The sequence below is a fragment of the Jaculus jaculus genome, chromosome 1 (genome assembly GCF_020740685.1).
Source record: "Jaculus jaculus isolate mJacJac1 chromosome 1, mJacJac1.mat.Y.cur, whole genome shotgun sequence".
NCBI lineage: Eukaryota > Metazoa > Chordata > Mammalia > Rodentia > Dipodidae > Jaculus > Jaculus jaculus.
Genome location: NC_059102.1, coordinates 309,858,824 through 310,147,181, shown reverse-complemented (window position 1 = coordinate 310,147,181; position 288,358 = coordinate 309,858,824).

Here is a 288,358-nt window from a genome sequence, read left to right as displayed (position 1 = left end):
TTTTGTTGTCAACAACACTTATAGAGTAAGATGGTGTGAAGAAAAGTGCGTGGACAAGGCTGGAGCCTGCTTTGGCCATGCCGATGGTCTGGGCGAACATCAGCAGGTGCTCACATGTGGAACTGGGGCCCACTATCTTAGGGTAAGAGGCAAACAAGAATAAATGTAAAATACCCCTAACATAGGGGAGTGTTCATTCATGTATTATTTTACTAGGGCCCTAATAACAAGTTGCCACAGACTGGATGGCTTAAGCCACAGAAATGCATTGTCTTCCCTTTCCGGACAGTAGATGTCTGAGGTCAAGGAGCCAGCAGCTGTCCCATGCCTTTCTTCTAGCTTCCGTTGGCTTGTTGTCAAACCTTAGTATTCCTTGACTTCTGTTGGGTCACCCCAATCTCTGACTTCATCACCATGCACCATTCTTCGTGTGCCAACCAATGTGACCTCCATATTACCTTTGTGCATTTCTAACGAACCAATTTTTAAGGAAGGTCACACACTTCAGAATGAAGTGCCAGGGTTACAATTAAACATACATTTGGAGATAGATGCAATTTAAACTGCAAAGATTTTGCTGTTGTTCTGGTTTTGTAATTTTAAAATATATTTATTTATTTATTTATTTATTTGAGAGCGACAGACACAGAGAGAAAGACAGGTAGAGGGAGAGAGAGAGAATGGGCGCGCCAGGGCTTCCAGCCTCTGCAAACGAACTCCAGACGCGTGCGCCCCCTTGTGCATCTGGCTAACGTGGGATCTGGGGAACCAAGCCTCGAACCGGGGTCCTTAGGCTTCACAGGCAAGCGCTTAACTGCTAAGCCATCTCTCCAGCCCTGGTTTTGTAATTTTAATGACAGATATTTTTCCTTGTTACTTGATTTTCTTGGCTAAGATATTGCTGAGTGAAAAGTATTTTTATAGAAACATCAGCCACAAGGAAAATATCCCAAATATAGAAATTAAGGCAAAAAGGAAGTTTATGAGACAGTAGAGTGGGTACCAACTTCGACCACCTTCAGTAATAGTTGTCCTCCCATTCCCATCTCCTTTCAGGGAAGGGGGTGTACTCAGAAGGGTTTGGTCACATCACCTTTGTCACATAGAGGAGCACAAGGAGGCAGGGTGCTCTGATCTAATCATGATTCACTCTCTGTAGATTTCTCACATCCTGTGGAATCATGCTTCTGCCAGATGAAGTCAGCTCTCTGCCCCCAGGGTCCACCAAACCAGCTACGAAAGTCCTAGATGGGTCACTTCTTTCCAAGAATGGCTTCTAATATGCTCCAGAAAAGGCTAACTGATGCTCTGGTCCTGGAGATGCAGTTACTATTGGAGGACTGTGGATTTGGAGGTCATAGGCCCGAGGAAATATCTTTGGGACATAATTGTTTGTGCTTTGGTTCTCATGTCGTGATTTTGGGATACTGGGTTACTATAGCAGATTGGCTGTAGAAATGATCACAATTCTTCTCATCTTCCCATATCCATGTATTGATAAAGCCTTCTCATGTTTTCTCTTGGGGTAGCCATAGCATTTGCTTTGACAAAATAAAGTAACTGAATAAAGATAGGTGGATTAGGACTTGCTATCTTGCTGCTCTTGCAGACTCTGCCACCATTACCTGGTGATACAGCTCTGTTAGCCTGCTGGAAGAAGATGTGTGAAGCAGAGACAAGCTCTCCCAGTCAACCAAACTTTCATTAGTCAGCTCACAGCCAACCTGAAGCTGCCCATGGATGTCTAAATGAGCCCAGTGGATAGAACAAAATTGACCAGATGAACCTGGTGCAAAATGCAGCCTCAATATTGTGAATAAAAATATTCCTTGGGGGCTGGAGAGATTGCTCAGTGGTTAAGGCACTTGTCTGAAAAGCCAAAGGACCCAGGTTTGATTCCTCAGTACCCACGAAACGCCAGATGAGCAAAGTGGTGCATGCATCTGTGGTTCATTTGCAGAGGCCGGAGGCCCTGGTGCACCCATTCTCTCTATATATATCTGCCCCCTTCTCTAAAAGATAGTAAAATCTTTTCAAAATATGCTTTATGGGCTGTAGAGATGGCTTAGTGGTTAAGGGGCTCACCTGCAAAGCCTAAGGACACATGTTCGACTCTCCAACTGCCACTTAAACCAGACACACAAGGTGACGCAAGTGTGCAAGGTCGCACATGTGCACAAGATGGCACATGCATGTGGAGCTTGATTGCAGTGACTGGAGGCTCTGTGCACCAATTCTCTCTCTCTTTCATTAAAAAGTACAAAAAAGTATGATTTTTACCCATGTGGTTTGTTTTGTTTTATGTTCAGGAGCCACTTGCTTTGGGACAGCTTGTTACATAGCACAGTTGCTAAAACAGGTATTTCCCAATGGTTTTTCTAGAGCCTACTGTTCCCAATGACATCATGTGTACTGAGGCTTTTAGGGTCAGCTTTCTAGATGCATGTGGGGGGTCTTGGCTAGGAGCTAGAATCTATCACCAATCCTGACCTCTGCCCTTTAGGGGCACAGGCTTTGGAGTTAACTGACTCCAGTTCTAAAATCACAAGTAACACCTGTAATATATAACACAACAATCTCAGTGGCTTATCACAGTCAAGGTGTTCTTCTTTTCCATGGTGTCACCATGTATTTGTGTAGTTTTGGTGTCTCATCTATCTGTGATCAGTTGCAGAGTTGGCTGGGGGCTAGCTAACCTAAGCCAGCTAAGCTAGAATGGCTCACTTCTATTCCATGTGGTATCTCCTCATCATGAAGACTAGCTTTCCAAGCTTGCTCATACTTACATATATCCATGGGCAGATTCAGGAATTGTGAAGGTTAATTTTATGTGTCAACTTGACTGGACCACAGTATGCTTAGATATCTGATTAAGCATCGTTTCTGGGTGTTTCTGTGAGGGTGTTTCCTATAGAGACTATCAGTTGGGCAGCTGAATAAGAATATCCCCTACCTCGTCAGTGTGGGAAGGCCTCACCCAATCCATAGGGGCTTGAACAGAAGAGAAAGATAGGGAAAGGGAAACTCTGCCTGAAAGCTTAGTTAGGCTTTAACACCAATCTTCTTCCCTTTATTTTCTGTCTCTCAGGCCTTCACACTTACATCATCAGCTTTCTTGGGTCTCCAGACTGCAGATAACAGGTCAATAGATGTCTTATTCCCCATAAATATATTAGACAATATGTCACAATGAGTCTGTTTATATGTGCATATTCATGTATGTATACATAGGTAATATTGTATTATTTAGGCATTTAAGTTTATGTACACATTCTATTCAGTTTCTCCATAGAGCTCTAGTATGGTGGTCAAAACTCCTTCCATCTAGTGTCTTCTCTAAGTGTTGCACTAAATCCTCTGTATTCATCCAGCAGTCAAGGAAAGTAGGGAGAATCTGGAAGGATTTGTTTGAGAGCAAAATCTAGCACACACACACACACATACACACACACACACACACACACACACACACACACACACACACACACACACAGAAAGAGAGAGAGAGAGAGGAAGAGAGAGAGAGAGAGATGCTGACTGCTATTGACTACCAACAGTTTTCTCCAGGCAACCACATATGAACCTGATACTTGGTAACTTACTTAATTTCTCTGAGCATAGTTTCTTCAAAATAGAAAAATGGAAAAATGAAAAAGATGAAAGTACTCCATATTATTATTGAGAAAATTGAGTAGGATCCTTTATGTAAAGAGACAGAATAACTTGTAAAAATGTTGGTTCTTACATCCCTTTATGGTAAAAGTCTTACAGAAACTGGGGATAGAAGAAACATATCTCAACATAAAAGCTATTTATGACAAGCCTACAGCCAACATAATACTAAATGGGGAAAAACTTGAACCTTTTCCACTAAATTCAGGAACAAGACAAGAGTGTCCACTGCCCCACTTTTATTTAATATAGTACTGGAAGTCCTAGCTATAGCAATAAGGCAAGAGACATTTATAAAAGGGATACAAACTGGAAAGGAAGAGATCAAATTATCATTATTTGCAGATGATGTGATTCTCTACATAAAGGTCCCTAAAGACTCTGCCAGAAAAATGTTACAGCTGATAAACACTTTTAGCAATGTAGCAGGATACAAAATAAAAACACAGAAATCAGTAGCTTTCCTATATAGTAACAACAAACATGTGGAGGATGAAATCAAGGAATCTCTCCCATTCACAAGTGCCTCAAAATAAAAGTACCTTGGAATAAACCTAACTAAGGAAGCAAAGGATCTTTACAATGAGAATATTAAAACACTCAAGCAAGAAAGTGTAGGACACTAGGAAATGGAAAGACATCTCATGTTCTTTGATTGGAAGAATCAATATTGTGAAAATGCCAATCTTACCAAAAGCAATCTACACATTTAATGCAACCCCCATTAAAATTCCAATGGCATCCTTCATTGAAACAGAAAAAAAAAACCCTAAAATTCATTTGGAAGCACAAAAAGCCTTTAATAGCCAAAACAATTTTGAGCAACAAAAATAAGGCTGGTGATATGACCATACTCAATTTTAAGCTATATTATAAAACCATAGTAACAAAATCAGCATGGTACTGGCACAAAGACAGATACATAGATCAATGGAACAGAATAAAGGACCCAGATGTTAATCCAGGCAGCTACAGCCATCTGATTTTTGACAAAAAAAAAATTGCCAAAAAATGACAGCCTCTTCACCAAGTGGTGCTGGGAAAATTCGATATCTATATGTAGAAGGATGAAAATAGATCCTTGTCTTTCTCCTTGTATAAGAATCAAGTCCAAATGAATCAGGGACTTTAATATCAGACCTGAAACTCTGAAACTGCTAGAAGAAAAAATATGGGAAATCCTTCAACATATTGGCATAGGCAATGACTTTATGAATATAATCCCAATTGCACAGGAAATAAAACCACTAATAAATCAGTGGGATCTCATGAAATTATAAAGCTTTTGTACAGCAAAGGACATTGAATAGAGCAAAGAGACAACCTATAGAATGGGAGAAAATCCTTGCCAGCTATATACCTGACAGAGGATTAACATCCAGAATATACAAAGAACTCAAAACAAACAATAAGAAATCAAACAACCAAATTAAAAAAAAAAGGGCAATGGAACTAAATAGAGAGTTACTCAAAAGAAGAAATACAGATGGCATATAAACATCTAAAAATGTGTTCTAGATCATTAGCTATCAGGGGAATGCAAATTAAAACTAATTTGAGATCCCATCTCACTCCTGTCAGAATAGCTATCATCAAGAAAACAAATGACAATAAATGTTGGCAAGGATGCGGAAAAAGGGGACCCCTTCTACATTGTTGGTGGGAATGTAATCTGGTACAGCCATTGTGGAAATCAGTGTGGACGTTCTTGAGACAGCTAAAAATAGATTTACCGTATGATCCAGCTATAGCACTCCTAGGCATATATCCTAATGACTCTTCTCACTACCTCAGAGATACTTGCACAACCATATTTATTGCTGCTTTATACACAATAGCTAGGAAATGGAACCAGCCTAGATGTCCCTGAACAGGTGAATGGATAATAAAGATGTGGTACATTTACACAATGGAATTCTATTCAGAAGTAAATAAAAATGAACTTATGAAATCTGCAGGGAAATGGATGGATCTAGAAAGGATTATACTAAGTGAGGTAACCCAGGGCAGGCCCAGATAGCCAAATGTTGTATGTTCTCTATCATATGTGGATCCTAGCTACAAATGTTCAGACTTGTGTGTGAGCTGGAACCAAAAATAGATAGCAGAGACCCGAAACTAGAGAAAAGGCTATAATGGAGGCAGGACAGAGAAGGACTTTAGGGGATGATATTGTATATATGTAAGTAGGAGAACAGATTACAGGGAATGGAATGGCCTAAATGAGGCCAGTGGAAGAGATTGAGTAAGAGAAGGGTGGGAGAGGGACAATCAAAATTCAATATATCCTGAATAACACATATGAAAGGCTACTTTTTTGGATAATGATGCATCTAGAAGCCTTAGATTGCTACTAGAAAATTTTCAGTGCCAGGGATGGGATACCTTCCAGTGTGTTGTTGGCCAGGGAAGGTCCCTGTTGCCTCCAAAACATTAGAGGCTATTTCCATGACCCTTGGTTTCCCATGAGTAATAGATGATAAGAGCCTAATGCTAAAGACTTCACCTGCCTGGGTGGCAAGGTCACTGAGAAATCAAGCTGGTGCTGAGCAGAAAACTTCTCCCTGTAACCCATCCAACTGAAAGCTGGAAAAAGCTGCACTGCATGCAGCCTTATGGGAGACAGAAGTCATCAGTGGTGAAATCAGTGGACCCTGGAAGCTTCAGGTTTGGCCAGATAGGCCAAATGACTAAACAGCAGCAATAGTGATATGGCTGCTCTGGGGGAAACCAACTTCTCTCTAATTGGACTGGAGGCCCGCTCTATGGGAAAGTATACATGCCTGGTACTTAAAACCTAATCAAAAGCCTATGGCACAGGAGGTCATGAGCATTAGGGGTATAAAGCATGATCTTGTCTGGATGAATGCATATATTATGCTCACTGTACTGCCCAGTAAACACTACACTTGGTGTTCATATTCATATAATAATGCTACTCTCAGTTTTGGTCAGAGAAACTTCTCTTTTCAGATGGTGACGACCACTGGGATGACCCAAAAGGCACCATAGTGCTGAGAAGTTACAGAAGAGTTTCCAGCACTGAAACTTCTCTATCATACCCTCCAAGGCTTAGAGTCCATTGTGGAAGAGGTGGCAGAAAGAATGTAAGAACCAACGGAAGGGTACCACTCCTTACAATGCAACTATCCAGACAGAAATTAGCCTTGATATCCATGACCTCGTAGTGCCTAGCAATACCTACAAAAGACCCTCATAATAGGAGAAAAAGATGAGGACATCAAAGTAAAAGAGAGACTAATGAAGAAAGGGAGGGGATATGATGGAGAGTGGAGTTGAGAAGGGGAAATTATCATGGTTTATTGCCTGAAAGCATAAAAGTTGTCAATAAAATTTTTTAAAATGTTGGTTCTTTGTTTTGTTTTGTTTTGTTTTGCTTTGTTTTCCCGAGGTAAGGTATCACACCAGCTCAGGCTGACCTGGAATTCACTATGTAGTTTCAGGGTGGCCTCGAACTCCCTGTAAACCTCCTACCTCTGCCTCCTGAGTGCTGGGGTTAAAGGCATGTGCCACAATGCCTGGCAGTACTTATTTTTATCATAATATCGAAAGAACACTGTCTGAGTAAGTTAAATGCTCACCCTTTGGTCTTGGAGGCAGACAGAATAGTCCCATGTTGGTTATGGAAACTATGCACAAAGGGACTTATTCCACTATGTCTCTTCATTGTGGTGTGTGTCCACTCACTCTTGAGAAACTGAGGTCACTTAATGCCATATTAATATGTTATTGTTTCTTAGAATCACAATGTATCTGGCATAGCAAGGGTAGGGCAGAGGGAATGTACACTTCTGGGTATAGATAATGATTGGGTTCATTTCTGGGGAGAATTTTAAAAGATAATAAATCCAACAGCAAACAGGCATACTTCTAAGTTATCTTCATTACCACAACAGCTACAAAATACTCCTTCCTAAAAAAGACTTTGTTGGGCTGGAGAGATTGCTTAGTGGTTAAGGTGCTTGCCTGCGAAGCTTAAGGACCCGGGTTGGCTTCCTTAGTACCTATGTAGGACAGATGCACAAGGTGGCGCATGCATCTAGAGGTCGTCTGTGGTGGCTGGAAGTCTGGTGTGCCCATTCTCTCTCATCTATCTCATTATTTCTCTCTCTAAAAATAACAGCTGCTGCATGAGTATAAAGATTTAACTATATGCATTCAACCTGTAGTTAGCCCCTAACAGAAGTTTCAGTTCTCCATGTGGTTTGAAAAGTACATGAATGAGGCATTTAGATTTCAGATTCCTTTGAAAATGATCTTCGAACTCTGATTAATTGTTTTAAACTTTTAAGCAGCAACAAAAACAAGTGGTCACGTGGAATGGCAGCACTGAAGTCATACAAGTCTGGCTTCATTGTTGAAGTATTGTTTATTTTAACTTTACGGTGAAAATACAGGAATATCTGGTCCCGCAAGTGTCGTGAGACTCAAGGTTATCACAAAAGAGCTTGAAGAATGCTGAACTGTTATGAACTTGCTGGGAATTCACCGAGATCATTTTCATATACAGTGTCTATTTAAGGGATAAGTTGTAAAGCTTTATTGTTTTAGTGGCAATGTTACATGGTAGGTAGGTGAAAAATTGGCTGCTTAGAGGGTTGAATTCCCTAGCTTAGTCACTAGCCTAAAGCAGAGGACCAGGTTTTGGCTTGTCTTTGAAGAGCTTCATTTCTACTGCTGGTTTTTTCTTTTTTTAAACTTCCTAGAAGAATTATGATATTCTTAGAAAACAGCTTGGCAGGGCAAGCCTTTGGGACTCCAATTTTCAGATCCAGACATTTATCCTTTATGGACTCTGGAGTTAGTTGAATGGTGGGGCAAAGCATTGGCTAATTCACATGGGCCAAGTGTAGAATCAGGTCATAGGATCCCGAATCTCTTCCTACCTTCCTCTGGTACAAGTTTTTTTTTTTTCTTTTTTTCCCTAGCCCTTTATTTATCATGCACTTTGCACCAGGTAGCCCTATTGCATTGTTCTCTGATCCAGATGAGCAAGTGCAGGCCTGGGTGGAGCCTCCCATCCACAATTGCTTTTCCATCTGTCTCACATCCTCACACTTACGTTAATGGCACCATTGGCCCCTGTCTCAGCTACCTTATATTTTCGACACTTAATCCAGTTCTTTTCCATGTTGAAGAAGTATTTATTGATTCATTGAGTCCCTGAATTAGACAGTATACCCCTATCTGATATTAAGGAAAAATAGTTTCTCTTGCTTCACTGACATGCTCTGTCCTGGAAAATATGGCTTAGTCTCAGATTTAAGTAAAATTTTTCTGGTTGGAAGTGGAGTACCTCCATAACATTTGTTTCTTTCAGACTCTTTAAGGTGGCCTTGGGGCAGTAGCAGCAGGAAGTCATTGTTCCTGTTGTCCAGGGATCAGTGGCATGGTGAAAGTCGTGTTTGGGAGATTTGTTCTGTGGCAGCAGCATGGAGCGGGGCTATGAACAGCACATTGAAAGCGGAGTCCAAGCCAGGGTAGACAGAAAATAGAGAACTCTTTCCAGAGACTTTACTGAGGTGAAGCTGGGAGAGTTTTTTGTTCTTGCGTCAAAACCAACTTTAACGAACTGGAAAACTATGTCTACAGAAAACATAGTCTGCATTTGACATAATTTAACATGGCTCTTGAATCAACTCCTTCTCTGGCACACTGCTATTTCAAGGTCAAGAACTAAGCTTCTTTCTAGTGCTCAGGACTTGTTAGGGGCGTTCACTGGCACAGTGTTGGCTGGCATTGCTTGTACTATTCTTACAGCGCAGTCGAATGTATCCTTTTAGTTTTAAAATATACCCCAGGAAACCCATGTGCATAAAGTTCTCTGGCATAATTTCCTTGTATGGAGACTTTTGAGCAGGTGTCAGACTGGCCTAGTCCTTCTTAGTGACATACATGGACACATCCTCAAGAGTCACTGCTTTCTGAGGGTTGGGTGGGAAGGGCAGAGGAACTATCACCAAATCTTGTATTATCTGGGGAAAAGATCTGTCTCAGGAGCAAGGGCTCCAAAATGGCCTCCAAACTTCTCAACAAAGAGAGGTTGTGGGCACTATGCAACCATAAAAGCTGGGAGTTTTAATTTAATGCCACAGAAAAGAATTTCAGGATAAGTCAGTATCAAACAAAATTGGAATTAATTAGGAGACAGTTTAAATGTAGATTTAGACTCAGTGTGAGGAAAGAGAGAGACTTGTGAGAAGGACAGTAAGGGCTGGAGAGACGGCTCAGCAGCCCACAAAGCCTAAGAATCCAGGTTCCATGACTCAGTATTCATGTAGAACCAGATGCACAAGGTGGTGCATATGTCTGGAGTCTGTCTTCAGTGGCCCTGGAATGCCCATTCTCTCTCTGTCTCTGCCTTTTTCTGTCTCTCACACTCTCTCAAGTATAAAATAAATAAATAAATAAAGTAAAAAAGAAAAGGGACAGTAGTACATTGGAGTGGGCATGAGCTTTTCAATAAAGAGCTGCACTTTTAAGCACCTTAATAACATATAAGTGTGTGTGTGTATGTGTGTACATGTGAGTGAGTGATTTGGGCCTGTGATTTGTTCAAAGGATTTAAAAGGTTAAATAAATTTGTCTCGGTATGTTTATTTTTAACCTAAAGAATTTTTCTTTAGTAAATGAGATCATAAGGTGGTTTATGAGGTCATTGTACAGGGTTATAGTTTTGTAAGATAAAAATATAGATCAAAAAGGTTAAAGGGACCTCTATAAGTCACAAGAGATCAAGGCATGTTTTGTGTGTACATGTGGTTCAGAACGTGTTTATGAGATTCTCTTGATTCTTACCTAGCAGGGGTGAGGGACCCTTTCTCTATCCCATATCTCTGTGACTTCAGTATGTGAAAATACAACTAATTCAAATATCATACTTTGAGCCAGGTATAGTGGTGCACGCCTTTAATCCCAGCACTTGGTAGGCAGAGGTAGGAGGATCACCATGCGTTTTAGGCCACTGTGAGACTACATGGTGAATTCCAGGTCAGTCTGGGCAACAGCAAGGCCCTAGCTCTTGTGCTGGTCTCCCTGGAGTTCTCCCAGGCAGTGTTGTCAGGTAGCACTGTGGCTGGGCTGGTGGAAAAGTTGGGCCTTTTTCTCTTCATGTAATCTTAAGATCTTTCCAAGTGGACTCTCCATTAGGACAGTGATTAGATAGAGGCTAAGTATTTCCAAACATGAAGAATTGGAGGCTTCCAATTATATAAATCTTAATCCCCAGAGCCAGCATGGTGTCAGTTCTACTATATTTTGTAATTTAATCATATCAGATTACATCTATCTATCTATCTATCTATCTATCTATCTATCTATCTATCTATCTATCTATCTATCAGAAATGGTAGAGGGGTCTACATAAAAGCGCGACTATGGGAGATACAGCTCACTGGGCATCATCTTTGGAAACTAAGTACTGTCTGCTCTTCATGATTCATGTTCTTCCCATATGAAAAATTCATACACTCCTGCAGTTCTCATTCTAGTATGGAATCAGCAGAATATCTAGAATGTCCACTACATCAGAACCCAATATCCATGGACTCCTTAGGTGAAGCTCCTCACGTGTACTTCCTTTGTGGCAACAATCAAGGAGAAAGGATGACTAATTTGTCTTCTAATCATAGCATATGACAGGAAGACTACACTTGATTACCAGTTTAACAGAGGGGAAAGGAAGGGCAGTCATGGATTTGTAGCAATTCTGAAGTCCAGGCTGGCATATGCCCTCATTCCTCTGGCTCAAGGTAAGGGTTATTCCATGATCAAGCCTCATTTTTGTTATCTGGAGTGGTTCTCTTCCTTAGCTCTTGGTTTCACCCTCTGGCCTGAGGGTCACGTCTGAGTAATTCTTCCTTTGTCTTAAGAACAGTGCATGCTTGTAGGTACACTACTCTAAGCCTGATTCTTGTCCTACTGAAAAGGTGAGGGCAAACCTCAATTAACCATATCTTCTTAGGGTCATATTCTTCTGTTTTTGCCTTAGGCATTGAGTCACAGGCTGGCACTGTGATCTGCTATAATCAGTGGAATATTGTAGAAGTGTTAGTTCTTGGTCAAAATCCAAAGAAGCCCAAATAGCTTCTGATTTTGTACTTTTGTGATTCCTAAGTGACCATATGGGAAGTCTGGCTACCCTACTGGGATGACCCCATGGAGAGTTTACATGGACAGAAAAGCCTGAAAATATATAGGAGAGAGAGAGAGAGAGAGAGAGAGAGAGAGAGACCAATTCATCCCCCCATGGAGAGTTTACATGGACAGAAAAGCCTGAAAGTATATAGGAGAGAGAGAGAGAGAGAGAGAGAGAGAGAGAGAGAGAGACCAATTCATCCCAGCCTCCCAGTTGAGTTTCCAGATCACTCCTTGCCAAGTTTTAATCGACTGGTCATCACATTTGTGGTAGTTTGAATACATGACCCCCATTATATTCAGTGTTTTATTGCAGTTTGTAATTTAGATCTGCAGCCATCTGGCTGGTAGAGGTGTCACTGGGACCCTAAGGTGTGGTGGTGGATTTGAAATTCCAATCTAAAGATATGCAAAGCGTCTGGAGTTCCTGAAGTGTGCTGTGGGATTTGGCTTGTGGCTTTTCTCTTTCCCTCTCTGTTTGGACCTGTGAAAGCAGGCCAGCTTCTTCTGCCATTATGGAATTTCCCCTGAGTCTGTAAGCTTCAATAAATCCCTTCCTCTATAACTGTGCCTGGTCTGGAAGTTCATCTCAACTACCTGAAGCTGTCTGCTACAACATGAGAGAACCCTAATAGGAATACCAAATAACTTCCCACAGAGGACAGACCACCTATGGAATTGTGTGAGACAAGAAAATAACTGTTGTTTAGGCCATTAAGCTGGGATGGATTGGTATACACTAATAGATGACCAAAGCTTATACATTTGTTCATTGGAAGTCATTCAACCGTCCATCTGTGTCTAACACTATGTTAGGCCTAGTGGATGCAAAATTAAATGTAGCATGGGTTCTGAACTCCATCTTGTTGATATAAACTAGTGAGACATTTTGGTAAGTAGAATTACTTTAATTTTATACTTAAAGGCAAATAGTTTCTGCTTAAAATACATTTTCTTTTTAAAATTTCTATTATTTAAGAGAGAGAGAGAGAAAGAGAGAGAGAATGTGTGTGCCAGGGCCTTAGCCATTGCAAATGAACTCCAGACACATGCACCACCTTGTACATCTGGCTTACATGGGTCCTGGGGAGTCGAACCTGGGTCCTTTGGCTTTTCAGGCAGATGCCTTAACTACCAAGAAATCTCTCCAGGCCGGGCGTGGTGGTGCACGCCTTTAATCCCAGCACTCGGGAGGCAGAGGTAGGAGGATCGCTGACAGTTCGAGGCCACAGTGAGACTACAGTCAATTCCAGGTCAGCCTGAGCTAGAGTGAGACCCTACCTCAGAAAAAAAAAAAAAAAAAGAAGAAGAAGGAGAAATCTCTCCAGCCCTAAAATATATTTTCAGTGAGTCTTTTTGTAAAAAGAATAACCACTCTGAGATTTGTTTTATTTTTCATTTCCCTCAGGCTAGAGTTTAAAATAGTGGAGCATACCTGAGCTTCTGCAAATATCATTCAACTCAACAAATATTTCCTGAGCATTTACTATGTGCTTCTTTTATGTAATTTTAAAAATCGCATATTCAAGTAAGATTGTGTTGAAATTCAAATGATGTTTTTCATCTAACATCTATTAGTGTGCAGGAGGGGCTATTGTCCTAAGTTACTTGGGGATCCTGTTTTTGTCTATTAGCATGTATTCTTGTACTATTATGTCTCCCCTGGCTGTTTTCTTATTGCTTTGGTAAGAATTATATTCAGTTGTTCAGGTTCTAAATGACCTAATTAGCAATACTGTTTCCCCCCATTCTTTCTTTTTAATCCCCTGTCTCCACTTGGACTCCCTCCTCATCACCCTCTCCTCCTCTCTAAGTTTTACTCAACATTCTGCTAATGAGTTCATGTTCCATTGTTGGGCCTCCATGGATTGCTGCCCAGGCATTCGGAGGCCTCTTTGCCTTAATTATTGGCAGGGGTCTCTTCTTGTCTTTCCCTGCTAGTCTCTGCTTGCTCTGAGTTTCCAGTCACTTACCTCTCATGTGTTTTTGTTTTTATAGAAACCAAGGCCACAAAGCTGAAACTCACCCTGGAGATCTTACAGTTTCATGGATGAGCAAACTGTGGACCAGAGAGCCCTGTGAAATGCTCAAAAAATCACAGTCAGGACCAGAGCCCCTTCTGCAAGCCATGGAGTCTTGCCTTCACTAATGTCACTAATGCATGATGGAACTGCAGCACACTAATGCAAACTGACCAATGGAAGATTTATTAATCAGCTCTTATGTCTATTTACTAATGGCCTTTAATTAAGTCCCTCCTTTGCTCTTGATCTTGGGCTAAAACTGGAGGAAAATATGAGGAAAAAAAGAGAAATTCAGAATCTGCAAGGTATATAACAGGATAGCATAACTTTTTTAGGTTTTAGGATTTTTGGTATATTTGTGCTTCTTACTAAATTATATAATATGCATTTCTCTGCATAGTAGTGTGTCATAAATATCTTGTGTATGACTGGGCATGGTGGTGCATGCCTTTAATCCCAACACTTGGGAGGCAGAGATAGGAGGATCGCTGAGAGTTCAAGGCCACCCTGAGACTACATAGTTAATTCCAGGTCAGCCTGTACCAGAGTGAGACGCTACCTCAAAATAAAGAAAAAAAAAATCTTGTGTATGTGTGTGTGGTGTGTATACATGTGTTTATGCCTGTGTGTAGATGTGTACATGTGTGGTGTGCATGTATTTGTGGTATGTATGTATATGTGCATATATACATGTGTGTTGTATGTGTGCATGTCTGTATGTATGCATATGTGTGTGATATGTATGCAAGTATGTGCAATGTGTATGTGTGTATACATACGTGTGTATGGTGTGTATGTGTATGTGTGCATGTGTGTGGAGGAAAGAGGATGACTGTGAATATCATCTTCAGGAGCACCAACCATCTTCTTAGAAAAGTGGTCTCTCATTGACTTAGAGCTCACCAATTAGGCTAGAATAGCTAGCTAGTGAGCTTTAGGAGCCTCCTGTCTCCAGCTACCAGTAGGATAACAGGTGTGTACCACCACAGCTGGCATTCTACATAGGTCCTGGGGATTGAACTTGAGTCCTCCTGCTTGTGAAGTAAACACTTTACAGGCTGAGATACTTCCACAGCCTCATAAACATCATTATAATATATTCAACTATAAGTTTTATGATTGTTGCCATATACCAAGATTGCTTTTTGGAGAAAATGAATACTGTAATATGTTGTACAAATGTTATCTTCACAGTTGTCTCCCTCTTTGCAATTAGAGTTACCTGGACATTTATTTCATAGTAGAAATTCTTAAACTCATATATCTGGGAGTCATGCTGTTAATATAAATAAGTAAAGCAAGGCAATGTTAAAAAGATGGAGTTCCAGGGTCTATGGCTGCTTGGAGGCTGCAAATTCCACTTAAAGGGGAAGTTGCTAATTGTTGTAGTTACCTTGCCATTGCTGGGACAGAGCACCCAACCTGGGAGGAGAGGATTTATTTTGGCTTACAGTCTGTAGGGGAAGCTTCATGATGTCAGGGACAAGCATGGCATGAGCCGAGGCTGGATGTCACCTCTGCCACAGCAGGTGAAAAGCAGCAGCAGGAGAGGAAGCTGAGCTCTAGTAAGGGGAAATGGGCTATAACACCCCAAGGCACACCCTTGACAACACACCTCTTATAGAAGCTGGGGATTAAGCATTCAAAGCACATGATTTTATGGGGGACATCTGATATTCAAATCACCACACTAATCCATGTCAGGTTACTGTTGTCGTGTGGAAATTCCAATGCCAACATTTCTAGAACTTCTGAACTTAAAAAATGCTATATATCTTTATTTTAGGTGAAGTATCCTGATGTTTAGAATCTTGTTTGTTATTTAAAAGACTTAAGAGACTGAAGAGGTGGTTCAGTAGTAAAGGTGTTTGCTTGAAAACCCTTATGGCCCAGGTTCAATTTACCAGTACCCATGTAAAGCCAGATAAACAAAGTGGTATATGTGTCTGGAGTTTGAGTACAGTGGCAGGAGCCTTGGTGCACCCATACACGTGTGTACGCATGCACACACACACACACACACGCACACACACACACACTCTCTCTCTCTGCCTCTTTTTGTCTCTGTATCAAATAAAAAATAAAAGACATAAAACCACTGCATGGACCAAACTAAACATGCTTATAAGATTCACTCATGGGCAGTTTATTTCACTACCTGGAATGTTCCCATCTTTGGAAATGGTAGCTTACAAACTATTTAGCCATGGGATTCTCTCATTTCCCAATAATTCTACAAGCAAAAGGCCTCAGGGGCAGTGATTCAAATGATCACTCAATTATTTGCTTGGACAGTCTCTTAAAGTTCCTCACTGAATGAGCATATTTGTGTCAGGAGCCATGTGAGGGTTTACCTCTGCCTACTTTCTATTAGTTAAAAAATGTATCAGTTGCTCTGTATGATGTTGGATGCATGTAATCTCAGCTCTTATGTGGATGAGGTAGGAGGATCAAGAATATGAAGCCAGACTTGGTTGCATAGGGAGAGTTTGCCTTGAAAAAAAAGCCCTCAAAGAACAAAATGTTTTAATTACACTAGAAATTAAAATATAAGATTGATAGTGCCATATTATTCCTAGATGGGTTAATAGTAATCATATTTATTTAAAATCTACATTAAAAAATCTGACAGCATAAACTGTTCAGTTCAAGGTTTTTAGCAGATTCCTAAATTACAAGTCTAGTAGTTTACTGTTCTCATTGCTTGTCTTACTTCATTTGCTAAATTGTCAAGTATTTATAGTATACTCTAGGTGTTAGTGATGGCTTTCAACACTCAACATGTGATGGTGAACAACAGACACACTCCCCTCTTTCATGGAGCTTCCTTTCTGTTGAGGCAAGAGGTAACAATCAAGTAAAGAAATGAATAAACTACCTGGTTTCAAATATCGATCAATAACTGCCATGGAGAAAGTAAAATGGGAAAATGGGATAATGATTGAGGGAAGGCATTTCTGCAGAGTCACTGGGGTGGAACACTGATGGTTTGAAGTGGACAGCAATTCAAAGACACGAGACAGAGGGCTCCAGAAAGTGAAAATATCTGGGTAAAAGCCTCCAGGCGGGAATGGACTCTATGTGTGTACTGGTTGGAGAGTAACCCTCATGAGTAGATTCCACCGCCTGCCTTATTTCCCCAGCATTTGGCACTGTTCACAACTCCAGTCTCAGGCCACATTTGACAATGCGTTACTGACTCTCTCCAAGGTGCTGAACACCTTCCTGATCCTTCTTTGAGAGCTTTGCTACTTGCAGAGCATCAGCAGTTACCTTTTTGTATTCACCTGAGTTCCCTAGGTTATGGCTTCAAGGAGATGGTATATGCATAGAAGGAATAAAGCTTTATTCATTTATACATGTATTTTCGCTGAAATTCAGAGATACTTAGAGTAGTTCAGAACGATAACGACCTGAGCTAAAGTTGTGGCCAAGGTAGAATCGGTACCTTGTAACATATTAGATTGGTGTGGAAAGTGGATGCGTACTAAGGGAATTAAGGGAATGTATTCAAGATGGGTGAGTCCAGGGTGTTAGGCTCGAATAACTGGGTAGATGGTGGGACCATTTATTGATTTTATTGATTCAGGAATCCAGAGGGGAAGCAGGTACACAGGAGGAAGCAAAACGGAGTGGAAAGAGGGTTCAGGAAAAGTTCCTGAATCAACACCTATGTATCAGACACTGTTAGATGCTAGGGATATCAAGATGAATGAAGATGGTTGTGGTCACTTTCTATTTCAAACTAGTGGTTCCCTATATTAACTGATGGACATTACCCTGTTTATAAGCCAGGTCTCACTCTGCCCATGCTGACCTGGAACTCACTCTGTACCCCAGGCTGGCCACAAACTCATTGCAATACTCCTATGTCAGCCTCCCAAGTTCTGGTATTAAAAGCATGAGCCTTTAATGCCTGGCTTGAACATCACCTTTTTAAAGTGTCATGTTAAAATATTAGAAGTATGTAGGATCTACTTATGTTTTTATTTAACCCCGAGATTAATTTCAAATTCCTTTCTCAACACAGAACCCAGGACTTGTGAAAGACAAAGTTCAACAAGTTTAAGACCCATATTAGTTTGATTCTATAGCTAGGAAACCATTTAACATGAAAAATACAATGTGTATTCAGATGAGTCTCATCAAAAATGTTAATCTTGAAGTCAGGCATGGTGGCACAAAACTTTAATCTCAGCATTTGGGAGGCAAATATAAGATTGATGTAAGTTTAAGGCCACCCTGAAACTGCATAGTAAATTCAGGTCAGCCTGGGCTAGAGTGAGACCCTGCCTCAAAAAACAAAATAAAAACAACAAAAATGTGTTGATCCTATGAGCAGTAAAAGCTTTTAAAAAGCAGAAAAATTTGGGCATGGTGGCACATGCCTTTAATCCCAGCACTTGGGAGACAGAGGTAAGGAGGATCCTCATGAGTTCATGGCTACCCTGAGACTACATAGTACATTCTAGGTCAGCATGAAGTAGAGTGAGACCCCACTTCAAAGCAAACAAACAAAAAAACAAGCATAAAAATCCAGATTGTTTATTTCAAAGCTATGTTCCATGGAAGGAGGGGACAAGGGAACAAAAAATATGGAAGTAATGTTATTATTAGTTAAGATTGAATTGCTTCAATTGCTTTTTGTACAAATATTAAGGAAAAGTGACTTCATAATCATATCAATTAGCACTAGCTTCTTTGGAAAGTTTGACTGTCGTTTTTCTAGTGCTGATTTACTTGAAGATCAGAAAGAATAGCTTAGTTTCAGGTGGTTGTTTTGAAACTAGCACGGATGACTCTATCTTGATTTTTCAGTTTGGTGTATTGAAGCAAACAATGGCACTCAGTAATTTTTATTTAAAATATTTTAAGAGACTCACTGTAAGTCACTTTGAAGAGGAAAGAGGTTAGTACTGGCCAAGAGATTCTTTTTGCTTTCAAGAATTTGTTCCAGTTGAAAATAGTTTCCTTGGTTATTACTTATGAAACCTGTCACTTGGAGCTCTGATAAAGCAGCTTGAGGGCCTGTATTCTGGCATTTTGATGGAATGAGTTTATTTTCTCCTCCCTGGACACCAGGTGCTACTTGCTAAAAACAGCAGAGGACTGAATCTCTTCCTAAAGGTTCTTGGTAGCACTGAACAAAATTTGGTCCTGAACTGGCCTTGTACTTCAGTTTCTCTGTTCTCATAGAAAGCTATTTTATTTGTTTCCACAGGTTATTCTAAAAGTGAAATATACAAAATAGGACAATTAGTATGACAATGCCTGAGAAAATGAGTTGTGATATTTTAAGACATTATTGATTACTAAACAAAATCAGTATTGTTCTGCATTCCCATGAGATGGTATAATCTAGGTTCTGATTTGGTTCTTGCTAGCTGTGTATTTTTGGACAAGTTATTAATCTCTTTGATCCTCAGTTTCATTACTTATGAGATAAATGAAGTAACATTGCCTACTTCTTTTAATGTCTTTGAGGGACAAATAACTTTTTATGAATAAAGTGCTCTGCTAGTTTCCAGCATAGGGAACAGGTATGTTCATTTCTAGTTATTTGCTTTCTTTATTCTTGCCATGCCCAAGATAACTGGGCAGCTGCTGTCCAGCTTTGTTTGGGTAGACATAACCATGTATATTCTGTTAGGACCTACCAAAACACAAGAATAAATCTCAACAGTTGCAAACCTATCATGGGGGCTGGAGAGATGGTTTAGTGGTTAAATGCTTGCCTGCAAAGCCTAAGGAGCCATGTTTGATTCCCCAGTATCCACATAAGCCAGATGCACAAAGTGGGGCATGTGTCTGGACTTAGTTTGTAGTGTCTGGAGGCCCTGGCATGCCCATTTTCTCTTTCCCTCTCTCAAATAAATAAATAACATTTATTTTTAAAAGAAAAGCTATCATGAACCTGTACCTTAACTCTTGGTACTTTCATCAGTTGGTACAGTAAGTTTGGGTAGACTTTGTTTATGGTGGCATTGACAAGACCATTAAACAAACAAAGAAACTGAGGTCTTGATCCATTTCCTTGAGCTTATGGAAACTCTGTTGTCTCTTTAACCTTTAATACCTACTGACTAACCGACCAATTACTCAGCCAAATATTTTGACACAAATTTTCCTTCTCTTTTTGGTCATAGTCAAGCTTCTTGAAATTTGTGTGCATTAGGGCTGAAGAGATAGCTCAGCAGTTAAGATGCTTGTTTGCCTGCAAAAAACTAATGACCAGAGTTTGATTTCCCAGTACCCACATAAAGCCAGATGCACAAAGTGGTACATGCATCTGGGGTTCATTTTTCAGAGGCTGAAGGCACTCATGAATCCATTTTTCTCTTTTTTTCCTCTCTCTCTACTTGAAAATAAATAAAAATATTTTTAAAAAGTTGTGCACATTAATTTAAGCACTTTTCACACATATTTACTTCTTAATAAGACATAGAAATGGGCCCTTTAGCTCTATCACTTGATATAACTTCTGTAGCTAAAGTTACCTGTTCATTGAAAACACACACACACACACACACACACACACACACACACACACACAATGGACACCTTTCAGACTTAAGCTTCCTTAACTTTTGGCCACAGAACAAAGAAAGCAAATAACCTTCATGAATCATAAATAACTTTCAAGTTTGAGTTCAGACATTACAATTCTTGGTGCAGAAATCAAAATTGCCATCTAAAGGGACTTTGTTCTGTTGAAAATATCCATGTTCAAATATAAAATGTGAATTATTCAAGTAATCAAGGAAACTAGGTCTACTAAATATCTTACTGTGACATCAGGAATCCAAAGTGAAATCTGATGATGGGAAAATGATTAGCGTACAAAGCAATCTATTGCTTTGTTCTTATTTGAAATGATGGTGGTGAAGTATACACCTGCTGCCATTTGTACCTGATGGGTTCTAATACATTTAAGACTGTCTAATATTTCCACCCTGCCCAATCAAAATGCATTTGTCCTGTGTTATATACCACTGAAACTTCCTTTGTTAAGGAATCTTTACAAAGACCCAAGCAAAATGCTAAAGGTAGTCATTAGCATTTCAACAGATATTTTATAGTATCACCTCAGGCACACAGACAGGCGGATGCAGGCAACATTTCTGGTTAGGAATATCTTTTCTGGACCTAGAATTCTCTTCTGGAGTCACACTACCATGTCATGAGATTTTTGGAGAAGCTGCTCTCCTGAGCTATGCTGGATTATTGTAGAGAATGTGTCATTTGCAGAGGATGCCAGGAAGACTATATGGGACAGTTATATAATATATTCTAAATAGCAGCAGAAATAGATCAGGGTGGACCCTGGTCTGGAAGTCAGTAGGACTGGTCTCGGGTTCTGTGACATGGACAGTTCTCTTTTTGCTACTTCTACCATTAAAGTGGGGTGTTGGATTGGATTCCTTCCTCCCTTTCTCCTTCCTTTCCTTCCTTTCTTCCTCTCTCCCTCCCTTCCCACCTGCCTCCCTTTCTTCCTTCCTCCCTCCCTCCCTTTCTTCCTTCCTCCCTCTCTCCCTCCCTCCCTTTATTCCTTCCTTCCTCCTTCCCTCTCTTTCTTTCATCCTTTTTTCCTTTCCTTCTTTGCTGCCCTGGGGATCAAATCAAGGGCCCCTACATGCCAGGGTCATTCTCTACAGTTGAGCTACATTTCTCGTCCTAGACTACATGTGGTATGAATGTGAAATGTCTTCCATAGCCTGGTGTTTCTATAATTAGCTTCATACTCAATACTCAGCTGGTGGAAATTTGGGAGGAGGTGCATCTCTTGGAACAGACCTTGGGTTGTTATAGCTCAAGCCCCCCTTTCCAGATCCAGCTCTCTCTTGCTGCTACCTCCCAGGTGATGTGACAAGATGTGGTACTCAGCCCCTGCTCTGCCATGCCATGATGAAGTTTCCCTTGAGACTATAAGCTGAAATAAACCCTTTCTTTCCCTATGCTGCTTTTGGTCAGGGTGTTTTGTCCCAGCAACTGGAAGGTAAATGTGACACTAGATGAGTTCTAAGGCTATATATAGTTCAATGATTCCAACATCATCTTTTTATAATCTCTCTCTCCTGACTGCAGCTCTTTTATTTCTTTGACTTATTTTTACCTTAGCCAATTTTACCACTACTTTCCAAAGCGATTGCTTCTTATCTCCCTGCCTCTTCACTTACTTTCTGGCTGGCTCCCTCAGAGATAACCTCTTGAGAAATATGTATCTCCAGAGCAAATCATCTTCTGCTTTGGAGATAGGACATCTCCCTGCTAGGTCAAAGCAGAGCAATTACACAGCAAGTTCAGGATGTGTGTAGAATATTCACTCTTACAAAGCAAAGCTCTTTACTGTGAACTCTTGGCCCCTTTCAGAGGTTGTTCACTGATGCTTATGTGAAACGTCAGTTGGGTAGTCAGGTTTGAAATCAGATAATTCTACTAGGCTACAACCTCCTATGCAGAGTGGAGTAGCAGTCATGTCATGACAGTGCTAATGACTTTCTCTAAAGGTGTTCTGACTCCAGGAGTAATGTAATGTGATGTTTTCTTTTCTTGTCAGCCCAAGCTGACAGGGGGCTGGGGTCTCTAATTAGGAAAAGCTGATCTGTTTAGACATATCAACAAAAATTGGACTCTGTTTCTTAGAGCTCAGTTAGCACTAGTACCATGAGTTGTTTGAAAAAAGGAAACACACAAAATTTAGAAATGGAAATACTGTGAAAACTTAGAATATCTGTTATAAAGAGAATATACCAAAGCTTCCCCTGTAGGGTTCACAGACAAATTACAGGACATAAGCTAAATTTGTTGGTCATGAAGACAGTGAGTAATTTTTGAGTGTGTCCCAGATATTTTTCTGCTTATCTGAAATACAAACTTAATCCAGTATCCTGTATTTTCATTGCTAAATGTGACTATCCTACCACCCAGCTTAGAACTAGATAGAAATCGATCAGCAACACTGGATGGTAAAAAAACAATTTGAAGGATACTTTCAGAATTATAAGACCCTGATTTGCAAGAGGGAATCCCATATATACCCAACTCATCAGAGCAGTTTAAAAAGAGACACCAAAACATTTAATTATTTTTGTTATAAATTTCTCGTTCAGGATATGTTCAGAAAAGCATAGAAGGGTCTCCCTAAGATGGCAGATATAAACTGGGTATGGTGGAGCATGCCTATAATCTCAGCACTTGGGAATCTGAGGCAAGATGATCAGTATGAGTCTGAAGCCAGTCTGGGTTATACAGCAAGACCCTGTTTCAAAAAAACAAAACCAACCAACCAAACAATAAACGACACTCCCCACCCCCCACAAAATTGCATGTGCTGAGAAGAATCAAAGTAGAAGGTAAAATTCTTTGACTATCAGTAATAGAAAGTTTGGTTCAAATTGTCCTAAACAAAAACTAAAGGCAGGGGATCCAGTTTGTTGTTAAATAGTTCAAAGGTCAACAAAAATCCAGACTTCTAATGTCTTTCTACGCTGTCAACCTTGCCATTACATTCTTGCTAAGGCCACTTTCCCTCCTGGTCCACGTCTGCCAGAAGCAGCCTGAACAATTATGTTTCTCACACTAACCAGGAGAGAGACTGGCTGACTGTTTTCTTCCTAGGCAGACTCTTTTTACATCTCATTGGCACAATTGGCTTAGAGCTGCCCACTCCTGTAAAAGTTTCTAGCAAAGAGATGGAAAAGCTTTGATTCTTCTATGCAGTGTACCAGACATCAGTTTAGGCACTGAGGATAAAGCAGAAAATAGACAAAACTCCCCATCTTGACAGGTGTAGTGGGGAGTGCCTTTAGCCCCAGTGATTGGGAAGTGGAAGATCAGAAGTTCATGGCCAATCTCAGACACACAGAGTTTGAGGCCAGTCTGGGCTACATAAAACTTTGTCTCAACAAAACAAAATGAAAAAACAAGACAACTAAAAAACAGAAGCACACACACCATCCCACCTTTATGGAGCTTATATTAAGATAATCAGTCAGTAATCCAGATAAATATGTAATATCCATAGGGAGATATGTGCTAGTGACATCATAAAGCAGGATAAGGAACAGGCAGTGTTGGAGAAGAGATGGAATTTTAGTGAAGGATTCCAGGAAATTCCTCAGTGAGAATGTAACTCTTGCTTCATTCTGTTCATCAGCGATAGAAAGGATCTGGGAGCCAACCACACTCCATGATTTCTACAGAACAGATGAACCAGATGGAAATAGAAAGATACTGACTCCTTTTCCTTGCAGGTACTTTTGATAAACTTTTAAAAATTTATTTATGAGAGAGAGACAGAGAGAGAGAGAGAGAGAGAGAGAGAGAGAGAGAGAGAGAGAGAAAGAGAGAGAGAGGGAGGGAGAGAGAATTGGTATACCAGGGCCTCTAGTCACTGCAGTTGAATGCCAGATGCATGCACCACCTTGTACATATGCTCGACCTTGTCTGAATGCATGACCTTGTATGCATGTATCACCTTGTGAATCTGGCTTACATGGGTTCTGGGGAGTTGAACCTGGGTCCTTAGGCTTTGCAGACAAATATCTTCACCACTAAGCCATCTCTCCAGCCCTCTTGCAAGGACTTTTTAGGAGACTTCCTAGAGTACCTGATAGAATGGAAAGCTTAAAAATTGGGTTACAAAAAAAGGAAACAAAAACACGCATAAGAAGGAAATTCTAGAATGCTATTTGGCTCTGCCAGGAATTGTGTTTCCATAATCATTCAGATTATGATGTAAATGCTGCTATTTACATAGAATTAATTGGAAGAGAAAACATGAAAATTTAGTCACAATTGTTAAGACCAAATGTAAATGTTACACTGTAAGATTGGAGGTAAATGAGTTAAAGGCTGGGCTAGCAGTGCCCACTAGGATGCTAAGAGAGACTGTCTGTAAGAAATGACAGTGAATGTGTACAACCTAAAATTTCAAAGGTAAACCAACTACTGAGCTATATTTTCAGCCCAGGAGTTTGCTTTAAATAGTGGAAAATAAGGACTGAAAATAGAGGGACTAAACAGAGATTACAAATATGTTGGGAGTTTGGGGTGGGCATATGGGAGGTAATAAAATTGAATTAAATCTCATGTAAACTCATATATAGAAAAGAAGTATAGAAGAACCACAGTAGTTCTATGTAATGCTAAAATATTTTGGGGTTGATTTTTAGATGATAAGATTTAAGGTCCTAGTGAAAAGGCAACTATTATTTTCATAATTAGCCCTTTGGCAAAATCTGACTTTTTGAACTGTATGCTTTCATCACTTTAGCTTGATGAGATGTTTGGCTTCCAATCTAGAATTTTTTTTTCTTAAGTCTTAAAATTAATAAAGGCTTATGGAAAATTTTGAAATGATGAAAATTTTCCTTTATTTAGAAGTAGCTTGTCTAAGCATTTTGCCTAGTTATAGAGCTCTTGTCAGTATGTGTGAGGAGGGATGGGTTCAATCTCTAGCACCACAATAAATGAATAACCAAATAACTAAGTAATAAATTCAACACTTAAAATATTGCTGTATTTTCATCCAGCCTTTAACATTGATTGTATTTAAACAGTCATGATTATGTGGGATAAGGATGTGCTACGATCTATTCAAATTCATGCATCTAAACTGATTAGGTACCACAGATAATTTTTAACATATTAAATCTCCCTTGAGACTGGTAACAGGACTGAAACAAACCTGGCATTGAAGCCTCTCTCTCTCTCTCTCTCTCTCTCTCTCTCTCTCTCTCTCTCTCTCTCTGTGTGTGTGTGTGTGTGTGTGTGTGCGTGGTGCACTCGGGTAATGTATTCATTTGCATATGTGCTTGCCATTTTGTTGGTCTACCTAGTCAGCTGGCCCTGGGGACCTCGTCTCCCCTCTCTCTGAAGTACTGAGATGACAGGGAGAATGCCACTTCTGACATTTATGTGGGTATTGGGGATCTGAATGCCTGTTCTCACATTTGTGGCAAATGCTTTCTACAGAACCATCTTCTCAGCCCCATGAGACAGTTCTCATCAAGAAAACAAAGTCCTAGAAACTGAAGTGAAGTTTATACTGGAGTTTTCCAGGCACTGAGAGCTATTAATTATGAGACATTTGGACAAAATTAAATTGCAGATCTGTTTCATACCTGGAGGTAGTAACATAGATACTTTACATTACTAGCCATGGTATTCATGCTCTGACTTCCTCACCAGCCTTGTCTCCCACTTCTCTGCCACTGGTGCCCAAGGGCACTCTAGTCTTGTGAATGCCAGTGGCTGCCCTGAGTTCCCTTAAGCCTTTGTGTTTCAGTGGTACTGATGCCTTTGCTTGGGATTGTCTACCAGCTGGCAAGCCTGGGAAAAAAGTACTTTCAATCCAACCCCATGGGTCCCAGTTTAGAAGCTCTGTCTCCCGTGATGCATCATTAATTCTTCTGTGGACTTTCTTCTGCTTCTTTCCTGGTGCTGCCACTGACCTTGACCCTGCTCTACTAGCACACTCATGAGGGAGTCTCAGCTTGGATTCCACATCTTCCTTTTACTGACCATATGAAATTGGTCAAGTCACTTTCTCACTTTGATCATGAGTTTATTCATCTATAAAATACCCAGTGGATATGATAAGGATTAAAAGAGATGACATAGGTGAAGTGCCTGGCAAGGTACCTGGATTATGGCTGTTGCTCAAAAACATTGGCCCTCGTTTGTTATTGCTGCTGTGACTGCCATAATGGTTGGCTTGTATGTCCAGACACTGAGGTTAGGGACTATGACTTTCCATCTTTCTATCGTTTGACTCATGTAGAATTTTCCATCTTGTCCATGAAAATGTCTGTAGGCCAAATGAATGAATGAACAAGTGATTTAAAGTGAATTCAGCTGACTTTGTTCTTATAACAATCATCTTTACAGATTACAATTCCAAGAGGGGATCTCGGTCATGCAAAAAGGCAACCAGCACTGAGCCAATGAACCAACAGTTTTTCTAATTAAAACAAAGAACTAGTTTCTGAATACATTTACTGTATTCCAAGCTCAGAGAAAGAGCTAAAACTATGTTAAAAACATGCAAGATCTCCTAGCAATACAAGATCTTGCCCATTTCCTATAACATCTCTCAAAGTCCTAGACATGTTGGTATTCCTAGTCTACAAAGATTCAACACTAAACTGGAAAATGCATCTCAAGGGAAGGTGAATTCTGAACCACAATACAAATGTGAGGTGTCATTCAAGTGTTGTTGTTGTTTTTAATCATTTTAAGGAATACATCTGATTAGATTTTCTGTGCTGTTGCATGATTTTTCCATATCCATAGGATTCTTTTTTTTTTTTTTCTTTTTTTTTTTTTCTAGATTCTCTGTGGCTTTATTTTTTTTTTATTTTATTTTATTTTTTTTTTAAATTTAATTTATTAGTTTTCTTTTCAGTAAATACAGGCAGTTTGGTACCATTGTTTAGGCTCATCTGTGATCTACCCCCTCCCATTAGACCCTCCTTATTATTGAAAATGGGTCGTGCATTGTGGAGTTAGCTTCTAGGCCTGGGAGATTTCTTGCTAAGCTAAGGTATATTTAATTCCTTTACAGTTCTGTAGGACTGACTGATTTCTGGGACCAAAGGTACCAAAGGTTCTGTGCTGTCTGGGAATCTCCACCTGTCTATGAGAACTTCAGTCCAGAGCCCGGATGCTCCATTGCCTTTACAGCAAAAATCAGACTCTGTTGATCATTACATGAGGCTGACTTCATACCAAATGCTCCCGTAGTTACTAAGGAGAATAGTGTTTGTCCTGCTTATCTCCAAAGGCTGCTGAAGACCGCAGTGAGCACGTTTATAAAGTACAGCGGTCTACAGATACAATGGTTTTGTTATTAAAAATGTCTCCTTTTCTACTGGAATGTCTAGATAAAGAAATGTAATGTGTGATAAACAGCTAAAGCTAAATGGAGAGAAACATTGAAAAACCTAATTACCAAATATCCCACAAATACCATACAGAGAGTGAGGGCTTGACTAATTGATGAGAGGAGCCCTGTATGTAAGTCTTACAGTTATTCTAGCATCAATCTTTTTTTACCGATCAAGATTGGTTTTTTTTTTTGCCAAGGAATAACTATGAAACCACTGAGGCCTAACTGATGTGTGACTAATGTGGGCTCTGTTAATTGTGTGGCTGAGTTTTACCCATGAGGCTGCATGCTTGAATTTTCTTCCTTAATTTCCCCTCCGTTTAACTGGCGGTCATAAAACAAGTTTCGAATATATCTACTGAATCTGAGAGCAAGTTTTGCAGCTTGAAAAGTACCTGAATCATCTTGTGTAGTGAAATCGACTTGAGGAAACTTTGGGGCGGGAAGATGGGTTGCTCAGTTTCTCCCTCCACCTCTGTGGGCTCTCCTGCAGCTGCTCGCAGAACCGGGTCACAGCTGTTATCACTAACCATATGCACAGCATCTATAGCCGCAAAAGGCCTAATCACTTTCTGGCAGGTTTAAACTCACTCTCACTTCAGATAGCTAGAAAACAGAGAAGGGACAAGCGTGTGGGTCTTTCCAGCATCTGTTTACCCTAACAAGTTGCACCTGCTTTTCTTCCGGGATTGCACTCCACTCCCACTCTTTCTCTGCGTATATTCTCTGTTGCTCCTGTAAAATTCCAGCCATTGTCTACAGGATGGGCATGTGACCCAAGTTCAGCCAATGGGAGGCCACCTGTGATTTTGGCAGGAGCTATTAGGAAAAGGATTCCTCCCCCCCCCCCCCCTTGGGGTTTTAGCAAGGCAAAATTTTAAGCCTGGGGCTTACTGTCTCTTGGTTGCCGCTCAGGCAGAGCTGAGCTAAGAATGAAAGCAGGCCCAAGGAAAAGAGAAGTGAGAGATGGTGAGAGGTGAATTCCAACTGGCATGGTTAGCATATGAGAATTCAGTGATACTTGATGACAAGCCCAGGCTGTGCTTTTGAGTTGCATGAGACAGTCTGAATAGCATGCTGCCACTTAGAGCTGAGTCCTGACCAAAATGGATATGCTAACACAACATCTTCCTGCTTTAGCATGCCATATATGTAAAGAGCCTTGGGAAAAACAGAATGTGAAAGAAAGAAGAGTGTGTAGGGCATAAAGTTCAATATATAATTATACACACATCATAGATAGATAGGTAGATAGATAGATAGATAGATAGATAGATAGATAGATAGATACTCAGTTTTTTTGCTTGGGTCAGTTCAACAGACAGGTGTGATTGAGTGAGACATCTTGGTCATGGAGAATACACTGTGTGCCCACTGAATCGTCTGCCATTCTTCCATTGTTAGGTGCCTACTTGTGCGAGGTGGTGAGGATGTGGTAAGTGAGCAAGACAAATGTATTTGTTTCCTTCATGGATATAATAGGTTTTTGTGTTTCAAGAGCTGGGGACCCATAGAGGCAGAGGAAATAACATCTTTAGGATTATATGTGTGTGTGTGTGTGTGTGTGTGTGTGTGTGTGTGTGTGTGTGTGTACATGCATGTGTGTGTATAGGTGTGGATGCATGAGAACAACCTTGAATGTTATACTCAGGAGCCTTATTCACCTCTGTTGACATAGGTTATCTAACTAGCTTGGTGCTCACCAATTAAGTTACACTGGCTGGCTACTGAGCCCCAGGGTCTACCTGTCTGTCTCCTCAGTGCTGGAATTATGGGCCTAAGGCCCCATCTGAGATTTTTACATGGGTTTTTGGGTTTGAACTTAGGTCCTTATGTTCCTAGGCAAGTACTTTACTACTGAGCTATCTCTCTACCCACTCCCCCCAAATAAGAATTTTCTATAAGTAGATTTCGACAGTGCCCTTTATTGACGTGTAGTGCCACATAGGGACAAACCTTATGATTTCCTTTCTTCTTGTCTTTTTTTCCTTTCTTACTCTTCCTTTTCCTCCCTCCCTCCTTTTCTTTCTTCCTTTCATCAGGATCTCATGTGGCCTGACTTGTACTCAAACTACCTATGTACCTGAGGATGACCTTGAACTTCTAATCTTCCTGCCTGTGTCCCTGAGTGCTGAGGTTGCAGCATGGTTCACTATGTTTGCTTCATGTGGCGCAGGGGATGGAAACAGGGCTTCGTTCATGGTAGGCCAGCATTCTACTCACCAAGTCACATCTCTAGCACAAGTGTTCAGTTTTCAAATATTGATTTTTATTTATGTGTGTGTGTATGTGTGTGTGTGTGTATGAGAGAGAGAGAGAGAGAGAGAGAGAGAGAGGGAATGCCAGGGCCTCTATCCACTTCAAATGAACTCCAGATGCATGTGGCACTTTGTGCATTTGGCTTTATGTGGGTCCTGGGGAATTGAACCTGGGTCCTTTGGTTTTGCAAGCAAGTGCCTTAACTACAAATTCATCTCTCCAGCCCTTCATTTTTATTCTGAGGCAGGGTCACATGTAGCCCCCACTGGCTTAGAACTTACTATGAGGGTGACCTTGACCTCTGGATCCTTCTGCCTCCACCTCTGTGGCCCTGGGATTACAGGCATACTCCATCTTGCCCAGCTAGAGTCTATGATGCCTAAGGTGTCCTAATACTATCATTAATTATGGAGCATTGTGTTCTGATGTTCACTTTAGTTTCTTATGGTCCTTGGCTTTTTTTTTTTTTTTTTTTTCAGTTTTCAAACTTCAAAACAAGTTTCCTTAAAAAGGAAATCAAGGCAGCTCAGTAATATGGTTGTGAGGGCTGTAAAACACAAACCATTCATCCTTCCACTCTAAAATAATTGGCTTTCCTTGGGGGCTGCTAAGATTGTTGTGGATTTAAGGCATCTTTACTCCACTGAGCTGTAAACACTTTTGTGGCTGAATGCACTTTATTTCCCCTAGTCTGTGCTGATTGCCGCAGAAGCCAGAGTCATATTCCCCGATTCATGGAGGGAAACATCAAGACAGAGGAGGCAAGAGGACTGGTAGGTGTTGTCACTGTGAGAGGCAGAGACAGGTCCTGACATTATGTGAACTTTGTGAGAAGCTATTGTCCCCGCCTATCCAATGTGTCTGCCTGTGCTTTCCCTCCTTGGTGACTTACTGATGTGGCCCACACTGAGACTGATTCCCTGTGACTAAGAGATTTTGCCATTTCTTTTTCATTATTGTTCTATCACCACTTTCCCCAATCCACATCATATTGTTTTGCTCACACACAGCAATAAGCATGTCACTCTGCTGTCCATAAACCTTCACCAGTGACTTTTTGCCAGCAAAGAAAGCCCTATATTCTTTTGCCACACAAGGTGAGTCCTTGTTTGACCTGGCTGCCAATCTTCTTTTCCACACCTTACTGCCCACAACTCTGTCTGCCATCATTTCAAGCCACGTTACCATACCCAGACATGTTTAACTTTCCTATACCTTTGCTCCAATATTTCTAGCCTAGAGGGTCTTTACCCATGACTCATGCCTTCCAGCCCCAACACTTTTACATGCTGAATTCCTTCCCATCTTCTAGGCTTCAAGGAAAAGCCTCCTCTTTTGTGACACTCTCTCAGATTTTCCCAAATGGAAGCAATTTTCTCACTCAGTATATTGTTACATACTGGTCCATTTTTCCTGTTGGCATGTAAATTTATCAAATAGAAGACCATGAATGGCACTACCTGGGTCAGATAATCAAGATTGTAAGTTCCAAGAGTGCTTCTGTCCTGTTGTGTAAAGTGGTTTGACGGTTGTTTCTCCCCATGAAGTCCCAAGCTTCATGAGGGAGGAACATCTTTGCTTTCTCCACCATAACGCTGCCAGTGACCAGCACAGCACCCAGGGCAGCTCTGTATCATTAAAGCCATGACCTGGATGCTTTTAAATTGGAGGACGAGAAGCTTGTGCTGTCAGATGGGTGCTTTAGATCGCTTGGGTGGAGAAATGTCATTCTTCAAAGGTCAGTATCATGGAGCGAAGCAGGGAAGGCGCTGAAGGACAGGAAACTCCGAAGCAGAGAGGCAGGCAGGGAGACTACTTTGGGGGTCTAGACGTGGGACTTCAGCAAAGGGACTGTGTTGCTGTTGCAGAGTAGGAACAGATTTGAAGGAGGCTTCCTAGGGAGGTCGAGAGAACTTCATAACCTGGAGGTAAATCTGGTTCTGCAGGACCCTTTTCGGCCATGGTCAGGGACCAGAAACCTCATCCTTTAGGTTCCTCTGGTTATCCCTTGCGGCCTCCAACATCTCCCCTTCTCTCAAGGTCTGTAAATTCACAGGCTGACAATCACCCCGCCCAGGAGGCTGCGTCCCCCAGGGAATGTGGTCTGTAGCATTCCAGTTTGAGGTGCAGCTGCTGCTCACGTGCTAACAGGTTTGGAAGGAGCCACCATTCTCCTGGTCCCCATCGCAGGAGCTAATTATGCAGTAGCTCTCTTTGTTTTCTCCATTGGTATTAGCATTAAGCCAATTAAGATGTCAGGCTTCTCAAGTAGGATTGCTTTCTTATTGATCTGCTTTGCACTAAAGCCTTAGTTCGTAGATATGAGGAGAGGATTGTTTCTGTCTATATACACAAAGCCTGCGGAGGTGACCTGGCTCACCAGCAAAGGAGAAACAGGCTCTAGCTGCCATCAGCTTAGACACACAGTCACAGCAGGCATTCCTCAGCACCAGTCACCAGCTCTGGGCCACAGCACGGTCTCAGGCAGTGGCTCTGGAAGCCATCACTGTATCTAAACACTGTATCTCCATACCTGCCTGGTGCGGACAAGTCGGGCTTGTGCAAGTCATGAGGCACAGTGCCCAGGAGTAGTTCACACTCCCTGTGGTTGTTCTATTTGGGTCGTTGAGACTGACCAAATAATGATTAACAACACTGACAAAAAATATTCTGGACACACAATTACATCAACCACTTGACCACTGACCTCTATTAGAATTCCAAATCTAAATCAAGCAACGATGAACAGTCTACAGACTGAGGAGTATTTGTCAGTAGCCACTTTGCGAGGTGACTTCCTATTTATCCACAGTAGCTTATACTAGTTTATTTTGCCGCCAATAGCATGAAGTGTTTCCCCTTTCTTCACGTTCCTGCCAATATTTGCCTCTTTGATTTCTTTTGGTAGTAGACTTTCTCACCAGAGTAAGGGGACTTCTCACCGTGGTTTAGATTGGCATTTCCCTAATGCAGAACCCCTTTTAAACTGTTCTTTTTTTATTAAGTAGTAACTTTGTATGGACACACCCTGTCTTGGTACTGTCATTTCCCTCCTCCCTGTCCCCATTCCGCTGAGGGTCGTCCTCAGTGGGGTTGCTGGTGTGCACCACGGGGTTGTGAGCTGTGAGAGCAGCAGTCTACCTGCCGACCCTTTATGCGCCTTCATTTGAAAACTGTCTACTTATATCTATTGTTGATTTTTTGATTGGGTTGGTCTTTTGCTACTATTTAAATGTTTATATATTCTGGTTAGTAGCTTCTTTACTTAACAATACTATGACATTCCTACTCTATTATTTTTTTCAGTATTTTAAGGGAGTATATGCTGAGCATTTCAAATGCTTTTTTTTTTTAAAACAGTTATAGGTGCAGTCATGTGATTATTATTTTTTGATAAAATATATTATACTAATAGATTCCATTATTAAACATTAATGTTCTCATTGAAAAATTCCTACTAAATTAAATAGAACACCTTTCATTTTTGACAAATTAATCCTATTTGCTTTTATGTATATTTATTTATTTGCAAATAGAGAGGAAGGGGGAAAGGAAAGATGGGACAAAGGGAGGGAGAGAGAGAGAGGGAGAGAATGGGCATACTAGGACCTCTTGACATGGCAAATGAACTCCACTTTGTGCATCTTGCTTTACATGGATACTGGGGCATTAAACCTAGGCCTTCAGGCTTTGCAAGCAAGTATGTTTAACTGTTGAGCCATCTTTCCAGCCCCTCTATTTGCTTTTTCCAAAATAAAATTACCTATATTTATGTGAAATTGTTTAGAGATTTGTGTAGCATGCTTTAAAGGCAGTTTTGTATTAACTTTGTAGTACTTTTGTAAAATGAATTGGGTAAGGTCTCTGTTTTTTCAAGGCCCAGCATAGCTTATGTAACATTAATAATTATCTAATGTTTAAGGTTTAAGTAAAATCAGCCATAAACCTTTCTAATCTTGGTGAGCTAAAAACTGGTAGTTCATAGTTTTTCCTAATCCTATTTATGGTAGGTTCCATATTCAAAATTTCCATTTACTCTTAGATGGGTTGGTTATTATTATTGTTTTTGTCTAGGGTAACATTTGTTACCTTAGTTTTCTATAGAGAAGAATGTAGTATTCTCTTATAAGTTTTCTTCCCTACCTCCCTCCCTTCATCCCTCCCTCCCTCTCTCCTTCCTTCCTTCTTTCCTTTTTCCCTCCCTTCCTACCTCCCCCTTTCTCCCTCCCTCTCTCCTTCCTTCCTTCTTTCCTTTTTCCCTCCCTTCCTACCTCCCCCTTTCTCCCTCCCTCTCTCCTTCCTTCCTTCCCTCCCTTTCTTCCTCCCCTCCCTTCCTCCTTCCCTTCCTTCCTTCCTTCCTTCCTTCCTTCCTTCCTTCCTTCCTTCCTTCCTTCCTTCTTTCTTTCTTTCTTTCTTTCTTTCTTTCTTTCTTTCTTTCCTTTTTCCTTCCTTCCTTCCCTCCCTCCCTCCCTCCCTCCCTCCCTCCCTCCCTCCCTCCCTCCCTCCCTCCCTCCCTCCTTCCTTCCTTCCTTCCTTCCTTCCTTCCTTCCTTCCCACCCTCCTTCCTTTTTTTCTATTTGTAGGCAAGGTCTCAGCTATCCCAGGTAGGCTTTGAACTCACTAAGTAGACAAGGGTGACTTTAAACTTCTGCTGCCTCCACCTCCTAAGTTCTGGTATTACAGGTGTGGCCAACCCTCTTGATTTGTGCAGAGCTGGGGATCAAACCCAGGGCTTCATACATACTATGAAAACCCTTTACCCACTAAGCTATACCTCCAGCCCCCTTTGTAAATTATGTTCTTGCTTCTGTTGTGACACACACACACACACACACACACACACACACGTAATTTCCTACTTTTTCCTAATTTTTGATTTCTCTCTTTTTCCCTCTTATCTGGCTTACCAAAAATTTATCAGTTTTATTTTTCTTTTTTAAAATATCTCTTAGATCTACCTGTACATTATCCTAATTTTCTATTTTTTGCTTTTTGCCTTATTAATTTCAATTTCTATTCTTCTTTGTTCCACTAGTTTAATATAGCTGCTATTCTCTTTAAGATATTTTAAAGTAAGTACTAATAGCTATTTTATTTTCTTCTTAAAAATTTTATTGTAGGGTTGAAGAGATGGTTTAGCCGTTAAGGTGTTTCCTTGCAAAGCCAAAGGGTCCCAGTTTGGTTCTTGAGGACCCACGTAAGCCAGATGCAGAAGGGCGCACATGCATCTGGAGTTCATTTGCAGTGGCAGGAGGCCCTGGTGTGCCCATTCTCTCCATCTCTCTCTCTCTCTCTCTGCTTCTTTCTCTCTTTCAAATACATAAATAATAAAATATATTTAAAATTTATTGCAAAATTGGATTTATACCTTTCTGAGTATAGCCATTTCTATATCTATAGGTTTTTGTGTAAAATATATGACGTGTTATAGCATTTAATTCTTTCTTCATAGTTTCCTTTTAAAATTTCTATTATATCTAATAACAAACCATGAAGTATTTAATTCCCAAATTTTAATATTTTCTCTTGATAACTTTTTATTAGTTATTTCCTCCTTTGTTGTATCTGACTGAGAAATATAGACTTTAAAATTATCTTAAATCTATGTTAAAATTTCAAAAATAAGATAATCTTAATGATCAAGTACATGATTAATGTGGAACCACATATTCCAGAGATATAAGGAAAAATTAGTAGCCTCTATTTGGTAAACTTCAGTTCTAAATATATCTACAATATTTTCTTGTGCATTTTATTACTAATTTTATCAAAGTCATTGTTTTTGTCTACTAGATCTTTGAAGGACATATGATAAGGAAATTCGCAATATTTAAAATTTTATTAAGTTGTTCTTGAAATTTGAATAGCTTTCCCTTTAATATTTAGCTGAAATAACAGCATTAAACACACAAGTTTATGACTCATACTGTTTTCCTAATTTACGCCTCAAACCTTGTCTCAGGAATGGTATTCCAATTTAATGTGTTGAGACAATATTTTTCTATTTAATTCTTTTAAAGGTTTTTATTATTTATTTGCAAGGAGGTGGGGAGGTATGGAGAATGGGCATGCCAGGGCCTCCTGCCACTGTAAACGAACTCCAGATACATGTGCTACTTGGCGCATCTGCCTTACGTGAGTGCTGGTGCATCAAATTCGGGTTCACAGGCTTTGCATGCAAGTGCCTTTAACTACTGAGCTGTCTCTCCAGCCTTCTGTTTAATTCTTTTAAATAAAAAATTTACCTTTTGAGTTGGCTGTGGTAGGAGAATTGCCTTGGAGGCCACCCTGAGACTACATAGCAAATTCCAGGTCAGCCTAGGCTAGAGTGAAACTCTACCACAAAACGTGTTCCCATCCCTATTAATTTTAACAGAGAGCTCTTTGATACTTATTCCTCAGATCAATTAATGAATAATTAATATCTTCTCTTTGTTTTGAAGCTGAATATAGTAAGCAGAATATGGCTACTTGATGGTCTCCCAATAGGTAACCTCTAATTTTTAATGGAAATTCAGTCACATTTATTGGAATGACTAATATACAAGATTTTATTCTTGTTTGCAACTTCTAAACATTTACATGGGGTAGAAGAAAAATCACCAAATGTATTAATTTCAAATATAATAGGGAGACGCTCTCCCTTCCTCCAGCAGGTGGAGTTTAAATGCTACCTCACGGCGTACTTCAGAGCTGGCTAGATTTAGCCAGCAGCATCTAAGGGTTAGAGAGGACAGGGCACTAGACTGACATAACTCTGTAGTAGAGGAGCCTGACAAACAGTAAGTGGTAAATGTTAACATCACCAGTGATGCCCTGTGGCTATAATGATTTTCTGTGACCCTAAGAGCATTTCATTATTATGCCATCCTTTCCAAACATTTATAATTCCATCTGAGATTTTGATAAAGTATCAGAAAAAACAAACAAACAAGTGGTGGAGGAAGAGATCTGAAGAGGAGGGGAAGAGAGAAAGTAAGACATGAGAGTAGAAAGGGACCAGAAAGACGGGGAGGAAATGGGGCTAGTGGAGGGCAGTGAGGAGGGCGCTGAATAAGAACCAAGGATAACGACATACGTTTATGAAAATGCCATCACAAAGCCTGTCACCATGTGGGCTAATTTAAAATAAAGCTAGTAAAATACCCACCCTAAAGATCTTTGAAACTGTAAATAAGCTATATACCTACATGCAAATGTACAAGTTATTCATTACATTGGATACACACACCGATGAAGATCACTATGGGGCCGGAAAGATGGCTTAGCAGTTAAGATGCATGCTTGCAAAACCAAAGGACCCAGGTGTAATGCCCAAATACCCACGCAAAGTCAGATGCACAAGGTGGCACATGCTTCTGAAGTTCATTTGCAGTGGCTAGAGGCCCTGGCATACCCATTTGCTCTCTATATCTGCCTCTCTCTCAATTTATCTCAAATAAGTAAATAAAATATTTACAAAATAATTTGCTCTTTATCAAGATCACTGTACATTAATATAACATGTTACAAAAGAAAATGCCAGGGATATGAATAGTCAGTCCGTGTGGTTATTTTATTTGTGGATTTGGTCCAGTTGCTCTTATTCCCCTCTGCACACTCTTCGAATTCCTTTACAAGTTCGACTTTGTTTTCTTTTCTATTAACACTTCATCTACTTTCTCTTTAGGAATAACTAGGCACATAGTTTTTGTAGACTTGGAAACAATATGCTAACCATCTATTCTCCCAAGATGCCATTTTTCCCTTTAAGACATTTTATCCTCTGCTTGGTTCTATAATAATACAATGAGAACACTTGAAATACTTTATTCTTTCTTCTTCTACCTTAACTATTGTTTGCTACTTGTAGGTTTTAAAGTACTTCTAGTCCAGACAATTATTTCCTACCAGTACTCACCTTCTATTTTAAGCCCTTCTCAATAATGTAGTTCATATTCTTAGGCAGTTCATTAAGAGCTACTTAGATTCAATTACTCACATATTATTGCATAGCTCATTGCTTAGCTACTTCTCCCACTTTTTCTTACATTTTAAAGAATCTGTTTGAGTTAGAACCTCTTACATTTTTCTTTAAATGTGATTATACTGAGTATGTAGATCAGTGGCAGAGCATTATCCCAGCATGCACAGGGCTCTGGGTTTAATCCACAGTAGAGCACATGCATACAAAGAGGCTAGAGTGGTCCAGGTTTTCCTTCCTTTCCTTTTTTCCTCCTTCCCTCCATTTGTCTCTTCTCTCTCCTTCTCCCCTCTCCCTTCTCTCTCTTTCTCTCATTTCTTTTTTTTTTAAATTAATTTATTTATCAGAGAGAGAGAGAGAAAAAGAGAGAGAGAGAGAGAGAGAGAATGGGAGCGCCAGGGCCTTCAGCCACTGCAAATGATCTCCAGATGCGTGCACCACCTTGTGCTTCTGGCTTACGTGGGTCCTAGGGAATTCAATAGAGGTCCTTTGCCTTTGCAGGCAAGTGCCTTAACTGCTTAGCTATCTCTCCAGCCCCCTCTCTTGTTTCTTATTCTGGGGATTGAACTTTGGGCCTTGTTCATGCCAAGAAAGCACTAAGATATATCTCTAGCCCTGAAGATAATGATTTTAAATTTAATTTTAGCTTGGTTTTGTTTGTTTTGAGACAGCATCTCCATATGTAGCCTAGGCTGGCCTCAAGCTTGCAATACTTTTGCCTTAGCCTTTCCACTAATGAGATTACAGACATGAACTACCACATTCAGTTTGTATTTAATTTATAAGTCATATTTAAAAATATAATTTACATAAAGCATTTAGTTGTGTGTTTTAGTATATTCAGCCACACAATTATCACTACAAAATGACTTTGGAACATTTCCGCTATACCTCAAGGAAATATGCCCATTAGCAGCCACTCCCCTTTCCTACCCCTCCATCCTCACCAGTCCCAGGTCATATATTCTCATTATCTTTATTTTTCTTAGGCATATACCTAGCGATGGCTATCTTCAACATTTTGAGAAACTGCCAAATTATTTACAAGTAGCCATAACATTTTGTAACCTCTTCAGTGATGCATGAGGGATCCAACTTGTTCCCAGCTCCTTTACATTGTTATAGAATGCCATTTTGATTATAGCAATTCTAGAGAGTGTGAAGCAAAAGTTGATTGTGGTTTTGAGTTGCATTTCTTTAATAATTTACAACATGTTAATATTGTTGGAATTGTATTTGTGTGTTTATTGGCCATTTTAATATCTGTTTTTGCAGAAATGTCTATTTAAACCCTTTGCACATTTTTAAATAGACCTTTATCTAAATTTTAAATTGAAGAAGTTTTTAAAAGTATTTTGATTCCAAGTCTCTTATCAAATATATTTGTAAATAATTTCATTCTATGTGTTATCTTTTTCTTTTCTTTTTTATCTTTTTATAAATCTTTTATGTTTAAAAGGCAAGAAGTACATTTAAAATAGTATTTAACAGATTCATTTGTACAATGTGGTTATATAAAAAAATAGACTAAATTTTCTATTTAGCAAATTCTACATAAAATTTAACAAATTTACTATTCAAAATGAGAACTGAATATTAAGCTTTGCTCCATTGAATACACTGTACCCAAACTTAAAATGTGGCTCAATGATTGGTACTGATAACGACACTTGATTACATTGGTTATATCCTGTGATCATTGCATTACAGCCTAAAATATGCTTTGGTCAGTAAATTGAAAGACAAAAATCAAATGACAAGACCAAGAAAGGTGTTTCCCTAAGTAAACTTTAAGTACATTGACAAGGCAAGGAAAGCATAATTAAAAATATAGAGAAATCTCTATTTTTCAATCATTTGACATTTTAAGTAATAATTTCTTTGTTTAAAATAATATATTATAACACACCTATTATCACAGCTCTCAATGAAACCAGTTACCTTCTAGAATGTCCAGTAACATATATGTCCAATAATAGTTGCCCCTTTTGTACTTCCATGAAGATGGTTCTTCATTCTGTAACTTTTAAAATTTTGGATCCAGGAAGAATCATTAACCAAACGCAATGACAACACAGGTAACAGGTTCCACATAATAAGCACTCAGTGCTGCAATACACAATGCACTGAGGTTTTTTTTTTTTTTTTTTTTCTTCAAAACACAAAACCATCAAGTGTTCAACAATTGTGGTTTGATGCTCCGATATACTCTTTCACTGTGAGGGGTTCCACCAGCCAAAGGACGACTGTAGGAAGATGGTTTCCTCCCAGATTAGAGACCATATTGAAAAGGCTCATGCATGTTCCTCCAATTCCTCCAACAAGTGGATCACTGACCTTAGCTTTGAAAGCCATTATAGAAACGTACAGGCTGTACGATGTAACCTTCAGGAAGAAGAGGCAGAAGCGGCATAGTGAAGATGAGCATGGTGGCACAGGCCTTTAATCTGAGTGCTTGGGAGGCTGAGGTAGGAGGATTGCCATGAGATGGAGGCCAACCTAGAGTTACCTCTTCTTATTCTCTTGATGGTGTTCTTTGAAGTGTGATAATTTTTAATTTTGATGAAGTTCAGTTTAGTTTTTAATTTGTTGCTTGTGATTTTGGTTCCATGATTAAGAAACCATTGCTTCACTCAAGATCATAAATATATTCACTCCTATGCTTCCTTCTAGGAGCTTTAAAGCTTTAACTCCACCATTAGGTTTGAGTTAATTTTTAAATGTAATTAAATAATCTATTCACAATAGAGAGGGACAGGCAGAGAGAAAGAGAGAGGGGGAGAAAGACAGACAGACAGAGAGAGACAGAGAGAAAATACGCATGTCAGAGCCTCTTGCCTCTGCAATTGAACTCCAGGTATGTGCACCACTTTGTACATCTGGCTTTATGTGGGAACTGGAGAATTGAACCGGGATCGTTATACTTTGCAGGCAAGTGCCTTAACTGCTGGGTCATCTCTCCAGTCCCTAAATTAATTTTTTTTAAATATATTTTTTGTTCATTTTTTATTCATTTATTTGAGAGCAACAGGCACAGAGAGAAAGACAGATAGAGGGAGAGGGAGAGAATAGGCGCGCCAGGGCTTCCAGCCACTGCAAATGAACTCCAGACACATGCGCCCCCTTGTGCATCTGGCTAACGTGGGACCTGGGGAACCGAGCCTCGAACTGGGGTCCTTAGGCTTCACAGGCAAGCGCTTAACCGCTAAGCCATCTCTCCAGCCCCCTAATTAACTTTTTGAATGGCACTACAAGTAGGTCCAACTTTGCTATTTGCATGTAAATAAACTCCCTAGATTCTTTTCCTAAAATGGGGATAGAGGGGAGATTTCTGGCATGTTTCCATGCATTTATCTTTAATTCTGAGGTGAGTGATTTTGACTGTAAGATCTCAGGAACAGACTTAGTAATCTGCAGATGTAATTTACTGTTTATCATCTTCTAGGGTTGTTGTGAAGAAGTTTGAAGTTAGTCTGATTATTTTTCACAGAGTTTATACTCTTTAGTTGGATGCTTACCCACTTTGAACTATTTGTAGTCTGGCCCTTTTCTCTTTCTCTCTCTTTTTTTAATTTCTGAAGTTTAATTCTTTTTAAAATTTTATTTCTCAATTTTTTATTAACATTTTCCATGATTATAAAAAATAAACCATGGTAATACCCTCCCTCCCCCCATTTTCCCCTTTGAAATTCCATTCTCCATCTCATCCCCTCCCCATCTCAATCAGTCTCTCTTTTATTTTGATGTCATGATCTTTTCCTCCTCTTATGATGGTCTTGGGTAGGTAGTGTCAGGCACTATGAGGTCATGGATATCCAGGCCATTTTGTGTCTGGAGGAGCATGTTGTAAGGAGTCCTACCCTTCCTTTGGCTCTTATACTATGGTTATCAAACTGCCAAGTAAGCACTTCTCTTAATGTTCATACCCTTATATTAATGCTACTCTCACTTTGGGTAGAGAATCTTCTCTTTTCAGATGGCAGTGACCATAGCACCTAGTGGGGGAAGGTATCATGGTGCTGGAAAGAAGTGACTAGAGTACTGAGTAACATCTCCATCACACCTTCCAAGGCCCAGGGTCTAATGCAGAAGAGGTGGCAGAAAGAATGGCCCTTTTCTCTTTAGTCCTGTTACAACATGAAGAAGCTGTAGTGCCCGAGGGAATTAGCCTGAGGCCCCAAGACTAGAACACAAGAGAATGCTATGCCTTTCATCTTCTAGAACACCTATAATGGACATATTTGACATATGTATGTATGTATTATCCACATCTCTTATATTTCCTTCAGGATTTATTTTTTTATTTTTGTTTAAAACTTACTTTTTGTCACTATTCAGGCCTGTAACTTGGACTTGAAAAAATGCCTCTACCCTCTGCTTTGATTTTTCTTCTTTTCATTTTCGTTCCTTCTCCTCTTCCCTTCTTCCTTTCCTCTTTTCCTCCCTCCCACTCCTTCCACTTTGTTCCTCTCTCCTGTGCTGAGAACCAGACCTGAGGCCTCATGTGTGCCAAGCACTTACTCTACCACTGAGCTCCATCTTTAGTGTAAGTATTTCTGTTTTCTTGCTTTAAGACACCAGAAGACTATTTTACTGTGGTAATTATTTTGTGTGTTGTATTTGAATCTCCTTAAATACTCACAATTTTATATTCATTGGCATTCTCTCTCTCTCTTCCTCTCTGTGTCTCTCTGTCTCCCTCCCTCTCCCCCTCCTCTCTCTCCCTCCTTCTCTTTCTTTCCCTCCCTCCTTCCCTCCCTCCCTCCCCTCCTCCCTCTCTCTCTTTCTCTTGGAATGTTGCTCAGGTTACGGTTGAACTCAAGAGCTCAAAGGATCCTCCTGCCTCAGCCTGCCCGGTACCTGACAGCACAGGTTCAGATCTCTGGCAAAACATTGCCACTCGTCTTCAGCACCTGTAGCTCACTGTGCAGTTGTACCCTTTCATCTGACGATACTTTCCTCTCTGGAAACCATATGAAAGATTTTTGTTTTTCAGCTTTCCAGAGACTTAATGTGCCATCAGCTTCCACAGTGGTGGATGGGAAAGTTGTCTTTCTCCCTGTGGTTTAGGAAAATGTGAGGATTGCTAAGACCCTGGAAGAAACCTCCTTGCTCACCCTTGGGTCTCAGGCACGTTTCCCCAGGCACTGCAGCTTTTGTGGTAATCCCTAACTCTATGACTCTAGAGCTCTCTATCTCTGGTTGCTCTGAGCTCCTGCTCAGCCCATTGTGAAGACAGTTTGCAAAGATGCCACATGCCTAGATCTTCATTTCAGCATGTCATGCTTTGAGCACAGAGGCTTTTAGGATTATGAGAAGCAGAGAAAAACCAAACTTGTGACTGCAAGGGGGTTAAGTGACCTCAGATTTCCATATTTGTAAGTCTCTCTGATGCAGGTTATGCTACCTAAATTTTAATTGGACGTGCCTTAATTGGATATATTTCTCTGCCACCCCAGAGTCCTCATAAGCTTGAGCTTGAGCCATATTTGTTTTTGCACACCCAGCACCTGGCACATGACATGGAGCATAATGGAGCTCCATTAGGAATGAATGAGAGCAAAACTGCAATGAATGGCTTGGTCAGGTCTCTGGAAACACACCAGACTCCTGTATTGCAAATAAAGCCTTTGACCCAGGAGATTTAGCTAAGGGGGCTTTTTTTGGAATGATATGAAGAGAGCCCAAGAACAGAGATAGATCTGGAGATAGGAAGGAGTTGGCACCCCTGTAAGGCCAAGAACATTCAGTCAGGGTGGGTTAAGCAATAGGAACATTTTCATCAGGGTCAGGCTCTTATTACTAGGAACATATCTAGTTTTCATTTTTAGTCTTTACATTGATGCTTCAAGATTCAAAGTCCTGGAAGCGAATTCATCAATTGTACTACTGTATGAAAATAATGGCAGAAGGTCTGGAGAGATTTCTCAATGGTTATGGTGCTTATCTGCAAAGCTTAATGACCTGGGTTTGATGCACAAAGTGCCAGATGGACAAAGTGGTACATGTGTCTGGATTTCGTTTGCAGTGGCTAGAGGCCCTGGCACATCCATTCTCCCTCTCTCTTTCTTCCTCTGTCTCTCTGATTGAAAATAAATAAATATGTTTTCTAAGGGAGGGTCTCAGTCTAGTCCAGGCTGACCTGAATTTCAGTATGTAGTCTCACGGTGGCCTCGAACTCACAGCCATACACCTCATACATCTACTTCAGCCTCCCAAGTGCTAGGATTAAAAGCTTGCACCAACAAACCTGACTGCTTTTAAAATTCTTATTTATGAGAGAGAAAGATGTGGACATACACACACACACACACACACACACACACACACACATACAGAGAGAGAGAGAGAGAGAGAGAGAGAGAGAGAGGGAGAGGGAGAAGGAGAGAGAAAACGGGCATGCTAGGATCTCTAGCCACTGCAAACAAACTCCAGATGTGTGCAACACTTTGTGCATCTGGCTTTACATGGGTACTGGGGAATTGAACCTAGGTCCTTAGGCTTTGCAGGAAATTGCCTTAATTGCTGAGGCATTTCTCCAGCCAAAATAAAAATAATTGAAACAAGAAGACAGTGGCAGGAAAGTTCTAACCCATCTACTTTCAAAGCAGAGGCCGGCACTTGTGTTTTTCATGCTATCATGGGTACTCACAGGAGGGAAAATAGTATTTCTCATGGGACAGAAGGGCGTCAGGAACTGCGTAACAGCATAGAGTGACCACATAACAAGGTTCGTTTCCAACAAAGAAGTCTTTTCAGGTCTCTGACTTTCAACTTGGTAAGGTGATCCTCTTTGCACCCCCATTCCTACTGTCTAGTATGGGGGATCCTGATACTACTGCTGAGAGTGAGTGGAAGAGGGGAGGAGAGGGGCTGGCAAGCTGCTTCCATGCATATTCTGTTCTCAGGGTATGTGCCTGGCTCTCCCATCCTTAGTGATGAAAGATCCCACCTCCCTAATATTATCATGGTGGCAATTAGAATTTTACAATCTACATTTGGAAGGGACCACAAAAATTCAGACCACAGAATTTCCCCGCCTTTACAAATGTTGAGCATTTCTCATTGGAAATTGAAATAGATGACCCCTTTCTTCACAGGACTTATACTCTACTGGGAGAAAACAGGTATTAAGTAAACAACCACATACTGAACATTTGTTGGTCAGTTGGTGTGGAACAGTACCTAATAAGCCAGAGGATGTCATAACAGGCACACAATTTAGATGTGGGGAAATGTGAAAAGTGTTCTTTGAGAATGACATGTAAGATACAGACCTGAATGATGGACAGGTTGCCCTTATGCTCAGATTCTTGTCTCCTGGCTAACAATCCCATGGAATCTCGTGGGCGGCATCCAGGTGGGGAAACGTGAGCGTTTTGTTGTTGTTAATGTCACAATGATTCAGAATTGCTTCTGGAATTTTGTGCTTAGAGGCAGTGATGCTAAGCACTTGCAACATGTAAGGTGGTTCTGCAGAACAAAAGCTGTCCAGTCTAGTATGCTATCAGTATCTTTATCAGAGAAACCTGTAGGCTGAAGCCAGTCTTGTGGCTGCCAACCTCCTTGAAAGGAGAACTCCTTGCGTGATGGTGGCTTAAAAAGCCCTGGAATTGCCTGGTGTGGTGGCACACTCCTTTAAGCCCTGGGAAGGAAGAGGTAGGAGAATTGTCACTCAAGGCCACCCTGATACTACCAGATCAGCCTGGGCTACAGCAAGACCCTACCTTGAAAAAAGCAAACAACAATAAAAATGTCCTGGAGTAGAAGCAGCCTGGTATCCTTTGAGTTCTCTGTCTATCCTCGAACCAATCCAGTGGGTGGGGACGGAACGGTGACTTGAGTGGGGAAGGAGTGAGTCTGTGGAGGGGTGACTGTTGTGAGAGTGGGAAAGGCAGTGGTGGAAGAGGAAGCTGGAATGGCAGGCAGGGCCAGATCATCAAGGGGCTTGTGAAGGATTCCAAACCCTTAACAGCTCCAAGGAACCCTGGCAGGTTTTTAAGCAATGGAGGGCATGACAAAATACATTCCAAATTTTAGAGGCTTTTTACATTTAAGGTTTTTTTGCTTTGTTTTGTTTCTGATCAGACCTTCTTCCATTGAAAGACACACTGCAACTCTATCTCTGTCACTTCCCCCTTCTTTGACTTTTAAAGTGTATTGATTGTTTTATTTTTATTTATTTAATTATCCAGAGGTAAAGGACAAAAGCAGAATTTCGCTGTGGGAAAATACTTCTTGCCTCTGACAAGAATGGTTTTATGAACTGCATCACATTTAAGAATTTGCTTTCTGGTCTGGAGACAAGGGTTGGGACTGAGCGAGTGTTCTTATCCCAGGAAGTTATTCGTTTAATCTAATTAACTGCCTAGTGGAAAATTTCTCTCCATTTCAGTAGGGCTTATGCCATTATGGTCAAGTCCAGGGCACTGCCAACATATCTTTGCAAATTTCATTAGCAGTGGCTGTTTCTGCCTTCTTCTATGTCATTAATGAATTTGTTAAACAAGGCCAATTCCAGTACCAGCCTGGGATATCCTCCAGAGGACCTTTTGCTTCCAACCAGACGTGGTTCATGGTTCCCGTTTACTCCTGATTATGCAGTCTCTTCAACATGCCAGCATTCCATTCAGATGAGAACATTCAAAACCTGGCCAATTTAATTTGGGACACGATGTTTATGAAAGTTGTTGTCAAGTGTATCACCAACACCCACATGATGCCACTACCGCCTTATTCCTTGCTCATGTTCCCATTTTGTCTTTTTCACTTGCCTCCTGCTGCTGTTTTCCTAACAGGGATTTAAACACATTTATCCTGCAGTATGATACACATAGCACAAAAGTTCCCATTTTAACCATGTTAAAGTGGACAGTTTGGTGGGATTTACTACATTCATGTTGCTGTGCAGCTAATACATGGAACATTTTTCATCTTGCAACAGCCAACAAAAGAGCCCATTGCCTTGACTTCTCAGGGCTTTGGAGAAGTCCCAAAGGGAAAAGAGAAAATCTCCTTTCTTTGTATAGCTAGTTTACAGATGTGTGTTTGATGTTGGATCAGAATTCATATTTTGATGACATTGGATTTAACCATACCTGTACATGTCCAATAAACTGTTTGGTCATTGATCTCCTGACCTCTTCAGCCGTATTTTAAAATATTTATTTATTTAGTTAGTTATTTGACAGTGAGAGAGAAAGAGGTGGGTGAAGGAGAAAATGGGCACATCAGGGTCTCTAGCCACTGCAAATGAACTCCAGGTGCATGTGCCACTGTGTGTATCTGGCTTACGTAGGTATTGGGAAATCAAACTGGGTCTAGGCTTTATAAGCAAGCACCTAAACTGCTAAGCCATTTCTCCAGCCCTCCCCCCCCCCCCCGCCCCGCCGGCCTTATTTTGATCAAGACAATGCTTAGGTTTTTCCAAGTTAGGTCTGTGTTCAAATTTTCAGTTCCAGTAAATTCACAAGGACATTTGTATTGCATGATCATGAGTTCTGATTTCTGGTGCTCCATAATCTGCCAAAGCATTGATTCATTCTTTCTACACATTCTGAGGCCAAATGTGTCATAGATATGTGATAAATATGACAGGAATTGTTTGCTGCTCACCATGAAGTTCAGTGGACTTTCAAAAAATTGGCTACTCTTTATGATAAAACTAGTTTCAGAATCTGTGTGGTAAGATTACCTTGTCATGAGGCCAGATGTTTTCCATCAGTCCTTGCTAAAGTCCATGGAGGGAACCAAGATGGAGACTTAAGATTCTGAGATCCTTTCAAAAGAGAACTGACCTCTGAGGAAGGTGCTCATTGCAGTGAATCCTTGCTTGATAAAGGCTTGTATTTGTACAGTCCTGGCTGACTCGTCTCTTCCCTTGGTCCAGTGCCCTGGCTACTGCTACCTAATGCCATTCAGGCCTTGTGTTATATATAACTCGAATTTGAAATATTTCCCACAAACTCATGTTTTGAGCCTGTTCCCAAGGCAATGGCATTGTTCTAGAAGGCTGTGGAACCTTTAGGAGTGGGACTAGCTAGTAAATTTAGGCTATTAAGGGAGCAACTTTGAATGTTATATATACCCAGCCCCTGGTTTCTGTCCCCTCCCTCACTCTCTGCTTTCTGATCCACCATGATGTGAAAAGCCTCCCACCTCCATGAACTGAGGAGTTCTTCTGTACTTTCCCCACCAGGGTGGACTGAAATCCTATGACACTGAGCCCTATAAGCAAGTCTTCCCTTGAGTTGTTTCTGACAGATATTATTATCACAGCAGCTCAAATATAATTAACTCATCTTGAGCCCTCTTTTTTCTCTTGTTCTTGGTTCTCTTTAGTCTTCTGGACACCTCCTCCTTTTCAGTCAGAGCCTCCATATAGTAAAAAGCCACTGCAACCTACCTCTATGAAATCTTGCTTTTTGTATCCCTTACTTATGGGGGGGGGTTACTTTTTGGAGGTTTTGTGGAACACAATGTTTTTGTTTTCTCCCAAAGCATTTTTCCTGTGGTAGAAACTCTGTCATTATGTAGCCTTTCCCTACCGTCATCATCTTCTGAGATAAAAAGGGAGAAAGGATTAGGGAGAAGTTGTTCCTGCAGTCCCAGCACAGAACATTCTGAAAAGGAATACAAGGCTCTGGGCCACTGAGCCAGGCCTTCTGGGATCTCCAGTGTCTGTTTCTCTGAGGAATGCTTTCTTAGTCACACATACACCACCACCATCGGAGTTCCAAAGGGTTCAGAAGCCGAGAACTGCTTGTGTGCCTGGAACACCATGCGGTATAGGAGAGCAAACATGAGGGCTGGAGAGATGGCTTAGCTTGCCTCTGAAGCCTAAGGACCCTGGGTCGAGGCTCAGTTCCCCAGTATCCACGTATCCATGCATCTGGATTGTGTGCAGTGGCTGGAGGGTCTGATGTGCGCATTCTTTCTCTCTCTCTCTCCCTCTGTCTGTTGCTATCAAATAAATAAATACATAAGATATAAAGAAAAGAAGATCAAACATGAAACCAGGTAGAATGGATGGTTCCAGTAGACACCACTACTCCGTAGCTCAATTCCAAAGCCTTTGTGGTATGAAGAGGTGCTTCAAAAGCTAACTATGCCTCAGAGTCAACTGGGATGCTGGATAAAAATGTGGAATCTTAGGTGATTCAGAGGTACTCAAACTGAGTGAAGAACCAGACATTTCTGTTTTTGAGGAATTCCTCAGGTGGCCTGGAGGCAACTGCTAGTTAATAGGCATCAATACCTGAAGAGAGCAACTCTGCGTTAGCAGAGCTGAGCTCATCCATTGCATGCTGTTTTGGAAAAGCTCTGGCTCTGGACCAAACACTGGTGCAATCAATATTTGTAAAGCATACACTTGAGCAGATCAATGGGCACTGGGGGAAACTGGAGATCTTGAAGAGGTTGAACTTTTCAACTAATTTAGCTTACCTAGGGCATGGGTCCCCTCCTCAGAGACAGGAAAGAGCCAAGGGTGAACGATGATGGGGAGTTGGCAGCAGTTTTGTTAGGTATTTTGGCAACTGTGGAAATTGATGGTCTCTATGGTGCTATGGAAAGTTTCTAGAAGGAGAGGCATAAAAAGGGATTTCTGTTACATGTTTTGTGCTGTAATTGTGACTTTTGTTATATCTTCTAAGACTGTGGGAACATACATGCCATGGTGTGTGTGTGGGTGTGTGAATGTCAGAGGAAACTGGGAGTTGGTCCTTACCCTTCATCTTGTTTGAAGCAGAGTCTCTGGTTCTTCTCCCCTGTGTTCATCAAGCTACAAGCTTTCAGGAGGATTCTCCTGCTTTTGTCTGCCTTCTATATAAGACCTACTGAAGTTGTCAGTGTTGGTGGGCTTGGCTTACTGTTTTTTGACATGATGGTGTGCTAGGACTGGCCTACAGACAGCTCAGTCTTATTTTGATTACAAATATAAAAATCATGCCTTTGCAAGATTGTTGTAAGAAATTAGAAAACCCAGTTTTTAAATATCTGTGAAATAGTATATGCTTAAAAACAGTCATTGTATTGTGCTGGAGATATGGCTCAGAAGTTAAGGTGCTTGTCTGCAAAGCCATACAACCAGGGTTCAATTCCCTAGTACCCACATAAAAGCCAGATGCACAAAGTGGTGCATGCATCTGGAGTTTGTTTGCAGTTGCTAGAGGCCCTGGAGAATCCATTCTTTATGTCCATGTCTCTTCTCTCTATTTTTCTGCTTGCAAATAAATAAAAATATTTTTGAAAACAGTCATTATATTAATAGCAGTTATCACTAAGTGTGTACTATGTGACATTTCCTGGTTTTGAGGATACCAAAGTATATGTGAGTCTCTCAGTTTACATGCTGCAAAGTCTTACATATAACTCAGACATTTCCAGGTTTTGACTATATCAGCTTGAATAGAAGTCTTTGATGATTAGAGCCATCTTTTAAAGAATCTACTCAGATTCAAGAGTGTACAGTTTTCCTAAACTTGTGGAGGCATGCTTTATGGTCTAATATATTATATATTTTGGTGATGGTCCCAAGGGTTGCTGAGAAGAATGTGTATTCTGTAGAATTGGGATGGAACATTCTATAGATGTCTGGTAGGTCTAGTTCATCTATGCTGTTGTTGAGCTCTCTTATTTCTCTGTTGATTTTCTGTTTGGATGATCTATCTATTGATGATACTGGAGTATTGAAGTCTCCAACTATGATGGTGTTGGTTTTTATTTCTGTTTTGTTGTCAAGTGGGTTTTGTTTTTTAAACTGTGGTGCACCTGTGTTTGGTGCATATAGATTTTTGATTGTGATGTCCTCATGTTGGATCATTCCCTTGATGAGTAAGAAGTGGCCTTTTTTGTCCTTTTTGATTACTTTTTGTTTAAAGTCTATTTTATCAGATATTAATATAGCAACACCTGCTTGTTTATTTCCATTTGCTTGGAATGACATTTTCAATCCTTTCACCCCAAGGTGGTGTCTGTCTTTAGTGGTGAGGTGGGTTTCTTGAAGATAGCAGATAGAAGGGCCCATTTTCCTGATCCATTATGTTAACTTATGTCTTTTGATGGGTGAGTTAAGACTGCTAATATTTAAGGTCATTACTGTGAGGTTTAGTTTAATCCCTGCCATGTTGAGATAGAGGTTTGGAAAATGATAGAACAGACACTTTAAACTTTTCTTCTTTTTTCAGCACATTATTGATTAAGTCTCTTTCCTTTTTTGACCAACTGGTTTTACTTGGCCAAATGATTGCCTATCATCTGTAGTTAAGAAAGGTGAATGAGCCGGGTGTGATGGCGCATGCCTTCAATCCCAGCACTTGGGAGGCAGAGGTAGGAGGATCACTGAGAGTTCGAGGCCACCCTGAGACTACATACTTAATTCCAGGTCAGCCTGGATGAGAGTGCAGCCCTACCTTGAACAACCGAAGAAAACAAACAAAAAAAGGTGAGTGATGTGTATATCTCTATCTCTATCTCTATCTCTATCTCTATCTCTATCTCTATCTCTATCTCTATCTCTCTCTATCTATCCATCCATCCATCTACAAAGTTAAAATGCAGCTGGGTACAAAGTGACACAGAGACTAAGGATGGAGCAACAGAGACCTGTAACTATCCCAAGTCACGAGAAGTGTGGAGAGAAGGGATTCCAAGGCTAAGGTGCTTGCATACGTTCTTACATATAGATTAAAAATCTTTCCTCAACACATAGATTTTGGCCATAGGCTGATAGGCCTAAAGTGCTGTTTCAACTCTAACCTGTACACACTTTACATGCAACATGCTATACACACTGATGTTCAAAATAATAAAAGCAAAAAATACAGCTGGCCAGCTTGCACATTGTGTCTTTGGTTAGCATGGAGTCAAATCCTCCCAGACTTTGCCAGTGGAGTATTCTCTTCTCATTGGCTTGATCTGTGTTGGGTGATTTCTGGAAAGAGAAATACAATGCTGTCATGGCTAAGTCTTATTATTATTCATCTCCTACATGTGAAAGGACAGCACCTCTTTCTGTGAAATGCTCATGTGTGCTTGTGTGTGTGTGTGTTTGTGTGTTTATGTGTCTGAGTGCAGGAGCACACACACCATGGTATGTGTGTAGAGCTCAGACGACAACTTTGGGCATCAATCCACCTTGATTGAATCAATGTCTGTGGTCGCTTTCCACTGTTCCCTAGGGTAGTTGACCACAAGCTTCCACGGAAGATTAACCTGTCTCTGCCACATACGCTATAGGATTATAGATGCACTACAGAGTCTGGCTTTATGAGGTATCTGAGCCCAGGTCCTCACACTGGTACAGCAAGCACTTTATTCACTGAGCCACGCACCCAGCCTCAGATATTATTTCTTTTTAAAAATATTTTATTTATTTGTTCATTCATTCATTTAATGTGTGAGAGAGAAGCAGATAGAGAGAGAGAAAATAGACACACCAGGGCCTCTAGATATTGCAAGTGAACTCCAGTTGCATGCGCTACCTTATGTATCTGGCTTACATGCATACTATGGAATCAAACCTGGGTCCTTAGGCTCCTCAGGCAAGTGCCTTAACCACTAAGCCAGCTTGCCAGCCCAAATATTGTTTCTTAAACAATTTGAAATTTTGTAAAGAAGACGGTTAGGTATAGCTATGGGAGGGGAAACATGGTCCTTGCCATGTAAGAGTCAAAGACTTTGGGGGCTATATATTAATCAGTAAGCATTGTTACATACACTGAAAGTAAGACCTATTTACTTTCGAGACAAGTTCTTAAGCAAGTGGGCTTTAGAATCATGCATCTTAGGCTTGGGTCTCAGCCCCAGCATATATGATCATCTATTCTTCAGTCTTATAATTTATAAAATAGAAACGACAATTCCACTGTGTTAATTACTTTTCTCATTGTTGCAAAAAGTATCTGACTATACAACTTAAGGAAGGAAAGGTTTATTTTAGTTTATAGTTCCAAGGCGAGGCAGTCTATCACGGCAGGGGGAGGAGTCGCAGCGCGAGCAGGAGGTGGCAGGTCACATTGCATCCATAGGTGGGAAGCAGCAGAGAGTGATGAATGTTAGTGTTCAGCTTGTTTTCTCCCTTCCATTCAATCTGGAACTCCAGCCCATGCTAGGTACTGCTCGTAAACAGGGCAGATCTTCCCATCTCAACTAATTTAATCTAGAAACTCCTCCACAGATAGACCTGGAGATTTGCCTCCTAGGTGATTCTAGATTCAATCAAATCAAAAAGATTAGCTATCACAACCATTTACTTTATAGCTTTTTTTTTTTACAAGTACTTAAAATATTGTATAATTGTTAAATGCTTTAATCAGTGTTAAGCACATAGTAAAGCTTCAATAAATGCCAGTTGTGATTTAGGAACTATGGGTGCTATAAACTTAAGTTGTATTTGTCTTCATTTAAGTCAGATTTGTACACTTCCTACACCTGTAAACACAGGTTTATAAATGTGAAACACGGAGTCTTATAGCTTAGCTGGGTCCCCGTCCTTGGGATGCTTCTTGGTTGTAGCCCACAAATCAGGGGCAGACTTTTGCCGGTGCTTCTTTGTAATTTTCAGACTGCTCCAGAGTGAATCCTGTTTAATCAGCTTACTCAGGCCCAGAATCCATTTATTTGATCTCAAATTGGATGCTTGCCTCTCAGGTCCAGACCAAAACAACAATGCAATTTACCTTATCTGTTTACATTTCTGGCTCACAGAGAGTAGACTGGGTGAGCACCTCCTCTTGCAGGACCCCAGGCTGCACAACCCATTGTGCTTTCTCTCCCACACCCAGGAAACAGAGCTGAGCTGGAAAACTTGTAAATTTTCAAAAGACTCACAAAATGGGCTGGAGAGATGGCTTAGCGGTTAAGTGCTTGCCTGTGAAGCCTAAGGACCCCGGTTGGAGGCGGTTCCCCAGCACCCACATTAGCTAGATGCACAAGGGGGCGCATGCATCTGGAATTCATCTGCAGTGGCTGGAGGCCCTGGCGCGCCCTCTCTCTCTCTCTCTCTCTCTCTCTGCCTCTTTCTCTGTCTGCCGCTCTCAAATAAGTAAATAAAAATAAACCAAAAAAAGAAAAAGAAAAAAGAAAAAAAAAGACTCACAAAATCATCACCTCCGTTCACGTATGCTATTGGTAGGAGGGCATATTTGCTGCAACCCCGACTTACCCATGCATCTTAACGGAACATCAGGCTGGTAGCATGAGGAAGGACATCGCAGGGTAGATCTGCTCGAGGTCCTTTGGCTCATCAATCCCTTCACAAAAGTTGGCATAATCAGTTGTTCAGATTTTACTGCAAGGGTCTCCCAGTGAGTTCAATAAACAAGAAGAAACCCCTTGTGAGAGATTCAGCGTTTGGAAACAATAGTCCAACAACAGATGCCTCCTGTTTGGTGTGTTTCAGAGGACAACATGGTTTCCCGGTATGGGAAATGAGGCTCTTTCTTCACAAACAAATTCTCCTGAAGCTATTTCCACTGACCTTGAGGAAGGCCACTACCCTGATAAACTTGGATTTTGAGTGATCGATCATCTTGGAAGCAAGGAAAACCCAGAAGCACTTTTCCCCATCTAATATATTCTTCCTTAATTTCCTCTCTTTTTTCTATTTTTCATTTTCCAACTTTCTGTTGGACTAATCTCCCACCCTTTCACTTTATCTCTGCTAATTTGAATATAGGGATTATATTCCTATCCTTTTGTGATTATTCAAAAACACTTAAAATGTCTACTGAGCTGTAATTTTTTCTTAGTAATTTGACATTTTTATCTTTTTCCTGAGCAAGAATTCATCTTATAAAGATAATTCATCTTCCCATTACCAAGCTTGCTAGCTTTTTTGCCTGTGAATTGCCCTCATGTGCTTTCGAATTTTGTTGGAGGCTCATATTAAGTGGGAATCTCTCTCTATTTTTTTGCATGTGTATGTTGGTACACATGTGTACCTTGTGAAGGCCACAGCATGGGGTGTCTTCCTCAATTGCTGACCAACTTATTGAGACAGGGTCTCTTACAGAACCTAGAACACCAGCTTGGCTGTATTTGAGAGCCAATGAGCTCCAGGGATTCTCTGTCTCTGCCTCTGCAGTGCTGGGGTTACACGCATAGCCAAGACTTCCATCACTACATGCATGCTGGAGATCCAAACTCAGGTCTTCACTCTCCCATGGCAAGAACTTCACCCACTAAGCCATCTCCCTGGCCTGAGTTTCTCTTTTTCTCCTATCTAGTCTGTACTTGACTCTCTTTCCTGTACTGACCCTGTTTTTTTAAAAATATATTTTTATTTATTGTATTTTTATTTAAAAAATTTTTTTATAATTAACAATTTCCATGATTGTAAACAATATCCCATGGTAATTCCCTCCCTCCCCCCTACTTTCCCCTTTGAAGCTCCATTCTCCATCATATCCTCTTCCCCTCTCAATCTCTCTTTTATTTTGATGTCATCATCTTTTTCTCCTATTATGATGGTCTTGTGTAGGTAGTGTCAGGCGCTGTGAGGTCATGGATATCCAGGCCATTTTGTGTCTGGAGGAGCATGTTGTAAGAAGTCCTACCCTTCCTTTGGCTTTTACATTCTTTCTTCCACCTCTTCCACAATGGACCCTGAGCCTTGGAAGGTGTGACAGAGATGTTGCAGTGCTGAGCACTCCTCTGTCACTTCTCAGCACTGTGATGCCTTCTGAGTCATCCCGACCCTGCTTTTTGCAATTGCCTCTTCCTGGCCTCCTTAACTCATCATTGCCTCCTATTCTGGCCTCTCCAGAACCTAGATCCAACTTTATGTTGGTTGCTTGGACTTCCTTTCCCCAGTGGTATTGATATCATCATAGGTACAGCCACACCAGTAAGTGGCCAGGACCTTGAACTGACGTGACACTGTTCACTGCATCTAGTTCTCTTAGTATTTTATGTTTGCTGAGACCCAGACGGCAGTTTGGTAGTGCTTTCCTCAGCTTCTTTTCAAGGGCAGAGGAGCAGGATTTGAGATGTGAATGAGGTTTTGGCTACTCTGTTCCACAAAGAGACTTTTCCTCTCAGGGGCTGATGTTGGTGCCATCTCTGTGTCCTCTGAATCTGGCCTGATGTCTTTGCTCCCCTTGCCTCATCATGGGTCTTCTATGACTGGTAAGTGGAGGTACACATTGCAGAGACTCCAGGCTTCCACCTCTTTCTCTCCCGCTTTGTCTTTTATGGTTGCACATTTGTGGCTATGATAGTGCTAAAATGTGATATTACTGTGTCGAACTGACTGGACATCCTTGATCTTAGCAGAAGTGTGCAGTCCGCCTGCCTCACTGCCAGCCTGGGGGCAGCATGCAGGCAAGCTTACCACTTCTGCTTCACTCTCTGGAGTTCAGAGACCTCACACTCAAATTCCTTCAGTCTTCAGGTATGCAGCAGTGGGGGGATTGTGGCTGACTGGGGTAAACCACCCCACCTGAAGCTGCCTTCAGCAGCATCCAACAGCAACATTGTAGTTTTTGAACTTTCAGCTATGAATGATTTTATCATAGATAAAGCACTGTGAAGTTGATGGCTAATCTTCACTATGAACTGGGTTGTATTGAGAAGCACCTGGAGATTTAGTAAGCACAGTTTAAGTGAGTCTGTGAGGGTGTCTCCACAGAGGATTAAGGGGTGAAGTCCTACTTTAAATGTGGGCAGCACCATCCAATAATGGGATGAGGGTGCAGATGCTGTAAAATGGAAAGAAGGAGGCAGGCCACTAGCATAGATCTTCTCTCCATCCATCCATCTCTACCTCTAGCTGTCTCTTTTTTGGCAGCCCATGATGTCAACTATGCCCTATACAACAGGGTGGACTGAAACACCTGAAACTGTGAGCCAAATTAACTTTTTCCTCCTTGTAATGAAAAACTAGCACAGTGAGCAATTAAAAATATTCTTTTTTTATTTTTGTTTTATTTATTTATTTTATTTAATTTTCATTTTTTGGTTTTTCGAGGTAGGGTCTCATTCTGGCCCAGGCTGACCTGGAATTCACTCTGTAGTCTCAGGGTGGCCTTGAACTCACAGTGATCCTCCTACCTCTTCCTCTCAAGTGATGGGATTAAAGGCGTGCACCACCACACCCTGCTTAAAAATATTCTTAAAGCTAGATGTAGTGGTTCACACCAATCCCAGCCCTTGCGAGGGTGAGACAGGAGTTATCACTACAGACTTGAGACCAGCCTGGGTTACATTGTAAGTTCCAGGTTAGACTGACAAGTGTGAAATTCTGTCTGAGAAAGTTTTAAAAAAATAAAAATCTAACAAAAATGAACTTTTGGTTGAAATCTGAGCTTTAAATGTTGCCCACTGTTTCTGTAGGAGCCAAAGAGAACACTTGACAGTCAGCGGAGCCCTTGTGCTGCCTGGCTGGGGCTTGTCGCCTGGCATGTTTCCAGTGACTTCTACTCCATTCATACTCTGGTTTCCAGAGGCTTAATCTCTCCTTAAAGAACGAGCACTTTGGGTTCTCTACCCGTGCTACCCTGTGCCTAGAGTCCTATTTCTGGAGGAGAGACGTGCAGCATGTAAGTGCCATGACCTCTGAGCAGGAAGCTCAGGAACCTTGGCTTTGAAAACTCACTTTCTAGAGGTTTGACCCTGGGTATTTTCTTCACCTTGAGTCTTGCTTTTCTTGTCTCTAATGTATGTAAAACAATGCTTCCATCATGTTGTACCATTGTGGGGCTAAATGATACAGTACACACAACAGCACAGAGGACCTGGCATGGAGGGAGACTCAGAGGGGTGGCTGTTGTTAATAGCTCAGATCCACAGTCCTGAAAAAAAATGCACTTACTTATGGTGACATCTGACCCAAACGAATACGAATCTCATTATAATCTTTATGCATCCCATTAGCTATGAATATTCATTAGTTTCACTGAACAAACATTGTGTTTAATTATGCTTAGTAACCCAAAATGTCTGTTACCTTTCTAAGACCCAAAAAGTTCTGAACTTCAAAGCTCACTGAACTCCACGGGTTTTGGACAAAGAACCACAAATCCGTAATAGTCACAGTATGTCAACAAGAGAATGATACAATCAGAACTGAATACATAAACACATAGCTTCTGGAAGGTGATAGTGGGCAGGCAATTGAGAAGGGAGTGTGAAGTTTGGAGGGTTTGTCCCAGGGCTTGTGGTATGATTGTTCAAAGTGGATGTGGTTGAATCATGTCCAATGACAGGCAGTGCCTGAATTAGCCAGAGATAGTTTTAGCTTTGGGTTTTCTGCATAGGAAATTCATAACTAATTAACTTATTTATGCTCTTCTTCCCAATCTATTAATTTTAAGGACTTGAAAAAAGTAGTGCCTCTTTTGACCCCACAGCAGTGCAAGCCCCTTATAAGAGGATACTTTTTAATTGAAATAGCTGCTTAGGCTCTCAGAAGGAACCCTCTCAATGTGCACGTATGCACCTGTATCTCAGCTGCGTCACTCAGCCACAGGCTTTCAAAGCCTCTTAGCCGCAGAGCACCGAGATCAAGGGCTGACATGATTCAATCGTCTAGGGACCATGATTCCTTTTGAAAATCTGATTTTAATTTTAGGGGCCTACTCATTTCTTGGAGTTAATTATTAGTCCTAATTAGAAACTAGAAGAATTGAACAATAGAGATTGAGCAGAAATTATTTTCTCAAAAGAAAAAAAAAAGGACATTGGGGCTGAGGAGATAGCTCAGTCACTGAAGTCCTTGCCTCGAAAGCATGAGGACCTGAGTTAGATCCCAGGTAAAAAAAAAAAAAAAAAAAAAGTGCCAAGTATAGTGGGAGTGTGCCTGTAATCCCAGAGCTGGAAGGCAGAGACAAGAGGATCTCTGGAGCTCAGTGGCCAGCCAGTCTAGATTAATTGGTGAGCTCCAGGCCAAAGAAAGACCCTGTTTCATATAAGAGTATAGCCTGATTGGAATATAACCAACTTAAAGTATGTTCAAATAATAAAGTTCTCAATTAAAAATTATAAGTAACTAATAGATTTTGATGTAAAAACCAATCTGATTTTTTATTAGTTGCACATTCATGATTAAACTATAGCAACATTAAAAGTAAAAAAAGGTGGATAGCATTCCTGAGGGTGACACTTGAAATTGTCCACACACATGAGCACACACACTTGTATTAAGAAAGATATAATTTTACTCAACAACAACAAAAATCAAATAGAGAGTGATTATCTGAAAGGAATAACTGAACATTTTAGGAGTTTCTCTTTCTATAAAATGCATTCAGGGTTTGTGGTTTCTCCCTACCTCGAGAGTTATTTGGGGAGCATCACTTTTGCCTGTGGGACTGCGCTCCACCTGCATCTCTAGTCACTTGAAGGACAATGTTTGGAATTTGGTATTTATGGTCCTTGTTTACCACCAGCCACAGGATGACTTCAGCCCTGGAAAGGGAAAGGAGAGGATGGAAGGAGAACCAGGCACTACTGTGGAGTAACTCTGTAGACCCCAGTCCATAAAGACAGAGCCCAGGAAACTTGCCTGTGGGCAGCTGTTGTGTAGAAACAAATGCTGGCTGTTAGTGAACTCCTCAGTTTTGAGGTTTTAGGCCAAAGAACTCTAGGTTTTCTTATAGCTGCAAATTTGCTCCTTCCTCTGAGTAGATGCAAACCCCATTAGTAATCATGCCCCTCTTTTCCTTCCCATTTGGTTTTCTCGTCTGTGTGACAGCCTATATGGTTAAGTTGGCAGAGGACTGTTCAAAGGGTGGCAGCACTATGAAGCTTTAGAAATGATTTAATCAGTGTCCTTGTGGTCTGCAGGAAGAAGTTTCCTCAAGACCCACAGTTGGCCAGTAGAATGAAGGCCTGGGGCTTCTGTTCCACTCTCTCTCACATTTAGCACAGATACTGGAAAGATGGATGATGCAATATATGTGAAAATGCTCTGTAGATTATAAAGCATGAACATTTATTATATGTGGGTGAATGCATCATACATAAAAGGCTAACTGCTCTGTTTAGATTTTACTTTTTATTTATTTGCACATGTATAAGGGGCAGCATGTCAGGGTCTCTTGCTGTAGCAAACAAGTTCCAGATTTATGCACATGGGTTTATGTGGACGCTTGAGAATTGAACCCAGGCTGGCAGGCTTTGCAAGCATGATTCTTTAACCACTGAGCAACCTCCCAGCCCCTCTACTAGATCCTTAATAAAGAGCAGATAAGGCCTCTGCTTCTATTTTTTTTTTTATTTTGAGAGAGAGAGAAAAAGAGAAAGAATGGGCATGCCAGGGCCTTCAGCTGTTGAAAACAAACTCCAGATGCATGTGCCCCCTTGTGCATATGGAGAACATTATATGCTTATGTCACTGTGTGTCTGGCTTACCTAGGACCTGGAGATTAGAGCATGCATTCTTATGCTTCACAGGCAAGTGCTTTAGCCACTAAGCCATCTCTCCAGGCCATGGTTCTAAAAATTTAATCCTATACCTTGCTCCCAACTTTGCTATGCACAAATGACTTAACTTCTCTGAAAGCCTAAGTTTTGTCACTTTTAGAGTAGGAATAACAATGATGTCTCCCTTATGTGGTTGTTGTGTGGCCCAGGCGTGGCATACAGGTGTTTCTCACAGTAAACTGAGAAACCAAAAAGAAACAACATGTAACTAATTAAACAATGGCACTGCCATTGTAGGACAAACCATTGTGAACAAAGGAGGAGCCCAGGCTCGACTCAAGATAAGGAACTAACTGATTAAAGTGCTGACCTTTGCTTCTGTAACTCATGCTCACTTGCTCAACAGGGCATTCCAGAAATACTTAGCTGTGGGGGCCTCTGGCCCCTTGCAAAAGATAGGCTCTACAAGCAGTCTGCTGACCAGAGATGAGCAACTAGAAATGTTCCCGCACGCGCCTTCTTGGAACCAATCATTTTAAAAGATGCTATGTGATGTAACCCCTTTTCCCCCTTCCCACTCTTTTCCTTTACAAACTCCTACTTTTAGAAGGTCGGGGCTCTCTCCCACTCCCACTGCGTCAGTCTGTGTGGATTGAGTCCCTGCTTAAGCTTGACATTAAAAGAAACCTGTTGCTTTTACATTCGAGTGTCTTGGCTTCTGTGGCAGTCCTCAAGGTGACTCCTGGGTGACCGGGGGTCTTGGCTCCTGGTCAGGGGTCTTGGCACAACATACAACCACAAGATAAATCAGGAAATGTAAACTCACTTGTGCAAACTATTCTTAGAACATTATATTCATTTAACAGAAAGCTCATGTCCACCTTGGCACCAGGCTTTGTACATAATAGTCAATTGATACTTGTTCAGTCAACTCATCGATGAAGCAAGCCTTTGGTCTTCTAGGACATTGCCATGTTTGGTTGATGAATGAAGCCAGAGCAGGATGGCTGTCTGGGTCCTGACTGTTCTGAGTAAGTGTGGTGCTGGGAGGCTACGGTGAGTCTCCATCAGGAGGCCCATCAGAGGCTGGCCTGCTGGGTAGTAAATGGAACTTCAGAGTCAGTGGGGAGCTAGGAGCTGCTGTGGTCTACATGAGAAGGGGAGGTCAGGATGCAGTTGGAAAGCAATCACTAGGAAACCATTTACAGGAAAGAGGTTTCTGAAGAACAGGGCCTAAATCTCCTAGTGTTGCATGATGTTTCCTGGGGAGACATGAATAAATGTCTTTTCATCCCAGGTAGGGCTCTGACAAGACCAAAAACATGATTTCACCCAAGTCTGGCTTAGTTACCTAATAAGTTTATTGGAGTTAACTATAGGAGCATAGGTGAGGGCTTGCTTACAGGGGCACGAGGGACTCAAAGGCCATAGCACCATCAAAAACACCATCCCAGCAGAGATAGCGACTGATGGAAACTGCGGCCTGGCGCTCCTTGAACAACTTGCAGGAAATGCAGCCTTCCAAAGTGTCTCTTCTCTCCAACAGTTTGTTCACTGCTTTTATAACCCCCGGGGAGGGGCTTGCAAGTCTTGAATCTTAATGTGCCTCTCTCCTTCCTCCAGGAGGAAATGCTTCACCACAGAGGAACAGGAAATGCCTACATAACACTTAGGTTTCAGGATTGCTGTGACTGCTTTTCTCATCATAAATTATTAAGCATTTGCTGCATAATTTTACGTTTTTCTCAATATTCTCCAAATTGTGCAATCTGTAAACCCACCTACACCTGGATCCAATCATTCCTCCATGTTTGTCATGTAGGAGCAGGCTCATCAGGGCCAATGGGCCCCTTGGAGAAAGAACACATGAGTCTAGATCTGGCCTTTGGTAGCAAGTTTAGACTGCATAATAGTTTTGTGGGCTGTGCTTGCTACCTTGTAATGTTAGACCAAGCCCATGAGAGGTGCAGGCATGGTTGTTGTTAAAGAAAAATTATCCTAAGTATAGACTTTGAAGGAATTATTTTTGTAAGATAAAGTTGTTCTGGGAAGAAATTGGTGTTCCTAATAAAATGCTTAACCTATTTTCTGGAAGCTGTAATAGGATTAAGACGTTTTCTGGGGAATTAATCACCTACCCATCCAGCAGACTGCCAGTCAAAGGTCTAGACCTTTCACCAAATATTAGTCTGATATCTAGCTATGATTATCAAACCATTTTATTTTCCTGTGTAATTTGATTATGCAAATTCTAAAGAGGGAGTCTTTGGGTTGGTTACTGTAAAGTCTGTTTCTTGTAGCAAGGTTATAGTAAATCTTTGGTCCCATAAGCAAATTCTATGACAGTGTTTCCTTTTCCCTGTTTATCATCCTTTGACAGCCACCATTCACCATGTATGGTCTTCTGGACTTTCCTTCTATATCTTGCTAATTTAAATGTTTGCACATAGCTGTCTTCTTTCCTCAACTAACAAGTAAGCTTCTAAAATAAGCAAAGCAGACATACAAGAGCAAACCCAAGGGTTCAGTGGGTTCACTTCTCCCACCTTTCTCTGTCTTTGTTTTTTCTTTCTTTTACTCTTGGCCCCTGGTCACCCAGGACCTAGCACAGGGCTGGGACATATGCAGGACTCAGTCAACATTGGACAATGGACTAATTACTTTCTTAGATAACTGGGAGATGATGTGGGAGATTTTTGCTCTCTGCTATATTGTGTCCTACATTGCTCTGGCCTCGTCAAAGCTTCTTGGCAGTACAGCCTGCCAGAGCCTGTACCACCTACCTGCACTGCATAGCCATAAACCAGAGCCATGACTGCAGAGACATCGACACGAAGCCAGTAGTGCTGTCGTGTGCCAAGATCATGAACTAGGGGCATGACGTCAGAGTTAAGAGCTTAGAGTTATGAACTCAGAACTTTGAACCCAGAGTTGTCAACCCAGAGCCATCTACTCAAGGTTGTAAACCAGGTGTATAATTCATAGCTTGAATGTTCAGCCACAAGTTCATGCCTAGTGTCTGGAACCTAGAAGAGAAGAACAATGTAAGTTTTTAGCTTTGTGGCTTTGGGTATGGTTTGTAGCTTTGGAGGATGCTTCTCTGTTATTAGAAACTGACACTTAGAGAATTTATGTTTTATTTATTAATATTTGAAATTTCACACATAAGCAAGAAGAACATACCTACCAAACACAGATGGTCTTAGCAGTAGTCCGCTCAATGATTATTTATAGTTGAATTAGATTTTAAAGACTGGTGAAAAGGGTTTACTAAGTGTGCACCCCAGCTTTTCTGTTCAGTTTATTTGTGATCTTAGTGGGTCATTGAACCTCTCTGAACTTGAGTCTGCTCATTTGTAAAATGTAATATTGTCAGTTCAATATTGAAATGGACACTTTTGATGGAAATGAGCAGTTTGTGAAACTGTGAAAGGAAAATAATAAAACAAGTTCTCAACTGTCCAGAATTTTATACTTAAATATTTTTGAGCATATAATGAAATGTTTTGAGTTTGCTTGTCAAAATTTTGGAACCCTTTGGCTTGAAACAGAGACAAAAGGACTAGTCTAAAGATACTGCAATTTTACTTTAACTCAGAGTGTGAAGGTGGGAGTTGGATTTTGGGCATTTTTTTCCCAGAAGAAACAGCTCTTGTGCATTCTCTGTTTGAAAGATATGAGATAAGTAGGTATTATTTTTTTTTAAGAAAACCAAAATTCTGAGAAATTTTTGAATTAATCCAAATGCAAAATTTTAGCTTAATGTTTTTTTTTAAATTATTTATTTATTTAATTGAGAGCGACAGACACAGAGAGAAAGACAGATAGAGGGAGAGAGAGAGAATGGGCGCTTCCAGCCTCTGCAAACGAACTCCAGACACGTGCGCCCCCTTGTGCATCTGGCTAACGTGGGACCTGGGGAAGCGAGCCTCGAACCGGGGTCCTTAGGCTTCATAGGCAAGCGCTTAACCGCTAAGCCATCTCTCCAGCCCAACTTAATGTTTTAATAGTCACATTTTCTGATGGTATAGGTCAGTCACTCCAAGCCTTTATATAATCAAGAGACATAGTAAAATAAAAGAATACATTAGACTGCTACTACCTTAATATGTGTACTTCTTTGTAGCAAGTTTATTTTTAAACAAGAATAGGAATATAACAATGATTGTGATGGCTTGTATTGACTGTCAACTTGACAGGATCTTGAATCTCCTGTGAGGTATTATGTAGATTGCATTAACCTCTGTGCATATCTATGAGGGATTATATTTATTAGGTTAATTAAAGTGAGAAGGTACAAGTTAATTGTGGGCAGTACCACTCCATGGACTGGGGTCCTACACTATTGCATCTGAAGGTGAGAGCTGGCTGGGCAGCAGCCTTCGTCAGTCTCTGCTTCCTTACTGTGGAATGAAGTGACCAGCAGTCTCAATTTCCTGCCACCGTAACTTTCCTCATCACGCTGGACTGTAACCTGAAACTGTAAACCGTAAAAAAGCAAAACCCTCTACCCTTCAGCTGACTTTTGTCAGGTGTGTACCAGCAACAAGAAGGTAACTGATACAATGATAAAAGTGTAGTACAATAAATACGTAAAGTAATAACACAGTGGTTTGTTAACATCACCAAGTCTTGTGTATGTACGTAATTTGTACTGCTGCATCTTGATGTGACAGGTAGCGTTGCAAGTATGTTTACATACCATACACCACTAACACACGGGAAATGTGATTACAGCGGCATTATAATAGCTACGCTGTCACTAGACTACAGAATTGCTTTAGCTCCATTACAGTCTTACGGGACCACTGTCATATAGACAATCCATCATCAACCCCAAATGTTGTGTAGCATGTGACTCTCTGTTTTCCACTTTTCATTTTCCCCAGTGAAGATGTGTTAAGACTTGTGGCAGCTAGTAAAATGAAACTAAGAATACTTACCCACAGAACTGTTGAAGATCCTTATTAAAAGCATGTTTTATGGGCTGGAGAGATGGCTTAGCAGTTAAGGCATTTGCCTGCAAAGCCAAAGGACCCAGGTTCCATTTCCCAGGACCCACATAAGCCAGATGCACAGGGTGGCATAGGCATCGAGTTCGTCTGCAGCAGCTGAAGGCCCTGGCATGCCAATTCTCTCTCTCTCTCTCTCTCTGCCCCATTTTTTTTTCTCTCTGTCTAAAATAAAAGTAAATAAAAAATGTTTAAGATGCATGTTTTGTGAATTGCAAAGTATGACATGAGTTCTGGTGGCAGTTATTAATAACAGATATAGCAGAGGTGTAATTCATCCTTCTAACCAGAGGATTCCTGTGACACACAGGGTAGCAATTCCTGAGACTCGGGGCTGTGGCAGTGTAGTGTGTGAGGAGCTAGAGAGCAAGGCCTTAAAGACCAGGCTGGATCAGGAATTTGCCCACTCATCAATGCACGATGAGAGAGTCATTCTATACCCCAGTGTAGGGTGGACCACACAGTGCTCCTCTGTCATTTTTAAAAAATATATACTTGTTTATTTACGTATGAGAGACAACGAGGCAGAGAGATAATGGGCACACCAGGGCCTCCAGCCACTGAAAACAAATTCCAGACATATATGCCACCTTGTATATATGGCTTATGTGGGTCCTGGGGAATCAAACCTGGGTCCTTTGGTTTTCTTAACTGCTGAGCCATCCCTCCAGCCCAAGCCATCCCTCTGGCCTTCCTCTGTCATTTTACTCTGATATTTTCTCTGCCTTGGTCTAGTCAGTGTGCAGTTCAGTGACTGACGTTTGAGCATTAAGGCTCCTTCCCTGTTTTTGTCTTCCAGTCCTAAGTCTTCAGATTTTAAGGCCTTCAACATGGAACAGTTCATGAAAGTCCTATTTTCCACAGTTAGAACCTGGACAATGGGACGATAACAGCGCTTGTCTTCCAGCTCTTGAAATCCCCATGCTGGTCTACCAATGGATAGTAGCTGGTCAAGACTACCTTCCTTCCTCATATGTCATCCATATAGTTTATGAACAGATTCCTTTAAATAAAGACATATTTCCTGCTTCTGCCCCAAAAGGAATTCTTTCTCTGTCTCATTAGGCCTAGAACAAACTTGTGAAGGAGGTGATAGACAGAACAGATGTGGGAGCCCCCCCCCCCCCCCGTGCCACAGGAACACTCAGTAAAAATTTAGCTCATGGGAATACTCAGTAAGAAATTTCAATGACTTGTTTTAGATACATAGCTGAACTTGAAAGAGAAGAAAACCCCCAGGTGCCAGAAAACAGCAGGAAAAGAAATCTGGATTGGTAGATGGGGGCTGATTTTAGGATAGGTGAGTGGACCCGAGTATAGGCTTTCAGAACAGGGACAGTTCTGTGTCTCATCTGGGAGCAGGAACAGACTTCAGGCCTCTGTGAGGCAGGGAGTTAAACGGGAGCCCCCCCCCAATACATTGAGCCAGAGGGTTGCTTTCTCCTTGGAGGGAAAATTAGAAGTAATCTAAGTCTGGGGAGCTTGCCATCTGTTTGAGACCTTGCATAGAAATAATGTCACCTCAGAGAAATCCAAATTCTAAATATGAATCATACTTGGATATTTAGTCAAAATACCACCTTACCTTTATCTGCAGGATGCCACTTTGACAAATGGAAGTGGAAACTGTTCCAACCAGAAGGACCTCAGGGCAGCAGAGGCGGCTGAGAAACCCCTCTAGGGACAAATCCACGGCAATCTCTGTTGCAGATAAGCTTAATATAAAATTCACAAGTTACACAGGGAAGCAAATTCCACAAGAGAAATGTATTCAAGGCAGGAAATAACAAAATTAATACTCTAAGAATCAGATAAATCCAAATAATCTAAAAAGGACTATGAAATAAATATGTGTAAAAGCATAAGATGGTTTGCTATGTGCCAAGGACTATTCTGAGCACATGACAGACACATGTTACCAGTCTCCCTAGTCTATTCAGTGACTATTATAATTGATATTTTATGTGAAAACTAAAGTGTATGTTGGCCAAATAAGGTCACAGGTAGAGAATGGGACAGGTTTGGTGACCACCCGGCTACCTCAGTTGGAGAACAGGATAGGTTTGAACAGTTGAAGCCCTGAAGAACATGCCTCCTGAACACTGTTAAAGGGACCAAAGCTACCTCCATCACCTGTTCCATCCTTTCCTTCCTCTTGGGGTGGAATCATAGCCGGGTAGATAGGTGGCTATCTAACCACTCTGCCTTTCCCAGCTCTGGGGCAGTTAGGTGTGGCCACATGACTCAGTTCTCTTTAATGAGTGGGATGACACTTCTAACCAGGCTCCTAGACATGCTAGGGTTTCTTCTCAAAGATCTTTTCTTTGCATACTAGCTGCAACCCCATTGTGGTAGCACCCCAGTTTCAGCCACACCATCACTAGAACACCTTTCAATGATGACATAGAGCTGAAGTACCCAGTAATCTGTACTGCTTACCTCAGATTGTTACCTGAAGAGAAATGCCTTTCTTTTAGGCTTCACAGTTACTGTTTGGTCTGTATTACAGCTCCAGGCCCTCTCAAAAGTCAATTGTGTTGGGCTGGAGGGATGGCTTAGTGGTTAAGGCATTGTTTGCTTGCAAAGCCGAAGGACCCAACTTAGCCAGGTGCACAAGGGGCGCACGCACCTGGAGTTTGTTCACAGTGGCTGGAGGCCCTGGCATGCCCATTCTCTCCCTTTCCCTCTTTCTCTGTCAAATAAATAAGTAAATAAAAATATTTTTTAAAAGTCAATTGTGTTGGCCAGTTATCAATCACAGAACAATTTTTTGGTAAGCAGTCATAATGTGTGCCACACCTTGGGCATTACATGCGTGCTACTAGTCAAAGAATAGGAACCTTAAGACAAAACTGGGTCAGAATAACAGAGAATAGATGAGCTTTAAAAAGAATCCAAATGAATTTATAGAAATGAAAACTGGTGACAAATTGTTATACTGAAAGATTTTTGGGACAGTTTGCCTCTGAGGCACTGGTAGCATAAACAGGTTGTTATGACAGGGACAAGGGAGAGAGTTTGGTGGATCTTGGAGAGTCCTGGGGAAGATAATTGAGGAGAAACTTGGGTCCTGTGTGTTGAAAAGAGCAAAGACCAGGCTGTCCTGTGGATGATCATTCCCAGAAAGCAGTGCTCTGGGGTTGGAATTGATTTGGCCTTATTCCTAGTGAAGCGAGGGTCCTTCTGCTCTGGGTGAGTATGAGAGTCACAAAGCCTATTGATTGAGATGAGCATTTGTCCTTACTCTGAGGATCTCAGTGGCAGAGCCTCTGAGGTATCTTGAGCTAATCATCTCCAAACAAAGGCCTTTCTCATCTGCTTACAATAGGTCAGGCTGCCACTACAGGCAGAGCTGACAAGAGAAAGAAAACAGGTACAAGTGGCACTGATTGCATGCGTTTTAGTCCACCTGGAAATGTCCTTCACTGCTGCTGTGGGTCTCTGTCATATTTTATGGGCTACTTCAGGACGGCCTTTGGAAATCATGAAGATGTACAATTCTTGGCTCCTTTGATTTATTCATGTGCCTTCTTCATGCTTATGATTTGAAGGACTCTGTAGAATCATTGTCTTAGGCTATCTGGGAAGACCAAAAGCCAGAGGAATATTGTCTTCTGGCCAAAGATAAGCTGAGCCAGCATGCTGCTTACGTAGGACTGAGGGATCTGCTAAAACTCTGGATACTTGGTGCTGAAAGTGAGATCTCAAGAAAATTGGGGTGGTTGGTAACCCTTCTGAGGGATCATGTACTTGCTCCAAAGAATGGCCCAGGGTAGTAGAGGCACTTGCTTTGGGATTGTGAGCAGTAGAGAAAAGGAGTATTGCCAGGACTGGATGGATTTTATCTATATGCCATACCTTTTTCTTTTCCTGAATGGAGTTCTGAGGGTAGGAAAGCTGACCTTCAGGAGAATGTCCTATGCCAACTTTGACAACAGTATGGCTATAACCATATAGCCATAACCTATGCCATGCAGTGCCCTTGCTACTCATTCCTCTAGACAAGTTTCTGTAGATTACCTTCTTAAATGACCATTACTCCAGAAATAGCAAGACCTAAGCTAATTGCCTAGTTATTTCTACCAGTGCTTGAGACAGTGAGAGACTAGCAGAGTCACAGATGCAAGGCCAATGCTTGGAGGGGGCAAGCTTAGAACTTGCCCTGTTTCATCAAGTTTGTCCAAGTGTTTAACAAGGAATTCACTTGTTTTCCTTTGGTATCTGAATCCAGTGTATTACTTGAGAGCGCTGCATGCACTACATTTCTGCACAAGAGCTTATACTTTTACTCACATATCTATGGACAGGAAAAGTACACCCATTAATGGTAGGAAGAAGATGTACACAGTCTGTGGTGTGCTGTAGTTAGCTTGTACTGGCTCACAAAAGCCAGTAGTTAAGTTTTCAGAAAAACTTGAGAGCTTGTTATTAAAAATTAAATAGCAAACATTTAAATGCTATATTACAAAAACTTACAATTAAATTATATTTTCAAAAGGTAGTAAACATTTGAAAGTTCATCATTTCATAATTATTTTACTACTATGATCTCAAAAAATTTTGTACATTTATTATGTCTGTATATTAGTCAGCTATTGTTCATCCCTGTAATTCAATGGCTGACCAGAGCTACTTATGAAGGAAAGAGATTTAGTTCACAATTCTGGATGTTGTAAGGTGCAGTGCATGCTCACTGAGGGTCACCTCTTGCTGTATCACCTCATGGCAATGATGAAGTGCTGTGAGAACAAGTGATTCATCCTGAAAAAGGAGCAAGAGGAGCTGGGTGAGACCAAGTTGGTTCCTGTACAATTCATATTTTGCAAAAATTCAAGGTGTAACAGAACCAAGTATATGTCCCCCAGTGACCCAAGGACCTCCCACAAAGCCTCACTGTCATCTTTTATGGGCCACTTTAGTATATCCTATGGAAATCATGAGGATGTACAATGACCTGTTGCTTCTGATTCTTGGCTCCTTTGATTTATTCACTTGCCTTACTTTAAAAAATATTTACTTTTATTTATTTGAAAGAGATGAAGAGGAGGATAGATATGTAGGTAGGTAGGTAGGTAGGTAGGTAGGTAGGTAGGTAGGTAGGTAGATAGGTAGGTAGGTAGATAGATAGATAGATAGATAGATAGATAGATAGATAGATAGATAGATAGATAGATACGGAGAGAGAGAGAGAGAGAATGGGCATGCCAAGGCCTCTAGCCACTGCAAAGGAACTTCAGATGTATGCACCACCATGTGCTTCTGGATTACATGGGTTCTAGGTAATTGAACCTGGGTCCTTTGGCTTTTCAGGCAAGTACCTTAACCAGTAAGCCATCTCTCCAGATCTCATGTGCTTTCTTTGTGATCATGGTTTGAAGAAATTCACAACATCTTCCAATACTCTTCTCTTTGTAATCAAACCTTCAATCACATGGACATCTGCATGTATGTGTGTGTGGTGAGGGAGAGACATAGCTAATTATATCACAGCCATGGCAATCTCTGTAGTCAATGCACTTGGAAATGGTATGTTACTGTGCATCTCTTTCTCACTCTGTTAGTACCAAATAAGTAGCTGAAATCCATCCCGATGGGAGTGTTTACACCATAGATTTCAGCAATACCAACAATGATCCTCTTGCCTTCTGAAAGCCTGTTGTTAAATATGTATAGCATTCCACCATAGAGTTATTCATTTAAGTCCAGCTATATTCTAGGGATAGTGTAAAGAGCTTTATCAATTCATTTTTCATCATTTCAACCAATCCTGGTTAATTCTCAACAGTCCAAATATCATTAGCTAACATCTATTGAGTTCTTTTTGTGTGCCTAACAATCTAAGTATTTTATATATGGTATCTGCTTCACACTTGATTTAACCCTTGCAGGGAGATTATTATTATACCCAATGTACAAATAAAAAAATGACTGTGTTATTTTTCATGTTGTGTGACAAAATACCTGACAAAAGCAATTTGAGGAAGAAAGGAATTATCTTGCTAATGGTTTGAGGGTATAGTCCCTCATGGCAGTGAAGGTGGTGGGAAGAGCAACTCCAGCTGTGGTGGCAGGGGCATGACTTTCAACGTCACATTGAGTCTGTAGCCTGGAAGCAGAGAGAGATGAATGCTGATAGTGTTTGCTCTCTGAATTTTCTCCCCTTTTATTTAGTCCAGGGCTCCAGTCCATGGATGGCACTGCTCATATCAGGGTAGGTCTTTCATCTGGTTATACTTTTCAGGTTGAGACACATGACGAGAAGTGTGTATTCAAAATCCAGTGAAGCTGGCAATGACTATTAACCATCACAAGACCACACCTTGTCAACTTGACACACAAACACACCACTTTTAAGTCACATTTCACCCCTGACTGTAAGACTCATGACCATTTCATAACAAAATACAGACATTTCAACTTCAAATTTTTCTAGTCTTAGTGGTTTCAATATGGCTCACAAGGGTAAGTTCAGGGCCTCTAACAAGATTCAGGCAACCTATTACCTGTGAGTCTCTGTAGAAAAAAAAAAAAAGTTACTTTCAATATTCAATGATTCCTGTGTAAACATCTTGACTACGAAAGAGAGGAATGTAGACATAGCAAAGAAGAGATCAGGGCAAAGCAAGACCAAAGCCCAGCAGAGGAAGCACCAAATCTTGCAGCTTCATATCTGTCATCTGGGGCTTCTGACAGAATTATCTGGGCTCTGGTGGCTTTGTATAGTCCCATCTCTACAGCTTGCTGCATACTGAACATGGGACCTCTGTGCTAGGACAGATCCATTTTTGTACTTACAGCTTTCCTCAGTGGATACGCCATAGTCCCCGCCTTTCTAAAATCCTGGGGTCACCCATTACAGCTTCACAATTTTATGCAAAGGGCCCTCAGGTACTTCTTTCAGGGACTTGACCATGCCAGATCTTACCTGAATCAGTGGCTTTCGGAAGCCTTGGTAAAAGCACCCATGACCCCCACCCACTCTTGCATTTTGTATACCTGCAAAGACTAGCACCATGATGATGATGTTACTGAGTTATGCTGTCAGGTTGAGTTGTAGTCATTTCCCCTTTACCACAGCTGCAATGGTGTCTGTGTGCCTTGGTGGCTGAGCCTTAAAAAACATTTGGAGCCCAGAAAACCTGTGGAGGCATTCTCGAGTCAGAGTCTCTCCTTTTAAGTGAATTTGAATCATTGACACGTGGAGCATCAATGGTTAGGGTCTTGTCCTGGGGAACCTGTCTTATTATCCTAATACAGACTGTGAGGTATCTCTTTAATGGTGATAATCTCCTAAATAAATCACTGCTTTCTCTCTATTTTCATTATCTGAAACTCTAAACACATTCATCCTTCTTTACTCACCATATTGTACATTTAAAAAATTTCCTGCTTGTTCTCACTATAATATGGAAAAGAGCAGCAGACAATAGCCATGTTGTCATTGGAATTTCCTCTACCAAACAATTTAGTTCACTACTTTTGAATTTAGACTCACTTGAGATTTTAGGATGCTGACAGAAAGCATCCAGATTTCTTTTAAATTTATTTATGGAGAGAGAGAGAGAGAGAATGGCAGAGAGAGAGTGGGCATGCCAGGGTCTTCAGCTGCAACAAAACAACTCCAGACACATATGCCACCTTGTGCATCGGGCTTTATGTGGGTACTGGAGAATTGAACCTGAGTTCTTAGACTTCACAAGCAAAATGCCTTAACTGCTGAGCAATCTCTCTAGCCCCAGATCTTTTTTTTTTCTTTTTCTTTTTCTTTTTTGCCAGAATGTAACACAAATGGCCTGCAATCACATTTCCAATAGAAACCTCATTCCCTCTGAAAGCTCCTGAGCTAGGACTTTGCCATCCTCATTTTTTTTTGCATGTTGGTATTCCACATTATCACTAGAATGGCCTGTTAAACTCTGCTTACTGCAGCATTCTAAAGTTTCTTTAGTCCACAGCTCCAGACTCTTCCGCATTCCTCCTGCAATCAAGGGCTATGACCTACATGACATGACCCTATGACAGCAAAGTCTCCACTTCTTAGTTCCAAGTTTCTGAGGCTGTTACTGTTATTGCTGAGGCAAAATATCTGACAAAAACAACTAAAAAGGAGCATACTTTGGCTCATAGTTCGAGGGCCCAGTCCATCATGTCAAGGAAAACATGGCAGTGAAAGAGGCTCTGGCCATAGGTTATGGGAACACGAGGCAGCTGGTCTCATTGTATCCACAGCTGGAAGCAGAAGGAAAGATGACGCTTGTGCTCCGTTCGTTTTCTACTGCTTTCCTTTCATTCCATCCCAGATCCTACCTAGTCCATGGGTAATGCCATTCACATTCAGAGTGGGTTTTTCTACCTTAGTTAAAACTTCTCCAGAAACAACCTCAAAGACATATGCAGCCCAGAGATGTGTTTCCTACATGATTTTAAATCTCGACAGATTAACAGTGAATGTTAGCCATGACACTAAGAAACTGAGAAGTTAAATAATTTACCCAAGCTCAAATAATAAGGTGTTTGTATATTCATCTGCCAGCAATCTGAATGAGCTTGCAAGTAAACACTTCTCTTGATCTGTCAGCCAACACTGTTACTCAGCTTTGAAAACCTTTGAAAAGAGAATCTGGTTGAATCCACCTGTATTTATGGTCCAGCCTGGCTCTGGAACCTCTGCTCTCAAGTTCTAAGCTCAGTTGCCCTACACACCATACACATAGCAGTGAACAGACAAAGTTCCTACCCTCATGGGCTTACACAATAATGTAAGGGGTGTGGGAGAGGGAGACAGGTATTCACCAATAAATGCATAAATAACTATGCAGCTGTCAGACAGTGATAAGTGCCACGGAGTAAAATAAAGCAAGGTAAATGTAGTGGAATATGTCTACATGGAAGGGTAATATTATCCTCACTCTGTGGATGAGTAACCCAAGGCTCAGAGAAGGCTAAAATACATCGAGTGATGCACAGCTTATAGGTGATAGAACAGGGATTTCTATCAACAGTAGATTAGCTCTGTGTTACTTCACACACCTATCTGTCTCACTCCACTTCTAGAAACTCCTGAGTTACTGAGCCTTTATTTAAACTTGAATTTCCTCTGCCGACTCAACACAGCTGGACACTGCTCTGTGTCCATCGTCTTTTGTCTCTCTATCCCTCACAACGACATGAGAGGATAAACAAGTGTCCAGCTCACAGTGACACTGAAAGCTGACAGGGCTGAGGTCCACTGAGAAGCCTGCGGGAGTGAATGTAATATCTTAAAGGTGGAACCAGCCACGGGGCCCTTCTCCACACTGGTTACCTAGGGGGCTTTGTCTGTGAAAGCAGACTTATTGTGGCTAATATAGGTCACAGGTGGCAAGGGCCAGGAACTAACAAAGAGTTTAACTGGATTCCATTAGCGTTCAAAACAAGCTCTGTGAATAGGCATTGCAGGGGCTTATGGGAACTGCTCTTTTAAGCACCCCACACTGCCCCACTGGAAATACTGTATTTAATGTCAGCTTGGCTTGACCTTTAGTTTTGGTGGCATTTACTAATTCTATGAACGCAGCCATTTCCTCTGCAGCTTAATAGGACATCAAAACACTAGTTAATCCCAGCCTTTCCCAACATAGAGGGTAGAGCCTCTGAAGTATTTTCCATACAACCTGGTAACAGATAGAGGAGGACCTCCAGTATTTTAGTTTCTTTGAAATTCAACACCAGGGAAATAAAAAGAAAGCATTTTAATAATAGGTTAAAACATCCATTTGGCATTGTGGGGGAGACCAGCTGCTCACGCAGCTAGAGATGAAAGAGGAGAGAAGGTGAAATTAGCAAGAAAAGGCAGGAATGTACATCAGATGCTGCAAGAGGCCATCAGGAGAGGACAAGGTTCAATGTTCTCAGTGTTTCCAGGTCCAGGGCTTGCTCTCCCTTATCGAATGTTGCTGAGAAGTGAAGGAAGGTGAGGTATGATAATTGACCATTGGATTTAACAATTTGAGGGGCTCCAGTTTCTATGCTAGTGGAAAAAAAAATCCTAATTATAGAATCTCAACAGAAAATGGGAAGACAGGTTTGGAGACAGCAGTAAGTTAGAACACTCAGAGTGCTTAAGAGGAACAAGGGAGGGAAAATGTGCCTGAAAGAACATATGTGGCCAAGAGGTTTAAGAAACTATGTGTGTAACATGTTCATGTGGTGATAAGGAAGCAGAGAGGAAAACGCAGGCAAGCAAGAGGAAGAAGGGTGATATCCTTGCGTGGGAGATGGACATGGTTGGTCATGGGTGGCAGGGCGGACCACTCATTCATGTAACGGGAGGTGAGGCAGAACATACGGGCGTGATCACAGATAGGTGGGTCGATGCAGACGGAGAGGAGTATGGGTATGCTTTTCTGATGGCTTCTGTGTTTTTCAGGGATATAGGAAGGAAAGTCATTGAGGTGGGACAAGGGAGAGAAAAGATGGAACTGACTTTGTGTGGTTATTTGTGTTAACTTTTTGTCATTAAGAATAGTGTAAGGGATGAAAGAGGCATTTTTTTATAGTTTCATAATTAAGAATCAAGTTTCTTAGCTGTTTCTCCCAAGTTCTGTTTCGCAAAGATTATAATTAGGTCAGTGTGTATTTATGCTTTCTCCTTAATGGATTCAAACTCAAAGTGTGCTGGTAAAACGCATGCTTTCCAGACCAGCCCCACAGTCACTTGTCTCTCTTCCTTTGCTCGTATTGAACTCCCTGTTTCTAAACCTGAATGCCCCAAATACCTCTCATTGTTTTTTTAATTTAAACGACGTTTTTAAAAATTATATATGGACATATTTTGTATGTAAACAACACATGTTGGTACCATCTTTTCCCTCCTCCCTGCCCCTTTTCTGAAGAGGCCTTCCTTGTTGTGGATGCAGATCAACCCCATGGGGATTGTGGACCATGCATTTTGACTCATCATTTTAGAGGTTTCAGATCATGATTTGTCTGTTTGCCTGACTTTGTTGCTTTTAAACTGTGACAAGTTAAAAACAGTATGTTGAGGGCTGGAGAGATGGCTTAGTGGTTAAGCGCTTGCCTGTGAAGCCTAAGGACCCGGGTTCGGGGCTCCATTCCCCAGGTCCCACGTTAGCCAGATGCACAAGGGGGCGCATGCATCTGGAATTCGTCTGCAGTGGCTGGAGGCCCTGGCGCGCCTATTCTCTCTATCTCTCTCTGCCTCTTTCTCTGTCTGTTGCTCTCAAATAAGTAAATAAAAATAAACCAAAAAATAAAAATAAAAAAAAAACATTATGTTGAATGGAATGGGAGAAGAACATGTTTGAAAAACTGTGGCAACTAGGAGAGAGAGAGAACAAATTATTATATCCTTCAAAGGCAGACACCCTAGCACTCTCCTTTATCCAACTGGGCTCCACCTCCTAGTAGCCCATTCAGCTATAAATTCATCAGTGCATCAGTCCATCTAGAGTCTTTATTGTCCAATCACCTCTAAAGGCCCCATCTGTGAACACTGATACTTTGAGGGCCAAGCCTTTAATATATGAGTGCTTGGAGGACATTTCATAACCAAACCACAGCATTATGAGTAAATAGGAACCCAAAGAACCCCAGGAAATTAGGCGAGTGCCAGTGTTACAGGAAACTAAGTCACACAGAGATGATGGCAACAGAGAATCAGAAAATACTCATGTTGCTATGGACTTGGGGAATAACTTCCAAAGCCCAAGTACCAAGCTCTGATAACTCAGAGATTATATAGACTGTATGGCAGGCAAACTGACATCACCTTTGAATTCTTTATGCTATTGCTGGGTTACAAATTTCTAAGGTTACATGATTTTGGGGTACAAACAGAAAATTCCCTAGCAATTAGTCAGTGATAAAAAGTACTTATGTAGAACAAAAACTGTTTGTTCAGGGGTGTTTGTGTATATGGGTATACAAACCAGATAACATACAAGCACGGTGCAGCTGCATAGGCAGGGAGGAGAGTCAGGGCCATGCTCTCTCACCAGGAAAGGCTTGTACACAGGTTTGTAGAAACTGTGTTTTAGAGCATCATCTGGATCTGATTTCTTTGTTAACTTTCTTCTGAAATTACATGGCTGCATTTGGCAAAAAATGGTGCAGAACTTTTATTTTAGATGACATAGTCCCAGTTAAGTTTCCATTATAATGAGCTAATAGAGATTCCATACTTGAGGGATTACTGGCACTTTTGGTCAGTGCCATTGCACTTAACTGCTTTGCCATCTTCTTTCTCTCCAATTCACAATGATCATGTCTTAGAGTTCCTTCTGCTATTTCTGCTCACTAACTGCTGAGTCCAAAGCTCTGAAAGATTGCTCATTGCTTTTGGAGACCATAGTACGGTAAAATGAACTTTGAAGGTAGATAGCCTTGGCTTTATAACCTTATGGCTCAATAAACTTAAGTAAGTTGCTTAAATCCTCCGGCCTTGTGTTGTCTACTGAACAGTGAAATTAAACACAGTTTACAAGGTTATAGAGAATGAAATGAGGTGATATATACCAGTGTAATTGACATACACAAGTTTTAAACACACCTGCGATCCTCTTCTCCCTGGTGACCTAGCTGAAGGAGAAGCCCAGTGAATCCTCGTTGCTAAGCGTATGCTGGATGCTAGCTCGCATCTAATGCCCTTCCTTTGCTTTCTGAATAGCATGCAGACTTGCCTTTGGATTAAAATCACCTCTCCCTCACTGCATAGGGGTTATAGAGTTTGGGCATGATTACATACCTCTTGGTCCTTAGCAACTCTACGGAAATCCGGATTGCTGAAAGTTTTATTATCCCTGTGTATGTGCATGTGTGTTATACTTTCATATTCCTCAGATTCTTGTCATGAATTCAAGCATTATTACAATCAGTTTTCAAGGGCTGGAGAGACGGCTTACTAGTTAAGTCACTTGCCTGTGAAGCCTAAGAACCCAGGTTCAATTCCCCAGTACCTGTAAGCCAGATGCAGAAGATGGCACATGCATCTGGAGTTCTTTTGCAGTGGCTAGAGGCCCTGGTGCACCCATTCTCTATCTGCCTCTCTCTTTCTTTCACCATCAAATAAATAAACTAATAAATACAATATTTAAAAAAAAATTTTCAAGTAATTGATTAATGCACCTAGAGAACCAACAGTCAGGTTATTTCCAGGGAAAAGGCGATAGTGCTGTGAATGAGCCAGGCATGGGCAGCTGGCAGCCATGGCCAGGTGAGTATTATGTGATGTGGTCTAATGGGACAGCTGGGAATCTCAGCAGCTAAAATCGCCTGGTCATTGGTAAAGTGTACTTGTCTGGCATCAGGCAGTGAGCAGAAAGCATTTCTCATTATTTCTCATCACTGACATACCTTCCTTTAGGAGGCCTAATTCTTTTAATGATAGAAAAGTGGTATCTCCCATCAGGCTTGTTCTGGCTGGCTGTTCTCTTAGATAGCTTTACAGAGGTCTGGATCTGCTATGAAGGCTTTTTGCACGTTCCAAATTCTGTGGAATTAAAAGAATCCTCCCTTACCTGGCTGTTGAAAACACTATGATCCAGAAGTAGACCTGCCTTAAACTCACAGTGGAAGGGGAGAGGAGGAAGCGAGGAATGGAGCTGACTGCTGTTTCACGGTATGCTACTTGCCACCACAGGTTGGGTTTCTGCAACCGTTCTGTGCACAGACTGAAAGCAGGAGTTTGGATCTCAGGCTGGGCACTTAATAGCATCATGACCTTGGACAAGTCAGTTAACCTCTTCAAATGTGCTTTTAATTTATGAAATAAAGCAGTAACTGCTGGGCCAATAGCATAGACCTATAAACCTACCTACTAAGGAGACTAAGGTAGAAAGGATTACAAGTTCAAGGCCTGCTCAGAATAGTGAGTTCAAAGCCAGTTTGGGCAATTTAGGGAGACTTTGTCTCAGCAAGAAGTATAAAAGGGGCTGAGATATATGTCAGTGGAAGAGTGCTTATCTAGTATATGTGAAGCCCTGGGTTCAATCCCCAGCAACACACATATATATACAACAGCAAAGAAAAAAAAAAATCTACTTTCTAGAATTTTGGAAAAGAGTATGAAAACTATTGGGTGTAATGTATCTAGTACATCAGGCATTTCATAATGATTCCGTAAGTGGTGGTGATGTTTATTATTAAATTTCTGAGGAGAATGCTCACATAAAGAAATTCCTTCATGCATTTTTACAATATTGTTCTAAATAGTTTATTTTTATTGTAGTTTAGGCTCACCACAAAGATTAGTGGAAGGCACAAAGCTTGAAGACCTCCTGTCCTCACAAGTTTGTAGAAAAATTTGGAAGAATTTAGAAATATAGGCTTAAAAAGTCCTAGAATCTTTTCTTAAATATCTATATACATATATTAGTTAATTAATTAAATTAATTTTTGGCAACTTCTATACTTATAGACAACAAACCATGGTGTTTCCCTCCCTTCCCCCACTTTCCCCTCATAACTCTGCTCTCTGTCATATCTCCTCCCACTCTCCAGTCCTCGGATCTCATAAGCAGAGCTTGGTGAGAGATTTTGGTTGGACCTTAGATCAGAATGCCAACAGCAATGTAGACTGTGAGATTCATGATGTTTCAGATGGAAATGAGAACTCTCTTGGGAGCCGAGCTATATGCCATTAATGTTACCTTCTGGCAAAGAAAATGTATGTAACATAGTAGCAAAGAATTTGCCTACATTTTGCTTGTACCCAAAAAATTGTGAAAAGGTAAGTTGATAGGTGATAGACTAATTTTGTGGAGAAAATTTCAAGACAGCATTCCACTCAGTCTTGAGCTGGGTTAATACTAGTTGTTTTTAGCCATTTAATATTTAGGCCAGAAAAGGAGCAGATTTTAAAAAATAAATAATTAATTAATTAATTTAATTGAGAGAGAGAGAGAAGGAAAGAATGGGCACACCAATGCCTGTAGCCACCGCAAACCAACTCCAGATGCATGCATCACCTTGTGCATCTGGCTTTACATGGGTACCGAGTATTGAACCTGGATCCTTTGGCTTTGCAGGCAAACACCATAACTGCTAAGCAGTTAATAAGAAAAAAGAAAAAAATAAAGGAAGAAAGAAAAATAAATTGCCTAGGTTAATAAAGCATGCTTCTGAGTATATATGTGATTCTCCCAAAATAATTAGATCATGAGCCTGTGATATAATGGATAGATTTATTCCTGATGGAGTCACAATAGAAGGAGTGCTAAAAGGTAGGATTGGGGCATAATTGAAGGAATGAGGTAACTTGGTTGGGGGGCTATGTTTTCCTTTGGCCACTTCCTGTGCTATCCTCTCTTTGGGTTTTGGCTGCTGTGATGTAAGCTGCTGAGCTTCACCATATCCTCCTATCATCAAGGACTGAAACTTAGGAAATTGTGAACCCAAATAAATCCTTCCTTCCTTAAAAATAAACAAAAACATAGTTAGTGTCTTGCAGACACCACACTAGTGAGTCTTGATTGTTTTGACACACCATGACAATCTGTCTTTTATTTTTTATCTTCAGTTTTCATTGTCTCTTACCTTTTTAACTTCTTTATTGACAATTTTCATGCATGTTCATAATGTATTTTGTTCATAATACTCCCTCCTGTTACCTTCTTTGGTTCCCTCTTCCCATGCCTCTCCCACTGAACCCCTTTCCAACTAGTCCCTGTTCTACTTTGGTATCTTCCTTTAGTACTTCTCCACCATCCATGACAGAATTTTCTAAGAAAATATTTTCCCTTCATTTTTGAAAAATAATTTCACATAACAAAAAAATTTGAATTAGTGGTATTTCTCTCTTAACATTCTAAATTCTTCATTATTATTTGTCTAGTTTCAGAGAAGCTATCTGTAATTCTTTTTTTTTTTTTTACTTGGTAGCTCATTTATTCTTTTTCTTAAAAATTTTTTATTAGCATTTTCCATGATTGTAAAAAAGTATCCCATGGAAATTCCCTCCCCCCCCCACACTTTCCCCTTTGAAATTCCATTCTCCATCATATTACATCCCCATCACAATCACTGTGTAATTCTTACCTATAGGGTTTTTTGCCCTATAGCTTTTTCAATATTTTTCTCTCCTTATGTGGTGTCAGATAACTATAATGAGCTGGAATTGGTATTTCCATTTTTCCAGTTCTGTTGAGCTCTATTTAAATCCCAATAAGTTTGGCCCCAGTAGAGTAACTTTTTAAAAAAATATTTTTATTTATTTTTTTGGTAAAGAAAGAGGGAGAGAGAGAGAGAGAATATGGGTGTGCCAGGGTGTCCAGCAACTGCAAATGAACTCCAGACACAAGCATCCCCTTGTGCATTTGGGTAACATGGGTCCTGGGGAATCGAACCTAGCTCCTTTGGCTTTGCAGGCAAATGCCTTAACCGCTAAGCCATCCCTTCAGTCCTCAAGTAACTTCTTTTAAGCAGGCTCCTTCAAGACAGGATGTTGTGGAATGCTTCAAAATGGCTAGTTTTCCTTCTTCATGACATTAGCATAAATTTTTTTCTCTGATCTCTAGCATGTCAGTCAGATAGAGCCGTTAGAGTAAAACTCACAAAAGACAGGGTCTTTCTATGAGTGAACTGCACTCATCCCTGATGTTTTCAATCTCTCAGACTTTCTACAGTGGTCCTTGAGGCATCTGTGAGTCACAGTTCCAGCGTCCCTACCCCTTCACTGGTTTCTGGGACATTTCTTTTTGTGAATGTCTACTTTACTAAATCATTCTTTTCTGCATGTCTCTGTGTTTTACATTTTGAATGACTTTACTTCTCTGCTGAAGCTAAGAGTTGTCAATTTTTTAAAGCTTGTTCAGCTTTTTCTCTTGTTGCTAGGACAGAGTGATGACTTCTAAACCCCTTATGTCCAGACCAGAATCCAGAAGTTTCCATTATTTTTCATATAGTCTTCACCACAACCCTTTGAGGTGAATGTCATTAGTAACATTTCAAAAACAAGGAACCAGGCTGAGAAAGACAAGGGTTTTGCCCCAAGTCCTATGGTGTGGGAGAGGCAGAACTGGGATCAGACTCTGATCTGACATCCCCAAGGTGGCCGTCCTCCTTCCACTGCACCAGCGGTCCTTGAACGTACGCAGTGCTGCCGGCTTCTGGTTCACCTGACCATATTTGGGTTGGCGCTTTTCTTGAAGCTCTTTCAATGAAAGCAGAAGGGTGCTTTGACCTGGTTTTATAGGTTAGTGGGTTGCCAAGGGAAACCCAGTTCTTCTTCACACTCTGCGCATTGCTACCCATGACTTTTGCTACTTCTTCAGGAAAGATAAAGGAATGAAAACTAAAAGAGTATGCTGGTTTTATTACATGCTATCAGCCCTAGTAAAATGATTTACCCATAATTTAAAAGGGAGAACCAAAATGTAGCTGTAGGAATATACATAATTCTCACTAGTTTGGGAAGAATGAAAAAAAAATGAACTTAATTCATAAGTCAAGGTTATATTTGAGTCCTCATTTTCCCTTATCTACAGATGTAAATGAACTTCATTTTCCTCAGTTCCTAAATAAACTCCTCCTTGCGTTTACATAGTAATTCAATGAAAAATAGCATCTACCAACAGTTATTGAGTACACTCATGCTAAAAGGAAGTTAAAGGAAAGACAGAGAAAAACAGTGGTGCCTGTCTGCTGGGTATTTGTGGAGAATTGAGGACTGTGTGCTCCTGGAGGTAGTTTGTAACTGTCAGACTTTGCATCAGAGTCTCTTCTGACCTGCAAAAGTTCAATGAGACATCTCATATTCTGTGCTTTGGCTTCCGAATTCCAAGGCGCAGCCTCAGTTTCCTAATGTCTTTGGCTACTATTCAGTGAGCACAGCTTTCTGTTGGCCTAGAAAACCCTAATTCCATTTAGTTGTAAACTCTAGTCCCGTTCACTATCTTTATGCAGCTCTGACCATTTCCTGTAGGCTCACCAAATGCTCAGGGAATCCCGTCCTCCTCTAATTCCATCAATGATTTCATCTGAACCTGATTACTTTAATAAAGCCAGTGCCAAAACAATGTTTCAATGTCCCAGTGTTAACATATTTAAAATAGATAGTGCCTGACTGCACTACATATAAAATTCCTCACCCTAGCCCCAGCAATGGGCTCACTATGCCTGACAGTCTAGTTTACACTTGTCATTCTCAATCCTACATGAGTTATAGCTCAGGAGCAGAACCCCAGCATCTGCATCAGCAATGATTTGTTCCAAGTATGTGGGGGAGGAGACAGGGTGGCATGGAGACAAACTTGATAGAAAGAGTGTCAGTGAAAACTTTTTTCTTGTTTTGATTCATTCCTTCCATCCCCTTCTTTCATCTGAGAATTTCTGAGGATCTAGGATGTGCCAAGCACTATACGGGGCAGTGAGTATAGAAGAGTAAGTGAGACAACCCCCGCATACTTGAGAAACCTTCCACCTAGGGAGGAGGACAGAGTGGTTAAGCCAGTCACTGGAATATGCACTAACTTCAATGGAAACATAAAGGACTTTGAGGGCGACCACAGTTTCCTACTTCCACTGTAACCAATCGTCACCAGCTAGTGGTTAAAGCAATATACATGTAGTATTACATTTCTGTAGGTCACAAGTCTGAAAAAAAGTCTCACTTGTGTAAAGTCATGGCAGCAGCTGGGATAGATCCTTCCTAAGCTCTAGAGAGGAACTTATTTGCTTTCCCAGACTGTAGAGACCACCTGCCCTCTTTGGCTCAAGATGCCTTTCTGGTGTCCCACATCATCACCTCTGTTTTTATGGTCAAATTCTTATCGTTTTATGGGATATCTTATGCCTGCAGTTAGGGCTCATCTAATGTAGGATAGTCTCCCATCCATCTCAAGATCCTAAATTTTTCTCTTGCCATTTAAGGTGACATTTACAGGCTTTAGGAAGTCTTTGAGAAGCATTCTTCAGCCTTCCACAGAGTTACATAATGAGGGTTAAAGGCACTTAGGTTGTGGTATTGAGGGATATATAGGAATTATTTTGGTAATTTCTATGCTACAAGGATATTATTTAGAAATCTAATCTGTTCAAGGACTAGGGAGATTTAGTAATGCTATAGTGGTGATAGGCAGAGGTTGAGGGTGCTAGTCCAAGCCTGGTCAATTCCCTGGCCTCTGTTCCCCTTTCTGGGTGACAGGTGTGTATGGCCACACCCAGCTGTTTACTTGGGTTCTGGATATTCTAATTCAGGAGGTTTCATACCCCCTCTTCCTTGCCAGGCTCTCCTGCTTTTACAGGAAGTGAATTTCATCCCTGAGCCATCTCTCCAGCTCTGGATCTGACACATGACACAAAATAAACACACAGCAATCAGTAGCCTTCCTATATACTAGCAACAAACACACAGAGGATGAAATCAGTGAATCACTCCCACTCACAACTGCATCAAAAATAAAAATACCCTGGAATAAACCTAACCAAGGAAGCAAAGGATCTCTACAACAAAAAATTTAAAACACTCAAGTGAGAAATTGCAAAAGACACTAGGAAATGGAAATACATCCCTTGTTCTTGAATTGGAAGAGATGATAGGGTCTTATTGAAGGCAGAGACTCTGGAATTTATCAGCCACAAAAAGGCTACTCTTGTTAGGGGATACCAACCCATATTGTGTGTTCCTAATCTCTGGCTCAATTTCTGCCTCCAATTTTCCCACTGTCCAATGAATTTCTTATACTGCACTTGGAGTGAGTTTCTAAAACAAGGCAGCCAGGCCCCTGCCTTCCTAGTTATATGGCTCCTAGTTACTTTCAGGATTCACATAACCCTCGAATCTCTGGGCCCTTTTTTCCTCTTCGGTTTTAATGTTACATTTCATTTGATCGTTGTTCCAAACTAATTAATATCACAACTTAAGGCCAATTACTGGCCCAGAAACAACCCTTTTCCCAGAAGCCTTTGAAAGTTTGTAGGATCCCAGGGTGCCATACTGTCCTTTTCTCCTTATGGGAGTACCTTTTTTATTTTATTTTATTTTTTATTTTTTTAATTTTTATTAACATTTTCCATGATTACAAAATATATCCCATGGTAATTCCCTCCCTCCCCAACCCCACACTTTCCCATTTGAAATTCCATTGGGAGTACCTTTTACATTCCTTAACATTCATGCTTGTCAGTTTGATCTTGGCCACATCATTCAATATAATTTATTAGTTTTAAGTCTCAAGCTGTCATAGGCTGGACTCTGAGATAGCCCTTAAACTTTACCTCCCCATTTTCTCCTGACCTCCAAACAAAGCTTGATGCCTTTAAACTCTTCTCTTATTGAGTGTGAATATAATCTGAGTATGATCGGATATCACTTTCATAACTAGGTATGAATCAGTTCCCTGGTTAGGCCTGGCTTTATTGGGGGAACCTTTAAAATAATTCAAAGAGATACTCACCTGCTGGCCTTAATAAAGGGCTTCAAGGGGTGAAAGGTCCTGGGAAAAGCAGAGGAGTCATCAAAGATCTGAAGATGACTTCTAGAAGCTGAGATCAGTCCCTGGAAACCATCTGTCAAGGGAAAGGGTGCATCTGTCCTTGTCTCATGCAACCGAATCTTCCAACAACTGTACAAGCTTAGAAGAGGACTTTGAACTCCAGAAAGAAATGCTGACCAACCCATATTTTGATTTCAGGCTCTGAGTGGAAAACTTCGCATTGTAATATCTGGATCTCTGCAAAGGCCGTAAGATATCAGCGAGTGTTATTTTGATCTGCTAAATTTTGCATATTGTGCTTATTAATAACAGAAACCTACTATAAGTGGACATTACAATCTCTTCTCACAAACCCACCCCAGGGACCTTATGGAATTTCATTCTCATCTCAGAGTCCTGCATTCTAAGAAGACCTGGGAGTGACATCTATCCCCAGAGTAATTTTTGTCTTTTTTTCTCCTGAATACCTACTGGTTTTAGGTTTACATAATGAAGAGGGATTATTCTAGAAGATATTTTTTAAAAAGTCTGTGTCAAAAGACATTGCTGTTCAGGTGTTTCCTGTAAGGGTCTAGTGAAGGTTCAGCCATTTGGTCTGCCTTTTAGGATGTAGAATTTTATGGTACCATTGCTGTTTGGGTCCAGATTAGTGTTTCCCACCCCTTCAATGCCCTCCCCTCCCTCCCCATTCATCCTAGTGTCTAGTGCATGAGGTGATTGCTGGGTATGTAAGGTATCTTGGGTAGATTCAGGTTAGGTGTTGTAAATGAGTGAGACTATGTGTTGATTTTTTGTTTTTTTTCTGTGATTGGGTAAGTTCACTGAGAATGATCTGTTCCAGGTTCAACCATTTTTCCTCAAATTTCTTTGTGTCATTTTTTCTTACTGCTGTATAGAATTCCACTGTGTAGATATACCACATCTTAGTTATCCATTCTTCTAATGATGGACATCTGGGTTGATTCCAGCTTTTAGCTATTACGAATTGAGCTGCTACAAACATGGTTGAACAAATCTCTCTGGCCTGTGGTTTGAAGGTTTTAGGGTAGATGCCCAGTAGGGTATAACTGGGTCTGTTGGTATCTCTATGGTCAGCTTTTTTAGGAGTCTCCATATTGCTTTCCAAAGTGGTTGTAGCATCCTGCATTCCCACCAACAGTGAATGAGTGTTCCTGCTTCTCTACATCCTCGCCAGCATTTAATTTCATTTGATTTTTTGATATTGGCTATCATTATTGGGGTAAGGTGGAATCTCATAGTTGTTTTAATTTGCATTTCTCTGATGATTAGGGATGATGAACGTTTTCTTAAGTGTGTGTTTGCCATTTGTATATCTTCCTCTGTGAATTGCCTGCTCAACTCTGTGCCCCATTTTGTGAGTGGGGTGTTTGTCTTCTTATTGTTTAGAATTTTGAGTTCTTTGTAGATTCTAGAGATTAAGCCTTTATCAGTTGGATAACCTGCAGATATTTTCTCCCATTCTGTGGGTATTCTGTTGGCTTTGCTTATTATATGCTTGTCTGTAAAGAAACTCTTCAGCTTCATGTGATCCCATTGGTTGAGTGACTAAGAACGTGAGCCACTGGGGTTTTGTTCAGGAGGTCTTTTTCCATTCCTATATCATGGAAAATATTTCCTAACTTTTCTTCCAGTAGTATTTGAGTTTCTGGTCTTATGTTGAGGTCTTTGATCCATTCCTTCACCAGACCCTTATAGGAAAAACAAGACACTGGAGAAGGTAGGATCAAGTCTAACCTAAATCTTCTACATCTTCCCTCCCTCCCTCTCCTCTCTAACTCTTGTATATTAGTTATGTTTTTCCTCAATTTCTTAGTGGGCACTGACCTGTAACCCCCACTACCAGCATGGGGCTATCATCCACAATGAGCTTTTGATCAGAGAAACCTACAAGGTTTCCTAAAACAATGACAGACTTCTGTCAGAGTACTTGATGACCCACCAAAGGTCAGTGGTAAGACCCTATTGCTGAAGACTCCATACACAGCTGACATGTAAAATGGAATGGCATGGCTGGAAGCCAGGAGAGAGTCAGTCCCCAGACAGTCAGCGTGTCTAGTGCCAGAAGGTGCTACATGGGTGACTGGGGGAAATGACCAATTTCTGTCCAAGCAACTCATGGTCTAACCTAATTAGCAACAAATAACCTGATGTGATGCCCACACAAGTGCAATAGTGGCACACAACCATGGTGGGTAACCAACAGCTCTTGATTTGGCTAACTGATTCCCTCAGTGGTACGAGACCCATAGCTGGAGCTGGGAAACAAGTCAGAACCATATCCAAACATAAACCCACTCTACAATATCAAGCTACCATCAATCATGGGGTACAAGAGGGCCTACACATATTAAACTCTGTATCAAAAAAGTAAGTGTTATCTCAATTTTACAGATGTAACTTACTCTCCGTTGGAGAATCTGCTTCTCTTTTTCAGATAGATGCAGATCCTAAGGAGAGAGCTGCCCCAACATACCTCAAAAGGGGCCCGACTGAAACTAAAGAAAATTGGCGAAACAAGCAAAGGTGATGGTTTCCTGATGAACCAGATACCAGCACAAAGGGGAAGGAGACCAACACAGAGAAAAATCAACTCCTACCAAATCAGAGAGCCAGAGCCTCAGAGGCCCCCAACACCTCAGCACTGAAGCACACCAAAAATGAACCCAACATGGCTCAGGGAAATTTTGCGGAAGAGGGGGTGGAAAGAATGTCAGAGTCACATGTTGGGACATGATATTCAGAGACATTTATCATACCAATAACTGTGGACTAATTCCACAATGCACGACCCACTACATCAACAAGGAGGGTCCATTGGGAGGGGGTAGATCATGGATGAGCCTAAACAATGGTACCAAACTGCTTGTATTTGCTGAAAAGAAAACTAATAAATTAAATTAAAAAAAAAAAAGAGACATTGCTGGGGGTTGGAGAGATCGCTTAGTGATTAAGCACTTGCCTGTGAAGCCTAAGGACCCTGGTTCAAGGCTTGATTCCCCAGGACCCATGTTAGCCATATGCACAAGGGGGCACACACATCTGGAGTTCATTTGCAGTGGCTGGAGACCCTGGCGTGCCCTTTCTCTCTCTCTCTCTATCTGCCTCTTTCTCTCTCTGTCTGTCGCACTGAAAAAAAAAAAAAAAAAGACATTGCTGGCTCCACCTACACAGAGAAGCAATGCTGTGTTGCTAGGTTAGGAAGAGACCGAGTTCTGCTTTTCTAAACATTGGCTTGCGCATGGCTGAGTGAGGTAGCAGGTAGAAAAGAAACTTTTAGGAAGATGGTTGCAAGTGGTTTGCAAAATGTGTGGCCGGACAGTAGCATCAGTATCTTGGAACTTGGTTAGAACTGTGAATTCTTGGGTCCCATCCCAGAATCCTGAATCATAAATTGTATTTTAAGCAGCCCTTCAGGTAAGTCTGTTGTGCAATAAACTTAGAAACCACTGACCTAGACAAATGATCACCGATTACACGAATGATGAAATTTTCTGAGAGAAGCCACCTTTAAACAACGACACAATAACAAAGGTTGCAGGGAACGCACAAAGCTCACCCACACTCAGCTGCCACAGTGTGATCAGCTAGGCTTAGGCTGTCACAGACCCTACTGACTTGGAGGTCAGGTAATCTGTGATGTTATGTGCTAGGGTCACTTTGGGATGAAGCTTGTCAGTAGTTGATAGTCAACAAATACTTGTGGAATGCATCAGTAAACTGAGACCACAGAGATAACCACCTGGAGTCTTCTTCCAAGGTCCACTCATTAAAGAGAGAAGAGCATTCTCCAATCTGGAGAGTTTTTGTAGGATCACAGAAGTGTGGTGAATGAATGATTGCTTTGGCATGATAAAGGAAACCATACAGCATTTATAAAGACTGTTCAAAAGCCCACAGAGTTCACCTCTATCTCTTCTTTATAAATCTCCTGGCTTGGTATAGCCCTTCTTCTAGCTTCAGTTGAAACTTTAGACCTCAAAGAGACCCTAGGACAGAAATTCCTGAACTCCTTTATGCCATGGTGACATGAAAGGGAAAACAATCAGTGTTAATGAGCACAGCCAGCAGATGAGCAGTCTAATGACTCTTCCTAGGCAGTAAAGGCCACCCCAAGGCTAACTGTTACTAGCCCACATTCTAACTGCAGCATGTGGTACTTTCTCAGAATGGTCAACCAGACCTTAATTCCTTCTGTATCAACAGTTATATGATCCCTGTTGCCTCAGAAGCTCAGATGATTAAAAGGGCTTATGCTTGCCACTTCCAAGAATCCCTCTTGCAATTTAAATGATTCATGCACCCAGGTTTGAAAGAAGAAAAGAACCCTCTTGTTATTTGCTCTGTTAAAGCCTTCAAGTGTTCGGCTTATTACTATGTTATCTGGTAAAAATGAGTTTATCTCTAATTCTCTAATCTTTTCCATGGGGAATACTCATGGGCTAATAAAATTCCTATTTAACCAGCAAAGAAACAACTGCTATTCTCATCTCTTCCCCCTCCCCCTTTTGAGGAGGGTGGGTGAGAGAGATGCTTGCTGTTACATACTAATGTTCTTATTGCTCTGTAGCACACTTCAGGAGATGAACTGGGCAGAAGAAATGAAAAATGATAAGAATATTCTTTACTTGTCCCTATGTAAAGATAGTAATCCACAATTGTGGTGGGGACTGTTAGGTCTCCCCCAGCACTTTTACCTTCTTTATTATGTTCTTTTTACAGATTCCTCAACGTTTACTTTTACTTATTTGTATCTCTCATTGCCTCATAATCACATTCACTTCTCCTCAGTTCCCGATCGCTGCAAACCATCAATCTCTTCCCCATTTCTACAGTTTGGGCATTTCAAGAATGTTATATAGGGCTGGAGAGATGGCTTAGTGGTTAAGCGCTTGCCTGTGAAGCCTAAGACCCTGGTTCAAGGCTCGGTTCCCCAGGTCCCACGTTAGCCAGATACACAAGGAGGTGCATGCGTCTGGAGGCTGGAGGCCCTGGCACGCCCATTCTCTCTCTCTCCCTCTATCTGTCTTTCTCTCTGTGTCTGTCGCTCTCAAATAAATAAATAAAAAATTTAAAAAAAGAATGTTATATAAAAGGAACTATACAATATGTAATCTTTTAGATTTGATTTCAAAACTTCACGTATTTCCCTTGAGATTTATCCAAGTTGTTGCATGCATCAATAATTTGATTAGAGGTCTGTGGTATCTGTTTGCCCCAGTTTGCTTAACTCTTCACTTGTTGCAGAATATCTTATGGTTTTCAAGTTTGGACTAGGAACATTTAGGTATAGGCTTTTGAGGTACATGAAGATTCATTATTTTTTTTCTGGGACAAATGCATGATATTGTTCTTTCTGGGTTGTATGATAGCTACATATTTAATTTTATCCTAGAATATCCTACCAAATTGTTTTCCAGAGTAATTTTGTCATTTTATATTATTTTAAGAATGTGTGTGAGTGCATGTGTACCATGGTGCCCATGTGGAGGTCAGAGGACAACGTGGAGGTATCTGTCTCCAGTTTCTGTGGGACAGGACCCCTTGCCACTGAACATGAGTTTGGTCATGAGCTTTGGATTCTCCTTACATTGCATCCTTTGTCATATGCACACTGGGATCATAGGTGCATGTGCCACTTTGCACCTGTTGTTACATGGGTACTGGGGAACTGAACCAAGGCTGGCAGACTTTGCAAGCAAGCATTGAGACATCTCCCTAGCTTCCCTTTAATAGTCTTATTAGCAATGTACAGTGATCCAATTTCTTCATATCCTCACCAGAACTTGATTTTGTCATATTTTTCACTCATTCTGGTAAGTATTATTGATCATTCTTTGGGGTTATAATTGATATTTTCATAATGGCTAATGAAGTACAGTATCATTTCACATGCATATCTGCTATCTGTATATCCTCTTCAACAAAACATCTGGCCACATTTTTTTGCCCAGTTTTAAATAATATTGCTTGTTTTAGAGGAAAGGGGAAATGCCTTTTTAACAATATAGTTATTTATTCATTTGTAAGCAGAGAGAGAGAGCATGAGCACCAGGATCTTGCCACTGCAAACCAACTCCAGAGGTATGTACAACTTTGTGCATCTAGCTTTACATGGGTACTGGAGAACCAAACACAGTCTGCTAAGTTCTGCAAGTAAATGCCTTTCACCACTGAGCAATTTCTACAGCCCAGAAATGATGTTTGGAATTTTGTAACTTCTTTATGTGTTCTAGATATTGGACTGTGTCATCCGTGTGATTTTCAGTACCTCATTTTTTTAATCACTGAATTTTTTGGTTGTAAGTTAAGCATGTGATTATCTAACTAAGGATTACTTTTCCTAAAGCTACGCATGACCATGTTTCAAATTTCAGGGCAATGACAAGAGTATGGAAATGATAAAGTCATGAAGCATTAATAAGGCCACTTATCATCCCAAATGTCTTTCCTCTTCCACTTGGAATACAGATTGTGGCAATGCAACTCAATGTCAATCATGCAGAGGGGAACAAAGCTTTAGTGTAGGGATCAACTGTTAAGAGACAAAAGCCAAATGCATAATACTTATGTGGGCCTTAAAATTTCTGTGAAAATTGTTTATCTCTGCTGTTTTAGCATATCAACCATGGGTAATATATAAACAAATAAGTCTAGATGTGTTTGTATAAACTATTTACAGAAACAGTCCACTCATGGAGTATAGCATACTAACTGCTAACATAAAGCCACACTATCTCAGGGATTAGATCCCAGAATAGTCACAAGGAGTGGAGCCATCCCTGTTACACCATACTGAAAGCTCTGTCCGACAAGGACTTATATAGTTAACTTTTGAATCATCTTTGTTTGGTGAGCATTGTATATGCAGAATACATTATATAGGTAGAAGCTGAGCTGTTACAACACAGAACCTTTTCAAATAAAGTGCTTTTAAAAGACAGAAGTTGGTCTGGAGTTATGGCTCAGTGGTTAAGACACTTGCCTGTGAAGCCTAAGGACACAGGTTCAATTCCCTAATGCCCACGTAAGCCATGCACAAGATACCACATGCATCTAGAATTCATTTGCAGTGTCTGGAGGCCCTGGTGCATTTATTCGCTCTCTATGCCCCACCGCCCCAAAAAAGTAAATACTTTTTTTTTTTAAAAAAAAGAAAAAGCAGAAGTTTGTTTCTTCCTCATGAACTAGTCTGCCACTATAAAATTACAAGTCCCACCAGGCATGGTGACGCATGCCTTTAATCCCAGCCCTCTGGAGGCAGAGGTAGGAGGATCACCATGTGTTTGTGGCGACCCTGAGACTACATAGTGAATTCCAGGTCAGCCTGGGCTAGAGTGAGACCCTACCTCGAAAAACCAAAAAATTTTAAAAAATTGACAAGTCCCTTTCTTTTTACTTGAGACAGTACTCATCCGTGCACGTTCTCCCTGGTGGAACAATGTGGACAAAGCCATTCTCTTCACCGTCCAGTGGTTTTGTCTTTCACAGCTTTGGTGTTGGTTTGAGCAGGATCGGCTCCCACCGTTCTAGTCCTCATGGATTCCATTTAGACAGCCTGGCTTCTCAGAGCCATTTTCAGTCCCTTCCTGAACCGCGCATCTTGACCCTAGAGGTGTCCCCACTCTTGGTTCTGGGCTCCGGGTTTTTGTTGGAGTCATGTCAAGCATTTGATGTTTATTCTTTCTGAAGACTCATTTGATGTCTGGTCCTGGCTTCCTTTAGTTTCATGGTCTCACAAACTGAGTTCCTCATCAAATAGATTAATGTAAATGTAACAGATGCAATGTAAACTGATTTTTCTCTGTTGGATGAGCGATGACAAGCAGGCTGCTTTACTAGCCTTTTCGGTTTTGTATGTGTCCAGCTTTAGGTCAAATCAATTAAGAATTTGTACCTACTGTGAAGAGAACAGGTCATTGTATAAACTGGTGAATATTGCATTTTATGTTGATGTTTGACTCATGGCTAAAATTTTAAATTCTAGGATGTGTGTATACCAGTGTGTATGTACATGTGTGCATGCTTGTAGTTTAAACAGGTCTTCAACTGTTCATTGTGTGAATATGTAATATTTTTTCTACTTCTAACTGGAATTACCAAATTAAAATTTAAGATATCTTGATGAATTGCCATTCTGAATGAATTAGAGGAAAATAACTGCCTATATAAATAAAATATTCCTAAATATCTGAATACAAAGAATTAAGGAATTTAATTATAAAATAGTTTCAATGTACAAGTATTGCTGTAATGACTAATGCAGAAATGTATTGAGAATTCAAGCCCACATAATTTTGGTAAGTCTTTGTCAAATAAGAGTATTTTAATACCTTAATATTAATATAATGTATGACTATAATAATTAATATTACATAATTAATATAACATATTAATATCAATAAATATTTCTTTATGTTACATGACATATAATAAAAACATACATTTTTATTTTTCTTCAGTATGGGCTATAAATTTACAGTTTCAAAGACCAAATAAGCTAGCATTATTTCAACTTAATGTTTAAGATCAATAAAAATATGCCTATATATAACCAAATTGAATCACTAGCTGCAAAAATTTATTTCACTAGTGTTTTACAGTATGAGAGCTTGAAAATAATTTATATGTTTTTTGAGATAGGGTTTTGCTGTAGCCCAGACTGACTTAGAATTAACTATGTAGTTTCAGAGTGGCCTTGAACTCATGGCAATCCTCTTCCCTCTGCCTCTGGAGTGCTGGGATGAAAGGTGTGTGCCACCATGCCCAGCTCATTTCTAAGACTTTTAGATAACAAAACTATAGACTGGGAATGGGAGGAATATTAAGCCTGAGGACCTGAGGGTCTAATCTGCTCTGAGTTCCATTCTCTAACAGCCACATAAATAGTTAGGTGTGGCCACGCACACCTGTAACTCCAGTCCTGTGTTGAAGGGAGATTGGAGAATTTCTGGGGCTCACTGGTAAGCCATTCTGATGGAAAATTGCAGCTCTGGGTTCAGTGTGATACTCCGTCTCAAGAAAATACACAGATGAGTGATAGAAGAGGACACTTGATGTTCTTTTCTGGTCTCCACACATGCACGGAACATGTATATCTGCATAAACCCACGGATACACTATGTATTTTTACACCAGGTACACACTGCACAACACATACTATGCATTGAAAAACAAAAGCTCTAGACTGTTTAGTAGATCAGACTGCTACTAATAGATGTGTGTTTTATATATACATCATTTCTATGCAAGGGATAGTACTGAAATATATGTTATTAATTACAATTTTAAGTTTATATGTATTCAGCCCTATTTTTGCACACTGCAGAAAATAGTAGATATTTTGAATGTGTCAATAAATGTGTCGATCTTTTTCGCCACTTAGAAACACTGTGTAATGACTGGTTGGTGGTTATAAGAAAGCTGTAAGCATGGCTGATTGGCTGCAAAATGCTGATGTGTGACAGACAGTTCTCAATTATCTGCCTTCTCATTTTCTCTAAGGAATAGAAGTTACTGTGGTTAAAAGTTAAAATCAATATATGTGAATGAGCTTCCACGAGGAGCAATATTGGCAAAAGAACAACTTTTTATGCAAAGTAGGCAGAATGTGTTTTTCTTTAATGAAAACAGAGAGCAGTTTTATCCAAAGCTGAAGTGACTGGTTCTTGCAAAATGAGAATGGAAAAGGCATAGGACAGAGACTAAACGGCAGAGAAGACCCACTTACTGTGATCAACGCTAGCCAAGATTTGATGGACTCACTTATAAGACTTCAGAGAGAGCTTCAATGTTAAACATTAATATTTTGGTGGTTTGATTCAGGTGTGCCCCTAAACTTAGGTGTTCTGAATGCTAGGTTCCCAGCAGATGGAGATTTGGGAACTTTTGCCTCCTGGAGGCAGTGTATTATTGGTGGTGGGCTTGTGGGTATTATAATCAGTGTCCTCTTGCCAGTGTTTGGCACACTCTCCTGTTCCTGTTGTCTACCTTATGTGGGTCAGAAGGTGATGTCCACCCTCTGCTCATGCCATCATTTTCCCCTGCCATCATGGAACTTCCCCTCAAGTGTGTAAACCAAAATAAACCTCTCCCCCCACACACACACACAAAATGGGCTGGAGGGATGGCTTTGCAATTAAGGCATTTGCCTGTGAAGCCAGAGAACTCAGGTTCAATTCCCCAGGACCCATATTAGCCAGATGCACAAGGGGGTGCACGTATCTGGAGTTCATTTGCAGTGGCTGGAAGCCCTGGTGTGCTCATTCTCTCCCTCTCTCTCCCCTTTTCTCTCTCAAATAAATTAAAATAATTATATAACATTATATATAATATATAAAAATAAATGATTAAGGTTAAGGTGACACTCTTAACACTCCCATGTTACCTGCTTAAAAGGCAAAGATTCTATCTTATCAGGATAACCAATAATTTATTTATTTACATCTTTGATGATTTCAGAAAATAAGCTTTTTTCACTTAGGCAAGAGGTACAGTTTTTTAAATCATGTTCAATGCTATGTTTATTTTTAAATATTTTTGGAATGAGAAATAAAATAAAATAAAATACTGTCCCTGGGGCATTTATGATATTTGGAGTTTTTTTTGCAGTGGCTAGAGGTCTGGGCATGCCCATACTCTCTCTGTCTGTCTCTGCTTACAAATAAATAAATAAAATTGAAAAATAATGAAATTTTATTTAATATATAGTTAGGACCTGCTCTTGGCTCATTAAACCTCTGTACTTGGTATTTCTGATATGTTCTTGGTATTTTGTAACTTTATGCTTGGCATCTCCATGGTATATTATGCCTTAGGATTATATTAAATTTGAAGATTTGGGCTGGAGAGATGGCTTAGCGATTAAGCGCTTGCCTGTGAAGCCTACGGACCCTGGTTCAAGGCTCGATTCCCCAGGACCCACATTAGCCAGATGCACAAGGGGGCACATGCATCTGGAGTTCATTTGCAGTGGCTGGAAGACCTGGTGCACCCATTCTCTCTATCTCTATCTGCCTCTTCCTCTGTCTGTCACTCTCAAATAAATAAATAAAAACAAAAAAAAACTTGAAGATTTTTTTCTAGGCAATGATTGTGTTCAACCAATTTTTATAAGCTAAGTAAAATTCATAATTTTCTTTTAAAATATGTTCACCATAACATTCACAGATATTTTAACTACATATTTTGAGGGGGGGGTAATTTTTCTCTTGATACAAACAAATTCCTGTCTATACATTTTCTTATGTAAATTTTCATCAGATTTTCCATTTTTGAAAATTTTGGGTGAATGATACATATAAAAAAAACTTTATGCTTGACATCTCCATGGTATATTATGCCTTAGGATTATATTAAATTTGAAGATTTGGGCTGGAGAGATGGCTTAGCGGTTAAGAGCTTGCCTGTGAAGCCTAAGGACCTCGGTTCGAGGCTCGGTTCCCCAGGTCCCATGTTAGCCAGATGCACAAGGTGGCGCACGCGTCTGGAGCTCATTTGCAGAGGCTGGAGGCCCTGGCGCGCCCATTCTCTCTCTCTCCCTCTATCTGTCTTTCTCTCTTTGTCTGTCGCTCTCAAATAACTAAATAAAAAATTTTAAAAAAAGTCTGTGTGGTTTGATAGAGACTTGGTGAATTTCTTCTAATCCCTCTGGTTAATGCTTGATTGGACCTTGTTGCCTTGACCAACTTGTTAATTTTTCAATTTGTACCAAAATTTCAACTTTTTGATTTCTGGTTACCATTTTCAATTATTTTCTCCATTTTAAAAATATTGTTTTTGGGCTGGAGAGATGGCTTAGCGGTTAAGCGCTTGCCTGTGAAGCCTAAGGACCCTGGTTCGAGGCTCGGTTCCCCAGGTCCCACGTTAGCCAGATGCACAAGGGGGCACACGCGTCTGGAGTTCATTTGCAGAGGCTGGAAGCCCTGGCGCGCCCATTCTCTCTCTCTCCCTCTATCTGTCTTTCTCTCTGTGTCTGTCGCTCTCAAATAAATTAATAAAAAATTTAAAAAAATATATTGCTTTTATTTATTTGCAAGCAAAGACACAGCAAGAAAGACAGCAAGGGACAGAGAGAATGGGCGCACCAGGGCCTCTTAGCCCCTGCAAATGAATTCCATATGCATGTGACACTTTGTGCATCTGGCTATACATGAGTACTGGGAAATCAAACCGAACTCATCAGGTCTTACAGGAGAGTGTCTTAACCACTGAGACATTTCTTCAGTCCCCCAATTTTTCTTCCTCCCAAGTGACCAGTGTTTCCAAGAACTCTATCATAACTCTAGGCTACTTTGCAGCTGGCTCCCTGGGATCTAAAGAAACCTTGAAGGTTAAAACCAAACAAAATGATTTAAACCTCTCAGAGTTATGTCTGGATGTGAAGGAAGTCCTGAGAAAGGCTGCAATCATGGATGAGGTAAAGCAGACAGGGGTTAGCATTCCTAATAATGTCAACATCTGAGCGGAAAAGCTTCAGAAGAAACTTAGAGAATGCTCTCTAGTCCATGGACGTTTCCCCAACTCCTGCCTCTTGGAATCCATTGTACTGATTATCTGACTTAGGAATCGATTTCTGTCTCTTTACTCTATGTAACCTTTCACATTCCTCCTCTCTCACTCACTTTTAGTCATTTCCTTGGAGATGTCTGATCTCCAGAACCTTATATCAATTAATCTTTGTTACTGACACTCAAAAGATGTTTCAGTCAGATTTACAGAAGCAACAATAGGAGGAATGCTTGGGAGAGGATCTCTTACAGCCGGTCTTACCCTCTGAGGAGGTTTGTGAACACTTCTGAATGCTATTTGTCTTGAATAAAAGGATGGCTGACAGTTTTGAACTTTTTCTGAGTCATGTACTCCCTGGAAGTTGCAACTATTAAATCCTCTGCATTGCTTTATGCCTCAGGATCACCTGAACACGGAGAACCACTCTGTCCTTATATTTCCCAAGACGCAGCCTCCTCCATCATCCTTCATGACTCACATAAGACTCAAGGATAGCTCCCTTATTTAATGGTTTGTATAAAACTCCATCTCTCCTTTCTTCCCTTTGCCATGTTTTTCATTAGTGAACATTCTCCTTTTGGTAATAGTCTGAATAAATGTATATCCTTAATTTTCAGGTATATATTATCTTCCATGCTCTTAATTTGTTTTCTCCTCTGATCTTTAGTTTCCTGATCATCTAAGGACTATTATCTCTTTCCACTTCTGAGTAGTGTGAGGATTAACTCAGATAATGAGAAGGAATCAAAAGGCTAATAGTAAGTGCTCAATTAGTGTTAACTTTTCCTTTTAGATGAAAACTATCCAGCAATAGCAACTGGCAAGAGTGAGATCTGGCTAAAAGAGGGGTATATCATTGTAGCCTTTCTCTCACAAAATGAGAGTGTTAGTTCCTATGTGGTAAAAACCATATCACTAGGTCAGGTGTGGTAGCACACATCTTTAATCCCAGTACTCAGGAAGCCAAGGTAGGAGGATCACTGTGAGCTTGAAGCCAGCCTTAGACTATATAGTGAATTGCAGGTTATCCTGGGCTAGAGTGAGACTCTACCTCAAAACAAACAAACAAACAAAAAAACATGTCACTAATACATGTTAGAAGTGCCCTCTCCCTCTTTCCCTCCCTCCCTCTTTCTCTTCCACTTTCTCCCTTCTTCTCTTATTTCCTTTCTTCTTAGAAGCAGATACTCTGTTCATTTGGGTTTGCAAGTTAGGGAATATTATTATGTATTAACAATGAAATTGTTTGAATAATGATTTACCCTTACAATACAAAAGCCAGCCACATGTCACAAATGGTAGATCACCACTGACATTTGCCTGGCTGGTTGGGTGACTGGTCACATTCTAGATTTACTATATACTTCCAGGGAGGCCCTGGTGTCTGTGTGGCCGGTTAAAGGGCCAGGCTTCAGGCCAGAGATCACAGACTTGGCCACAGGTTGAGTGAAATTCTAATGGTGTTATATGAGGTTGTCTGTAATTTCCCTAGCTCTCTGTGGAGCCCACCAGGTCAGTGCACAGGGACTGTGAGCTGCTGAACACACTTCAAGATCACTGGAAAGGAGAATTCTGATACTATTAATATGATGTGGAGGTTTTTATAAGTACAAGAACAAGTCACTACTTGAGAATTCTACTGGAAACTCAAATTGCTGCCATTAGCATTCAGGGAATACCAGTTTTAGATATACAAATGAAAAGTAATCAGAAAAACACTTGCTCCTGCAAAATGATCACCCACAGTGCATTTGCTGTAATCAGTCTGAGTATAAAATGAGCAAATTCATAAAACCTGGAGATTGTAATCTTTGAAAACGTAAGGCTGTATTCAGAGACCTTGTCAAAATTTTCTAGGCAATTTACTGCCTTCTACAAGTCACTATTTTGTGTTTCTTAGTGAGTTACAGGTGTTTATATTTCCAGGTTATTTTTTTCCTCCTTACTATTACCTTTAAATCTAATTTTCACTCTTATTTGGGCCAAGTTACTCAATGAGCACAGCAGGCACAGTGTCTAGGTCCTATAACACCTTTAAGAGCCACAAAACTGCTTTCATTTTTCTCTAGTCAGAAAACCAATTTCAAAGACAGTGCTTAAATATATAATATTTGCAACTCATTTTTATAGCAATGCATAGTATTATAAATAGCTTGTTTTGGGAGGTAGGAGTTCATGATAGCAAATGTGCTTTAGGACCAGAGAACAGGCCTGCGCACCTGTATTTGTTTGAGAGATTGGCCATGCTCCCTTTTGGGGGCCTACGTCTCGAGACTCCCAGTAGGTTCCTGAAGCTTCAGAGAGTATCAGACCTTGTACTGTGTACACACATACATACCCACATGTACAGATATACATATATTGCATATATTATATTTCCCCTATGTATATGTATCTATGATAAAGTTTAATTTGTAAATTAGGTATACTAGGATTCATCAATAATAAACAACGGCTACAACAAAAATATGATATATACTATAACAAATATGATAATAAAGTACTATAAATACTATAATGTAAATAAAATTGTATTTAAATGTTATGTAATCAACTCCTACCAAATCAGAGAGCCAGAGCCTCAGAGGCCCCCAACACCTCAGCACTGAAGCAGACCAAAAATGAACCCAACATGGCTCAGGGAAATCTTGCTGAAGAGAGGGCGGAAAGAATGTCAGAGTTACATGTTGGGTCATGATTTTCAGAGACATTTATCATACTAATAACTGGGGGCTAACTCCACAATGCACGACCCATTTTCAATAATAAGGAGGGTCTAATGGGAGGGGTAGATCACAGATGAGCCTAAATAATGGTACCAAACTGCCTGTATTTACTGAAAAGAAAACTAATAAATTAAATTAAAAAAAAAAAGTTATGTAATTGAACTATCATCTCTCTCCCACTTCTTCAAAATATCTGATTGCACTTTTACCTTTCCTCTTCAAGAAAGCACTCTGTACATTGTCTTTGGTGTATCTGAATTTCCAGCATTGCTACTCTTGTATTTTGGAACTATTCTTAAGTAAAATAAGGGCTACTTGAAAGCACACACCACAATATTTAAATAGTTGATTTGATGTGTCTGAGATGGTTACAGGCTGGTAGCATATACAGCGTGGATTCCCTGGACAAAGGGGTAATTCATTTCCCAGATAGGCTGAAGTAGGAAGCCAGAAGATTTCACCTCCCTATTCAGAATGCCATGGAATCTAAAACTTACAAGTTGTTTATTTCTGGAATTTTCCAGTTAATGTTTACCAAGTTAACTGGGAATAACTGAAACAAGAAGTAAAACTCTAGATGAGGGAAAATGTGTGTGCTGTTAAACCTTTAAAGATAGAAACAAAGGGGTTCTAGATACTTGGGTTGTCCTGCAGTAAAACCAGCAAGTCACAAGGCCATTTCCTAAGGACACCACCAGATTTTGAGCAGCAACTTGAACCTGTAGAAATCAGAGTGACTTCTTCTCTGGCCCCACGTGAGGACTCTTGGCATTAGCAGCCTCACTCCAAGGCTTTTAGAAATTGCAGCTTTCTAGTGACAGTGACCAGTAGACATGTGGATTCCAATGTGATAACGGGAGCCACAATCATAGTGGTTAGTACACTGTGTTGTAGATATCATGATGAGAATGCAGTTTTTCAAAGCAGGATTAAGACGCATAGTCTGAAATAGGATATAGGATTTCATCCTCCATTTCTATGAACTTAAATACAAAAAAAAAAACTTATATAGTATAAGTATTGAAAGTCACTTTAGTCACATTGTTAGTTAATAGCCTTTATTATAATAATAAAATGTGGGCTGGAGAGATGGCTTAGCAGTTAAGTGCTCGCCTGTGAAGCCTATGGACCCCAGTTTGAGGCTCGGTTCCCCAGGTCCCACGTTAGCCAGATGCACAAGGGGGCACACGCGTCTGGAGTTCGTTTGCAGTGGCTGGAAGCCCTGGCGTGTCCATTCTCTCTCTCTCCCCCTCTGTCTTTCTCTCTGTGTCTGTCGCTCTCAAATAAATAAAAAATGAACAAAAAAAAATAAAAAAAAATAAAATGTTGTAAAAATAAATACCCAAACTGGCAAGTAGAATCTTTCTAGAAATCTGATGTTTGAATCCCCATTGCGTAGATGGTCCAGTAGGCCCAGCCCTCAGGCATACATAGGCACCAGTGTTCTTCCATTTTGAGTGCAGGACTAAATTCTCTATAGAGTCTTGGTTCTTCTTGTCTTGTGGGGGGCATACATTTGACCGGTCCTGATAAGTATCTACTATTTGCGGGGCTTCTATTATGTGTCGCTTTCGAAAAAAATAAAATCCTATCTGAATATCACAAAACTCCTTCAAAATAGATAATAACATTTTTACTTCATAGAATAGAAATGCTGGATAATTTGTCAATGACAGAACTAGAAGAGCTGCAGAAAATTTTAACTTTGTTTAGATGGACCAGAAAGGCCTTGGTCTCAGATGTTGAATAGCTGATGAAAATTACTGGACCATTCTGAATTGAGAATCACAAAAATCTTCCCACACAGGGGAGGCCTAGTTCTATATAGGCAGCTCCCATACTGGCCTCTCAATGAAAGCTCTTCCCCAAGTCCTCTCCTTCACAAGTGCCTCACAAGCCTGAAGTAATTATCCTGCAGCCAAGTCCACCCCAACCTCCACAGGTTGGCTCACATAACTTGCTTGCTTGGAATGCCCTTCTTAGGCTGCATTTTAGTTCCTACGATCAGCTCAGACTCCCCCATTCTGAGACAGTCTCCTATGAGACTTCCTTGGCCCATTCTCCACATCTCTGCTATATACCTAGAAGGGGAAACTTTGTGCTATGTGTTATGCAGAAAGAAAGATTAGATTCTGTTCTTTCCACTTTTAGTTCTCAGACTTAATAGATATAAACAGATAGTAAAGAGAGTTCTAAACTCTTCCTCACCATCTTTTCCCCACTTTTTTAGGGGCTTATTGCACAAAGATTTATTCCTATTTTTAAATTTAAAATTAATTTTTTATTAGTTATGTACACAGTAATGTTGCTATCATCGTTAGCCTCCGCCCTGTCCTCCCCACTCTGAAGGGACCCTCCTCATTAGGAAATATGGATCGTGCATTGTGGGTTAGCTATCAGTTATTGGTAAGCGGCAATGTCTCTGTGCATAATGACTCAATGTGTGACTCTAACATTCTTTCTTCCCCTCTTCTACAAATTTCCCTGAGCCATGTTGGGTTCATTTTGGGTCTAATTCAGTGATGAGGTCTTGGTAGCCTCTGTGTCTCTGGATATCTGGTTTGGTAGGAGTTGAGTGTTCTCTGTGTCTATCTCCTTCACCCTTGTGCTGTACCAGGTTCACCAAGAAAGCAGCGCTCTTGCTCATTTTCCCACGTACTCTTGGTTTCAGCTGGGGCCCTATTGAGGTGCAATGGGCTGATTCTCTCGTTAGGATCTGTGTCCATCTAAAAAGGGAAGCAAATTCTCCAATGGAGAGTGAAGTCAGCACCAGACAAATGGGATAACCATTATTATTTTAGAAAGAATTTAATAGGTGTAGGCCCTCTTATAGCCCAACTTGATTTTAGAGAGCAGGCTCATTTTTTGGATATGGTTCTGACTTGTTTCCCAGCTCCTGCTATGGGTTCCATTCCACTGAGTGGATCAATTAGCCAAATCAAGAGCAGGTGGTTACCCCCATGGCTGTGTGCCACTATTGCACTTATGTGAGCATCATATCAGGTTGTTTGCTGATGAGTAGCTTAGACCATGAGTTGCTTGGACAGATGTTGGTCATTTTCCCCCAGTCACTCATGTAACACCTTCTGGCACTAGCTAACTGTCTGGGGACTGACTTTCTTTCAGATTCCAGCCAGGACACTCCATATTCCGTACCAATGGCATATGGTGTCTTCAGCAGTAGGGTCTTACCAATAACCTTCAGTGGGTAATCAACTGCTCTGATAGAAATCTGTCTTCTTTTGGGAAACTTTGTAGGTCTCTCTGATCAATAGCTCAATGTGGATGTTAACCACATGGTGGTATTGGGAGTTACAGGCCAGCACCAAGGAAAAGAAGGAAGAAAAAGATAGCCCACTTTTTTTTTCTGGTCTCAAATAATCTCTTCACCCCTGAGGGAGGGTCTATGGATATCTCTATAAATTGACACATTCAACACACTGAAATGATGCAAGGGTTCTGAGGGATCATACATTTCTTCTTTTCTCTCTGGGCTTCAAGAGAGTTCATACCTCAATAAAGAGGGGCCAAGGGGAGAGGTAGGTCACAGATGACCCTAATAATGGTACCAAACTGACTGTATTTATTGAATACAAAACTAATTAATAAAAAAATAAAAAAAGAGAGAGTTCAAGGGTTTCTTGAAAACTATGGAGCAGCTCATGGAGGAAGGCCATGCATTGAGTATAAGCCCACTGGTGCCCATAATTTCTGGAGCTTGGAAGTAGGGGAATCTGTCAGCCACTGAATACTCACCTGTGAAGCCTGCTTAGTCTCCAGGCATGAGTTTAAACTCACATCTTCTGTTTCTTCCCATGCATGTTATTTGCATCTTATCAGTAGACTAGAAATTCCTCATAGGCAGGATATGAGCTGTCCACTAATTTCATGCCTTGGGACCTGTCTCTTTCACATGCCCTAGTACTCATTGTGTTTTTAGTATGTGTTTAATGGATAAACTTACTCTGTTGTATTTTTTGGCAACATAAACATATGTGTATACTTTTTCTTAAACCTAAACAAAGTAGTTGATCTAAGACAACCTACTCCAAATTGATCTAATTGTCCTACCCAGAGATTAGAAGGGAGGGGCAGCTGAGCAGTGTCCCCCTGGAGTGTTCCCTTGAGCCCTCATCACCCTCTTGTACCTTCCAGTCTCTCTGCTCTGTGGCAATTTTGCTGTCTGTATTGAAGCTGATTATGGCTCTGAAAGAAACAAAAACAAAAACAAGGTTAACACTCATGAGGGTTCAATTCTGTATATTAAAAATTGTTTTGGGTGCTAATAAAGACATAATAAAAAGCAGAGTGCCTTGTAAGAAATGTTCCCAGATATTTTCAAGCAGGCTGTTTGTTTTCATCACTTTCAGCCTCCTTCATCTGGTCATTAATGAGATCATTAAGATTGACTGGTCTCCTCCTGTTTGAGGCAGTGTGGAGACTCTGCTACCTTGGCACTAATTTTTGTTCCATGGAGCCCCACATAAGCTGAGGACACATAGCAAATTAGATTTCAAGAGACAGTGGATCTTGGAATCGAAAAGAAAAAAATAAACAACCAAGTGAGTTATGTTTATTGCCCTAGAGAAAGGACATTGCTTTTGTCCTTGTGTGTGGGCTTGTTCCCTTTAGCCTACTTCAGGCTGACTTAATCAGGAGGAGGAGTGAGCAAAGGGACCAAGTATTGTGTCTGCTATTCGGGGCTGAAAATATGGCTTAGTGTTTAAGACACTTGCCTGCAAAGCCTAAGAATCCAGGTTTGATTCCCTAGTGCTGTTGTAAAGCAAGATGCACAAGGTGGCATATGCATCTGGTGTTTGACAAAATGCAACATCGCTTCATGGTAAAACTCTTAAAGCAACTGGGAAGGGAAGAAACATCTCACCATAAAAATGTATTTATGATCAACCTATAGCCAACATAATACTCAATGGGCAAAAGCTTGAAGCCTTTCTCACTCAATTCAGGAACAAGTCAAGGGTGTCTACTGCCCCCACTTTAATTTAATATAGTACTAGAAGTCTTAACTATGGCAATAAGACAAGAGGCATAGATAAAAGGGATACAGATTGGAAAGGAAGAGGTCAAATTATCATTATTTGCAGATGTTATGATTCTATACATACAGGGTCCTAGGGAACCTACCAGCAAACTGTTAGAGCTAATAAACACTTTAAGTAACATAGCAGAAAACAAAATAAGCACGCAGAAATCAGTAGCCTTCCTATATACTAACTACAAACATGAAGAGGATGAAATCAGGGACTCACTTCCATTCACAGTGGCCTCATAAAGAAATACCTTGGAATAAACCTAACCAAGGAGGAGAAGGATCTCCACAGTGGAAATTTTAAAACACTAGAGAGAGAAATGGCAGAAGACACTAGGAAATGGAAAGACATCTCGTGTACTTGGATTGAAAGAATCAATTTTGTGAAAATGTCAATCTTACCAAAAAGCAATATATACATCTGATGCAATCCCCATCAAAATTCTAATGGTATTCTTCACATAAATAGGAAAAACAATCCTAAAATTCATTTGGAAGGACAAAAACCTCAAATAGCCAAAATAATTTTGAATAACAAAACTAAGGCTTGTGGTATCACCATACCTGATTGTAAGCTATATTCCACAGCCATAGTCACAAAAAAAGCATGATACTGGTACAAAAACAGGCACATAGATCAATGAAACAGAATAGAGGACCTGGATGTAAGTTCAGGAAGCTACAGCCATCTGATCATTGATGAAAATGCCAAAAAATATTCAATGGAGAAAAGACAGCCTCTTTAACAAATGGTGCGGAAAAAACTGGATATCTGTACATAGATGGATTAAAATAAATCCTTATCTCTTGCCATGCACATGAATCAAATCCAAATGAATCAAAGACCTTAATATCAGACCTGAAACTCTGAAACTGCTAAAGGAAAATAGTAGGGAAAAACCTTCAATATATTGGCATAGGAAATGCCTTTATGAACATAACCCCAGTTGTTCAGGAAATAAAACCACCAACCAACTACTGAAGCCTCATGAAATTAAAAAAAAAATTATATAGGAAAGGATACTGTGAGTAGAACTAAGAGTCAATCTACAGAATGGGAGAAAACTTTGGTAGCTTCACATTTGACAGAAGATTAATATACAGGATATACAAAGAATTCAAAAAACTAAATAATAAGCAGTCAAACAACCCAATTAAAAAATGGGCCATGTAACTAAATAGAGATTTCTATAAAGAAGAAATCCAGATGGTACATAAATGTCTGAAAAAAAGGTTCTATATCCTTTGCCATCAGGGAAACACAAATTAAAACTACTCTGAGATTCCATCTCACTCCTATCAGAATGGCTGTCATCATGAAAACAAATGACCACAAATGTTGGTGAGGATGCAGAAAAAGAGGAACCCTTCTACACTGTTGGTGGGAATGTAATCTGGTACAGCCATTGTGGAAGTCAGTGTGGAGGTTCCTGAGACAGCTAAAAGTAGATTTACTCTATGATCCAGCTATACCACTCCTAGGCATCATCACCTTCGATATACTTGCACATCCATATTTACTGCTGCTCTATTCACAATAGATAGTGTAGATGTCTCTCAAATGATGAATGGATAATGAATTTGTGGTACATTTATACAATGGAGTTCTATTCAGTGGCAAAAAGTGAAATTATGAAATTTACAGGGAAACAGATAGATCTGGAAAGGGTTATACTGAGGCAACACAGACCCAGAAAGCCAAACATTGCATGTTCTCTCTCATGTGTGGAACCTGGTTACAAATGTTTAGTCGTGTATGTGAGTTGGGGTAAAAATTGATAGCAGAGGCCACAAGCTAGAAGGGGGCTATAAGGGAGGGATGAGAGGGGAAGATTTAAGGGGATGGTATCATATATATGTAAATAGATGAACAGATTACTGGGGGTGAAATGGCCTGAGTGAGTTCAGGGGAAGAGATTGGTTAAAGGAAGAGGGTTAATCAAAATCTAAGCGGGTATGAATAAGTCATATGGAAACCTATTTTTCTTGACAATAGCACACCCAGAAGCCATAGATTGTTACATGAAAAATTTCAGTGCCAGGGATGGGATACCTTCCAGTGACTTGTTGGCCAGGGAGTTCCCTGATATCCCTAAAACGTTACAGGCCATTACCAAGGCTCTTGGTTTCATACCAGGAATAGATGGTAAGACCCTATCACTGAAGACTCCACATGCTTGGGCTGCAAAGTCATTGAGAAATTCTGCTAGAGCTGAACTGAAAACCTCCTTCATGTAGACCAGCTGACAGAAAGCTGGAAAAACCTATTCTGCAGGCAGCCTTATGGGAGAGAGAAATCATCAGTGGAGATAACCAACAGTGGACACTGCAAGCCTTATGTTTGGCCAGCCAGGCCAAATGAGCCAATGGATGCAATAGTGGTATGTCTGTTATGGGGGAAACCAACCACTCACTAATTGGACTAGAGGTCCCCTCCACGGAAGGGAATACATGCCTGGTATTGAAAACCTATGATGGGGATGGTCATGAGCCCTAGGTGTGTAATGCCTGCTGGTGTCTGGCTAAATGCATATACTATGCTCACCAAACTGCCCAGTAAGCCCTTCTTTTAATGAGTATACCCATATATTAATGCTACTCTCACTTTTGGATTAGAGAAGCTTCTCTTTTCAGATGGTGATGGCTTCTAAGATGACTCAAAAGGTACCATAGTACTGAGAAGAAGTGACAAAGGAATGTTCAGCACTGAATCATCTCTAACATACCCACCAAGGCTCAATATCCATTGCGGAAGAGATGGTGGAAAGAATGTAAGAGCCAAAGGAAGGACAGGACTTCTCACAATGCACTCTTCCAGTCACAAAATGACCTGGATATCCATGACCTCACAATGCCTAGTACTACCTACATAGGAGGCTCATAATAGCAGGAAAAGATAATGATATCAAAATAAAAGAGAGACTATTTGAGAGGGGGAGGGGATATCATGGAAAATGGATTTGTGAAGGCAAAAGTGGGGGAGGAGAGAGAATTGTTGTTGTGTATTGTCTATAATTATGAAAGTTGTCAATAAAAAAGTTAAAATAATTCATTTGGTTCTGTATCCAGAATCTCCCAAGTTTTAGCAGTTCTATCACTGTTCAGAAACCTAAATTTAGAAACTCTATTAAAACTCAAGGTATTCTCCTCTCTCTGAACCCCTCTATAATAAAAAAGAGTTATATTCTGTCAAGAAACAATGGGATACAGAAATTTGTCAACCCCAAAGGGCTAGAATAGCAAGGAAGGGTCCATTCAAAGCAAGACCAAAACTCAGCAGGGGAAACAGTAAATCCTGAAGCTCAGTGTCTCCTATCTGGGGCATGTGGCAATGCAGTGGGAGTCACAAAGGACTTGGGCAGCCCCGTTCCTATGGCCTTGATTTTGTAGCCTACATGGTCTCTGTCTTGGCCTGGTTCCAGACATGCATTACACGTCTTCCTCAGCAGAGAGTCCACATTCTTGGTACTGGCAATACTCTCCCACAGGCATTACAGCTTGGGCTTCACACTCCCAGCCTCATGCATGGCCTTCACAGGGTCTCCTTATAAATAGTGCAGCTCTAGGGGACACATCACATGGCCACCCAGGCCTGCCTTAAAAGCCTGAATTGGACCTCCATGATCCTATCACTGCTGCATCCCCTACACACGCAAAGCCAGCATCCTGTGCACGGCACCAGTGTCTGGTACCACTTCAAACTGTAGCCCTGACCTCTTGGACAATGGCTGTAGTGATCCTGGGTACCTGGGTCACTGAATCCAAGAGGACACTTTCTGGGTAGTGTTGTGAAAGCAGGAATCCTCAGTAACTCTCTGTTCTTAAGAGAAAGGCCTTTGAAATAAATTTTATACACTGGAGGCTGTGGTAGGTAGAGTCTGGTCATGCCTGAGATGGCCTCAATGCATCTTTCTTATTGTCCCAATGTATAGTGCTTGATGTTTTCTTTCAAAATGCATGAATATTTTACAGTCTCTCAAGAAAACAGGATTGGTGATTGGTCTGCCACGGGCCCTCAGAATTTCCATGATTTCTATATTAAGCATCTACGTTGCAGTTTCTTATTTCCATAAATTCTTTATGTCAGTGGTGACATCGCTCTAGACTCAGAACTTGTGGGGCTTATGTTAAATAGTCACAGTCTTAAACTGTACAGGACTGATGTCTAAGTCCTTGGGAATTAGAGAAATGTATCTGTAATTGTGACAGTGAGGAAGCATTGTGGGGGAAGAGAGGGCAAATAACTCTAAGCCAACTTGTAACTCAAATATCCACGAAGTCCTCATATAATTTCTCTCTTTTAAGTATACAGTTGTTTAATTTTGAGTAACTAATATATGAACTTAGTATGAGATAAAAATGTTCAGAACAGCTGATGGTAGGAGTATCAAACATCCTTGCACTCATCATCTAATGTTTTTCTTCCTAAGCATCTTCCATTATCAGACGCCAGTTGTATATCCTGCCAATCATTTTCTATGCTTATGTAAAACATAAACATACACATGTATGTGTGTATTTCATATTCTTTAAAATTATGAATGTTGGCATTTTTACTCCAGTCTGTTTCACTTGACAATATAGAATAGCTTGGACATTAGTTGATGTCAATTCATTGATATATATATTTGTTTTTTTGAGGTAGGGTTTCACACTAGCCTAGGCTGACCTATAGAATTCACTATGTAGTCTCAGGGTGGCCTCGAACTCACAGTGATCCTCCTACCTCTCTCGAGTTCTAGGATTAAAGGCATGTGCCACCATGCACAGCTCTGACATTTTTTTAAAAATTTCTATTTATTTATTTGAGAGCGACAGACACAGAGAGAAAGACAGATAGAGGGAGAGAGAGGGAGAATGGGCGTGCCAGGGCTTCCAGCCTCTGCAAACTTGTGCATCTGGCTAACGTGGGACCTGGGGAACCGAGCCTCGAACCGGGGTCCTTAGGCTTCACAGGCAAGCGCTTAACCGCTAAGCCATCTCTCCAGCCCGACATTATTTTTTAATAGCTATACTGTATTAAATTAAAAAAATATTTTGGAGCTGGTGATACTGCTCATCAGTTAAGGCATTTGCTTGCAAAGCTGATGGCCTGAGTTTTATTTCCTAGTACCCACATGAAGCCAGGTGCACAAAGTGGCACATATATCTGGAGTTCATTTATAATGGTGAAAGGCCTTGGTATGCTCCCCCTCTCTTTCTCTCTGCTTACAAACAAATAAATAAAATGTTAAAAATAAACAATGCAAATCATTTTAAGAAGGCTCTCTACTAAAATTTAGTTTCAACAGATTGCTTCCACGAGCAGTGTTGCAGCGAGCAGCAGGGCTCACGCTCCTTACAGGCGTGCGGCCCGTCGACGTAGGGTGGAGTCCTGAAAGTGCCCTTGCTGGCTGCAAGGGTGTATGTGTTTGCGATTTTGATAGAAAATGCCCTATTGATTTCCACAGAGCTTTTAAGAGGGGGAATGCCTCTTTCTGTACATCATTGCAAATATGATATCTGCTAACATTCCACTTGTGTTACATAACTGGATAAAAAGAAGATATGTCACACATTTTTTTATTTTGATTTTAATATTTTAATAATTTTTTTAAATTTTCACTTGAGGGAAAATATCTTTTTAGTTTTAAGAGACACCTGCAGTTCAGTGCCTGCAGATGTTCTTTCTGCTTTATACAAATGGGGTTATTGACCTGATATAGGACTTCTTTAAATATTAGTATACTTTTACATACGGTTTGAACTGGACATGTGTGTGTGTGTGTGAATGTTATGGGTGTATAAGGTGGTTGTCCTCTAATTCTACTTTCTTTTTAAAAATGTATTTGCTTATGAGAGAAAGAGGGAGAGAGAGAGAATGAATGAATAAGTACGGGCACCAGGGCTCCTTGCCAGTGCAAATGAACTCCAGACATGTGCCACCTTGTGCAATCTGGCTTTATGCGGGTGCTAGGGAATTGAACCTGGTCTGTCAGGTTTTGCAAGTGCCTTCAACCTCTAAACTGTCTCTCCAGTCCCTCCACCTTCTTTTTTGACGCAAGGTCCCTTTTATAGTTTTTGCCACTGTGTGTGCACAACACTAGCTGGTCAGTGAACTTACGGATTCTCTATGCTCTGCCTCCCAGTGACCTGGGCACTTTGGGATCACAGACACATTTGTCACTTTGTATCCAGCCTTATGTGAATGCTGGGAAATTGAACTCAGGTCAGCAGGCTTGCAGTCTAGCACTTTTAACCACTGAGCCATATCCCCAACCCTGAGTTTGGCAATTTTTAAAAATTAACCTTTTTTAACTGCTTCTGGCCTTTTCAGAGGTATTTCCTCTCAAACATTAACAAATTTTATTTAAAATTTGGCTTAGAAAAGTCTTCTTGGTTTTCTTTTTACTTGAACATTTTTCTATAACAACATACCTTTTAAATTTGAGTTTACTGTTTGAATATTTCACTTTCAAGTATAAAATATTTTCTCTTTGATTATTATTCTGTTCCAAATGACTATATATGCCCTATAATCTTTCCTTTCTCACTCCTTTGAACATTACTTTATAATTAGTTATTTACCTTTCTTTCTTTCTTTCTTTCTTTCTTTCTTTCTTTCTTTCTTTCTTTCTTTTTTTTTTTGAGGTAGAGTCTCAGCCTAGCTCAGGCTGACCGGAATTCACTATGTAGTCTCAGGGTGGCCTTGAACTCACAAGGATCCTCCTACCTTTGCCTTCTGAGTACTGGAATTGTAGGCATATGCCACCATGTCCAGCTCTAGTTATTTATTTACTCTTGACTAATTTGCTTATTTTTAAATTTTTTATTCATTTACCTGCACATATGTGGTACATGGAAGGGGCATGCCAGAGTCTCTTGTGATTGCAAATGAACAGCAAATATTTGCATCACTTTGCCACTGGTTTTATGAGTGGCTCGAGAATTGAACATGAGCTGAAAGGCTTTGTAAGCAAGTGCATTTAAAAACTGAGCCATCCTCACAGTCCCCTGTTTTTCTTTTACATTATTAATGTAAATCTGTTATTGTTAAATGTTATAAAAATTTCTTCCTATTTATTGGTGTGTTTATACATTTTCTTCTGAGCACTGCATATTGGTTGTGATTTTTTTCATGATTGTTATTTTGTTGATAAATCAAGATTTCAATTTTCTTTGAAGTAATATTTGCATAAGAAAGAGATTGTCTTGTTTCACCAATTTTTTTCTAGTTTATATTGTGATTTTCTTTGGACTTTTTAATAAATATTAACTATATTTAAGGATATTAAGTATAGTTTTTGTTTTCAAGGAGTAAAGTTATACATATTTTAGAATTATATACCATATATTAATCTAAAATTACATATATGAATATTATATGTATAATAAATATATACTATATGTATATTATATATAAATTAAAGATGCATCAATTATATATAAGCCAAGCATTGTGGTACACGCCTTTAATTCCAGCATCAGGAGGCTGAGTTCAAGACCATCCTGAAACTACATAGTGAATTTTAGGTCAGTTTAGGCTACAGCGAGACCCTACCTAGAAAAAAAAAATTATACATGCATCATTTAAAGAATTGTCTCATGTGATTATTAAGGTGTGTAGGTTTGGTACATCCCACATCTATAGAACAAGCTGAAGTCCAAAGGAAATCTGCTGGCAGAATCCTTTCTGGCTTAGAGGAGACCATTTTTTTCTAGGAATGACTTAATGGCTTGGATGAGTCCTACTCACATAATAAAGGATCATCAACTTCTTTCATTACCCAGTGGTTTAAATTTTAATCTCATCCAAAAAACTTTACACAAACAATAATTTTGACCTCTTAACTGGTCCCTATCATCTACTCAAGTTGTCACATAAAATTTAACTAAATATACAAATATGTATAATGCTGCCAAAAATGTGTATGTATGGATATATATGTAGCATTTTATATATTTTCTAGCAGTCTTTTTACTTTGTAATTCTATATAACGTTCCAGTCTTTTATTTCAACAGATTGCCTCTTTTTTTTCCTAAAAAAATATTTTATTAATTTATGTGTTTGAAAGAGAGAGGCAGATAAAGAAAGAATGGTGCTCCGAGGCCTCTAGGCACTGCAAACCAACTCCAGATGCATTTGCCACCTTGTGTATCTTGTTTTACATCAGTGCTGAGGTGCTGAGCCTGGGTCCTTTGGCTTTGCTGATAAGTACCTTAACTGCTAAGCCATTTCTCCAACCCCAACAGATTGCCTCTTGATTGTCTTCCATAAGCAAATGTGAGTGAACAATGTCTTATTCCCATTTCTCATTGTCTTCTATCTCATTCAATATTCATTTAACATGAAAAACCTTCTGTTTTTCCAACATATTTATATATCTGAGGCTTGGTTATCAGCTTTAAGTAGCATATTTTCAGCTGACTACCAAAGATAATATAATTATAATAGATCATCTAACACCATTCTTGCTCATCTGTTCTCCTATAGTCTGCCAATTATTTCACACACACACATTGTAAAGTTTCATGACACTTCATTTTGTCCTATGATGTTCGCATCTGCTGTACCCTCTTTGTGAAGTTGTGCTTTGAGCACTCATTGTTTCCTTTGACGAACGAACACTCTCCATGTTGTTCATATTTGAAGCAAATATGTCTTCCTACTTTCTTCAAAGGAAGACTGATTGTTACTATTCTCTGAGTTCTAACATGTTGATACATAACTTTATTGCTGCCATGTATTTGAATTAGCTTTGTTAAGGTATAAAGTTATTTCCACATCTTTCCTCAAAGACTTTGGAAGCAGCTACTACCTAAATTTTTTCCTTAGTTTTATTTTTCATCAATGCTCATGTATCCATTAGATAGCTTATTCTTCCTGCTTTTATTCTCTCTCAGTATTTAGGTGGCTAAATTTTATTTAGTAGCAAAAAGAGTCTTTGCTTTGAAGTGCAGAAATTTTAATCAGATTATTTATATTAGTCATTGGAAGCTGGCTTTTCATATCTCAAGACAAAAATTTTTAATTATTATAAAATTTTATTTAGCTATATTTTACAAAGTTTTTTTTCCTATTTATTTATTTGGAGCAAATTCTTTTGGGTCATAGGTATTTATATCTCTCACATTTTCTTCTAATATTCCTTCATTATCTATTTACTTTTAAAAGATATGCTTTTATTTTTAACAGGCACATAATAATTGTACATAGTTATGGAGTAAGTGTATTTCAGTGCCCAAATTCAGTACTAATGATGTAATCAAGGTAATTGGTATATGTGTCACATGAAATATATCATTTCTATTTTGAAACATTTAATTAATCAATGTCAGCTGTAATTATATAAAACATTAGAAGTTACTCATAACCAGTTAAACCCTACTTCCTCTTTACAACCCTTGATTCCTCAACCCTTGCCAGGTTCTAGTCACTTCTTTATATTCTCTAATTCTTTGATAACAAATTTTTTTAAAAATATTTTTGTTTATTTTTATTTATTTGAGAGTGACAGACAAAGAGAGAAAGACAGAGAGAGAGAGAGAGAGAGAGAGAGAGAGAGAGGGAGAGAATGGGCATGCCAGGGTCTCCAGCCACTGCAAATGAACCTCAGATGTGTGCGCCCCCTTGTGCATCTGGCTAATGTGGGTCCTGGGGAATGGAGCCTTGAACTAGGGTCCTTAGGCTTTACAGGCAAGCACTTAATGGCTAAGCCATCTCTCCAGCCCCTGATAACAAATTTTTAACTTCCACAAGTATGTGAGAACATGTAGTATATGTCTCCTTTTGTCTGATTTATCTCACTTATCATACTGGTGTTCAACTCCATTCATGTTGCTACGAATGATGGACTCTTTTTAGTAGAGTTGAATAATATTTTATTATGTATGTATACTATCCATTTATCTCTTGATGGATATCTATTTGATTCCATGTCTTGGCTATTGTGGACAGTGCTACAATAATGATATGGGTGTATATATATTCTGGACACACTATTCTCATTCTTTTAGATATATATCCAGTAGTGGGATAGTTGTATCATATGGTAGTTGTATTTTTAGTTTTTGAAAAACTTCCATACTGTTTTCTATAATGTCTGCAGTAATTTACATTTCTGCTCACAGTGTAGGACAGTTTCTCTTTCTATCCATTATCTTTAATCTTAATTTTTCTCTTTTTGATAATAGTTATTATAAATGGAGTGAGATGAAACCCACCTCATTATGGTTTTTATTTGCATTTCCTGGAGGATTTGTGATGTATTTTTTTTCTTTTTCATATACTGCTTCAGTATTTTTATATCCTCTTTAGAGAAATGTCTCTTTAGACCCTTTGCTGATATTTAAATAAGATTCTCCACCTCCTTGTCATTTTGCTGTCGAGTGTTTTAAGCTCCTTATGTATCCTAGAAATTGATCCCTTCTTGGATGAATAATTTGTAAATTTTTCTGCTTTATATAGGTTGTCTTTCTAGTCTGGTGGGTTTTTTCTGTACCAAAGCTTTTTAGTTTGCTACAATACCATTTGTCAAACTTTGCTTTTGCTGCCTGAGCTTAGGAGAGCCTGATATTCTGAAATATTCACCCTATATTTTCTTTGAATTTCATGGGTCATTGTCTTACATTTAAACCTTTTGTGCATTTTAAGTTTTTTTAAGTTTTGTTGTTCTTACTCATGATTGATTACTCAAGGCCTTTTGTAGTCTAATACAAATTTGTGAAGAATGTTATTGGTATTTTGATGGGTATTGAATTGAATCAATAGATTGCTTTGTAGTCATTTTTAGCACTATTAACTCTCCTAATCTATGACCATGGGGTTCCTATTCATTTTTATTTGTGTGTGATAACCTATTTATTTCATCAGCATATTTTCCATTGGTTTATTAATTTCATTTTGGCAGTTTTGTTAATGATATATAAAAAGGTTATAAATTTTTATGATGTTCATTTTTAAATGTTTACTCTTTTCAAAGTGACTATTGTATGTTGCTTTTGGCCTGTTTTGTTGTGGAAAGTTCTTATTTCTTTATCAATTTTGGTAGATATCTTTGCAGGATATAGTAATCTTGGTTGACAGTTGTTATCTTTTAGAACTTGGAATACATCATTCCAAGCCCTTCTGGTTTTTAAAGTTTGTGTTGAGTAATCTGTAGTTATTCTGATGGGCTTGCCTTTGTAGTTGAGTTGCTTTTCCTCTAACTGCTTTCAATATATTTTCTTTGGTTTGTGTGTTTAGTAGTTTAATTATAACATGGTTAGGAGAGGTTCATTCCAGGTTTTGTCTGTTTGGTGTTCTAAAAGTTTCTTGTATCTGTTTTCTTTTTGAATCCCTTCATTTCTTCTCTGATTTCTTCAAGCATAGATACCATCATTTTCTTGAAATCTTTGCCAGGCATTTCATCTAAAGTAGTCTCATTGGTGATCATTTCTGATGGATTTGTAGTTTTTGGTGGGATTGTATTGTCTTGATTCTTTAATTTTTTTGTTTTATATTGTGCTGACTTTTGCATACTGAATTGATTTGATGCTTGGGTTTTTTACTTATCTGCAGTGTTCCCAGACATGGCAATCCACCTCTATATACCCTTAGGATATGAGTTCAAGGTGCCAGGTGTAGCTCTTTTCCCCCAGTCAAGCCAAAATAACCTAGGTATTGAGTTTGCTTGCTAAGCAAGTATTCTAGTAGACTGGGTGGAATAGTTTACTGGCAAATTCTAAACTTCAACAAGTAACATACACAATCAGTAAAAGCAGTACAAAGTATGCAGTTGTGGGGATTAAAACAAACAGATAGTTTTATGAAGCCTTAATCTTGTCAGCTGAGGAGAGATTTCTGTTCTGAGTTGAGTTCCAGGTCAACCTGCTACTGGATCAGACCCTGCCCCCAATAATGACAGAAGCAAAAGACAAAGGTCCTATAAATATGAAAGCATCAAAGGCAACAATATTCAACCCCCAAATACAGGTTATTTGAAAATGGTAAAGCCAACCCCAAATATATAACCCATAACCTGCCCGGAGAAGGGAAGAGAGATTAGCTCTTCCAGTGCAGGCCTATGTACCTCTTTTTTTTTTTTTTTTTTTTGGTCAGTCAGCCTCATTACCTTTTGGGGTGGCTTCCCATCTCACCAATGCTGAGTGCCCACCTTGATCCCTCGGTGGTGTTGTGCTGTGGAGCTGGAGGTCTGGTCAGCTGTGCTGGCTGCTTTGCCGCTGGGGACTGAATGCTGGAGGTTCGCGGTTCTGATGGTGGGGGATGGGAGAGCTCAGACTTCTGGATTTGCTCCCACTTTCAGTAGCTCTTTAGTTGATCTCAGCTGTCTTTCCTTCATATTTCTTAACTTTGCTACAGAAGGCAGATGAAGTTGAAAAATCTGTTGTTTGGTCTCTGCTGCTGCCGCCTGGTGCACCTGGTGGTGTCATGCTGGGCAGGTGGGCTGAGCATGGATCATGGGCTGCCAGCGCCTCAGTGGGACTCTGGCTGTTTTCCTCCTTTCTGGTGGACCTTGGTCTCTTTGGCTTCTTCCCTGTGTCTAAGAATAACCTATACTCCTTCACTTTCCAGAAGAAGAGTGTATTTTGCTGGGGTTTTGCTTAAATCCCTTCCTAGGCTGGTGTGGCGTGGCTCCTATGCCGCGATCTTATCCGGAAGTCCTTGTATGTTGTTTTTGTATCCTACTCTTCTACTGAATTCATTTATCAACTCTAACATCCTTTTAGTGAATATATATGTGTATGCGTGTATATATGTACATGTCCACATGGATATATGAAATCTTGCCGTTTTCAACCCGTCTCCTTTCATATTGAATGCTATAGGTTAATATTGATTATAAACTTAATGCAACTAAGAAATTAGGCAACAAACCTCTAGGTACATCTGTGAATGTCTCCAGAGGCAAGATCTATTCTGATGGTAGGTGACAGCATTCTATGGGCTCGGATCCTGGATTCAATAAAAAGGAGAAAGCAAGCTGTGTGTCAGAATTACTCTTCTGCTTTCTGACTGGATGAAATACGACCAGCCACCTCACTGCTACCATGTCTTTCCTGACACTACTGACTGTACCTCTTCTCAAACCATGTACCCAAACAAGCCCTTATTTTAAGTTGCTTTCGACAGGCATTTTGTCACAGTGATGAGAAAAGTAATACAGAAAATTGATACTGAAAAGTGGGGTCATTGTTGTGATAACACTGGTCATGTGGCTTGTAGGACTCTAAAACTAGTCTGAAGGAGGAATATGGAGCTAGGTGTAGACTACAGAGGTGCTAGAATGCTGTAAGCAGAGCTTATTGGGCCAACTGAGGGATGTTTTAAAGACTAGTACGATTAGAAAAATATAGGCAGTTAAGGCTCAGATCATGAAATTTCAGATGAGTTAGAATCACATAGAAAACAAATCTCTTAGCATGTCTGTGAGGGCATTTTCAAAATTTAATTGAGGAGGGAAGACCTACCCTACAGAAGGACATCACCATTCCATGAGTTTAGGTCCAGGACTGAATAAAAGTAGAACATGAGCTGAGCACCGGCATTACTCTTACTCACTCTCTCTCTCTGTGTCTCTGTTTCTTAATTATACATCCAAAGTGAACAGCTACCTCATGCCCTTGCTTCCATGCCTTCTTCACCATGGTAGAATGTATCCCGTTGCAGTTACTTTTCATAACCCAAACACAAGCAGCTTATGGTAGAAAGAGGTTTATTTCAGGCTTATAGCTTCAAAGGAGAGATTCCCCATGGTGGAAGGATCTGGCTCACTCCATCATGTATCCACAGCAGAGAGACAACAGCCAGTACCAGCAAGCACGAGCTGACTCTGAGCACACAGGGCCTGACTCTACCCCAAAGCTTTCCCCTAGTGATATACTTCCTCTAGCAGAGCTCTACTTCCTAAACACTGCACACACCCCCCCAAAAAAATCTCAAAAAGCTTTGCATACTCCCTTTAACCTAAGTTGTTCTTACTCCTGTTGGAAAATTTGTTTTATTTTACAGGTGTCATAGAACATAAGGGAGCCACATCAATAAGACAGATAAGATAGCCAATGGCCCACCATGAGACATGCCACGTCTGCCACATCTGCTAGGGCCTAGGAGAAATTGCAGAGGAAGCAGTGACATGAGCACTGCTCTTACTGCTAGCCTGACAACCAGCTCTAGAGTAATGGTGACAGACATGGTGATCAATCAAAACCTACCAAAGCAGAAATCCAGAGTGTACAAAGAACTCAAAACTAAATCAGACTGCCAACAGGCCTGCCATGGCCCGAAGAACATTATGGAAGAGGGGGCAAAAAGATTGTTGTAGAGGGTGGGAGAGATGGCTTAGTGGTTAAGGCATTTGCCTGCAAAGCCAAAGGACCCAGGTTCGATTCCCCAGGATTTACATTAGCCAGATGCACAAGGTGACACACGTATCTGGAGTTCGTTTGCAGTGGCTGGAGGGCCTGACATGCCAATTCTCTCTCTCTCTCTCTGTATGTGTGTGTCAAATAAATAAATAAATAAATAAAATAGTCATAGTGACATAGAGGGTAGAAAAACCCTGAGGTGAGGCATGTTCCCTTAATATCCCATGGGGATGGGCTGAGGCCTTCATGACCCATAATGAATACTATAACACCACTGAGAGAGCCCCTAGGGTCATAGGAGCTGTGGTGAGGGAATATGTGAGGATATCCTGTTATAATATGTACAACATTATGTAATTATATAATATATATAATAAAGTTTAAAATATAATATTTAGAAAACACCTGATGTTATGGGAGCATTACATTCAAATCACACCATTATCCCTTTATAAACAACAAGCCAAAAAACCCTTTCCCTCCTTAAGTTGCTTTTTGCTGATATTTTGTCACAATAATGAGAAAGTAACTAATACAAATGCCTTTCACATACTTCTTTGTCATTGCTCTGGCTGAGACTCCTTATTGAGTTCCTTATCTCAGAGAAAATGTTGCTGGCCTTTTCTCTTTTAGGGTTATACTAACTCTTATTTGTTTGGAGGTATATGCCTTCTATACCATTTTTTGAGTGTTGTTATCATGAGAAGCTGTAAAATTTTATTTAATGCTTTTTCCATGTCAATTTAGAAAATATTATTTTTATCATTAATTCTGTTGTGATATTGATTTATATATGTTCAACTATCCTTGAATTACTGTCATACATCTCCCTTAATTATAGTGTATGATCCTTTTATGTGCTGTTAGATTTGATTTATTAAGTTCCTTTATGCCACTGTGACAGAATACACGATAGAAACAACCTAAAAAAAGAAAGATTTACTTATTTTTCTCATAGTTCTAATGGGTTTCGGTCCATTGTGACAGGGAAACCTCAGCAGAATGAGGCAGCAGGAGTCTGTAGAAGAGGTCATTCATATCTCAGTGGGCCTACAAGCAGAGCCTGGAAATAGCTTTCAAAGACCCACTCCCAGTGATCTACTTTTGTCTGCTAGGCTTTACCTCTTAAAGGATACACATCCTTATAAATAGTGCTACTTTACTTGTCAGGAAAGAGGCATTCAAGGCATGAGTCTGTGGGGTATATTTCAAATTCAAACCATATATTTTGCCCCCAGCTGCCAAAGGCTGTGGCTCTATCTTAATACAAAATGCATTTAGCCCAACTTCAGGAGTCCTTGAAGTCTTAACAGTTCTAACACTGTTAAGAGGGCAAAGTTTAAAGTTCTGAGACTCAAGGCAATCTCAACTGTGAGCCTCTGTAAAATCAAAAATAGGTTACACATTCCCAGCATAAAAAGACACGGAGTCATCTCTGCCAGTCCAAAGAGCAATGGTGGAATGAGAGGAGGATATCCTGGGAAGACTGGTCCAAGAAAAGACTGAAAGATAGCAGCGTAAACATTAAATCTTATAGCACAGTATTATATGGACACATACTATGATGCTACGAGTTCCAGAGGGTTGGTCGTCTCAATCTCTATGACCTTTCTCCCTGTAGCACAGATAGACTCTCTCTCAGGTTGGCCCTGCTTCGGCTTGTAGCTTTTCTCAGCAGATGCCACATACTCCTAGCATCTCCAGCATCCTAAGGTCTTTTCATTGACACACTTCGCCTATGCAGCTCCATTCACACACCTCTCAGGAACTGCCTATGAGATATATGCCTGTGCTGCACATCACCTGGCTAAAGATTTGTCAGTTTCATCTTTTCAAAAGCCACTCTTTGTTTCATTGATCTTTTATATTCTCAAAGTCAATTTTTATCTTTTCTGCTCTGTTCTTTGTTATTTATTTGCATTTGCTAATTTTAGATTTGTTTCATTCTTGCTTTTCTGGTTCATTAAATCACATTCAAATATCTGTGGTTTCTCAAGCAGGTCTTGAACCTGTGATCTGCCTGCCTCAGCCCCCTGAGTGGCTGGGACCAGACCAACATCCCCAGGACAGGACTCTGATTCAGTTTCTGATGAGGTGGGGCATGCATTTTAACAAGTTCTCTGGGTGCTGCGGCAGCTCCAGAATCATACTTTGAGAACTACTGGTTCATACGATTTAAATTTCAGTTTTGTAATTGCTAAACTCTCACAATAAATTCTGTACAAATTTTTTAAAAATGTGGATTTTGATGTCATATTTATAGCTAGCTAGGAGTACTACTTTTGGTATATGTCATAGATTTTGTATTTTCATTTGCTTCAAAATATTTTTAAATTACCATTTTAATTTTTTTGTTTATTTTTATTTATTTATTTGAAAGTGACAGACAGAGAAGAGGCAGATATATATATATATAGAGAGAGAGACAGAGAGAGAATGGGCACGCCAAGAATTCCAGCCACTGCAAACAAACTCCAGACACGTGCACCCCCTTGTGCATCTGGCTAACGTGGGTTCTGGGGAAACAAGCATCCAATTGTGATCCTTAGGCTTCACAGGCAAGTGCTTAACTGCTAAGCCATCTCTCCAGCTCCATTTTAATTTTTTTTTATTGCTTAGTTAATCCAGAGAATGTTGTTTACTGTCCATGGTTTTTGTAGCATTTCTAAAATTAGAGAGCATTCCTGGTCTCGAATTTTATTCCAGCATACACACACACACACACACACACACACACACACACACACACACTCTGCTCTCATACAGTTTTCTTTTTTCAATTTGTCAAGATCTGCTTTATGGTCTAATGTGTGTTCTATCCTGAAAATGTTTCATTTGCTAATGAGAAAAAAACATTTTTTTCCATAGCTGTTGGATTATATGTTCTGTAGATGACTGTTACACCCATTTGATCTGTATATAGGTTAACTTAATGTTCCTTTGTTCCTTTGTTGATTTTTTTTTTTTTGTCTGAGTGGTCTATAGAGGTATGGGTGTCCCTAACTTTTTAAGATTTTTCTCTTTCTTTTTATGTCTGATGTTTGCTTTTCTGGGTGCTGCAGCATCTGATGCGTAGCATTTACAAGTGTTATTTCTTCTCTTGGAATTGATCCCTTTATTATTATATCATTTATCAAGATATAGTGACAGTCTTTGCTTTTAGAGTTTCCTATTCTTTTTACTATAGTTATTGTACATTTTATTCTTTGTTACAACTAAGTTCTGTTGCTGAGGCTCTCAACCATAATTTTTATTATTTAATTTACTGAGTTTGTGAATGATTGCTTACTGGTTCTTTATCATTATTTCTCTGTGCTAAATTTCTCATTTACATTATGAATCCCCTCCCCCCAGTTTTGTTGACTTGACTATATGCTATTAAATCTTATTATGTTTCCTTAAAATTCTTCTTCTGAATGCTTTGTTAGATGTTTCATCAATTTTCTATTTTTTAAAGCCAGTTATTGATGTATTCCTTTGGAGATATCATGTTTCCTTTTTTTTCCATGTTTGTATCTCCTTACATTGAATTAATACCTCCGTTAGGGTAGGTTGCAGCAGCAATTTTCTGGGTGGCTTTCACAGTGAAAGGCTTTCTCTCTACAGTGTGTCCTGAGGTGTGTGTTGTAGCTGCTTTCTTGATACTGGGACAAAAAGGAGCTCATGTGAGGAAAGTTTTTTTTTGTTTTGCTTTGTAAATTTTGGCTTACAATCTCTAGGGGAAGCTTCGCGATGGCAGGGAAAAGATTGATATGAGCAGATGCTGGACAATACCTCTGCCCCAGCAGTTGAAAAATATCAGCAGGACAGTGAGCTGAACTCTGGCAAGGGGGAGCTGGCTGTAACACCCCTAAGGCTATTCCCAATAACATACCTCCTCCGGAAGAACTCTACCTCCCAAATTTCCATCAACTGGGAAACAAGGATTCAGAATGCATTGAGTTTGTGCAAGTTATCTGATCCAAACCACCACAGTGTGGTTTGATAGGTTCTTTGATTTGGTTTAAGGTAGGCACTTTAATATAGTGTCTAGGCAGCTTCTTCAGCTGTATTCAATGTTGGCACTGTCTGTCGGTGTCTCAATGACCTAGAGACTGCATCCCCAGCTGAGATATAGTCCCCTTCAGTGGGCTGGGCTCACTGGCCGCTCTGGGTATAGTATGCCTGATAATAAGTAGGGATGCCCATCAGTTTCTATTAGGTCCAGTGAAGGCTAAGTCACTTCAAGGGGCCCATGTAGCTGTGGTAAATCATGCCTACTTGTACAGTGATTTTCCTATAAATGTCTCTGGACTACACCAGAACATGGAGATGAGACACCTGCCATTGTCTAAGGACTGTACTGGTGACCTTGTATTCATCTTAGGTTCCTTTCTGCTCAGGGAGGTCACTACAGCTTCTTCCTAGGGCTGATGGTTGGTAGGAGGACTCTCTACCTCTCAGGGTCCACTGGGTCAAGCTTCTGAGAATAAGCTGATGAATTGTTTCTTGGGGCCATATAAGGATGAGCGTGGCCACCTGCCTGCTTCACAGGACTTGTGATGGATGGGTCCAGGGCTGCTTCTCTGCTTTTCTGGCCCCTGTGGCCCAAGCGTATCAAAGCTGGTTGCCTGGATACTTAAGGCTGAGATTATGTGTGTAGGGCCACTTGGCTGCTGCCTGAGCAGCACTAGGATTGTGTATGGTGGCAGGATAGACAGAACTGTTTGATGGCTCTCTTGGGGCTTCTGCAGCATCAATTACTCAGAACCACTCAGTATGGGCTGATCATATACTTCCTGGGGATGTGGGAGGGTAGGTGAGGCCTTCTGTCTGGTATAAATGATTTGGTCAATAGAACAGAGCCACTGGGGGCAGCTACAGTGCTGCTTTGCAGGACTCTGGGTAAGGGAAGAGAACAACACCAGCTAGCTTTTTCTCTAGGATCAGAATCTACAAGGGATACAGGGTTCTCCAGCACTAAACGCTTCAGGTGTTTGTGGTGTGAATGACACTGCCAAAGGCCTTTGGCTTACCTTTTCTCTGGCCAGCAAATTAGACCTCTTAGTGCAGGGTTTGTATTGAGAGGTGTAATGGCCAATGCCATATGCTCGGGTTCCCATTTTACAAAGCCATCATGTATCTCTGTGGTCAGCAATATCTCTGCCACATCCTGTCTGTACTTGGATGTTTGTCCTCAAACACGCCAGTGCAAATAGATGTAACTTTTTCTTCACGTTGGCTCTCTGTTGTGAAGAAAAGCACACTGTGTACTTTTAGTCAGCCATCTTGCTCCTAGAATCTATTTATGCTCTGTGATTTAAATTTATTTTTAATTTTCATATCATTTCATTTGCTTTTTCTCAGCTCTGACCTTCATATCCTTTGCTATGTTTTCAACAGGGTTTCCCCCTCCCCTTTCTGATACTTTAAATTTTTTTTTGAACTTGTGATAGTTTTGATGTAGCATTTTGGAGTCAGGAGGGAGTCTCCCAAACTTATGAACCCCACTTTTGGGACCTTATCATAATTTTAACAAAGATTTTTTTTTAAATTTTTATTAACATTTTCCATGATTACCAAATATATCCCATGGTAATTCCCTCCCTCCCCATCCCCACACTTTCCCATTTGAAATTCCATTCTCCATCATATTGCCTCCCCATTACAATCATTGTAATTACATATATATAATATCAACCTATTCAACCTATTAAGTATCCTCCTCCCTTCCTTTCTCTTCCCTTTATGTCTCCTTTTCAACTTACTGGCCTCTGCTACTAAGTATTTTCATTCTCACACAGAAGCCCAATCATCTGTAGCTAGGATCCACATATGAGAGAGAACATGTGGTGCCTGGCTTTCTGGGCCTGGGTTACCTGACTTAGTATAATACTTTCCAGATCCATCTATTTTTCTGCAAATTTCATAACTTCATTTTTCTTTACCACTGAGTAGAACTCCATTGTATAAATGTGCCACATCTTCATTATCCACTCATCAGTTGAGGGACATCTAGGCTGGTTCCATTTCCCAGCTATTATAAATTGAGCAGCAATAAACATGGTTGAGCATGTACTTCTAAGGAAATGAGATGAGTCCTTTGGATATATGCCTAGGAGTGCTATAGCTGGGTCATATGGTAGATCAATCTTTAGCTGTTTTAGGAACCTCCACACTGATTTCCACAATGGCTGGACCAGATTGCATTCCCACCAGCAGTGTAGAAGGGTTCCTTTTTTTCCACATCCCCGCCAACATTTATGATCATTTTAACAAAGAATTTTTTAAAAAGACTCAAGAAGGATAAATTATGAATGATTGAATTGATTTAGGGAACAATCACAAATTGTGGGGTGTATTTAAAGGAAATTAGAGTCTAAGAAAAGGCTGGAGCAGAGTTGCAAGCGTGTGGAAGACAGGCAGCACACGCTCATGTGGAAGGCACACCACAGTTCACGAGGCTCATTTAGGGAAATGGAGGTCTAGGAAGAGGCTGGAGCAGAGCCACAGCACGTGGAAGATAGGACCTAGGAGCTTATGTAGGGAGATTCAGAAGAAACGTGCACTCGTGTGGGAGGCACAGTACCTGCCCTGAGCCCCCATGGAAGAAGGTTAGGAGGGCGTGGTGGTGGCTGAAGGAGGAAGAGCAGAGGGAAAGTACCAAAGCAGAGAGCAGTGAAGTCAGATGAGAAATGACAGTAAAGAGTTACACCATGGTTACCTCGAGTCTAGAGGAATCACACAGGTAGCAGGCCCAGAATCTGGACAAAACACCCACGTGGTAGATCTGAGTGTAAAGGAAATACACACGTGGTAGACTCAGAAATCAGAGGACAATCAAACATGTAATTAAAGTGAGCAGTTATCCCAAAGCATAAAGCAGAGCCAAGTAGAAAATTATGCAGACCAAGAAACAATGCTCTTCCCTACCCAGAAGGAGGGGAAAGTACAGACAGAGATCGCGGGGCAGAAAGGTAGGAATAGCAAGGGCAAGCCTTGGTAGTAAACTGAAAATGTATCCTTTCATCAGACTCAGGTATGTAAAGGGAAGCCCCTATTGGTTTGTAGACTCAAAGGGTGGAGCCCAAAGGCCCCCACCTAGAGTAGTGTGTTAAACTGTGGAGGCAGTAAGGGGTGCTGTAGCTCTTGTAGAGGAAACTGGATCAGACACCAGGTCCATTCCTGCCAAGGCGGAGTGGCACCCTCTGGCTCTCTCTGTGGGCTCCTGCCCCTAACAGAAACTCCCTAAAGGAAGCTAGCTTTCTCATGAGTCTCTTTCAGTTTTTTGTCTTTCCCCTCAGCTTTTCTGTTGTCTTGGCACGTATATGTCAGGGTTCTCTAGAGGAACAGAATGAATCGGTATTAAAAGGGGACTTACTGGATTAGTTTACAGTCCAACAATAGCGATGTAGTTAGTAATAGTTAGCCCAACAATAACTATGGCCAGGCTTGAGAGTCAATGAACCTGGTAGCTGCTCAGCCCATGGGGCTGGAGACCTCAGCAGTCCAAATCCAGCACCAAGGGCCCAGAGGATTCCTGGAGAGCCACTGGTCATCAGTCCACATTGGAAAGGTGATGAAGCGATTCCAGTGCCAAGAGAGGAGAGCTCAATAGTTGCATGTACAAGTGAGTAGTGGGAAGCATCCAGGTAAAAGGCACTTACTAATGAGTAGTACAGGTAGCCATGTCAGAAAGGAAGGCCTGTGTCCTCTCAGAGCTTCCTTAGATGTAGCCCACTTCCAGGACTGCCACTCCCTCTGGAGGAAGGACTTCCTCTTTCAGTTAATCCTTCCTGGAAGCAATCCCAGAGAGCCACTCAAGAGGAATATCTGTGGATTCCTAATCTGATCAAATGGACAACAGAACTTAATCATGATACTGGTGGCTTCATTTAACTCTTTAATCTCTCCTCTAAAGATTGGTTTTAAGGAGGTGATGATTTCATAACTTTTTAACATTTGTGACAGTCTAAATTATGGGCTCTATTTCAGGTGCTTTCAAATGCATTTATTCTTTCTATTGCTTTTATCTTTCTCACAACGCTCTTGTGACTTTTATACCTTAAGTCTGGCACTCAGCTTTGAGTTAGCAACTCTTTTCTGGATGAGTTAATGTGCAGGAGATGTGTGTCTGGCAGGGGCCAGAAGTCTGTTCCAGACCCACAGGAATATTCCTTGTGACAAGACTGTATAAGAACGTGCTCTCCAGCCATCAACGCTCCTCATCCAAATGAGAGTGGAGCAGCAGGATATTCCCAATATAGTCTCTCTTTCCTCCTGCTATTCTGACAGATTGCTTTGCGCAAACAGCTTGTTTGTGCGATTCCTCATTCCTTCTCAATTTCTCAAGGCTTTGTATCAAAAAATTCCTATGAAAAATTGTACTTCCAGATTTTAGTTGTTTCCCCTAAGGGATGTGTAAGGTTTTGAGAACTCCAGCTTTTTCTAAACTAAAGCCATAAGTATCTTCTTCTTGGCTCTTGTGATACTCCTGTGGGATCTTTACTATAATTTATGAATTTTCTTTTATATAGTGTCTTATGGCTACAGATATATTCTACAAAGTCAATGTTCTTCAACTTTAAGCAATATGTTTGTAGGACATTGATTTTATAATTGAATAAGTGAATGTTCACATTCAGGCCCAGCTTGGGCTAGGTGGTTCTCAAGTCACTTAGGGGTTGTGTGGCCTGGAGTGAGTTGCTTAATCTTTCTAACCTTCAAATTCTTCACATTTATAATACATGAACTGAATTCACATTCTAGGGTTTTGAGGCTTAAACAAGATGAATAAAATGTTTTTCATACCAAGTAGAATAAGGTAAATGAGTTTTGCTGTCCAAGGAGTTCTGTGAGGAGCTAGTTCCTGGGCACTATCAGCCCCCACACCCCAGCCGAGTCCAAAGTGGGAATCATAAGTCTTCCATTGAAATCCTTTTTGTGCCAGTGATGAGCTGAATAGCAAGTTAGTGCATCTCTCCAGGGGAGAAATGCATATATGATATTTTGTGGGCATCAGTAGTGTACAGAAATATTTACAATATACCATTAGTGGACAGGATTCATTATCAAAGCTCAGTTAATATCTTGGATACAGTCTTTTTGATCACATCCATGGCATCAATGGCCGACCAGCACAAAAACCAGCCCTGACTACCCACATTCTGGCACAGGCCAGGCACAGTTCTTGAAAGCTGGGGCTTCAAGGAAGAGAGCTTGCTTGGATTGACAGCCCTCCTCCACCTGCTGACTGAAGCCTGGTGAAGTTAATTACCTGCCTGTGCCTCATTTGCACCAGTTGTGAGAGGAGCCATCAGCTACCTTCAGGGCTACTATGATTATCAAGGATGGTGGGTACATGAACGTTATGAATTCTGAAACTTAGAGGAGCCACTCTGTGAAGTGCCCAGCAGACATCTGCTGGGCTACTGTCTTCAGAAGCAGAAGGTGTTGGTCCCTCACTATCACATTTCCTTCATGTCTACATTTGCGGTGGCAGCTTTCCTTCCAATTCAATCCAGCACTTCCAATTTTCTTGCCTGTTGAGAATTCTGCAGTAACTGTTGAGGGAAAGGACAGATTTCAGTCCAGGCAAATGCCAGAAAGGATATGAGGAAACTACTTCAATTTAATCTGCTCTCTTGAAGTGAATGGTGAAGGTAATACAGGAGTTAAAAACAGTAAGGGGGAAGAAATTGCAAAGGTAAATGCTTGCTGGGTTTTCAAACATCAACATGCATTGTCTTAGAACAAAATCGCATAAATTTCCTCAAACATTTTTGGTACATAAGTGCATCCCCTTTATTGGAAGTAATTGCTTAGTACCTGATATTTTAGTTCATTGAAAACAGGTCCCTCTTAAAAGATAATTTTGTTATTAACTTCAGAGGCTCTAAAATCTGATATTGAGTCAGAACTCAATTTTGAGTGAATTTGGTGATAAGACCTTTGTAACTTTTCGTCTCTCAAATATGGGAGAGCTGAGGCTGAGCACTCCTTTGGAAAATATTCATTATTCTAGCACATCATAGCATATAACATTTAGAAATTAATCCTTTAACAAATTAAGCTTGATACACTAATTTTAAGAAGATTTTTCTTTTTTATGAATTGCTATTTTTATCTTTGGCTTTCAAGTACTTATTGTCAGGTCAGTTTACAGCTAGAGTAAAATCCTACAATTACAAAGTCACAGCACCTCCTCATCTATCTTATTGAATTCTATAGCAGCCCTATAAGCTGGATGTGATTTTCATATTTGTACATAGGTTATATGGTCCAGTGTCTTAGTATTAGAGAGATGCAAACTCAGCTTGTGAATGCCAAGCTATTGTTCTTTCTACCAGAGATAAAAATCATATGCTATTAGAGGACTCTTAATGACATCCTACCTGACTGCCTGTCACAGATGTAAGTTAGATTGTAGAAGGGGAGGATAGTTTGTTTGAGATTCCACTTTGAGCTGGTTATGAGACAACAGTTTGCTCAATGAAAGACATAGAACTGGATTGACCTTTCTCTCCAACATATTAGTGTTGTGAGTTTATGTAATTAAAAGAAATCTCTGCACCTCAAAATGAGAATAAACTTATACCACGAAGATGTTCTTAAGAGTAAATGAAATTATTTGTAGAGTTCTCAGCACTAGTGCTTGGCATGTGGTACATGATAAGATAAAGGTAAATATTTTCAGCAACATTAGTAATGACAGAAAATAGAACTTAAACCTTGTAAGCTCCAGGGAAAGAGTAATTTGTCATCACAGCAATCCAATATGATGAAAATTCCACTTTTGCCAGTGATGTTCTTTGTCCTCTCAAATAGGTCAGCCTAGCTTTCCTTGCCAATAGTGGATATCTATTCACATTTCTCTGGACTTCACATAGATGTGGTTTAAGGTTATCAGTTCTTGACACTGACCACTAATTTCCTGGACCTCTTGAGAAACTGAGAGCTGCGCTTTTGTTCTCTGCAGCCCCGCCCCCCGGGGACCATGTTCTGCTGCCCCATCTGACAAGTAAGCTGTGGCAAGCCCAGCAAATTACCAATATTTTTGGGCTCTTGGGAAGTCAGGGCTCTGCGAATTTGCTTGCATTCCAGCTTCCAGAGCCAGTTCCTTGCAGTTGCTCCCACATCGTTTCCTGACCCTCCAGCAAGAGCTTCTAATGTCCACAGCTTCTTGTCCTTCTCCTCGTTGAGATGCCCAGACGCTTGGCGTGCAGATCATTTTGTACTAATTGTTTACTAGTGTGCCCTCCGCTTGTCAGCAGGCTTTTGCCTGCACAACTCTTGCCTTTTAGGCTGGGACAAGTATTTTTAAAAGCCCTTATTATTCTCCTAATCTCTCCTGTGGCTTTCCCCCAATTTCTATCCTTACCTTCCTTTGTACACTTTTTACTGACACAGCAGATTCTTAACTTGCTTCCTTTGATTTTTCTCCCAAAGTACAGATGGTTTGCTTAACCCCTTGATATCAGATGCTTTATTCAAAAAGCAATACTGGTCTTTCCTGAGTCTTCTTAGACTCTTGCCTCCCTTTATCTGACATTATCTTTAAAAGAATTCCTTTGTTCATCTCTGAGTGAATGCCATGAATAGTCAGGAAAGCAAGGAGAGTACAAGGAGGTTGCTTTGCCTAGTACATGGTACTTAATATTTTCTTTTCTTCCTTATTGGCATCAGCTGCAGCTAGGTATATATTACACATTCATTGATATCAATATCTCTGTAAAACCTTGGTTGATGTGGAATATGAAGTCCTAGGGGATGACAGTGGGAATAGTGAGTATTCAGAAAATTGGGCCTAAATTGAGAATTTATTTCAGAACCCCTAACTCTCCAAGTGGTGGCAGAAATGTAAGCTGACCAGGCTCAATCTGGTCCTCACTAGGTTATAATATTGCTGATAAATCTTTAAGATTTCAAAACAGAGTAAGGTCGAGGACCTAACTTGTCCTGAAATGCTTCTTCTATCCCTGGCAAAAAAGTTCTGCTAATCCTTAAAGTTCCACTTCCATTTCATATCTCACCTCTCCATGGAGTCTTCCCTGGTAGTATCTAAGAACCACAAAGGCACTTAGTATTTGGCTCTTGGATTTTGACATTACATCAGATTATTTTACATCTTCCAGTGTTTATTTTTTAAAGTATGTTTCTTTATCTGCCTAATTAATGTGAGTGACTTTGAACTATGTGTCCATCATGGAAGTAGACTTAAAATGCTCCCAGCATGGCTCAGGAAATTTAGTGGAAAAGGGGGTGGAAAGATTGTTAGAGCCACAAGTTGAGACATTTAACACAGAGACATTGCCTATCCCCCAAAACTGACTGCTGCCCCATAATGCATGACCCACAATCTCCATGGGGTTGACCTGCATTCCCAACAAGGAGGGCCTCTTCAGAAAAGGGGCATGGAGGAGGGAAAGGACGGTACCAACATGTGGTGTTTACATGCTAAACATATCCATATCTAATAAAAAATTTAAAAAAAAGAATGCCCTGGAAACCTGGATTATAAAGATTTCCAGGTTGTCTCCCATCCAGCTGAATCTGAAACATCCAGTTTTAGGGACCTGCCGTCTTCTATTTAGCTGAACTCTTATCTGCCATTAACCAACGTTCGCTAACAACTACTTTAGGATCTGCTGGCAAGGTAGCTTTCAGATTTTTGCTTCCTTTCTAGTCTTGCCATTACCTCCCTGAGCTAGACTCATATCAATATTACTTAAATATAAATGTAGCACTCCCACAAAAATGCATACTCTTTTTACATTTTAAGTTAAATTTTGAACACCTGACAAGACATTAATGAGTATTTAATATGTGTCAGACACTGGTAATTATAGAGATGAATGAACCATGACCTTTAGGATAGTTTGGCGGTATCAACAATGTTGAGTGGAGCACGCTCATATAGATCGCATGAATATAGGTATGAATAAACTATGGCGGCCTCATGGTTGTGCTCAGTGCACAGATACTAGGGTTCGTACTCAGGATCCATGTTGTCCCGGTAATGGTGGGCTTAAAGTTCACTTACCTTAACATTTTGTAAGTGTGTGTGTGAGAGTTGGGGGTGGGGACAGATCAGGGAAGGGTGGGGGGAATTGTATCTAGGCAAAAACATCAAACCAGCCCTCCTCCCATGACCCAGACATAGGTACCTCAGTATTCCATGTGAGGGAAGCATGGATGGGCCCAGCTAGGTGTGGGGCGCACAGTAGGCAACTGGAAGTGGCGATTGGCTATCTGAAGCCTCTTACCCAGGTGCATGATGAAAAGGGAAAACTGTCCTCATATCCATCCAGTGGGATAGATTGTCAAAATACACGTTCTCTGGTCTCAGGAATAAATTTCTGGCATAGTGACATGACTGATTCAGGGTAACCCATGATAGAAAAAAGGTTAACAATTTTTCATGACTGCTCAACATTCTCATTTCTTGAAACAGAGCCTGTCATTTTAGAATATCTAACACTTCAAAACAGCTTATTGTGGTGGTGCCATGGCAACCAAAAAAAAAAAAAAAAAAGAGGCTTTCCTCCATTTGTACCAAATAGGAGTGAGAGGTGTTTGAAGAGCAAATAGAAACAGTCTGCAGTTCTGTGTGAGGAGACATTTAAAGAAATTGGCAGGAGTAATTTCTGCCCCTGCAAGCTGATAGAACGGTGTTCGCTCCTGTGTGTCTGGTGCTCGTGAGCTGTGCGGCGTGGCAGGAACGAGGCTCTGGGTGGCTCCCTTTTATGTGTCTTTGCATCATTTGTCCTTCATATGAACATTCTTCTCTGGCGACGCAGAAGCATATTTATGCTAATGCCTTGGCTTTAGGTATTATTCTGATCAAAAACTACTACTTATCCTCTGCATCACTCCAAGTCACATGCATCACTTGTGCAACGGCAGTTTCCTGCTTTCCAAGCCTGGGCGAACATCAGAGTAGCTCAAAGAACAGGACAAAAAATTAGTCTGAGACACATACAGTCCTATTGAGGGCTAAGGAAGCTGGTTTTCATAACCTGCTTCCTGGTGGTTTTCATGCAGGCTTGCCTCTTTGGCTCTGAGAATCTTCCCTACAGGTTTTTCAATATATAGATGCAAGATCCAGTGGCTAGGCTGCACCCAACTATCTCCTTTTCTTAGCACCCCTCAATCCGTCAGCCTCTTCTTTTCAGACTCCTTTGAAATTGACAGGCCTAAGCATTTTGCTGACATTCTGTCAATGAGTCCTCTGCTCAGTAAATGCAGGTCGTGCTCATCAGTGCTGGTAGACTGCTGAGTAATGGTGACTCTTTCCAGAATAACACATTGCCTTCCCGCAGAAATCAAAGCTCCTTCTCTGGTGCTTGCACATATATAGGACTGAATTGAAGACCTTTCTGTCTAGTTGTGTGGCTAGAAATCTCCAGGAGAAACAAAACCTAGGATGATACTGAGCTGAGGATTCTAGGATAAAAAATAAATCAAACAAAGTTCTGGAAGCATCATTGTGTCATAAATAACACAAGGCAGCATTTATTGCTGAACACAGCAATCTCCCAGTCATCCAGGAAATGAAGACTCATGCTAGGTGAGGAAGACCACCAGCCAGCTCACGTCCTGTCCTTAGTCTCCTTGAAAGATGAAAAGGCTAAGTAAAAATAAGCAAACAAACAAGAAAAGCAAACCCTATCTTTGAGTGGGTGAATTTCAAATCAGTGCTCCCATGTGATCATGTCATTGCCAAGACCAACAGTACTGGCAAAGGGCACACTTAGCGAAACCTGGTTCAAATCCAGGAAAGTGAGCTTACTGTGGCTGACGGACGACCTAAATGGTGATCAGTGAAGGCATTGCTGATGGAGGTTTGGCAAATACTCAAGTCCAGTTGTGGTGACTAGGGTTTATTCAGGAACCAAAAGTTATCAAATCCACACTGTTGTGACCTGCTGAGTGATGGGTGTGGCCTCTGACGATGAGAGTTAGGCAGAAAGAGTTTCTTCACTTCTTCAAAATGAAGGAGGGTGTGTACCGACAGACAGATGATGTGGCACACAGAGCTGTAGCAAGACCAGTAACACAGTGAAAGTCAATTGTGTTGTAATATAAATTACTTATTAATACTGCACTGGCTAGATTCATGCTCTGTACATAGTAAGGTGTTTTAAAATATTTTTAAATTTAATCTCTGTAAGGACTTGATGACATACAGCTGTCGTTGTCTATTCTTGGTCCCTAAGGACATCAGTTGCTAGGTAGTTTTCTGACCAGATCACTTAGATGGTCAGTGGGGGATGCAGGATGGGAAGGCTGTCCAGTCTGCTTCCAGAGCCTTGACCTTGGATGCTCTCTTTCTCTCCTGATTCTGCTTGTCCAGGTTTTCCTTAGCTGAAATGAAATGCAACCCACACTCCATCTCCTGGTCTGTGAGCCTCTGCTTCCTCAGAAACTACAGGTAGGGAAGGGAGATATTCTAGATGGTGGACATGACTATTAAATGTTACACTCGGGGCTGGGGTGATTGCTGAGTGGTTCAAAGCACTTCTTTGCAAACCCTTCTGTCTGGGTTTCAGTTTACAAGCCACCCATGTAAGCCAGATGCAAAAAGTTGTGCAAGTGTCTGATGTTTGTTGGCAGTGGCAAGAGACACTGGTTGCCCCTCTCTCTGTATTCCAACACACACATGCAAATAAATAATTTTTTAAATGTTCCACTGGGCATGTCATTTAAATATTAATCGCCTATTAGCCTGGTCACCATGAGATGCCTCCGATGAGTCTGATGAGCAGTGGGTGAACTAAGAGAACAAGTTACAGAAGTATCGTAGCTCATTAGGAAAGAGTGTTGGAAGTAATCTGGGTTTTATTCTTGGGTCAGTGTTTGTTAGCTACATCTAAGCCTCTGTTTTCTCATCTGCAATAGAGATTGCCATAGTTCACACTTCATGGATTGGCCATGATGTGTACTCGGCACAGGTTCTAGTGTAAGGCAGGCACTCCAAACACATTGCTGATCTGTACTGATGGGCCCATGAAGCCACGGGTCAGGTCATCGTCTGTGGGCACTTTCTGAGGAGCTGACATCAGCTGTTAGTTAATCTCTCATGAACCTTTTTGTTTGGCTTCCACATAGGACAATATTAACTGCGAGACGGGTGGTGGGGAGAGAATGGGTTCCAGGGCTTCTTGCCACTTGCAGATAAACTCTATGTGCATGTGCCACTTTGTGCATCTGGCTTATATGGGTACTGGAGAATTGAACCCTGGCTGTCAGGCTTTGCAAACAAGCACCTTTGACTGCTGAAACATTTCTCCCAACTGCACTTAACTTTTATTCAGCTTTTCCGCTTATAAAAATTTCATTTGCACTTTTCTACATACCTTTATTTAAAAATGTAGGTTTTTTTACTTTTAATTAAACATATATAAAATCAAAATACTTTTTATAAAATTCAAAGCCTGAAAAAGGTATATGGAGCTAAAAGTTACCATTCCCTTTCTCTCTAACTTTTTCCATGAGGTATTTCTACTGTCTTTCTTATATTTTTATTTTGATTTATTTGAGGGGGGGGGAGAGAGAGAAAGTTGGGGAGGAAGAGAAAGATAGAGAGAATGGGTGCACCAGGGCCTCCAGCCACTATAAACAAAGTCCAGATGCATGCGCCACCTTGTGTATCTGGCCTGTGTCGGTTCTGGGAAATTGAACCTGGGTTCTTTGGCTTTGCAGGCAAGCACCTTATCTGCTAAGCCATCTCTCCAGACCTCTACTGACTTTCTTTAAATTTTCATAGTTGAGCTTGCAGTATAGATGGTGTCTTACACATTGTTTTTGTTTTATCTCAGTCAACAAGTACCATTAATATTTTTCATGTTGTTAAATTTTTAGACACAAACCTATATGTTTTTAGAGTATTGCCTCCAGATTTTTCTATTGCAGCTAGTTCTATAGTAAAAGTTCTTCTGCATATATCCATGGACTATTTTTTGTGACGTTATTTTTGTAGAATATTCCAATAAGCAGAACTTATGGGTCAAAGGATTTAGTGTTATAATTAACCATTCTCTTGGTTTTAGACAGCTAAGTTTGAATTTTTTCCTTACTGTTTAACTAAAAATGTTGCCATGATAGCCTTTGGGTACAACTTTTCCTATAATTTTTTAAAACAATATATTCCTAATGAATAGAATAGCAGAATATTCTGTAGGCTAAAAACCAATTAAATGTGTTCCCTCTCCCATATTCAGATTCTAGGACATGGTAGCAGATACTACAGATGAGAAAAATGAATTTCTAAAGAGTTGACCCAGAGGTATAGCATCTAATTGGTAGATGTAGGATTTGAGCTCCAGTAAGTTTGCTTTCAAAACTGATGCTTTAGGTCTAACTCCCTGTAAACATTATTAATAGTTTTGTTTTTTAATTCTCAGGCCATAGGGGATTGTTGCTAGTAGTGGGAAAAGACTATCATGAAGACCATAAAGGCAATGCTGTGGGGATGAAGACTGTGATGAAGGACTCACAGGTCTTGTGTCTATTAGCCAACTTGGGTTAGAGTGAGGTCAACTCTTCTAAAACTAATAAATACCATTCATAATCTCAGTGCATTAATTGTTGCACATAATAACCCATTTAACAGATGAGAAAGATGATACAAGAGGTTTATAATCACCTCATCCTGGTACAGGCTTTACTTAACAGAAAAGGCTCCGTGAGACTGTTTTCATTGAGAACTACTGCTCTTTCTCCAGAAGTATCATGCTCTCAAGGCATACTATACCAAGAACAGAAGCAGGTAGCTAGTTAAAAAGTCAAGAAAGGAAAATACCCAGGAGGCAAAGCCTTCCTGTCAAAAAGATAATAGAGTTACTTCATGGGTCACTGGGTCAAAGGGTTCATGGGGTCAGTTGGTCCACTCTGTCAGTAGAAGATACGCACAGAGAGGGTGGGTCAGGTCTAGGTGGACAGGTTCTGAGTCTTTAAACATCCTCATATAGCTGCTGTCTATGTTTCTACAGCTCATACAGTGTGACAGGTGATGGCTCCAGATTGGACAGTAGTGGTAAATAAGGTTGACACTGATGTGGGTGGGCTAAGGAGATATAGTTTACTGAGTTAGAGATCTATATGCCTCATATTACCAGGCATCAGGATACATGTGGCCAGTGTTGGTATAAAGTTGACTTTGGTTCATTCATCTGAACACAGTTCCCAGGGGCATGTGAGCTAGTAAAAGGGTCTGGCCAGCATTGTATAGCCTGATGTAGAAATAAGTGAGACCAGTGCAGGCCATGCAGAGGAAGCTTTTGGTGTCAAAGTCAGTGCTTAGTAGACAAGGCCATGAAGGAAAGGAGAGGCCTTCCATTTGTGATTGGCAAGCACCTGTGCTCAGCGTAGAGGATCCACTGAAAGTCAGGTAATACCCCACAGGAATGCTTCTTTGTTCTCTGTGGCACTATCAAAGACTACTGTGCCTGGCAAACAAAAGTTCCTAGCAAGAAATGCAAAACATATATTTGAAGCTAGTGCCAACTTGTTTGCTGGGTACACAATGATCTCAGCTCCATCAGCATGTTGACTTTAGTCAAATCACTCTAACTTCAGTTTAACTTTAGTTGTCTCTCCAGATATTAATGGATTTTTCCTGAATAATGGTTTTGAAAATCTCTCTCCTTCTGAATGGAGTTTAAGGGATAAAATAAAATCCATGAGAGCATGGTAGTTTGAATGTGGACTGTTCCCCATAGCCTCATGTGTTTTGAATATTTGGACCTCAACTGGTAGCAATTTGGAAGGTGCAGCCTTACTGAAGGAAGTATGCCATTAGGGGTAAGGTTGGGATATTCTAGCCAGCTCCTTCTCATCACCCTTGCTCAGCTCACCCTTGCTCAGCTCACTCTTGTTGCTATCTTCCACCTGCTATGGAAAGATGTGATATCCAACCTCTACTCTACCAACCTTTCCCTTCCATGCTGGAACAGCCTCTCCAGACTTTAAGCTGAAATAAACCTTTTCATCCTATCGCTGCTTCTGGCCAGGTGTTTTGTCCCAGCAATGAGAAGCTAAGTACAACAGAAAATTGGTACCAGTGGAGTGTGGTCTTTACTGCTAGAAATCTGACTGTGTGGCTTTTGTTTTCTTGGGACTGATTTGTAGGAGGAATGTGGAAGTGTCTGAATCTTTGTACTAAGATGCCTCGCAGTGCTGTAACAGACCTTGATGGATCATTCTAATGATAGCTGAAAGACTTAAATACAGAAAGAACTGTGGACCACGGATGGAATCTTGGCATATGAGGAGAATAAGAACTTTGTCAGGACCAGGCTAAAAGCACTTTGGGTGAGAGGCTAGCTGTATCCTGAGAACATAAGCAAGGTTGAATTTAAAGGAATAGACTGGCTCTTCTCATCTTCCTCTTTCTACAATACTTAGTCAAGTGTCCTTTGCATAGGAGGTACCCATAGTAAAAGTATCCATAGTTTCAACTAGGCCCCAAGAACTCTCCAAACACTCAACCCTGGCTCTACCCATCCCAAAATTTCAGTGTTAGTGTTGTTTCCCTAACAGGACATCACAACTAGAAAGATTCTGAGGAAAGGTCTGCATAAATCCCTTGCATGAGATAGAAGTGAGAAGGGTAGAAATGACTAAATTTTTTATTAACATGAATTATTTGCCTCTCATCTGTCTCAGCTTTCTTTTTTTCCCTTACTTTTATGCTTCATACTCTTTGCATCTTCCTAAAGTTCATTATTTATTTTTAAAAAAAAACCATTGGGCATTTATATGATTCAAACCCTCTGCTTTAACATAGGAAGTGACATGCAGGTCTGTAGATCTCACTTGAGTATTCACTGCTTCTTTACCCAATACATTCCCATTCACACATCCTTATTGACAGGCTGGTACCATATAGGCTTCTAGTCTTTATTCTCCTATTCTTTCCCCTCATTTCCTGACTCTCTAGGTTCTGGCATACCTCAGAGCTGAGAGGGAATCATGGGTGTTTCAGGCAGGATACTTGTCCTCTAGAATCTCACAGTCTCCAATAGAACCATTAAAGAATATGGTAATATAGTGGAAATATTGTGTATGAGCCAAAATGAGGTGCTAATGGTCAAGGAGGAGATGCTTCTGTAAAGGAAGAGAGATGCCTGTGTTCTACTCTCACAATATCTGAATTCCAATGTCACCAGAGCTGGTCCACTGAGGTAAGTGTGGGTAGATCCTGAAGGTGCCATTGATACTTTCCCGGCTCTGTGTGCTGCACATTCGAATGTGATTTGTCTCTGGGCAGGAGCTGCCCATTTTACTTGGGGAAAGAATCATCCTTCTAACTTCTAACTCATTTCAAACCCAGCGAGATGACTATCTGACCAACTTCCCCTAGAAGCAGTGCTTTAAGTACTCACCTGGACCAGAACATATCTCCAGAACTAAGTTTTCCTCACTGCATGCATGCATCAAGATGAACATGAACTGGGGGCCATGAGGCATAGCTGTGAGGAGTCTCTGCATTCTTCCATTCAACAGAGGCTACTGCACTTCTGGGGCAAAAGGAGCTTTACTTAGAGGGGGCAAACTGTTTGACATCAATCAGAGAAGCAGACCAGCATACGTTTTAGGGAACTAAGAACTCATGAGAAAAACTAGTCCTTTTATTAAACATGGAAAGCCTGAGGAAGTAAAGCCCTAAGAAGAGAATTTGGAAGTTCAGAGGAAAGTTATTAATCAGCTACCTCAGACTTCCAGTGCGGACAGACAAATCAGAGTTTGCATGAAAAATATGGATACTGGGATGGTGCGATAGCTTTGTGGTTAGGGGCTTGCTGGGACACACATAAGACAGATGCACAAGGTGATTGTGGTGGTTTGATTCAGGTGCCCCCTGTAAACTTAAGTGCTCTGAATGCTAGGTTCCCAGCTGATGGAGATTTGGGATTTAATGGCCCCTGGAGGCAGTGTATTGTTGTGGGCAGGCTTATGGGTACTATAACCAGTTTCCCCTTGCCAATGTTTTGCATACTCCCCTGTTCCTGTTGTCCACCTGATGTTGGCCAGGAGGTGATGTCCACCCTCTGCTCATGCCATCATTTTCCCTGCCACCATGGAACTTCCCCCTCAAGTCTATAAGCCAAAATAAACCTTTTTTTTTTCCCTCCAAAAGCTGCTTTTGGTCAGGTGATTTCTGCCAGAAATGCAAATATAACTGCAACAGTGCAGTTGGTACCAAGTGGTGGTGTCATTTGCTGCTGACTGTGTGGCTTTGGCCTTTTGGAGCTTATTTTTAAGAGGAATGTGGAAGGATTTGAAACCTTGGCCTAAGAAATGCCTTGCAGTGCTGTATGTGCAGCTTGATGGACTATTCTGGGCAGAGTTGAAAGACCTAGATGCAGTAAGAACTATGGACTGTGAGGTTTGGCTTGTGAGGGTAAGAAAGAGTTTTACCTGGACTGGGGTAGAAGCAGTTTGTGTGAGAAGCTTGCTGTTATGCCCATGTCCTGAGAATTTGTGCAAGGATGCATTGAATAGAAATCCACTCATGTGAGCAGAGGAATATGGCACAGAAATAAAACTTTAGGACAAAACTTATGCCTTTTCAGATGTAATTGAGAGATTACAACCATTGAGATTGGATCAGCTGACCTGCATTAGACAACAGAAAGAACGTAGACACTTTTGAAAGGGCCTGAATGCTCAAGGAGTGTCCTGTTCTTCAAAGTCTTCTTTATTCTCCCCTAGATTAACAAATTGGCACTATACCTGGTGTTGTGGAGCATACGAAATTCAGAAAAGAGAGGGTCATTGAGTTTGTAATGCTTTCTTGAGTTTTGGAAATGGCCATGGGCAGTGTGAAGCAGGTTTGCTAGATGCCTGCATGGAGATGGATGGAGCCATGAGGATGAACTGTGGGTTGCAGTGGGGATGCAGGGACCATAAGGTGGCTGCTAAGAAAAGCTGCCAGCCCTGGATGAAGTTTTCCAGGACTGTGCGTAGCCTAGCTGGAGGGGTGGAATTGGAATTCCAGAGACTTGGTGCTGTTTAGAATTATCAAACTTGGAGACTTGTTACTGACTAGAGTTGTTGGACTTGGAGCTACAGAGTTTGATGCTTGCCCTGTTTATATCTAGTATTTATTAAATATTTCTTTGCTATGCCCAGTGCCATCTTTTGCAGTTTGAATGTTTATTTTGTGCCATTATGGGTTGGGGGGGATTTTTTTGGTCTTATGGCTTAGTTAACAGACTTTGGGATATGGGGATGTTTGAACATCACTGGGATTGATAAAATTATGGGGACTTTTAAAGTTGGACTAAATGCATTGTATTTTATATCATACATGGGTATCAGTTTATGTGTCATGGGCGGAATATGGTGGTCTGATTCAGGTGTCCCCCATAAACTTAAGTGTTCTGACTGCTAGGTTCCCAGCTGATAGAGATTTGGGAACTAATGCCTCCTGTAGGCAGTATATTGTTGGAGGCGGGCTTATGGGTATTATAGCCAGTTTCCCCTTGCCAGTGTTTGGCACACACTCCTGTTCCTGTTGTCCACCTGATGTTGGCCAGGAGATGGTGTCCACCCTCTGCTCATGCCATCATTTTTCCTGCAATCATGGAACTTCCCTTCAAGTCTGTAAACCAAAACAAGCCCTCTTTTTTTCCCCCGAAAGCTGCTCTTGGTTGAGTGATTTCTGCCAGCAATGCGAACCTAACTACAACAGTGGTTCATATGTCTGGAGTTCGTTTGCAGTGTCTGGAGGCCCTGACATGCCCAATCTCTTTCTATCTGCTTCTCTCTCTCTCTTAAGTAAATAAATAAACAAGTAAAATCTTAATACTAGGTATGTCCGGCTGAAATGCTGGGATCCTAAAAGATGACTCATGTCTACAAAGTGTCCCTTCATAGCTAAAGCCTCTGTGAATTTGCACCCCATTAGAAGGTTTGTGTTGCTGCTGTTCAGCAGGGAAGAAAAGCTAGACCAGTGGCAGGAGAAAGAGCAGGTGGGAATATTTATGAAACTCTCCTAATCTGCATCTTCAAAACATTTTCATCTTAATTGTCCTCCTTCACTTCTAACTTCTGAATCTTGTGCAAATTCTCTTTTGAACAACACTAACTTTGAAAATCCCAAAATAAGATGCTGGGAAAAATAATCTCAGCCTAACCAAGTTGGCAAAGTAAGAAACCATCATATCCTATCAATGTTCTAGGCACTGTGCCATTCGCTGAATGTTGGGACCCAGGGAGTTTGTGGCAATAAAATATGCAAGCCTCAAAAATCAGGCAACTTTTGGCACCATTGGACCATGCAGAGAAAAATAGCAGGGTTGATGGGGGTGAAGAAGGGATGCAGGTTGAGGTCATATTATTTTGTACCTAACTATCATATATTAAAGTTTGATTTTTATCCAATGAGAAAAGTACTATAGTTGAAGAGTTTTAAGCAAGGGGAAGACAAAAGTACAGTAGCATTTGAGATAGAGTTCTTGAGTTGCAGTGTGAGGATGGTTGAGAGGAGGCTAACTTGGAGGTGTGGGCAGTAGGAAGCGTCTGCTATAGTGACATAGAGTTAAAAGCAACATAAAATTATATCCAACAGATTGAGAAGAGCAGTCTGATGGGAAGGGGCAAGGAATAGAAAATGTTGATTGCAAGAATGGTGTGTGTGTGTGTGAGAGAGAAAAATAGCTCAAGGTGATTGTGAGATACCTTATTGGGATCTGTGAATGGATACTGGAGCTGTTGATTGAGATGGGGGACCCTGGGAAGGCCTGGAGAGGAAGAAGAGTTTCATCTGAGGCATGCAGTCTTGAGCTATTTGTGGGACAGTGGTGAACATACAAATTGGGAGTCCAGGGAGAAATATAACCTGAGTCTACAAGTTTTTCATGGATCCCTCAAGGAATTTGGAGAATGCACTTTCATGTATATATGTATATATATATATATATATATATATATATATATATATATATATATTTTTTTTACAGGAAATACACAGATCACTCAGAACCGATCTTTATATACTTTGGGGATTAAGGTATGTGGCTGGAGTTTGGGTGGAGTGAGAATAGCAGAAGGGAAAGAAAGAAAAAACACTTTGGGAAGAGTAACAAGTGGGCAAAGATTCTGAGAAGAAAGGAATTCACCATCCAGAAGTGTGTCAACAAGTCATGATGAAAATTTTAAGAAGACCACAGAAATACCATAAAGCCTCTAGAAAAGGTAAACCTACTCAGGGTAGCATGTAGAGTCTTAAGTGTAGACTACCCGGGGCATAGAGAACACATATTAAGATGTAAGCTATGGGGTAGTGTTGAAGTAGATGTGACAATGTGACAAAAACGGATTGGGGGTGTGCAAAAATTTTAGTGGCTAGAGAAGAGCAAAACGGGAATTTTGAAGGGTGGTGGATTCTGAGGAGCTGCCTTCTGGATCTTCTCTGAGAAGTACAGCTCATTGGAGAGATTGTTGGCCACAATTTGATTTCATCTTTCCTGGATTCTGTGATCAAATTGGACTAGAGAAAATAATGTGGCTTTTTTCTGTCCAAAAGAAAGATTTTTTTGTTTTGTTTTGTTTTGTTTTCTGAGGTAAGGTCTTATTCTAGCTCAGGCTGACCTGGAATTCACTATGTAGTCTCAGGCTGGCCTCGAACTCACGGCGATCCTCCCACCTCTGCCTCCCGAGTGCTGGGATTAAAGGTGTGCGCCAATATGCCTGGCCCAAAAGAAAGATTTTTAACTGTGAAGGCTTCTCTATGCAATTTTTCATAGTCTGCATCTCATGCTGGGCTCTGCTAATGGAAAGATGAGTCAAACCTGTGAGAAAGCAAGGAACCCTAGAGCTGGCCATTGCCTTACATAAGCTACCATGTTGTTCTCTCAAAACTCCAGCAGCACAGCCTTGTTCTTCATGTCTTCACTGGCCATGTCAGGGCCCTCTTCTCTCAGGAGTGACACTGCCTTTCAGCTCCAGAGATAATCTCAGAGGACATCACCGAGGGTGGAATCCAGCTCTAACACCTTCCAACCACAGATTCTTTTATGGGAAGCATCTTGTGGAATAAAATTATAAGCTTCAAGAAGTTTGACTCAGCCTTTGATCAGGTGAAAAAAAAAACAACAACTAGAGTTCACACTTGTATTTACTGAGAAGACTTGAGAAAAAAATAATCTTGTTGACATAAGCACTTAAGAAATGAAACTGCTGCGTTGGTTAACATCTTTCTCCACAGCACAGAGAAAGGTGTGTCAGAGGATATTTACTCTCCTGTGAGTGTGGAGCCCAGAGAATAAACATCACAGAAGGACGCTTACCAGAAGCCTCTGGGTCTCATTGAACTTTAATTGTGTTATTGTGATGGCAACTTCTTTTGCTAACCATCACTGACATGCAAGAGGAGGTGCTACGTGATATTTATTTATGGAGCTCTGTTTTAATGTTTTTTTTTTAAGGAATTGCTAACTATATCAAGAACAAGAGTGTTTCCCATCTGAACTGTCTGTAAAGAAAATGTTGATTGGGTACCCATCCACTTACAAATATTCCAGTGAGAATTTCTCACAAATGAACATTCTCCTTTAAAATCACAGCTCAGTGATCAAAATAAATTAACACTGATACATTGCCATCTAACCTCAGACTCTCAGTTGTCCCACAAGACCATGTACAGGGAAAGAAATTGGTTTAGAACCTCACATTGAATTTGTTTGTCAGGTTTATTTATTTATTTATTTATTTATTTATTTATTTATTTATTGTCTTCTGATTAGAACAGCCCTGTAGCCTTTTTTTAAAGACTTTCATCTTACATTTTTGCAGGAGAAAGGCTAGTCATTTGATGATCTAATGATGATTTAAGCCTGACAGATGCTTTGATTTGGATTGTACATCCTTGGCAGGAATCTCACAGAGGTCGTGATGTAATGCATCTAATCACCAGGAAGCACACAACTTTTGGATATATTAATAATATGTTTGTATATATGTGGGTATGTGAGAATGGAGGCCAGAGGAGAATAGCTTTCTCTGTCATTCACCTGATTGTTTCCTTGAACAGTCTCACTGACCCAAGAGTGGATGTTTTTTGGTCAAACTGGACTGGCTGCCAGTGATCTTAGTGATCCTCCAGTCTCCACTTCCCACAGGACTGGGGTTTAGGAATGTGTTGCTGTACCTGTTTACATGGGAATGACATTTAGAACAAATCAAGCCTTCTCAGATCCTTATGCCTGCACAGGAAGCACTCTTATCCGATGAGCATCCTCCACAGCCCCAGAAGAAACATTTGAAACTTTAATTTGAATGCATTATAGTTTTATTTATTTATTTATTTTGGCATAGTCGAATTTCTAAGTAATAGAATTGTGGTGGTGAAAATGTGTAGATGTTATCTAGACAGAATGTACAACTAGTTGCCTCAAAATTTAGCTTAGATTATAACTAGTGTATTCTGGGCTGGAGAGATGGCTTAGCGGATAAGCACTTGCCTAAGGACTCTGGTTCAAGGCTTGATTCCCCAGGACCTACATTAGCCGGATGCATAAGGGGGCGCACACATCTGGAGTTCATTTGCAGTAGCTGGAGGCCCTGGCACACCCATTCTCTCTCTGTCTCTCTCTCTCCATATATATATATCTTTCTCTCTCTGTCTGTCACTCTCAAATAAATAAATAAATAATTTTTTAAAAACTAGTGTATTCTCATAGACTTGCATGTTGTCTTTTCTGGAATGTACTTGGCTTGGTAAATGTAGAGTTATGATTGGTTTCATTCATGTTTGAAGATCAGCAAAGGCCAACTTTTCTTTGTCATAGCTTAGCTTTCTGGGACCAGCAGGGTGACCTGGGACCAATTTGAGTGGGCTCTTCTCTTAGCACAGGGGACAGCAAGTCTTTTCAAAGTTTTTTTCAGTTGTCTTGTTTTGGGGATTTTTTTGCTAGTTTCAGTTTGTCTTGCAGTACCACATAAGGAGCAAGAATGGACAAGGATCCTATGATAGTGTAAAACTGTGTCTAGAACACAGACTGGTTTAAGTAGGTCTTAATCTTCTAGGGTGTCTCCCTAGTCTGAATTGGTGAAAGCTCCCTCTGATAATTAGCTCTTCCTGGAGGTCTGTTAACTTAGAGACAGCTCAGTTTGTCGGACTGAAGCAGAGGAAGGATTCAACTGACCCACTAGGTGGTAGCACGGTGTCTTCCTTCCTGAGCCCCTCTTAGGGATGCAGAGGCTGTTACTGCAATGCACCTTCATAGGTTAAAGTATGAAACTTCACTGCCCTAGGACCTCCATCTTCATTTTCAATTCCGAAATTATAACTATCTTTAGATTCCACCAAATAATGATTCATAAATTCTCTCATACAATCTGAATTTCTTTTAAATTTTGGTTACAATAAAATATCATCTTTCTGTCTAATCCTCTCTTTCAGAAGGCAATTCTTCCACCTTTAAATCAGCCATTATTTTTCAAAAAATTATGAAATATTATTTTATATTACTTTTGATACAAAAAGACGTGATTGTACCAGTATATTGCATCATGATTGCTTAATATAATGGCTACTGAGCCCGGTGTGGTGGCGCACGCCTTTAATCCCAGCACTCAGGACATAGAGGTAGGAAGATTGTTGTGAGTTCAAGGCCACCCTGAGAATATAGAATGAATTTCAGGTCAGCCTGGGCTAGACTGAGACCCTATCACAAAAAAACCAAAATAATAATAATAATAGTTACCATTTGTTGTGATTTGAATGTGAAACGTCCCCGTAGACTCATATGCAAGAACACTGCAGCTGGTGGCATGGTTTAATAAGGAAGAAGTAGACCACTGGGCAGGTTTCAGGATTTGTAACTCAGCCCCACTTCCCATTTCTCTCTCTGACCATGGATACAGTGTGATGAGCCGGCTTCCCTCTCCTGCTGCAATGTTTTCTTCAGCATGATGGACTGCAGTCCCTGAACATGTTAGCCAGAATAAATTCTTCCTTCCTTGACCTACTTCTTTTCTGTCAGATATGTGGTCACAGCAGATTAGTAAAGAAACTAATCTGACACTTGCTAAGCACTTCTATGTGTCAGACGCTACGCTAGCTCTTTGTCGTACCTTGGCTTTCCCCCCAAAACAATCACACAGGGTAGTCATTATTTAATATTCTCATGTAGGTTTAGTAAAGTTATCAGTCAGGCAACTAGCATGCTCGTGGGTCTCACCAGCTACCTACGTACTCTTTCCCATACACCATCTCTTCACAATTTTCCATGTACCTTCTCCTGGAAACTCTACTTTAAACATGGCATACATTGAGTGGTCTGATGGGTAGTGTTTGATAAAATCTAATAATCAAAAACATACTTTATTATTTGGCTCCAGAAAGTAAATGATCATTGTAATGAGTTTGTGTCATTTTTACCTAGGTCAAGAGAGAAAGAGAGAAAAATGGATTACACTTAGGTCTAATACAAGCAAAGATTTCTTCCAATTTGTTAAATATTTTCAGGAGCTCCCTATAATTATACATTGTCAACTATTTTTATTCAAAAGACCCATTTCAAACTCATTTTCTCCCTTTCCTATTTGCAGGGAGTCCACTTTTTTTCAACTGACCTCTCAAAAGCACCCTTGCATCATCTCTTCTGCTAGAAGCAGCAGCTACTGCGCCAGACGCTGGGCTGGGTTGAGGACAGAGGGGCGAACAGAACAGAACCTTCTGCTCGCCTGCCTTCACTCTATCACGCTGCTTTCTCACTCTTTGAGGCAACTGCTGGAGTTGACTTCATAAAATTTCCAGAGGCTCCCTATTGACCTCTTAACAGAGTTCACTCTTTCAAACAAGCGTTCAGGGGCCTCATGATCTGTACTTATACCCTGACAGTTTCCTAGTTTTCTCGTCTCATTTTCTATTCTGTCCTTTCGTAAGTGCTGCATTCTCCTCCACTGGTCACCTGCTAAGTCCCCAAATGGGCAGAATGTTCACTCCTCCTCTCCTTTGCCAGACCCAGAGTGGCTGTTACTTCCCCTACTAATCAAAAGCTACTCGACCTTCAAGGCTCAGCTCATTTGCAGCTTATCCTCGAGGCCTCTCCTATCGCTCCACCAGAATTAACTGCTTCCTCCTCACAGTCTCACAGCCCACCTTGTTCTTCCAGTTAGCACCTTTTCATGCTGTTTCATCCAAAGGTAACTTGCTTACATGTCCATTTCCTGCAATACTTTTGGATGATCCAGAACAAAGGTCATGGGTTTGTGGCCATTCATCATTACTTCTAGTGCTTTACTCATGGAATGGCCTCCGCATTACTGGATTAAGTTCTTATGCTAAACTTTATTTTCTTTTTATTGCATATATATCTCTATATCTATCTATCTATCTATCTATCTATCTATCTATCTATCTATCTATATTATTGACAGCTATACTTACAGACAACAAACCATGATATTTCCCTCCCCTTGCCCACTTTCCCCTTCATAACTCTACTCTCCATCATATCCCCTCCCTCTCTCCATTAGTCTCTCTTTTACTTTGATATCATTGTATTTTTCTCCTATTATGAGGGTCTAGGCCCTGTGAAGTCATGGATATCGAGGACAGTTTCTCTCTGGACAGTTGCATGTAAGGAGTGGTACCCTTCCTTTGGCTCTTACATTCTTTCCAACACCTCTTCCGCAATGGACCCTGAGCCTTGGAGGGTGTGAGATGTGTAATTCATGCTAAATTTTCACAAGGTCAGCTCTCTGTAGTCAGTTGTCAGTGTGGTAATGATTAGATTTAGAATTGGCATTTTATCTTTAAGAGATATGTTAGACCAGGAGTGGTGGGCATGCCTTTAGTCTCAGTCCTGGGGATGCTGATCACACTGAGTTTGAGGCTATTCTGAGGCTGTAGCATGAGTCAGTATGTGCTAGAGTGAGATGTGTCTTAAAAAAACAAAAAAGAAAGAATCACAGAATTCTTTGGTATAGTCCTAGGTTAAAGTCCCATTTCTACAGTTAATCTATGAGCTTAAATTTTTTAGTCCCTAGTTTTCTTATCTAAAAGTAGGGATTAAGTTTATCTCAGCAAATTTTTTTGTTTGTTTTTCAAGGTAGGGTCTCATTCTAGCTTAGGCTGACCTGAAATTCACTATGTAGTGTCAGGGTGACCTTGAACTCATGGTTATCCTTCTACCTCTGCCTCCTATGTGCTGGGATTAAAGGCATGTGCCACCACGCCTGGCCTTTTTTTTTTTTTTTTTTTTTTTTTTTTGGTTGTTCGAGGTAGGGTCTCATTCTTGCCAAGGCCAACTGGGAACTCACTATGTAGTCTCGGGGTGGCCTTGAACTCACGGCAATCCTCCTAGCTGTTCCTCCCAAGTGCTGGGATTAGAGGCATATGTCACCACACCTGGCTAATATGTTCTTATTTATTTTTGAGAGGGACAGTGAGAGAGAAAGAAGTAGACAGAGAATGGGCTCACCAGGGCTTTTTAGCTGTTGTGAACCAACTCCAGATGTGTACACCCCCTTGTGCTCAAGTGCGACATTGCATGCTCACATCACTGCATCTGGCCATGTGGGACCTGGAAATTCACACATGAGTTCTTAGGCTTTTCAGGCTAGCACCATTTTCGTCAAGCCATCTCTCTAGTACTATATTCTATTTTTATTTGTTTATTTCATATATAGAGAGAGGCAGAGAGAGTCACACTTCAAACGAACTCCAGATACATGCACCACCTTGTAAATTAGTCTTATGTGGGTTCTGTGGAATCAAACCTGGGTCCTTTGGCTTTGCAGGCAAGTGCCTTACTTGCTAAGCCATCTCTCTAGCCTGAAGTAAATTCTTATAAAAATAAAATGGCAAATGTATAGCCGAAGAATGGCTATTAAATAGCAGTGGATAAAAATAATGATCATTGTTAACATTTTTATTTTAAAAAAATCCCATAATGTGCATCTTCACCTGGATTACCTAATTTTACCCTCATACCCATCCCTATGGTGACACCACACGGTTAGAGATTAAGAAGCTGAGAGGTTAGCTTCTTCATGTAAGTAGTGAGGAGTCTGCCTGGCTGTGGCCTTCACCATCAGACCCTAGAAGATATACCCTTACTTATGGAAGGCTTTAGGTTGATTTGAAAAGTTATAAAATCCTGATGCCCCCATTTCGATGGATCTGGGAAATTAGATGGGCCTATCATATCTAAGCAAAGCCCTGGATATCCTGTGTCATTATGTTGGCTACTCATGACATATGTGTGAACTTATCCAATATCAATTTTCCCTGATGTGCAATATTTCTCTAAATGATCTATCAGCTTCTCTGCATAGTTTGTTTTTGTGAGGGTCTCTACCCTTTCTTTCAAACATTCTCCTGCATTTTCTTTCAGTTATAATATTACAGAAAAAATTTCTCCCCCAAATACGAGGAAGAGGTTGAATTAGCTCTGATGACATTACATCTTTAACATAAAGAGATTGCAACAATCAGCTCTAAAATTTCATTTAGTTTCCTGGGAGCTGCTATGTAATCTATTTCATGATAAATGATGAGGAAGCCTCTTGCACTGTTCATCCTTTTTATTTGCCAGCACAATGATTCCTGTGGTTTGATTTTACTCACACTGGAACTGGCCTCATCCAAATATGCATATTTTAGTGTGTCCATATAATTTAACTAAATACTACTTGTATTATACTATATTTTAAATAAGTTAATTCCCAGAAGAAAACAAGGAATTAGCCAATTCTCTCTCTTCTTTGAAGCTTTTTAAGAAATTATTTTATTTATTTATTTATTTATTGGAAAGAGAGAAGAACGAGAGGCAGATAGAGAGAATGAGTGTGCCAGGACCTCCAGCCACTGCAAACAAATTGCAGATGCATGGGCCACCTTGTACATCTGGCTTATGTAGGTCCTGGGGAATTGAATCTGGGATGTTGGGCCTCATAGGCAAGAGCCTTAACTGCTAAACCATTTCTCCAGCCCTTTTCCCCCTCTTTCTTTTCTTACTATTTGTTTTATTTCCCCCAAAATCAGGAATATAACATCCACACAGTGAATTTTTTTGTTGGACTGTTGATTTTTCACAATTCCAAATCAAGGTTTTTTATCTTCTCTACACAGTCAACTGACTGCATATCTCTTTCCTAGAGCCATGCCATAAGCCTGGATTCATGCAACAGTCACTTGGAACCTTCCAGCATAGGGAAGCAGAGATGAGAAAATGGTCCATCAAGAAAATCAATGACTAGAACAGGGGTGGAGGGGGGAGAGAAGAAAGAAACAGGATTGATGGTATTCAAGTCCCTGGAGCTAAGGACACCTGAGGCCAACCTTACTGTAACCCCTCTCCAGAATTCTTCACATAGGCTGGTCCATCCACCCTTTATAATTTTCATGTTCACATAATTTGACTTTGTTTTGTATTATTTATAAGTTATTGAGCCCTCCCTAATGTAAGTTCTGGAATGGAACAAAATATCCAAGTTGTTTATAGTAGATAGTTAATAAACATGGTTAAACTGAATTAAATGAACTTCTCTAGAGGCAGAATAATATGGCTCAGAGTAAGTGCCTTAGAAACCAGCTGATGTGAGTTTGAACTGTGGATATTTAAGACACTTGACAAACTATTTCATATTTTGTAGCCTTGATGTTTCCTCCTCCTTTCCACCTCCATTAACTCCATTAGTTGTAATCTCTAACATCTATTAAGCTCCTTCTGTGAGGCCTATAGTCACCTAAGTGTTTTGTACTGATGTATAAAATAATCCTAAGGGTAGATCTTCTTATTATATTGTTATTATCTGTGAAATGAGGATTAAAGGATATAACCAATAAAAGCATCAAGCCCAAATAATGATTTATTTCCTCTTACTTTTTCCTTTCAGACATAATTTTCCCTGTTAATACTTGGCTCCTTGACTTATGGACAAGTTAATCTGTTTTCTGTTTACCATTCTAATTTGTTAGCCTTTATCTACATGCCTTTGGACCTGTCGATTAGTATGAGAAATGCTCAAGAATAACGCAAACAACACAATACCGAGACTCAACAAGGCATATCATGGTCTTACTTGAAAGATGGAAAGTCACATATAGTTCGATTCTTAACTTTTAAATTGATTTCAATTCTTTATAAAAGTAAAGATAACACATTCTCCCTTTCCCTTCCCAAAAGTTCACATGAAAAAGTCGATAGGAACAGCCATAACAATTCTGAGAATGCAGAACAATGAAGAGAGATTATGTCCTTTAGATAGTAAAACCGTTATACAACCTCAGCCATTAAAGCAGAAGGCTAGTGCCATATGATGGGGAAGAACACCGCACAGAGCACCACATGACATAAAGAACAATTCTACCAGCTCGTTCTCAAGGGAGAACTGTTAATGTTTACTAAAACTGCAGATGCACTCATCCTTCTCCTGGGGTTTTAACCTATAGATATAAGTTTGCAAAAGTAAAATGCTAGATATGTAGAAGTTATTCAATGTAGTCAGTTTATAATATAAAGTCCAAATGTCTGTTAATAGGCAACTATGTAGACTGTGCATACCGACACATTAAAATAAGATTCTCCTTCAGAAAAATACTAGAGAGAAAAATCTCTCTACTTATATAAAAAAACAATGTGAGCCCAATGAAATGAGGATCGCTTGTAATCACAGTACTTGGGAGGCAGAGGCAGAAGAGAAAAGGCCAGCTTCAGTTATACTGTAAATTTGAAACCAGCCTGAGTTACATAAATTCCTGTCTCCAAACAAACAAACAAAAACAAAAATGAATGAACCACAAATAAAGGAAGAAAAAGAAAGGCGAAAGCCTCAAGTATAGTAATTATCTTGTGTAAGAAAGGGAAGAATAAAAAATACATATTCTCATTTGCTGGTGTCTGTATAAACACTACAGGATTACTCAGAGCACTCACCAATGAAAACAGGAAGTCTGTTAGGGAAGAAGGCTGAGAGCAAGACCTTTATATATGCTTTTTCACTAACATTTGTTTATTGCTTTTGAATCATGTGTATGTATTTAAACAAAGCAGTGGTTTAAAATCTCAGGGAATATATGCTGTGTAAGAACTATGTTAAGCTTATAAAGAAATCATCTCATTTAATCCCCACACAAGCACTGCAAGGGTTTACTTTATAGATGAGAAAAAGAGAGTTACTTAGTTTGCTTAAATGATTTGCTCAACCCCTCTATCAATACATGTATCATTTCTTTTATGCCCCAGCTCAATGACAATTTCCTGAAAGTCTTTGGGAATTATTTTCTATGTAACTCCAACTAATTGCTTCTTTGGCTTTCTTTAGAAATTAAACACTTAGTTTATAATAACTGCATCCTTCAGGCCTGTCTGATTAGACCAAGGACTATATTGTATACCCATAGTTTCCTTCCATCTCTCCTTCATCCAGAGCTCTCAAGCACACTGAAGCACCACATATTTAATCACAGGATGTAAAATGATTTTTATTCGTGCAAGTCCATAGAGTTTACACAGTGTCTAATTAAATCGAATCTCCCTGACACACTGTCAGGTAAGCTATATTTTTCTTATTTTACAGCAAAGGAAACAGAGGTCCAGAGATGTTCAGAAATATGAGCTAGGAGTCCTAAGTAGGACATCTGACTCCAAGATAAAGGTTCTTTTCATTACACTACAGCTTTTCTAGTTAGCCTCCCAGAAAATATCTGGTTGAACCATGTGTATTCTAAGAAAATGTTCGAGTTGATTATTCTAGAAGAAGGACATGGAAATAACTTAATTAATGTTTCATTTTAAGAAATGCCAAACCAGTTTTCATAGTGTTAGAAGTTACTTTATAGGCTACTGGCAGAGAAAAGTCATTAATGCTATCAACCAGTGGTGAATGCTATATTATACATTCTGCAGTGTTGACCTACCAGGCAAGATGTGCCTTCTTGTACAAGGGGTGACATGATTGTTACAGAGGTGAGTAACCACATGAATTTGGTTTGTGACACACACCGCAGAAGGGAATTCATGCCTGACACTTAAACGTATATCACAAAGCTATGGCTGGGGAGAACATAGGCCCTAGAAAGAACATACCATTACACTAGTTAACAGGTGTGTTGTCAAACTGCCTCCTAACTACCCACAGATCAGTTCTGTCTTCATCCCTAACTAGAATTTTTTTTTTTTTTTTTGGCAGCAGGAGATAGTTAATGCAGACTATTATAACTAACCAAGTGTTGAAAATAAGGGTGTAATGAGTACCCAGCCCTGCATAGCCACACAGCATTCTGTCCAGAGCTCAGGGAACACTGAGAACGTTGTGAAGTTCTTCCATCCAGATATGACAAGGCCATTGCACTCACCAACTCACAATAGCCATGTGTATTTTCAAAGTTGCACATGATAGGACTGGTTAAATATTCTACCATGTATCAGGAAAGGGTTTTGGAGGCCACTCCCCTCCCTGATGAGTTAACAACAGATAATGGTTACTGGGGAAGGGGGAGTCATTTTATCCATGATTTAGAAGAAGAAGGCGTATAGCAGGATTAAAGAGGGTAAAGGCAGGCCCATATGACCAAAATGTAATATAGATTTGTGGAAATATCAAAACAAATAAAAACATTAACTATAAAAACCTACCAAAGTATTCTACAAGGTGACAACAATTTATATTCCCACCAATAATAAACAAGCTCTCCAGCCACTGTTATTCTCTTACACATAGGTAAAACATATTTGAGGAGAAGAGTGAACATGGCATCCAGGTACAGTTTTATTTAAAAAATACTGGGGCTGGAGGGATGGCTTAGCAGCTAAGGCACTTGCCTGCAAAACCTAATGACCCAAGTTCAATTCTCCAGGTCCTGCGTAAGCCAGATGCACATGGTGGTGCATGCATCTGGAGTTCATTTGCAATGGCCAGAGGCCCTGGTATTCCCATTTTTTCTCTCTCTCTTTCTTTCGCCCTCTCTGTCTCTAAAAAAAAATAAATAAGAATAACCTTAAAAATATTTTTATTTATTTGAAAGAGGGAAGAAGGAGACACAGAGAGAGAGTGAAAATGAGAGATTATGGGTATGCCAGGGCCTCATGCCACTGAAAATTAATTCCAAATACACGTGCCACTTTGTGCATCTGAAGTTACATGGGTACTGGGGAATTGAACCTGGACAAATGCAGGCAAGCAGGCTTCACAAGCAAGTGCCTGTAACTGCTGAGCCATCTCCTCAGCCCCCAGGTAAAGTTTTCATTGTAGTTCTCCTGCGATGAGTAAAGCTGTGCATACGTACACAAAACATGCTAACCCAGCAGCCTCAGTGTCACCTGGAGACATGATAGAACTCAGAACTGCAGGTCTCAACTCAGACAGACAGATTGAGCATCTGCAGCTTAAGGTCTCTAGGTGACTGTGTCTACTGCAAGCCTCTGGTCAGCAGCAACTCAGTGATTTTGTGATGTTGGATCTCTCCATCTCAAGGAATCAGCCATGGTGATCCCATCCTCCTCCCTCAGATCAGCCAGAGCACTTGAGTAAATGTTTCTCAAACATGTTTTAGGATATTTTTGGTTATATAGAATGAGGAGTTTGTTCTACTTAAAAAGATCCCTTTGAGACTAGGCATGAAGAGCCACTCAAAAGAATGAAGTCTAAACTTTCTTGTGGGACTCACTACATGTCTTATTGCCAAGGAAATGAGACTCTGCTTTGGGCTGGCACTGATGGAGGTGGGACATTGTGCTCTGGGATTCCTGACTAGTCTCTTGCACCTGCTGGCTTCTAGCTGTCCTGGCATTGGGGTAGTTATTGCCTCGGTCTGACATGTCATCTCTGTGATGATCAGTTTGTGAATTCTAAAGGCTGTTGTGTTGTTAGTCAACTTTATAACTAAGGCACTTTGTTAAAAGTCATTCATATTTTGCTTTTCATTTCTCCTCTGTGACATAAGAGATGTTTCACATCATAAAAATAGAGATTATTCACCAATGAGGAGCAATAGAAAAGGTTGTAATAGAACATAATAATTGGACTTTCCTAATCCTTTTATGGGTGTTAGGTTCTACATGTTTTTTACATTATTTTCATTATTTGTATTGCTTTGTCTTGTTATGAAAGAAGACCATTTTGATTTTTTGAAAATCTGGAAAATTCAGAGAAGTTTAAGGGAAAATTAAACAAGTAGTCTCTAAGCCCAACACTTAACATTTTGTTCTACCTCTTTCCACTGCTTCTTTTCTTGGTTCTTTTTTTCTTTTCTTTCTTTCTTTTTCTTTTTCTTTTCTTTTTTTTTTTTTTTTTTGCTTATTTTTCTCAGCAACTTATAAACAGGGAGGCTTATTTTAAGAGGTCTTATTTCCTTATAACAAGAACAGTGCTCACAGTGCAGTGGGGTGAGTCAGCCAAGGTGACACAAGAAGGACACAAAGAGAGACAACCTTGGACTTGTTCGAGAGCATCCAGGGCTTGCCTCTCCCTCTGAAAGTGCAGGCAGAACTCCCTGACCCCCAGCACATCTCACAGACTTTCTGCACTCGTCCACCCCTGTAGCTCAGCCCACTCAATTACATGGCTAGGCTGGAAGTCTCCTGTAACCATGCTCCTAGCCAAAAGGACATTACTTCCAGAGTCGGTCTATTCTCTGGACCCAGTGTCTATAGAACACACATCCATTTGTGAAATGGAACATGAACACATAAGAAGAATTTAAAATTCAGAGTCACTTAGTGACTTGGTAGTTTTAAGACCATGGGTATAAGCTCACTGGGACTAGGTTTTCTTCACTAGATAATCTACACTTCAAGGTCATCACAAAGACTAGAGACGATGAGGACCCACTGCCCACAGTTTTATAGACCCTCAATGGCTAGACGATAGTTCAGTCATTATCCGCCCTGTCAGTCATCAGTTTTGCAGGTATGTAAGGCTAACTTTTAATTTTGGTTTCATATCCCATATCTTGATGACTATCATTTTATCAAATCCTTTCTGGAAGCAGAGAATCTCGTGATATTACCTATAATTTCTTCAGATTTAACATTCATTCTATCGTCTCTCCCTCTTCCTTCCCTCTATCTCTCTCTCTGTCTCATATTTTCTTGCCAGTTGTATAAAGATTCAAGGGAAGAGTCAAACCTCAACTCTGTCCTTTGGGAGTTTTTAATCCCATTGGGGAGACGAGACTTACACACAAGGCACAATTAGAGAATAATAAAAGAGAGCGTGATCACTCAAACGTGCTGAGCACAATGTTCTACACCCTGCCTGCCGCTGAATTCCATTCTTGCTTTATTAAACAATACTGACAGACTGCTGACTCATGTTCAGCCTCTGGACCTGTAAGACTATAATATTTCTCTGCTGTTTGTGTGCATAGTGAATCAAAATACTCCACTGGACATAATATTTTTGTGGTATATTATATTTGGATAGTTTTTCCCTGAGTTTCTTCCATGACAGTTGTCCCCTTCAAAGTCCACTCTATTTCTATTTGATAATGTATCCTTTTGTCTTTTGGCCATATTCATGTATGTGAGGTGTATGTATGTATATGTGTTTGTATGTGTGAGTTCAGGCATCCTTGTGCTTTGGCGTGCATATTGGCATGAAATGTTGGTCCTAGCCTTCCTCCTCCTTTTAGACAGCTCTCATATTATTCACTGCTGCTTTCATTAGGCTAGCTGCTGGGCCCAGAGTATCTAGATTCTCCTGTCTCCACTTCCCTTCCTGTTCACAGGCATGGCTGGGGTTATAAATGCCTGCTACAGTATTCCAAGTTTTACATGGATGCTGAGGTTCAGAAGTCGGGTACTCATGCTTTAGCTGAGCCACCTCTCCAGCCCATTATCTGATAATTGCCTACATTGTCAACCATGTAACAGTGTACCAGCTTTCCAACTGGGATAGGTAGGAGTAAAACTCCCTGGACAAAGACAGTTTGACAAGTGTGGATGGTATAACATGGAGACTCTCTGACGGTGTGTCCTGTGATAAAAGTTTCAGGAATAGCCCAGACTTCAGTGTCTACCTTTAAGAAGGTCATGGTTATGTAACCTAGAAAATGGAGAAAGGGTTAACAATGCACAGAAATACAGTCATTTGTACACTGCGTGCCTGTATTCATCTGGGTGTGTGCACGAACAACCAAGTGCAATGTTGGAAATGAAGAAGACCCAGTGAGATCATCTTAAAATTCCCACTGCATCCAAAATGGAACTAAGGAGTCAAGGGCCAATGACAGGGAGAAAAGTGTGGAGTTGAATAGTAGCAGATAAGAGCTGGTTTCCTGTTGATTTTTCCAGTCTTTTCATCCCAATATTCTGCATCTGTGGAGGGTGGTAGTCTTGGGTTAACTAGTTAAGGTTATTTTAGATGACTATATTAAGATTATTCTCAAGTGGAAGGAGTGTGGTTCATCAAGGAGGCATATATTTTGAATTCGTATATAGGTTGTTTCATGTTAATAACATGTACAAAAGGTCAGTCAGGGTGGTGCATGCCTTTAATCCTAGCACTTGGGAGGCCAAGGCAGGAGGATCACTATGAAAATGAGGCAACCCTGAGGCTACAGAGTGAATTCCAGGTCAGTCTGTGCTAGAGGAATGAGATAACTCAAAAGATAAAGAAAAAGAAAATGTACAAAAAAAAAGTCATTACCACTGTATTCTTGAAGCTAATAGGTATCTGGTAATAGTTATTTAAAACTTTTTGGATTTACTAAACATATATACAAAAATAAAACTCCCATCATCCTTCTTAATTAATATTTCTTGATGGAGGTGGAAGTGATTGAGTCATAGTCATAAGTATATTTGTTTAATTATAGACAGTCACAGCTGGTGGTGACAGCACCAGGTAAAAAGCTTCACTCATAAATATCCACTGTGGGGCTACAGAGATATCTCAGTAGTTAGTTGCATTTCCTGCACAAACAGAAAGGCCTGAAACCACCCAAGTTTGATTCCAGAGCCCAGATAAAATAGCTGATGTGGCCACACATGCCTGTATCTTTAGTCTTGCAAAAGGGAGAAGAGAGTTTGAGGGTGGAGGAGAGGAGGTATAATTGTAGAACCTGATGGAAATATGACCAGCACCTAATAGGGTCATTGAATAAAATTCATAATCAATTAAAAATAGTGAGGGACTAGCTGGTGGGAGTAAGGAGTGAGATAAAGGAGGGAGTTAAGAAAAAGACAGAGTCAAGGCAACTGTGATCTAAATACATTTTGTATATACATAAAGCCTGTCAATTAAAAAATAAAAGAGGGGCTCAGTGGAGGGGGCATTGTGAGAGGGGAAAAGGAAGGGTGGTGGGAGTGGACTATGATCATGGTATATTGTATGTATGTATAGGTGAGGTCTCAAAAACAATGCAGACCATTGCCAAAGCACTTGGTTACCTGCCTGAAGTAAAAAGGTAAGACCCTATTGCTGAAGACACCACAGGCTGTGGCAACAGGACATCAAGTCACCATGCTGGAATCGAGAGGTTAGCCAACTCCCACCTTGCTTGACCTCACAGCACTGGAAAGTGCTATGGGAGCTGCTGGGAGACAACCTTTACCAACAGAGTAAATAATCAGGGGACTCAACAAGCTATGAACCAGCTAAGCCAGGAGTACACACCTGTGCAATAGTGGCACACAGCCTGTGCAACCATTGTATAATTGGACCTGAGACCCACTGAAGGGGAGAGAACTCATACCTGGTGCTGGGAACCAAGTTAGTATCCCATGGCCAGGAAACTTAGAGACTCCAGAGAAAAGATCCCACTGCCCTCTGAATATCAAAAGTGGGCATACACACCGAAAAGTCTCTCAAATAACTGCATATTCCCCTTAATCCATGTTTTGCTCACTCTTTGTTGGAGAATCTGTTTTATTTTACAGGTGACGGAGAGTACTGAGGAGATCCAAGGTCCACAACAAGAAAAGAGAGCTGACGGCCCACCATGAAATATTCCATGTTCCAACACCTCGCCTGAGGCCCAGGAGACACAGTAGAAGAAGCAGAAATATGAACACTGCTTTCACTGCTAGCCGCCACAACCAGTGCCAGGGAGATGGTGATAGGCAACATGGCTAATCAAAGCAGAAACCCAGGAGCCATAGAAAACTCAACACTGAATCAGAGCGTCAACAACTCACCGTGGTTCAGGGGACACTGTATAAGAGGGGTCTAAAAGATTGTAAGAGCCACAGAGTGGGTAGAAATACCCTGAGGCACAGTCCCCCACGTAGAAGGAGGCCTTTGTGACCGGGCAGTGAACACCAATAACCCCACAGAGCTGGGCACTCAGGGAAAGGGAAGCAATGGAGGTGTGGGGGGTTGAACCTTTTATAAAATGAATAGTTGTTGCAGTCACCTTATTGCTGGTTTAAAAGCACCCCAAAAGCAGCTCAAGGGAGCAAAGAGTTTCTTTTGGCTTATAGACTCAGTGGGAAGTTCCATCATGGCAGGGGAAAAGGACGACAGGAGCAGAGGGTGGACATCACCTCCTGGCCAACGTCAGGTGGAAAATAGGAACAGGAGACTGTGCCAAACATGGCAAAGGGAAGCTGGCTATAATGCCCATAAGCCTATCCCCAACAGCACATCACCTCCAGGAGGATCCAATTCCCAAATTGCAACCAGCTAGGGACCTAGCATTCAGAACACAGAAGTTTATGGGCAAAACCTAATCAAACCAACACAAAAGTCTTCTGAGAATGTCCTAGAATGTGTTGGATTTTACAGAAGTGATAGAGAAACAGAAGAGTTGGAACCCAAGGAGGTGAAATGCGGCTTCATTTTTGCCTGGGGTCTTTTGCAACAGCATAATGGGTTTAGAAGATTAGACTACCTACCAGCTTCAATGCTAGGCTAGGAGATACTAAGAGACTTGCCAGATATCACACAACCATTAAGTGGAAAACCCTGAGTGCCATCCCAGAATTTGTGTTCCCTTCAGTTCTCTCCTTCACCTCCTGGGTTGTCACACAGTGGGAACCTCAGAACCACAGGGAGGCTCCTTACAGAATGGTTCACTGGCTCTGTTCCAGAGCACTGGGTGGGAGATAGGCGGTAAGGAGGAGTTTTCTGGTAATGCTGAAGCTGCTGGTCTGAAGACCACATGCTGAGAATGACTTGCTGTTCAAAGCTGGTCCCAGCAGGCATCACCCAGGAACACCAAAGACTGCAGCATCTCAGACCTGCAGAATTAGAATCTGCATTTTAACAAGACCTCCTGATGATTTGTATGCAAATTGAAATGTGAGGAGACTCCTCTGCACCACAGCTATCAGTTTGCGGAGCGCTGTCCTGAGTCCTATATACACGTAAGGAGACAATAATCTTAATAATGCAGCAATCAGGCACTGCTGCATGGTACAAAGTCCTCCATATTGCAGGCGCTTGTTTCATCCTCCCAGTATTCTTAAAGAGGAGATATTTTCCTCATTTTAAAGCTGAGGAAATATTAGGACACACAGGCTTTTATCACCTGCCACAGACTGCTCATCTGATGCAGAACAGACCCAGTAGGACAGTTCACCCTCAAAGACCACGCTGTCATCCACTAGGCTATCAGTTTGCATGTCCTGGCTGCCATTCATACGGTGGGGAGACAGAAGGCAGGCAGGCAGATAAACGTAAATTAAGAGTGAGGTTACAGCTTGAGTAGATTGTTCAGATCAAAAGAACCTGTATTGTGTGCCCCATTTGAAGTCAGGAGACCTGGGTTTGGTGCACTTTCCACAGTAGCTTCTGATGATATGTATTATGATGATTCCTGAGTCGTGGTTTCTTTGCTTGTGCAACAGAAATGCCATCAGTTCATCAAGAAACATGGAATACCATTGGAAGTTGAACTGAGGAAGGGAACTGAATGGACTATACTGGGGCTGAGGACATGGCTCATTTGAAAAGCATTTACCACACAAGTGTGAGTGCCTGACTTTGGACCTCAGAACCCACATAAAGCAGGATACTATAGTTCTGGTGTTTGTCATCCTAGTGTGCGTAGGGCAAGAAGGGAGGCAAAGTCAGGAGAATTGCCCAGGACCTTGTGAGTCAGCTAGCCTGGAGAACACAGTGCTGAACAATGAGAGATCTTACCTCAAAGAAGGTAGAAAGAAGGCAAGTACTTGGTACTTGAAGGTGTCCTCTGACCTCCGTGAGCACACTGTGGCACTTACGCACATATATATGAACACCCCCCATGCACACCAAATGAAACAACTGCATAAATGGACTGTACTATTATTTGATGACTCAAACTGTGTCAAATCAAAACCAGGAGGTTTTCAACATAAGCTGTAAGCTTGATACTTCACCTGAGGCTGTGAAGATTGCTGAGTTTCAAAATCAGACTATACACTGATCTCACAGCCATCATAAGGCCACATGTTGCCAGACTGTTTGAGCCATTCCTTCTCAGCTCATTCCTGCCTAGCCTATCTTCAGCTACTTCCAGCTCCCAAAACTCCAGAAAGACCTTCTCCCTGACTCCCTACTTTGGGGGTACCATACAGCAACTTGGCTGAAGCCACTGTTAATCTCTCTGTATTCACTCCAGGTGGGTTGCTAGGGTTTGGGGCTGCTGGGCCCAGACACAATTATACTTTCTGACCTTTTAGCTGATAGACTTATTATAAATGTCAAATAAAATATAGAATGGAGAGCTCTGTACAAATGACAGTTTCTAAATTTATTCTCTCTCATTTTTTAATGTGCTGCCCTATGTTCCCTCTAAAGCCAGGGAGACTATATTAGAAGAAGAAACCAGAACTTATTTGGTGTCTAGGCTAGTCCCCAGAACACAGGGCACTCAGTATCATTGGTTGAATGATAAATGGTATAAGCAGATTGAACAAACCCAATAAAGCCATGCTCCTCTTCTCCTTCACCAGATCCCACTGTGCAAGTGACCCACATGCCCTCAGAGAGGAGAAAGCAATTCTGTGCTCATACAGTGAAACTCACCACCTGGGCACACTGTCATTAACACCTTGTAACAGTTAGAGGTCATTTTGTTTGCTTCTTAAAAGTTTTCTTACCAGCAAGCTGCCTGGAAATACTATTTCCTTACCCACAAAATCCATACTGGCCAGGTGTGGTGCTACACTCCTTTAATCCCAGCACTCAGGAGGCAGAGGTAGGAGGATCACTGTGAGTTCAAGGCCACCCTGAGACTACATAGTGAATTCTAGGTCAGCCTGGGCTAGAGTGAAACCTTACCTCGAAAAATCAAAAACAAAACAAAACAAAAAGCAAAAAACAAAACAAAACAAAAATACATACTGGAGCTGTAACCTTGCACCCGGAGAGCAGCACATTTTATGCCCCGTGGAGCTGGTGTGTGGCACTGTATAAGTTGGGTAACACTTGTAATCACACCCCATGTTTGACAGGGTGATGAACTCGGGTACTTTTATAACCGACTCTCACCAAGCAGAAGCCACGGTGCCTGGAACATAGTGACTGCATTGAATGCATTAAATTTAATTCAGTACAGTGAGTTCCATCTGTGGCAAGGACCTCTGTGAATGCCTTTGATCAATGGGAAGATGCTGGAGAATTCCTTGTACGGGGGAAGCAAGGTGTTATCTGCTGCTACATGCCTTCTTCCTCTCCTGTAGTGCTTGCCACATGTGACCTTCCTTATCTTCCTCTCTCCTTCTGAGCTCATCTTCTAGACACCATGAATTCAGAGAATGCCTAAGGAGGAGTGGGCCAGCCTTTACTCTGATGTAGGAGAGAAGTGGGGAAACATCATTTATAGGATTAACAAAATGGTTGCCTTCAGAAGCACAGGTCCTACAAGTGAGAATGTGGACCAGGGCTTTTCAAAGTCTCTGCTCTGGCCTACCCCACCAAGTATTTTATAGAAAACTAACTCTGAAACTTTAGTCTTTTTCTAGTGACTTCAGGAAGGGGGGGGGGGGAACGGAAAGAACAAAGATAAAAAAAAATACCATATTGACTTCCCCTATCATTCTCTAGCTATTTCAGGGACATTAGCCCTTGAAACAAAAAGGAAATGTGTCTTCAATGGGTTCTGGTGTTAATATAGAGCCCCTCTCTGCCACTCAGAGAAAAGAGGAATTGTCTCTACCTGTGGCTTCCTAATGATTTTTATATGGGTTCTCTTCCTGAGGTTCTCTTCCATGCCCGGAATCTGTTCTTGGACTGTTGTCTTATTGGTTTTTTTTGGAAGCAATTCTCTTCACACCTAATCATTAGTGTCTCATTGAAACCTTAAATTTAATTAGTTACATATTCCATTTTTCCTATTGTGATAGTTAAGGTGTTGTCAACTTGATCTGTTTAGTAATCCACAGGCTGCTTCTAGGAAGGATCAACTAAAGGAGGAGGTCTTTCTCCCAGGGTGAGCCCTTCCCCCATAGTGGGCGGCCCCACTCAGAGAGGGACTTGATATAAGGAAGCTCTGAGTAGAAGAGTCCCCTTTTTCCTTCCTTCCTTCCACTTGGCTGCCGGAGCTGCTCCCTACCTTCTAGCGTGGATTGAAGACCAGTGCGGACTAAAGAGCAACTTCAACTGAAGACGCACGTGGATGGAAACCCAGCAGCTCCTCAGGAAGCCTCCAGGCTTTCCGGCGCCATCTGCAGTGCCGGGTCGGGACTGCTGAGGCATCTGGCCACATGGACTGAGCAGCTACCAGGTTCAGTGATTCTCGGGCCCGCAACTGCTATTGGACTACTGTAAACTAATCCAATAAATCCCCTTTTTAAAATAATTCATTCTAGTAATTCTGTTCCTCTAGAGAACCCTGACTAATATACCTATTCTTGTGCATGTCCTCCATTAGAATATAAGCATTTCTTAAATGACATTCTGTTCCTTGATCCTCCTCAGCACCCTAGATCTTAATATATTTTTTTGATTTGTAACAAGTATAGGAGAGATCAACATATTTTAGAGAAATGTACTTGTGGCACTTCTAGAAGATTTAAGATTTAATACCAACCTTACACTGGCATTTCAAGGGTTTCTTCTCACAATGGAGGGTGGAGAAGGGAAGGGCAGTTCTTTTCAGAAAAAAAAACAAAAACAAAAAAAACAAAAAAAAACCCTCTAAACTCAGATTAGAGCTCAGCCACCTGATATCTGTCTCTCAAGGGGGCAGCCTGCAGGTTTCCTTTGGAGTTTTTGGCATCTACTGGTGTCCTGGCCCTGGCTGCTATGTTGTACAGCTGCCTTGGGCTTCCCTCCGAGACGCTGCTGGTCCCTCTATTTTTCTCATGAGGTTGTTCTCTTCTTCCCCAGGTAGACAGAATTCTTTTAGAATGTATAACCATTTTTCCTTCAAGGATTTGTGCTTTACTTGGATTTTGCCTTCTTTCCTTTTCAATGGTCCTTAGCATGGGTCAGGGACGTGGTAGAAACTCCACTAGGCATTTGAATCCAAATGTCCCATGTGGTTAGATAGGAGGGGTAAGCAGGAAGAGACGGTCCTGGACAAGAACTGGTGTAAGCATATAGGCAGAACTGTGGTACCTTTGCAAAGCAATCAACTTGGCATACATCTCTTCAACACCAGTGGGGAGGTGGCTCCAGGAGTATAAGAAAGAGACCACCCAAGTTCAAATCTCACTTTCCAGTTGCACAATCCTGAGCATATAGAACTTCTGGCACTTCAGTTTTCACTGAAATGAGAATTATAATCATAAACAGCTCTTATTGTTGTGAAAACTAGATGAGTCCATGTATGAAAGATGCATAAAGAAACATTGATATAAGTTCTCATAATTAAATATTTCTTTTATTAACATGACTACACATTCTCTGTAAGTATCCAAATAGCTTTTTATAAAACTTGTTATGAATATAACTAATTTTACATTATAGTCTTGCTGTTATTTATGACTAGATTCACGTATTAAATTACCAGGTACAAGGAGAAAGTCTTACTCCAAAAAGGAAAAAAAATGTTATTCTAAAAAATCTAATATATATTTCTCCCTTCTTGCTTTCATGAAGAGAAAATATTTCTTAACTTTTTTTCTTCAGCATTTTGATAGTTATGTTCTCTACCATGTGACATTTGGGTGGTAGTTAAAAGATGTGGGGTTGAATTAATGACAAAAGTAAGTCTTTCCTAGAAAATAGCTCTTCAGCATGTATTTGTCATATGTTCTCTGAACTCCAACAGACTGTGGGGCTGGCTTCAGATGGCATCACTGCCTTGGGGTGGAAGGTGCCTTAACCAATGCTTGGTACCAATTTTCACATTTTTTTGTTCTTTCTTTTTTTTTTTTAATTTTATAAGTGAACTTATTGTATTTATGAGATGTTGCAGTCAGGTTCACATTGCTGGTAGATATCACCCAACATAGAGCAGCTTGTGGGGAAAAAAGGGTGTATTTTAGCTTATAGGTTCGAGGGGGAAACTCCATGATGGCACAGGGAAAGTGATAGCATGTGCAAAGGGTGGACATCACCCCCGGCCAACATCAGGTGGACAATAGCGACAGGAGAGTGTGCCAAGCACTGGCAAGGGGAAACTGGCTATAATACCCACAAGCCCACCCCCAACAATACACTGCCTCCAGGAGGCTTAAATTTCCAATTGCCCCCAGCTGGGGAACCTAGCATCCAGAAAATCTAAGTTTATGGGGGACATGAATCAAACCACCACATGAGGTATATGTTGTTTGCATCTATGTAGACATTATGCAGTGGTCAAATCAGAGACTAGCATATCCATAGCAGTACATATTTTGCATTTCTTTGTGATGAAAAAATTCAAAATCTTCCTTTTTAGCTTGTTTGAGATTTATAAGCCATCGCTATTAGCTATGCAAAAGGACACCAAACCGACTCCTCCTTTGTAGGTGCACCCCTGCACCCACTGACCAGTCTCTCCTTGCACCCTCCTCAGCCTCTGGTCTCTACCACTCTACTCTGATCTTCTGTGAGATTACCTTTTCTAGACCCACATGCAAGTGCAATCAGGTGGCATTCATCTTTCTGCGACTGGCTTCACAATACAGTGTTCCTCAGGCTCATCCATGTTGACATGAATGATAGGATTTCATTGTCCTGTCTTTGAATTGCATTCAGTTGTGTCAGAAATTGGACAGAAGTGAATGCCAAGAAGAACACTTCTTTCCATTGAAGAGCATTGTGTCTTTAGGGGGTGGAGCCACAGCCGGGCTCCACCTGTTGTGGAAGGGTGTGCACGAGGTCCATATGTTTCCTTCTCTTCCTCTTCCCCTTCTCTTTCTGGTCCCTCTTCCTCTTTTTGTCACTCTACCTTCTTGTTGGTGCTAGAGAACAAACCCACGGCCACACCCCCAGCTCTGCTTTCTTCTTCCATTTCTGCCGGGCTTTCTATAACCTATGTTGCAAGCTGTTGTCCCTGGGTTCAACTGGGACCCACCTTGAAATAACTTGGACCATAATGCTGACACATGAGAAGAAATTTGAAGGAATGAAGGTTGATGTCAGCAAGGCAGCTGGAAAAGTTTAAATTCAAATGTGAATGCTAAAACTGTCCCAATTGTAAGTTCAAACTCAGACTGACATAATCACTATGAATCACAGTTAATAGTCTCTCTATTGGAAGAGATGGTGGATGAAATTAATATATTGTATAAACATTTTAATGTGTTATAACACATGATATACTGTATTTTTACCATAAGAGATATAATTTAAATTTTCTTTGATTTGGAACCAAGTTTTGCATCTTGCAATAAACCTGCAAACATTATGCTGTCAGAAATTCTGTTGTGTTTTTGTATGTGTGTGTGTGTGTGTGTGTGTGTGTAAAAATTGCATTTTGGATAAATACTGGCTTACCATACATTTTGTAGTATTATTAACATAGTCATCGAGGGCTTGCTGTGTGCAGGCTGCTGTGACAAATACTACGCAGTGTCACAAGACAGCAAGAGTAGATGGCAGCTCAATTGATGGGAGTGCTGGGCAGAAGCATGAAGGTAAAGTACATGAGGTGCTCAGGGCATGCTGAGAGGAGGACCATGGTTGGAAATGGAGGTTTCTCTGGGAAATAAAAGCCAGCATTTCAGCATGATATGTGCCAGTGGATAGCACTCACCATTTGCCAGGCATTGTGCTGAAAACAAGAGTAAACTGAGGCTTCACAGTAACAGAGCAGCTACCACTATGGGTGGGGGTGTGCATATGCACATTTGTGTATTCATGTTCACTTGTGTGTATACATGTGTATGGGTATGAATGTACATATGTGTGCATACATGTGGAGGCCAGAGGATAACCTTGGGTGTCATTATCAGGAATGCTTTCCACGTTAGTCTTCTTTTGAGACAGAATCTCTCTCTGGCCTGGAGGTCAACAAGTAGGCTAGACTGGCTAGCTTGTGAGTACCAGGGATTCATCTGTTTCTGCCTCCCCAGTGCTGGGCTTACAAATGTGTGTCATAGCACAACACACACACACACACACACACACACACACACACACACACACACAGAGAGAGAGAGAGAGAGAGAGAGAGAGACAGAGAGAGAGGGAGAGAGAGAGTTAAAGAGAGAGAATGGACATGCCAGGACCTCCTGCTACTGTAAATGAACTCCAGATGTATGCACCACTTTGTGCAGCTGTATTTATGTGTGCACTGCCCACCCAGCATTTTTACATGGAGTCTGCAGATCAAACCCAGCTCTCTTTCTTACTGACTGAGCTATCCCTTCACCCCAAAGGCACTCTTATTATTCTCATTTCTCAAAAGCCAAGGGGAGTTACCTTACTTTCTGAACTTTGTGCTCAGGAGTCTGGCTGAAGAGCCTGTGCTCTTGGCAGATGCGATGGGGAAGGCTCAGATAATCGAGGTTACGGATGTGGAAGGAGTGGGAGATACACCTGTAAAAATATCTGAATGAGACTGTACTGAGAAGCCCCTGAGTTCATTTAGATTTTTAAAAATTTTTTCTTTATTTTTATTTATTTATTTGAGAGCCACAGAGAAAAAGGCAGAGAGAGAGAGAGAGAGAGAATGGGCACACCAAAGCCTCCAGCTGCAACAAACAAACTCCAGATGTGTGCACCCCCTTGTGCATCTGGCTAACATGGGTCCTGGGGAATCGAGACTTGAACCGGGGTCCTTAGGCCTCACAGGCAAGCGCTTAGCCTCTAAGCCATCTCTCCAGCCCTCATTTAGATTTTTAGTCATGCCTGCTTCTGAGCTGTGCTCTTGGGTCTGGAACCACCTATCTGACCACTGCCATTTTTCATTCTTCCATGGGTAATCTAATACAGAGATAGGATGGATCTGGGCTGAAGACTGTTTTGCTGATAACCAGCTATCTGACCTTGGATAAGCCACTTAGCTTCCCCAAATCTTACTATCTTCAACTATAACATAGGAAATAATAATTCCAGGGTTGTTGTCGGAGTCAGATCAGATATCATTTATAAAATTTACAGGACAGAATCTGAACTCATTAACAGCAGCACAATGGCTCCAAATAGTCTCCCTCACAAAAGCTTATCAGTCCCAATTATCTGCAGTGAGCTGTTACCCTGAAACAATGATGAACTCATCCATCTCGCATTTGGAAGGAGAGCTCTTCAAGGCCAGTCCCAGCCACACTGCTGCTCTCATAGACCTAGAAGCAGCACAGCTCCCACTGAGGGTCCAGCGCCTCCACGGTCTCTTCCCACCAGGATGAATCTTGAGACACCAACTTTATTAGCCCCCTCACATGTCACCCTGTGGATGGGAAGACAGAGATGTATAAAGAGTGAAGTACGGTGTGAAAAGAGGTAAGGGGAACTGAAGTAAAGCCCAACTGCTAGGTAGATACAGAGAGAATTTTGTAGAAGGTAAATTTCTGTTGGAAGGAGCATCAAAGAGAAGTTGCTTGAGGACGTCCCATTGACCTTAGTTTGGCTGAACATGCATATCCCTTCCCGCCTTCTCAGTGACCCTCCCTCTCCTACTATAGAGTGCTGATGTGGTTTGGGAGTTCCATTTGATGAGGTCCCGTTAGGAGTCTCTGTGTACTTCATTTCTCCTGCTTGAAAGCAGGAGGCTTTAAAATAAGCTAATACTTGGAGATGATTTATTATAAAAATAAAGAGTTGTAACAAATACCCATTTTGAGCCAGGCACTATGCTAGATCTTTCATATAAATTATCTCTAGTTTTCATTAAAACTCCAATGACAGTATTATTATCATTTATTGTTGAGAAAACTCCTGACCAAATATGCCTGATATGAGATGGAGTTAAGATTCTAAGCTGATTCTAAACATTAAGGGTCTTCCTGTCTGCAATGTATCAAACTGATGACCTTGCTGACCCTTCAGTGGTTTTTCTCTATAAACTGGGGATGATAATACATGGTCCACTTTGCAACCCAGAATAATTATGATGTTAAATAAAATGTAATAGTGTATCAGTCTGTTTTATGTTGTTATAACAAAATACCTAAAGGTAGCTATTATCTAAAGAAATAAGGTCACAGTTCTAGAGATTCAAGGGCATGGTGACTGTATTAGCTTGGCTTTGCAGAAGGTGTCACGGTGGTGAATGGCCATGAAAGAGACAATGATCACATGGTGAGACGGGAAGCCAGAGAACCAGGGAGGTTCCAGTGTTGCTGTTTTTGGTACAACCGTTCCCTTAGAAACTAAGTTGGGCCCCATGAGAACTATGTGAATCCTTCTGAGAATAGCACACCCTTAAGTGATCTTGGGGCACCTTACTAGACTCACCTCATATAGGAGACCTATCTACCTTATCCTCACAGTGGGACCTTTTCTAATACATTCACTCCCAGGGTAGGGGAGGATATACTCAAACCATATCCAAGCCAGAGAGGATAGTGGATGTTATGGTATTCTTTTGAAATTGGGCACTTAACTCTGCTGGATCAAGCAAGTCACATACTGGATATTACTCCACTAACAGCTGTGAACCCGACAGTGCTAAGTGTCTGTTCCATGTCCTGTTCCTTCTGTCCTGAGGGTTGGGTTTCTCATGGAACTGTTCTGCTTATCCCATTATGCTTTGTAAGTACCCCTTATAATTTTGAATTTCATCAGCAAAGCTATCACTCCCTTCCTAATCCGTTTTCTCATGTAATAAGTGAGGATGGAGATAATAACATTCCTGATAAGTTTGGAAAGAAAACTACTATTCAGGAAAAAAAAAAAAAAAAACTGTCCAAGGCTGATGTATGTAAAATCTCAACTTTCAGCTTATTTTAACAGATGCCTGGGCAGGAGAGAAACAGCAAGAAGTGAGCAATCCCTATAGACATTTTGAACTGCCTGCATTGTGGAAACAAGACAAGGCCTTAGCCACCTGCCTGAAAGCATGCTTGTTACTGTAGGCAATCAACATTAAGTCCAAGCTAACTAGAGTTTCCTGGCCCTTGTAAGTCTTTCCTGGGTTCCAGGGTTGGTACTAGTCAAAGAAGGGGAAGACTGATCTGGTGGGATGCCCTGAGGATGTGAGTGACACTCCTTGTCCAGATGGCAGATGGCATTTGTAATATAATGTGTGCTGTGAGTTGGATTATGCAGCAAGAATGCAATATTGGTTCCATCTGCCAGGTGATGCTGGTTGAAGCCAAGTAGACATAATATCCATTCTTCCTGATGCAAAATCTGCCCTTTCCCAGCATGACCTGGGAATGCTGATCCCTCTGGGCTTAACATCATTTTATTACCAATGGCCCTGGCTCTATGCCATATTGCAGACTTTATGTTTTCTTCTGAGTACTCACAACTCAATGGAAAAGGAAAGGGACTCACACATATGTGATACATTGTTCTGGTTTTGTGCTCTGCCTACTCAGAATGAGGAAGGCATTAGAAAACTTGGTAGAAAGCAGGGGGGTAAGAGAGGGAGTAGAATGGATATAAACGTGTTATGGTTATAGAAGATAGAGACTTCATTTAAAGAGCAAAGGGTTAAAAATGGGAATTTAGTTCTGGATTATGACTTACATGACTCTGAGGAAGTCAATTAATCCTTGGGAATTTTGCCTTCCACATCTGGCATTCCTGTAGTAGAGGGCATGTGTGCGTCAGAGCATTTTACTGATTATAGAATGTATTTATGTTAAGGTTTTAGACTGGTAGCTGGCACTTAGCTGTCTTCCTGCTTGCATGCCCCACACTTAGGTCACTTCTTGGCATAAAATGAACACGTAATTATGTTTGGGGACTAATGATACAAATCATTGAGCTGCAGGTGATGAGAGTGGTAATGAGTTTGGCTGACCTGGAAGTCAGAATTACCAATGAGTTTAGTTTGCCTCACATCTGGACAGGTGAGAGGTTGAGGTCATTCTCACACAGGCAGCCTTAAAAAGTCAAAAAATATATCCTATTGTTACATGTTAATTCTTTTTAAAAACTTTCTTTTTAGCATATAAAGAACTAGGATTCATTATAGTGTTTTCAACCACAAATTAAATGTTAATTCTACATGAGCCTTTTAAGGACAAAGAAAAATTTCTAGGGATCTGTAGGACCCACTGAAATTATTTATATGTGTGTGTTTTATCTTAAATGACGAATAAGCATCTCTGAAAACACCTGTAAAACTTATGGTAAATATTACTTTCTATGCAACTACCAGGTCAAATTTGTAAATAAACTTTAAATTAAATTAATATCCAAATGGGCACTGATCTGGTGAATGCTATTAGTTGATGAAATATAATGGCCCCTCTTAATGTGAACAAGATCCTGGGCAATGGGAAAAGATTCCTTTCAGTTCAACATGCTTAAGTTCTTAATCATTAAGTAATGACTCACTCCTTTCACTACTTTTTAAAAATTCCTATCAACTCTTCCCTCTATAATACCATTGATTTCTCATTTGCTAAGAAGACTCCAGTACATAATGCATTCTTCTGCCATTTTCATCTGACTTGGGACAAATAACATAATATTATTGGCACCAAAATAAATGCCAAACTTATGTACTGAGATATTGTTCTGCTCCTGAGGTGCTTCTAGGTGCTTGAACCACAATATTCACCAACGTAGATTAAAAACATCATAGTCCTTGTGGCACTGGCTGTGTAATGAGGGAGAGAGTCAAAAACAATGAGATTTAAAACATATTATCAGGTTGTGTATTAGAAGTTAATATGATCATACCAGCATCCTAGCAGCAGAGGTGGAGGTACTGGTCAGTTTAGGCATGCTATGAATGGAAAGACCACAGGATTTTCCATGAGCTTGAATAGGAAGTGTGAGAGAATGGGTCCTAAGCATGACTCTAAGGTCTGGCTTGCACATGTGGGTATAAAGAACTGCCATCACTTGAAATATGGAAGAAAAGTACCCAGGAAAGTTCGTAGAGCTCAAGTGTTCAGTTTTGAACATATTAAATTTAGAAAGCCTGTTAGTAGGGTGATCATACTCTGCACTGACCAATCCTGAACACTTTAAAAATATTAAAAGTATTCATTTATTTGAGAATTTAGGTAGGTAGATGTTAGATTAGATAGTTGATTGATATATAGGTAGAAGATAGGTAGGGTAGGTAGATAGATGGTAGATAGATAGATAGATAGATAGATAGATAGATAGATAGATAGACAGACAGGCAGTATGTGCATGCCAGGGCTTCTTGCCTCTACAAATGAACTCCAGATATTAGGGAATAGATCCTGGGCAGGCAAGCTTTGCAAGCAAGCACCTTTAACCATTGAGCTTTCTCCCCAGCCTCCTGAACACCTTTGAGTGTAGAGAAGTGACACTATTCACATTATCCTGGGACAGTCAGTTATCCATGAAAGCCAAGTCCAACCAAGTTAGGTGGCTCAAGATGTGTGGTTATCTTGCCATCCAGGTAAAGATAAAGAGAAGGTAGTTGAACTGATATTTAAGTAACAGAGTTCCAGGTCAGAGTTGTGTACTTAGGAATGACTAGCTTATACAAGGATTTTAAAGTCATGCAACTTGATGAATGACTAAGTAAAAATGATAAAGAACAGATAAGGAGTACATGTAGAGGCATCAACAGAGTAAAAATGGTAGACTGTCTTGCTTTGAGAGTTTAGGGAGAAGAGATAGAGGCAGCCCCCACTTTTCATTTTAAGTTTGCTTTTGGCCTGTGGAAGGTCTACCAGTAGATTCTTACTCCATGACCCTCTTAATTCAGGAAGGTTGGGGTGTTCTCCTCAGCTCTGTCCTAAGATGACTCAGTCTTATGATCCTCTTTTGTGTGGTCTACTTTATGTGTGATGCTATGGATTTCATAAATAGGCTCATTTTTACTTGATTGCACTATTACCCAAGATTTAGGTCCTGTTACCAATGAAGAATGAAATATCCACAACAAAACTCTGGAGTCATCCTCCTTGTTCTTGCTACTCAGAGGAGTACTGTGTCTAAGCTAAGGATGCTCTAGGTTGTGAGAAAAGATGCTTGAGTTTCCTAGGTTTGTGTCAGCCAATTTCTATTTCTCAGTGCACTGGAATGAAATTAAAATAATATCAACCCCTATGAGAACTCAGGGTTGCTTTAAGGAAGCACCCACATCAGAAGATTTTTGGATATTATGTATTGTATTATACATATTGTTTTTGGATACTATATCTATGTATGTGTGTACACATATATATTATCATTAGATACTATATTCACATTCAAATGGTTTGCTTTTAAACTGTTACTTTAGTTTGAGTGCTTATTAGTTGTACAACCTTACACAAATGACATAAAATATTTATGCCCATTTTTTATAAAAATGGACCTTATAAATAAAACAATATTGTGGGGGTCAAGTAGATCAGTAAGTGTGAAAAATAACAATTCAACATTGTACAAATGTGAGCTGCTATTCTTGATTGTTCTCATTAACAATTTTAATATACTGAGTAAACATTGATAGGATTTCTGTGGCAGGAAACCTAAAAGCAGCTGAAGAAATACACAGAACACAGTGCTAGGTCTTCTTCTAGAGTCATTATGTAAATGCTGACCCAGTAGACTGACTCTGACACAGCAATTTCAATTTCCATCTCTGCTACCAAATATAAGGACTGACATTGATTCTGTGAGTTCTAAAAATGCTCACTATTCATTAGTTCTGTTGTTTTCTTCACCAAGAGTTTAAGCCTAGTTGATTTATCATTTGATTAGACAATTTTGAAGAACTCAGTCTAGTTATTTATTCAACAAAGGGTTATAGAGTTTCTGTTATATGCTAAGCAGTGTGGATCCTACAAAAAACTGAGACTGAAAAACTCCCTTCAAAAAGTTTATGGTCAGCAGTGTGGTGGTCTGGAGTGAGTAGGTCAGACCCAATTCTGGGCTTCTGCCACCACCCAAATCATAGTTTCTTGCGTGGACAGTGTGTGGACAGGCGCAGCAGTTGGAGTAAGTATGCCAGACCCCTTTATCTGGGCTCCTCTTACCTCCCGAGTCTGGGTTATCTGTACTGGTCTGTGTCCTGGAGAGCTTAGCATGAAGTAGGCCAGATCCCTGTTCCCTTGCTCCTCCAAGTCCTCTGGTCCTGGAAGGTTTCATAGTGCCTTGCTTGGGGAAGCCTGGTCCCTGTAGGAACTGTGGAATCAGGCCTTTTTGCTTTAGAATCCTGACTGGCCACTAGGTACCAACATCCCTGCTCATCTGCGTCAAAGGGTGAATGGGCCAAAGGACCAAAACTTGCTTCCTCCTCAATAAAATAGACTCTTCCTAAAATGAGTAGACAACAATGCAATAAAAGCCAATGAAAGTCAGAAAACTGAGATCTCCACCAAGGATTCCCAGTGTTACTAGGGAAGCCTCCAATGAAATAATAGAGAAATCAACAGAAATTTATTCCCAAAATGAAAATACAACAACTAATGAGACCCTGATAAAAATAAACGATGAACTTGAAGCAAACTATTAAAGAACTAACAATAGTATCAATGAAATTGAACAGAAATATCTCTTAGAGCATTCAGCTTTTGACAGAAGGCTTAACTTGATTTAAGAAAATGTTAGAACCCCCCAAAAGAGATATGCAAGAATGAACTACAAGAAGCATCAAGAAAATTGGAAATAGAACTGAAATTGTACCTCAAAAAAGAGATGGACACAATGCAAAATAACACAACAGAAAACAAAAACAAAATATAAATAATAAAAACCTCTCTAGAGCCACTCACCAACAGAGTTACTCATGTGGAAGACAACCTCTGACCTGGAAGATAAGACAGAAGAAATTGATCAGGAGGCAAAAAACTTTACTAAGTTAAAAAAAATCAAGTGAACAGATACAAGGAAACTGTGTGGGGCACTCTTAATGACCAAACATCCAGATGATGGGTATATCAGAACAAGAGGAAATACAGACCAGAGGCATAGAAAACATACTCAACAAAATTATTGAAGAAAATTTTCTCAATCTTGCAAAACAGAGGCCTATCCAGATACAAGAAGCCCAGAAAACACTAGGCAGGAAAGAAGAAGAAACTCTCCAATACACACCATAGTTAAAACTGTTAACAACTAAAACAAGGAGAGAGTGTGAAAAGAAGCAAGAGAGAAGCAATTCACAACATACAAAGGCAATCCCATCAGAATTACATCAAATTTCTCAATGGCAACCCTGGAAGCCAGAGGGGCCTCAAATGGAACACTTCAAAGTCTGAAAATCTATGGCTTCTAACCCAAGCTACTTTACCAGCAAAAGAATCCCTCATAATAGATGATGAAAGAAAAACTTTCCCCATGTCTGGAACTGGGAAACAAGTCAGAATCATACACAATAATGATTCTGCTTTCCATTGTCAAGCTCCCACTAACTTATACTATAAAATTATCTAAACCCTTATAATTCCCTCTAAATTAATAATGGTTATCCTGTTAAACTGGTGCTGACTTCATACTCTGTTGGAGAATCTGCTTCCCATTATCAGATGGGAACTGGACTTGAGTAGATAAATGACCCAGCACACTCCACCCTGACCCCAGCTGAAATCACAGAAGAATTGGGGAAATGAGCAAGAATGCTGCTCTCAGCCAAGGTGTGGTGGAAAAAGATACTGAGGGAACTCAACAACTACCAAACCAAACATCTAGATGACCCTAAGTTCCCATCACTGCACTACACTTAAAATGCTGTAAGAATGGCTCAGGAAATTTTGTGGAAGAGGGGGCAGAAAGATTGTTAGAGCCACAAGTTGGGACATTTTGCACAGAGACATTGCCTCTTCCCCATAACTGACTGCTACCCTCATAATGCATGAACCACACACAATGACACACAATCGCAGAAGGACCATAATGCATGACCCACAATCTACATGGGGTTGACCTGCATCCCCAATGAGGAAGGCCTCTTCAGTAAAGAGGCAGGGAAGAGGGAAAGGATAGTACCAACATGTGATGTTTACATACAAAATAAATCCATATCTAATAATACAAAATGAAAAAAACTAATACTTTCCATGAAAACAGTCAACTCTATGAGTATATGAACAAAAAGCCAAACCTACAGAGAATACTTGATGGCATATAAAGTTACCAACAGACCCTGTTATTCCCTTACTGGACATTTACCCTACAAGCTCCACATCTCAGTTCAGAGATAGTTGCTCAACCATGTTTATAGCTGCTCATTTCATAATAGGTAAGAACTGTAATCAAACCAGGTGCCCATCACTGAATGAATGGATAACAAGATGTGGTATATGTACATGATGGAATTCTACTCAGCAGTAAGAAAAAATGATACATTGAAATTTGTAAAAAAAAAAAAATGGTTGAGCATGGAACATATCATTCTAAATGAACTCACACCATCACAGAAAGACCACCATCACATGATCTCACTCATCTGCAGTTCCTAACCTGGATTAGCCAAAGTTGCTAACATAACTGAATAGCATCTTGAGGCTTGGATAATAGAGAGTGTGGGGCTTGGGGAAGGGAAAGGATGGGGTATACAAAACAACCCAAGTTGAACTGGTACCATAGAATCCTATATCCTGGAAGTCAGACTAGAGAATGGAAACCTCAAGAGGATCTTAGAGGGAGCCCCTGAATCAAAGGGCCCTGGAGAGAGTGAGATGAAACCTAACCTCAAATTTCTCCTGTTTCACTTTCTTCTCTGGCTTTTTCTGTTTTCTTTTCTCTTGATACTGGCCTGTAATTCCCTGTACCAAGATCTGGTCTATATCCACAATGAGCTGTTGATTAGAGAAACCTACTAGATCTCCCAAAACAAACAAAACAGACTTCGTCAGAGCACTTGATTACTCACCAGAGGTTAATAGTAAGACCCTACTGCTGAAGACAACAAATGCTGTTGACACAGACCATGGAGAGACCTGGTTGGAATCTGGAGGAGAGGTAGTCCCCAGGAAATTAGCCCATCTAGTGATGGCAGGTGCTACATGAGCTACCGGGGGAAAGTGGCCAACATCTGTCCAAGCAACTCAAGGTCTAACTGACTCAGAAACAAACAAGCTGACATGGTGCTTACACAAGTGCAATAGTGGCACACAGCCATGGTGGGTAACAAGCTGCTCTTGGACTGGCTAACAGATCCACTCAGTGGAAAGGCAACCATATCTGGAACTGGGAAACAAGTCAGAATCATATCTAGATAATGATTCTGCTTTCCATTGTTAAGCTCCCAGTAACCTTAGAGTATAAGATGGTCTACACCCTTTTAATTCTCTCTAAATTAATAATTGTTATCCCATTTGGCTGGTGCTGACTTCATTCTCCGTTGGAGAATCTGCTACTTCTTTTCAGACAGAAAGTGGACTTGAAAAAGTGGAATTGGGAAAATGAGCCAGAGTGCTGCTTTCTTAGTGAACCAGATATCAGCACAAGAATGATGGAGAAGACACTGAGGACACTCAATGCCTACCGAATCCAGAGATCCAGAGGCTCGTAAGTGCCCATCACTGAAGTAGACTTAAAATGCTCCCAGTATGGCTCAGGGAGTTTTAGAGCCACAAGTTGGGACATTTTTCACAGAGACATTTCATCTTCCCTGCCACAATGCATGACCCACAATCCCCATGGGGCTGACCTGCATCCCCCAATGAGGAAGCCTTCTTTAGTAAAGGGTCAGGGAGGAGGGAAAGGATGGTACTGACATATGTTGTTTACATACAAAATATGTCCATATCTAATTAAAAAAAAAAGATTAAAAAAAAACAGGGGCTGGATAAATAGCTTAGCACTTGCTTCAAAGCCAAAGGAACCAGGTTTGATTCTCCAGGACCTATATAAGCCAGATGCATAAGGTGGTGTATGTGTCTGGAGTTCATTTGCAGTGGCTGGAGGCCTGGTATGCCCATTCTATCTTCTCTCTCTCTCTCTCTCTCTCTCTCTCTCTCTCTCTCTCTCTGTCTCTCTCTCACACACACACACACACAAGGAAATAAAAATTTAAAAAATGAAAAAGGAAAAAAGAAAAAAATCTTATGGTCAAGCACAGACAACTGATGTCAGTCATTAAAGGAACATGAAGAAAGTGCTATAACTGTGACATCAATGATATACCATGGGTATGTGAGGAAACGACTACTATTTTGGATAAAAGGCCTTAGAAAAGTTGATAGGCATATCATCAGAGACAGAGCAAGGGGAAGAGGAAGAGCTTTCAGGGAAATGGGGAACAAGTGAGTAAGTCAATGACGCTTGAGGAGAGAAGCAGGTGGAGACATGAGAGAGAGAATACAAGAAGTAAGGGGAAAGGTGGGATGGGTGATTGACAGTGTGCTTATGAACTAGATGGACACAGAGACAAAATATCTTTCACCCTCTGCATCTTAGCTTCTCCCAAGCCTGAGAATTCATTCAAGAATTGCACACTTGGTTCTGGTGCTGCTGGCTTTATGCCAAACATTACATTCATTGCTGAGCATAAAAAAAAAAAGAATAAAACAATGGGGGTAACAAGGTCATCCAAAATTCCAACTTAAACCCAAAGTTTACTCCTTTCAGCTTATTTAAGACTACTACTTCACTAAAACCAATAACCTATTGGCTCTACCAGGTTTTCTGCCATCCTCACCTTCCTCCATCATCAATTCCTCTTCACTTGGAATCCACATTCTAACACTGTAGCCACTCCAGTATCAACCTCCCTAAGTTCTTTCCCCACTTCCCATTGTAAACAAGTAGCAAATTGGCAATGTGGGATTGGAGAGATGGCTTAGCAGTTAAGACACTTGGTTGTGAATAAATACATGTTTGAATCTCCAGGTCCTACATAGCCAGACACAAAGAAACTCAAATGTGCAATGTCACACATGCACACAAGGGGACACACACATCTGGAGTTTATTCACAGCAGCTGAAAGGCCCTGGTGTGTCCTCTCTGTCTCTCCCTCTTTCTTTCTCTCCTTCTTTCTCACAAAAATAAAATTTAAAAAGGTGTAAAAAAATGGCAATATGGTTTAACCAAATAGTCCATTTACCCACACTAGAGAAGCTAAGCATTGCTAAAAGAGATGTGTGTTTTCAAACAAGGCTGAGCTTGCCTGATGTCTTAAGTCTTTCGACCACAAACCTTAAAAGACTGCTATGCATTGGCCATACAATCCAACTCTGTTTTTCTGACTGCAGTGATTCACTTCCTTACTCTTGGAGATGACTTTGTATACCTTCCTTCCTTTCTCTCTAATCTCTGCTCACACTCCTACCCTAACCCCAGCTGATGGTTGAGCAGGAAACAAAACAAATAAACAAACAACAAAAAAGCCCAGGTCATTAACTCAGGCAGTTCTTACCTACTGAACTATTGTAGCACCGGAGGACACATGCTCCGCCTCCCAGCCTGCTGTCATTGATGAATGGCCCCCACTTCTCTCTAAGGCCCACCTCCCCTTTTGTTCTTCATTCCTATCTCCCGTCACCTTCTCAAGAAGTTTGAGATAAAATAAAAAAGAGAAGAAGAAAGAAAGAAGAATTTAAGTGTTTGAGCTTCAGAGTATGTTTTTGTGGTCTCATTCAATTTTTTTTTTCTTAGAAGTAACTAACTGCCTTTATGACTTTGGGTAAATGAGAACTTTGGAGTCTCATTTGTGCAATGTGGACAATAACCTGACTTGCCTGTCTTACAGATTAATGTGGGAACCAGATATACTGGTGGAATTGGAGGAATGTGACAATCTAGGAAAGCACTATGGATGACATGAAAATATTAACTAGGGGCCCCTCTATTTTGAGATAAGGCTATGTAGGCCATTATCATAGTTAAAATTAAGGAATATAAAAAACTATTTACAGAAATATGAGAAAGATTAAAATAACAGACAAGACCTATGGAGACATCCAGTTTAGTTACAGGCTGTTTCCTCTTCAAGGACTCAGGAACCAGAAAAAGACGCAGTAGTACAGAGCTCAGCAAGGGCCAGCAGCGACGCAGGAACAATGGCTGCCTTAGAGGGATTTGATTCTGAAGAAGGGTAGGACACAGGAGAAATAACTTCTATCTGGCTTCTGAACGTTGGCTAAGTCCAGAAAACGCCATAGGGAAGGCAGCCTGAGCCAGATAGTCCATGGGGCCCCACTCCTGTTACAGATTATTGCAGAGAAGAGTAGAGAACGCATCTGGAAGGGGGAAGGCAGTTAGGAACTACTGCATAACAAGCCACCACAGCCATCATTGACACTAAGCAAAGTGCCAAATTACAATAAACAGACTGCTGCAGGGAAAACAAATGAAAAATGGAAATAGTGATAAAGACGGACTACTCAGCCTTCAACCTTGCCTTTATGTTCAGATTTTTTTTTTTTTTTTACCCATAAAGTGGGTGGCTCAGAGGTCAGTCTGAAGCTCACAAGGCCTCTGGGCTCAACCCACAGAGCAGAAACTGACATAATTGATTTTGTTCAGGGACCATGCTAACATGCTTGACAATGAAAATATGAGCAACTTTTCAACTTTTCCTATTCTTTTATTGCTCATCTGTAAATCACCCTTTCACTTCCTTCTGTTTTATTTTTTTAAAGGAATTTTAGTTGTTCATTAATTGTTAGCACATCACATGTATTGGATGCTCTCCCTGGAGAATTTTGTCTTTCCTTGGTAACAGTCAGTCAGCGCCCCTCCCTCTCAACAATATTAACATCCAAGATGGTGAGATAAACAAGCTCATTAAAAAGCAGGTTGTTACACAAAGCAAACACCTTCGACTTGTAGAGCCTGGAATCCTCTGTGGCACACCCAGGGAAACACTATTCACAGCCTTGATAGCAGTCTGCATTTAAGAGAAAAGCCCAGAAGGCAGTCAGTTTACCCCATGGAAGTATTCAGGCAACCTCTTCCATTTACGACACCATGGGGAAAAGCCAGGCCTGCATGTTTGGATGGCACATGTATAGGAGCATCCTTTCGCTCATTTAGGGGGACTTTTTGCATTCATTTCACAGACATGTACATGTACTGAGTTCAGGTAACAAGCACTGTGAGGGCAGCAGGATCTATAAGGAGGAAAAAGATACCATCCTGGCCACAGGAGAACTCCCATTGTGCTCAAAGAAGCTGATGGGTAAACAGTCAGGATGGGAAGAATTAGTGCATTGATACAGACATACCCAGCACAAGTCTGTGGGGGCACAAAGGTGAATTAACCCTAAGTAACTCTTCAGAGATTATAGTAGTTTCTTTATTGATTTCAAGGATCAGTTAACATAGACACATGTGTAGTGTTTCTAGGAGCTTCGATGTCCTACTGCACCCTAACAAAATGTGCCAGAAAAAAAAAAAAAGTTTTAGCAGAGACTATGTTACATGATGCAGCTTGAAGAGTGGTACCCTGCTCTTACTACCAGTCTGGAGCTACCCTGGGATGGGTGGGAAGCCTTCGTGTGTGTACAATATGTTCTTAGGGTGTTCTGGGCTGAATGTCTGTCTGCAATAGCCAGGGCTCAGAAGGGACAGCCACTGAGAACTAACCTAGGCTGAAAGGGGTGTGTGTGGAACTAATGTGGTTCAGATGAGATTTATAGGCTTCTATGTTTTAAATTCTTTTTTATTTTTATTTATTTATTGTAGAAAGCGGAGAGACAGAGACGGGGGGGGGGGGGGAATGAGTGTGCCAGGGCTTCTAGGCACTGCAAACAAACTCCAGATGCATGCACCACCTTGTGCATATGGCTCACGTGGTTCCTGGGAATCAAACCTGGATCCATACACTTCATGGGCAAGCACCTTAAATGCTAAGGTATCTCTCCAGCCCTAGGTTTCCATGTGAACTCAAGCGATTGAGGAGAAATGTTGAAAGTTCCAGACCTGATTTCCCTCTTTGGTCTTGGAGCAGGATGGCAAAGTAGTTCTTCATATCTAAAAGCCAGGGAGTTTGAGGAGAATTTAACCCTCATCAAGTATAACTTACCAGCTTTGTTATTCTCACTGATGTTCAGCTCATTTAATTTTCCCACAATCCAATAAGAGAAGGTTTTTTTTTGTTTTTTTTTTTTTATCTCTCTCTTTAAAGTCTGCATATTAGAGAAAGAAACCGGAGGTTCCAGTGAGCCTTGGGAAGGAGAACTTGCCTCAGAGGAGAGAAGAGGGGGGAAGGCTGCAGTCATGGTCTGGCTGACCTTCCTTGCCCAACATTGCTTAGACCCCACCTGGATGCTGGCAACATCCTGACTTGGCAGTTTGCTTCCCAGGTGGCTGCAGCTCTCCTGCCATATCCTTGGATGTCCTTGGAGTACCATTTGGTTGGTGAATCAGCATGCTTGGCTCTCCTGTCCTAGTCTCTGTGTCTGTACTTTGGGGATTGTTGCTACTGACCCATCAGATCCTGTGAGACCCCTGGGATTCTCGTGAGAGGGAAGAACAGGCAATATTCAGGTCTCAGCATCAGTTTAGAAAGAAATGGGTCAGAAGACAGACACGTTTTATGTGATATTTTTGCTAAGTGTATTCACCTCCAAAGAAAACTTTTGAACACTGGATTTTTTTTTAGAGAAAATATCTTTTTCCACTTGTTCTTTTCTAAACTGATATTGGTTCTATTGATTTCTATTGAGTTTCTGATAGTAAATCCTTCCCATTGGGGGATGGGAGCCATTGTTGTATATTTCCCTGTTCAACATTATTTCCCCAACATTGAGCACTGGATTTCTTGAGTGACTACATTCTAGAAAGATCTGGAAAGGGCTACCAAGTGAGAACTCACCGAAGGTTGTGGTTTCAATGTAAAATTCCCCTTACAGCCTTATATTTTTGAATATTTAGTCTCCACCTGGTGACATTGTTGCGGAACCTTTACCCTGTAAATCCTCACTAAAGAAAGTCAGTGCGAACAGGCCTTGAATTTTAATGGTCAGACCTCACTTCCTGTCGATCCTCCGCTTCCAGACTGCAGATGCAAATGTGAGCAGCTGCCTCATTCTTCTGCTGCCACTTCTTCCCCAGCAAGATAGGCTGTGTCCCCTCTTACACTATGAGCAAAAGTACACTCTTTCTTCCTTAAGTTCCTTCTTATCAGATATATTTGGTCACAGCCACAAGAAAAATCATTAAGGTACCCTGGGGAAAACCCTCCCCCCACCGCAAGGTACTTTTGTGGTGGGAAGTGGTCAAATGTAGACCGTCACCAGCGGGAGCAGAGGCCTGACAGTGCTTGGTGTCTCCATGTCTCTGTCTGCCTTCATGCCATCTTTAATGTTGAACTACCTTGTCATTTTAAACAATGAAGCAGGTTTGCATTCTTGGAGTAAAGTTTACTTGTTCATGATGCATTTTCTTTTGCAGATATCACTGGAAATGACTGGGTGCAATTTTCTTGAAAACTTTTGGCTCTAGGCTCATAAGTTCATTGGTCTGCAGTTTCTTCTCTTGTAATATCTTGCAGGTTTTACTATCAGTGTAATGTTAGCCTCATAAACTGAGTTGGGAAGTGTTTCCACCTCTTAAAATTTCTTGATGTGGTAGTTTAGAATTGATACAATAGCTTCCCTAAATGGTTGGTAGAATACATCAGGTAAGCCATATGAACTTGGTGGTGTGTTCATTTGGGGGAAGGGATTAAACGACAAAGTAAATTTCTTTCATAAAGATACAATTATTCTGATTATATATTTATTTTTAATTTTTTATGAGTGATAGGGAGAAAAAGCAAGAGGGGGGGAGGGAGGGAGAGACAGAGGAGGGAGAGAGAATTGGTGTGCCAGAGCCTCCAGCCACTGCAATCAAACTCCAGATGCATGCACCACCTTATGTGCTTGTGTGACCTTGTGTGCTTGCAACACCTTGTGCATCTGGCTTATGTGGGACCTGGAGAGTTGAACATTGGTCCTTAGGCTTTGCAGGCAAGTGCCTTAACTGCTGAGCCATCTCTCCAGCCCTGATTATGTATTTCTTTGTAGTTACTTTTTTTTTTTTTGTTTTGTTTTTTGAGATAGTGTCTTACTCTAGCCCAGGCTGACCTGGAATTAACTATATTTTCAGGGTGGCCTCAAACTCACAGCAATCCTCCCACCTCTGCCTCCCTAGTGATGTAATTAAAGTAGTGCACCACCACACCTGGCTTTGTAGTAACTTTTGATAGTTTATATCATTACAAATTTAATACAATTCACCTAAATTTTCATAATAATGAGATAGAGTTGTCACAATTTTTTATGCTTCTTAGTGATAGTGGGATATGTAGTGATGTCCTGATATTGGTGTTATCACTCTTGATATTGTATATTATCTTGGTCAGTATAGGTATAACTTCACTGATTTTTATTGGTCTTTTAAAATTGTATTTTCATTGATTCACTCTCTTGTTTTTCTTTCAATTTCATGGATTTTTGCTTTTACTTTTATTTCCTTCCATCTGCTTGTTTGGGGTTTAATTTACTCTTTTCTCCAAAGCTAGAAGCTTATAAAAGATCTCTCTTCCTTTCTATTTCACTCCTTTCCTCATTTCCTTTCTTCTTCCCTCCCTCTCTCTCTCTTTTCCTGGTAGTAGGGACTGAACCCAGAGCCTGATACATGCTAGGCAAGTATTCTACCACTTCATCCTGAGGTCAAGACTTTTTTCTCTGTAAGTTTTTAATGTTTCAATTGCCTTTAAAACACTGCTGCACTGTGTGTCATGTATTTTGGTGTGCTACTTTGTTATGGTGTGCATTTCTGGTCTCTAGTTCCACAATCTAAGCCATCCTCTAATCAAAACCAAGACCAAAGAGGGAAAATATCCAAGGAACTCCCCAGTTTATCACTGATTATTTTGACTAGGGCTCAGTCTAGGTGATAAAGTCTACCTTTCAGAATCCTTAAGAGTTGTTCATGTGTGCTGCATTGAAAATGTTTTTATCACTGTGATCTGCGGAAGGCTAACTCTATTGTGGCTGCTACCTGACATCTTGTCTGGTTTTGAGATTCCATCAGAGGCCTAGTAAAGAGCTGTGTATTGTAAGGCACTCATCCTAATGGGAATGGAACCCTGGTGTCACTCCCACTCAGTACCACCACCTGAGATGAAGGGGCAGGAAATGAGAGTTGAAATATGCTCTCTGTTCTTAAAGGAGAATAATGCCCATTCATGCTTTCAAAAGGAATAGAATTTTAAGTTATTTTCAGACCAGGAGACAAGTGATGACTGCTGTGTAGATATTGGAGAAGCTTCATCCCTGATGACAGAGGAGTAACAGCAAATGTTGTGTCAGTTACCTTTCTCATTGTTGTGACCAAGTCCCCAACAGAATCAAAGAAGAAAGGATTTATTTTGCTTGAAGGTTTCAGAGGATTCAGACCATAGAGTTTTGGCCCTAGGCATTTGGGAAGAAAATCATAACAGTGAGAACATGGGTGAAAACTATTCTTAAGTTTTTGGGGGAATGGAAAGCAGAACTAAAAAATACAGGAAGGATCAAGGGTAAGATATAGCCTCAAGAACATGTCCTTGATGACCTATTTTTTTTTCTGATTAGACCCCAACTCCTACCTGTTTCCACCCACCAAAAATGTTATCATATGATAAATTCATCAAGAGATTACTACACTGATTATGTCAAAGCTATTATGATCTAATTATTTCTGGAAACATCATTATGGACACATACAGAGGTGTCCTCCACTAATACCCTATGATTTCTTACTATAGTTCAATTGGCAATGACAATTAACCATCATAATGTTTATCTGCTAATATATGTCTAATTGAGATAGCTTCTTTTTCCTCCTTTATTTTCTCATTATTCATAGTTCATTAGTAACTTACACAATGGTCTCAAAAATCTTTAATTGAATATGTCTATAAATAAATAGAATTTTGATCCCTTAGCATTCTCTCACACACACATACACATGCATAAATTAATAATAACAAACCCTTTTACAATGTTTAATACATGTACTGTGCACATTTCTAGGCACCAATATGCTTAAATAAGTATGAATAAAGCTTAATTTTGCTCTTTTTTTCAGATAAAGCACACCTTTCAGTAAAAGTTCTAAAATTATTTCCACATACCACTTTGAGGTATTCTGCACACTTTGGGTTGCAACCCCTTCTTTTGAGATTCCTGACTTAGTCAACTAATTTCTAATCATCTTCTCACTGCCCTTTGAGTACATGCTATGTGCCAGTTATGCCCTCACTACAGAAACTAAGGTACAGGAAGCTTAAGTGACTTTCTAGAATGTTATTTGTTCTTATATGGTAACAACCATAATAGTAGTGGAGCTAGACTTCAACCTCCAATCATATCATTCTTTGTCACTCCAATCCTATCAGAATGCAATTTTTCATAGCTCATCAGGATCCTATGAACAGAGAATCAGGTGTGTTGAATAGACATTATTTTGAAGATGGGGACAAGGGGTTGAAGTAATTCTGGTGGTAGCTCTCACAGGAGATGAGAGCTCCAGGTTTTCTTCAGAGTCAAGGTTCTCAACACACATAGAAAATGATGTCATCTCTTCCCTTCATCTCCCTCAAGTCAACTTCTCCATCGTCTTATTCAGCATGGTACCAATGGGATAAGTGGCCTTTCCCATCTTATGTTGCTTTTTTCTACCCCCCCCCTTCTTGCTGCTATTACCTATCAGTTCTCACCAGCCTCCTAAGCTGTAACTTGCAATCCACTAATGAAATTCCTGTTCCTTTTGTAATTGTATTTCAGCATGGTTCATGCTCTGATACCAACCTTAAATCAAACTCTTTGCAGAGAGACTATCACAGGGTGACAAGCTCCTTTCTGCATGTCTCATTACTGAAACATTTATTCAGGGCTTTCTGAATGATATGAATGGCTGCTTTTGAGTGCTGCAATGACTTAATACACTAGAACTAGAGGATTTTAATTTCCTCTCCTGATCTCACTTTGGTTTGTGCCTGAGTTTTCTTCCTTATTTTGCATGCGTAGCCATGGGAAGGATAAAGGTACCCCTCTTGGACCTAGAGCCTAGAAGGGGGATATTCTGGCCCTAACACCTACAGTATAGATCATAGAAGAAGCCTTTGGCTCTGCGTCTGTGTGGTTTGCCCAAATTCTGGCTAGATGATTTTCCCATTACAGAATCTATTCTCTCCAAAAGGGCCTAACTATAAAAATTGAAAGGAAAGCTCTTAAGGGAAGTGCAAGATGGAAACTAAAATCTTGATGGCCTTGGCAAGGGATCTGTATTCAGGATTTTTATGACTTTTTGTTCAGCACTTGAAAATTTTGCTGAACTTATGTACCCTAAATATAAAAACCATCATAAAGAGATAGGCATAATCTGGGGATGTTACAAGAAATACAAAACTCTGGACAGAAACTCAGATGTGGGTTTCTGCAAGGAGAAAATGGCACTTGAGAAATGAATATAACAAGATACTGAGGAGTATTTTTCTTTTGTTCCAGAATTAGCAACGAGGCCTCAAAGAAGATGACAAGGGGGATAATGTGTCTGTACATTCTAAACATAATAAAAAAACACTGAGAACCAGACACCTATTAGGGCTTAATGAGAGGCACACTGTCCTTGTTCCACTGTTCTGTGTTTACTGAACAGCTTGAACCCCACAGTGAGGTAAACATCAAACAAGCATTTTCTTTTTATTTTTAAAAAATATTTATTTATTAGAGAGTAAGACCATGTATGTATGTATGTATGTATGTATGTATATATATATATATACACACACACACACATAGAGAGAGAGAGAGAGAGAGAGAGAGAGAGAGAGAGAGAGAGAGAGAGGGAGGGAGGGAGAATGGGCATTCCAAGGCCTCCAGCCACAGCAAATGAACTCCAGATGCATGTGCCACCATCTATATCTGGCTTATGTGGGTTCCAGGGAATCAAACATGGGTCCTTAGGCTTCACAGGCAAACACCTTAACTGCTAAGCAAGCATCTCTCCAACCACAAACAAGCACTTTCTAATCAAGTTGTCTTTAACTAACTCTGTTAAATCTCCCTTTCTTTCTCTTTGGTAATGTCTCAGGCAAATTTTGGGTTTTCTATTCATTTTACTTGTTAAAAAGTCTAGTCCAATCCAATTTAAAATGTTTAGCAAGTACCCTCCTCTCTTCCTGGCTCAGGATTTGAATAATGTTACCAGTAACCTATAGGAGAAAAGAGCCTTTTCTCTCTCTTCCTAACCTTCCTTCCCTAGTTCTATCTTAGTTGAAATTAGAGATTAAGAGTTAATAAGAGATAAGGTCTTCCTGAGCTGCTGGCCACACTGCAGAGGATGACATTGGAGGAGGCAAGTTGATGGACTGATCAACAATTCTATGGGATATATATTAATTTTCTCATTTGATTATCTCTGAAAGATATTAGCTTATGGCCAAAGAAATGATAAGAATTAGGCATAAATGCATATGAATGCCTTAACCTACTTACAGTGTGGCCAGCAATGGCACATTCTAGTCAAGTAAAGCATCCACTTGAAGGATGACTCAGCCCTCCATGAGTTCCTTGGGTACTGTTGGGGTGGTGGGAGATATGTCCTTGCTCTTAAATCTAATCATCTTTTAATTTCAACAGTTGGGGAGGTATTCTTTACAGCCATTGGGTAACCTAGTCTTAGGAGTGAGAAAATACTTTGTAGCCTCAGTGAAATTTAAGTTAAGTATATAATATTTAAGAGCATTAAACTTTAAAAAGTATTTATTTATGTTAGTTGAGGGAGGAGAGGTAGATAGAAAGAATGCGCGTGCCATAGACTCCAGCCATTGCAGCAAATGAACTCCAGATTCATGCACCAACTTGTGCATCTGACTTACATGGGTACTGAGGTTTTGAACCTGGGTCCTTAGGTTTTGCAGGCAAATGCCTTAACAGCTTAGCCATCTCTCCAGTCCTCATTAAACTTTTTGATACCAAGTTTGTATAAATTTTGTATTTTAGATAATTTGTGTTAGAAGAATCTCGTCAGTCATGACTCTAATTCAAAATAATTATAAGTGATTGGTTTGAACTTGTAATTTTAAGAAGTAAACTTAGCAAGTTTATGTATTTGTGTTAGAGCATTTAAAGGTATCTTAACTTTTACCATAAGTATGAATTTAATATATTAGATTTTTAGTTGTTCAAGCATGTAGGAGGCCATTTTGCTAAGTCAGACAGCTATGAGAACTTAAGAGGAAATTTAAATATATTTAATAATTTAATGTATAAAAGTAACTTAAATATTTGAAAGAATTGAACTACAGTTTTAAATGAGGCTGTTAAACACCCTTTAAATGATGATTATTGATTGTCAGTACTACAAAAAGAACACAACAATAACTTAAAAGCTTCAGAAAGAAATAGGATTTTGAATAAATAAAATGGTAATTTCAAATTCAAGGTAATATTCTTTTGATAGCCACATATCAGGGTCCTGTTTTGGCTGTTTCTCTTGCTCCCATAAACTGTACCCCAAAGCCTTGAGAATGCCAGCATCTGATTGTTGGGCTCTGGGTAGGAGTTAGAATGGGTAAGGGGTCTCCCTACTCTCTACTTTTCTAAGATAAGATACTACCTAATTTGATCTCTTCTAACATCCCCTTGCAGCATTTTGGCTCCCAGAGCCACCTAGCTTGCAACTCACTCCTCTTAGTTAGGGTAACAGCAAGCTGCCTCACACCTCACTCCTTCTTCAGTGTTTGCTTGGTCTGAAGAAAACCCATACATCTTGTTGAGAACAATGGTGGATTCACCTTGCCCTACCTTCCTGCCATTGCTTTCTGCTGCTCAGATAATCTCAGGGGCAAATCAACAAATCTGCCTTTTGGGCAAATGTCCAACCTGGGTATCATCAAGCAGCAGGAAGTATCCCGGTCAGTACCCAACAACTGAGTCTATATCCTTGGCTCCTAGCTAAAAGTAACATTACAAGCAGGAGGATAAGGTGAAACACAAGGGTTGAGTTCTTTCCTTTCCAAGGACTCCTAACTGATACTGGAAACCTGGAGAGTTTTCAGGAAGCAGAACCATAGATTCCACTGGTCAACAAAATAGACTACATAGGTTTTGAGTGCCCATGGATGGGCATGGGGAGTGAACCCAGACAGGAAGTTTGGCTGCCAAACTAGCGGGCATAATCAGCCAGAACCCTTTTCTAAATATTGCTGGAATCCCCTCTCCTCTTGGAGGCAACAGGTGCACCTGCTCTGGCTGCCAGAAAACATTCTGCAGCATCCACCTGAGGTCAGAGCCACAGCAGGGCACTGGGTGCTGAGGGCTTGCACAGGGACTCTGAGAAAGCTGCTTCCACTTTACTAGGTTTCTTTTGTGATTCTAGCTACAGAGACTTGAGTTCACTTCCTACTCTCCATTTTTATTCTAGGACAATTAAGCATTTGTTGGGAATGCCTGTCACTATAAAAGCAAAAAGGTATATACATCTTATCATATATATATATAATATATATATCATATATATATAATCATATTATATATATAGTTTATTATATACTATAGATATATAGCATATATCTATTGAACACTTATTCAGTGATAGTATTGTTAAAGGATATTCGCATATGTTATTTCAATCCATTTGCAACGACTATTTCACAATGCATGTGTTATTTTATGCATATTGTACAGAAGAGAAGACTGGCACAGAGGTTAAGTAACTAGACCGAATTTTTACGTCAGATAAGAAGAGGAGCCAGAATGGAATGTAAACATTCTGGTACCACCACATTTCCCAGATCTGTCAGGTCTCATAATTTCTCAGTATACTATATACCAGTCTTGGAAATAATCCACTTTTTTCTAGACCCAAGGTATCTATAGAGAACCTACTTGACCCAAAAATATTATGAAAATCATATATGTGTAAATTGGAACCTATCAATAAGGTAAAGAAATCCTCCTCAATTTAAAATAATAAAGCTTCTCATAATAAAAAGGTCTTCTGTAAATGTACCAAACATATGATTTAATTCATCATAATATAAATTTCCTTTCACTTTTCCAGAAAGGATATCAATCTTTACAGAATGAGGAAACTCTGGAGTGAGATCCCAAAACAAGTTGCTGTAGGAAACAGAAAGGGAACCAAATTTTAACATAAGCTAAAGTACATTAATATAAGTAAATTTAAGAACTTTTCAACAATAAAGTAAGACAGGAGGAAAATATTTAAATATTCTGAAGGTTTTTTTTTTTAACAAAGAAAACAACTCTAGTGTATCGGGTTATTTAGTTCTTTTAAAACTTAGTTCTTTTTCTAATATTGTATGTAGGTAGACCTGGAATTTGGTAGCCTTAATTAGTTCAAATACTATCCATATCATTGAGCCCAACTTTATCCTTTCACAACTGTTTTAGAACCAGTACAGATATGTGAGCGAACAGTACTTAAACCCAAAAGAGATTTTTTTTGTCAATTGTGTTTTTAAAACTCTGACATTCAGAAGTCATTTACTGAAACTGAGCATACTTAGTCAAAAGCTCACAATGTGATTTTTTAAAAAATTCTAGATCCAGGACTAGGGAGATGACTCAGTGGGTAAATAGCTGGCTCCACAACCTTGAGAAACTGAGTTTGGGTCCCCAGCATGCCAGGCATGTGGATTAGCCCTGTAATAGCAGCCCCAGGGAGGTGGAGACAGGAGGATCCCTGGAGCTCACTTGCTAGTTTGCCTAATAAAATCAGTGAGCTCCAACTTCACTGAGAGGCCTGTCTCAAAAAGTAAGTAAAGAGTGATTTTTGTTTTTTTGACATTTGGCCTTCACAAGTACACACACACACACACACACACACACAATACTCCTGGAGTTAAAAAAAAAAGCATGAAAATATATTTCTCAAGAATCTGTGGTGGATGTGAAGGATAAAGTTCAGATTCAAGGGAATGTTATGAAACAACTGTTAAGTGGTAAATGGTATTGAACTTTATGGTTGCTAGGGAGAGCTGGAGAAAATCATGTTTGCTTCTGAGAAGAAATGTGTCAATAGATTTCATGATGCCTTGGTAATAAGTGATTAAGGGATAGGAGTATAAACTTGGGAGTTGGACTTCTAGGTTTGAGCCCTACCACCCACTAACTGTGTGATCTTGGGCAAACTTTCTCCCTTTTCATAGTTTTTCATTGGCAAAATTTAAAGGACCTTTTAGGAGTGTTGGGAGGATTTACTGTTAACATATATAAAATTTCATAGCTGCATGTAGCCTTAGGAAGCAGTATATACAAATAGATAGCTATTAGCATTTTCAGTTTTTTTAATTTAATTTTATTTTTTAGAGAGACAGTGACAGTGAGTGGGAGCAACAGGGCCTCTAGCTACTGAAAATAAACTACAGACACATGTGCCACCTTGTGCATTTGGCTTATGTGGGTAAAGGGGAATCAAACTTGAGTCCTTAGGCTTCATGGGCAAGCACCTTAACCAATAAGCCATCTCTCCACCCTTAAAAAAAGTTAAATCACAGTAGTCTTACCTTTGAAAATGCCTATAGCTGGCAGAGATCCTGATGTGCTGAGAATTTTGGAATCGTCCTCTGAGAGTGAAAGTGCTGATGTTCTCATGTCCGGTACAGTTCTAGGACTTCAGACTTTTTGATGCTGCTTCTCTTTCCAGGGGCTTCCGGATGAAGACAAATTCTTCCTAGATAGACTCAGTTACTCGGGACTTTGGCACCCTCTAGTGCATGATGGGTGTTGATGATTTCTGGCTCTCCAAGCATCTAAGAAATTCTGAGTAGCCCAGAACAAAATATCATCGTCCTTCTATTTAGGCCTGCTGGGAAACCTTACAGCTTTGGACCAACTGAATGGACTCAGTAGACATCAAATATACCTAGTTTGGTCACCAGCAGTAGTGGTGGGCAACAAGAGGGTTCTATGCTTGTGATATGTTCCCACTATCAAGTCTGTGTGGCTGAAAACATGGGAGGGAAGAAACTATGGTCATCTCAGCCTGTGACAGATATGCTGACAATCAGAAAACACTGTTGTAAACTAAGTCCACACCTAGCTCAATCACAGAGATAAGTACATTTAAAGCAGGATGCATGGGTGATGAGCACTGTGTGGGAGTTCAGAAAGGAAGATGACATAGATTGCTCTTCTATCAGGTCACCACAAAAGGTTATGTGAAGGAGGCAACATTTCAAGAACTGTTTATGTGGCTGGAGAAAGAATAATTGTTTGCTGTAGAGTAGGCGGGGTGTGGAGGGCAGAGACTGAGGTGTAGGGGAAGTGAGAGAATGAATAGTGCCTTGCTGACAAGTGCTAAGTGCCACCATCTCTGAATACCCTCTTCATATCTTCCCTGTGCCAGTCCTCAGCTGTGTTTGAGTTCAGAAGAAAAACTGTGATGGGTGAGTGACAGTGATGGAACCCTTTCCCTTCACTGCTATTCTAATGTCAAAGAATGGGAGAGACAGAATGACCAAGGCTAGGAGCATCTGCCGTGGAGCTGGTGGGCTCTAGAGGAGGCGAGTGAATTGATAGGGTCTCTTCCCTGAATGTTTTGCCTTCCTGTGAGTGACACCTGTCAGCGAACCAAGGAATGGACTGCCTACTCCACACATACCTCCAGTTGAAGTTCCACACTGGGAAATAAGGGAAATGAATGGTTGTTTTATCTCAGAACTTGGGCTGAAGATGGTTATTGTGAGGCCACCCCTCCTTCTTTGCTGATATTTTGGTTTCTTTCACTAAAATGATGGGAAACATGACCTTTTTTGGTGTGTGTGTGTGTGTGTGTGTGTGTGTGTCTTTGAAGAAAGGATGGTGTATAAAATTACCAACATCATTGATTCTAAGATACAGGATGTTTTATTCATTTTTCATCTCTGAAATAATAAAAATATTTCTTATACATAATATCATGTTTCATAAGTTAATTTGTGGTAGATTTAAATTTCTTTAGTGGTATATAATAAGACTTAAATTCATCTTGTGATTGCTGACATATTGATGATTATAAATGGTGAACTCTATAAATATGAAGCATTTTAACTTGTTGAAACCAAAACTATTTTTGCCATCTGCCATCCCAAGGTCACCCATTTTTTTCCAGGTACAAAACTTGCTCTTGTGAGTAACTATAACTCAGATCTAAGGCATTAATATTTGTGAGGGATGCTATGGAGATATGCTCAGACTATCCACTACTGAAGAGCTATCAATGCTGTTAGACAATGGCCTTGAGATAAAGAGAAATGCTTCCCTAAATAAAGCCTCATCCCTATCCTGGGGTCAGGCCACATTTCACCACTAGTTGATATAGAAGTGTAAAGGCTTGACCCCTGTTCTCACTTGGGATCATGTTAGGCCTCTTTTAAGTGGCTGAACCAGTAGTTGCAACTGGTTGATTTTCAGTTCAACTTATATTGCTCCCTTCTGGCTGACCAGCAATAGGAAGAGAATCTGGATTCCTTTGTCAACTAAACCACATTCACTTTGCAGAGGTACACATAGAGAATTGAAGAGGGATATGATGAATACTAATTGTGGGCTCAAGAACAACTGCTATGGCAGTGGCTATAGTTACAACACAAAGTAACAGGAATCTTAGATACCCATCAAAATGTACAAGGTGGTACATTTGTCTGGAGGTTGTTTGCAGTTGCAGGAGACCCTAGTGTACCCATTCTTCCTCTCTCTCTCTCTCTGTCTCTGTCTCTCTCTCTCTCTCTCTTTATTTCTCTCCCTCAAATAAATACATAGCTTTAAAAAATGCTAAGTAGTTTTTCTTATGCCCCATTCTATGGAGCAGAGAGTATGTGGAATGAATATAGTGCATGGAATGAAGTACCTCCTAGTTCTTCTCTCCAGGATGAAAGAACTAATTTTACCATCTAATAGAAACATGGTGGCCCTCAGTTTCCACCTGAGTTCCTCCTGAAGCCTTGCCTCCTCCTGGCCTCTCAAAGTGAGACTACCTGCAGTGACTCTTCAGTATTCGATTAATGACTAGTCCTAACCCTCTAGATAGGGACACCCTTGATAGACATACTTGGAACAAATCCCAATAAAACAGAATATATTTCTCTTAGGCTTTGGTGTGAATTTAAGGAAAATATATAACAGTCTAAAACAGAAGGCTGGGGTAGCCTGTACTAGGTTTGAAGTCACTTTATTCCTATGCCCTAATATTTCTATCTGAAAATGGGATTGATGATAATGCTTTCATGTCATGGTAAATGGCAAGTTTTGACTTTGATATATGTCATAATCTGTAGGCATAATTTGTCTATGATAACTATTAATTAATTAATTAATCCTACCACTTATAGAGCACAGATTTCCTTTCTTCATCTAGCAGGATTCTTTTTCTGCAGAGCAGAGTAAGACTTTTATTATCTCAGGAGTGAGTATCAGCAAAGTACTTTATCCTTTTTTCTTTTTATTTATTTTAGAGGCAAAGAGAGGTAAAGGAAGTCTGAGAAAGAGAGAGAGAGAATGGGTACACCAGGGCCTTTAGCCTCTGAAAATAAACTCCAGATGTATGTACCACCTTATACATCTGGCTTACATGGGTACTGGGGAATTGAACCTGGGTCCTTAGACTTTGCAGGCAAGCACCTTAACCACTAAGCCATCTCTCCAGCCCTATTTTATCGTTTAAATGGTTGAAAACCTCATTAACATATTGAGAAATCAGCTTGTTCAAAGAGAGAAAATATTTACCGTACTTAGATTTGGCCAAAATCTCATATTAGGACATATGCAGAAGTCTTATAAATCAATAAGGGAAAAACAGTCAACTCAGTAGTCAATTTCCTTGAAAAATAAGCAACAGATCTGAACAGAACATACCCACTGGAATGACAAAGATGGAAGTACCAATAGTTGAGAGGATGTGAACCAAATGGAATTCTCTTTAGTGCCAGTGCCCATATAGTATATTCATTTTGGAAAACTAGCAGCCTATACATCCCAAAGGATTGGCTAGTGTCATTCTCAGGCATTTATAAGAACAGTTTCATTCATGTTTTCACCAAAAATGTTTAAGTATGCTCATAGAAGCATTGTGTATAATAGACAAAACATTGCAATTGACCAGATACCCAGCAATATTATAATGAATAAATACACTGATGTAAACACACAACAAATTTAGTAATGAGAATGAATAATTAATAATGGCATGAAACAATATCATAACTTAATAGAGAAAAAAGTCAGATACATGTCTTGCAAAATTAATCTATGCCATTAGATATGAGGTGCTAGCAAGTTTGAGCAAAGTATTCACATCTGGGTATAGGAAATGTTCTCCTTTTTGATTGAGGTATTGGATACATAGACATGACCATATTTGAAAGTCCATTGAGGACTGAGGATGCAGCTAGGTTGGAAGAACACTTGCCTGGCATATGCAAGGCCCTGGGTTCAATCCTGAGTACTGCAAAAATAATCCACTATGTTTTGTACTGATGTACACTTTTGTATGCGTTTGTGTTTATTGGTTTAAAAAGATACCATTTATACCTATATAAAAGTCCTACTGCAGAACTGTTTTCTGGGTATCTAGGAGACTCCCATGTCAAGGAACAAATTAGAATTTGACTTATATTAAGCATCATCCTTATCAACTTAACGAGAGATCTAAAGGGTTGAGGTGTGTGTTGGAGGGTGGGGGTAATTGAATAACAAAAGGATGTAGAAAATTGGAGAGAAAGGCTTTGGATTTGTCACTGAGTTCAGTTTTTAATTCATACTCCTTAGGTTACCTTGGGTCTCTCAGAACCCCAGTGCACCAAGCCAACTGCTTGCACTGGATGTTGTCAGCACTATGTCAAATAGCCCAAAAACTTTCCTCTGACTTCCCAAACGTGTCAACAAAGCTGACTTGTGAACAATGTACTTTAATCAAGATTTGACACTTGATAGTGTGAATGCTGGTTATGATCAAGTTCTATTCTACTTTGGGTTAGGAGTTGGGCAGGGGAGAGGCACGTACAGAAGATGGACCTTGGAGATGGGGCTGCTGTGGCAGGTTCTCTTTTCTGATATTTGTTGCTTTTCTAGACAAAGAGATATCATGGCTAAAAGACAAAGTGAGCAATAGGAACTTCTAATATGAATTATTCTATTTCTATTGATTTCTATTATCTCTATTTCTATTATTTCTATTACACATTAAGGTTAGAATTTTAATTCTGAAGAGCATGGACCCAGGAGAAATGAAAAAATAAAAACAGGAACATTTTCTTTTGATTTGAATTTTTGTTCAAGAGCAGAGACTTGATCTCCTCATAGTAGATTCAGGAATCCATATTCATAGAGTCACATGGTCCACCTGGCAAGCGTAAACAACCATTAACATAGGCTGCTTGGTCTCTGTGACTGAAGAGACTAGAAATGAGGCTTGTGAGATGTGAGTGCTAAATGATATTATTTGGAACTTTCAGGGCCATGAATTTCCTATGTTTTAGGATGTGACATGCTGCTCTGATGTAACATTTCTTTTAATGGGCCCAGAAATGCACTGAGCAATAGTGCAGCAAATTAACACTATTTTCCTGCTTGCCTGAAACTGTAAGAGGCAATTTGAACCACATTTGGTGTTCTATAATTATTTTGTAATCCTATTTGCAGAAGTTGAACAATTATTGGGTACATAGATAGCATATGAATCTTAATAAGAGATTCTGACATTTTTAAAGGATATACATAGCTACTTGTTTACTAAAAGAGGAAGGACAAAGGAACATTTATCTGTTTCTGATTTGATTCCCTTTTTGAGGCCCAGGGGCATGTGGCAGAGGGATGCATAAAGTAAGAGTGAGGTTCGGTTGCACACTGCTCCGAGGAGTAAAAAACTCACTTTGGTCGTTAAGACATATAGTCATTTTACCCATCGTGAGCTCTATTTGACCTTCCAAAATTTTAGATCTAGAACACAGAGAGACTTGGCTTGAATTCAGAAGAGAGGCAGACCTCAGACAGTTAGCCCATCTAGTGCTGTAAGGTGCTACATGAGCTACTGTGGGAAAGTGGCCAACATTTGTCCAAGCAACCTTGGGTCTAAGCTCAGATGCAATCTGATGTGATGCACACACAATTGCAATAGTGGCACACAGCCTTGGTGGGAAACTAATAGCTTTCTGATTGGTTAAGAGATCCATTCATTGGAGAAAATGAACCCATTTCTGGAACTGGGAAACAAGTCAGAATAATATTCAGACAATGATTTTGCTCTCCAATATCAAGCTCTCACTAATCTTGGGCTAAAAGAGGGACTATACCCATTAACTTCTCTCTAAATCAATAATGCATATGTCATTTAACCTGTGCTTACGTTACTCTGTGTTGTAGATTTTGCTTCTCTTTTTCAGATGGGAGCAGGACTGAGGAGATAAATGACCATCACACCTCAGCCTGGCCCCAGCTGAAACCACAGAGGAATTGGAGAAATGAGCAAGAGACCTGCTTTCTCTGTGACCTGATAATCAGCACCAGGGTGAAGGAGACAAACACTGAGGGCACTCAACACCTACCAAAACAGAGATCCACAGGCTCCTAAGAGCCCATCACTGAAGTAGACTTAAAACACACCCAACATGGCTCAGAGGATTTTGCAGAAGAGTGGCAGAAAGATTGTTAGATCCACAAGTTGCATCATTATGCCCAGAGGCATTGCCTCTCCCCAGTAACTGACTGCTGATCCCACAATGCATGACCCACAATTCCCGTGTGGACAACCTGTGACCTCAATGAGGAGGGCTCTTTCAGTAGGGGGCCGGGGATGAGGGAAGGGATGGTACCAATAGGTGTTGTTTCCATGCTAATTATGTCCATAACTAATAAAAACAAAAAAATAGATCAACCGAAGTCCATCCCAGAGAAACCGCTTTTATGAAGCTGCCTTGAGGGCTGCTTAAAACATTTAGTACCCTCCCTTGAGGAGACAGCAGAGCAATTGGCAAAGTGGCTAGGTCCCTGAGACTTCTCCCTGAAAAAAGTTGCTCTATAGGCTGGCTGGCATTGCAGCAACATTTGCACAAATGTAACTCCAACTGTTTTATTAACCTGCTGAGACTGAGGAGTTTGTTACAGAAGCATAACTGTTATAACAAAATAATAGACTTGGTGGCTTAAGAAACATAATTTTATTTTACTTTCTCTCAATTTTGGAGGCCACACAGTCTAAGATGGATCTGCTGGCTAATTCCGTTGCTGACAAATGGCCACCTTTTCATTGTGTGCTCACAAGGCAAGTCGGAGTGTTCTGGTGCCTCCTCTTATAAAAGCACTAATCCTATCATGAGGACTCACTCACCTCTATCCATCATAAGGATACCACACTCACCTGATCCTATCACAAGAACCCCACAATCACCTGAACCCAGGTACCTAAACATTTATCTTAAAGGCCAATCACTTTGGCGGGTTAGAGCTTCAAAGCATGCCTTATTTCATAGCAATAACTTAGCCTAGACTGATAAATTCTGTAATCATTTCAAAATTTTATATAGCATCTGCATGTTCTTTTATTAGGGTTTGTCACCAGTTTTATCTCTGTAAATGTTACATCACTATATTAGAAATGACCTTACTAGGAATTCTAGTGCTACACCTATAGAAGCATTCCATTAACTGTTTCTGAAGGTTGGTGATGTCCCTAGTGTCCCATTCCCTGACTGTTTCTTTCATTCTCCCTCACATTTCATGTGGGCTCTACTCTGAGTGGAGAAAAGCTAGGATGTGTATCTGACCATCTTACATTGTTTCCTGTCTACAAAAAACTGGGATGGAAAAGATGGGTTTTTTACTGTCTACCAATACAGCAAATTTCCCTGTGTTATACTTGCTCCTTTCCAAGGGTGTTTTATTTTCTCCCTTCCCCTAAGGCCATAAGGGTGGATGCAGAGAGAGAAACTGGCTTATTGAAAATGGAAAGATCAGTGTCATAGATCTTTCCACTATGTCCTTATATGTGTAATCATCTTGTTAACATTATCTTACCTGCTAGGTATTAGGAGGGGGGGAAAAGAGCCTAAGTTTTCATTTTGCATCCTTAGGGCCTAACACACTGTATACAGCAAAGGAGGGCTGCACTCACCCTTCAGAACAGAGGTGGGTCTATAGTGGGCAGGTCTACTTGACTTCTCCACTTTCACTTTCTCATTGGTGTGTCTTTCAGAGTTCTGTGAAGCTTGGTCCAAAAGCCTCTACATTTCTGTTAGTTAAGATGGATAAGACTAAACAGTCAGTGTGGCAACTAGTATTTCTTCTACCCTGACTTGTTTCTATGACGATTTCCCCAACTAGTTGTAAAGAGTAGAACCCTATATTAATTCCTTTAGTATATTCCCCCCTCCTTATCACCCTCACTAGTGTCTTTATTCATTGACTGTAGTAAGTGTTTGATAAACATTTCCTATATTAAAATGAGATTCTTGCATTTCTGGTTTCTTAGAAATAGTACCTTTAGCACTCTGTACTTTCTACATGAATTTTTATTGTGTCTATCAACACTATCTTTGATCTGTTTGCCAACCTTTCATCTGAGGCTGTCTAGCATAGTCCCAGCACAGGAAGGCTTCAGCAAATATTCTGTGTTGATAAATGGATAATGAGGCACACAGGAGACAAGGAACTTGCCTGAAGTTCCACAGTGGTAAATGGAAGCTGAAATTCTTGTATATATTTTAGTTCTCAATCCACAAATCCTCCTATTTTCTTTTTTGAGCATTCTTTTCTCCAGCAAGCATTTATTTAGTTCAGCTGTGCAGGGACTAAAGCTAATGAAGATAACATGGTGGAACTGGTTAAGTATAAATGCTTGACTGGTTCTATTCATGGTCAGATACTGGACCACAAGCCTTAGCTAGCTACCTTGTAAAAGCAAGAGCCCATTACAAGGAGGTCAAGCAGGAAAATGACTCCTCACAGTGGATATACCATTAGATGATGGGTCTGCTGCATTGCTTCTAGGGAGTAGGGTAAGGTGAAAGCAATGTTCTTCCTAATTAAAACATTGGATTCAAAAGAGGAGCATGAGTTGAACATTTACTCTGCTATGTACTAATTAACCCAGGGGTAACTGAATCCCTATAGCACTCTTTGGCCCTCATACATATGTCTGAACTATCCAAAAAGCTTCTCACTGTTTCTCATGAAAATAGTTGCACCATCATCTGACCTATCCTCCTGAGTGCTTCCAGAATTGTTTCCAAAAGACAAACAAGAAAGTAAGGCTTCATGTATTTGATTATGAAAATACCTATTGATGGTAGAAATTCAGGGCATCAGTGTTGGAAGGAAATGTCAATGAGACCAATTTTTCCTTCTCTCCTCCTGAGGTAGAGCCTACTCAATGCTTGGTCCTTCTAATGGGGAACTTTCCAATGACATGAACTCTTGACCTTAGAGGCATCCTTGCTTTGATTAATGCTTGCAGCTTCTATTTGTGACTATCCTTGATCCTGAAATGGTGTACTTTAAATGGAGTCAGTATACTTCACAGTCTGGGCTATATTTTTCCTTTGAAGGATAAATTGCGCTGCAGCTTATGGATGATGGAGGCTCACCCTTCATACCATGGTCTTCCAAGTAGGACACAACTATATGACATATCAGATACTCACTTTCTAGTTATCAACCCTTGCTCCACTTTTGAAGGAAAATTATATTTTTGCTTCTCTTCTCTCTTGTACTGGCCCCTTGCCTTTCCTCCCTTCCCTTCCTTTCCTCTTCACCCTCCTTCCCTTCTGCTTCTCTTATGACGCTGTGACAGTATGCCTAATGGCATGCTTATCTTTCAGCTTCATTGCCGTCTGAACTTAGATCCTAGGCAAGTCATAATGCCACACTTTTATCAGCACAGCACTACATAGGAATACAGGGCTTTAGCAAGCTTCCAGAACTCTCTGTGGAGGGAAGTTTAAGCTAAATATCAAATGTAAATATGGCTTAAGAATCAGACTAAAAGGCTTCATTGGATTAAAATACCTTAGATGTGGCTGAGGAAGTACTGTCTATATAGAGAGTCTTTTGAAAAGTTATTAAAATATTTATCTGTATTTATGAACCTATATGGTTTTTTTTTTAATGACAATGAAAATTCTTATTCCTGGAAGCCTAGGGATAATGGATGATTGCTGCTATTTTTCTAGGTTTATAGATGTTTACATTTACTCTGCTCATTTATCTAGGAGTCTAACAGTGGAAGAGTAGCTACTTCCATACATCATTTTCACATTGGTACAGAGTGCAGTATTTGTTTTGTATAGCAAACCACCCATCAAGCTACTTAATTCTGTTGCCAGGAATCTTATGTAAAAGAAATCAACATGAGCAGATCAGAGGAGACACTGGAAGGCATGTGTTAAAGAAACAAAGTACTGGTGACTATACAAAATGTGCACATCGCTTCAGTACTTCACACCAGCAATCATCAAGGACACAGATAGTTCAATGGGCAGTGCTTTTATCTACTATGGTACAAAATACCTTCTTGCTTTATAGGTAATGCTGCTTCTTTATAATATTTCTAAGCATTTAACCTGGGTAAGACAACTCCTGTGCAAAAATACCTTGTCTAGCAACATAGATTTTATTTTTTTGCTTTTAAGTCCAGTGCTTATAGACCTTGAGCAATTTTCATTTCTCCAAGCATGCTTTTGTTCTATGATTCATATATTAATACCCATAGTATTATTTGCTTAGGAAGCATAGAGCAAGGAGCCCTGGTGTCTCTTCTTTTACCATGCTCTTGATCTTCTTAACATACATAACACTAAGCATCATTCATAGTAACTAGTCCAATGAATGTGACAAGACCATTCAGAATTTTCAGAGGAAAACAGTGCATCATATACTCTTTTTTCCTTCTTGTTCAATAGTTATCTCTAGAAACAAAGGAGTTAAATACTTTCTTTTTAATTTTTTATTTATTTATTTTAGAGAGAGAAAGAGGCAGAGAGAGAAAGAGAGAGATGGATGTGCCAGGACCCCAAGCCACTGTAAATGAACTCCAGATGCATGTGCCACCTTGTGTATCTTGCTCTCCAAGCAAGTCCTGAGGAATTGAACCTGGGTCCTTTGGTTTTGCAGGCAAGTGCCTTCAACAATAAGCTGTATCTCCAGCCTTTAAACACTTTCTTGAATCTTTGGTGAATTTTTTTTTTTGAGGCAAACCCAACAGACTGGCCATTTTTATGACAGAGAGAGAGAGAGAGAGAGAAATTGGTGGTATTCCTGGGCTTCCAGCCACGGCAATCAAACTCCAGATGCATGCACCACCTTGTGCACATGTGCGACCTTGTGCGCTTGCATCATCTTGTGCATCTGACTTACTTGAGACCTGGAGAGTAAAAAGTGGGTCCTTAAGCTTCACAGGCATGTGCCTTAACCACTAAGCTATCTCTCCAGCATGAATCTCCTGTGAAATTTTGTATGTAGAACAGGATTGTTACCAAAATATTCTTTGGGGTATTATTAGCACATTTTCTTTCTTAATCCACCTCAGTACTAGACACCATTGACTGATACTTTTATTTATCTCAAAACCTGATATAGTATTATTATTGCCTCTGTTTTGCAGAAGGGGAAACCAAGGTACTGAAAAAGCATCTTCTCTCTGGGAATGTAGCTTGTGACAGAACTGGATTTGAACTCAGTCAGGCTAGTTGTAGAGCCTGTGCCTGTAACCTCCATGCTATGCTGCCCTTTGGAGAGATGGAGCAGCCGATATATCTCATATTGACACCACCTCTTAAGTCAGATCCATGTATGGATTTTCTTATTTTATTGTAATGGTACCCATGTATCTCTTTAATAAGGTAAGCTGCAGTGGAAGTTTTTTCTTGCCACATTTAAGGAAAGCATCCATCTAAACCCACTGTCAGATGTGTATGTCTTCTCGTGGTGATCAGCTCTGACAGATAGCCAACTGTACTTAGTAAAATTTTAGCCACCTCCACGCACAGAGAGAAGACTAGTCATTTACATTTTCTACTTCTATATTTATTCGTGATGAAAATAAGGAGGATCCAGATCTGAGCAACCTTGCTGCCTGTCTTCCTTCTCCAGTGCACATTTGCCAAGTCAGCTTCTCCTCTTCCAACCTGTCTCTCCCTCTATTAGTAAGTCAGCCTTTCCAAGGAGGAAGTGGTTCCTGTTCTTCTTGGTGAGGGTGGCTCTTGTTAATGTTTGGAATGGTCCTCTCTGCCACATCATGGTAATCAAATCCTATTTACAACCCTCTTCAAAGGAGCTTGTCCACCAGGTTGCTCTCTTCTCTACATCCTAATATCCTCAGGATGTGTATCCAACACATTAGTGCAAAAGATCCCCAAGGTCACAATAAGCAAGGAAGTGATGGGAAAGATGGTGGCTTGAATAGACACTGAATAATATTCTCATTTGTCCTTCTGCCAACTTTGAGTGAAACAGTAGTGAGTGTAGTAGCTACTTCTGGGTTTGGTGGTAATGCATCTCACAAAACCAATTTATGGGAAGAAGGACTAATCGTGGCTCAGGATGGTCCGGGTTTGGGCACTGAGAGTGCAGAGCTGGCTGTTCACAGAGGTGTAGAGCAGAAAGCAGAGAGCTACTGGCACTATGGATGGGGATATAACCCCCAATGGTCCTCTTGATCTACTTCTGCCAAATTAACCTCTATTTCCTGAAAATAGTACCATTAGTTGGAGAGCAAGCACCCAGTAGTACCTGGGACTGTGAAGAACATTCTGATCTAAACCATAGCGCTGAGAGTCTCTCACTTGAAGAGCATGAATGTGGGGCCATCATCTTAGAAACCAACAAAACTGCTTAACGCATCTCTATCACACCCTCCAAAGCTCAGGGTCCATTGTAGAAGAAGTGGCAGAAAGAATGTAAGAGCCAAAGGAAGGGTACGACTCCTTACAATGCAACTATCCAGACAGAAATTGGCCTTGATATCTACAACCTCACATTATCTAGCAATACTTTCACAAGACTCTCATAATAATAGAAAAAGACAATGACATCAAAATAGAGACTAATGGAGAGAGGGAGGAGATATGATGGGAAGTGGAGTTGTGTGGTGGAGGGCAGGGAATTATCATGGTTTATTGTCTGTAAGTATAGAAGTTGTCAATAATTTTTTTAAAAAAACCTGTTTAACTGCTTACAATTAGATAACATTTTAACATATAATTATTTTCTATGAAGGTTTGAGGAATCAAACATAACCACTGGGAAGTCTAGCTGATGGATCTTATTCTTTCCAGTTTAGACAAGTTTTTCTTGCCTGTCCTACTGCTTTCCACAACTGGGTTCTGTGGCCCTGGGACACTCAGGTAAAGCATTTGTGTTTGCTGGGCTCCTGGTCATTGATATTGCTTCCTGCCTTCAAACTCCCCCCCCCCCCCCGCCCCTTCCACCCTACTTTGTATATTGAAGCTATGGCATAAGGTCTTTGGGTATTCTACCTGGTCTTATCTCACATCTCTTACCTTTATGCAGTGCAATTTTAAGTTTCCTTGCCTGCTGTAAACATGGTCTCCACCTCCAACTTCTGCCTTTATAACTTACTACTTTGCTCAAAAAACAAAACAAAACAACAACAACAACAAAAAACAACCTCTCCCCCATGCTAATATGCAATCCCATGGATTAACCTTACCTTAAATGTATTTCAAACTCTATAAACTCTGGCTCTGATAGAATTTTCCAGACATTTTGTTTCCTCCTTAGAATACTCTTCCTCAAGATAACCAAATGGGTCCCTGCTGTTCTAGAATTTCCTTCTCTTAGCCTTCTGCCATTGTTTGGGCCTGTGATGACCTTGTGACCCCACTTTACCTGGTGATACCTGCACTTTCTTAGCCCATTACAGTTTCTACCTCCTTCATGAAATGTTTCTTAGGCTTTAGAAACCCACCTACTCTCTTCATTTCTACTTCCATGGAAGCTTGGATTTTTTTTTTTCTTTCCTTCCTTCCTCTCTTTCTTTCTTTCTTCTTTCTTTCTTCCTTTCTTTCTTCTTTTGTGTGTGTGTGTGTGTGTGTGTGTGTGTGTGTGTGTGTGTGTGTAGTATATGGGTGTACAGTATGTTTATTGTGTGGTGTGTGTTATGTCTAATGTATGCAAATGCGTACGCAGATGGGCATGCCCCATGGAGTTGTGTATGGAGGCCAGAAGGGAATGTCAGGTATCCTCTTATCACTCATTGGTGTATTTATTTTCTTGAAAGAAAGTCTCCCTCAACCTGGAGCTACTGTCAATCAGCAAGTCTGGGGTATTCTCCAGTCTCTACCTTCTCACACTGCAGTTAGAGACATGTGTGGTCATTCCTAGCTATTTGAACTTGGCAGGTCACCAGCCAAGAGGTCCTCATGCTTAAGTGGCAAGTGCTTTTAACCTCTGAACCATCTCCCCAGCACAGAAATTTGGATTTTTATTATTCCAGCATTTAATAACTACTGCTTTAACTTATCATTGCTTATATATGAGTCTCTCTCCCTACATTTTTTAACTTCCCAAAGGAAGGGCAATTTCTTCTTCACAGTTGTAGCCTCTCCACAGCTTAATGCAGCACCTTGCTAATAATAGGATTCAGTGAAAACTTGACAACTTAAATATATTCCAATAAAGCTAGTTTTTTACTGTGTGACAAAGGTTATGAAATCATTAAAGCTAGCTGTTTAAAAAGTAAGAGCTAAAATTATTTTTAGACATTTCTGGCACACTGACAGAGTTGTATGTTTGCTCAGATGCTTTTTTAATATAATTCTTTCTAAAGAACCAAATATCTTCCTGCAAAGGCACTCACAGTCATCTGCTCCTTTTTTTCTAGGTATTGCACCTTGCCCGTTTACTGGATGGGTCTTTGGCTAAAGCAAAATAACCTGACCTGCATAGTCTGAACAATGCAGCTGCTTAATGCTTCACTATGGTCTTCTAGGCTTGTGGAAGCTCAGCTATGTCCTCTGGATAAGAACGCTCTCTGAACTGTCACTAAGATAAATTTATGTTACAAAACTGATTACTGGGAGTCCTCAATGTTCACCTTTTGCCCTTCAATTTATCTTACTCACTTTATTTAAAAAATATTTATTTATTTAAGAGAGAGAAAGAGGCAGATAGAGAGAGTGGGTGGGCATGGGGGAATCTAATCTGAGTTCTTAGGCCTCACAGGCAAGTGCCCTAACTATTAAGCAATCTCCTCAGTCCTTCTCACTCTTTGTTTTATACATAACTGGTTATTAGAGGGCTTGTTCAAGAATATAAAATATATGTTAATATACTTCATATAACATGTATATAATATACATATTTACATATCTACCTACCTATTTATCTATCTATAGCTGTTATATGAAAAAAACTCTAACAAATAGTAAATTTTTGAGCTAGTAGCAACATTTTAAATGGATAATGATTTACAGTGTATGTTTAAGTACATACAATTTTTTTAAACTTAACTTTTGCTCCCACAACGCACAAACCACACCCCATAGGGAATACCTGCAACCTCATTGACGAGGGTCCCAATGAAATGGAGGCAGGGATGAGGGAAAAGAGGGTGCCAACACATGATGAATCCATATGAAACATGTTGTCAACAATAATAATGATGATAGAAAAGATTAAAAGTCAAAAGTAAATAAAAATAAAGTTTTAAAAAAATATTTATTTTATTTTGTTTATTTGAGAGAGATACAGAGAGAAAAAGACAGACAGAAAGAGTGAGTCTGAGCATATCAGGGCCTCCTGTCAGTGTAAACAAGCTCCAGACACATGAGCCACTTTGTATAGCTTTATCTGGCTTTACGTGGGGACTAGGGAACCTGACTCTTGTCGTCAGGCTTTCAGGCCTGGCAAGCAAGCACTTTTAACTGCTGAATCATCTCTCCATCCCTGAAAATTTTAATTGATAATGTTCCTACATGTAAATTTTTGTTATAATCCTCTCACGTTACTTTATTTTATCCCCAGTTCCTCCCTCCACTAAGCCCCTTCTTCTTTTCAACTAGTCTATCTTCTAAAAGAAAAATAAAAATCTATGCAAGTTTTCATTTTAACTTGACCTAATGATCCTTTGGACCAACTGATGCCAGACTATTGTCAAGAGGATGGTATCATTCAGTACTACATAACCTGTTTGAATACTAGAACTCACCAAGTAGCCTCATCTGGTTGTAGCTTTTGGATGAAGAGCCGCATGGAGAATTTGGAACATTTTTACAATAACAATGAAAGTAATAAAGCTGTGGAAAATAGGAATAAATCATTAAATTAAAATTCAATAGTAGTGAAAGAGCCTCCTTCATGACAGAGCTTTCAATATGTCACCTCCCACATGCCTCCTTCTGTATCCCAGCACCAGGTCAGCAGCAGCTACTTGAGCAAAACTCCCACCAGGATTGCATGCTGACCTTTCTCCTACTGAAAGTACACATGGTGGACTTCTCCTTCTCTTATCTGCGACCAAGAATGTGGTGCTTGTTATGAAAAACATAGTTTCTGTGACATCTCATCTTTCATGTTGTGGTCCTTGTTAGAATCTTTTTCTTTTATTTTTTTATTATTGACAACTTCCATAATTATAGACAATAAGTGATGACAATTCCCTCCCCACATCCTTTCCCCTTTACAACTCCACTCTCCATCATATCCCCTCCCTCTCTCAATTAGTCTCTCTTATTTTGACATAATCATCTTTTCCTGCTATTATGAGGGTCTTGTGTAGGTAGTGTCGTGCACTGAGATGTCATGGATTTCCAGACCACTTTGGATTTAGAAGAGTGCATTGTAAGGAGTCCTATCCTTTCTTTGGTTCTTAGATTGTTCCTGCCACCTCTTCGGCAATGAACTCTGAGTCTTGGAAGTTGTGCTAGAGATGTTTCAGTGCTGAGCACTCTTCTGTCACTTGTTCTCAGCACTATTGTTAGAATCTCGTAAAGGGGGTTTACCATCCCTCAGAAAAATACATATACCCATCCCCAAATTTTCATACAATTTTGGAGGCTCTTAATGCCTTGAGTCCAGACCATGATTGTGAAGTTTATAATAGATTCACTTGAGTACAAATTAGAGACAAAGTTTGTACCTTATTCATATTTACATTCTCAATGAACTGTTATATACTATATTCTTAGTAAGTACTTGATGATTTAAATAAAAATTAAAAATTGGGCAAGAGTAAGGTGGCATCTGACCTGCCTGTTACCGAGATGTCCATCACACTCAGCTCACTTGGCTGATGGATCTCTATTCCTACTTATTACGCAGAAAGGGGGAAATGGAATTATTTAAGGCCTACACATAACTAAGCTGGTTGTAAAAGCCTTTCCAATAGGAAAGTTGGTGATTTCTTGCTGAAGTGAGTTAATAGAAAGGTGACCCTCCCATGTTGTTTTCTGAACAGCGCTACTGTCTTCGGCTCACAGAGGGATGAAGGCAGAAGAGCCGGGCTAGCAAAGACCTTCCAGCTTAGGGATCCCAGGGAGTGTTCAGTGTGCTACACACAGAATCGCTTCAGAATATTAAACTGCAAAGTCATCTCTGTGCTATAAAAGCTTGGAGTCCCAGTCTGAGGCCAAACACCAGATAAAATAAATATGCCCTATATGAAGGAGGCGAAGAAAAGACTGAATTTAGAGCAAAGTTTGAATAACATGGGAGATGGCATTCTGGTTCTGAGCAACCAGGAAGCAAGGTAAGGGGGAATGATAGGACGGAAAGGTCATAATTTTTTAGGCAGGATTTGGTAACTTTTTGTTATACTCCAACTTGGAACTTATCATTAGGAGTAGGAAAGAGAACCAGTCATTCCAAAGACCCTAGAACATTTTGTTAATATTATTCCAGGGCTTACAATCTCCTAGCAGCTCTGTAGTTAAAACAAGTAGAGCATGTAACCAAAGAATTCAATTCAAACGGAGAACTTTGTTAGTATTTCTCCATTTGTTTTCCTACCTACTTTCTCTCTATACCCTGCTCTAGTTCTCTCCTAATCCTCCCATTTATTTCTGTCCAACTTCTTTTTCATTGTTTCCCAGAATATTATTGTATTAATAATAATTATTATTCTTACTGTATTTATAATACAATTATCATAATATAATATAAAATTGTTTTTATGTAATAAATTTATTATTATGTTAAAGATGTACATATCCCAATACTCATGCCAATATTATGATACCAAGCAAGTTACTTCACCTTTCTTAGCTGTGTTTATCATCTGCAATCCATGATAATAGATTGAATTATTTCTTGGTTAGTGTTTCTTCTTTTATCTCTTCCTTCCTTTTATCTCAATCTTTCAGTTCTGTGGAGGGTATCTTTTAGAGGGTTTTTTGGTTTTTTTGTTTGTTTATTTTGAGGTGGGCAAGTTCGTGCTGTCTTTGACCATAAGAATCCAGAGAACATTATACTGGGCCAATTTATGGCTCTTAGGAGACTTGCATGGAATTGCTAATTCATGGAAGCCAGCCATGACGCTGAGAGAAAGCCAAGCGACCATATGGAGAGCCTCTGTATAGGGAGGTATGTGGCCAAGAGTGTCTGCAGAGCTCCCAGCCAGCAGCCAGCACCAGTCAGCAGGACTGAGAGTAAAGAACCCGCTAGATGATCCCAGCACACAGCCATCGGAAAAGTTCTACATTCACACTTTCCCAAGCTTGCTTTCCCAGTTTACAGACTCAGGACTAGATGCATTCCTAAAATGGTGATTGCATTGTACTGTTCAGGTTGGGTGGTTTGTTCACATAGCAAAGGAAAATAGTAACAAGAACTGACCTTTAGTAAGTACTTACCAAACGTGCTTAATACTATTCTAAATAATTCACATATAGCAGCTCATTTGATTCTCAGAAAAATTCTTGAGGTAGATACAATTATTGTTATTCTTTAATGAGGGAAAACTAAGACAAAGCAATATAGCTCATCTATGCTTAAACATCTGGTGAAACACACTTAACCATTATGCTGTAATGTTACTAAAAAAAACAGGACTTTGAGAAGATAGACACAGTTATTTTTAAATTTTTTATTTTAATTTTACTTGAAAAAATTTTTTTGTTGTTTTTCGAGGTAGGGTCTCACTTTAGCCCAGGCTGACCTGGAATTCACTCTGTAGTCTCAAGATGGCCTTGAATTCACAGTGATCCTCCTAAGTATGCCTCCAGAATGCTGGGATTAAAGGTGTGTGCCACCATGCCTGGCATTTTTTTTTTTTTTGGTAAAAATTTCATATGGAATGACTAACTCAAGCTATTGCAATATTCATAATCCTAAATATTTACCATTTATTTGTGGTGAGAATATTTCAAATCCTTTCTTTTAATTGTTTTGAAAGTCAAAAATGCATCATTATTAACTATGCTGATTATGCTAGACAGTAGATGGTCAGAACTTATTCCACCTGCTTAACTGAAACTTTGTACCCTTTGACCAACATATTCCACTCCTAAACCTTGCCCCCAACCTCTGGTTATCATCATTCTACCCTCTACTTTTATAAGCTAAACTTTTTAAATCCCACATGTAAGTGTCTCACTCATTATGCTAAGCGAAATACTTAACATGATGACCTCTGTGTTCATGTATCACAAATGACATAATTTTCTATTTTTAAAGGGCATAATGAAATAGTGTTCATATATGTGCATGCATATATACATATATTCACATTAAGAGCTCAACACTAAAGGAGACATACTTGCCATGCCCTTTAAGGCTCAGGGAGCATTGAGGAAGAGGAGAATGAGCAGAAAGAGTGTGAAAGCCACTGGGTCCATCTCAAGGTAGTTTGGGCACTGTCATCTGGGCATGAACTGCTGGATGCATTCATGATATCACAGTAGTTGTCACTTCCCCCAGAGATCTCTCCAATTCTGAGTCCATCAACATTTTGGCACAGAGGACTGAGGGGGACAAAGAGAATGAGATATTGAAACAGAAGAAGTACTATTTGGAAAGAGGAGGGTGCTCAATTGGATAGGGGTGTAGGAAGAGGACAAAAAAGAGTAATAGGCTGGGAATAAGACAAAATTACAGTATGATCATGCATTAAAATTCTCAATAACATACTTTTAAAAATCTGTGCTATTTAGTCTTTCATCACCGTCACATTGTGACATAATTGTGACCTGAATGAAACAAATCGAGGGAAAAAAAAAGATTTATTTGGAGAGCTGTAGCGATGGCTCAGCAGTTAAAAGTGCTTTCTTACAAAGCCTGATGGCCTGAGTCCAATTTCCCAGTACCCATGTAAAGCTAGATGCACAAAGTGGCACATGTATCTGGAGTTCATCTGCAGTGGCAAGAGGCCCTGGAACATACATACACACACACATTCTCTTTTCACACACTAAATAAATTTTTTAAAAAAGAAAGGCTTATTCTGGTTCATGTCTTAAGTGGTTTCAGTCCAAAGCCAGCTGGCTTCATTTCTGAGCATGTGATGAGGCAGAACATCACGGCATAAGAACACAGCAGAGCAAAGCTGCTTATCTCATGATGGCTGAGAGCGAGAGATGGAATAGAAAAGTTTGGGGACATTATTCACTCCCAGGACATGCTCCCCAGTGACCGACTTCCTCTTATTAGACCTCACACTTAGTTTTCATTATCTCCCAGTAATGTAACCAAATTATTACCTATCCATGGACTAATTCACTAACAAGACAAGAACCCTTCAAATAAATCACTTTCTCAAGCTGGTAACCAGGCCATGAACACATGAGCCTTTTGAGGACACCTCATATCCAAACATCACACTTTTCATTCACCAATGGACTCCCAATTCAGCTTCTTTTTTTTTTAAATCAAGAATATTTTGAGGGGCTGGAGAGATGTCTTAGCGGTTAAGCGCTTGCCTGTGAAGCCTAAGGACCCCGGTTCAAGGCTCGATTCCCCAGGACCCACGTTAGCCAGATGCACAAGGGAGCACATGCGTCTGGAGTTCGTTTGCAGTAGCTGGAGGCCCTGGTGTGCCCATTCTCTCACTCTCTCTCTCTGCCTCTTTCTCTGTCACTTTCAAATAAATAAATAAACATAAAACAAAAAAAATTTAAAAAGAATATTTTGCAGTTTTAGATATTTTGTAGTTCCATACAAATTTAAGGTAGATTTTTTTTCTCTTTCTGATGATAGCACTATAGTAGGGATTACATTAAATCTCTAAACCTCTTGGAGTTGAATGGACATTTTAACAATCATAGTTCTTCTAATTCATGAACATGGGATGATTTTCAATTCATCTGTGTCATTGTAAATGACTTTTGTGTTCTTTAATTTTCAGAATATAGAACTTTCATTTCAGAATATTTACTCCCAAGTATTTTATTTCACATGATATTCTAGGTAGGACTTTTGTCTTGATTTCTTTTTCAGATAAATTTTGTTAGCATGCTTAAATGATATTTATGGCCATACTACCTTGGACATGCCTGACCTTGGAAGCTAAGCAGGGTGCAGCCTGGCTAGGACTTGGACAGGAGCAATGTTATCTAGTATTTTTTTAACTGAGTTATTTTATCAGGTCTAACAGATTTTTAAACATCATATATATATATAAAATATATGTGATAATGTGCCAGTAAGTAGAGACAAATTCACTTCTTCTACTTGTATACCCTGTATTTATTTTATTTTATTTTATTTTTTAAAAATTTTTATTTTATTTTATTTATTTGAGAGTGACAGACAGAGAGGGAAAGAGGCAGAGAGAGAGAATGGGTGCACCAGGGCCTCCAGCCACTGCAAACAAACTCCAGATGTGTGCACCCCCTTGTGCATCTGGCTAACGTGGGTCCTGGGGAATCGAGCCTCGAACCGGGGTCCTTAGGCTTCACAGGCAAGTACTTAACCACTAAGCCATCTCTTCAGCCCCTTGTGTTTATTTTTGTTGGCTAATTGCTGTAGTGACTTGAAGTCCTTAAATGAGCAAAAATAGTGGCAGTTGGTATCCTTGTATTGATCATCATGGAAAAGCCCTCAACTTTTCACTACTGTGGTGTCAACTTTGAGATTCTATGGTCCTAATTGTGTTGTGCACTCCTTATGCACATAATCAGTGGTGGCTTTTATCATTGTGAAATGATGTTGAATTATATCAAGTGTTTTTTTCTACACCCACTGAAATGATCATACAATTTTTATCCATTAATTTTTAAATATGCTCTAACATATTGATGGGTGTGTGCATCTTTAACTATCCTTGAATCCAGGGATATATTTTTTGTTCATGACACATAAGAGATATTTCAATGCATTATAAAATTTAACCTGCCTTGATTTGTGTAAGAATTTTGTATTCATATTAGTCAAAGAAAAGGCCCGTACATTTCTCATAGTAACATTGTCCAGCTTTTGCATCAGAGTAAATTCTGGATTCATAAAAATTAGTTTGGGAATGTTCCCTATTCTTCTTCTTTTTTTTTTTTTTGGAATAGTTGAAGAAAGGGTGGAAGTACTTCTTTAAGTGTTTGGTAGAACTTGCCAGTGAAACCATCTGGTCCTGAGCTTTTCTTTGTTGGAAAATTTTTGACTACTGATTTAATCTCCATACTAATTATCAGTGTGCTCTGTCTTTCCATTTCTTCATGATTAATTAATTCTTTGTAGATTATTTGTCTCTAAGAATTTTATTTCTTCAAGATTAACCAGCTTTTTGGTGTGTAATTTCTCATGGCATTCTTTCTTGAGCTTTTGTGTTTCTGTTGTTAATTGTAATGTCTCCTTCATTCATGTCTGCTTTGATGTGTCTGAGTCTCCCTCTCTTCCTTTTTAGTCTACCTAATAGTTGGATAATTCTGCTGACCTTTCATAAAAATTCTTAGTTTTATTAATTATTTTCCTGTTGATTTTCAATTCTCTATTTTATTTCTGCTTTAAATTTTTTATTATTTCCTTCCTTATAATAACTTCAGGTTTAGTTTTTTTCTTCACTTTCCTATTCCTTGAAGTGTAAAGTTAGATTTTTAAAAATTTGAATGTGGATCCTAGCTACAAATGTAGAGACTTATATGTGATATGGAACCAAAAATCAGCATTAAAGGCCCACAAGCTAGAAAAAAACTATAAGGGAGGGAGGAGAGGGAAGGTCTTAAGGGGATGATATTGTATGTATGTAAGAAGAAGAACAGATTACAGGGAGGGGAAAAGCCTAGGTGAGGTCAGGGAAGAGATTGTATGAAAGAAGGTGGGGGGAGGGTCAATCAAAATTCAAGATATTCTGAAAAAGACATATGAAAACCTACTTTCTTGAATAATGGCACATCCAGAAGCCATAGATTGTTACTAGAAAATGTTCAGTTCCAGGAATGGGACACCTTCCAGTGAGTTGTTGGCCAGGGAGGTCCCTGTTGCGTCCAAAACATTATAGGCTATTGCCAAGGCCCTTGGTTTCCTGTGAGAAAGAGATGGTAAGACCCTATTGCTGAAGACTTCACATGCTTGAGTGGAAGAGTCTGAGAAATCAAGCTAGTGTTTAACAGAAAACTTTCTCCCTGTAGCCCAGCCAACTGAAAGCTGGAAAATGCTGCACTGCATGAAGCCTTATGGGGGACAGAAGTCATCAGCGGTGAAAACAGGGGACACTGGAAGCCTCAAGTTTGGCCAGACAGGCCAAATGACTGAATGTGTGCAATAGTGGCATGTCTACTCTAGGGAAACCAACTGCTCTCTAATTGGACTAAAGGCCCATTCTATGAGAGGGAATACAGGCCTGGTAGTGAAAACCTAATCAAAAGCCTATGACAGGGGAGGTCATGGGCCTTAGGGGTATAAAGGATGCTCTTGTCTGGATAAATGAATATATAACTCTCACCAAATTGCCCTGAAAGCACTACACTTAAAGTTCATACTCATGTATTAATGCTATTCTCACTTCTGCTTAGAGAAACTTCTCTTTTCAGAGGGTGATGACCACTGAGATGACTCCAAAGGCAACATAGTGCTGAGAAGAAGGGATGGAGGAGTGTCCAGAACTGAAATATCTCACACCCTCCAAGGCTCAGGGTCCACTGTGGAAGAGGTGGCTGAAAGAATATAAGAGCCAAAGGAGGGGTACCACTCCTTGCATACAACAGTCTGGATAGAACTTGGCCTTGGTATCCAACACCTCGCAGTGCTTAGCAATACCTACAGAAGACCCTCATAATAGGAGAAAAAGATGATGACATCAAATTAAAGAAAGACTAATGGAGAAAGGGAAGGGATATGACAGGGAGTAGAGTTATGAAAGGGAAAATGGGGGAGTGGAGGGAAATACCATGGTTTATTGTCTGTAAATATAGAAGTTGTTAATAAAAATATGTATTTTAAAAGATTGACATACTTCTTTCTACATGTATACTTTTTCACGAGATAATTACATATTGCAAGGATGTTGAATTTTCCACTTATAGTGTAAAGTTTCTACTTAAATTTTTTCATACTTTTGAGCATTTTAGTTTTGAATTTTGAGATTAAGAGTGTTCACCTGTATTTTTGCTGCATCCTGAGAGTTTTAGTATATTGTCTTTTCATTTTCATACATCTCAAGATATTTTCTAATTTAACTTACTTTTTGATTTTATCCTTGACTCATTGTTTCTTCAGAAATGTATTTGTGTGTGTGTGTGTGTGTGTGTGTGTGTAGATTGCATTTTCATTTCCATATTTGTGATTTTTACTTTTCTTTTTTTAAATTTTTTTTATGTTTATTTTTATTTATTTATTTGAGAGCGAGAGAGAGAAACAGGCAGAGAGAGACAGAGACAGAGTGGGCGTGCCAGGGCATCAGCCACTGCAAATGAACTCCAGATGCATGTGCCCCCTTGTGCATCTGGCTAACATGGATCCTGGGGAAACGAGCCTCAAAACGGGGTCCTTAGGCTTCACAGGCAAGTGCACTTAACCACTAAGCCACCACTCTAGCCCTTTACTTTTCTTTTATCTACTGATCTTAGCTTGATTTCTTTGCAACCAGAAAAGATGCTTGGTAAAATTTCAATCTTGTTAAGAGTTGTTTTATATGTTTTAACTGAAGATAAACAGATTTGTTTAAATAAAAAAGACTCTTTCAGCTTTACATGTTGGTGAATGTTCTGGGCACACTTTAGAACAATATACATTCTGCTATTTCCAGGTTGAATGTTTATGTCCATCTACTCTAAAGAAGCCATTCAAGTCTGCTGTTACTTATAAAGTTTGTTTGATTATTATAGCCATTGTTGAAAGGGAGGTATGGAAGTCTTTTACTATCATTGTGTAATCATCTATGTATTCTTTCATTTCAGTCAGTGTTTTGCCACTTCAGGTCTTCTGGATGGTATGTCTATTTATAGTTATTATATCTTTCTGTAATGATCTTTTTTTCAGATTTTTTTTTATTTATTTGAGAGTGACAGACAGAGGCAGAGAGAGAGAGAGAGAGAGAGAGAGAGAGAATAGGTGTACCAGGGCTTCTAGCCACTGCAAACAAACTCCAGATGTGTGTGCCCCCTTGTGTATCTGGCCAAAGTGGGTCCTGGGAAAGAGAGCCTTGATCCAGGGTCCTTAGGCTTCACAGGAAAGCATTTAACCATTAAACCAGCTCTCCAGCCCTGTGCTGATCTTTTTAAACTTTTTATTCACAGCTACCATAATCATAGAAATAAGCCCTGATAATTCCCTACCTACTCCCACTTTCCCCCTCACATGTCCACCCTCTATCATAGCCCTTCTCCCTCTCAATTAGTCTCTTTTTTATTTTCATGTCATCTTCTTTTCCTCTGATTATGAAAGTCTTGTGTAGGTAGTGCCAGGCACTTTGAGGTCATGAACATCCTGGCTATTTTGTGTCTGGAAGATTACATTGTAAGTAGTCCTACGCTTCCTTTGGTTCTTTCATTCTTTCCACCACAACTTCCACAATGGACCCTGAGCCTTGAAAGGTGTGGTGGAGATGTCTCAGTACTGAACACTCATTGTCACTTCTTCATAGCACTATGATGACTTTTTGAGTCACCACCATCTGAAAAGAGAAGCTTCTCTAACTAAAAGTGAGATTAGCATTAATATATGTGTATGAACATTAACAAAAGTGCTTATAGGGTAGATCTGCGGACATAATACATGCATTTATCCAGGAAACAGTAGGTGTTACTTCCCTGGGGCTCAAGGCTTCCCAGAAATAGGCTTTTGACTATGTTTGAAAACATAGGTTTTCAATACCAGGTATATATTCCATTCCATGGAGTAGGCCTCCAATCCAATTGGAGAGCATTTTTTTTCCCCCACATAGCAGATATATTATTAGTAAACCAATTGGCACAATATTGGCCTGGCTGGCCAATATTAAGGCTTGCAATATCCACTGCTATTTACCACTGTTGATAACTTCTCTATACCACAGGGCTGCGTGGAACATAGCTTTTTACAGCTTTCTGTCAGCCAGTCCACAGGGAGGAGGTTTGCAGCTCAGCTCCATCTTGATTTCTCAGTGACCTGCAGCCCAAGCATGTGGATGCTTCAGCAGTAGGGTCTTACCACATAGCTCTGGTGGGCAAACAAGAGCCTTGGCAATGACCTGTAATTTCTTTTGGTGGGGAGGGGCAAGAAGATCCCTGTGGCCAATAACTCACTGGAAGATATACCATTCCTGGCACAGAAATTTTTCTAGTAGCAATCTATGGCTACTGGGTGCATCATTATCCAAAAAAGTAGGTTTCCATATGGCTTATTCACAACATCTTAAATTTTGATTAACCCTTCCCCATGCTTTCTTTACTTAATCCCTCCCCCTGACCTCACTTAGGTCACTGCATCCCCAATAGTCTGTTCATCTACTTACATATGTACCCTACCATCCCCTTAGGCCCTCCCCTCTCCTCCCTCCCTTATAGCCCCTTTCTAGTTTTCTGCTCTCTGCTACTGACTTTTACTCTAACTCACATACATGTCTAAACATTTATAACTAGGATTCACATATGAGAGATAACATGCAGCATTTGGCTTTCTGGGCCTGGATTACTTCACTTAATATAATCTTTTCAATCCATTTCCCTGCAAATTTCATAATTTCATTTTTCTTTACTGCTGATTAGAAATCAATTGCTTAAATGTGCCACATCTTCATTATCCATTCATCATTTGATGGACATCTAGACTGGCTTCATTTCATAGCTATTGTGAATAGAGCTCCAAAAAACATGGATGAGAAAATATCTCTAAGACAGTGAGTAGAGTCCTTAGAATATATACAAGGAGTGTATAGATGAATCATATTGTAAATCAATTTTTAGCTGTCTCAGGAAACTTTACATTGATTTCAACAATGGCTGTACCAGATTACATTTCCACCAACAGTGTCCAGATCCTCACCAGAATTTATTGTCATATTTTTTCTTGATGAAAGCTGTTCTGACAGAAGTGAGATGAAATCTCAAAGTAGTTGAAATTTGCATTTTCCTGGTGGCTAAGAATGTAGAACACGTATTTAGATGTTTACATGTCATCTGTATGTCTTCTTTTGTGAACTCTCTATTTAGTTCCATAGCCCATTTTTTTGATCGAGTTATTTCATTTCTTATTATTTAGTTTTTAAGTACTTTGTATATCCTGAATATTAATATTTTGTCAGATGTGTAGCTGGCAAAGATTATCTCCCATTCTGTAGTTTGCCTGCTTGCTCTATTTACAGTGTCCTTTGCTGTACACAAGTGTTTTAATTTCATGAGGTCCCAAACACTGATTATTGGTTTTATTCCTGAGCAACTGGGCTTATACTCAGAAAAATTATTGCCTATGTCAATATGTTGAAGTATTTTCCTTACTTTTTCTCCAGTAGTTTCAGATTTTTAGCTATGATATTAAGTTCTTTGATCCATTTGGAGTTGACTCTTGCCCATGGAGAGGTCTATTTTCATCCTTCTACATATAAATATTCAGTTTCCCAGCTACATTTGTTAAAGAGGTTGTCTTTTCTCCAATGAATATTTTCACATATTTTTGAAAAATCAGGTGCCTGTAGCTTCCTGAGTGTATGTCCATTTCCTATGTTCTGTTCTATTGTTTTACATATCTGTTTTTATGCTAGTACCATGCTATTTTTGTTACCATGGCTCTGTAATGTATGTTAAAATTGGGTGTCATGATACTGCCAGCCTTATTTTTTTTAAAATTTTTGTAGTCAGTGAATACAGTCAAGTTGGTACCATTGTTAGCCTCCCCTCCACAGGAACCCTCCTTGTTGGAGTATATGTATCATGCATTGTGGGGTTAGCCTTTAGTTTGGGGTAGGAAGAAATGACTCTGAGTGTCATGGCCCAACATGTGGCTCTAACATTCTTTCTACCCCATCTTCCACAAATTTCCCTGAGCCATGTTGGGTTCATATTAGGTCTGCTTCCATGTTGAGACCTTGTGCGCCTCTGTGTCTCTGAATATCTAGTTTGGTAGGGGTCGATTGTTTTCTGTGTCTATCTCCTTCACCATTGTGCTGCTTCCCAGTTTGCCAAGAAAACAGCATTCTTGCATGTTTCCCCAGTGATTCTTAGTTTCAGCAGGGGCCCTTTTGAGGTATGATGGGGTGGTTCTTTCCTTAGGATCTGTGTCTATCTGAAAAAGAGAAGCAGATTCTCCAACAGAGCCTAAAGTTAGTATAAGTAAATATGATAACCATTGTTTTTTAGAGAGAGTTTAATAGAGAGTGGGTTCATTTTTGGATATTGTTCTGACTTGTTTCCCAGCTCCAGCTATGGGTTCTGTTCCACTGAGCAGATCAGTTAGCCAAATCAAGAGCAGTTGGTTTCCCACCATGACTATGTGCCACTATTGTGCTTGTATGAGCATCACATCAGGTTGTTTGCTGCTAAGTAGATTAGACCATGCATTGTTTGGACAGATATTGGTCATTATCCCCTAGTTGCTCAGGTAGCACCTTCCAGCATAAACATGCTTACTGTCTAGGGACTGACTCTCTTCCAACTTCCAGCCATGTTGTTCCATGATATGTACCAACGGTGTATGGTATCTTCAGCAGCAGGGTCTTACCACTAACCTATGGTGGGTCATCAAGTGCTCTGACACAAATCTGTCTTCTTTGGGGAGACCATGTAGGTCTCTGTGATCAGAAGCTCATTGTGGATGATATCCACCTGCTGGTACTGGGAGTTATAGGTAAGTGCCCAAGAAGAGAAGGAAGAAAAAGGTAAGTGATATGAAAGAGATAGGAAATTAGAGAGAAGATTGACAGAGAGAGAGAAGCAGAAACAGGAGGAGATAATGATCAGGTTTCATCATACCCTCTCCTTGGCCTTATGAATCCAGTGTTCCATCTAAGGGCCTGGTAGAGGTTCAACCATTTGATCTGTCTTTTAGGATGTCGATTTTTATGGTAACATTGCCTTTTGAGTCCAGTTTTGTGTCCCCCACCCCATCTTTTACCCTCCCTTCCCTCCCCACACTCCCTATTGTCCAGTCCTCAAGATGCTTGGTAGATATGTCGGCAACTTGGGTAGATTCAGGTTAAGAGCTGTGAGTGATACTATGTGGTGATTATCTTTCTGTGATTGGCTGAGTTCACTGAGACTAAGCTGTTCCAGGTTAGACCATTTTCTTCAAATTTCATTATGTCATTTTTCCTTACTGCTATGTAGAATTCCATTGTGTAGATATATCACATCTTAGTTATCCATTCATCTAATGACGGACATCTATGTTGATTTCAGCTCTTAGCTATGATGAATTGAGCAGCTATAAAGATGGTTGAGCAAATCTCTCTGAGCTCAAGCATGGAGCTTTTAGGGTACATGCCCAGTAAGGGAATAACTGGGTCTGTTGGTAACTCTATAGTCAGTTTTTTAGGAGTCTCCATATTGCTTTCCAAAGTGGTTATACCATCTTATGTTCCCACCTCTGGAGGCATCACCATACCTGATCTAAAGCTATATAACAAAGCCATAGTAATAAAAACAGCATGGTACTGCCATTAAAACAGGATTATAGACCAATGGAATAGAATTGAGGACCCAGACTTTGGATCAAGTAACTACAGCTACTTGATATTTGACAAAGGCCCTAACAATATAGGCTGGGAAAAAGAGAGCATCTTCAAAAAATGGTGCTAGACAAACTGCCAGCCTTATTTTTGTTGCTTATAATTGTCTTGGCAATTTGAGGGGTTTTTTTTGTGTGTGTACATATGTTTGTGTGTGTATTTACAAATGAAATTTAAGATTATTTTTCTATCCCTGTGAGGAATGCCATTGGAATTTTGATTGGGATTGCATTAATATGTAGATTAATTTTGGTAAGATTGATATTTTCACTATATTGATTCTTTCAATCCAAGAATATGGGATGTCTTCCCATTTCCTAATGTTTTTTGCAATTTCTCTCTTGAGTTTCTTGAAATTTTTGTTGTAGAGATCCTTTACTTTCTTGGTTATGCTTACTTCAAGGTACTTTATTACTATTTCTTGAGGTGATTGTGAATGGGAATGTTTCCCTGATTTTATCCTCGTCATGTTTATTGTTAGTATATAGTAAAGCTTCTGTGTGTTTGTTTTGTATCCTGCTACATTTCCAAAAGTGTTTATCAGTTCTAACAGTTTTCTGGTAGAGTCCCTTATGTAGAGAATCATATCATCTGCAAATAATGATAACTTGGTCTCCTCCTTTCTGATTTGTTCCCTTTTATTGCTTTATTGTTTTGGCTAAGACCTCTAGTACTATATTAAATAAGGCCTCTTGCCACTATAAATGAACTCCAGATTCATGTGCCACTTTGTGCACCTGGCTTTATGTGGGACAGTGGACACTCCTATGCTGATCCTTTTATCACAATATCTCCTTGTAATTTCTCTGGGCAGTTTTTGACCTAAAGATTACTTTGCTTTATAGTACTGTATATAAACTGCCTCACTTTTGGTTATTTTGGAATACATTTTGATGATTTTTCTTAAACCTGAAATGATTTTATTTTAGGTAACTAAGTTGGTTTTGATTTTTTTCCCATTTCATTGCTGTATCTTTTTATTGGGAAACATGTATTTTCAGTTAATATAATCATTATTAGGGTCAAATTCACTATCTTTGTTGTTTTGTGTGTGCTATATAGTTCTTGTATCCCTATTTACCTTTTTGTTTCATTTTGTATTAATAATTTTGATTTTTGAAATAATTTTGGATGATTTCTGTAGGTTCCAATCCTTTCTGGCCTGTAAGATTTCTGCTGGAAGAGCTGCTAGTAGTCTTACAGATATTCCCTCATATATTACAAGTCACTTTCCCTTGCTGCTTTTAAAATTGTCTTTGAATGGTTAGAATGCAGCATAATCCAGTATATACTTTGGGGGGTTCATTTTAGTTGAGATCCCTTGAACTTTTGAACCTGGATGTTCTTTTCCTTCCCCTGATGTGGGAAGCTTCCACCTATTATTTACTTGAATAAACTCTCTTTTTTGAATAAGCTTTGTTCTTATCTATTTGGAATTCCAATCTGAATTAGCAAAATTACTTGTTCATGACTATTTTGTGAGAAAATTCAAGAATAACTCAGAAAATTGCTTCAGCAAAAATAAAACAAATGAATCCAGGAAAAGCCAGACCTGCTATTAGAAGAAGTATTAAAAACATGTGCTATTTTAAAAAGAACTGTAGCAGTGAAAGTGTTGAAGGTCAGGTGCCAGAACATTAGTAGAGATCCGAAGGAAAGATCACTGTGAAGAATGACCTGCTAAGCTATGCATCTGTAGGACCCAGTGATTGTGATTGGATTTAATGTCACACTTCTGTGAATGTTTATTTTCATGGTCATAGCTCTTGACCAGTGTGATATTTTCAGAGCAGGCATTCACTGCTTTTATTTAAACATGCACTTTTACAATAGAGTCTCTTACACAAGAATAAAAAATCCTCCATGGCCTGATGTGTTGGCCCATGACTTAACCTTTCGGGTGAGTAGTGCCTTTTAAGTTTCTGGCAATGGTCTTGGCTTAAACTGAATTCAAACATACAGACTATCTAAAGATCACTGGATCTTAGAGGATGTGTTGAGCTGTGAGGGATCTGATGGTAAGGTTCTGTCTGCTTCTGTCTGACCTGGCTAAAAATCTCTGTGACTCTTACTGCTTCTATAAATGATGGAGTCCTTTAAGTGGTGAGTTCTCAGCAATCTGTTTACTTATGTTCATAACTTTAAAAAGTTCTATTTGTTACTATGGTTTGGATTGTTGAATTGTGTCCCCCCCCTCTAAAGAAAGGTTCATTTGTTATTGAAAGGCTGGTCTCCAGGGAAGTGCTACTGGGAGATGTGGAGGTGGGGGTGGTTTGGAGATGGGATCTGTTGAGAGGTCACTGACTACATGCCCTTGAAGATACTGTTGAACTCTAGGCCATCTTCTTCTGCTTTCTGTGTCCTGACCATGAAGTGACTTGCTTTGCACTTCCACCTGATGGCCATCATTACAATTCAGAGCCCCACACCCCAGAGGCTTAAGAGAAATGTGTCTTCCTGCTTATGGATTAGAACCCCTCAAGTTGTAACCCAAAGCAATATTTTCTTTTTGATGTTTTGAGGTAGGGTCTCTTTCTAGCTCAGGCTGACCAGCAATTCACTATGTAGTCTCATGCTGGCCTCGAACTCATAGCAATCCTCCCATTGACTCCTGCAGAGTGCTGGGATTAAAGGTGTATGCTACCTTGCCTGGCTCTCCAAGGCAATATATTATTTATTTATTTATTTATTTATTTATTTATTTATTTATATTTTAAAGGAGGGTGTAGACAGATGAACGAGCATTTCAAGACCTCTTGCCACTATAAATGAACTCCAGATTCATGTGCCACTTTGTGCACCTGGCTTTATGTGGTTATGGGGAAATAAGACTTGGGCCATGAGACTTTACAAGCAAGCACTTTTAACTGCTGAACCACCTCCTCAGCCCTCATTTTTTCTCTATTATCTGAGGCCTTTGTTGTGTACATGGGAAGATGACTAACCCAGAGCTCCTTAGGCACTACAGATATAAGCTCATTGGGGGAATGGGGTGGCTTATCTGTAACCCCTTGGTAGTTCTTGGATAATGCCTGAGCTCTCATAAGAGGGTTATTATATAGTACAGACCTCCTGCCCCATTCATTAACTATCTCTTGTTGCTCTTGGTCCAAGATTTAATTGCTTAATAACTCAGCATGCATTCCTATTCCTGTTATCTGCCATGAGGATGAAGCTGGGAACTGAGCCTATGCCAAAGCCATAACTTTTAATATCCGAAACTGTAGGTCAAGCCAAACAAGCCTTCCTTCTTAGCTATCTCAGGTACTTTGCTATAATACTGCAGAACTGACTATTTTTCCAGTCCTGTCATCACAGCAAGTTAATAACCTCTACTTTATCACTCCGTTTCTGTGTCGCTGATCATAAAAATGCTCATGTATCAATATAAAGCTTTTAGGATCCTTTTTCTGTCTATTTTACCAGTGGTTTGCAACAGGTGGATTAAGATGCACTTGAGACATAGCTTCTTTAGAGTGTGGTAGCAAAGGCAGAGTGAAGTCTCCAGTAATCAAGGCTGTATACATAGTAGCTTTCAGAAAATAAAATGTGGGAGCTTCTGCTCCACCAGTTTTATGAGGCTTGCTTTCCAGGGGATTAGGAAAGGTTGGGCAGATGTTTATAGCATCCTCATGTACGTTCTGAAGCACTACCCTCATTAAATGTTCAATTCTCATCATGAGGCTATGGCTCAAGTTGAGTTCATTCCAGGTCACATCTGTGGTATGCTGGAAAATGCTTAACAACGGGTTCTGGGAATAAGAGATTGCTCTGAATTGTGGTGTTTATTAGTTATTATTATTCCCACCCAGGGAAATTTCAAGCTATCAATGACATCACTGAATGTGGAGTTGGGAAACAGTGATGCATCACTATTTAGTAGTTGTACCATAAACATGCAATTCATAGGAAAAAAAAAACCTCACAAGGATGGATAATAGTAAAATGTGGAGAAATAATTAGGAAGTGATTGAGTTTAGGATTTTATCTCTGCTTTTAATAAAATTTATGTGGCTGTTTATCATTTAAGAAGTTGAACAACAACCTTTGAAATTTCTGAAGACTTAACCGTGAGCTCTGGCCAGATGACCCCAGGGGTGTTGCTATACTTGCTTCTTTGATTTAGCCAGCATTTTTAAAGATTTTTTGTTGTTGTTGTTTATTTATTTGAGAGTGACAGGCAGAGAGAGAAAGGGGGCGGGGAGAGAGAGAGAGAATGGGCGCGCCAGGGCTTCAGCCACTGCAAACGAACTCCAGACGTGTGTGCCCCCTTGTGCATCTGGCCAACGTGGGTCCTGGGGAATCAAGCCTTCACAGGCAAGCGCTTAACTTAGGCTTCACAGGCAAGCACTTAACTTAGGCTTCACAGGCAAGCACTTAACTGCTAAGCCATCTCTCCAGCCCTTAGCCAACATTTTTTATATACACAAATTGTCACTTCTGCAATGCTTCTGCACCCACCCTTGCCCCCCACCAGGAGAGAAGCCCTGCAGAATTACTTTTGGAAAGCTGGTTGCATTTACCAGAAATACTCAATAAAGCAAAGATGGTGGCGGCAGTCATGGCTTCTGCAGCACACCACTGAGGCAAGTATCCAGATACTAGTAGGCAGGTGTCGGGAGCCACACTGTATTCCATAGCTATAGCTCAGTTCAGTAGTGCTCCCTCCATATAGAACAAGGAAATTATACAAAAGTGGTTCAATAATTTCACCTCAGAATTCAACCTCAAGCAGATACAATCTGTTTCCCTTGGGCTAAGCATCACTTATTTATCTTGGTCTATACATGGCAATTGGAGGAGAAAATTTGACTTTATGTTAGTAAGAAGAGGTTTTCACATTACTCTTGTGTTATGAGTATGTTTTCAGCATCATTAATTGAGGTAAGGCTATGTTTGGTAATACACTCATTTGTTCACTCCTTGTATATTTGTTACATTCTTTATGCTTATGGAGGCCAATATCAGTTATAAATATTCAAAGAAAACCAGTCTCTCTGTCCTGAAGATTACAACCCAGTAGAATATGTATATGCATATGTACTTGTAGGAATTTATAGAAAAAATGCATATTTACATCATTATGTAAACTTCTGATTAAATTATTCTGCAGTGCTGAAGATTGAATAAAGGGTCTCACATATTCTCGGCAAATGCTCTAGAACCTCAAGCCATACAATTAATACTTTTTGGCGGGGGGGGGGGGGGGGGTTGTTGCCTTTATATCACCAAGTACTGCTGAGTTCTGAGATCTGTGGTGGTTCAAATTTAAATGACCCATAGACTGAGGTATTTTTTTTAATTTTTATTTATTTATTTATTTGAGAGCGACAGACACAGAGAGAAAGACAGGTAGAAGGAGAGAGAGAGGGCTGGAGAGATTGCTTAGTGGTTAAGCGCTTGCCTGTGAAGCCTAAGGACCTCGGTTCGAGGCTCGGTTCCCCAGGTCCCACATTAGCCAGATGCACAAGGGGGCGCACGCATCTGGAGTTCGTTTGCAGAGGCTGGAAGCCTTGGCGCGCCCATTCTCTCTCTCTCCCTCTATCTGTCTTTCTCTCTGTGTCTGTCACTTTCAAATAAATAAATAAATTTAAAAAAAAAGGAGAGAGCCTCGAACCGAGGTCCTTAGGCTTCACAGGCAAGCGCTTAATCACTAAGCCATCTCTCCAGCCCGTATTTTTTTTAAATTAAGATTCATACTTAGTTTTCAGCAGGTGGAACCCTGCTAGAGGAGATGTGTCATTAAGAGTGCACCTTGAGTCTATCCCTAAAGTATGTTCAGAGTTGGCTCATGTTTTCTGGGGCAGACAATAGTCTCTTTGCTGTGGATGTATGATGACATGAGCTAGCTTTTCTGTTTTCTCCCATAACCTGCTTTTGTTCAGATATTTGTTCCAGCAATGAGAAGGTAACTGTAACAAGATCCATAATCCATAAGTTTTGAAAGCCAAGTATACTCCATCTCCTTCTCAGGTGCCAGGTCACTATATTTTTGTGTCTCTTTTTTGTAACATTTTGCTCTTTTTCTCTACTGGGTGGTAGTCTCATTTACCTTACACATGGCCCAGAAAGGCTTCTCTGGCCTCCTCTGCACCATTGAAACTTTCCACATCTTCTATTATGTTGACTTCTCTCCCTCAGTGCTAACCCTTGAAGAGTGAGGACCTCGCCTCAGGTCAGAAGTGGGAAAAGACACACTGTTCAGAAGATGACCACTTAGGACAAGAGAAGGTAAAGACAAATTCCCCAAAGGGAACTGTATGTAGATGTGTGGTCATTTTGAAATATGGTGGGGAAAGGTCCCAGGAGTGTTAAGCTGTGTACCCAATCAGAAGTCAAATAGGCTATGCCCTTGGCCTAGCTCCATTACTTGCTACTTGCAGACTTTAAATAAGCATCCATTCTTTAATGAGCCATGATTTACTTCATTAGGGAATCAAAGTTTTCTAACGTGCTATGAAGACAGGTACTTTAGGGTCATTTATGTATAGAATCATATCATCTACAAATAATGATAATTTGATCTCTTCTTTTACAATTTGGATCCCTTTTATGAGTGTCCCTTGCCTTATTTAAATAGCTAGGACTTCCAGTACTATATTAAATAAAAGTGGGGACAGTGAACACCCTTGTCTTTTTCCTAATTTTAGTGGAAAATCTTGAAGCTTTTCCCCATTTAGTATTATGTTGGCTGTAGGTTTGTCATCAATAACCTATATTACGTTGGGATTTGTTCCTTCTATTCCCAGTTTCTTTAGGACTTTTAACATGATGTTGGATTTTGTCAAATGTCTTTTCTGCATCTACTGAGATGATCATGTGATTTTTGTCCTTCAGCACATTTATATAGCATATTACATTTATTGATTTGCCTATGTTGAACCCAACCCTGCCTCTCTGGGATAAAGCCTATTTGGTGGTGTTGGATGAATTTTTAACATATTCTTGTATTCTGTTTGCTAATATTTTGTTGAGAATTTTTTCTCTTTTGCTAGGATGGCCTGCCAATTGATGAGAGTGTGGTACTAAAGTCAGCCACTACAGTTGTGCTTGGTGTTATCGGTGACCTTAAGTGTAATAGTGTTTGATGAAATTGGGAGCAACCATGTTTTGCACATATATGTTTAGAATTGTAATGTCTTCCTGTTGAATTGTTGTTCCTTTAATCAATATAAAGTGACCTTATTTATCTTTCCTAACTAATGTTGGTTTGAAGTCTATCCTGCCATATATTACGATAACAACATCTGCTTCTCTTCTAGGCCCATTTACATGAAATACCATTTGGCATCCTTTTACCCTAAAATAGAGCCTGTCTTTTATGGAGAGGTGAGTTTCTTGGAGGCAACAAATAGAAGGATCCCATCTGTTAGTCCAGTGTGCATGTCTGTGTCTTTTGGTTGGGTCATTGAGGCCATTGATATTAGGAGTGATTATTGAAAGGTGTGTATTTATTCTTACCATTCTTGTTTTGTAGTGCTTCCTAATTTTCCTTTTCTCTTTTGCATTACCTGTTATTTTAGTATGGTTTATTTTTTTTTTTTCCTGTTTGCTCATGTGTGTGTGTGTGTGTGTGCTTTCCTTTCTCTTCATTGTGAAGGATCCCTTCAAGTATTCTCTGTAGAGCTGGCCTAGTGGTCATATATTACATTAGCCTGTTTTTTTTTTTTTTTTTTTTTTTTGTGGAATGTCCTTATTTCTACATCAATTTGGATGGATAGCTTTGCGACATAAATTTTGGTTGACAGTTGTTATCTATCAGAATTTGGAATACATCATTCCAAGCCCTTCTGGCTTTTAAAGTTTGTGTTGAGTAATTATCTGCTATTATTTTGATGGGCTTGCCTTTATAAGTGATTTGTCATTTCTCTCTAACTGCTTTCAACATATATTCTTTGGTTTGTGTGTTTAGTAGTTAAATTATAATATGGCAAGGAGAGGATCTTTCCTAGTTTTGTCTGTTTGGTGTTCTAAAGGCTTCTTGGATATGTATTGGAATCTCTTTACCAATTTGGGGGGAATTTTCCTTTATGATTTTGTTAAAAACACCTATTATGCCTTTGGAATGAGATCCTTCTCTTATACTATACCCATACCCTGATTTCTTATGTTTGATCTCTTCATGGTGTTCCAAATGTCCTGAAATTCCCATCCATGCCGTCCTATTAGTTTGTCTTCTCTTTATTGGGCTGTATTAGATCTGCCACCTGGTCTTCTAGTTTAGATATTCTGTTCTCTCCTTATCTTTTCTATTGGTGAGGTTTTCTACAGAGTTTATGTGACTTACTGCATTTTTCATTTCTAGTATTTCTGATTGGTTGTTCTTCAGTATTTCTATTTCCTCACTCATGTATTGACCTCATCATTTCAGTAAATTGCTCTCCTATATTCTCCTTCAGCAGTTTGTTTTCATCTTTAATTCCTTTGATTTCTTCTTTGAGTTCTTTGAAATAGTTATTATGATTTTTTAATGTTTGCTATCCTTACTTGGGTAAGGTTGAATATCATAGTTGTTTTAATTTGCATTTCCTTAATGGTTAGGGATGTTGAACATTTTCTTAAGTGTGTGTTAGCCATTTGTAATTCTTCCTCTGATAACTCTCTATTTAGTTCTCTGCCCCACTTATGGAATGGGTTGTTTGATTTTTTTTTTATTGCTTAGTTTTTTTTTCAGTTCTTTGGAGATTCTGGATTTTAGGCTTCTGTCAGTGTTATAGCTGACAAAGATTTTCTCCCATTCATTGAGTAATCTATCGGCTTTAATTATGGTATGTTTATCTGTGCAAAAGCTTTTTAGTTTCATGAGATACCATTGGTTGAGTTTTTGTTTAATTTCCTTGGCTCCTGGAGTTTTATTCAGGAAGTCCCACTCCTATATCAAGGAGCATGCTTCTTATTTTTTCTTCCAGTAGTTGAAGTGTTTCAGGTATTATATTGAGGCCTTTAATCCACTTGGACTTGATTTTTGTGTATAGCAAATGAATGGGTCTAATTTCATTTTTCTACATATGGTCATCCAATTTGTTGAAGATGCTGTCTTTTCTCCAGCCTACATTATTGGCTTCTTTGTCAAAGATCAATTAGCAGTCGTTGCTTGCCTTAAAGTCTGTTCCATGGGTCTATGTTTCTGTTTTTATTCCAGTACAATGGTGTTTCTGTGACTATGTATTTGTAATATAGCTTAAGATCAGGTATGGTGATACCACCAGAGGTGTTTCTTTTGCTGAGGATATGTTTGGATACTTGAGGGCTTCTGCCATTCCGTATAAATTTTGAGATCATTTTTTCAGTCTTAGTGAAGATTGATGCTGGTCTTTTTATTGGCATTGCATTAAATCTGCATATTGCTTTTGGTGGAATGGCCATTTTCACAATATTAATTCTACCTATCCAGGAACATGGGAGGTCCTTCCATCTTCTTAACTCCTCTTCTATTTCTTTCTTGAGTGTTTTTGTTTTCATTATGTAGTTCATTCACATCCTTTGTTATTGTTATTCCAAATTATTTAATTTTTTTGTTGTTATTGAAAATGGGACAGTTTCACTGATTTCTTCTCTTTATATCTGACCTTTGCATGTAGAAAAGCTACTGATTTTTGTGCATTGATTTTGTATCCTACCACTTTGCTGAAGGGATTTATCACCTTTAGAAGTTTTGGGATGGAGATTTTCAGGTCACTTATATATGGAATCTTGTCATCTGCAAATAAGGGTAACTTAACGTCTTCCTTTCCAATTTGAATCTCTTTTATTTCTTTCTTCTGTCTTATTGTTTGGGCTAGTACTTCTAGTACTATGTTGCAGAGCAGTGGTGAGAGTGGGCACCCCTCTCTTGTTCCCAATCTCAGAAGGAACTCCTTGAGTTTTTCCCCATTAAGTATTATTTGGGCTTTAGCAGCTTTATATATAGCCTTTATGGTTTTTGGATATAAACCCTCCATGCCTATTCTTTCCAGGGTTTTGATCATGAAGTGCTGTTGTTTTTTGACAAAGGCTTTCTCTGCATTAATTGAGATGATCATGTGGTTCTTAAGGTTCATTTTATTTATGTAGTGTATTACATTGACCAATTTCCCTATGTTAAACCATCCCTGCATTCCTGGGATGAAGCCTACTTGATCAGGGTGGATAATGCTTTTGATGTCTTGTTGAATTTGGTTTGCAAGGATTTTGTTCAGGATCTTTGCATCTACGCTCATTAGGGATATAGGCCGAAAATTTTCTTTGCTAGTTGCATCTCTGTCTTGTTTTGATATTAGGGAGATATTAGCTTCATAAAAGGAGTCAGGGAGGATTCCCTGGTCTCTGATTATGTGGAATAGTTTGAGAAAAATTGGTTTCAGTTCTTCTATGAAGCTTTGATAGAATTCAGTTGAGAAGCTATCTGGTCTTGGACTTATCTTTTGGGGGAGACTTTTGATTAACTTTTAAATATCTATGGATGTGACAGGTTTTTTTAGGAGATTAATCTGCTCTGAGTTTAGTTTGGGTAGGTGGTATGTGTCTAGGAATTCATCCATTTCTTCCAGATTATTTAGTTGTTTTTTGTTTTTGTTTTTGTTTTTGTTTTTCAAGGTAGGGCCTCACTCTGGTCCAGGCTGACCTGGAATTAACTCTGTAGTCTTAGGGTGGCCTTGAACTCACGGCAATCCTCCTACCTCTGCCTCCTGAGTGCTGGGATTAAAGGCGTGCGCCACCACGCCCAGCCAGATTATTTAGTTTTGTGGGGTAGAGGTTTTGGAAGTATGCCCTGATGATTCTTCCAATTTCATTGATGTTTGTAGTTATCTCTCCTTTTTCATTTCTGATTTTGTTAATTTGAGATGTCTTCTTTTTGTGCTTGATGACTTTGGCCAGGGGTTTATCAATCTTGTTTATTTTTCAAAGAATCAGCTCTTCATTTCATTGATTTTTTAAATTGGTTTCCTAGTTTTGAATTCATTAATTTCTGCTCTAATCATGATTATTTCTTTCCATCTGGAGCTCTTTGGGTTGAATATTTCTTTTTTTATCCAGTGCCTTTAGGTTGACAGTCAGGTAATTGATTTGTGATCTTTCTGTCTTTATAACAGAAGTAAATAGGGCTATGAATTTTCCCCTTATGGCTGCCTTCTTTGAGTCCTGTAAATTTTGGTAGGTTGTGTTTTTGATCATTCAAATCTAGGAATTTTAAAATTTCTTTTTTGATTTCTTCCATGACCCATTCATTGTTTAAAAGTGTGTTGTGCAGTCTCCATGGGTTGGTGGTTTTCTTGATGTGTCTCTTGTTGCTAATTTCTAGCTTTAAAGCATTGTTATCTGACATGATGCAGGAAGTTACTTCAATTTTCCTGACTTGATGAAGGCATGTGTTATGGCCTAATTTATGGTCAGTTTTGGAGAAGATTCCATGGGCTGCTGAGAAAAATGTGTCTTCTGTAGAGCTGGGGTGGTAAAGTTCTGTGGATGTCCATTAGGTCTAGCTGGTCCACGATGTTGTTGAGCTCTATTACTGCCCTGTTGATTTTCTGCTTGGATGATCTGTCTACTGATGGTAGTGAAATATTGTCGTCTCCAGCTATGATGGTGTTGGTGTTTATTTCTATTTTATTGTTGAGTAGATTTTGTTTTACAAACTGTGGTGCCCCCATGTTTGGGGCACATATATTTATGATTGTAATGTGCTCATGTTGGACCATTCCCTTGATGAGTAAGAAGTGAACTTGTTTGTCCTTTTTGAATACATTTGATTTGAAGTCTATTTTATAGATATTTATATAGCAACACCTGCTTGTTTTTTATTTCCATTTGCTTGGAATATCATTTTCCAACCTTTCACCCTGAGGAGGTGTCTATCTTTAGTGATGAGGTGGGTTTCTTGAAGACAGCATTTTGATCCATCCTGACAGTTTCTTTTGATGGATGAGTTAAGACTATTAATATTTAAAGTTATTATTGCGAGGTTTGAATTAATCTCTGGCATAATGAGGTGTTTTATGTGGTTGGTTGCTTACTTATGTTATGTACTGTTTTGATCCTGGTCTATTTTTGTGACTATGGTCTTCTTCATTTTGGCTCTTGATATTGGTTGTTTGACTGTTCTATGTGAAGTATTCCCTCAAGTATTCTCTACAGGTTTGGCTTTGTGATCATATAATCATAGAGTTGACATTTTCATGGAAAAAATTTCATTCACCATCTATTATGAGGAATACTTTTGCTGGGTAAAGTAGCTTGGTTTGGAAGCCATAGTTTTTCAGACTTTGAAGTGTTCCATTCTAGGCCCTTCTGGCTTTCAGAGTTTCCATTGAGAAATCTGATGTTATTCTAATGAGTTTGTCTTTGTATGTTGTGAATTGCTTCTCTTTTGCTGCTTTTAACCTTCTGTCTTTGTATTCATTGTTAAGTGTCTTAACTATGACGTGTCCTGGAGAGTTTCTTCTTTGGTCCTGCCTGTTAGGTGTTCTGTGGCCTTCTTGTATCTGGAAGGGCCTCTGTTTTGCAAGATTCAGAAAATTTTCTTCAATAATTTTGTTGAGTATGTTTTCTATGCCTCTGGTCTGGATTTCCACTCCTTCTGGTATACCCATGATCTGAATGTTTGGTCATTTTAGAGTGTCCCACAGTTCCCTCATACTCTGTTCACTTGACTCTTTTGAACTTAGCTAAGTTTTTGGCCTAGGAGACAACTCTTTTCAACTTCATTGATATGATTATTGGTTCTTTGGTAATTTGCTTCAAGATCAGAGATTTTTATTTTATCAGGGTCTCGTTGGTTATTGTGTTTTCATTTTGGGAATGAATTTCTGTTGATTTCTCTGTGATTTCATTGGAGGTTCCCATAGTAGGACTAGGCATCCTTGGTGGAGATCTCTCAGTTTTCTGACTTTCATTGGCTTTTTTGCAAGTTTGTGTCCTTTGGCCCATTCACCCTCTTAATCAAGTGAACAGGGATATTGGTACTTAGTGTCCAGTCAAGATACCAGAGCAAAAGGCCTGATTCCACAACTCACCCAGGAGTCAGGCCTCCTCAAACAAGGCAAAGTTGGAGCTAACAGGACCAGGGGACTAAGAGGAGTAAAGGAACTGGGAGCTGACCTACTTCATGCTGAGCCTCCAGGACATGGACCAATGCAGGCAACTATGACGGGAAGGGGGGGGGAGGAGCCCACACACTGACCAGGCAGGGAACTCAGACCTGGGCTGAGGGAGGGGGCAGAAATGGGTCTGGCCTACTCAGCCCAGACTGCCATGCCTGCCCACACACTGAAGACCCAGGGAACCCAGGACCAGGCTGTAGGAGGGGGCAGAAATGGGTTTGGCCTACTCACTCCAGACCACTGTGCCCACCATCACACTGTACAGGGAACTCAGACCCGGGGTGTGGGATGCGGGAGAAATGGATCTGGCCTACTCACTCCAGACTGCCTCACCTGCCCACACACTGATCCCTTAGGGAACTCAGACCCAGGCAGTGAAGAATATCTTCATTCAAAGACTATATAGGCTTAAATTTGGAAAGGTCAGCCTTTTCTTTTGTTCATTGTTTCTTCTTCCTGATGGATCCAATGTGTGGTTGGTTTCTTCCCATGGCAGATTGCCTATCACTAGCAATATATAATTTTGAAAAATTAATTAATTAATTAAATTAAAAGAATTTAAAAAATTAACTCCGACCATTGCTCTACTTCCCTGAATGATGTGATTTAGAAACATCTCTACAATCTGTAAAGATTTAAAATTTGGAATAAATTCAATGGGCAACTTAAATTTTCTAAGTTTTCCAAATTACTATTTAAAACTCACTGAGGTCTAGGAAGAATTTGTGAACATGTGTAGTTGTGTTCATTTTGTATGGTCAACCAGGTGGAAGTAGGCTGTTAGAAATGTGCTAATCACTTGTACAATACTCTAGTTGTACACTGAGGGGAGCTAACACACCAAGGTAACCCTTCTAAAACCAGGGGTCAGTTTTGTGAGTGTGCAAGTGTTCCCTCTGCTGGTCACTCTAGTGAAAAACACAGCTAGCTTGCAACAACTGTTGCCTGTTTTTCCTCTATCCCAGGAACATTTGTTCCTACATTTTTAAAATTTTACTTAAAATACCCTAAAAGTTAAAAAAAAAAACACAAAATTTTACACTATTAAAAAAAATTCTGGTACTATATTTGTGCCCATGAAATGTAAAGGTATGAATTGATAAAATGTCATCGTGTTTTAGAACTCAGCATTGCTTAATTATTTAGCTTGATCCCCTTTATTTTAAAGAAAACTGAGGTTCTAAAATTTTAACATATAATTTTAAAAAAGCACATTGGAAATGGGGGTGGAAGCTGGTAAAGCATTGAGGTTTACTTTCTAGTGGATGTGTTATATTTGAATTCTTTTTCCTGTTAAACGGTGATCATTTCACAAAGCAATCCCATCAATATTAATTCACACTGTTTATGTAGAGAGTTTTTCAGGGTCCATTCATATAGAAGCCAGTTGCTGAAGTCAGAAAGTGCACAAGACTATCAGAGAGTGAGACATGAGGAAAATTGATCTCAGACTTTTGTAAGACTTAGGAGACTCCCCACCCACCCACCAGTGAAAATGTTAGAACTTGTTCTAGTTTGGAAGATCACAGATTAACATAACTGTGGCATCCCAAGCATGGCTGGAGAATTGAAAGGTTGAAATAGTTATTTTTAGAGGCCTGTAGATCAGCAGGAAAATATACAATAGTCATCTCATATAAAAATGACCAGGTTGAATTTTTTCAGGTCCTTAGGAAAAAAAACCATGAAGTAAAGTGTGGGGAGGTGCAGCAGGCTTCCTTGTAAGCTCCCAGGCCAGCATCCTCAGTGGAACTTCCGAAACAGTGATAAGGCACAGGGTAGGTTCAAATGAAACACTTGTGGGAGGGGTTCTAGACATAAGGACAGGAATTGGGCTTATATTCATTCTATAGCATATGGCTGGTTTTACCGAAGAGGTCAGGCAACTTCTGCATTTTTCACACTGCAATGTAACTACTCTCCATCCTCACTTTAAACACCACTTTTATTCCAAGCATTTTTTTTTAACCATCTAAGGGGCTTGGATACTGAACTGTTTGCAAGATGAATGTTCTCCCATGAACCTTGGTCTCTTCACTAATTTTAATATATCATCAAGAAGACCACAATGACATGTATGTCAAATAATTAGGCAGGAAAAAAATGAAACTCAAGGTTTAAAGCCTCAGAAAGTCTCTCTTCTTTAACATGATTTATTTTGACCCAGCTGATATGATTATAAAAACTAGACAAGAAAAATCCAGGCTTATATACACTATGACCTAATGTTTTGCTAATGAGACAAGACTGGAGACAATCACTTATAATATGCTCACTTCATTTTATAGGTAATGCTAACTATAGGTTTTGTGGGTGATTTTTTTTGAGGGGGGAGCAAGTAACAATTGAGAAGGGCAGTAGTGCTGGCTACAGGTTCTTGGAGAAGAGCAGTAATAATGAACACTACAGGGAAGAGACATTAAAACTGCATTATAGTATCCATGCAGTAATTAAGGTGCTTAACAATGAGAACAAGCAGAGAAACAGTTTTAAAAACTGTTTAAGAACTCAGACAGACGTATAATAAAGTTTAGAAATATTTTCATCAAAATACAAAGTAAAATTATAAAAGACATAAAATTAAAAAAACACTAATTTTTATCTTTGTGAAATCTACTTTTCTCAAAATCCTGACAACATGGGAGTGGCAGAGAAAGGAGGCTTTCCTGAATATACACAACCACCACCCTATGTGATATTCTGTTAAATATCTTAGAGCAAAGGGACCCAGAGAACATTGTGATGCGTGCTTGATCTGCACTGAGAACTGAGATCAGAGTTGAGAATGCCCCAGATGCCACACTGGCGCATGCCCTTGTCCTCCAGCCATGAGTGCAGGCTGCACTTAGGGATTCACGGAGGCTTCCACAGGAGAAAGAGCTCTGCCTCTTACCTTGTTAGAATGGCCTTACAGAGGAAGAGTGAAGGAGAAGGACAGAAGGAGGATACCGGAGTCTTAATCTCTCTGAAAGACCATTTTCATCTCATCAATACAGACAGAGCAAGTACACAATGACAATTTCTGAAATAAGTGTTTAAGTAACTGAAGCAATCGACCACTCACATGTGCCATCTTCCCTGGGTTTGCAAATTCATAGACTTGCAGGTAATAGTCAGTGGTTACATTCCCAATCATAATAGTTCTAACAGGGTAAGCTTTAAAGGTGGCGCTGTACAGTGCATATAAATGCCATTGTCTTTTCTGTAGACAGTGCCTTCTCCTTTTCTTTCTTTGAAGATTTTATACTACTGGTGGCCAGACAGTCTTCCTGTCACTCACTCCCACTTTGAAAAGCACAATGAAAACAACACTCCCCCTTCAAAAAAGTCGTTAGCTATCATTGGCTCAATCAAACCATTGAGAGGGCTAATACAACAATGGAACCCCCAAATCTCAAGACCACCAGAGTGTTCAAAGTAATTGAACAATACACTACTTCCAAGAGGTGTTAATTCCCAAATCTCCATCTGCTGGGAACCTAGCATTCAGAACCCCTAAGTTTATGGGGGACACCTGAATCAAATCACCACAATGGCAATAAAAACTTTCATCTCTGTTTCTAAGAAGAAAAAGGGGAAAAATGAAGCATATTTTTTTCTTCTACAGTTCTTCTCTCAGGCCCTGTTCATCATCTTTGGAGAAGCTTGGCACCAACCCTCCTGCTTTTATTGTTCCGAGAACAACATTCTCTTTCCTAGGCTCTGCCTTATTCCATATTTCTTTTCATAGAATGGAGCACTTACTGTCCACCAGGACATAAAAGTTACATTCCCTGGAGAAGGGAAAAGTGGGTTGGGGATTCACCACTGGTAATTATTGCAAAAAAAAAAAAAAAAAGATCTTTTTCTATGAGAGAGAGAGAGAGAGAGGGAGAGAGAACAAGCAAGTGAGAGAGGAGAGAGACAGAGAGTTGGCACTCCAGGGCGTTTAGGTGCTACAATCAAACTCCAGACATGTGTGCAACCTTGTACATATATGTCACCTTGGGCATCTGGCTTATGTGGGTTCTGAGGAGTTGAACCTGGGTTTTTAGGCTTTGCAGACAAGCAGCTTAACTGCTAAGCCATCTCTCCAGCCCCAGAAAAATGTTCTTCTACTGGAATGTCAGAGGAAAATAAAACTCAGAGGAAGATAAAACTCAGTCAGATTTTAGATGTAATGTCTAGTGTCAAGAAGGCAGTGTTCAAGTACACCCACCCCCACTACAAAAGGATGCACATTATCAGACAGTCTCTTTGGTTTTTATATTTAGTTGATCATCCTTCAACCCAGGAGAATACTCTTCCGAATGCAGAAGTGATGGAAACAGCAGAACTGGGCATATAACCCATTGGTAAAGCATTTGTCTCATGTGTATGAGGCCTTAGGTTCAATTCCTAGCACATGCCTGGAATCCCAAAGCACAAGGTGGCACATGCCTCTGGAGGTCGTTTGCAGTGGCTGAAGGCCCTGGCACACCTTTCTCTCTCTCTCTCTCTCTCTCTGCCAAATAAATAAATAAAAATAAAATTTTAAAAACCACTCAATACTTCAAATAAAAAGTATTTTCTAGCACTAAAATGGAGAAATAGTCTTTCCACTGAGATTGGGGATTTGGGGAGATGGAGATATGAGGATCCCTGAGACTTTCTGGCTAGCTAGTCTAAACAAATAAGTGAGCTCTAGGTACAGTGCAAGGCCATGTCTCAAAAAGTAAGGTGGAGCATGACTGAGGAAGACACATGATGTTGGTCTTTACCTCTCCATGCATGCACACATGCATACACACATGCATGGACATCATACACATGCAAAAGTAGATTATGATGGATAGATAATAGATAGATAATAAGAGGTAAGCACCTCAAATATGGATGGAACATTGTATGCTTACAAAAGACAACTAATTACACAATACTCAGATAATGCATAAACAAATGAATATTTAGCCACTAGATCCTGGACATTTTTCTAAGTGCCTTACATAGGTTACTTTGTTTTAATGCATAGAAGTAAAGAGTCTTTCATTCCACTTATGGAAGAAGTTAATCTAAATCACCACAGGTTGTGTGATTAATAAGCACTGGGTGGTTCAATGTTGTACCCACCTGATACCAAAGCCAGTCTCTCTTGATGAATATTACACTAACCTGCTTCAACTGGCAATTTTCAGCAGTGTACAAAGTGTAATATTTAAAACCCTGCTAGTGTAACATGTATTTTCTCTATTGCTGATTGCTGCTGATGCAAGCAAATGTTATAATATACACAGGCAAAGATGTACTTTTCTAATTGCATTTATAAATTCCTTCTTCCTTACAATTTACAGATTTTATATTAAAGAGATATGAAACCAGAAACATTTTTCAATCAAACCATATTTCTAAACATAAAAATGTTCATCATCTTGATTCACTGAATAAAACAAGGTACATTTTTAAAGAAATTTCCATTGTAAGTCTTTCTTTCTTAAGAAAAAGTAAACAGCAATAAATCTTGGATTTTGTTTCACAGATTAAATTTGAGAGAGTGGCAGTATAAAACTATTTTAACACTAAAATATTTTTAGGTGTTAATTTTACCAGTCTTTTTGAGATGACTAATGTTGTCCATAAGATATTTCTGTTCACTTCCTGACCTTTTAGTGAGATTTATTTTCCTCGTCTTCTTTAGGTATATGTAACTTCTGTTGGCCAAGAAACATAAGAAGAAGAAATTTTCACTCTCTTATAGAAGTTAGAGGACATCATGACAACCATATTTTCCCATGACCAGTGCTGAGGTCATTGAAGAAGAGTATCTTCAGCATGAATTTCTAAACAGTCATGATGAGCATAGCCTGACCCTTTAGTATGTGATTTCTTTGAGATGTTGATATTTGGGAATATTTGTTACTATAGCATAACCTGACATATCCTGATTATATGCTATGACAATGATTTCTGATTCTGCATTTCCCTTCACACTTTTACATGGACATAATCACAGTATACATACCTTTTTTGTTCTAAACTTTTGAAATATTATGTTGTAAACATTTCCTTAGCTTTAAAATGGACAGTATATTTATTATTTTACTAGCTCATTGTACCAACACATTATCTATTTATAAACTTTATCATTTATTTCCATTTTCTACTGCAAATAACACAATGCTGAATTATCTTTGCAAATATAGCTTCACTCATTCAAAAATATTTTCTAGGGTTGGAGATATGGCTTAGTGGTTAAAGTACTTGTCTACAAAGCCAAAGGAATCAGGTTAGAATCCTCAGGACCCATGTAAGCCAGATACGCATGTGTCTGGAGTTTGTTTGCACCAGCTGGAGCCCCTAGCATGCCCATTCTTTCTCTCTCTGCATCTTTCTCTCTCTCAAATAAATGAATAAATAAAAGTAATATAAAAAACCACCCAAAAGTTAAAAATATTTTCTAGCAATAAAAAAATGAAGTAGTCTTTCCACTTAGATTTGTAGTCGGGTCTTTTACAGTAAATTGGCAAAAGGATTTAAGTACTACTGAGAGTGAGGAAATCTTTCCATGTTTCTACCCTTTATTTTGTCATCCTTTAAAATTATAATTAATTATGCATAATTATATAATTAATTTGAAAGATGATGTTCAGAATATTCTTTCCAAAAAATATTCTTCCAAGATAAAACCAAGACACTGATTTAAAAAAAAAAATCAGGGCTGGAGAGATGGCTTAGCACTTAAGGTGCTTGCCTGTGAAGCCTAAGGACCCAGGTTCGACTTACCAGTACCCACGTAAGCCAGATGCACAAGGTGGTATAAGTGTTTGGAGTTCATTTTCAGTGACTAGAGGCCCTGGCATGCCCATTCTCTCCCTCTCTCTCTCCCTCTCCCCCTCCCTCCCTCCCTCCCTGACTCTCTCCATCAAATAAATAAAAACAATCACAATCTACTTGAACCAGATGTGGTGTTGCATGTCTGGAATAACAAAACAGCACTGGGAGAAAAGGTGGTTGAGAAAGCAGCCTGTACCATAGCCAGAAATCCAAAATAACCTCCTATTTCAAAAGCAAGTTAGTGAGTGGGAGAGAGAAAGAGAAAGTTACTTGCTATAGAATTTTTTATTTACTATAAATTGCTTAAAGTTATACAAGTTAGTATCCTAAAGATATATTAGTCATTTTGGCTGGGACTATATTGGCAGTATTTTCCTTTCAAGCTAAATAAGAGAAGAATATTTCTATGAAATCTTTGGTTGTTGGTAAGCATGTCTACAGTATATTAATCCTTAGAAAAATCAGACTGGTCACACTGCCAAGAAACAAACAAACAAAAAACCCTCTGCTTTCTTCACTTAACATTGATCATCTTGATGAATAAAGCAATTGTATTTCTTCTAATGCATAGGCTATATATTTGAGATTGTCTTCCACTTTTATAACCATAGTATTTCATGTTTGTCTAACACAGCTTCCCAAGGCACTCAAAGTGCTTCTTAGATATTAGCCCATAAATACTCTATAGAATGATGGAGTCAGCACTTTACACAAACATTTGAAACGTTCAGAGATACCATTTATGACATTTTTCACTACTGCTAAGATTTCTTCTTTCCTTCTTTTTTTCTTTAATATCTCATCCTTCATTTTAAATTTCAGTGACTAAGATACAAAAGGAATACCTTGATGGCATAGGTGTGCTTTTCACAGAGAGGTGGAGCCTGGGTTTATGAATAGGATTATAGATAAGACCCTGAATGCACTGCCTGATCAGCACTTGTAGGACAGCTTGCAAACTAGTCACACTGGGCTGTCACATTGGACAAATGGTCTTTCTAGCAATAAAGCTTACCTCTAAGGTTAAACTAATCACCCTCTTGCCCCCATTCTCAATGAGTGTTTGGGACAATTTGATGAATGATGCTTGTGAAAGTACTTTGAAATTGGCCATGTGCATGCAAAGCACATCAATCTAATAAAGTATAATTGACAATGACATTGCACTACTGCAGAAAAAACACAAAAATGTAAAATCATTTTTCCAAATGAGAAATTGTGTGGCTGATGATAGGAAGAACATGTAGCACAACAGCCTTTTTTTTTTTTTTTTGGTTTTTCGAGGTAGAGTCTCACTCTGGTCCAGGCTGACCTGGAATTCACTATGTAGTCTCAGGGTGACCTCAAGCTCATGGTTATTCTCTATCTCTGCCTCCAGAGTACTGAGAATAAAGGTGTATGCCACCACACCTGTCAGCCTATTATTTTGAGAAATCAACATTTTGTGCTGAAAAGCAGTTTTCCTAAATAAAAACTGTGTCTTCTAGACACTCAGTTACAAATTAATTTTGTGCCAAATTAGTTCCTCCCATCAGCCTCAAGGTGCAGGATTTACCACTAGCAGACCCAAGTTCAAATCTTGCATTATACCTTTGAGACTTGGATATAAAATATTCCATCCTCCTGAGTCTGCTTCTTGAATAAAATAAGAGTGTCAGTAACACACATCCTGAGGCTTGACACAAAATTGTACACTGGAAAGATTTCATAAATTAAACAGCACTAGAGAGTGGGAAAGGCTGTGAGGAAGAATAGAAAGGAGATCAATAGGGGCATCAAAAAGAAGAAATCAGTTCCAGATATTCTACAACATGGCAGGGTAACTATTGATCCATCAACAACCTTCAATTTTTTTTTTTTCAAAATGACCAAAGAGTTAAAATATATGCCCACTACATATATGACATCACCACATATAAGTGATGAATACTCAAAAAGACTTTGAGTTAACATCTTGTATGTCCAGAAAGATATATAAATATGTATCAATAGAATAAACAGCCCCTAACAACATCCATCTCCATAAACTCAAAGCATGATTTAAAATGATCATGGTCTGATGATTCAAGAACCATTTCTAGATGAAAAGGCATCTGGACACCAGCAAACGTTGGTAGTAAGAAGAGGGAAAGAGTGAGTCCTTGAAAGCTGCGGGTATATAAGGATCAAGCTCTCCTTTGTTTGCAGATGAGGACTCTAAGATGGGAGCAGGCCTGGCCTTTGAGACTCCATAGCCTGACCAGACTCCAGACCAACACCTCAGCGAGGGACTTCAATGCCCAGCCTCACCCTTAGCCTCTTCCACTTCTTGCTCACACACATCATGCAGCCCCCTCCTTGTCCTGACATGCCCAAAGCTGCTTTGACATCAACAGTGATTCCCTAACTGTTCCGGGCAATGCCTCTCTAGACTGTCTTTTTGAGCTTTGGTGTACCCACGCTTGCTTGATTTCTCCTATCTTTCTTGTCATATCTGATTCGCCTTTATTTTTTCCAAGTCTTTTCCCTCTATATACTGTCAAACAGTGTGTCTTACTCATTTTCACTCTTACTTAGAGTACAGTCCATGCTAGGCTATGCTCTGAGAGTTTTCCACATAGCCATTCATTTAAACCTCATGAGAACCCTATAAACGAGGTACATGTATAATTAGGGAAACTGAGACACAGGAAGTCCTTTGTGCTATCTCCAGGTTTTGCTTCCTTCCTCTCCTTTTAAGCATCTCTTTGTCAATTCTGTCAGCCTAGGAAGCAGGTTAAAGGTGAGATCCTACCTCAGAATGTGCACTAGGGACAGGAATGAATGAAGAAAGGCAGTTTGCACTTCGAAGGAGAGGACATTGGCCCAGAATAACTGAGTGCGCTGTTCCTGCTGTGGCTGAGGTTACCAGAGTCCTGCGATGGCCTCCCTGGCTCCTGACTCCACTTTTTCTCATGAGCTACTGACAGGGACCAAGAGCACGCTAGCTTCTTTTCTGTTAGCTAGTTAGCTAGGGACTGGCCCACAGTAAAGTTAGCTAGGGACTGGCCCACAGTAACGTGGGTGCCACCTTGTCTGCCCCAGTAAGACTGGAGACCAAGTCTGGTGCAGTTTCATCAAAGATGGCTGAAAGCAACAACTCTTCGGGGACAGCTTCCTTTTCTTCCTCATTTTTGTGACCTTGGCCCTCCCTGAGCCCATGTTCCTCTGGGGCCCACCAACTAGCCTGGTTTCTCCCTACACACTTGAGCCTGATGATGAAGCTCGTCCTAACCGGATACCCATGTGTGAGCCGCTTCTCTTCATGCCTTCTCTCCTGGAGAGAAACCTTTCCGCATATGGGGAGATTTCCCCAGTCTCCCACCCCTTCCCACTTCCCGGCCAGGATGGGAAAGGAGAATTTCTTCTGGCCTCAGCACTCTCTTGCTTTCCTTTCTCACTTATCATAACTCTCCCTAAAATAAATTTCATTATTTACCCTTCTCTGAATCCGCATTCTCAATTCTTTGCTAATATGGCTAAGAACTCCAGACTTGAGAGCTGCTGGCTGGGTGTTGTGAACTTATCACAGGTACCAGAAATGTAATGCAACCCAAACTGGAGGGCTCATCTCTCCATCCCAACCTTGCTTCCCACATGCCTTCTTATCTCAGGCACACAACCCTGACAAGTCTGCTCACAGCTCTGGGGCTCAGCTTCCTCGTCTTTGTAATGAATGGGTTGAACTAAATAATTTCCACCACCTTCTGAACTTGCACATTCTTTAATTTTGTAAACCTCCTGTCCTTTGTGGTATCTCCAGGTTTTGCTTCCTTCCTCTCCTTTTTAAGCATCTCTTTGTCAATTCTGTCAGCCTGGGAAGCAGGTTAAAGGTGAAATCCCACCTCAGAATGTGCACTAGGGACAGGAATGAATGAAGAAAGGCAGTTTGCACTTGGAAGGAGAGGACATTGGCCCAGAAGCTAGGAGGCAGAAGCACCAAGACAAGCTCATTGGCAAACCCGAGGCCTGCCAACCCTCTGTCTGCTCATCACTAACAATCACTGTGTCTGTGTTTTTATAGCATAAATTCCAGCCTCATCTAGAGCTTTCCTCGGTCAATGTAGGCCTTTGCCTTCATGACTGCTCACTCACGTCCTTCAGTGCTGGTTGGTTTTCTTGTCTTGACAATTTCTCCATTACTAATACTAATCTTTGTGAAAATCCAATCTGACCATAGTTTGGTCTTATTAAAAGCCCCCAGTAATGCTTTCTTGCTATTAGGGGGCCTAGTGAATGGCAGACTATTCTTTCACAACAGGTCTGTGGGAACCTGCCATATACCCTCTTACCTTCCTTCCCACTTTGATCTACATTCCAGGAGTGATCATAGAACTTATGGGCCCTGCACATTGGATTCTGTGTACCTGTGTCCATACCAGGTCCTCAGGTGACCTGCCTTCTATCTGTGTGATACATTTTTACTGACTGTTAGAAATTCATCTCAGCTTATTTCCCTTTTGAGAAACCTCAGGCCTGATTTCTTTAACTCATACACATCCTCCCCTTCTCCTACTTCTGTTCCTGATGGTATTTCTGTCGCTGCCTATGACTACTGCACTGTCAGTGTTGCTTAATGCTCTGACTCTCATTTAGAGAATGGGGTTCTTCAGGGTTTAGACAGTGCCAAGTCAACATATTCTTTGTAGTTTGGGGCCATTTATAAGATGAACTTTTTGTCATGATACAAAACCACAGAGCAAACATTACAGAACTTTTAAACTCAGTATCATGGGTTCTCAGAGCTTAGCTTCTGGATTCTTTTGCATTGTGCAACCCCGAGAAGAACCTCAACTCCCTACCCTGTCTCCCTCATCACCCCCACCTACTGGAACATACCCTCAAGGTCAGGCCTCTGTTCAGACACATGGGAGGGCAGTGACCATCTTACTGAAGGCTGTGAGCTTTTCTTCATTTACAGCAAAGTCTTGTCTTCTTCAAAGCTATTTCTGTAGTGTTAAGCCAAAGGTTTTGGCCCACTACACTCAACTATAGCTTGTAGAAATGATGAACTAATAAAAAATATCAGAATGAGTATAATTTGAAATTAGTATGAGGATAAGTTTAGAGAATTAAATTATGTCAAAATCAGAATGCCTAGGGAAGTACTTTACTCCAATATCCTGTAATACACATGACAAAACACAGGCTCAGAGGAATTTGTCCAAGGTCATACTGATGCCATCAGTTAATTCTACTTAAAGGGTAATTGTACATAATTTAGGACTTGGTCCACTTCTACCCCTTCCCTCCCTGCCACTGCTTGATTTCTCAATGAGAAGGAAGGTAGATGGAATTTTTTCATCATCCCACTAATATTAATTGAGCATATGTCACATGCTAGACCCTCTTATAGGTATAAGAATAGACAGCAAAAGAGACAACTCCTATCCTTGTAGGAAATACATATTTTTGGAAAAAAGATATTCAATATGGACACATAAATAAATATGTAAGTGGAGGGTGGTAAGTGGCATGGGGTAAAAATATTCCCATCATATAAAAGGCAGAGAGATGTGGCCTGACAAGTACCTGGTAAAGTGACATATGAGACCACAGTAAAGATATGCTTAGGGTAGGAATACTCAGAGAAAGAGCATGTCAACTAAGGGAAGTTAGGAGTACATTGAGTGTATCTGAGGAACAGCTAGAAGCCCAAAGTGTGTAAGAACAGTGAAAGACAGGGTCAGAGGGAGAATGAGAGAGAGATCAGCCAGGCCATGTGGCTCTCTTTGAGCATGGTAAGCAGTTTGATGAGATGAGAAGCCATTGTTGGAGCCAATGAGTGAATTGTAAGTCCATCAGGGTAAGGCTAACTGCTGTGTTGTAAGTAGATAGTGGGAGAAGGGCCAGAGCAGGAGACCCGCTTCAGAGATATCAGTGTTAATCCAAGAAAGAGAAGATGGGCAGGGTGATTACCATGGGTCTTTGAGGGCAGTCAGTGGTAGGATCTACAGGAATTCTACATTAACAAATTTGAAATATCTATTAGACATCACAGTTACAAATCTAGCATGCACTTGAATAAACTTTGGTGTTCAGGAGAAAGAACAGAACTAATTATAAATATATGAGTCATTGGCATATAAAATGTATTTAAGGCCATGAGACTGATTGAAATCACCAAAGTTGAGAACAGATTAAGAAGAGGCCCATGACCTGGAAGTGGGGCTGTCCTGTATTTACAAGAATGAGAAGGAAACAAACAGTGAGGTGACAGAGACTGCAGAGAGAGGTGTCTTAGGAGCAAGTAGAGAAAGCATGTGACAATGAGACAGAGGCCAACTGTGTGAGCCAAATGTGCTGACATTACCCAAGAGGGTTGAATGAGAACTGGATTTGTGCTTAGCAATGAGGGTACTTGGTATATGTCAAGATGTGGAAGCAACAAAAGTAAATAAGAGGGGATGGAGAGTTGGCTTAGCAGTTAAGGTGCTTGCCTACAAAGCCAAAGGACCCAGGTTTGACTCCCAAGGACTCCCATAAGCCAGATGCATAAGGTGGCATGTGTGTCTAGAGTTCATTTGCAGTGGCTGAAGGCCCTGGGGTGCCCATTTTATCTCTTTATTTCTCTCTCTCTCTCTCAAATAAATAAAATAAAATAAATCTTCAAAAAAGTAAGTAAGAGAGATGAGAAGCAAGCAATTTGAGGTATCTGTAGCACTTTCAAAGAGTTCAGCTAAAACAGGAGCAGAGAAACTGGGTGGGGAGGTTGATGGTGAAGGAATGGATGATAGCAAAGATTTTTTGCTTTTTGTTATTGATGAGAAAAATAACAGTATCTTTATCTACTGATGGAAGTCAGGAAGAGGGGGAGAGAGAGAAGATCAGGCTATCATTCAATGAATTTAAATTCAACTCAATTCAATTCAATAAATACTTATTCAAGCTCACCTATACAAAGTACTATCTTATGTGAAATGTTTGTGAAACACAGTATAAAATGAAGAAACCTTGGGACAGTAAGTTAGTAAACTGTACAGTATGTTAGAAGATAAATTCAGAAGAAAATGTAGGGTAAGCCAAGGAGTTGTAGGAATGCCAGATATGGGTGTCAATTTTCGTTTTTTTTTAATTTTTATTAGCATTTTCCATGATTATAAAAAAACATCCCATGATAATTCCCTCCCTCCTCCCCACCCCCACACTTTCCCCTTTGAAATTCTATTCCCCATCATATTACCTCCCCATCTCAATCATTGTACTTACATATATACAATATCAACCTATTAAGTACCCTCCTCCCTTCCTGTCTCTTCCCTTTATGTCTCCTTTTTAACTTACTGGCCTCTGCTACTAAGTATTTTCATTCTCACACAGAAGCCCAATCATCTGTAGCTAGGATCCACATATGAGAGAGACCATGTAGTACTTGGCTTTCTGGGTCTGGGTTATCTCACTTAGTATAATCCTTTCCAGGTCCACCCATTTTTCTGAAAATTTCATAACTTCATTTTTCTTTACTGCTGAGTAGAACTCCATTGTATAAATGTGCCACATCTTCATTATCCACTCATCAGTTGAGGGACATCTAGGCTGGTTCCATTTCCCAGCTATTATAAATTGAGCAGCAATGAACATGGTTGAGCATGTACTTCTAAGGAAATGAGATGAGTCCTTTGGATATATGCCTAGGAGTGCTATAGCTGGGTCATATGGTAGATCAATCTTTAGCTGTTTTAGGAACCTCCACACTGCTTTCCACAATGGCTGGACCATATTGCATTCCCACCAGCAGTGTAGAAGGGTTCCTCTTTTTCTACACCCCGCCAACATTTATGATCATTTGTTTTCATGATGGTGGCCAATCTGACAGGAGTGAGATGGAATCTCAATGGAGTTTTAATCTGCATTTCCCTGATGACTAGTGATGTAGAACATTTTTTTAGATGCTTATATGCCATTCGTATTTCTTCCTTTGAGAATGCTCTATTTAGCTCCATAGCCCAATTTTTGATTGGTTTGTTTAATTCCTTATTATTTAACTTTTTGAGTTCTTTGTATATCCTAGATATTAATCCTCTATCAGATATATAGCTGGCGACGGGTGTCAATTTTCAATAAGTTGGTCAGGACAACTGTGCTGGGCAGGAGTGAGCTGTGCCCACATTGCTGAATCAGCATCTCAGACAAGGAGACAGCAGGCTACCGTAGAGCAGGAGCAGTATAGCGATGGCATCAAGAGGAAGAAAACATATGTAACTAACTCTTAGTCTCAGGTTGCCAAGGGAGACAAACAGCTGGTGGGCACTCCAACTGGGTTGAGAGAAAGAAAATCAAGAAAAGAGGAAAGGCAGCTGCAAAGTTGGCTTAGCAGTTAAGGCACTTTCTTGCAAAACCTAAGGATCTAGGTTCCATCCTCCAGTAGCCATGTAAGCCAGATGGACAAGGTGGCACATGTGCCTAGAGTTCATTTGCAGTGGCTAGAGGCCCTGGCATGCCCAGTCTCTCTCTTTCTATCTGCCTCTATCTCTGTTGCAAATAAATAAATAATTTTTTTTTTTTTTTTAAAAGAAGGCACTGTATCGGTGCTTGGCCATGAGATACTTAGGGTGTCGAGATGTGGAAGCAGCAGACTATAAGAGAGAAGAGGACATGAGCAAGAGAGTGAGAGCATTTGTCCTATGAGCACTAATATAACAGTGTCCTAAAGACACTGACAGATACTTCTCAAGCGGAAAGGATCAGACAACAATGCCATACTAGCTCCTCCACAGTCCTTTTGTTATTTTTCTGGTTGGAACACGAGTTGTGCATCCTGAAACCTACACTACCCAGACACGTTTATTTGCCATGTCATCTTTCTAGCCCTGGGGACTATTTATCTTACTTGGTTGGCATCCCTGATGTATGTCAGCAGAGCATGGAAGTTCCTTGCTCCAAAGCCCCAGGAGCCAACTGAAACTTGACCTACCACCTCACAGGAAGTGGAAGAAATGAGAAGTAATTTAATTAGGACTGCTTCTCGGTACTGCCCACAAAGTTTCCATGGTCTCTTGCCACAAACTGCAATAATGAGGAACTCCTTACATTTTTAGAAATATGTTTTATTTTATTTAGTTAGTTGACAAAAAGAGGGAGCGAGAGAATGGGCGCACCAGGGCCCTCAGCCACCTCATGCATCTGGCTAGCATGAGTCCTGGGGAATAGAACCTTGGTCCTTTGCCTTTGCAGGCAAATGCCTTAACTACTAAACCATCCCTCTTGCTCAAGTACTCCTTGCATTTGAGTAAGGGGAATCTTGTTAAAATGCAGGCATTTATTCTGGAGGCCTGGGGGCATCTGAGAGTGTGGATTTCTATGAAACCCAAGAATATGTAGATGCTTCTTCCGCCAGTCTGAGTAACAAGGGGTCAAGTGACCTCCTTTTCTAAAGCATACTGTGCATCTAGGAAGATAGTAGGCTGGCCAAAGACACACTCTGGGGAAGGGGATATGTGCTTGTGGGGCCACCAGATCATGAGATCGTGGGGCTGGTGTCATCTGGGCTTGGATGCCCAGTAGTACCCAATACCTGGTCCATTGAATTGGGATCAGCTCTGGGACCCTCCAGCAGCCTGCGGTGGTGCCAGGGACTTTGGACTGAGCTCCATTCCTAGTGCCTGCTTGGAGGCTAGAGCTGGGTGGCTGTTGCCCTCCACTTCCATTCTTCTGATTATTGTTTTTGTTGTTGGTGGTTTGACTTAAAATTTTGTAAGGCCAGTGTGGATGGGGGAATACTTTCCCTGTAGATCTGTTCTTACTGGCTCAGGCAGGACCCACAAACTAGAGGCTCTCCCTTGCCACCATAGGCCTTGTAGTACCTGGTCTTCACTGGTTGTATGGTTGCTGGAAGTTCCTTATTCCTTTTCTCTGCTCTGTTGCTATCTCTCCTACATTAATAATTCCTCATTCATCTACACTTTTTCGGTAGAAGAGTGAGCTATGTGTTATCTTACCTCCTTCCCCTGCCCAAGGTAGCTTTGGTATGGTTACTATTCAGCAGAAGGTAATTGCAGAGAGCTTACTAACATAGTCTTGTAACACACCTGGACATTGCAGAAACATTGTGGAAGAGGAGGCAGAAAGTTTGTAAAAGCCACAGCATGGGAAGGAGTATCCTTTGGCATTTCCCCTTTCCACAGTCTGATGCATTCATGACCCCACAGGGAATGTGGATAACCCTGCTAACTACAGCCCTCGGTGGACTGGGGTGGGGAAGAGGATAAGAAGAGTATAACCTGATGAGCATATGACCAGAACCAGACAGGGTCATACAATAGAGTTCATAATCTGTTAAAAAATAGTAGAGGGACTTGTTCGAGAGAGGAAGCGGGCAGACAAAGGAGTAGGGGGATATGGAACAGACAGAAGTGATGTATAATATAAATACAATCTGTACTTATATAAAAAATAGTCAAAAGATAGAAGAGGGACTAGCTGGAAAGAAGGGACTCAGTGGAGAGAGAATGCACGAGTGGGGAAAGGAGGATGTTGGGAAGAACCTATGACCATGGCATAGTGTATATATGTGTGATATTATCAATAAAAAGTTATAAAACTTAAGAGAAAAATGTAGGAAGATTGTCAATGACTTCCAAATCAGAACACATTTGCTGGTGTTTGCATGGAGTATCTCTTTTCATACCTCCCATTCCAATTTCTTTAAGAAATTCTTTTATTGCACATAAAAACAAACTATGTGGGCTGGAGAGATGGCTTAGAGGTTAAGGCATTTGCCTGCAAAGCCAAAGGACCCTGATTCAATTCCCTAAGACCCATGTTAGCCAGATGCACAAGGGAGGGCACGTGTCTGGAGTTCATTTGCAGTGGCTGGATGCCCTGGTGCACCCGTTCTCTTTCCCTCTCTTTCTCTCTCCCTCCCTCTCTGTCAAATAATAAAATAAAAATAAAATCTATGTTATAGATTTCTTTTAAGCATGACCTAATATTCTTCATCTGTCTGTTGCTGTCTCTCACTTTTTTCTCTATTATTTTTTCTCATGGAGTTTGTTTTTTTTTAAATTATTATTTATTTGTTTGAGAGCAATAGACAGAGAGAAAGAAGCAGATAGAGAGAGAGAATGGGCATGTCAGGGCCTCCAGCCACTGCAAACGAACTCCAGACGCACGCGCCCCCTTGTGCATCTGGCTAAAGTGGGTCCTGGAGAATCGAGCCTCAAAATGGGGTCCTTATGCTTCACAGGCAAGCGCTTAACCACTAAGCCAGCTCTCTAGCCCCTGATGGAGTTTCTTTGTACTGTTCAATAATGACACTAAATTCCAGAGCTCAAGTGATCTGCCTGCCTCAGTTTCTTGAGTAGCTGGGACTGTAGGCATATGTGACTTCTCTCACGTGATAAGACTCAAGTTGATGTATAGTTCTCGTAGTTATTGTACTGTGATGGTTAATGTTCATAATCAACTTGACTGAATTTAGAAACACTTAGGATGTGTCTGTGAAGGTGTTTTCAGACAGCATTAACTGAGGCAGCAAGACTCATGCTAAATGTGGTTGACACCATTTCAAGGGCTGGAGTCCCAGACTGAATAAACAGTAGAAATTGGATGGAAAACCAGCATTCATAACTCTATTTGTCTATTTCTGAATGTCAACTCAATATGACCAGCCACTTTAATAATGAAACAGCCATGAGCCAATCCTACTACATTTTCCTCAACATGACAGACTGCATTCTTCAGGACCATGAACCAAACCAACCTTTATACTCTTAAGTTGTTTTTTGTTCAATATTTTGTCACAACAATGAGAACAGTACCTAACACACATGTACTGGGATCCATTCTTCACTTTATATTGATTATTTTATGCATTTTATTTTGGTGTTATGATTTAACTATTTTGTTTTACCAGCTTGTACAAATTTTTGCTTAACAACTCATATACTTGTTTTTAGTCCATAGACTTTTTTTTTTTTTTTTTTGGTTTTACAAGGTAGGGTCTCACTCTGGCCCAGGCTGACCTGGAATTCACTATGTAGTCTCAGGGTGGCCTTGAGCTCATGATGATCCTCCTACCTCTGCCTCCCAAGTGCTGGGATTAAAGGTGTGCACCACCACACCTGGTTTAGTTTATGAATTTTAATTTATGGTTTGCATAATAAAGAACCTAAAATAAAGTTTCTAATTATATATTGATATACAAATTAATATAATTATAAACAACTGTTTGCTATATGAGATGCTACTATAAGAACATCAGAATTTCTCATAGGAAGAAGATAAATATTAATGAAAATAAAATATTTAATTTAAAATCAACAGACATACTTAATTTTTGCCTGAAACATACATTTAAAACATTTTCTTGTATCAGGTGTAGAAAATTTAACTCATTTTTTAATAATTAAAAACTTCTCAGAAGCGAAGAACAATTCTAAAGTTTCTTGGATCAAAGAAAGAAAAAACGTACATATTTAAACCTAGATTTATATGAAGGAAAACATCTTATATTTTACCTTTCTTCTCCTGCATTAACCTCAGTTGTTCTCCTTTCTGTTTTAATCTTCCTCCCCTTCATATTTTCCCTTTAAATTTCATAGTCTATTTATAAATATATACTTACATTTAAATCTGGATCCCACAAATGCAAGAAAATGTGTGATATTTGTTTTCCAGATTCTGGTTGATTTCATTATCATGATGATATCTAATTCCACCTACTTTTTCTTCTTATTGTTATTTTTGTTTACAAATGACACAATTTAATTCTTCTTAATGGCTGAACAAGACTCCATTATATACGTGTGTGTGTGTGTGTGTGTGTGTGTGTGTGTGTGTGTGTGTGTGTGTGTATTACATGTTCTTTATCCATCCACCTGCTGACGGGTACCTAGGTTGGTTCTATATCTCAGCTATTGTGAATGGGCAGCTATAAACATGAACGTGTAAGCATATCTGTGGTATGGTTTCTTAGATTCCTGTGAGTGTGTACCAAAAAGAAGTGTGTGTGGGTAATGTAGTAGTTCTACTTAAAAAAAAAAAAAACACTGTTTTATGATGTTTATTTTTATTTATTTATTTGAGAGAAAGAGGCAGATAGAATGAGTGCACCAGCGCTTCCAGCCACTGCAAACTGCTGATGTATGCACCACATTGTGCATCTGGCTTACAGGGGTTCTGGGGAATCATACTTGGTTCCTTTGGCTTTGCAGGCAAGCACCTTAACCACTAAGCCATCTCTTCAGTCCAGTAGTTTTACTTTTAACTTTTTGAGGAAGGTTTTCATGATTCTTTGAGATTCTATACACGTTTATAGCCCCACCAGCAGTGAATAAAGGTTCCTCTCTCTCCATATCCTCTCCAGCATTTGTTGATTTCTTGATGGTAGCCATGCTGACTGGAGTGAGATGGAAACTCAATATAGTTTTAATTTACATTTCCTTGATGGCTGAAGACGTTGAACTTTTTTCAGATATTTATTGGTCATTTGTATTTCTTTTGAGAACTATCAGTTCAATTCATTTGACAATTTCTTGATTGGATAATATTTTATACTTAATTTTTAAGTTCTTTTATAGATAATAACCATCATGATAAAGATTATCTCCCATTCTGTTTGCTATCTCTGCTAATTGTTTCCTGCTGGCCAGAGTTCAATTCTTTAGCCCTCCCCCCCCCACATAAATAAGGCCAGACACAAAAAATGACATCGACCTCTGATGTTTGTTTATGGCAGCAAGAGCCCCCGTTGCTCCTGCACAGATACAAACATGCACACATCCACATACCCAAACAATAAAGGAATCGATAATTTGTAAAGGAACTGTAAAACAGGTAGTATGAAAAAATTTAAGATATATTATATCTGCTTGCAAATGAATAAAATAAATAAATGTTTGCCAGGCCTGGTGGTGCATGCCTTTAATCTCAACATTCAAGAGGCTGAGGTAAGATTGATGTAAGTTTGAGGCCAGCCTGAGTGTATATAGTAAATTCCAAATCAGCCTGGGCTAAAGCAAGTCCCTACCTTAAAAAAAAATGTATATATGACTGAAAGAATCACAGCATAATATATGTATAGTTCTGTAGATTTTTTAAAAAATTAAAGTAAATTGGAAATAGCTCATTCAAATTGAAAAACAAAAATTGCTGAAAGAACCATGGGATATATTTTATAATCATGGAAAATGTTAATAAAATTTTAAAAAGTTGCTGAAAGAATAATAGAAAATACGAACATATTATTTACTGCAGCAAAGACCAAAAAATTTCTATGTATGGAGTGTTGTATATAACCTCCATGCTAAGCAAGTTGGCAATAATTGACTAAGTACAGACAGAAACTCTGACACAATTTCATATCTAGAAAATTACATATGTAAAGGACTAATGTCAACTCTGCTTTTCATGCACAAATTTACATAAATTAAACTCTGCTTATTGTAACATGTTTTAAAATATGAAAATATGGGGACCATGCTAGTTGTCTTAATACTCCATCCACTTAGTATATTCTCAGTGTATTTGCAGTATCCAATAGAATAGTGTAATGTGGAAAAACAATTGTACAAATGCAGAGTACAGGAATAATGACTGCAAAAAAGACAGTAGAAAGAAAGTTCAATATTTATATTTGTCTATCAACTGTCTGCTGGAAGACATAATCATACCCAGAAGTGCACGCATGCACAAGTGCACACATACACACACACACGCCCCCCAACATTACCTCCTGCCGCAATGAAGTAGAATGCCATAAAATGATTATTTATGACTTGTGATTCCATATACATACTAGAATTATAAAAATTATAAAAACATAGAGTGATGCTTTAAAATTTAAGACAAAGGCCCCCCAAATAAACTTATTATTATTGATATTAGTAGAGCTGACTATGTATACAACATACTTGTGACTCAGTCCCTACTACTTCCTTTTGTATGTGTGATGTTGGATAAATTGTTGAATTTCTGATCCTCAGTTTTTGCTTTGTGCTTTGATTTTGAAAACTGTGTGTAAATAATGCCGACTTCTTCCATTAATAGCCAGTTAGTAGCATTAAATTTAAGATTCTTAAGAAAATGTGGAGGAGCTTCGGGTACAAAGTAAAAATCCAGTAAATGACAGTTGTTACAGAAGATGTGACTGCTGTTCTTAACTATGTTTATCTTCACTATTAATTCATTCTTACCTAGGAATTACTAGTGATGTCAGAAGTTATGGGTTTAACTGAAATCTAATGAGGAAACATGTATGAGCAAGATCCTCCTAATGGTGCAGGTGTTTCAATAAAGGAATCATTTAGCAAACACACTTTGTCAGTTAATTAATGAAACAGCTGGTGAATATTTACATACAAGATACCACAAATTATACCTAAATAATACCCATTTTGTATCTTGTCATGAAGTTAGTTGGATAACTCTATTTGCTAAGAGCCAAGAACTTTCTTGTAATACTCAAGGTATTTTTTAATTTTTCCAAGGACTGTTACTTTAAAACTTGAGACTAAAATGCTTGTCATATGTTGCTACATGTTTAAAAATTCATAATAGAATACAGTGTTTTTATTCACTACAAATAAATGCAAAACAAACATGGAAACTTTAACAGTCATGCAGACCCATGATATTTGACTTTCTGTGACATCATGGATCTACTTCCACTTGTCTATAGGATTGTGGAAATTTTCTTAAAATGAGCAACACAAATAAAGCAAAAGTAACATTGCCAAAATCCAACTACCATGACATTTCTCTAAAGGAGTTACAAACTTATTTGCACAGAACAACCTGTACATGATAGCTTATAGCAGCTTTATTCATGAATGACAAACTGTGGAAGTGAGGAGATGCCCTTCATATGTGTCAATAAAGCATGGTACATATGAACAATGGAACATTATCCAGACTGAAAAGATAGGAGTTATCAAACTATGAAAATAAATAGAGGAAATTTAAATGCTTATGACAAGTGACTGAAGCCTATATGAAATGACTAAATATGTATGACTCAATTACATGATATTTTGAAAGCATACAACTGTGGAGACAGTAAAAACGATCAATCATTAAAAGGTTGGGAGAGGGGAGAGAGAAGAAAGGTGGTTATACAGAATCTTAGAGCAATGAAGCTACTCTAATCCTATAATGATGGCTATCATGATAAATTTGTCCAAATGAATAGAATGTCCACGACCACAAACAACGTGTATGATGACACAAAGCACAATGTAACAGGAAGCTAGTACCAAAGAAAAGTGACCATATGACTGATAAAACATTAGGCAACTACTGAAGAAAAGCCCAAGAGTCAGGCAGGCAGGCAATGGCTTCTTGCTCCAATGGCATCACAGTGGGGACAGTCAGTCAAGTGGCCGAGACTTGCTTAAAAGGGTATTGTGACATTCTAGTAATGATTTGTACTGAGTATATTGACTTTTTTAATCCTTTGAAGAATACTGTGCAAACTTCTGGGCAACTTTGGGAACCTTGGACACATAATTTAGTTTTTTTCTTATCTGTAAAATGGAGATACAACCCACTTCTAGGGCTATTATGATGTCTAAGTGAGATACCAAAAGTAAGGAAAACATATATTTGACAATATATCTAGAATGCAGTAAATGATAAATAGCAGTGGTTGTTTTATTAGTAACATAGATCTGTGGCAGCTTAGTAAACATCTTGATTATTGGATTCCTTCCTTAGGGATTATGATTAAACAAATATAAGAATAGGCACTAGCCACTTATTTAACTTCTCAAGAAATTCGACAGCTAAACCAGGTTTGGGAATTAGATAACTTTCTAAATTATAAACTAATTTTATAGATAAGCCTTATTTTTGCAAATATCTTTAAGTAAAACTTTTTGTTAAAACCATAGCACAACTTTGTGAGATCTCTAGCCACATTTCTACTTTGTAGGTTAAAAGTGGAGCCACTGCACAGTTTCTTACAGCTAACAGCAAAAACACATTATATAACTAAGGAATTCTGATCAGACGCCAATGCCCTTTCTATCCATTATGTTTTCAACTGCTTTAGTTTGTATATTTACTTGCAGTTGAAATGTTCAGCAGATGAGCTTTTCTGTCTCTAAGGTAACACACATAGTATGACCATCAATGATTTATAAATAATATGCTTTGTAGCAAAAATGTACCTGAATATGTACATGTAAATGGATTAGTTAGGATGTAACATAAAAAAATAGCTTTCAGTTTCTACCTTTTTGTATTACTTTACAATCTCTCAAAGAAACTAAATATGTTTATTTTAGAGATTCTTATCTTCTCAGTGTTCCACAAAACCTTCATATCCCTATCTCAGAGACTTTTTACCTCATCTTTTAAAAATTAATTATAATAATCACATTACCCATCATGGAGACACCCTGACTTTAATTAACTAAAGAAATATTGGCAAGAGGCTTAATTAAATGACTAATCAGATTTAAGCCAAAGTTAATAAGATGTCATTATAATGTCACAATTCATTACCATGAAATTAAGTGCATTAAGAAACAATTGCATGAGCTTTCAATTTATTTTGCATCATTCATGAAACATAACTTGTGTCAGCACCTCAGAGAACATGAATTCAATTGTTAGAACCCTATCATAATTACATGTACTACAAGGCACTTTGGAAGTTGGTGCTTCTGAAGCAAAGAAACAAGACATTTTTCATCATCTATCCCTAGAATCTGGATTTCTGAATTCTAGTGCTTTCAATACATACAACACCAAATGGGGCTTTTGAAAACCCAGGTCAGCATTCTCTCTAAATATTATTTCCTTTGGTTTCTGCTTTAAATTTGCTAACATCCATTTACTTCTGGTTCCTCCTTAACTATGGATTGCAGTCTTCAGTCCCAATTTTGTTGGTTTGTTTGTTTTGAGACCTTTTACTTTGGAGAATGGTCAAAAGGTAATGACAATGATCTAGTCTGTAAGGTTTAAAGAGTATTGTCTAGGTCCTGTAGTCAAGCCCTTTAAGCCACAGCTCCTATGTTCCCTCTTAGCTATTACTGTGGAGTCTTAACAGAGTCATGATCCCCTCAAGAAAATTGGAACTCATCATGATCTCTGGTTCTTATCTGAGATTATGTTATATTCATCAATCATGTATATATATATATATATATATATATATATATATATATATATATACATATACACACATATCAATTGTAAGTTCTGACTGGATAATTAAGTAAGTACTTATTGCCATGTTTTATGGATTATTTTCCTAAGTATTTCAATGCTTTGATCTTCCTTAAAGACATTTTTCTTTGAGGCAAGCCCAAAAGACTGACCTTTTTTTTTTTTTTTTTTTTTTTTAAGTGAGAGGGCAAGAGAAAGAGTGAGGGAGAGAGAGAATTGTCATGCCAGGGCCTCCAGCCACTGTAATTGACCTTCAGATGCATGCACCACCTTGTGTGCATGTGCAACCTTGTGCACTTGCCTCACATTTGTGCGTCTGGCTTATGTGGTTACTGGAGAGCCAAAAATGGATCCTTAGTTTTCATAGGCAAGTGTCTTAACCACTAAGCCATGTCTCCAGCCCTCAAGAGGTTTTTAACCTCAAGAGGTTTCACATCTTTTGGGGTTTCTAAGATTTTTGTATGTTAGCTTCTGACAAGAACATTTTAAAATTTGAACTTCATATCCATTCTTTAAATTCTTTGAATACTGTACTCAGAAAAAGTAACACTACACTAAGTACACACTCTTTGTACACACTTAAGGAGGTTCATGGAATCCAAAAGCCCAACCATGCCATCTTAAATAACCATGTTTTAGAACCACTATGAGACCTAGGGAACACTTTTCTGGGTCCCTACGAAGAGTGATAGACATAAGAATTGGATGAGACACAGGAAAGATGAGTGGTAACAAGATTCTGCACCTGAGTGCCTAGTTCTCTAAATGCATGTGGGGGTGAGTTTCATACCCTGCTCAAAGCAGAAAGAACATTTCTGACATTGAAGAATTTCTATTAAACTGTGGTCCTATGAAATACTGGGTTGGATATGAATCCTAGGTGATGTGCACCATTTCAAATTAGTATCAAGTTATATTTTTCAGAAATAGAAATCAGGAAGCCAGATGTCAAAACACAAGAAATAGGAGATTTAAATTAGAAATATGGAGACTTCCAGGTAAGATGCTGGCATAGCCAAGGGAAGTACTTAAGCAAAACCACAGCAAAATATACTTTTCTTCCAAAGAGTGAAAGTGTGTAGGTTTTTATTGGCCACAGTGGAAAACCAGGAGAGACCAAGATCTACCAGAAAGGAGGAAACCAGTCAGAATCCCACTGAGGCATTTGCATCCCTGATGTGCTTGGATTCGCTCAGCTGCCTGGCCCAGTGCTGAGCTGCAGGAGCAGAGACCAAACAAGGGGGTTTTTCAACCTCATCAGCCTCCTTGCAAAGTCAAGAAACCTAAATAGGACACAGCAGAGACCAGCTGAAGGGGACATAGGTGAGCAGTTCCAGGACAAGTCCAGGCTTCCTGCACTCTCCTGTCCCTCAACCAGGAGAACTAAAAACCTCCAGAGAATGCATTCAACCCTCAGTGGCAGGGCATGCAGTACAGCTGATCAGAGCACCAGATTCACAGCATAACACAAAGGGATCAAGGTGGCCATTCAGCTTTGGTGAGATTGTCTTTTATTGACTGTCTATACTGCTCAGTTGAATTTTAGAATTTTGCTAGTAAATTGCTCCACCCAGCCCACTAGAATACTTGAATAGCAGGCAGACTCAACACCTAGGATTACTCCTGTAGTGGGATTGGAGTACAAGAGCTACACTTGGCACCTTAAACTCCTACTCTGAAGGTACATAAAATTAGAATTTCAAATCTAAGAGCAGCACAGACAATTAGAAAACGCAAGCATCAAATCAACCCAGGATGCAAAAATCACTACATTATAATACAAGAAACACAAAGAATCAAGGCAATACAATCTGACCAAAAATCATAAATCCATCAGAAATGACCCCGAATGAGACTGTTTTAGATGAAATACCTGACAAAGATTTAAAAAATAATTTTATCTATATACAAAGAAATCAAAGAAGAAAACAAAGGGATTAAAGCAGAAAACAAACTCCTGGAGGATTTCCAACAGACCATAGGAAATCAGCTTAATGAAATAAGGAGGTCATTACAAGACATGAGTAAGAAAATAGAAAAACCAGGCAGGAGGGCTGAGGAAATGGCTTAGGGGTTAAGCTGCTTGCCTGAAAAGCCAAAGGACCATGGTTCAATTCCCCAGAAGCCATATAAGCCAGATAAACAAAGTGGCACATGTATCTGGAGTTTGTTTGCATGGCTGAAGGCCCTGGCTTGCCCATTCTCTCTCCCTCCCTCTCTCTCTCTCTCTCTCTCGTAAATAAATAAAATATTTAAAGGAAAAAAAAAAGGCAGAAAACCTAGCCCTGAAAAACACAGTAAATTAAATAAAAAACTCTGTAGAAAGTCTTACCAGTAGAATGGATGAAGGAACGAACAGAATATCTAAACTAGAAGATGAGGTGGCAGATCTAATACAGTCCAACAAAGACAAAGACAAACTAATAGGAAGGTATGAATTAAAATTTCAAGATATTTGGGACACTCTGAAAAGATCAAACATAAAGAATTCAGGGTATTGTAGAAGGAGAAGAATTTCAATCCAAAGGCATACTAGGCATTTCCAACAAAATCATAGAGGGAAAAAATTCCCCAAATTGGGAAAGAAATGTCAATGCAGATACAGGAAGCTTTTAGAACACCAAACAGACAAAATCTGGAAAGAACCTCTCCTCACCATGTATAATTATACCACTGAACATGAAAACCAAAGAAAATATATTGAAAGCAGTTAGAGAGAAAAAACAAGTCACCTGTAAAGGCAAGCCCATCAGAATCACTGCAGAAAACTCAAACTTTAAAAGCAAGAAGAGCTTAGAATGATGTATTCCAAGTTCTGAAAGATAAAAACTGTCGACCAAGATTACTTTATCTTGCAAAGCTGTCCAAATTGAAGGAGAAATATGGGCATTCCACAACAAAAAGAGCCTAAAGGAAGTGATGACAACTAATCCAGCTCTACAGAAAATATTTGAAGGAATCCTTCACACTGAAGGGAAAATAAAGCACACACATGAGGAAACTGGCAAAAATAAACCATAGTAAAATAAAAGTTAAAACAAGAGTAAAGAAAAAATAGGAAGAACCACAAAACAAGAAGAATGGAAAGAATAAGCATGTACCTTTCAATAATAACTCTTAATATCAATGGCTTCAATGCCCCAGCCAAAACACACAGGCTTGCAGACTGGATTAAAAGGCAGGATCCTGGTGTTTGTTGCTCCAGGAAACTCATCTCTCAATAAAAGGTAGACACTGTCTTGGGGTAATAGGATAGAAAGCAGCATTTCAAGCAAATGGGCTTAGGAAACAAGCAGAGGTTGCTATTCTAATATGTGACAGGATAGACTTCAAACCAACATTATTGAGGAAAAATGAAGAAGGTCAGTTTATACTGATTAAAGGAACACTCCAACAGGAGGACATTACAATCCTAAATGCATATGCACCTAACATGGGGGCTCCCAATTTCATTAAACAAACATTATCAGACTTAAGGTCACAGATAACACCAAACACAGTTGTAGTGGGTGACTTCACCCTACTTTCAGGTCATCCCAGCAAAAAATAAACAGAGAGACATCTGGATTAAATGATGTCATGAAATAAATGGACCTAACAGATATCTACAGAATATTGCATCCAAATGCTGCAGAATGTACATTTTTCTCAACAGCACATGGAACATTCTCCAAAATAAGCCATATATTAGGACACAAAGCAAATCTTAACAAATACAAGAAAACTGAAATAGTCCCTTGTACTCTATGTGACCAAAATGGGATTAAACTACAAACCAGCAACAAGAAAAACTACAGAGCATACACAAATTCATGGAGATGAAAGAGTACACTCTTGAATGATAAATGGGTCATTGAAGAAATCAAAAAGGAAATAAATAAACTCATGGAATCAAATGGCAATGAGAATACAACATACCAAAGCCTTTGTGACACAAAGAAGGTAGCCCTAAGAGGGAATAGCTCTGAGTATAGCCTATATTAAGAAATTAGAGAGTTCACAAATAAACAATTTATTGCTTAAACTTAAGGCCTTGGGGGAAAAAAAAGGCAAACCAAAAATAAGCAGATGGAAAGAAATAATAACGATTAGGGCAAAAAAAAAATAATAATCCAAAGAATAAATGACACAAAGGGTTGGTTCTTTGAAAGGATAAATAAGATTGAGAAACCCTTAGCAAATCTGATCAGAAGATAGAGAGAAGAGACAAAAATTAATAAAATTAGAGATGAAAACTGTACCAGAAAACAAATACCAAAGAAATTCAGAAAATCATAAGGACATACTTTAAGAAGATATATGCCTATAAGTTCAAAAGTTGGAAAGATATGGATGATTTTATTGATTCATATGACCTACCAAAATTAAATCAAGATGAGCTAAACCTTTGAAACAGACTTACAACAAGTATGAAGATCCAAGTAATTATAAAAGGTATCCCAACTAAGAAAAGTCCAGGCCCAGATGGATTCATTGGTGAGTTTTACCAGACCTTCATGGAAGAACTAACACAACACCACTGCTTCTCAAACTTTTCCATAAAATAGAAAAGGGAGGAATTCTACTGAACTCTTTCTCCAAAGCCAGCATCACCTAATACCAAAACGTGATACAGGAAAAAAAAAAAAAAAGAGAAAAGAAAATTACAGAACAAGCTCCATCATGAATATAGATGCAAAAATTTTGAACAAAATATTGACAAACAGAAAACAAGAATATATCAGAAAGGTTATCACTCTGACTAAGTAGGCTCTATTCCAGAGATGCAGGGATGGTTCAACATATGCAAATCAATAAATGAAATACACTATATAAATGAACTGAAGGACAAAAATCACATGATCATCCCAATAGATGCAGAAAAGGCATTCAATAAAATGCCACATCCCTTCATGGTAAAAGTCCTACGGAACCTGGGAATAGAAGGAACATGTCTTAAAATAATAACTATGACAATCCTACATCCAACATAATACTAAATGGGGAAAACCTTGAATCTTTTCCACTAAATTCAAGAAGAAGACAAGGATATACACTGTTCCCACTTTTATTTAATATAGTACTGGAAATCTTATCTATAGCAATAAGTAAAGAGACACTCATAAAAGGGATACAAACTGGTAGAGATCAAATTATCATTATTTGCAGATGATATGATTCTATACATAAAGGTCCCTAAAGACTCTACAAGCAAACTGTTAGAGCTTATAAACACTTTTAGCAATGTAGCCAGATACAAAATAAACACATAGAAATTAGAAGTTTTCCTATATACTAAGAACAAACACATGGAGAATGAAATCAGGGACTCTCTCCAATTCACAATTGCCTCAAAGTAAATAAATAAATTACCTTGGAATAAACCTAACCAAGGAAGTAAAAGATCTATACAATGAGAACTTTAAAACACTCAAGCGAGAAATTGTAGAAGACACTAGGAAATGGAAAGACAGCCCATGTTCTTAGATTGGAAGCAACAATATTGTGAAATAGTCAAAATATCAAAAGCAATCTACATAGTTAATGCAATCCCCATTAAAATTCCAATGGCATTCTTCACAGAAATAGAAAAGGCAATCCTAAAATTCATTTGGAAAGACAAAAAACCTCAAATAGCCAAAATAAAGTTGGTGGTATTACCATACCTGATTTTAAGCTATATTACTGAATTATAGTAACAAAACCAACATGTTACTGGCACAAAGACATACATGTAGATCAATGGAACAGTTAGAGGACCCAGATGTTAAGCCAGACAGCTATAGCCATGATTTTTGACAAAAATATTCATTGGAGAAAAGACAGCTTCTTCAACAAATGGTGCTAGGAAAGCTGGATATCTATATGTAGCAGGATGAAAATAAATTCTTGTCTTTTTCCATGAATAAGAATTAAGTCCAAATGGATCAGGGACCTTAATATCAGACCTGAAACTCTGAAAATGATAAACAAAAAAGTAGGGGAAACCCTTCAACATATTGACATAGAAAATGACTTTCTCAATATAACCCCAGTTGCTCAGGAAATAAAAACACTAATCAACCACTGGGACCTCATAAAACTACAAAGCTTTTGTATAGCAAAGGACACTGTGAATAGAACAACGAAACAAACCACAGAATGGGAAAAAATCTTTGCCAGCTAAACATCTGACAGATGATTAATATCTAGAATATACAAAGAACCCAAAAAACAAAACAATAAAAGATCAAACAACCCAATTAAAAAATGGGCTATGGAGCTATGGCTTATAAACATCTAAAAAAGTATTCTACATCCTTAGCCATCAGGGAAATGAAAATTAAAACTACTTTGAGATGCCATCTCACTCCTGTGAGAATGGCTATCATCAAGAAAACAAATGACAATAAATGTTGGCAAGGATATAGAAAAAGGGAAATCCTTCTACACTATTAGTGGGAATGTAGTCTGGAACAGCCATTGTGGAAATCATGGTGGAGGTTCTTGAGACAGATAAAACTAGATTTACTATATAATCCAGTTATAGCACTCCTAGGAAAATATCCTAATGACTCTTCTCACTACCTTAGAAATACTTGTACAACCATGTTTATTGCTGCTTTATTCACAATAGCTAGGAAATCAACCATCCTAGATGTCCCTCAACAGATGAACATACAATGAAGATATGGTACATTTATACAATGGAGTTCTCTTCAGTGGTAAAAAAAATAAAAATAAAAATAAATAAATAAAATGAAATTTGCAGGGAAATGGATGGATCTATAAAGGATTATACTAAGTGAGGTAACCCAGGGCCAGAAAGCCAAATGTCACATGTTCTCTCTCATATGTGGATCCTAATTACAAATGTTTAGACTTGTGTGAGCTGGAACCAAAAATTGGTAGAAGAGTCCAGTAAGCTAGAAAAAGGCCATAAGGGAGGGAGGGATGGAAGGAACTTAAGGGGATGATATTGTATGTATGTAAGTATAAAAACAAATTACAAGGAGTGGAACAGCCAAAGTGAAGCCAGAGGAAGAGATTAAGTAAAAGAAGGGTGCAGGGAGGGTTAATCAAAATTTAAGACATTCTGAATAAGACAGGAAAGCCTAGGATTTTTTGGATAATGGTACATAAAGATTGTACATCCATAGATTGTTACTAGAAAATTTTCAGTGTCAGGGAAAGGATACCTTCCAGTGAGTTTTTGGCCAGGGAGGTACTTGGTGCCTTCAAAACACTACAGGCTGTTGCCAAGGTCCTTGGTTTCCCAAGAGAAACAGATGTTAAGACCATATTGATGAAGACTTCACATGCCTGGGCAGCAAGGTCACTGAGAAATCAAGCTGGTGCTGAGCAGAAAACTTTATCCCTGTTGACCAGCCAACTGAAAGCTGGAAAAAAGCTGCACTGCATGCACCCCTATGGGAAACATAAGGCATCAGTGGTGAAAACAGTGAATGCTGGAAGCCTCAAGTTTGGCCAGATAGGCCAAATAACCAACCAGGTGCAATAGTGACATGTCTTCTCTGGGGGAAACAAACTGCTCTCTAATTGGACTGGAGTCCCACTCTATGGGAGGGAATTCATGCCTGGTACTGAAAACCTAATCAAAAGCCTATGGCAGGGGATGTCATGAGCCTTTTGGATATAAAGCCTATTCTTTTTTTTTTTCCAAGGTAAGGTCTCACTCTAGCCCAGGCTGACCTGGAATTCACTATGGAGTCTCAGGGTGGCCTCGAACTCACAGCGATCCTCCTACCTCTGCCTCCCGGGTGCTAGGATTAAAGGCATGCGCCACCACGTCTGGCTCAAAAAGCCTATTCTTGTCTGGATAAATGCTATATTATTCTCACTGTACTGCCCAGTAAGAACTACACTTAATGTTCATCTTCATATATTAATGCTACTGTCACTTTTGATTAGAGAAGCTTCTCTTCTCTCTTTTTTTAGTTATGTATATACTGTGTAAATATCCAGGATGGTACCATCATTATCCTTCTCCCTGTCATCCCCCATGAGGATTGTGGGTGTTGCACTGGAAGCTTCTCTTTTCAGATGGCAGTGACCAGTGGGATGACCCAAAATGCACTATAGGGGAGACTTCAGACTTCCAGTCAAGATGGCAACCATCTAACTGTGCTGCACCTCCCTGGGAAAGAAAGGCAAGGCATTAAGGGTTCACTGGGTCTTTTAGGGGAGAACAATCTCTAATAGAGCACCAGTGGGAGGGCACAGAGGGGAAAAAAAGGGAATCACTGATTCCCTTGAGCACAGGTAGCCTACCAGTTCCCCAATTCTGCCAAGCATCCACTGTATCCATAGTCCCAGCTTCAGGATATTCCCTCACTTATTGTAGGAAAGTGTCCCAGGCCAGCATCATTCCACTTGCCTCATTGCACAGAAGCGATCGCCCTGCTACCCCTGCCCATGCATGACCTTGGGCAGGCTCTACCTGCTGGCCCACTCTAGCTCAGGCTCAACTGGTCCAACTGCCCACCACATGTGTGCCACCCATCCACTTGTGCATGCTTAGCCTGCTCTGCCCATTTGTCTGCTTACTGCTCCAGCTGCCTGTCCATGCCTGAGCTCAGACCCATTCCAGCTGCCCATGCAAGCTTGGGCTCACTCTGCCTGTCCGCCCATACCAGCTCAGGCCCAATGCCCCATCTGCTGTACCAGCTACACACCAGTGTCCTACTCTGCATAAGCTCAGGCTGCTTTGGTGTCCCAGTGTCCCACCACATGTGAGTTTAGTGTGCTTCATGCTTGATGCTTCAGTGTGCCTCTGTGTGCCAGTACAGGCTGCTTCAGCATCCCATCACATAAGAGCTTCGACTGCTTTGGCATCAGGCCTCAGGCTGCTTCAGCTTGACCCTATGCATGAGCTCATGCTGATCCACCCACCCACGTGTTAGCTCAGTACCACTCTGCCCATCTGCTTGCCTGCCTGCTAGCTCAGGCCAGCTCCCCCAAGAGGCACCACTTCCCCCACCCATCAAGACCACAGTCCAACTCACCCTGCCCATACACTTTGAAAAAGAAATAACATGAAAAATCAAAAAAGTAAATCCAGTAAGATCACTCAGTCCTACAATGAATGTCTCTAATGAAGACATAGAAGAGACATTAGGATCAGAACACCCAAATGAAGCTATGAGCAATGCAACTCTGACCAAGCTACTAGTAGAACTTGCAGAAAAGCAACAAAGGACCAATAATCATGTGGATGCTGCCATCACTAGACTAGAGCTAATAGATAAGAAAGCGGAAGGAGTTCAAAGACAGTTAGGAGATATGAAGGAGAGTGGAAAAAAAAATACGAGGACCTCAAAAATCAGCTGGCGACACTAAATGAAGACATAAAGAAATGAAAGGATGAATTCCAAGAAGCATCAAGACAATCAGAAAATGATGTGAAAAGGGAAGCTTGAAAGAGGAATGGAAACTATACATAGGAAAGTAGTAGATAATGCAAACCTAGTTGAACAAATCCAAAACTCTTTAAAAGCTCTCAAGAATAGAGTCAGCCATGTGGAGGATAGGAACTCTGATCTGGGAGATAAGACAGAAGAAATAGTTTGAGAGTTCAAAAGTTTCAATAAGTTCCAAAATGTCTGTGAACAGAACACAAGGGAACTGTGGAGTGCCCTTAAACATCCTAACATCCAGATCATGGGAATACCAGAGGGGGAAGAAATTCAGACCAAAGGCACAGAGACTTATTTAACAAAATAATAGAAGAAAACTTTCCCACTCTCTCAAAAGAAAGGCCCATCAAGATACAATAAGCTAACAGAAGTCCAAACAGATTGGATCAAAGGAGAAACTCTCCAAGACATATTGTCATTAAGACTCGAAACATTGACACCAAAAAGAAAATCCTAAAAGCAGCTAGGGAAAAACAGCACATCACTTTTAAAGGTAACCCCATCAGAATTACTTCAGACTTCTCAATGGAAACCCTGAAAGCCAGAAGGGCCTGGAGTGGAACACTGCAAATTCTTAAGAACCTATGGCTTCCAACCCAAACTACTTTATCCAACAAAATTATCTCTCATAATAGATGGTGAAAGAAAAACTTTCCATGACAAAACTCAGCTTTACAATTATATGAACACAAAACCAAGCCTACAGAGAGTATCTCAGGATCTTCACACAGAAGAATCAAATAGTCAACCTCAAATGACTACAAGAAGCAGATCAAAATAACCAAACTCATGGAAGGCACAAAAAACTTCAAAGTCCATGAAGACACCAAACCACATAAACTAACACAATATGGAATGGATCAAATCAAACCTCACATTCATTACCCTAAATATTAATGGCCTTAATTCACCTTTCAAGAGACACAAGCTAACAGGATGGATCATAAAATCAGACCCCTGAATCTTGTCTTCAAGAAACCCACCTCACCACTAAAGACAGACACCTCCTCAGAGTGAAGGGGTGAAAAACAATATTCCAAGCAAATGGGAATAAGCAACAAGCAGGCATAGCTATATTAATATCAGATAAAATAGACTTTAAACCAAATGTAATCAAAAAAGACAAAGAAGGCCACTTCCTACTTGACAAGGGAAGGATCCATCAAGAGGATATTACAATTATAAATCTTTATGCGCCAAACACAGTTCATAAAGCAAAACCTATTTGACAATAAAACAGAAATAACCACCAACACCATCATAGTTGGGGCATTCAATACACCATTATCAGTAATAGACAGATCATCCAAACAGAAACTTAACAGGGAAGAGAGCTTAACAAAACCATGGATCACTTAGACCTAACAGACATCCACAGAACATTCCATTCCAAATCCACAGACCACACATTCTTTTCAGCAGCCCATGGGAACATTCTTTAAAATAGATTACATACACAAAGCCTGCCTCCATATATTTAGAAAGATTGAGATAATTCCGTGCATGATATCAGATCACAATGTTATATTGCTAGAAATTAACAACAGAAGACCCACCACAAATACCACTGGCTCCTGGAAACTAAATAACACACTTTTAAACAATAAATGGATAGTAGACAAAATAAAAAATGAAATTGCAAAACTTTTTAGAAATGAATGACGATGAGCACACATCATACCAAATCTTATGGGACATAATGAAGGTGGTCCTCAGGGAAAAATTCATACCAATAAATACCTTCATAACAAAATCAGAGAGATCCCAAATAAATAACCTAACCATCCACCTAAAGGCACTGGAAAATCAAGAAGCATCCAACCAAGAAATCTCCAGAGGGAGAGAAATAATTAAGATCAGAGCAGAAATTAATGAATTGGAAACTAAGAAAACAATTAAGAAAATTGACAAAATAAAGAGCTGATTATTTTTTAAAAATAAACAAGATTGACAAACCCCTGACCAATTTGATCGGGGGAAAAAAAAAAAAAGAGGAATGCTTCAAATTAACAAAATTTGAAATGAAAAAGGAGAGATCACAACAGACATAAGTGAAATTGGGAGAATCATCAAGACTTATTTCAAAAAACTCTACTCCACAAAACTGGATAATATAGAGGAAATGGATAAATTCCTGGACACATACCATCTATCAAAGCTAAACTCAGACCAGAATAATCTCCTAAACAAACCTATCACAAAAAGAAGAATCCAGGACCAGATGGCTTCTCAGCTGAATTCTATCAAGCCTTCCTGGAAGAATTCAAACCAATCTTTCTCAAACTGTGCCATGCAATTAGAGAACAAGGAAAGCTCCTAAACTCCTTCTGTGAAGCTAGTATCACCCTAATTCCAAAACCATGCAGAGATGCCACAAGAAAGAAAACTATCAGCCTAGTTCCCTGATGAACTTAAATGCAAAGATCCTGAACAAAATCCCCGCAAACCAAATCCAACAACACATCAAAAGCATTATCCACCTTGATCAAGTGGGATTCATCCCATGAATGCAGGAGTGGTTCAACATACAGAAATCTGCCAATGTAATGCAACACATAAATAAGGTTAAACAAAAAAATCACATGATAATTTCAATAGATGCAGAAAAGGCCTTTAAAAAAAATACAACATTACTTCATGACCTAAACACTGAAGAGAATTGGCATGGTTGGTTCATATCTTAACATAATAAAGACAATATACAAAGCTCCTAAGGCCCAAATAATACTTAATGGAGAGAGACTGGAGGAATTCCTATTGAGATCAGGAACAAGACAGGGGTGTCTACTCTCACCTCTGCTCTTCAATATAGTACTGGAAGTCCTAGCTCAAGCAATAAGACAGGAGAAAGAAGTAAAAGGGATACAATTTGGAAAGGAAGAAGTTAAGTTATCTCTATTCACTGGTGACATGATTCTATATGTAAGAGACACAAGAGACTCTATCCCAAAACTCCTTAAGGTGATTAACTCCTATAGCAAAGTAGCAAGATACAAAATCAATGCACAAAAATCAGTAGCCTTTCTATATGCAAATGACAAAGATACAAAGAAAGAAATAAGGGACATGGTCCCATTTTCAATAGCAACAACAACAAAATACCTTGGAATAATGGTAACCAAGGAAGTGAAAGATCTATTGAAGGAAAACATTAAAACACTCAAAAAAGAAATCGAGAGGGACTTGAGAAAATGGAAAGGCCTCCCATGCTCCTGGGTAGGCAAAATTAACATTGTGAAGATGGCAATACTGCCAAAGGCAATATACAGATTTAAAGCAATTACAATTAAAATCTCAACATTGTTCTTCACAGAGATAGGAAAAATGATCTCAAAGTTCATATGGAAAGATAGAAGGCCTTGGATATCCAAGCATATCCTCAGCAAAAGAAATACCTCTGGAGGCATCACCATACCTCATCTAAAGCTATATTACAAAGCCATAGTAATAAAAATAAAAAGCATGGTACTAGGATAAAATCAGGAGTATAGACCAATGGAATAGAGTTGAGGACCTGGACTTTGGGTCAAGAAACTACAGCTACTTGATATTTGACAAAGGCCCTAACAATATAGGCTGGAAAAAACAGCATTTTCAACAAATGGTGCTGGACAAACTGGATAACCGTATGCAGGAAATTGAAACTTGATCCACACATCTCACCATGCACAACACTCAACAAACATGGCTCAGGGAAATTTTGCAGAAGAGGGGGCAGAAAGAATGTCAAAGCCACACGTTAGGTAATGATGCGCAGAGACATTTCCTCCTACCCATAACTGTGGGCTGACTCCACAATGCATGACCCATATACTTCAACAAGGAGGGGTAGGGGGAGGAGGGTAGGACATGGTAGAGGCTAACAATGGTGCCAACTTGACTGTATTCACTGAGTTCAAAAGTAATTAATAGGGCTGGAGAGATGGCTTAGTAGTTAAGTGCTTGCCTGTGAAGCTTAAGGACCTCGGTTCAAGGCTCACTTCCCCAGGACCCACATTAGCCAGATGCACAAGGGGGCACACATGTCTGGAGTTCATTTGCAGTGGCTGGAAGCCCTGGCATGCCCATTCTCTTTCTCTCCCTCTCTCCCTCTTTCTCTCTCTGTCTGTTACTCTCAAATAAACAAATAAATAAATTTTTAAAAAGTAATTAATAAAAAATAACAATATTTTTTAAAACCTCAATAAATAAAAAAAATACATCTCTTCATAAACATAAAAAAAGAAATGACGGGATTGTCCAGCACTGAAACATCTGTATCACACCCTCCAAATTTCAGGGTTCATTGCAGAAGAGGTGGCAGAAAGAATGTAAGAGCCAAAGGAAGGGTATGACCCCTTACAATGCAACTGTCCAGACAGAAATTGGCCTCAATATCCATGACTTCACAGTTCCTAGCAATACCTTCACAAGACCCTCACAATTGGAAAAAAGATGATGATATTAAAATAAAAGAGAGACTAATGGAGAGAGGGAGGGGATATTATGGAGAGAGGAGTTTTGAAGGGAAGTGGGGGAGGGGAGGGAATTATCATGGTTTATTGTCTGTAAGTATAGAAGTTGTCAATTAAAAAGTATACATTAAAAAAGAAGAAAATAAATAAATATAAAATTGGAAATATGTGGCTAAGTCTTCTGGGTGAGTATAAACTAATTTTGGTCTTCCCAACATTGCTCTACAACCTTAAATACCCACTAATTTTTGACATTTATAACATGACTATATCATACACTCTTCCTAATCTATGCTATAACTTTTTAACTTTCCTGGGTCTGGCACTCCATTTGTTCACTGAAGTCTGAAGTCTGCATCTACAATTCTCTTTATATTACAATTTGAGGATAAGATCAAAACTTAGACAAAAATACTCAGGCTTCTATATTCCTTGGCATTATCAATACATTGTACTTCATTTCAATTATCAGCTCTGATTAACACTATCTGACTTACCCATTACTTTGTAAACTAAGAAATTCCCCTTCCCAAATAAAGACGCTAATCCTATTGGTTTTCAAGAGTAGAGGAGTAGACATTCTTTTTGCAACTTTCCTCAACCTCTTTGAACTTCTGACCCAAAGATATCTCTACTTTCTCTTACTGTCACTCCTACCTTCACTCCTTTCATCTTTTCTAGGTTCTAGTGTATCTGTTATGATATCTTGAGAACATATTAGACATATTTGACCTTTTCTTAGCTACTTCAGCCAAAACATCTGCTTTCTTCTTATCTGCACTAGGGCAGAAGTATTGCTAGAGGCAGTTACACAGCCACATAGATTGGTTCCGTTGCAAGTTCCTGATCACAAACATTGACTGCATGCTTAATCTGGAGTACATGGTTTAATCAATATGAATTAAGAAACTGGGTTGTGTGCAGAGAGAGAATTACTGTATGAAGGTTAGGGGAAAAGCACAGAAGTCTGAATCACCAAAGATAGGATTCCTACATAAAATACAGGACACCCAGTTAAATTTGAGTTGCAGGTTAACAGTGAATATTTTAGTATATGTAAACCCAAAATATTATAGTATACATACTTATATTAACAAAAACATTGCTTACTAAAATACATTTAATTGACTATATCATGTTTATATCTACTAAATCTGGCTACCTTAGTTGCAGGGTAGAACACTAAGTGGGCTAAGAGAAGTGTAGTAAGGTTTTCCTAAAGTAATGAGGACTGCAGTCTTGCTTCGCTTGCAATTTCACTCTTTACCACCTGCAATGAAGTGATAAAGATGTCTATGCAGGCTATGAGAGTCACCAGGGGATAGGGCAGTCTTGACAATTCAAAGGTAACCTGCCTCTGCCTTGGTATTATGATCCTGGAGTTTAATTCCATTAGGATTAGAGTAGCTGGCAAAAATCCCAGAAAGTACTTTAAAAATAATACAGATTTTCAACATATACTCTTATCAAGGCAATTCATCATAACAGTGATGGGAGACGCTTTATTATAGGAGGGCAAAGCCACTCTCTGGTGATCACAGATAAAGAAACTTTCTCAGAGGCATTGGGGACTTCTGTGGACAGAAAAAGAACACGTGTAGTCATTTTTGGCTCAGGGGATATTTCTTGGTGTGTTTTCTGATTCTGTACCAAAAAAAAAAAAAAGCCCTGAACAACTAGAAAGAAGTTCTATATTTTGGCATTTCCTCCTGACTTGGTTTCCCTCTGTGTCAACATTCTAGGAAGGGAAGGGAGGGCTGGCTTGTAGCAGCAAGGACTGTGGCATCTTTGCAAGGGATGGAGCTCCTCTGCTAAGCTCTCCTTGCTACTCTCTCCTCTTCCATTCTCCCAGACTTCATGTGCACTCCCGCTCTCCCAGCCCTATCGTGCCTTTCCGTCTACAGTGCAACTGGGCAGAAAAGAGGAAATACTCACTTTAAAACAAAGCATAAGACACTTACCATCACAAAAGAAATTTAATCAGAATTGGACAGTTCCTTAAAGTAGAGCTAATCTTGATACTTGTCTGAACACTCAGGAGTATCCCTTGGAGATACAATGACAGGGACTTGGTGAAGATGGGTTGAACGTGAAGAATGACACAGAGGTGGTACTGGTGTCTATGAAGTTCAGTGCAGAGGCCACCCTGCTCTGTGCAGACAAGTACAGAAGGTTTGAAGCTAATCCAAAGACCTAAATTAATAAGGCTTATCCCAGTTAACCTGTGTTGACTTCACTATCTATTGGAGAACCTGTTGCGAGACCTGAGGAGATAGATTAGTCCACTCACTTCAGCCAAGCCCCAGCTGAAGCCAAAGAGGAACTGGGGAGATGAGCAAGAATGTAGCTTCCATGGTGAACTTGACAATCAGCACCAGGAAGAAGGAGACAGGTGCTGAGGACACTCAGCACCTACCAAAGCAGAAATCCAAAAGCTCTTAAGAGCTCATCACTGAAGTAAACTTAAAACTCACCCAACAAAGCTCAGGGAACTTTGTGGAAGATGAGGCAGAAAGATTGTAAGAGGCACAGGGTGGGACATCAGGCCCAGAGTTCTTGCCTTCCCCTAGCAACTGACTACTATTCCCACAAAGCACAACCCACAAACCCATGAGGAATTCCTGCATCCCCACTAGCAGGGCCCCCAGCGGAAGGGGGCAGAGAAGAGGGAAAGGATGGTATAAACTCATGGTGTATCCATCCTAAGTATATCCACAGTTAATAAATAAAGAACAAATGAAAACAGGGAGAAAAATCTTTTTGTGACAGCTTCATATTGAAACACAGGGAACAGGGAAGTTGTTAAACATTCTTAAAGAACTATTACAAAACTATTAATGGTAATAACAAGTCCTTATTATAAGCAACACTTGTGATGTTTACTTTTTCTTGTAAATAACCTAATGTGTTGGGGCATGGGGTGATTTTGCCCATTCCCTAATTTATAGTTGTGAGATCCCTCCCTGGCTTCCTGGCTACTTTGGGTGAAGGACTCAGTCAGGCAGCTAGCATGCCCACACTGTGCCAGCACTGGTAATTGCAAGTACTCCATAAATGCCTTGAGGAAGCTGTATTATCACAGCTGGTCACTACTGCTACCTTAACATGACTCTGGTTCCTGAAGGTGTGACCCTAGCCATGACTTTCAAAACCTCCTCCCAGGCTTTCCTTCTAGGTCAGAAAGGGAACACTTCCCTGTGGCCCTTGTAGAAGGACTGTTCTGCCTAGTACAAAAGGGATAGTGTCATGATTGGTGTGAACACAACCCTTCATCTGCACAAAGGTCTACTGCGATTTGTGCAAATTCCCTTTTTTTTGGCCAGGTTATTTAGCTGCCTTTGTGAGCTGGCCTGGAGGTACCCTCCTGTGCTCTCCTTTTGCTGTCTTGACATTGGGCTCAGTGTAACATTTCTCTTGGGTGTTCTTTTCTTTCCCTTTCTTGGCAGAACAGACCGACCTGGTAGGACAGAGGATGAAGCAGCTATGCTGGTGGCAGTGGCAGAGGTGGAGGCTGCAGGCGTTTCCATTCGCAGAGGAGTAGCAACAGTGGCAGCAGCAGTAGTAGAACCAGTGACAGCAGAACTTCAGCCATAGCGTAGGGAGTGACAGCATCAGCAGTAGCAGAAGTGGCAAAACTCCCTGACATTCACCATGGCAGCAGTGCAGTAGCAACAAGCGGCCACTGAGGAGTGCTGGGAAGTGGCCAGGGTCAAAGAACCAGGCAATGTTGGCAGTGGTGACAAGGAAGGAGTGGTTGAGAACTGATGCTAAAGGAGGAGAAAGGATTGCGTGAGTCAGGGTTCTCCAGAGGAACAGAACTGATAGAATGAGTATATATTAAAGTTGGACTTATTAGACTGGTTTATAAAATATGAACTGGGCAGTCCAGCAATGGCTGCCTGCAGGCTGGAATGGAGAAGCTGAAAACCCAGTAGCTGCTCAGTCCACAAGGTTGGATGCCTCAGAAGCCCCAATCTGGTGCTGAAGGTCTGAAGGATTCCTGGAGAGTCGCTGGTCCTGAGGCCATGTTAGAAGGCTTAATAAGCTGGATATCAGTGAAAGATGACAGCAACAGAGGTAGATGCATTCACCAATAAGGGAGAAAGGAGCAGCCTGGCAAAAAAAAAAAAAAAAAAAAAAAAAAAAAAAAAAAAAAAAAAAAAAAAAAAAAGCATGCTTTTGGTCTTGGAACCTGTTGATAAATAGGCTACCATTCTAAGAGAATGTCTTCCCCCTTCAGTTAGCTCTTTCTGGAAATGTCTTTGCAGAACTGCTCAAGAACTGAGTCTCTCACCTAATTCATGACCAATCAAGAACCAAAACAAGGTTGCAGTGCATCAGAGAATCCAGCCACAGGCCCTCATCATGGGAAGAGTTCTTAAGAACTCTCAAGCCTAAAGGGCCAAGGGTCTCAGACACTTCAATCCTGTGAGTTATGACACTGGTTGCTGTCAAGAGCTGGCATCCGGGCCTGGAAGTCACAACATCAGCCACAGTCAAGGGAATCCTGACTTCCTAGGTCTACTCAAGAGTAGTAACCCCTGTTACCATATGGAAAAGGGTCCTAGTACCCAAGACCTGCCCCAGAACTGTTGCACTAATAGGCACTATTGACTTCTGTTTGAAGTGGTCTGCCACTAACAACCTAGTTTTTACCTCCAGCTTGTGCATTAGTAGAATTTAAGACATTAACCTTATCTTCTGGCACCAAAATTTAGAAGGGAAAAGGTGAAGCAATATGACTTTAGGTCCTAGAGGTGCTAACAAATCCTCACTAATACCTTTGCTTACTTTAAATGAGGGTCTCCAGGAATTTAGTACTTCTTGAGGAATAGCTCTGATTTCCAAAATATTGTTCAAACTAACTTTAAAATATTAAGACTCTTGCTCAATGGCACAAACCTATAATCCCAGCAACTTGGGAGACTAAAGCCAGAGAGCATGAGTTTGAGGCCAGCTTGAGCTACTGAGTGATTTCCAGGCCAGTCAGGACTACATAGCAAGACTCTTTCTCAAATAAACAAACATATGAAAATGAAAATAATATAAAAAATCTATAGGATGATCTATAAGGTGATTTCTCATTTAAGGCACCTGAGTATTTTTAAATGTATTTAATTTATTTATTTGTAAGCAAAGAGAGAGGCAGAGAGAAAGAGACAGAGAGACATAATGTGGGTATGGTAGGGCCTCTAGCCACTACAAAAGAACTCCAGATGCATGTGCCACTTCATGCATCCAGCTTTACTTGGGAACTGGGTAATTAAACCAGGGTTGTTAAGCTTTGCAGGAAGTCACCTTAACCACTGAGCAACCTCCTGACACCTGAATTTTTAATATGTTTAATGCTACCAAGCTGTCTTATCTGCTTTAAATAATTTAATTAAGTGAGGAAGAATTTTCCCATTCACTTTAATTTTCTATTATAAAAATTAACATACCTTTCTTTCAAGGTAGGGTCTCATTCTAGCTCAGGCTGACCTGGAATTCACTATATAGCCTCAGGGTAGCCTTGAACTCCCAGCAATCTCCCTACTTCTGCCTCCTGAGTGCTGGGATTAAAGGCATGCTCTACCCACACCCCCACTAACATGGCTTTAATCCCAGCACTCGGGAGGCATTGGAAGGGGAATTGCTGTGAGTTCCAGACTAGCCTGGGTTTACATAGTTAATTCTCGTATGCTTGGGCTAGAGTTAAAAAAAAAAAAAGAATGGGGCTAGAGAGATGGTTTAGCAGTTTAGATGCTCACCTGTGAAGCCTAAGGACCAGGTTTGATTCTCCAGGTCCCATGTAAGCCAGATGCACAAAGTAGCACATGTGTCTGTAGTTCCTTTGTGGTGGCTAGAGGCCCTGGTGTACCCATTCTCTCTCCCTCCCTCCCCCACTCTCTCTTTCTCTGTCTTTCTCTCCTTTTCTCTGTCTGTAATAAAATAAAATAAACAAGAATAAAAGTGAAAAATTAGTAGCAAAGAACATTTTGTCTCAATGTGTTCCAAAGATGTGTCATGTTCTATTCATGTTTGTGTGAATTTCTCATTGGTTTTGAGTAACCAATCCATTCAAGACCTGATAGTCTATCTTCCGCTTGATCTATTTTATTGGTATAACTTTCCATACAGTTTTATGATTTGATTTGTTGTATTTTTAATTTCCAGTTTCATTTCAGTTTGAATATTCTATCTCTTTCTTGAAATCCATTTTTATATCCCGGTCCCACTATCTCAAATCATTTAGCTATTTCTGTCCTCTTACAATTCATGACAGCATTTGTTTGTACTCTCTGAATTTAATGAAGATTTCATTCAGCCATTTATCTATGTCCTCTTTTAGTTAGCTGTATGAATTGATAATCATTTGTAAATATTCTCTTTATTTATTTGAGAGGGGGAAGATAACAGAGAGGGAGTAAGAGAGAGAGAGAGAGAGAGAGAGAGAGAGAGAGGGCATCCAAGGCCTGGGGTTTCCTCTAAGTAGCTCTCATATGGTTCCTCTACCTTGAAACTGATGATTCTTGGAACAGACATATTGACCATTTTGTGTTGATTATTATTCTTCTAGGCATAGTGTTGGTCAGATCTTTCTAGAAGACTTGTGTTAAATGATTGGGATGGTGCTTGGGGTTTCTTTGTGCTCATTTAATCTTTGCTGCACTTGTGCTGCTTGAAGTTGAGTCTAGAAGGCACTTGGTGCCACTTCAAGGTGAGGTGGGATTTCAAATTGGCTATATTAGTGTGAAAATTCATCCAAAGGACCCTGGATCCAAAGGTAGAAAATTTGAATGGATGGAAAGTAGAAAGGAGAAGGTTATAGAGGAACCCTTTATTCCCTACTATTCCCACACACCATGTAAGCCCATCCACAGTGGGCTGTCCTGGGGGTCCCGTTGCCTCCCCTCCAAGTCTTCCTGGAGCCTCTTAATCTTGTCCTGGACAATTCCTGATTTATTAACATAAAAACAGCATTTTTCCTGTAAAAACAAGCATATGCCTCCCTTTTCGGCCATTAGTAGGTCTAGTCCCCTCCTGTTTTGTAGGACTACCTCAGCCAGGGAATCTAGCTGTTGTTGGAGATAGGTCTCCCTCTGATATAATCAAAAGAGGGCAGAGGGAGGGCCTCATTTCCAGGAATGATATCTACATCTGGGATTAAGGTGGCTGGGGCACAAAGGCCCATGCAATTGGTGGGCAGAAAGTCATAGGCCATCCCAACTCCACAAACATAAACTATTTCAGAAGGCAGGCAGCATTGAGCATTGGGCTCACTTGTGTTAAAAGTACATAAGAAAGGATGAATTTACCCCACATATATACTGGAATTATTAGGGGAAGGCGGGGCCCAAATGCTCAGAAGAAACATTGGGAAAAGCTGGACAGGGATGAGGAGGGTGGCCGAGCAACTCTGCTGCAAGCAGCCGGGGAGGCCCAGATCAGAGGAAAAGCCAGAACAGGGTGAAGACCATTTTAGGAACAGACCCCCGGGTGGGACACTCCCTGGAGAAGTGATTGTCAGTGTCCCCTTGTTGGGACAAATATTTTAGGTCTCTTGCTGGTACCCAAATGGGTCTTTTTTCATCTTGAGGGAAGACACATCCAAACCCTCTCCCTGCTGTGAGGAGCGGGTCTGGTCCTCTCCAGGCCCTGGTCAATAGGTCCCTCCATCTTACCCAGATAGAGCTGTAGGTAACAGATGAGGACCAATGTTTCTGAAAAAGGGATAATTGTTTATTTTCTTTGGAAAAATTTTAAATATTTAGGGTAAATAATGCCTTTTTTTAGTTGGTTGTGTGGGGGTAAGGATTCCCTCTTTTGTTTTTGTAATTGAGACTTGAGATTCTGATTATATCTTTCAATGATAGCCTGGCCCTGGGGGTTGTATGGGATGCCTGTGGAATGTGAGATTTTCCAGGTCTGGAGAAAATCTACAAAGGCCTTGCTTACAAAGCAGGGGCTATTATCTGTTTAAATTTGGTCAGGTAGTCCAAGGGTAGCAAAGCATTGAAGCATATGGCTAATTGCATGTTTAGATTTCTCCCCAGCATGTGCAGATGCCCAACAGGCACAGGAGAAAGTATCAACTGATAAGAAGATATATTTAAGTTTTCCACAGGGGGAATGATGAGTACAAGTCTAAAGCCAAAAGCCACAGCACACTTCAAGAACTTCTGCTTGCATATCTTTAGATTGAAATCTGAAACCCACCACCACACCTTAAGATCCACACAATGGCACTGATTCCAGCCAGGTGGCTGTAGAATGCAGACTACAAACAAATAAACAACTGAATATATTGGGGGCCATCTATTTAAACTATCATATATTTATAACCATTACACATTATAAATTGTACTCAGTTCAATTTCAAAGGTCCCCACAGTCTTGACCAATTTAAGATATTAAGACCTGTAAGGTCAAACAAGTTAAACACTTATAACATATAAAGGCACAGAGTAAACATTTTCAAATGGTATAAGGCATCGCAAGGAGAGATTGAAACAATGTAAACTCAACCACCATCTAAAAGTGTTTGCATTTCTATGATAGTCTTCTCTCAAGCATCCTTTATATGGTAAAGCAATTGGACCATCTTCCTTAAGATTGCTAATGTGTTGACAATAGAAGCTTTAGTAATCTAAAGCCAGTCTCTATGCCAGTAAATTTAACTTGCTTAAAGTTTTCCAGAATAAAATCTTAAATCTCTCAGTCCAATACCTCTAGCCAACCACATCAGTCCATTACAAATTTAACCTTGATTAAACTCTCTGCGCCTGGGCAACAGGACACAGCCAGCCCTTATGCCAGTAGCCCAGTTCCAACAAAGTCCTCTGCAGTCTTTCCTTCCCCTTAGAAAGCTCATAAGCTAAGGCTCAAAGTTCAATGCTGTCTGCACTTAGCATTCTCAGACTTTCATCAGAATAGTCCATAAAACTTGGCTTACCACTCCAGAAGACATCTTCAGTTGCAAGCACCAAGTCCATGCCTATTCCTCCAAAACAAAGGTTCCAAAAGAGCAACATCCACATGGTCAGGTTCATCTCACTCCTCTCCTCAGTACCAAGTCCTGTATCAGACAGCTTCAGGTTCACTGAGATGAACTTCCAGACCAAGCACAGTTATTGAGGATGGGATATTTATTGAAGCCTACAGATCCTGGGGAGTTCCATACATGGCAAAAGAAGCTGGCCTGCCTTCACTAGCCCAAGCACAGAGAGAGAGAGAGAGAGAGAGAAGCACAAGCCTAAAGGTCAAAAGCCACACTAGGGACATATGACCAGTTCAGAAATGCAAAAGCTGCAGATGCAGCTTGCTGTGACCTGTTTAGAAATTCAAAAGCCTCAGATGCAGCTTACCATGGAACCAAAAGTGAAAGGAAAGAGAAAGAGAATGAAGAGATGTTGACAAGCAAGTACAGGTTATAGAAGCAAAGTTTAGCACATTAAATATGAAGACTTCCTCATAACTTATGAGGGTACGCTCACCCGCAGACCGATTGACCTCCTCAAAGAATGCCTCTCACAGGGTACTGGTCTGCCAGGTTCTTGGAGCCCCATATTAGGCGCCAGAGGCCGGACTCCTCCCTGGTGGGCAGGTAGTGCTGAGGAGGGACCAGGCCAGCTGGTTCCTCCCAAGGGGTTGAGAAAGTGGGTGAATGTCAGATGATTCTGAACCTCTCCTAGTCACGGGAGAAAAACCACACTGAGTTGGGAGTTTTGTCGAAGTAAGAACTCACAGGAACTCCCTTTATTGTTACAAGCAGTTGCCTATATAATGTTGGGGATGAAGGTGGGGATTTTAGGATGGGGGAAGAGGTAAGGGCCAATAGTAAACTGTGACTATTGAAATGATAATTCCAACTCCTGCACAGAAGTAGCAGGCAAGAAGCCATTAGGCATCTTGCTAAGTCTTAGCTGGCCAGAGACAGGTTGCCAAACTTTAGCTAGGCTCAGGAAGTTCCACTAGGCCTCATGCCCAGGCCTCTCAAGGCCCAACATGGATGAGGACTGGAAGTTAGATCAACATTGAAAAAGATCAAAATATCTCAGAAAGGAGAGTTGGGATATCGTTAAGACTCTTAAATTTTAGAGGTTTTTACAGTAATGGATGGCTGTGGTTATGAAGTATTGAGATAAAGAGGTAAGGCAGAAAGAGAAAAAGAGGTTAAAATGAGAGGGCAATCATAAGAATTGTGCATAGGAAGAATAGTAAAGAGATCCCAATTCCAGATGGGTTGGAGCAATCCTAAAACCTGACTTAACAATATAAAAATAAAAGCAAAATATCTCCCTCTCTCTCTCTCTCTCTCTCTCTCTCTCTCTCTCTCTCTATATATATATATATATATATATATATATATATATATATATATACACACACATATATATATACATATATATATATGTATGTATATACATATATACATACATACATATATACATATATATGAAGGTTTGGGAGTGATCAAGACCATGCAAATTATTCTGAGGCAAAGATGAAAGCTTTTATTAGGGAAAAACACAAGCTGCCTGGACTGGTTCTCAAGAGAAGAGCACAGATTCCAGATAATGGGCTTTATAGGGCTTTTCAGTTGGGGAAAGGTGAGGAAGGAATAATTTGAATAAAAAAAGGTTTGTATAGGGGAGATCTCCGATATCCAGGTGTGAAAACGGAACAGTGGCCATGTGTCTTACAAGATAAGGGGGCAGGAAATCATGACCTGGCAGCATTATCAGACAAAGAAGGCATAATGGCTGGGTGGTTTCTTGAGGAGTGTAGATGACCCACTTCCTTTGTGTCTGTTGCCATCCTGATGTTTTGGTGACTCCATTTTGGGGAGCCCATCCTGACCTAACACCAGCAGTTTGTTAATGACAAGGAACCTTGGTTTCTCTCTTCTGTACTTGTATCTTCATGCTGACTATAGGGGTGACCAGTTCTCATGGCTGGATAATGTAGTAGATGGGTCTCCCTTCAGGGCAGATGATGAGGAGACTGTTCCTCCGTGGCTAAAGGCTAGTAGGAAATAGTGGAGGGATAGGTCACTAAAAGTTAGTTGAATTTTCAGTGGGTGAATTGGTCCACCTGATTTTAGATGCAACTCAGAAGGCAGGGAGACAGGTCAAGTAGCAATAATAGTCCAGATATAGGCCCTAAGAGTGGCAAAAACCAGGGCCAGACCATCCCAAAGATGTTCCATGACCCAGGGGGAACTGGTGTTTGTACCTGAAGCTTGTCAGCCACATCTTTTAGATTTTTTATTTTGTCCTGTACTTTGCCTGATTGGTTCACATAGTAACATCATTCCTCATTCAGATAAAGGCAGGTCTGTTCTTTGTCAGCTGTCAAGAGGTCTAGGGCTAAGCAGATCTATAGCATGACTGAGGCCAGAGAAGTAAGTTGCTCTTGTAGCAGCCACAGGGCCTCAGTGGACCCCTGGGCTGCAATTAGGATATGGCTCAGTTTTCCTGCAGCCAGTCCTCTGGCAGCTATAGAGGCTGCCAGGCTTACCCCTATCATCACAGGCAGGGGGTCAGTGCACAGGAAGCAGGCAGTGTGGTTGGTAAGATTGAGTTGATTGAGGAGGGAGAGAGAAGAATTAAGGATGGACATGAAGGGGGTGTGGGAGAAGGTTAGATCATGCAAACCTTCCTGGAACTTGCATGAGCCTGATTGATGTCCATAACTGTCTAGATATGGGCATTTTGGGTAGTCTTAGGGGCATTTTGAAAGGATCTAAATATTTCTTCTCAGCACCCACAGAGATAGCCTATAGTATATTGGGTTGCCACCCCTACCATCTCATCTGCCCACTTTTTGTCCCATGGGACTGTGATGGAAATTATTGTGAGTACTCAAAGATTTGAACTGTGGTGGTTGGAT